The sequence below is a fragment of the Phyllostomus hastatus genome, unplaced genomic scaffold (genome assembly GCF_019186645.2).
Source record: "Phyllostomus hastatus isolate PE091 unplaced genomic scaffold, TTU_PhHast_1.1 phas_scaffold_755, whole genome shotgun sequence".
NCBI lineage: Eukaryota > Metazoa > Chordata > Mammalia > Chiroptera > Phyllostomidae > Phyllostomus > Phyllostomus hastatus.
Window position 1 is genome coordinate 10625131 of NW_025334039.1, and position 288358 is coordinate 10913488.

Genomic DNA, 288358 nt, shown 5'->3' on the forward strand with positions numbered 1-288358 from the left:
ACACACTTGGGTGATGTCAGTACCCAAAGGCTTGATCTAACTGCTGGTGGGCTACAGCTGCCATCTATAAGCAGGATCAGGTCTAGTAGGAGGATGAAGTGCCCTAGTGCTAAGAAGAACTCTCCAAGGTTGAAGACTGACTCCAGCCAGAAGTGGACAGGGCTGGAACAAGCAGGGACTGAGCTATTGCAAGCATTAGGGTAAAGCTACCTACGTAGAAACTATTATGGGAATAGATGAGAATAGGATAGGAGTGAGGTCTAGAAAGGTCTGACCATGAGTTTTGAACAGGACCTTGAAGGATCATGTAGAACAACCAGACAGAGAGGCATGGCCCTTCTACTCAAAGAGAATATAATGAGCAAAGGTATGGAGGGCTGAGATCTTTCTCCTGTGAATAAAGACTGATCCTGGGTGGCCAGAGGACAGGATAGCCTCCTGTGTGTGGCTGTGTGTGTGTGTGCAGACACAAGTCAGGGGTATGAAAGATAGGCAGAACGTGAGATGAGGTCACCCTTTCATGAAAAGCTTTTCTCCCTTAGGGTTCCTTTCAATTGAGCTTAAATATTATCATAAATTTTAGTTGGCATAAATAAAAAGCCCTAGCATAAACATAGCTTGGGATGATATATAAACAACCTATTTTAGGGTCAGAGAGAGTTGACTCCTACTAGTCACAAGGCCTCTTCTTCCTCTCAAATAAAAAATAAATCTCAGGGCATAAAGGTTAACGGGTATATTTGAGCACTGAGGATGAAATAAACCAAAAACTTATTTTAAAAAACAAAGAAACGTATGCCCCTTTTATATCTACGGTTATTAGAAGTGTTAGAATAAAGAACAATAGAAGGTAGATGCGAATAGAGAACACTGGAGTGAAATTAGCTACATTACAGAACTCTAATGATACCCACTTCCCAAACACCCAATAGATTTTCCTAATGAATACTAGAGCTGTAACCATTTTAAAAATCTGCTTGCCTTTAACAAAAAAGAAAAAATACATGATAATTATTTTTTCAGCGACACTGCCAAGGTTTATCCATGCCAAAACACTGAGCAAAATTTTAATGAGAAATGAACCACAGAAAAGAAATGATAATCAGAGAGAAGCTTACAAAAGCTCTGTCATCTGCAGACACATTGGCACCCACTATTCTTCCAGCTCCTCCTCAAACTGTTCTCTAATCCTTGATGTTTATATTATCCATCTCTTTAAAGCCCAGCAACTTGCAGACTCCAGGGATAAAAAAACAAAAGATCTCAGTTCCCAAACCTTTACATATAAGGTAAAAAGAGTAACAGAGGTTCAAATGACCTCACTGGTATCCTACAGCATCATTCTGCCTTCCCCTGAGAATCTAGGCAATGGCCATGTCCAGTCAAGTCTTCTTTCATCATGGCTCCTGCCTACATCTTGCTTCCTTAAGGACCCAGGAAGAAGCAGGCCAAGAGCTTCCCTTCGGAGAAGTAGGGAAGGTAGGAATGGATGTACTCAGGGTAAGGTTTCAAGAATGAGTTGAGAAGTGATTACATGGGGCAGGGGGGGATAGGCAGGATGAGGTTCTGTACTCAGTCCATGCCAGACACCTCGGGTGGACTGTCCAAATGCCATGTCCCTTCCTGCCTGCTAACAAGCCTCGACTTTGTTCAGAAAAAAAAAAAAAGTCCAGGTCACAGGATAAATGATAACTGGTCTAAGCCAATTATGTGAATCTATTCTCGTTTGCCAGTGATTGGTCTAGGAGTGGGCAGGTAAGCTTGACTTGAACAGATTAATGTGAGAAGTCAGTTGAGGGCTTGTAGGAAAGATGTTATTCCCTGACAAAAGAAAAGAAACTGAGGAGAAAACCATTCGCCTCCCTGCTCTCGCTTCCAGCAAATGCCTTTGTGTGAGGGATATTCCCTAGAAAGATGGCAGCCATTTGACGATCACAAGAGAAGAGGTTGCTGACTCACTGAGGAGGCAAGATGGAATCTGCCTTCTTTTTACCAAATGAGCTTTGAAATAGGCTTCCTGTTAAGTAAGCAACAAATATCCTTATGGCCTTGGATTGTGTGTTTCGTGTAGCTGATGAAACTTCCTACCCATGGTAGAAACCAAACTAGTAACCAGAGAAGTAACGTTGGGATGAAGTCCAAAGGGTGAGGAGGAGCAGGCAGTGGGAGAAGGGGGCCAGGAGCCTGTCAGAATGTGGTTTGGGGAACAGTGGGGGAAGCGATCAGGATTGGGAGTGTGTCCCCGGAGTTCCTGGAGGCCTCCTCACTGTGCTTCTGGCTGTGTTAAACAGGAGTGGGGCTGACAGTGTAAAGAACTAGTGCAGGGCTAGGCATCTCTGAAACCCACCCTTTCCTTTACTCTTCTAGATAGAGCCCAGATCCTTGTTGCCTCATGCTTGGAACCTTACACATTTCTCAAACCTTTGGTCTCTTCACCCTCTAACCCACCTTGGACATGTAGCCAAATGAACTACCCATCATGTAACTTCCACATTTTGTAACCTTCAATGGTGCCTCATTTTAAAACTATACCTGTCTTAGCCCCTTTCAAGCTATTCAACTATTGTTTCTATGGTCTTATGACTTCATAGCGATAATGAACAGCATTAAAAACATTCATCAGCCCTGGTTGGATGGCTCAGTTGGTTGGAGTGTTGTCCCATATACCAAAAGGTTGCGGGTTTCATCTCTGGTCAGGGCACATACCTGGGTTGCAGATTTGATCCCTGGTCAGGGTGTATATGGGAGGCAGCCAATCCATGTTTCTCTCTCACATCGATGTTTCTCTCTCTCTCTCTCTCTCTCTCTCCCCCCCTCTCTCTCTCAAATCAATACACATATCCTCAAGTGAAAATTTTAAAAAAGCAACCATCAGAAAAGGTTATTTGTGCTATACATTTTAATAAATTAACAAATTTAGTAACTGATATTTTAAATTTGTGATTCTATTTGTTAAGAATTATTTTTAAATAATCATCTTTAACTAGCTTCACTTTTATAATATCACAATCATATTTTTAGTTGCAAAGCAGAACATTATTTCCTCAGTAGCCAGCTTCCTGGTTCATAGCATTATCACCTCATGCTTTGACCATTGCAATAACCCAAGTTGGTATTTTTGCATCTTTTGCATACTCTTGGTTCCACAACTTTGCTCTTGTCATTCTCTCTACTTAGAATGCTCTCTCGTTTCCCCTTAACTTAATCTTAAACATTCATCAAAGCTAAGCCTAAGTTTCACATGTCACGTAAGGCCTTTTCTGACCACTATAACCCATGGTGTTTTCTCTTTCTTTCAGTTCCTATAGCATCACTCAATATTCATGTTTGCCTTATACTGTTAGTCTTTTTAGATGTGCGTGTGACCCAAATGTTTCCAAGACCTTAGCCTTCCCTTCAGTATTAAATAGAATAAATCAAACTCCTATTGCACATAGCTCTGCTCTCCTGAGAACACTTGACTTTACTGAGTCTCTCACCTTTTGCTCCAAACCTCTACTCACAGCTCAGTTTTTGCTCCTCTCTCACCATCTTGCCTCCTGCATCTGCAGTCCTAACACTCCTTTTCCCCAAGAAGAGACAGAAGCTTTTTACCTCCATTTCTTAAAGCATCATTAACACAAGTCTGTTCTACATAATGAACTTTTACTGAGCACTTGGGAATAATAGAGAATAATTGAGCTTAGAACAGACAGTGATTAAAAGTTCTATATGCTAATCCAAATAATTACCAATTATTGAGCACTTAATATGTGCCAGGTACTGTGTCAAGCATTTTGTATGCATTATTTCATTTAATATTCACAGCATCTTGACACTTACAGCTAGGAAGTTAGAGAGTCATTATTCAAAGCCAAGTCTGTCTGGCTCTACAGTCTGCCATAATCATTACTATTTCTAAAATTCGTGGCCCTCAAAGAATCTCTTACCATGGGTAGTAGGTTTTATTGGTCACCTGTGCAATGTTTACTCCATTGGTCATTCCTCCTTATAGAGCTTTGATTCTGTTCAGGAATCTGCCCTGTTCAAGCCCCACTCCTGACAGCTGCATCCTGATTCTTCTTAGCAATTATAGTTGGCAGTTTTGGGCCTGGTCATGGGCATGTGATGCATTTTGGCCAATAAAACATGAAAGTAAACCTGGGCTGCTTTTAGGAAAAGTCCCCTCCTCCCTAAAGAGATACACAGAGAGAAGTAGTCTTGGCCCCTGATTCCTGTCCTGCCCCAAGGTGATACATGGAACTGCTGTGGCATTTCATAACCATGAGGGGATTACCCTGAGGACAAAGACAGTACAACAAAGAGTACAAAAAGGAAAGATAGAAAAAAACCTGGTCTTTATTGTTGGCCCACCAAAATATCTAGTCTTGAACATTCCTGCCTCTGGAATAAGAGTGTTACTACTTATACCCATCTGAGTCCAGGTTGCTGTTACTTGTGATGCAGAATATCCTAATAGACCCTTGGCTTTCCTCTTCTGAGATTCCAGCCTGCCTGTGTTGCAGGCATTCACCCTCCTAACATATGCAGCCTTCTGTGAGTCCTAGGTTCCTTAAATCTACTCTCTCTGAATGTCAAAGAACAACATATTCTATTACTTTGCTACGGACAATAATTAGTTGCACTGTGTCTCAACTTCTCCCATCTAGTTTCCAGGGTTCCCTTCCCACCACTTCATTACTAAAGGGCCTACTTGAGTTTTCCTAAAAAATGTTTTTCCAGAGATTGGATGCCATAGACCAGGTGTCATATTACCTGAGTTTAAATCTCAGTGCCATTTCTTGCTAGCTGTGTAAACTTTGACAAGCTAATTTTTTCCAAGGCTCAGCTTCATCTGTCAGAGGAGAATAATAATTGTAGGGTGGTTATGAAGATCAAATGACTGTCATCCACACAATGCCTCTACAATAATGCCTGGCACTTACAAGCATGCAAGATAAAATGCTGAGTGGAAGTAGAGGAAACTAGCTAAGGTAGGCCAAAAAGGAAATTTCCATTCTGTGCATTAGCTCATAGAATGGAAAGCCCAGCCCTGTAACCAGGCTCGGAGAAGACAAGGACCAGCCTTGGGGATCCAGATAGTAAGCAGGAAGTAACCTTTCCAAACCTTTTCCTTCCTTCATTCAATATTCAAATTCCTGAGAGCAAGCATCTGATTGGCCTAGCGTGGGTCCCACCCACCTCTTGGTTTGCTGAAAAAGGACCTTGATTAATGGTGTCAACAGTCTGTGTCTCCAGTAGTGCCCCAAAGTAAACTTGGATGTTGTCCCCAGCAGAAGGGGCAAAGTGAAAAACAAACAACCTGACTACATTGGTTAGTCTATTTGTTACACAGTGTTTACAGGGCAAGGATTTAGTTTTATACAAATAATTCAACCATTATCAATGTTCAAGGTCTGTTGGTTTTTCTTATGTAACTGGTAGTACTGATCATTTGTATTTTTAAGGCTCTTCTGAAAGAAAACACATTTATGCTCAGGAAGTCTGTCAATGATAATTATAAAAGGATATAACAAGGTTGGCTTTGAAGTGTGGGGAAAGCAAGAGTAAAGGTGAGGTTGTTAGCCAATAAATGTTAATATTAAAGAAAAACAGTAGAGGAAAGCATAGACAATTGGGAATACTATTGCTATCTTGTCTTCATCCTTTTCTGAACTTTGCATAGATTTCAGTCTTACAAAATGAAGTGAAAAAAGGATAGAAGGAATTGGTAGAAAAACATCTCAATCATCTCAATGGTCTAATTGGGTCTTTTTGTTTAATTTTTAGAGAGAGGTTTTTTGTTTACCTTGATCATGATCAGAAAGGAGATTGCATTTGGCATCCATAGGCAAAAACCTTAGAGAAAGCATTAACTTAACAGTGTATTACTTTTTTCACTTTCAACCACCAATTTGTGCACATTTTTTCTTATCAACAGATTTTTTCTTCAAATCCATTCCTACCGTCAAAGACAGCCTGGATACCAGTCGCACTGTGGCTGAACTGCCGCCACAACCAGTCTCCCGATAGCTTATTTTCGCTCCATTCTTTTCTATGAAGTCACAGCACAAGTCAATTTCCTCAAGAGTTATTTGGTGTCATGCTTTTCAAATCACACTTGAACTCCTAATCCAGATGTGAGAGCTGTTTGGCTGAGACATCTGTTGCCTTTTTGTTAATCAGTGTTGATTCTACTGATCTGATTGGTGAAGCAGATGCCCCCATTCTTCCCCGTTGCTCCTTGTGTACCCCTGTGGCTGCACCGGAAACACTGACAAACAAACGCGAAGGGAAGCCATGGTCTGGCATGAGCTTGCTTAAGGAAAGAGTAGAAGTAAGAGGAGAGGCCTGGGACCAAGTTTTAGGGCACTTCAATGTTAAATGACCAAGTAGCAGAGAGTGATCCTGGAAGGAAGCAGAGAGAGAGATGTCAGGAGGAAATTAAGGGAAAAGAGGGCCTCAGAACGTAAAAAGAGGTCATAAACCAAATGTGCCATATACAGACAATGGATATTATTCAGCCTTAAAAAGGAAGGAAATTATAATACATACTCCAACATGGATGAAACTTGAGGACATTACACTAAATGAAATAAGCCAACGGCAAAAGGACAAACGCTGTATGATTCAGCTTCTATGAAGTACCTACAGTAGCTGAACTCACAGACCCGGAAAGCAAAATGGTGCTGCCAAGGGCTGAAAGGAGGAGAGTAGAGGCAGCTATGGCTTAGTGGGTATGCAGTTTTCCTTTTGCAAGATAAAGAGGGTGATGTGGATGGATAGTGGTGATGGTAGCGCAACACTATGAATGTACTTAATGCCACTAAGCTGTGCACTTAAAGGTGCTAGGCATGGTAAATTTTGCGTTATGTGCATTTTACCACATTTTTTAAAAAACAAGAAAGAGAGGTAAACAGAATCAGATGTTATTAAAAGGTCAGATATAAGGGCTGCAAGATGCCAGTGTTTTAGGGGCAGGGAGACTGCCCATGACAAACCCAAGGGATATCCTGCCTACATTCTGGATGACTTCAATATCCACGTGTAAACATCCACTCATAGGTTCTGCCTCATAGCTGACTTCCGGTGGGTGAGTCAGGACAGACTCAGACCCTCTCTGGTTCCATGGCCCACCTCTTCCTCCTCTCCCTGCCCTCACTTAGTGTATTTCCTTCTCCCTGGTATGCTCTCTGGGTCCCACACACATCTCACCATTTCTGCAAAAAGCTTCATAGGACCTAAAGGCCCCGTTTTCCAAGTAGACAACTTATACGTCCTCTCTGCCAACCTGTCTCGCTCCCTGCTTCCAAATGGTGGCTGAACACTCCCCTCCTCCAATGCTTTTTCCTAGATTAACTCTTTTTGGCTTCAAAAATTCTTACCATTGTCTTCATCTTTATTACCCACTTAATGAAATTTCTTATAAAGAATGGTAAAATGTCATTTGTCATTCCTTCAATAATTATTTATTAATTTAACATTCCATAACTATTGACAGAGCCTCTACTCCATACCATGTAGTATGGTAGTCACTAGAAATATACTCTGTACCCTCAAACAGCTCATAGTCCAGTGGGGGAGAATTTATCTTATCCTGGGCCTTGTATAGAGAATTATTTGTCTGAGGTTTAAATTTTAAAATGTAAAAGGCCAAGGAAAAAAATGTGTCTTTATGGGAGGATTTACAAATATTTGGGGTGACCATACAATATTACAGTTTTAGTAGGAATTCCTTCCTATTGCTGATAAATTAAGTATCCTATAAACTTGCCACACTGGCCTTGTTACATGCCCACAGCACAACTTCTACAACAGACCTTTCTCATCCTCCCTACACATACATTATGTTCCATTAAAACAGATTTACTTTATTTTCCCATAAGACATGCCATCAGTTACATCAATTTGGAAATGTTAAAACGGAAGGGGGTCCTGGCCCAGCTGGTGTGGCTCAGTTGGTTGGAGCATCATCCATAAACCGAAAGGTCGCCAGTTTGATTCCTGGTCAGGGCACATGCCTGGGCTGCAGGTTGGGTCCCTGGTCAGGACGCATACAATGTGTCTCTTTCACATCTGTTTCTCTCTTTCTCTCCCTCTCTTCCACTCTCTCTTAAAGAAAATAAATCTAAAAGCATGCCCCCAGGTGAGGATAAAAAAATGGAAGGGGGAAGCAGAGGTTGAAGTGTGCATCTTAAGTTTAAAGTTATACAGTATTTGTTGCTCTCAGAAGATGCTTTGCATTTCTTGGACACCAAACATTTGTTTATACTTTTCCTCCTGTTTGGAACATCTCTATTCTCCCTTCCCTTACCTACAACCTATCCAGTTTTTAAAGATTCCTTCCTTCCTCTCATGAAACCTGCCCTGATCCTACCCATTAAAGGTGATGTTTTGCTTTTTCATTGGTTCATTCAACAAATGCATATGGAAAGCTTGCTATACAACAGGCATTGCTCTAGGAATCAAGGATTAAATGGCACACAAAACAGACAGACATGGTTCTGAGCTTATATTTTACATGGAGAGACATAAAAATTGAGTAAATTAACATGATTGTGTAAAAAGTCATGAGTAAATTAACATAATTGAGTAAAAAGTCTTGATTATAATGAGTGTTATGAAGAAAAACAATAACAACAACAAATGAGGAGCTAAGACAGAGAATTACAGTGGGGAGTGTCCTCCACGAAAGGCCGTCAGGGAAGACATCTACAAAGAGGTAAAAAACCTAAGCTGAGACCTGGAGGGAGGGCAGGAGTTATGCATGCAGAGTGGAAGAAGATCATTCCCCACACAGAGCACAGTATGTGCAAAAGCCATGAGGGGGAGCTGAGTCTGATACATTTGAAAAAAACGACCTTTCCTTCCTTTGAGCCTCCAGAGCATTTTATATCTCCCTTTGGGGTTTACACTGGTTTCCCTTGATCAGAGTCCTTGTTTGTATCTTCTAATTCTTGTTTCCGTGCCTTATAATTAGTAAATTCTTGAGGGCAAGAATTGAGTCTAATTTATCTGTTCTCCATTGCAGCGCCTAGGACAGTACCCCGCACAAATTAGATGTTCAGTAAGTATATTTTGGATGCCATAAGACTACAAATTTGGGCCATGTTTACTTAGTTCATTACATAACCTTTTAATTGAGCTACATTTTAGTTAAATACTTTTGTTTTTTACCCAATGGTTGTTATAACAGCCATATTAAATTCACTACAGTATTTGCTGTAAAGTGTTATTAAAAACATTATTCAATATATCATTCAATGTACTCTCTATGAGTTCCTTTCGGAATTCAGTGCAAGCAAAAATTTTACTTCTGAACTAGTTTGCTTCTTCCCTTCTAAACTCAAGCTGTATGTAATGCATTATGTTTCGCCTTCATGTTGTGGGAGCTAGAAAATTAAAACTCAATTTGACTATTTCATTGGAATGATTAAAGCAACATGTTTATCTATGTGTTTATAACATGTGCATTTTTCTTTTTCCAAAATCCTGATTTTTCTCTTGATAATGATTAATATCACAATTGGCTAGGCAGAGTGCCAAGTGCTTTACATTTCTCTCTTAACCTTGACGACAATCCTGAGTTTTACAGTGGGGGTAAAAAAAAACAAAATGAAATGAAACAAAAAACAACTGAGGCTTAGAATCATGTCAAACAATGTCAGACATACAGGAAGTATTGACGCCTGCACTGAACAGGCAGTCCAGTTTCCCCACTATGCTGTATTTTAACATTTTATCATGTGGAGTGTTGTGAGTCTCTTAAAATAATTTCAGGGAAGAGAAGGAGAAAAATATACTCCTATGCTTACATGTGCATATGTATACGTACATAAAATTATTTGAATTGAGTTAAAAATAAAATACAGCAGATGTCGATAACCCATCTCACACACTATTTTTATGTTTGGCAGTCACAATGAAATACACCGAGAGGATGCTAACCCTTTAAATATTCGAGACAGATGAGAGAAGCCTCAATGATGGTGCATTTCTTAGTGTGTTAAATACACAGTAAAATTTAAGAGGTAAGCTTTATTCTTCATTTTGATCAGAATATGAGTTTGCATAAAGAATCCCTTAAACTTTCAAGTTCAAAATGTGGCCCAACACACTGCAGTAAATTTCAAAGAGAGAGTTCTCAGCTGCATTGCAGTAAAATTCCTTAAATATTTGCCTCGTTTTAATATACAGCTGGTTCCCAATAGGGAATTGGATCATGGGTCCCTGACTGTTTCAGACAGTCAAGTTAAACTCATCAAGAGGATTTCATATCACTTAACACGTAAATAACTGCATCCACTGTCAGCCAAGATTACTTTTGCATTTTTATAGAAATAATTTATAGAAAGAAGGGAATTATTAGACAGCGTTTTATTCCCAAGGCAAATGCTATCCTTTAGGGCAGTGTTCAAGGCTGTCATTTTTTTTCTCTCAGGACAAGGGTTTATATGAACACTAGTAAGAAAACAGGGCTATTAATGTATTGAGAACTGGAAAAAAAATGCCAGCAAAATAGATTTCCCTTCAGCAAAGCTACAGAGGCCAGAAAGCTAAGTAGAAGAACCTGTTTCGGGAACAAACAAAGCCACAGAAGGAAATCCTCCCAGAGTATTCGAACTCATTTTGTGAGAGCAATAGCTTTTTATTTTCAGGAAGAACAGCTGTTTCCCCAGAAAAAAAAAAGGAAAAAAAAAAACCTCTGCAGAGACACCTTGCCGAGCCAACATACAATTGGAAAAATGGCAAAAATAGATTACTGAAGAATAATTCAGTAGGAAGGTAAAATATCTGCACATCTACAACGTAGTATGTTTAGCTTATCTGTTCCTAAGATTACCTGATAATGTTACTAGGGGCTTGGGGAGGGGGAAAGAATTGTTTGCAACTGAGAAGAAAATTTACTTCTCTCTTTTGTTTTGGAAAGGACTAATAGAAAAAGCACAAATTAATTGCAGTGCATTATCAAAGCAGTCGGGCTTCAAATGAACAAATTTTAGTGAGGCCAAGGGCAGTGGAAAAAAATATGCTTTCTCAAGATAAGAAAATGATGGCATAAGGTGGTTGCAAAAAAGCCCACGAGACATAAGGGACCGAAAGATGTGCATGAGTCAGCATCTCGAAGGGCTGCACAGTTCAGGCACGTGCTTGTCCAGACAAAGGCTGCCCATGCAGGAGCTGCAGGGTGGTTCTGCCCATTGTCACACTTGATGTTGTTAGTGGGATGAGACTGGGGGGGAACAAATGATCAGTTTTGTCTAAATATTTCTCCTGCAGCATACTTTCAAGTTGCTGGATATTATAGTCTGCCAACTGGCCTTGGTGAGTCTTTCAGAACCTCAGTCATTATTTTATCAACCAATTGACATTTACTGGGCACTCACTAACTGCCAGACACTGTACCAGACTGGGTGGATACAGGGGTGAGTAAAAGAAGAAATTCTGAGAAGCAGATGGTGTGATCAGGCCTCAGAAAATCTGTCTCCTACTGCTCAAACCCCCAAGAGCTTGTTTGACATGAAAGAGATTCATTACTTTGTAATGGAAATGTTTAAGGACCTAAACTGTGAACTGGAATTCCATTCCTGATAAACACTTACTGTGGATGGAGCCTGCATCACAGATCAGAAGAATCTTTGGGAATACAGATGTAGAGCAAAAGGAGATTTGTTTGTGGCATGGCACCATCTCCAAAGATACTTTTATTCGTCTTCAAATTAATCCTCCCTCCCATGAATATCTGGTATTTACCCTTCCACTAAGAATTCTGATTACCATCCCTGGCTGGTGTAGCTCAGTGGATTGAGCACAGGCTGCAAACCAAAGTGTCACAGGTTCGATTCCCAGCCAGGGTACATGCCTGGGTTGCAGGCTATAACCCCCAGCAACCACACATTGATGTTTCTCTCTCTCTCTTTCTCCCTCCCTTCCCTCTCTAAAAAATAAATAAATAAAATCTTAAAAAAAAGAATTCTGATTACTCTGCATATACTTATTTTCTCACCTGCATCTCTGATGCTTTCACCTTTACGTAGTAACTGAGAGCACAGGCCTTGGAGGTAAGGAGCCCTGGGTTTGAATTTTGACTCAGCCACGAGCTGTGAGATATTGCATAAGCTGGGTATCCTTTCTGAGTTTCAAATTCCTCATCCATAAAATAAGGGCGATAATAGTACCTGTCTTACAGGAGTATTATGAAAATCAAATGAGATAATATATGTAAAACAGCTAGCCCGGTAAGTTAAAGCTAACTCAACCATTATTCTGAAAGCATCTGCTCTCATATAAGCCAAGTCGTATATAATCTTCTTGACTTGGGCAAGTCTTATTTTTTCCAATATTTCATTTCATTTTAATATATAATTCCTATTCTGAAAATAATGTTGTAGCATTATGAAAAATTTAGAGATTACAAGGAAAGATGCAGTAACTCAATTTTGCCTTTCTAACCCAACCATTAAAAATTAAAATTATTAATGACATTATATTTACAGATATCTGTTTATGTTGGATCTAGCTGAAATTGAAAGAAGTGCTTCAGAGCTGCCTCCTTTGGCTTGATATGCTGTGCTCACTTGTTATGTGATGGGAAAGCCAGGTTGCTTACCACGCACTGTGACTCTGACTTATGGCAGTGAGCATGTAAGGAGGTGAAGAAACACCTTTCTATCTCTTTACCCTGAGAATACTTGAAAAAATGAGGTGGTTTTGTTGTTGTTATTTGTTTTGAGAAGAAGGAAATTTAGAAAAGCTAGAATATTCCAAAAGCTTACATTTGCCCCATCACTTCCTGTCTGATGACTTCTAATTGCATTGCTAGGCAAGAGAAGCCACATAGGAGCCTTTTGCTTTTAAATGATCAAGTTAAATTATGGCTTGGAGTAATGGAATAATATGGAACCAGTGCCTTTGCCAAATGACATATTCTGCTCTGGATTTCTTGATATTTCATCTGTTATTTTTGAATCAGAACATGGAAGAATTTGCAATGATGCCATCCTCTTCAGAAAAAAAAAAATGACATTCTCTGATGTTTATCTGTCAAGTATGTGTTGAAAAATTTTTAAAGAATTTTATTTTATGAGCCTCTTTTGGAAACCTCAAAGGCCCTGAATTTTCTGAAATGATAAAGAGTTGCTTCTTCAAGTAAAAATTTCTATCGTCAATAAAATTTTGGGACTATTGTGCACATGAAGTGTTTAGCAACACATCTGGTTTTTCTGCTTCGATGAGGAAAGACAACCATGACTCACGGCTTTCTATATCACCTTGCATTGGCAGCAAAGCCCTTGTCAATAGTCCAGAAATTTTGCCTATTGCTGCAGAAGTCATCAATTTCTCCAGACTCAGGGCTTTGACTCATTTGGGTTTAAAGAAATTTTCGTCAAGAAATGGTAGGAGAATACAAAGTTATTCATTGGATTGCACTTCTAAAATAATTCCATAAGCAAAAAGTCATTTGCATTTTGATTTATTTGATCATGAATAAGTTAAGGCTTTTTTTTCAGCCTAAGATCCTGAGGACGCCATTTTGGAAGCTAACCAAAACACACACACACACACACACACACACACACACACACACACACACACACAAACTCTACCAGCCCTCTTGGCCAAGTTGCCACTGTGGGAAAAAGAGATTGGAAACAGACAAATATGCACATCCCTTCCCTTGCTGGAGAAGATACTCCTGACTCTACTCAAGAGCAATGAAATCTGTCAGTTTCTCACAAGGCAGAAAATTTGCAGACACCTGGAAACACTGCAGAACTTCTCCAAAGGTTAGTTATACTCATTTGACTTTAAAATTGAAATGCGGATTTTAACCATTTTCTTGCTGACATATACAGTATTGATGATGCAGACTTTGCAGAAATGACCAAATTCTTTGACCTGAGAACAGAGGAAATGATGCAAGTGTATCAGCTTGAAGAGTCCCAGAGAAATCGCTGTATGTCTTGGCATAAGCCTATGCATTTGCTACAAGCTATTTTGTTAATTGGAGCTTCTTTCACTTGTGACTCTCAAAATTAAAGTCAATATTGATAGAATAGCACAAATGACATTGTGATGTAAAGATTATTCCATAATTTCTTCTCTGCAGATCAAACAATGGCAGCCTTCTCATTAAAATTTGCTTTGGGGAAGGATTTTAATTTCATTCTTCCTTATTTGTACGCTTTGGATTTATTTCAAAGTACTCCATTTATGTGAATAAACAGGAATAAAAAACTGGAAATTTTTGTAAGTTTTTTCTATGTGAAGGAAATCAATTTCTCATGCAATAAAACAAAGTGTGTGCCAAAAATTGAGGGAATATTTATGTGTATTTTTGAAAGAAACTGACCCTTTTCTTTCAATTAGATAAAAAAAAGGTGATTGACTACCCCTCACCAAAAAACAAACAAACAAAAAGAAGCAGTTGAGAATCATGAATCTAATACAGCCACTTTATTTTACAGTGCATTAGTGGAGACTCTGGAACATGAAATAATTGCCCAAAGTCACACAGCCAGTAGGTGTTAGAACTGGATTCAGCCCAGTGCTCCTGTGTCCAAGGCCACCACACTGTGTTGCCATCACATATCCTCAGTGGGACACCCCACAGTTACATAAGAAAGTTCTTCGGAACCAAAATAAAACAAAACCAATCAAACAACAACAATAACAACAAAAAACCCCGGTGACTATTGTATACCTGAAACTAATATAATTAAATATGATATGTATATCAACTATACTTCTTTAAAATGTGAAAATTAAAGCCTTTGTTTCAAATGTGTTACTATCAGATTTTCCCAGCCTTGACTTCATACCTGTCCAGACCTGCTCCAATTGCCAGCTGCCCGGAAAACCTATCTGCCACCTACCCCATCTTGTTCCTGCCTGTTTTTCTTCTTTAATGACAGATGTCCCGGTTTCAAATTCACAAGAAGACTTAAGCATCTTAAATAACCAACACCAGCCTTCAGTTGGGTGTGTCTCTATTCTCTAAACTCAAACCATGGCTTTTCTCGCTGTGTTATTTTGCCATTGTCTGACAATGTATATAACACTGTATATAACACTGCCTTTGTCCGTCCAGGCTGCTCTCACAAAATGCCATAGAGTGTGTGGCTTTTAAACCACATAAATTCAGTTCTCACAGCTCTGATGGTCGGGAAGTTCAAGATCAAGGCACTGGCAGATTCATTGTCTGGTGAGAGCCTGCTTCCTGGTTCACAGACAGCCGTCCCTTGACTGTGCCCTCACAAAGGGAGAAAGAATGAGGAAGCTCTCTGGGGTCTCTTTTATAAGGTCATTAATCCCATTTATGAGGACTCCCTCTCCTCAGGACCTAGTCACTTAACAATGGCCCCTCCTCCTAATACTATCATATTGGGGGACAGGATTTAACATATGAACTCTAGGGGGTCATAAACATTCAATCTCTAGAAAATAGTTTATACTAGCGTTTAGTGAGGCATGTAGTATATTGTGGCTGAATGCTGATATGGATCCTTTGCTTTAAAAAGAAAAAAATGAAAAACCTAATTTAAAGCCATCTTATTTTCAAGTACATGAAAGTCATATATTTTTACACTTAATTCAACAACTACCTTTTTAGTAACACAAATTATTTTCAGTTCAAGAATTTTTCTTAAATTGCTAATCAAAACTACAAAATAGAGTTAAAAAATTGATTCTTAGTCTATAATTTCAGTATGCCACTTTGAAGATGGGGTAGGCCATTTAAATTTTTTCCAGTATATGAACAACAAAATAATAATAATATCAGCTATCAATATCAATTTGGTACTGGGAGCTGTACAAGCATGCCTCTAGACCTTACAATCACTTGGCAAGGTATTGGGTTGGCCAAAAAGTTCGTTTGGTGTTTTCCATAAGATGGTTCTAGTAGCACTTAGCAGTCTTTAACTCCATTCAAAACAGTTTTGTTACATTTTATTGTGACAGCTGTCCTATCAGTGTGTATTTTTTCAAAAGTTATCAAAAATTAGTGTATTTTTGTGTAGCCATTTTAATATTGAAGATGGAAAAAAATAAGCAGAATTTTTAGAAACACAACTGAAATGCAAAAAAAGATCTGTGCAGCATGTGGAGAAGATGCTGTGACTGATCAAATGTGTGAAAAGTGGTTTGTGAAGTTCCGTGCTAGAGATTTCTCACTGGACAATGACGCTCCACAGTTGGGTAGACTGGGTGAAGTTGATGATCATCAAATCGAGACATTAATTGAGAACAATCAATGTTCTAACATGCAGGAGATAACTGACATACTCAAAACATCCAAATTAATAGTTATTGGTGAAAATGAAAAATGCGTCTTTTATTTTACAGAAAAAACTTAACATACTTTTGGGCCAACCCAATAGAAAATATTATCCCAATCTGTATAAAATGGAGCAAAAGTAGGTTTGCCACTTATTGATAATATTGATATGTTACCTGAAATAAAGATTTTTTAAAAATTCATATCAAGCCCAATATTTAGACAGAGCTTCTCCTATTACTAAAAATTAGTGTATCGATTATTTAAAGGTAGTTCAAGAAAAATATGTGCCTACTGCAGAGCCCCAAAAGGCTTTATTGGCCCCCAGTCCAACTTCCCTTCCTAGCAAGCAGGAACCCTCTAGAATGGAGCTGCAGTGGGGGAAATCAAGACAGGTGACTTGAGAGGGTAAACTAAAACGGAAGTCCTACCTAGGAAGTCAACAGTACCCAGGGAAACGATGGCAGAGGCAGCATCAGTTTTGCAGACTCAGCTTGCCTGAAAACACGGCGGTCTCTGGCAATGGAAAAGAATAATTAAATAATACATATGGCAGCTGACTTATCAGGAACAGGAGTGAGAAAGCCCCTCCCTGCGGCAGCTCCCAGGCATACTTTAGGGAAGACTTTCCAGTTAGGTGCAGAGGGCTCATGAAACACAGGTTACAAAGTGATGTGTAGCCAGTAAATAGGGTAATCATAAAGACAACAGGGTTAAGTATTTATGATAACCATGAATGAAGAACATAATGCAAAATTACCTCTACACTATTAAAACATATGTGAATATTAAATAAAGGCTAGAAAGAAATACACTCATAATGGTAAAAGGTACAGTCTTGGGGTTGAAGGGCCAGGTAATTTCCTTAATTTCCTTTCTAAACCTTTTGTAGTATAATTTTTAAAGTGTATTTATCAAAAAAGAGAATTGTAAGAAGAACATCTAATTAATAATTTGATGTTCTGTAAGCAAAGGAGAAAGTTCTTAAAAACCCTCATAACTTTTTCTTCCATCTTCCCTCTGTCATCTTTTTAAAGTCTTTTCAAACTCCTCATTCCAAGTCATTCTTTACTTTGTGCTCACTAGAGCAGTGCATACACTAAAATTGAATAAAAAAGATCACACCCCCTCAGGCTCAGTTATGACATCATTTGAGCCTGTATTGTTTTGTGGGCTTGCGTATCGCCTGAGTAAGCCATAGAGATGAGCCTAAATCTGAGTTGGAAGTACATGACTTGCAAAAAAATGCTGAGATCAATTTGTAAGACAGTAGAAAGCATGAATCAGATACAGAAGGACCAACAGTGTTTCTTAGGTGAAGAAATCAAACACTTAGATGCCAAACTTGAGGAGTAGATTGTTTTAGGTGGGAAAGTTAGAAAGTTAATGCTAGGGAAAGAAACAGATCACTTCACATGTAATGGGCTTATAATATAAACAAAAACTAAATTTATTTCTGAAGCTAGTTTAAAAATAAATTTGTTAAGGATTTATAGCATATCCATTGTGAAATGAAATGTTTAACCTTTCTTATAAAAGTTTAGCACTCATCTCAATCTTGTCAGACACTAGACCCAAATTTCATGTGATTCTACAGCTATAACTGTGTTATGAATTCTTTAAAACAAAGGCTTAGGCAGTCACCAAACAACTACTTTAAAATTTTAGTTTTCAAAATATTGCCAGGCAGAGATTCATGAAGAATGGGATGGCCCATTCACAATTTGGCAAAGGACTAGAGGTTATTTCAAAATGTCCTGACTTCTTTTTCTTTATTATTAGTATCTGTTTATCAAACCACTCACATAAAGAGACACCTGCCTTCCATCTCTATACATAATAGATTTGTGTTTTTAAAGACCAGATTACTATGAATAACTGAATTACTATTAATAAACAATTGGTATATGAAATAAACATCTCAAAGTTAGAGTATTATTATTAATACACAATTGACATCCGAAATAAATGTATCAAAAGTTAGAGGAGTAGAGATGACCTGCTTACCTTGCAAATTCTGCCAAACGCATTCCACGTGGCCAGGGATTACCACTTCAAGTCTCGTGCATTCTCTGTAGCACTCACTGCTAGACTGCTAGTTAGTCACCAATAAGTACTTGTTGACTTGTCTTGTATGAGCAATGTAACCTGCCTTGATTTCCTATTCTCTCCACTTCTCCCAGCTAAAAGTCCTCCTCTCCCCCTGGGCAGCATATTTGAACTTTTATTTTATGCCTTTAGTTCTTTCTGCGTAACGGCCAGGCCATCTCCTCCTCTGATAGACACTAAGCTATTGGAGGACAAAGATATTGCCTGTTATCTTTCTATTCCTTATAGTGCCTGGTACATTGTAGACACCAAACACATATGAGTTGAAGGAATACTTCGATGAAATAATAGTTGAAAAGTAAATAAAAGAGTTGGAAGACTTCTAACTCCCAACCCTAAAACTCCTTGAGTATCTCTGATAAAATAAATTGAGGTTTATAGCTGTACTTGTAAATACAAGGTATAGAAAGTAGATAAATAAGGATCTGTACTAATGTGTTTTGTCCCCCTTACAGGAAACTCTTTACAGATCATGAAGTATGTCTGTTTTATTCATGATAGTGACTACTGACCCTTCACATTCTGAATGTTAAGGAATATTTATGATGAAATAACATGTTATAAATATCTAATTTTTTTCTTTTTAAAAATTTTTATTTATTTTTAGACAGAGGGGAAGGGAGAGAGAGAGGGAGAGAAACATCAATGTGTGATTGCCTCTCGTGCGCCCCCTACTGGGGACTTGGCCCGAAACCCGGCATGTGCCCTCACTGGGAGTTGAACCAGCAACCCTTTGGTTTGCAGACCAGTGCTCAGACCACTGAGCTACACCAGCCAGGGCTAATTTTTCTCTTAATGGGGCTGCTAATCATCCAGCAAAGAAGTTTATTTTTCTCCCTTCTAACTGTTGTAGTTACTCTCCATGAAGAGAAATTATTTCTCTTGAGCATTATAAACTTAGATCTCTTGCTTTCCTAGATGCATTATCATCAAACTATTTTTCCACGACTTTTATAGTCATGGTGTGCTGGAGTTGAAGGAAGAACACTAACATTCACTCATTGCCTGTTAAGTGCCAAATATCGTTAGGCACCTTTATATTTGGTGTCTCCTTGAGTTCTATGAAAGGCCCCATGAGATGTGCCCATTTTACATATGAATAAACTAAAGCTCAGGAACATGAATCTTTCTCATTGTCTTACAACAAATAGTGGAGCTAAGATTCAAATCTGGGTATATTTCACTTCAAATTCTGTATTTTCTCTATTGCATCAAGCTAAATTTTTTGTGAACATTTATGCAAAATGAATGAGGGTTGGAATATTTTATTCCATTGTACCTAATAGCGAATAGAAGGTAGGAAAGAATAAAGCATGAATGCACACAGAGAGGTACCTACAACCTTAACTAATGATCTATTTTAAATTATTTGCATTATCCAAACATGTGAAACAGCTTTTTTACAGGTTATTAAACCTGTAAAAAGATTTTACTTGTAAAAAACCTGTTACTAAAATTTTTATTACTGGAGGAAAATTACTGTTTAAACAACAAAGTAGCCTTTGTAAAATGTCTTTGTATTTCTAGGTGTATAAGAGGTTATACTGAAATATTTAGCACTTTTGATGCCTTCCAATCAAACTAGAATTTGAGGACAGGTCATTGTTATGAGCTCTGGAAAGCAGTTCTAATTGTGATCTACCTAATGGCACTGAGTTTCAGAGTACCCAGAGAAATGGGATGTTGGGCCCAATAGCAGCTGCTCCCTGACTAAAGGGAAAGCACCTCTAATTACAGAGATCATCTACATATCAGGATTATAAAAACAGGAAATATTTATATTCAGTAAATACATGAAATGAACAATTTTCCCAACATTTTGGATTATTTTCACATTGAGGAGGGGGAGCGAGAAGGGGGCTGACATTTTCTGAGTACTATGATCTGCTTAAAAAGAATGTTCTACCCTGGCTGGCATAGCTCAGTGGATTGAGCGTGGGCTGCAAACCAAAGCATCGTAGGTTCGGTTCCCAGTCAGGGCACATGCCTGGGTTGCAGGCCATGGCCCCCAGCAACCGCACATTGATGTTTCTCTCTCTCTTTCTCCCTCCCTTCCCTCTCTAAAAATAAATAAATAAAATCTTAAAAAAAAAAAGGATGTTCTAGATTTTTCCAGTCAATATTTTACACAGGGTCAAGCAGATTTCAGGCACAGCCCACTCAGTATTGCCCAGTGCTATATTCTTTTTTACCGTGGAGAGACATCTGTCGAGAAAAATAATCTTATTTGTAGTTTTACTAACCTCTTTGGCCCTGTGGCTAGAAACTACCTTTGGGTTAAGTGGTGTGACTTCTGTGTAGTTATACTTACAGAAAGCTGACATTTATAACACCATTGGAAAATTCAAACTTGTACAGGCAGGTCAAATAACAGTTTCAAATGCCATTAAATAGGACAGTCATTTGGATCTCCTTCTCTCTCTCTCGCATACACACACACATGCAATTATTTAGGTATGATTAATATATAATAAATTGAACGGATTTAAAGTATCCAAGTTGATAAGTTTCTACAGATGTATACGCTCACAGAACCATCACCACAATAAAGAAAAAACAACATTTATCATTCCTACAAGTGTCCTCATACTTTTTTTAATCCTTCTGCTCTCCAGACCCAAGCAACCACTAATCTGCTTTTTGTCACTCTAGATTAGTTTGCATTTCCTACAATTTTACAAAAAAAAATGGGACATTACACTGTATGTACTCTTTCTTGATCTGGCTTCTTTTGCTCAGTATAATTACTTTGCGACTCATCTATGTTGTTGTGTATATCTGTAATTTATTCCTTTTTATTGATGAACAAAACCCCTACTGGGTATGAATATATCACAATTTGTTTATCCATTTATTAATTTGCTCCCCTTCTTTCTTGATTCACTTTGCCCTCCTTATCAGAATTACTTTCCCTAATTTGAAATTTCTGACTTTACACTTGGCACCTGCCCAGGTATACTGGACACGTGATCTAGGTGAAGCAAACTCCACCCAGGCTCTAAGGGTAGAGCACATGTGGACAATCACTCAATTGTGTTGGCAACAGTGACAGTTCATTGATTAAGACTGGGCTCATCAGAGCTAATGCTTGTGCTACTGAAGATGTCCCTTCCTCTTTTCCGTAAGACATGAGCCAGAAAGTATAGAGCTATGAATACTGTAGCCATCTTTTGACCTAGTGGATGGCCCAGCCAAGGCTGCCAAAGACAGAACCAAAAGAAGGAGAGAAACCAGGTCCTGATGACATCTTGTGGGCTGTTGGGTAAGATATTCCTGAAGCCTGCACTGCCCCTGCTCTTAGAACTTAGGTAACCAACAAAGCCCCTTCAAAAGAAAAAGTTGTGATACAGGTGCTCTACATTCATTATCTCATTTAATCCTTACAAAATCTGGCAGGTATGTTATTATCCTAATTTTACATATCGGGCAGAAACTCTTACTCAAATAACCTACCAAAATTTTACAGTGACAAAGTTGTAACTCCCACCCAACCCAACTGACTGCAAAGCTCAGTTCCTATGCAATAGGGCTGCTGGGCTAGAACCCTGACCTGCTTAGCTTTGTGTATTTCTACACTTTCTTTTTTATTAGTTGGCATTTAGTACTATTAACCTTTGTGGCTTCCTTACTGTTGAAATAAAATTACATTTCCAGGGCTTACATTTACAAATCACTGGGCCAGATTTCAAAGATGACAAAACCAGAAGGCCACTACCACTCTCTCCCTTTTCTCATTCTTCAAAAGGATGAGAGGATTCCCATGGTCATTTCGATGAGTCCCTGGGAAAATGGCTAACTGCCACATCCTCCTTAAGACACTCAAGAGGGAAATAACGTTTACTGCCCTGGCTCCCACTTTTCAACACCACTTCCTCGAAAAGGGAGGAATCTGTGAAATCTTAAAGGTGGCTTCGTGTTGTGCTTCACGTTTTTGGGAAGCTCAAATAAGCTTTAAATGTATTTTATTTTATTAAGAGCCCACCTCTGCTTTTTTTCCATAGACAGGCTATCAATCTAGTTAAGAGCAGTTACTATCACAAGGTTTAGAAAGGAGAGAGGAGAAGAGAAGAGGGAAAGAGAAAGAGAGAAAGGAAGGAAGAGGGAAGGAAGGGAGGAAGGAAGGAAGGGAGGGAGGAAGGAAGGGAGGGAGGGAGGGAGGGAGGGAGGGAGGGAGTGAGGAAGGAATTTAATCATTTCTTAGTCTCTTAATAGAGCCTTGTGTGGAAACTTCCTGGAAGCCAGGAGACTAACACTCCTTAAGTACTTTGTCAGCAACTAGAGAACAACTTTATTTTTAAATGAAATGTTTGAAAATTATGTGTTCCCTAACTGCCAAAACTGAGCTGCGTTCCTGGATTCAGTTCCCTTGTACAGACACATGACATCACCTTCCTGAAAGCTTCGTAGAGGGCTCCCTGGACTGCACCAAATGTCTCAGATGTTATCAAGACTTAACAGTTGAATCCAGTAATGCAAAGTTGAAATTTTAGATGTACACAAAAAAGAAATTTCCCTCCCCAAATTTGTAACTTGTATGTCTTTGGAAACATTGATTTTGAATAGCTAGGTAAAATCTCTACAGTTAACCTTTAAAATGATGGGCCACTATGGTGTCATGCAGTGGTATAAAGAAAGCTGTTTTGCAAATGTTGAGATGGTACAAAATATTTATTACAAAAAGTAAATGTTAGGGTCAGGCTAGCTGTTCTATTACTTAAAAAGGTTTAAAAAAATCCTTTGACAATACCCTTTTTCTTACCCATACAGGCATACCTCCTTTTACTGCGCTTCGCTGCATTGCACTCCACAGGTGTTATGTTTTTTTACAAATGGAAGACCCTCTACCAGAAAAAAGATTATGGCTTGCTTTATTGCTATACTTGCTTTATTGTGGTGGTCTGGAACCAAACCTGCACTATCTCCAAGGTATGCCTGCTGTGCCATTTTTACCAGCTGTAAAATTATTTTGTTCAAGTGATATTAGGGCAATGATAGGTGATTGCTGCCCTTAGCTTGATTTTCTTCACTCTTGTTGCAAAAAAAAAAAAAAGATTTATTACATGCTTTGGCCTAGTGAAATAGGGTATAGAGCCAGCCAAAAAGTGTTTTCCTGATTTGGAAGTTAACTAATTTCTTTGGGAATTTTTTACAATTATTAATAGTTGCAAATGATTCAGAAATTCAAACACATTGAAAATTGTTTTGTAATTCAGTAGAGCTATGTATTGATGCTCTGTAGAGAAGTGCTTCTTTTTTAAATTTTTTAAAAAATGTGTTTTATTTTTAGAGAGAGGGTAAGGGAGGGGAAAAAAACATCAATGTGTGGTTGCCCCTAATGCACCCCCAACTGGAGACTTGGCCCGCAACCCAGGCATGTGTCCTGACTAGGAATCAAACTGGCAATCCTTTGGTTCTCAGCCTGGCGCTCAATCCATTGAGCCACACCAGCCAGGGTGAGAAGTGTTTCTTGAAGTTTATTGTCCAACAGAATCCTAGAGGACTTGTTAAAACAGTTTGCTGGGCTCCATCCCAGAGTTTCTGATTCAGTTCATCTAGGGTGGGGCCTGAGAATTTTAATTTCTAAGAAATTCCCAGATAATATTGCTGCTGCTGGTTCAGGGACCTTGGTTTGAGAAAGAGAACTGAAACCAGCCTAAGTTTCTCCTTTCTATAACTTGTCCAGATATGTTTCACATTTGTTTTCTAAGCTATGTCACTCTAAAGTGTGAATCACTGCAAAGACTCTCTGGCTTCATGCCCTCTTCCTCTCTCTGTCCAAAGTTCAATGACCTTCAAATTCTCCCCTTTAAGGTCCTCCTTCCTGAGGCTAAAGAGTAAACGCCTAGTGCTCCAACAGAGCAGTTCCCCAAACTGTGCTCTTAGCATGTGTGTGTCCATCAATATTTTCATGTATGTCCTGTGATAAAACGGTTCTATGGTCAAAACATTTTGGGGGTGACTGGTTTTACTGGAAAAAAGTTATATTTATTAAAACTTTTAAATATTATATTCTTATAAAATATTTTTATATTATAAAGAATTTAATCTCATAACATTTCAGCTTTTGTTATGTAAATGTGCACTGAGAATTTTCAAAAGGAAGCTAAAGTATCAGGCATTTCCCATGTGGATTTGACCTTGGAATTCTTTCCAAACCTTCGTCCACACCAATTGCTAGGGAATGTCTGTTAAGCAAAGTTTGGGAAATGCTGTAAGTAATTTTATAATTTAGCTTTATTTTACAATGTTAAAAAAATCTATACTACACTGTGGCTGGTGAGGCTCAGTGGTTGAGTGCCGGCCTGAGAATCAAAGGGTTGTCAGTTCGATTCCCAGTCTAGGGCACATGCTGGGGTTGAGGGCCAGGTCCCCAGTAGGGGGTGCACGAGAGGCAACCACACATTGATGCTTCTCTCCCTCCCTTTCTCCCTCCCTTCCCCTCTCTAAAAAATAAATAAATAAAATCTATATTACAACCTAGGAAAAAGGCCAACTAACGCACCAAAAACATGATGTACGAATTTTAAATCAATTTAGAAAAGTAACTAAAAATGCACTCACCCATTACCTTGATTGACTTTTACCTTTTCTTTTTTATTGTGATAAGAACAGATAACATGAGATCTACCCTTTTAACAAATTTTATGTGTCCAGTAGTACAGTATTGTTAACTATAGGCGCAATGTTGTACAGCAGATCTCTAGACCTTATTTGTCTTGCCTAACTGAAATCTTATACCTGTTGAACAGCAACTCCCCATTTCTCCCATCGGATAGCCCCTGATGATCACTCTTCCCCTCTCCACTTCTTAAGCTGTTCGAGACACTTCATATAAGTGGAAACATGCAGTATTCATTCTTCTGTGATTAGCTTGTTTCACTTAGCTAGGTTTATCCACGTTCTGGTACTGCTTTCTTCTTTTTTCATGGCTGAATAATATTCCACTGTATATATACCACATTTCTTTTTTCATGTAATCTTTTCTGATGGAATAGTTTACTGAGTGATACAAAGAGGAACCCACAACTTCTAGCTTCTGCTGATCATCAGGCCTCTCCTGACCTCACTACCTAAAATACCTGTTTTCTCTCCTTCATTTCTTTTTTTCACTACTGTTCCATTTTCTTTATTATATATCTTATGATTTTAAGTTATTTTATTAATTCTGTAAGTGATTTACATTTTATTGCCTGTTTTTACCACTAGAAAATAGTTCTATGAGGGCAATGCCTTATCTGTCTCATTCACTTGTATAACTACAGTGTCTAGAACAATGCTTGGCACACCGTGTACAGTCAGTAAATAATTCTTTTTTTTTTTCAAGATTTTACTTACCCATTTCTAGAGAGAGGGAAGAGAAGGAGAGAGGGAGAGAAACATCAATGTGTGGCAGCCCCTTGTGTGCCCGCCACTGGGGGCCTGGCCTGCAACCCAGGCATGTGGCCTGACTGAGAATCAAACTGGCTACCCCCTGGTTCTCAGGCTGGCACTCAGTCCTCTGAACCACATCAACCAGGGCAGTAAATACTTTTTGATAGAAATAATAAATAGATTAATAAAGTAATCATCACAGTTCTAATTATGAAATTTTACTATAATAATAAATGATATAGCAAGAGGAAAGTGCTCTTTAGCAGCTTTAGATGAGGCAATTAGAACATTCTTGATTTCTGCTGGAGTAGTTCCAATCTAATGGTAGGTTTGGGGAATTACTGATGCCATTTGGTAGCCTCAGTTTTATTATAATTTTTAGTATTTACTAAGGGACCAAAAAGAGGGCATACAATTATTTTTAAATAAGGAAAGCACGTGAAAAACACTTGTCATACAAGCAAGCTTTAATTTGTCTAATTTTAAAAGACCTCTGAAAAGGATGTTTCTTCTTGCTATTTTATAAAGTTCTTTGACTTAGACAAATCTAAAAAGCATCATTAACAGTGCTTTTTAAAATGAGCACACTTTTTCTAAAGCAAAGCTTGTGTGAACGTTTGCATTCTTGTATGATAAGCAAGTGTTAAATATGCATAAGAGCATAAATGTTGCCAATTTATGTACCGTGCTAATTTTAGAGACACGGGAGAAGTCTGATTGAAATGTATAATTGTTGGATATTACAGCAGACACATTCAACTTTGCCTAACAAAATAGGAAAAAGAAGTCAGCCGGCATTATTTTTGGGGAGAAAGGATTCATCTAGGAATCCAAAAAGATAATCGTCAGGTCTTTAGAACATAATGTGATTTGAAATTGCATTAAGAATTTAAGTCTATTTCCTGGTGTTAAAATGGAAAAATATTTATATCTCACTTCACTAGGACTTTTATGTGGTTAAAAACTTTTTTTTCTTGTTTAGGTTGTCTACATCCGGTCCCCATTCTCTTTTCAGTCTTCTCATTATCTCCCTCTAGGCTTTTATGTTTGTTTTTACTTTGTTTTTATCCTTATTAGTGGAAAAAAGTGGGTCAGTACTACTTGAGTTTGTCTTCACTTTCACGCTGCTGTTCATTGCTGACTAGCTTTTAGCCTTTGGAAAAGAAGAAAGTAAAAACATTTACAGAAACTAGGCCAACATCTCCACAGCCCTCCATCTTCAAGAAAAAACCTAACCAACCGCAGCAGTAGTTCCTCTGTCCTCATAGTACCTTTTATTTCCCTTCTCATACAGCTTAGATTTTTATTACAATTGTTTATCGAACATCTCTCATCCCAGCTAGACTCAGTCCTTTGAGGACCTAGTACATTGCTAAGAATATAATATAAAGAAATCTGTAGTTTAAATGAATAAATGCTGCGTGCAGAAATGACTGCTTCATTGGTACCCACACATAATAAAGTTGCAGCAATCACCGTACTCACGTGTGGGTCCTTTGACATTAACTCTCTAGAAAACCAGTGAAGAACTGTGGCATGGGTTATCTTAATTACATAATTACTGGGATACTTTGGCGGGGGTGGGTGTTGGCTTATCCTGATACTTTCTTCCTCAGTAGCAGACACTCCCTAAGTTTAAGTTTCTCAGCTCTCCGGGGTCTTCTCAGCCCTCCTTCCCCTTCCGAGCCGCTCCCTACCGTAGGCAGGGGAGACGCGGACCCTCTCCTCCGAGTGGGGGTTTCCCGGGGATACCCCGCCCTGCCCTCCAGGCTCCGCCCCTGGCCCGCCAGCTCCGCCTCCCTCCGCCGCCGCTGCCGCCGGCAGGGGTCGCGCTGCCCCCAGCGAGTGGCTCAGGCGGGGGTGGGGAAAGCTCCGGCGGCCGGTCGCTTTTCTCTGCTGCCGCTGGTTGGATCGTTTCAATAAAAGTCTTTTTTTTTCTCTCTCTCTCTCTCTCGCTCTCCTCCGGGACACTGGCGGAGGCGTCAATCCACTGCTGTCGAGTGAGAAAACGACACAGACGCAGCCAGCGAAAGCGGCCGCCCGAGGTCTCTCGCGCTCCTCACCGTCCGACCCCAGAGAAGGAGCCTGCGTTCGGCCGGGCCGCCTCCGCCAGGCTCGGCGCTTCCCTGCCCGCCTCGCTCCCGCCCCAGCTCCTCCGAGGGGATTAGGGGGCCGCCCGCGCGGTTCGGCGGTCCGGGAGCCATGTTGACCTGGGGACCTGGCAACGCGTGAGAGACCCGCGCCGCCCCTCCCGAGGCTTCGGACTCTGCGGCGAGAGTCGGAAGGCAGCTGCGGCGGGGCAGGCCTGCGCCTCGTAGACGCCTCGGGTCTGCCAGCAGCTGGGACCCGGACCTGCATCCGGTCGCTGCGGGCGTCGGCGGAGCCGCTTTCCCTCGGCGCCTCGCCTCGCCCAGGACGCGGCCACCGCACTTGCTGGTGAGTTGGCGGCGGGCGGCGGCGCGGGGCTTTCCCAGCTCCCTCGCGGACCCCGGGCTGAGTGCGGGGGGGGGCGGGGGGGAGGGGGCGGAGGTTGGTGCTCGGGCCGGAGCGGGCGGCTGGTGGGGGCGCGGGAGGCTCGGGCCTGGCAGGGAAGTTGCGAGAGGGAGGCGCAGCGCCGGGGCTCGCGTGTGCCTATCGCCTTTGGGGGGTCCAGTGAGGACCGCGGGTGGTCGAGGCATTTCCGGGAGTGGGGTGTGTGTTGTGCTCCTTCCCTGGAGGCGCCCGCCGCCGCCGCCGCCTCCGGTGCTTGCTGCCGCTTTGGTCTCTGGGGGAGGCCGGCTTCCCCGCGAGGCCGAGGAGGGGAAGAGGTTGATAGTCCCCCGAGACACAAAGATCCCCTGGGCGGGGGTGGAGCTGCAGGCGCGGGTGGCGCATCTCGGAGGGAAAGGAGGGACGCGGGTCCTCGGGAGGTGGGCCAGGCGGCGGCGGCGCTGCTCCCAGCTCCTTGGAAACGCCGGGGGTGTGCGCGGGTGGGGCGCGCCGAGGGGGCGGGGGCGGAGCGGCCCTCGCGCGGGGCGAGACAAAGCTCAGGGCCACTTCCCGCTGGCGGGTCAGTCCCCTGAGTGTTGGTCAAGAGCAGAGGTGGAGGAAATGTGGGAAACCCGAAGAACCGATGGGGAGAGTGAAATGGGGGTGCTGCCAAGTATTGTGGCCATCGCAGTCGCTTTTCTCAGCGTTTTTGTGCCCGCTGCTTTCGCTCTCCAAATGAGCTGGAGAGCTCCAGATTGCGTCCCTCCCCTCACCCCCTCACTGCCACACTGGCTCTCCTGTGCGTCCCCCCATCCCCTCCCTTTTCACCCACTCCTTTTCGGGTAAGCGGTATTTTGCCTTCAGCCTGAGGAACGTTTGCTAATGACAGGATGCCTTAGCTGGTTCTGACCCTGAACCGCCTTGAACTCTCTCTTCTCTCTTCCTCCCACCCTTTCCTTTCTGGGATCTTATAGTGTCACATGGCTGTTAACAATTAGCTTTTCTTCTGCAAAAATGGCAAACGCATTTAGCTGAAATCTGTGGCGCTCGTCCTGTACGTTCACCAAAGACGTGTCATGGGTCATGGCTTAGCATCTCTTTAGTTAACAATTTCCTAGATACAAAAGTGGCCAGCGCTTTTTTTTTTTTTTTTTTGAGTTTGTGCTATTTCCAGGGTCAGCGAAGTGTATTCCTAGCAGCTAGACCTTCTGTCACTATCAGGAAATGCTTCACTTAGTTCTTTCCTCAAACTTTGCCGATTCTTTCTGGAAGGATTTGTTTTAAGGGGTGCATGTGTAAGAAGGTCAGAGGAACAAATCTGAATTACTGTCTTTTAGACTTACTTTGTTAACCATTGGGCAGAAGAAAATAAATGGAATCTTAAGCCCTTTGCTGCCTGGAGTAGAGGAAATCTTCCCTTGAAGCTAGAAATTAAGTTCAACCAAATTTTGAGGGGGGAAAATTAGGTAGTCTTAATATCATTGGTTTTATTCTTTTATGAGACTAAATAGTTGGCTTATTAAATGTTGGGGTGTTGTTATTAAGACATTTTAGTCTTTGTAATTCTAACATTTGTATTTCTAACAGTGTTTCATAAACAACAGTTGGAACAAAAGAAAAAACTGGCTATATTTAAGGAATATCCTTGTTTTTATTTTAGGAGAGAGAATATTGGATTATAAAAAGTGCTATTTTTTAAATCTGGTAAACTATTTCATAGGCCAAAAATGCTGACAATTTAAATGCTGGCTTTCAAAGAAAACAGCTGAGACTTTGAATTTATGTTTAAAATTGTTAGGCAAATATATTATTGATTCTTATAGTGAAAATAAAGACATTGAAATATGAATGGAAAGAATGTAAAAATAAAGATTGTTTGATACAGGGATGATACTGTTATTGTGTAAGAGCAGTCATATCTTGGAGCTTGCTACCATTAAAATGTTGACACTATAAAAATGGTGAAAGGGCTTCAGTTTAGGAACCAATGTCTGAATTGTGAGGTTCCCCCCTGCCCCCCATCACCACTTCACATATTTTGGATGTCTTTGAAATTAACAGGTCATATCATTAATAATTGATGTTTTATATAACATGTCTATTCATTGAGGATACACTGGTTTATCCTGCATATTTATTAGTGTCTGATTAGATAAAAGAAGTTTAATTCTCATTGGAAAGTAATCTACCAAAATTAAAGATTTATGGGTGGATTAAAAAAATACATTTCTGTATTTTTCAAATTTCACATTACTTTTACAATTAGAGAAAAAGTATGTGAAGAATCAAAGTCTTGTTACTTACTGTCCTACTTCACTCATTATTAAAAGAAGCTTCTATAAAATGTATGATTTATTCTCATCCTTGTATTCAGGCTCCAAAAGTAACTTTTAGTGTTAGATGTTTGAAATAGTATAGCCTGCCAAATGTACTTTGGTTACTAGTAGGGGGGAAAATGTAGTAAGGAGAGATAAAATTGGAAGAATTGAGTTATTGTGGCGATGGTAGCTTTGTACATCAGTAATCTTGTTCTAAGTCATTGGTTTAACAGAAAATAGAGAAATTAAATTTTACATTGTTTGTAGCAGAATAGCTATGTTTACTGAACAGATTTTAATATATATTTGTTGATGTCTTTAGTTCTCAGATAGTGATTCAGTGGTACAGTTAATGGTGGAAAGAGATGGCATATAAAACACTTTATTCTGCCAAGGCTTTTGTGGTTTTTTTAAAGTTTTCGGCAATATTTACCTCTTTTCCCTTACTGGTGAAATAAATAACCACAAATTGCAAATATTTTACTGTGAACAATGGAAGCTATAATGACAGCTGAGGTAGGTATTCAGTAGTGAAGGTGATGGTGTCTGTGAACACAATTTTTGCCCTGATATTTTCTTAGTTATTGTTTAATAGTGCTGAATATTTATACGGCACGACATTTTGAATCATTATTACTGTTCTCTAATCTTTATAAAAATTACAGCATTATGTCATGGCATTCTTTTATATAGCTTTTATACTTCCATGGTGGGTAATTGATTAATTAATTTATTGCTGTATTATTTTTAAAAAAGACATTTTAAGACCAACATAAAATTTTCTTTTGAGTATTTTGTATATGTTAAAAATTGCCTCCTTTCATACATGCGAAGGAAGAATAATTTTATGTTCCTTGGATTTTGAATGTAATTTTTGCTTAAATTTTTACATGGAAAAGAGTTCAAGTGCATTTTATAAACTGATTATGGCATTTTGCATTTTAAATGAAGGTTAAAAATAGGTTTGTGGCATTTAAAATGGACTTTATGCAGTATTTGTGAGGTAAAAATGCCTACAACAGAAAATCTCATATAGTTTACTAGCAGTCAATCTGTAATGTTGGTAATTTCTTTCAACTGATGGCAAAGGACCTGTTCGGGAGGGCCTTTAAAAAACAGAATTCTGTGAGATGTTTGTAATATTAAGCCAAGAATTCTAACTGTCATGAGTGGATTCTTTGTTATCATTTTGCTCCCAGGCTTTTTAGCTGGTATTGCTTTGGTACCTGCAAAATACTGACCTGGAAAGAGGAATTGCCAAGGGCCAGAGAATTGTATTGAATATATCTGAGTGTAGCTTACCTTTCCTAGACTGTTTTCCTCTCTCTGTAGGCTGATTTGGAAAATCAGTAGACATCTACATGTAAATCTATTAAGGTGGGATTTTACTATAAATAATGTTATGTTCTGCAGTAATGTGATACTGAATACTGTATTTGAGGTGATTTAGAGGTTCATGGCATATTGGGATGAGTGAAAATTATCTTGCTCTCCAAAGTCTCCTTTTAAAAATATATTTTGATACAAGTTATGTGGAAGAAATGAACTGTAATACCTTTTTTTAGGTACTGTGCCAAGTGATACTTTGTTAAATCCTTACAATAAGCCCATTCCATAGATATTTTTTGCCTGTTTTTTTTTTCTTGGTATTACTGCCAAATACTTGAATTTGTTAGTAAGATACAAAATATATTCTATTCAAGTTGTGCTTTTGGGTCCTTAAATCCTGCATTGATTATACCTGTTTTCAAATGAGGAAACAGAGACCTTAGGTCAGTAATGTCTCCGGGTGAAGATTTCTCTTCAGGCACTGCTTCCATGGGGGTGTGATGTTAAAAAGTCAGTGTTTGAGTGCTGTACAGGGATCTAAAAAGTGGTAAATTTAAAAGTTCATCAAAATTAGAGTTGAATCCCGTTGAATTAGTTTTATGTCGAAAAAACAGAATTATACAAAACATGAGGAAAGACATACTTATACTTCAATGAATTAAAATCAAGATGACTGAAAAGGTATTTGAAGTATTTGTAGATTTATTTTTAATCACGATTTATCAGTTAGGGTTCTCTGGGCATACAACGAATATGGGTGCTGAAAAGCAAAAGAAAAATTATACCTGACCTTGTGATAACAAGTATGTTTATTTTCATTTTTTATATTTACTTATTTTGATTTTTCATATGTTAAAATTAGTGTGCATTATTTGAACATATGCCATACAAAGGAAGAGTCCAGATGCATGCTGTGTAGGCTGCTTCAGTATTGGGTGAAAGTTTTGAGTAAGGTAATTGCCTGTTAGTTTTGGTCTTGCTTATGTATTTTAATTAAGTAAAGTGTAAATTTTGATCTTATGTTTTTATTGATATATGGCTAGAGGCCACTGAAAAATGGAAATATCAAACAAGATTACACATTTTCAGGTGTAAGTTTTTATATTGAAAAATGACTATTATGATATAAGAATTGCAAATTAGTATTGTTGATATATGCATTATTTCTTGTTCAAATTTAAAGAACAGAAAAATATTGACTTGACCTGACAGTAGTCATTAAAGTGAAAAACAGTGAAAGATTTTTCTTTTTTGTTGACATAAAAGTTAATGGAAAAGATCTGTCAACCGTTTAATAACACATTTGTATTTCCTTTTATGAACATGTTAGTGTACACACTTTCAAGAATACTCTAAATTTTGTATGAATATTTGTAAAGAATGGGAAAAGGACCCAAGAACAATTTATCTTTTACTATACTTTAGATTAGTTACTAACTCATTTAGCAATATCATTTGTTATTTTCAAATGATATATATAATATTGCCCTTCTTATAATTGGTGGTTAAATAGTTGATATTGGTATGTGTTAATGTCAAATAATATAAACAAAGTTTGGTAGAAGTTGATAATATTTGTGAAAAATTACTCAGTAACAGCATGGGGATTCTTTTTTTTTTTTTAGAGAGGGGGGAAGAGAGGGAGAGAAACAGGTGTGTGAGAGAAACATCTGTCAGTTGCCTCTCCCATGCTCTCAGTTGGGGGGCCCTGCCTGCAACCCCAGGCATCCGCCCTGACAGGGTATCAAACCAGCGACCTTTGGTTTGAGGGATGGGTGAATGCCGAGCCTACTGAGCCACACCAGTCAGGGTGTACATGGGGGATTCTTAACACTCCAAATTTAGGGGCGTTAATCCTTTAAATTAGTTATTGTGTATTTTTAAGTGTTATTTTAAAAACAGACTTTTTAAAAATGTAATAGGTTCAGATTTTAATATTTGAACTGATTTGTGCTGCTAGTTCTGGTGGGCAGAGAGCTTTTTGTTGATTTTTTAAAGTAAATTTTGAATTCCTTAAGCAGACTTTAGCCTCTTTAGTGTGTTTTGCTGAATTATTTTTAAAACATGAGCCTTTATTTATGGCTTTATTTTACTTAATTAATTTGATTTTCTAATTAACTCAGTGTAATCAGTAAGTACTATTAAAGCGTTTGTTGTGTTCTGGCATTGTATTTAGTCATTGTAAGTGTTACAAATATATAATTTAATGTTGTGGTATTGTAAAGTGAAATAACAGCAATATTGGTTGTCTGGAATGTTCCATGCTTGGCCTGACTCTTATGTTTTACGTGTTCCTTGGACAGTCTCATCCGTCCTTAGTGCTTTGTTCCTATCACCTGTATGCTGATGGCCTCCACATCTTTATTTCTAATCCAGACCTCTTTTTCTGAGTTCCTTTCTACTTCCCAGATACTTCCTCTAAGTGCTCTGTTCCCTGAGCTGAACTTTTATTATCCCCTACTTCCTTCCCGGTCACAGCGAGTACACCACCATCATCCTGTTTGCCGCTTATGTTTTTTTATAGGCTTTACCTCCCCGTAGTCCAGTCAGTCACACCGAACCTGTTCATTGTATTTTCTAAATATGTTTTAGGTTTATCTTTTTCCTATTGTCATTTTCATATGTCAGGGTTTTGGAATGCTTCATCTGAATTACTATTTCTAATTTTGCCCCATTTTAGGCAGAACATTATGCATTCTTTCTGCATATTTATATTTGTGTCTTTTTTATCCCTCTGTTCTTTCTCTTCCTCCCAGATAATCCATCCATCCATACATCCACCCACCCATCCATCCATCCATCCATCTATCCATTCATCAATGTATGAAGTGCCTTGCACACTCTGTTCTAGCATTATGGCCAGTGCTAGGATACAAAGATGGGGAAAAGTCGTGGTGATAGTACAGTGCTGTGACAGTTGGAGAGAAATTCTCATTTTTGAGGATAAATGTCACTTCTGAAGTCTCCTTTGTTCCATGCTGTCAGAGTTACGGTGATTCTGCTATACCATTTATGTCTACTACAGTACTTAACACATTACATTGTGATTGATTACAAGTCTCTCCCATCTTTGCTGACTTTGTGCTTCACAGGGACCATGCTTTTTTAATTTCGGTGCCCCAAATTGTTTAATTGCATGAATGAATTGATGAGATTAGGAGTAACAACATTGAATTAGTAAATTAGGGTCAGATTAATCATGGCCTAGAAAGAGCCAAGAATTTTGATACAGTAGAAAATAAAAAACTGTCATATTTTTGAGCATTGAAGCTATTCATAGATGGTATTTGTATGAGAGTAATCTGGAAACAGTTTGTAAGGCAACTTAGAAGGTTAATAACTTGGCATTATTGGGCCTTTTTAATTACATACAAGGTGTACTAACTTGTTATCTTTTGATGAATTATAAATATGAAATTATGAATTATATGTAAATAAAATACCTGTTCCCAAAGGTCTAAAATCATTGGTCAATGATCAAGTGTAAAATTTCATTTAAAACAGTGATAAAATTTTATTGTTAATGAAATCTAGCTGTTCAGGCTGTGTAGTACCAGATTTAAATACATTTACTGAAGTACAGAATTGCACTCAAACGGATAGAGAGCAGTGTTTTTAATTTTTCCTGTTAGCCCTGATAGTTTATACATAGAGTTAACTGGGAGCTTTCTTTTCATTGGGATTAATTGATAAAAACTGGGCTACTTTTTAAATTAAAGGTATTTTATTGGTGTTTATAATTGAGATTTAAATTATAACTATCATAGTATGTTTTTACAAAACTAGATTTATTTTAGAAATCAGATAGTCTGGCTTGATAACCTTTGAGATATGACATTTAAAAATGAAGTTTTAAAATTTGTGAGATTTGGTGCTTTTTTATATGCCTCAATTTATATGGTCTTAAAACATCAGAAGTTTTTATATCAGTTAAATTATCAAGGTCATGATTTATTTACTTACATTTATTACTTCAAAAACAGTGGAGTAAGCATTGTATTTTGTAGTAATTTTTGTTCCTAAATTTGTTAGCATGGATTTTTGCCCCTCCACTTTTTCCAAATGTTCATATTATTTACATTTCTATTTTCTTCAGTCCCTTTTCTTCCCAAGAAGCTATAAAATAGTTGATAACACTTTGTTTCAGGTATACTTTTTTTTAAATCTACAACTTTCATTTTTATTATGTAAAGTTTATAATTGGTTATATGTTTTTTCATTTTTTTCCTGTAAAAACTACCTCAGTAATAAAGTGATAACCATGTGAACTTGAACTAGTTACTTAAACTCTTAAGGATCAGTTTCTTCTATAAAATTAGAAAATGGCTGGAACCTACTTCATAAGATTGTGGGAATTAAATGAAATGATAATGTGTAAAGCACTTTGTTAAGTACCTGGCACCCAGTGAGTCCTCACAGTTAACAATTATTTTTATTACTCTTTAATGTAAGGGGAAGAATTGTTGATAATAGTACTAGAATGCCTAGCTGACCCAGTCTTTTAGGTTGATGACTATTTAAGTGATTCACAAGGACAGTTGAATGAAAATATCAAAATTTGCTGGCTTTTAAAACTGTGCATACTTTCTAGGTTTTCTAATCTGCCTTCCTACTCTCAATGAATTTGAGAATCAATGTATTAGTTAGTGTTACTGAATAGGTGTGTGTTTCATCCTCTGGGTGTATTGGAGGGAGGAGGGTAGTATAGACTAGTGGACTAAATAATGTAGGACATTCATTGTTTCTTACCTGATGACCAATTAGAAATAAAGCTGACATAATATTCCTGATGAGCACATTGATACACTTTTGCTTAGGGCCAACCAAATTTTTCTTAAAACTGTTTGCCCTGTTCCCGTTTTTCATGCCTGTCACCATACCATTTATTTGACATCTTAGCAGCCTAGATAGTATTTGCTTTCCTTGTTTGATGACTTTATTTGTAACTAGGCTTTTCTGAATTCAGAGTAGAATAACAGGTCATATAACATTTATCAAAAGAGGAAACTGGTTCTGCATTTTATCCTTTTGTCATAAAATCTGCATGGAGGGTTACTGTTTATCTTACATTTTTGTTTATAATATTTTTCTAGGTCAGTGGCCTTAACCTGAACTTTAGGAGCACTGTTGATTTAAAAAGAAAAACTAGACGCGTGCACATGTGCACTCGGGTGCACACATAAATATCAAGCTCTGTCCCAGCACAACTGAATTGGAATCTCTCGAGTTTGGGTTTTTAAAATGTTCCAGGCAATTCTTGGGTTTTAGAAACACTTTCAGGGTTTAATAGTGTCAAGGAGAGGAACCAGTCACATATAAATTAAATTTAAACTTAAAGCAAATTGATTAGAACTTTTCATCATTCCATCTTTTTTTCCCTCCCTTTTCTATTTTGAATTGTCTAGTTTTATTATGTTTTGTGGGGTTTCCTTAAGTTCATGTATAAAAGTCGAATGGGGAAGCACCAAGCCAACAGATGTTAGGAGTAGTGCATCAGTAGGAGGTGGGAAGAGGTTATTATATAGAAGATGTGGAAGCAAAACAAGGAAATTATTGGACTGACTGTCGCTTAAGCAGTTGCCTTTTTTAGGAAAACCTAACTGGCTATTGTGATTGTGTAGGGTTTTTTTTTTTTAAGATTTTATTTATTTTTAGACAGGGGAACAGAAGGATAAAGAGAGGGAGAGAAACATCACTGTGTGGTTGCACTCGTGTGCCCCCAACTGGGGCTCTGGCCTGCAACGTAGGCACATGCCCTGACTGGGAATCGAACTGGTGACCCTTTGGTTCCGAGGCCGGCACTCAGTCCACTCAGTTACACCAGTCAGGGCTGCGATTGGTTTTCTTAAGTTTCAGTTTCCCAGATTCGAATGTATTGGCTTAGGTTTTGGTTTGCTTACGTAGGCTACCAAGGCATTAGAGACACCTGTGTCAAATGGCCCTATTTAGTTACTATAACAGGTTCTTTTCCCCTCCAGTGTCTTACTGTTTTCTACTGCATGGTGTCAATTATGTTTTTGAAGATTCCTTTTAAAATATAAGAATATACAAAATGTAGAAAATGACCATAATCTAGGTTATCACCTTCAATATTCTCTTTACCTTGTTTTCATATATAGAACTTAATATTCTTGTTTAAGATCCTTTTAATACATTAAAACATAGAAAATCTCTAAGAATATAATTTAATAAAATATGGGAAGAACTTTTGAAGAAAATGCTAAAACTAAATACTTTTATTATTTTCTATATAAACAATCATATCATCTGCGAACCATAAGTTTTATATCTGCCATAATTCTTTTTATATATTGCTGTTTTCAACTTGCTTATATTCTGAGTTCATGGATGAGATTGTCCTACAATTTATTTTTTATAGTAGTCATACCTGATTTTGATATCACAAGTTATGCTAACCTAGCAAAATCAATCGAGCCATGTTCCCTGTCCTATTTTCTGAAAGAAACTGGGATTGAAATTCTCTGTCTTTGGGAGTTTGATGGAACTCATCAGTGGAATCATCTGAGCCTGTCGTTTACTGTGGGAAGATGTTTGTCTACTGGTTAAGTTTCTTCAGTGGTTATACAATATTTAGGTTTTTAAATCTTCTTTTTGATTTAGTATTAGATATATTTTTCTAGAAATTTAACAAATAAAGCTGAAGGTCAAGTCATGAAGGGTCTTGAACAAGTCTTGAAGGTGAAAACATGGTCATATTTTCATTTTTAAGAATTACCGTATACCAAAAAAGCCCCAAAACAATGTGCTAAGCACTGATAAATAGAGTTGACAGAACAGGTTCTCCACCCTTCTGAAACTCACAATACAGTGGGAGAGGCAGTCATAGAAACAAATTACTACTCAGTACAATAAATGTTAATATAGAAACAAGTTTATGAGAGCAAAGGAAAATCCTTTTTATAATACAACATAGGTTTTTTGCTTTCACAGTACCAGATAATTCTTATGGTTATCATTTTCAATGGGCACATCAATCCACCAAAAGAAGTTTAACCATTTTATAGTGGTTGATAGTCATTGAATTATTACTTTTTACTTTTCATGATTTTCAGTTGTGCTGGGACAGACTCTAGCATGCATGACACACCATCTTCCTACCTCCATTTTACATTTCCTTAGGGTACGTAGGCACACAGAAATGGAATTCCCAAATCAAAGCCTATGAACCCTGTGTGGTAATGCCTGTTGTACTAGTGCCATTAGTAAAGTGCCACATCTGTTTTTAGTGACACTAATAATTAAGACCTTTGCTTTTGACAGTTTATTTGCAGAAAGATATCATTGCTTGCATTCGAAGTTCTTTGCTGGAATGTTGTGTTGTTGTTGTTTTTTTCTTGTATTTTCCCTCAAATTGCTGAGGAGGAGACTGTTACTCTCTGAATCCTAGGTTATTTTTTGTGACTTTTTTTGTTTTAAATCAAATTGATATTTTTTAAAAATCTGAGATAATTTGTTGTAATCTCCATTCATATTAGCTCTATCTTATAATAATTATCACTGCTTTACAGTATTTTAATACAATCATACCTCGGTACTCCTCAACTTCAGAACTAGTCAAACCCTGTACTTGTCGCATTTTGACAAGAAAAAAATGTTTCAGCCCTTGGCGCTTGTTCTGGAGCCATTGTACTTGCTGTAACTTTTATGAGTCACTACGCCTCCCCGCAAGAGCAAATGCTTGCTCCATACTCTTTGATTTTGATACTTGTGTGTCTCGGCACTTGTCATGAGCTCCCAAGTGAATGATGAGTGCCGAGGTACCACTATATCTAACCAAATATATCTGGTATGTTAAGACACTCAATTTTTTCTCCCAATAATTTAAATATTATATATGTGTTCTCATTCTTTTATGTATAGCAGGCAAAAAAGAAAACAAGTAAGAATAGGTGTCTCCATTTTTTTCTTCAAAACTGGTCTCTACTATAAAACTTCAACCCTAACTGTGTCAGCACATCTATAAGAATTGCATCAGGAATCAGGATAGATTTACATTTACTCATTGTTCAGGTTGTACAATGTAAATAGCATTTCAGTAAAAATTAGGTAACTTATGATAAATTTTATTTGTGCATAAATAAATTTTATGCATATAATTTAAGTTATGCATAAATTTTAAAATAAACTTATGATAAATTTTATTCATTTATTTATGTGTTCATCAAGGGTGAACATAATAGTTGTCCTAAAGTGAAGGAAGGAGTGACATTTAGCCAGGTAGTTTTCTCAGAGGAGGTGATGCTAAAGGTAATTAGCTTTACAAATAAAGAGAGAAGAAGGGAAGCACTTCCTGTAATCAAAGAGAAGTATGTAAAAAGGAGGTATGAAAAACAGTGTTACATTCTTTTAAAATAATTTCTATTCTCCGCCAGCCTGTTAACGATTTTCATGTAGTAGGAATAGAGAAATAAAGGTTGCTTTTGGAGGTAGAGGTAAGAGCTGAAATCAATAAGGAAGATATGCTAGTAAGGAGTTTGGATTTTATTCATCTTTGGAATTGAGCTTTTGAACATTTTTAAGGCAGAATAACATCTTTTCTACAGTGAAGCCATTGGAAAAGTTTTATGAACACCTACAGATTAGCAGCTACTTCTGAATGATGAATGGGCAACCTTTTGTGATATGTTGATGTTTCAAAAGTGGCCTCAAAGGATTGTTTTCCTGCATTGGGAGTGCTAAAAAGAGCTACTTGTCTTTTTCTTTCTAGCTTGATTCACCTCTGAGATATACAAACTATTTTACTGTCTCTTAGGAGCACTTGGAAATAAACATAGTTAATTTGCAAACCCCCTGTCATTTTTATCTTCCAATGAAGAAATGGTTCCACATGTTAGAAACTGGCTTTAACATTTTGTTGGGAAAATGAGAGAGCAAACTGGTAAATTTATAGCATATAGAAATAATAGCTCTTTTAATTTAAGGGTGTCAGCATACCAATTAAGAATACAAGTATTAATTGTGCTTCTACAAATGATTGTGTAGTTCTTTACCTCTGTAATACAGATGATCCTACAACACTCGATTCAGTAGTAATTCAGTTACTATAGGTTCTGAGAATAGGCTAATTTTAGCAGCTATAGTGCATTGCAGTGAAGTCAACTAAATTTGACTTAAAAGTATTTCCATTTTACTAAAGGTTACAAAGAATTTTTGACACGTAATTGCCCTTAAGCTACAGCTACCTTGTGTCATAGTATTTACTCTTCAGAAATTATCTGCCTTCTTCCTTTCATAATTTGAACCTTCTACTCTTTCCACGTTTATAGGCATTTTAAATTCTTTTTAAAAAATAAACTTAATGTTTTGAATACGTAATATGATTAAACTCAAAAGTATATAGAGATACACAAAGAAGTCTTTGTTTCTTTGTTTCCTGTTTTCCCTCCTATACCTTTTATAGGTAAACATTTCTTCTGTGTATTCTTCCAGTGTTTCTCCTTGCAAGTGTAAACAAATGTATATTTTATTTGGGGGATTTTTCCATATCTGTTGTAGATAAAAATCTTTTATCTTTTATAGCTGAATAGTACTTCCATGGATTTAAGATTGTTTAGTCACTCAGTCCCATGTGGACTCTTGGGTTGTTTCCTATCTTTTGCTATTTTAAAGTCAAATGAATTACATACATATAACATTTTGTACTTGCATAAAGAAATTAGATTCTACGAACAAGGCTCTAAGCCAGATGATAAATGCTTCTATACACACATGCATTTCCTTGCTCTGTCAGCTGAGAGGGCGTAGAAGAAATGACTTCCCAAGTAGCAGTGAACACACCTAGTTAGTGCCCGTCTCTTGGTTGCTGATACCATTCTCCCATAAAGAAACCAGGGCTCCTTGAAGAAATGGCTGAGTCTAGGACTGGGAGAGAACATAAATGTACAAGGTGAACCTGGAGCGCCTTATAATGCTGGAAAGTAAGGAAATACTCAAAAACAATGAGGTTTGTAAAAGGGACACAGGAGCCAACTGAAAGAGCTCCCAAGGCCTCATACTAGAATAATTTAAGCAACAGAATAAGATTGTGATTCAAATACAAAATAATAGCCATGAATCCATACTGATATGAATAAATGAATGAATGAATAAGAATAGTCAACTCTCTTCTGCAGAATAATTCCAAATAATTTATGTAGATACTCAGTCCTCAAGAAGGTATGATATTACTCCCCAGTTAACGAGTGGAAAAAGGGGGAAAAGGGTAACTTGACGTAAGCAACACCTGACAAATACAGCGTCAGCCATGTGACCAAGGTTTCATACTACAAATATTGTACTATATATTTTATATACTTTTTATATATTAAAATGGATACTATAAATATACTTTAGATACTATAAATGTAAATATGTGATATTAATGGCATAGACGGAATGTTTGTGAACATTCATATGTTGAAACCTAATCTCTGATGTGATGATAATTGGAGGTGGTGCCTTTAGGAGGTGCTTATGTTGTGAGGGTGGTGTCCTCATAAATGGGATTCGTTTTCTTATAAGATACCCCAGAATCTCTAGGGTTCTTGATCTTAGACTTCCCAGTCTCTGGAACTGTGAGAAATTTCTGTTGTTTACAAGCCACCCAGTCTAAGGTATTTTGTTATAGCAGCCTGAACAGTCTAATAAGAGAGTTAAAAACAGTCGTAGGTCAGGGTTGATGGTATGAATTGATGAGAATGTCACTTCATCTGTATAGTTCTCCTCCCAAAACACCGAAACCTCAGTCCAAAACACCGAAACCTCAGTCTAATCATGAGGAAAACAAGACATCCCAATCTAGGGATATTCTACAAAATCATGAATAGTACCTCAGAACTGTCAAGGTCATCTAAAACAAGGGAAGTCTGAGAAACTGGCACAGTTGAGATCAGCCTAAGAAGACACAATGATTATACTATAGTGTGGTATACTGCATGGGATTCTAGAACAGAAAAACATTTTGTTTAGTATGCTAGATTTATGACAAATATATCATACTATTATAAGCTCTTAATAGCAGAAACTAGGGGTGTGGTGTACTGTCTTTGCAATTTTTCTGTAAATTTAAAACTATGAAAAAACATTTTTTTAGAAAAGATAGATGCTTCTGTAATTCTGTTAGATATAATCAAAATTGTCATTTTTTTTGTACCACTACCTGAATGTATGAGAAGCTTGTTTTCCCATAGCCTCACCAGCTGAATATGTTGTCAGACTTCTGGAATTTTGCCAGTTTGACAGATGAGAGCTGATGTAACTCATAGACTATTGTATTTCTCTCGTTATGAATGACACTGAGTATTTTTATATGGTTTAATGGGCATTTAACTACCACCTCCCCTTCTGTGAACTCTCATATTCTTAGTTTATTTTTCTATTAGATTGTTGGTCGTTTTCTTCTTGGTTCCAGTTTTCCATAGGGATACTAGCCCTTTATTTATGTTATATGTTTAGAGTCTGTGATTTTTTAATGTAAAAATTTTCCTTTTTTTATATGGCATAATTTTTTCTTTTATGATTCTGGATTTTGAATTATAGTTAGAAAAGTCTTCACAATGCTAAGATTATATGTAATTCATTTGTATTTTCTCATGGTTTCCTTTTTTACTTTTAGATCTTAAAATTTGAATCTTTCCTCTTTATCATTGAGGCATTTTGAATGTTTAACCTTTTCTTTCAGTTACTCCCCTGTAAGCATGCTTGTGGCTTTATAGGTGCTTTAAATGAATTGTAGGAAAATAGATGTTTATATATTGGTGGATTAGAAGTCTCAACTGTCTTGAAAACATATTCAGCATTTTATTATCTTAATTTCAAATCATGGTTTAAAAATAATTTTATAGTAATGAAAACTCCTAGAAGTTTTTTCTGTTAATTTATAATATAGGAATAGTTTTGTTCTCCTAAATTATTATGTTGTGGATTATTATTATTATTATTATTATATTGTAGATTATTCATGTATTACTTCAGTTTTTTCTCCATCCTGTTTATGTTGATGGATTATGATGCTGTGGATTATTTATACATTAATTCAGTTTTTCCCTCCATCCTGTTTCTCCTAAGATTCCTGATTAGTTTGGTAAACCTGTCTAAAATTTATCTCCCATCTTCCTTAGAACTCCTCACTGGTTTCATGGCCCCTCTGATAATACTACTCCTTAAGAAACTGGACTCAATAGTATTAAAGGATGCTGCCTATGTAGGGTGAATTTCTTAACAACCTTTACAAAATTAATATTTTCCTCACTACTTGTGATGAAACTGGTAATGCTGAATTAAATTTTAACCAGTATTTGGGAAACTTGGTGGTATGGTGTGCAATATTGGCTCCTGGAAATACCACCAAAAACAACCTGATGAGTTCATTGCTTAGGGTAGTATAGGAGAGTACCACCTTAACAGAGTTGATGAAGAGTGTGTATGCAAGGGGTGGGTGTGGGTGAAAAGAACAGCAAAATAGGGAGAGCAAATTTGGGACATTTATTGAGGGTTTGGAGTCTTTAAGGCAGGTATTTCAATTCAGGAGTTTTATTAGAATTAGCCATGATTATGATACAGTATCAGTAGTTTAGGATTGCTAGACATTGCAAAGCAAGGGTTTTGAGGTGAGATTGTTAAAGTCTTGGAGAGTGAACAGTCATTTGCTGCTATTTATTGAAAAGTTGAAGTCTGATGTTGGTTTATATGGGGTTTTTGGGAAGTTCCTGAAATGAACAATGAAGTTATTTGCAACTCTTATCTGCCCGGGCAAGGGTTTCCTGGAATAGTCAAGTCATGTTGTTGAAGACATCTGAATAGTGATGTTAATGTAGATGTAAACTCTGGGTGCAGATGGTTTCATTTCTCCGTGGCCATTCAGTACCTTAGTAAACTTGAAAGGGTATTTATAAAAAGTCTAATTCGTAGGCCCATGCACAAAGCACATTCTCTTGTTGTGAGGGGTTTTGACATTGACTTTTTTTTCTCCCCGAGAAATGAGGCTTAACTTTGACAATTGAGGCATCTGAGATACCCAAATAGGCAGTGGGATATGTGAGTCTGCAGCTTGAAACAAGATAGAAAAGGATCAGAACTAGAAATTTGGGAGTTACTGTGTAGAGTGAAGCCATGTTCCTAGATGAGGAAGCATAGAGTAAGAAGAATACTTGAGCCTTCAGAGTTATATCTAGTACTCAACAGTTACGCTGATGTCTCTGTTTCTGTCTGTTTTTTTGTCTCTCTCCCCCAACCCTGCCCTTCCTTTCCCCATTCCTTCCCTGTTTGTGTGTATTAATAAACCAGCAAAGGAGTGGCCAGAGAGGCAGGAGGAAAACCAGGATACGTCATCTCTGGAAATGTGGCTGAAAAGTAGTGTAGCGAGGTGAGCACACAAAGGCCTTCCATGCGCAGGGGGAGACAGGCCTGTTGGCTTTAATGATGAATTTTCACTCAACAGTTCTATGTATGTACAAAACATAGGCTACTTATAGAACTATTCAGTCTGTCCTTACAGTCTTAAGAATTGCCTAATAGGAAATACTGTTCATAGGATAGTTATTTGAAATTAAGTATATTTTCTTGGAAATTTTACTAAGTTACCACCTCACCCCATAAAAGTTATTTAATATCATTTTTATTGTAATCGAGGAAAGAAGGTCAGTGGTATGTAGCCTGCAACTTTATATACAGTACATGTATTGCCATTCATAATTTGAAACTGTACAGTGGAAGAAGTAACATTTGTTGAATGTGTCCTATGTGCTAGGCACAATATATACCTTCTAATCTAGATCTCACATTCTTTTGAGGGATTATTATTGTGCCTCCTTCAACGAGAAAACTAAGATTGGCTCTTTCCTTCTCCCTAGTGCCTATATGGAAGAATCAGGATTTGAACCTGGTAGGCTGACTCTCAATTACTTTTAAATTTTTTTTTCTTTTAAAATTTTTTTTATTGATTCCAGGGAGGAGGGAAGGGAGGGAGAAAGACAGGGAGAGAAACATCAATTGGTTGCCTCTTGCACATCCTCTGACTACTAACCTAACATGCAGCACAGGCATGTGCCCTGACTGGGGGATCAGATCCCAGACCTTTTCACCTGCAGACTGATGCCCAACCAACTGAGCCACAACTGCAGGGCAGACTCTCAGCTTCTGCAGCACCAAATGGACTTTTGTATGCTGTAAGTCCTTTATCAGCTAGTTCTAAAGTTGTATGTAATTAACATTTTACCCTAGGTGTTACTTAAATATAGGAATATGTTACCTCTCAGTTTCTGAGGACAAAGACTGAATAGGTAGTAAGAAAGAATGAAGCAAAGAGGATCTAGGGCCATATACTTTTTGATTAACTAGAATCCATTTAATTCCACTTAAGGGAGACATTCAGGGCACAGAACAGTATCTTGTTTGTCAAAATTCTGGTTATTAAGATATTCTTTTAAAATGTTTTTATCCTCATAGGAAATCTTTCTTTGAACTTTTTAAAAAAAATCTCATGTGTAATGAATGTGCACTTTTTTCTTCATTTTGTGTTAACCTAATACCTTAAATTTCCTATTTCTAGTACATCAGGGGTTCCTAAGTAAGTAAAATTAGTAGAAAAGAAAATCCTAGAAATAAAAGTGAAAATTGCTATGGAGTTTACTCAGATACTAATTTTCTTCTTAATCTTTTAAAAATAATTTTCTAAATTCTGTTTTAAAGAGTTATTTATTTTTAGAGAGAGGGGAAGGGAAGGAGAGAGGGAGAGAAACATCAATGTGTGGTTGCTTCCTGTGCACCCCCTGCTGGGGGCCTGGCCTGCAACCCAGGCACGTGCCCTGACTGGGAATTGAGCCGGTGACCCTTTGGATCACAGGCCTGTGCTCAGTCCACTGAACTACCCAGCCAGGGCTCTTCTTAATCTTTTGATTAAATTCTTATACCTTGGCTTCCACTGTAGATCTTAATATTAATAAAAGTAAATTAAATGGACTTGTTATTGGGCTCATTGTTAAGCCCTCTCCCTCTTGGATTGGTATGTGGGCAGTTTCTATTTTCCATTTAGCAAATAATGTGGAAGATTATTAATTTTTTCTCCTTCAAAATCACAATAAGGCTTTTCTGAAGGTGATTATAGTTTCTAAATTTTGAGGTCAACTGGTAGATGATTCAGCTCCAGGAAGACCCTTTTTGTGGGAGTATTTCTAATATCTTCAAAACTGACCATTTTTTAAGCATGATTTTTTTCCCCTTAAACAGCCTTTCCCTTCCCCAAGTAAAAACTTCACCAGAAGGTTGGTGAGTGCTGGTATTTTTAACATGTTGCCAAGTCGTCCCCTGTTGCCAAGGGGAGTTGGCCGCTATCCAGTAAAATTTGTCTTATGAAAGCTTTGACAAAGTGTTGGTCTTTTTAATGTGATAAACTATTATTGTCATAAATTACAGAATGACAAAATAACATATTCAGTTGTCCAGTCCAGATGTCTATTGGAGTAAAAGGCTAGAAGGCTGCCTATACTCTTTCTTTAAGCATGAAGAGCAAATTTATATTCACTTTGTGCCAAGTATGCTAAGAACATTCTCAGTGAAACCTGCCTGCATATTTAGAAAATAGGAGATTTGGTGAGATTTGTATTTTGAAAATATACGAAAGGTAATGCATAATCCTTTATGTGCTAGCAATTGAAAAATGTGTCATATGATATAGGATTAAATTATTATTTTTGAAGGGAATTGGTTTCATTCTTACTGTAGCTATAAAAATGTGACTAAATAGTTAAAGCTGGTATAGTTTTATTTAATTCTTTCTATTAAAATGAGGTCCCTAAAATGCTTTTTAAATTTCTTATTGTTTGAAATAGGAGGTAGTTAAAAGAATGAATGATTAAGCTGAGCTTCACAGAATCTTTTTTACATCAGTGGAGTCATCATGTGTCACCATGTGGTGAAGTGTGATCTTTTCAGTTTTGTAGGTTGATATTCCTGTTCAGTTCATTTTGAGGCAGTGTGGTATTATAGCATGTTTTATGTAATGTAGGGGAAAGGCATAGTGTTAATTTAGAAATATACAATGACAAATAATTTGGCCTGATATAACAAATTTTGGGGGGTGTAAGTGATATGATGGGTTAGGGAGGGATACAAAGATACTTTAAAATGTTTCTGTTGTTAAGGAGTTTATAATACGGTGAAACTCAGGAACTTTCATTGCATACCTCACTTAATCCTGGTGAGTAAATCGAGAAGACCAGATTTCCCTGGCTGGTGTAGCTCAGTGGATTGAGCGCAGGCTGCGAACCAAAGTGTCGCAGGTTCGATTCCCAGTCAGGGAACGTGCCTGGGTTGTAGGCCATGACCCCCAGCAACCACACATTGATGTTTCTTTCTTTCTCTCTCCCTCTCTCTCTCTCTCTCTCTCTCTCTCTCTCTCTCTCTCTCTCTCTCTCTCTCTCTCTCTCTCTCCCTCTCTCCCTCTCTCTCTCCCTCCCTCCCTCCCTCCCTCCCTCCCTTCCCTCTCTAAAAATAAATAAATAAAATCTTTAAAAAAAAAAGGAAAAAAAAAAGACCAGATTTTATATTTGAGGATTGGTTAGAATGGCTTTAGAGTAGTGGCTTTTCAGCCTTTTTGGTATGAGGGCTTCTTTATATTTTTAAACATTAACTTACTTAAAAATAACAAATATTACAAATTAACATAAGTATTTTAAAATGAAATTAACTGCAGGTATTTTTAAAGAGATATGGTTTTTTAAAGAGTAGCATTGTTTTACATATTTGCAAATCTAATGTCTAGCTTAATAGAAGACTGCTTAATAGATTCTCACATCTACTTTTACATTTCAGTCTTTTGCAATATTCTATGCAAAGTAGTGTCTAGAAAAGTCCACAGTACACTTGTGAGAGAAAATTTAAAAAGGCAAATAATTCCTTAGTACAGTTATAAAAATAGTTTTGACTTCAGCACCCTACTGTAAAGATTCTGCAGACCACCCAGGGAGAACCTGTGCTTTAGAGCAAAGTGAAATTAGATTCTAACCCTGTCTTTGATCTCCCCCCTCAGTTGGATAATCTTGGTCTGTCTCTGTTGTATTAAACTGGACTAACTCACTGCACTCCGTATCTCAAATCTGCTCCTGGGTATCTTCTGTTGTGGATAGCCTTGGAGCTGTAGGCTTTGATTCTTGTGTCCCTTTCCCTCTGTTTCTTTGGTGGGGGGTGGGGGGGGAGGTGGTCAGTCAAATACCACCAATTTGAACTGACAGGCTTGCTAGCTGTGTAATCTCAGGCAAATTTGTTTACATTTTTGAGTCTTTTTTGTCATTTGTAAAACGGGCAGAGCAATTAACAACTCATGAAGCCTTCTTGGAAATTCAGTAAGATAAAGTTATATATATTTTCTAAGAAAATCTGTTAATAGAGGTTTGCAAAAAACACTACCTGAGATAGGTTTCAGTTTTGTCACATACATTTTAGGCTATTTGATTGAATTTACAAAAGATCCTAAACTCGGTAAGATTTGGGTCTCCTTTATGTTACTCTAGAGAGTGACTTCATGTTTTTGTTTGTTTTTCAATTGTCCTTTCTGTCCTTTTGTCTAGTACTTAGTTGGGTCTTCTTAGAGCTAGGTCTTTCACCAGAAAATGGGGTTTTGAAACAAACAGCGAGACATCCTTTTTTGAAAGTGTTTATGATCTTGTGCTTAAACTAATTAGAAACAAATAGGAAGATAATATGTAAAAGATATGTATGAAGCCAGAGCATATTGTAGGAAATACCCAATTTTGTTTAGTAAATTAATTTGTTTAGGTAGCAAAGTAAAAGAGGGAGAGGAACCGGAAGGATTACTTTGTGCCTTCTCAATCACTAATTTTTATAGCTGCTAGAAGGAAAATTACTGAGCACACAGCCAATTCATATTTATTGAGTGGGCTATGTGTTAACCCTATTCTGGGTGATACGATGAAGCAGTTAAGCACATGGCCTAGATAGGGTCTTGGACTACTTGGATTCCAACTGGCTTCTGCTTATTATTTATAACCTTGAGTGAGATGTTTTTAACTTGTTAGTGACTAAGTTTTTTAAGATATGTAAAATGGGGTAATTTTAATAATACAGGATTATTATGATGTTAGAGTTAACATAAAATACTAGAACAGATTGGCATATCATACTATTAACTACTTTTTCTACATAATAAAAAAGGGAAAAGACATCATTTTCATGATAATTTGCTTCTGGTAATCTCACAGAGATCTTAGTTTTTAAATGGTTGCTAAAAATTACCTAATGTGAAAGATTAATTTTGTCTTTTTTCATTTTGTTATTAATTATATTTAAAGCACATTTTAGTACTTTGACTTGGACAAGAGGAGAAAATTGATAAAAGGCCAGATCTTTTATTAGTTAAAATGCATTTTACCTAAATTAATATTAATGGTTTTTTACTTTTCCCCCCTTGAATTTATTAATAGATGCCTTCTTAATATTATATTGCTAGGGAAACTAATGCGTGGGGAGGCACCTAAAGTTCAGTCTCACTTCCTGACAGAAAAATTGTTTGTTGATGTCACTAAGTGCTAAGTCGTTTTCCATATATTTCTAATCATTTTTGAAGGATATGGTTGCCAGTGTATAAGGACATGAACTTGTGAATTGCCTGGTTATCTTTGCAGACAGATTACTCATATTTTAATGTTGAGACTCATTAATTTGACTTTCAAGTTCTCCTTGGTAAATTAAATTTTGGGTCAAAAAATCAGTATTGGGCTTTATTGTAAGCCATAGGTTTTATTGCTCTCTAGGGCAATAATTACAAGAAGAGAAGTGAGAATCTTTTGAACAATAAGTGAAAATCATCATTAAATTTAATCCTTTTTGCTTACAGAAAAATTTTTTAAAAAATTTTTGTCCATTTGTGTCACTGAGGATATCAGAAAAATAGTAATACTAGTGAAATGTGTATACAGAAGGTAAATTACACGTTAGGTTTCTAGGAAAAGCTTAACTGTAGTGATATGCTTAAACTAAGAGACTGATGCTGCCACTTTTTAATTTTCAGATTAAAAAATCAAATGTGTGTCAAAAAAAAAGTTTTCTCCTTGCTAGAACTCATATTTTTGGAAGCAGTTGGAACTAGGAATGAGGGGTCGAGGTCTGTTTGGACTCCTTGAGAAGCATTTTAATGCTCCAGACACTTTATCTATTAAATTGAACATTCTCACTCTAATTAAATGATGGTTTCTCATCCCCCTCGATATGTGAGTAAAGTCGATTGGAGTAAAATACACTCCAGAATTTAGTGATAACGAATTTATAACCACTTTTACTGTATCTTTCTAGTCATGAGTTTCAGAGAGCCTTGTTGAGTGCCATTAGATTTTCTTTCATATAGATTATTTGCATCCCTACTACTTGTATTTTAATCAAATTTTCAGCCTGTTATTATGAAGGCAGCCATATAAATGAATATGTAGTTAAATTGCTAGGAGATCACTATAAACCTTGCCCCAAAGCATAAAAACAGAAATTGATTTTCCTGTATCAGGTAAAATTCTACAAAATATTTAATTTCTATATAAAACAATCATCAGATCTTAGCTGATACCACATATTTCAAATGGTGTTTGTTGTAAGAATTAAATAGGAAAAGACTTTTTCATTAACAAATCACCACATTCACAGAGGTAGGCTGATAGGAAGACTGTGTTAACAAAAGTTTTATTTAACTGTGGTACTGAGTTTGTTTTTTTTCCTTTTTCTTTTTTTCTGTTTAACTTTTTTTCCAGTTTAAGAATATTAAAGTTGCATAGAAATTTTATTATAGTTAATCAACACTCTATGTAGAAGGGAAAATTCAAATTATCTACTTATACTACAGTTAAAAAATTTGTTTCAAGTTGAGCTTATTTTGAAGACAGAGGGTTGTGTGCTGCAGAGACTTCTGTGTGTAGCGTTGAAGAGGACAAGTGAGGGTATAGTAGAAACTCCAATTAATTTGAGGCCTTAATTCTCTCTGTAAGACTGTTTTGATAACCATGGTGTGCTTAATACTAACTAATGGCCAGTGGGCTTTTCTTTAGTTTGACCTTTCCAGCCAGTTGTCACATACTGGTTTTATTTGTTCTTGGAATTACATAACTTAATTGAATATTAGCTAAACAAGTAAAGTAATGCATAAGGAGAGTATTTCTGTCAAAACTCAGGGAAGACTCTTAAGAAGGATTGCTTTAAAATCTTGTGGATTTAGGTGGAGGGAAAACAACAGTAAAAGCCTGGAAAGGTCATGTAAATCTAGAGGAGCTTGGCATTCAGTGCTTCACAAGTGTTTTCAAATGTTATCTTTATTTTTAAGAAATGCATGAGAAATTGTAGAATGTATTGACACCTGGTTTATGTAAGGAGCTACTATTATAGCCTTTGCCTCACAGAGAAAGAAATTTGTAAGCACATTTGTTTTTTGTTTTTTGTTTTTAATTTCTTTAATTTATTTTAATTGTTCAAGTACAGTTTTCTTTTACTCCCATCCCATCCTAGTCCTCCCCCTTCCCATTTCCACCCCCCCCCCCAGTTTTTGTCCATGTGTCCTTTATACTTGTTCCTGTAAACCCTTCCCATTTTCCCCTGATGTAAGCACATTTGAATCCTTTAAGTTGAAATGCTTTAGGAGTACATAGGTGTAATTTTTTTTTCCTTTTTGGGATTCCCTTTTCATCAGTTCTTATTTTTATTGAATATACCTTCTATCTCAGACATTTTTCTTGAACCCTAACTTGAAAGAAAGTTAATAGTAGGACTAAAGCATTTTTTCAAACTTCAGCATGGATTTTTGTAGTAAAATTGGAATAATACTGTGATTTCTAGTACTACTTGTAGCAAAGGTCATAACATTTTGTATTCAACCCATTTCTTTTAAGACGACTTTGTAGTTACCTAGGTTTTCAGACCCTCTTGTACTCCTTTCTAGCCTTGTTTGACCCCTTTCTTCTAAAAAGAGTGGTTTCTTTAAAGTTTCCTCTTCCATGGAATCAGCTGATGAGCTGGAGCACACCAGCACCTTTCCTCACACCCGCTCCTCCCCCAGGAGCCTTTTCCTTGTCTCTCTCTTCTAAGGGCCCTTTTTGGCCCTGTAGCTTGTTCTCTGAGTCCACGTAGCTCAGCTGGCTCCCTTCTTCCATGGCTCTGTTCTACTATCTCTGTGACTTTCTATTTCATTTTCTAGTAAATCTTAGACTAACATGTGGAACACTTCAACAATTATAGCTTATTTGGAAAATTAAAAGGGTATTTTTAATTTATGTTTATTTTACTTCTTGTGAGAGTTGAAAATACCTTTTAAGAATTAGTGGCAAAAGCATTGGCCTGCACATGAACCTTAGGAGGCACAGTGCCCAGGGAGGGCCCCAAAGCTTCTTTCTGGCCGCCTACTCTAGAGCAGCTGACTAACCAGCTGCAGAGCACATTGATATGGTCGTAATTGCTTTCATCCTGGAGCAGAGCAAGTTAACACAGTTTAAATCAAGAGCCACATTAGAAGATCCTGACCTGAGGATAACCTCTCATTTCCTACCTTTGAAAGAGGGAACAATTCCAGTCATTTCCTAACTTCTAACTCTTGTCAGTGAGAACAGCACCAGTTGTTACCCAAGATTGAACCTCGGTTCAACAACCATGGTACTTGAGTTCTGGCTAAGAAAGAATTCAGAGCCAAGACTCAAACTCTAAGAGAAAGTTTATTTTGAAAGTCACAGAGGTAGACGAAGTGAACCATGGAAGAAGTGAGCTAGCTGTGCTACATGGGCTTAGGGAACAAGTTACAGGGGCAGAAAAGGGCCCTTGGAGCTTAGGAGAAAGAGAGAGACAAGGAAAAGGCTCCTGGAGGAGGGAAGGGGGGTGAGGAAAGACATTGGTGTGCTCCATAGAGAGAGCCACACTGGGACCTCCATCTTGAGGGTATTTGTCTGGAGATTTTGGGAGGTTCCCAATAGAATATTCATCAGCTTTCCAGGTGTGTCTTTTCAGGGTTGTGGTGTCTACTGATTGGTTGGTGCCAACGGTCATTAGTCAATGCAGCTGGTCCTTATGTCAGCCATGGCTTGTGTGGTTTTGCTGCTTTTCTGAGCCTGGAGCTGAAACACAACTGAGGCCTAGATGTATTTGATGCAGGTCAGAACCTCATTGGGTCCCATTGTTTTGTTTTGTTTTTATTTGTTTGTATTTTTTTTAAGATTTTATTTATTTATTTTTAGGGAGGGAGGGGGGGAGAGAGAGAGGGAGAGAGGGACATCAATGTGTGGTTGCTGGGGGTTATGGTCTGCAACCCAGGAATGTACCCTGGCTGGGAATCGAACCTGGGACACTTTGGTTCCCAGCCCGCGCTCAATCCACTGAGCTACGCCAGCCAGAGGGTCCCATTGTTATTTCCCCCTCTAAGGGGGTCTAACTCACATACTAGCAACGTACCAGGGGAAGAAAGATTAGCGAAGGGCCCAAATCACATGATCAATGATACAAAAGGTCAGAGTATCTAAACCACATGGCCAGCAATATGTTGGGGGAGGAAAGGTCACTTTGGGGAAGGGTCCCAATTTTGCCTGTTGGTAGGCACCCAGGGCTTTCCACCTTGGTGATCTGTACCTGGTCCATTATCTGTCTGTCTAACTGCCTACCACATAGCCACAAAATTGCATGGGAACATATCGCTGCATTTAAAGATTGTGACCTCCTGACTTTTCTTTATACTTATTCAGGTAAATTTAGAGTAGAATCTTTCCAGTTTTCCTTTGAAGTTAAAGGAATTGTAGTCTTAATTTACTGTTCTTTGTTTAATAGAGAAATAATTTCTTCCCTCCTCTACTTGTTTTTTTCCTGTTGAAATCTTCCTAGACCATTCCTATAAATACAGCATTGATGAAATATACCTGGGACTGTGTTTGTAAACTCATTCTTTTCCTAAAAACCATACTTTCAGAGTGTAACAACACTTGTCTGTGTTAAATGGCAGACCACTGTTTCTTGATAGATATTTTTAGGCCATTGCTTTCTTTTGATAAGTCTAAGCCTCCCATTATTCTCTGAATACTCCTTCGAGTTACTATAAAGGTTTTATTGAGCTTTAGTTTCAAGAGATTTCAAGTTTGTTTCTGTTACTATTCACATGACAGCATAGATAATTTCACATGTGGAAAACCATAAGTAATTATAGACACAAGGGTCTGAGAATTGCGACCAGTTTCCAACTCATGAACTGTAAATCCACTCTTCTTTCCCATTCATTATTGGAGTGATGTTATTATAGGAATAACTCTGAATCAGTTGTCATGCATTAAGTATAATTCACATGTTCTTTATTATAAAGGTTAAAGTTCACAATGGTAAGAAATTCAAAAGTTCACAAAATATTAATTGCAAAATTTCATCACAGAATTGAGAACTGCTCTTTTCACATTGTAAGATGACCTGTTACCAGAGGAATTACCACTGTGATAGAAGTCTCTCAAGTTTTGTTGAGTTATGAACTTAATAGTTTTACTCAGAAAAAAGAAAAGGACCCAAATATCTTACCAAGATTACATCCTTTGTAATTGTGTACCTTCCTGATAATTGATAGCATTTATCTGCCTATAATCTTGGCTAACTCCTCATAAGACACTCATACATATTTACCATTTCTGAATGATGAGCATTATGGGTACTTATATAAATCCTCGTAGTATAAAACCAACTGATTTATATATAGGTCAAATTACGGGTCTTAGCCTTAGCCAAATAGTTTAAAACAAGTGTGACTTACTATTAATTGACTTTTTTAAATGCAATTTAAATAGCATTTTATAGTTCTACTTATTTTTCAGAGATGATTTTTAGTTTCTTCATGTCTCTTTATCCACTATATTGCAATATACTAGATATAACATTTCAGATATTATTTGATACCATGTATATCAGGCAGTGATGTGACTTATTACACTCAGGACTAAGGGAGCTTTTCATAGGGATATTTATTTTACTTTTCCTTTATAGGAAAGACTGGGTTATACTGCCCATAATGACAAAAATGGCTTGCTGTGTAGGAAGGGTAACATTTGTTTTCATGCAATACACAAATGTGACCTGTTTCCCTGATAAAATGTCTAACACTTGACAATACTGTTCTCAAAAGTTTATTAATAATTTTAAATAACTTCATTTTAAAAATATACTGGCTAGTCTAGGATGGCTGGAGGTTTTTTGCTCTTCCCTTTGTCTGATGTCTCTTCTCAGAACTACTGAAGTATAACCAGGGATAATTGAAAATTATTTTTAAGTATTTGTGGAATTGAGTTTGGAATTGTCTTTGATTCTTCCCAAGGAGAAATGTTTACAGGCCTACCAAAGGAGGAAGGAGGAATATTTACAGGTCTCTTGCAGAGGTAGTAAATCTAGTTTTAAAAATATATAAAAATATATCAGATAAGATGCCTTCAGTAGGAAATAATTTATTCTGCAATTGTTAACATTGTTTATAAGGTATGGTTTTTCTTTTGAAAAAAATCATCACAAATGCTTTGACGTATTTTACTCAAGAATATTACCTGATTTCACAAACGTTAAAAGGAAAGGGGGTTTGTATTTTATTCATGAGGTTAATGAATAGGGCACATAGGGTTTGAATTTTGGCTTTATCAGGATTTATTTAGTAGCCTAATGACTCTAGTGCATCACTTAAGTTTTGAGCATTTGTTTTCTCATTTTTATAAAAGGAATGGTAAATAAAATACTTTTTTTTTTTACTTCACAGAATTGTTCTAAGAATCAAATGAGATGATGGATGTGAAGCCTGTTCAAAATTACATAGGGCTAGGTACATAGTGGTACTATTCATACTATTTTAACAGTAAATTGGTAAATGAATATTCTGTGTTGTGGATATTAACATATATCTCCTCTTTGAGGAGTGAAGCAATTTTATTTTTATCTAGATAACATTGATATATTTAAGGACAATTTTAAAGTTTTAATTTTTATAAATGAATATATAACAAATATTAATACCATTTATAAACATTCAGAGGCTTATGGAATTGCCAAAACATAATTTGTGATAAAGAGGCAAAGGTTTGGTGTCTGAAAAAGATTTCATTGTAACCACATAATGCTTTTGCAAATTTAGCACCTTCCCTGTATACCTTGTTTTTTCTTATATTTTGCTATGGTCTCATATATCCTTGAACATATTTAATAGCTTTTCCCTGGATGATCCTGAAGGCAGGGCTGAATGTCCAGGCCTCTCACCAAAAGGGAGGAATAATTTACTAATCTTAAATTATTTTTTCAAGGTAGTTTTTGAAGTGCACTTATGACACCGAGGAAAATATTTTCATTTCCCCATTTAGAAGTAAAAGACCAAGCATACTGAAGGGATTTTCCATAATCTTGCTGTTTTTCTTTTTTAAAAAATTATTTGTTGATTTGAGAGAGAGAGAGAAACTGGTTTGTTAGCACCCACTGAGAGGGTTGTTGTGAGGATATGAAAGAAAACAATGTGGATGGAAGCAGAACAGCATAAAAAAAATGAAACACCGGTGATTTAACATGTGTGTAATTGGAGTCCTTGATTGCCATGGTCTGAATGTGTGACCTCTCCCCCAATTTTGTATGTTGACATCCTCATGCCCAATGTGATGTTATCAGGAGGTGGGACCTTTGGGAGGTGCTTAGGTATTGAAGATGGAGCCCTCATGCTTGGGATTAATGTTCTTAGAAAAGAGACAGCCCAAGAGCTCACTAGTACTTTCCACCATTGTTAGGGTATAACAAGCAGTCTGCAGCCCAGAAGGGGGCCCTTATATGACCATGGTGACGCTTTGACCTCATCCTTGAGAGCTGTAAGAAATGAATTTTCATTGTTTATAAGCTACTTAGTCTATTTTGTTATAGCAGCCTGAATAAAAGGAGACATTGATGAAATTAATAGGGAAGGGGCACAAGCAATATTTGAAGAAATAATGACAGCATTTCAAAATTGTTAAGACATCAAGCTATTGACTTAAGAAGCTCAGTGAACCCAAACCAGGATATATAACAAAGAACGGGTAGTACTGAACCCTATATATATTTCCTGTGCCTAACATACCTATGAAAAAGTTTAATTTATAAATTAGGAACAGTAAGAGATTAACAATAATACAATGGAAAATTATAACAATACAGTAGAACCTTGGTTCTCTAACTTAATTCATTCTGGAAGGCTGTTTGAGAAGCGAGTGAGATGGGAGAGGTTCGAGAACCAAGGTTTGACTGTGTGCAGTCATACATCACGTGTCTTTTCATGGCATAATTTTCTCTTGTGCCTGATTTAGCCTCGTGTTGTTTGCTACAGCAACATGCTGTACAGGGTTGTATCCTAGGAGCAATAGGTTGTATGTACCATATAGCCTAGATGTGTAGGTGTGATTAAGTGTACTCTGTGATGTTCACATGACAACACAATCGCATAATGATGCATTTCTCAGAATGTTGTCCTGTCATTAAGTGGCACATGAGTATACTGTAATACAAGTTATGTGAATGGGGTCTCTCTCAAAATGTCTTACTCTGTTCTGCTCACCGTTCCTGTGATGATATGATGACCCACTGCCTATATGATGAGATAAAGTGATGTACTCAGAATGGCATACACACACAAAAACAAAGAAGGCTATATTTAGTGTCTCAGAAACTTTTTTATGGTACCACTAAACCAAAAGAAATAACAATTCTATTTCTTAAGCACTTGGGTCCAAACAGTTTAATAGTAATGGGTAGTACAGCATCTGATGAACATTGCTGATTTCCCCCAGCACACAGTTTGCTAAAATTCACATATAAAGAAAAGAATCTTGAAAGCAGTCACGGGGGTTGAGGGGGGAGTCATGTTATTAACAGGGAAATAAGCATTTTGTGAAAATTGACTTTTCAGCAAAATACGGAACTTGGAAGTTGATGGAGTGAAATCTTTAAAGAAACAGAGACATTCGTAGTAAAACGATGGAAAACAATAAACCATGCAAATGTTAACCCAGAGAAGGCTGATGTGACTATATATGTATATGAGACACAGTGACTTTAAGCCAAGAAATGTTACTGGAGATAAAAAGGGATAATTTTAAAGAGTCAGTTCATTAGGGAAGATACAGCATTTCTAATTTGTATGTACCTGTGATCACATAGCTTAAAAATAGATAAAGCAAAAAATTAACTGAAAAAAAAACCCCATAATTATAAAACCACGATCATAGTTATGAATAAAATGGACCTTTCTGATAGCATAAGTAGACACAAAAATTAGTAAAGAACTGAATATTGACCTTTACCTTACACCAAATACAAAAAGTAATTCAAAATGGGTAATAGACTTAAATTGATTAGCTAAACCTATAAAATTTGTTGAAGAAAATATAGAAAAAATATTGATAAAAAATTTTTTAGGATATGAAGATCACCAACCATAAATTTAAAAAATGGACATCTATGCCCTACTCTTAATGAGTTTTTTTTTAAATAGATCTAGGATGGTACTTGAGTTTCAGTACTTATTTTTTAATTTTTTATTGAATTTATTGGGGTGACATTGGTTAATAAAATTACAGGTTTCAGGTGTACAGTTCTATAATACATCATCTATATATTGTATTTTGTGTTCACCACCCAAATCAATTCTTCTTAATCACCATTTATCTCCCCTTTACCTGATTACACTCCCCAACCCCCTTTCCCTCTGGTAACCACCATACTGTTATCTGTGTCTAGGAGTTTAGTTTTGTTTTGCTTAATCCCTTCACCTATTTCACCCAGTCCCAAACCCCTTCGCCTCTGACAGCAGTCAGTCTGTTCTCTGTGTTTATGAATCTTTCTATTTTGTCAGTTTATTTTGTTCATGAGATTTCACTTAGCATACTCTCCAGGTCCATCCATGCTGTCACAAAAGTTGAGCTTTCCTTTTTTTTCACAGCTGAGTAGTATTCCATTGTGTGAACTTATCACAGCTTTTTTATCCACTCATCTGATGGACACTTGGGCTGCTTCCAAATCTCGACCATTGTAAATACCATAATTTTTTTTGGACTATAAGACGCACCATCCTCCTCCCCACCCCACCCCCCAAATTTGGGGGGAAAATAGGGCTGTGTCTTATGGTCCGAATGTAGCTTTCCTGGCTTGCTGGGGGGGGCGGCACAGTGGTGGAGCAGGGTCACAGGTTATTCGATATTTTACCACATTTTTTGCTTCAATATTTTTTTTTCCCTATTTTCCTCCTCTAAAACTAGGTGTGTCTTACGGTCCGGTGTGTCTTGTAGTCCTAAAAAAATACGGAAACTGCAGTGAACATAGGGGTGCATATATTCTCTTAAATGAGCGTTTCGGGTTTCTTTGGATGTATTCCCAAAAGTAGAATTGCTGGGTTATAAGACAGTTCCATTTTTAATATTTTGAGGAAACTCCATGCTTTTCTCCACAGTGGCTGCACCCCACCAGCAGTGCACAATGAGCAGCTGAGATTAAGAACTGCTGATATGGCTGTGCAAATGCAGTCAGTCAGTCACTCTTTTATAATTTACTCTCAGTAACTTGGTTAGATCAGAATTAGAAACAAGGCATACATGGCAAAGCAGTGACCACAGTCAGTAATTCTCAGTCATAATCTGTAGTTCTTAAAACACTCTGACTGCCACTGAACTGTACACTTAAAATGGATAATAAGTTACCATATATGAAACACTTTTTAATAACGCTTATTTTAAAAAAGGAACAGTATCAATGTTCATTTCTTTATCTTTCTCTCTGTATATAGGCACCAAGGAAAGACCATGTAGAAGAAAAAGGGAAATATTGGACTTCATCAAAATTAAAAATACTTGTCTTTAAAAGATATTTCTTAACAAAAAGGCAAGCTACAAAACAGGAAAAAATATTTGCTATATATATATATCTGATGAAGTACTTATACGGTATATAAGCCTTAACACAAAAATGAGCAAAAGATTTTAAAAAGCTGTATGAATGGGTAGTAAACACATGAAAAAGATGGTCAACATTATTTCCTAAGAGAATTTAAATTGAAATGACATTGAGATGTCACTTATCAGAATGGCTAAAGTTATAAAAGATAGGTAGTACCAAAGTTTATGAGGATGTGGAGCAACCGGAAGATAAAAATTGCTGGTGGGAATGTAAAGTGGTATAGCCAATTTGGAAAATTGGAGATTCCTTAGAAATTAACATGCATGTTTATCCTTTGACCCAGCAAAAAATGATTTGTACAAGAATATCCATAGACACTGTAATCATAATATTAAAAAACTGGAAACATGTCAGTTGTTCATTAACAGACTAATGAAAAATGGTATATGTATACAGTGGAATAATCTTCAGCAGCAAAAACAAACTGATGCACATAATAACATGGGTTAATTTCAGAATCCCTCGTCTGGGTAAAGAAGTCACGTGTGAGAGTACATTCTCATATGTGATTACATGAAATTTGAAAGAATGTACTTAACCTTAAGGGGATGCTTGATCACCTACCACCACTGTGAGTACTTTTTCAGTTTGCAGAGCTCTAAAAAAGTGTTGGGTTTTGTGTTGTTGTTTTTTTAGGTCACAGTATCTTGTGTAAGTAGCACCTCATGGATCTCTGGGGTGCTGTGGGACCCCAGACGAAAAACTACTTAGAGTTCTGATTGTAATAATGCTAGTTGATGACATAATTGCTTCCTTTCAGAACTGGAAATGATGCGACTTTTGATTCTCACCTTGAGGCCAGTGATAGTGTCTTCTGTTACTCTGTCCTTAGTTTCAAATATGGGATTTTAGTTTCTAATACGGGATTTGTATATACTGGGTGCTCAGTACTATGTAATGATCATGCTTGTAGATAAAGGTTTTAAAGGACAAATGTCATGATAAAAATTATATAATGAAGGAAAGGATCTTATTTTGATAACATTTGGAATCTGACTTCTTCAGATATTGAGGTGTTTATACCAAATGTTAATGTGGTTACATGATACCGCTCCAGAAGTTAAACACCTGAAGCTTGATTGGGTATTTATGGTTCAACCCTTTCAGTTCAGTTGTTTGTGGGATTGAGTATGCCGCATTCTAACCAGCACATCTTCACTAGCCTTGGTATGACTGCTCCAGGAAAGAATCCAGATCCATCCATAGTGGTACCTCTCGCGTTATCAGACCTCCAGCTATTATGTATCACTTTAGCCTTCCAAGTTCCCCTTCCTTTCCACTTTCATTGTGCTAATAGAGTAATCCTGCTTCTTCAGCATACTTTCATCATTATTAAGTATATGCTAGGTACAGAGGATTTTCAAGTCTTCTAGTTAGGTTGATTGCAGTGTATGTTCCTCTTCAGTATTTAGTGGGGTCACTTTGGCCTACATCTATCTACCTGAATTCCAAACCTTTCCTCCATCGTGGCACGCCTTTTAGGCACCCATGTCATTCTTATTGTAATTCCCTTTAGTACAGACTTACCTCCCCTTCAGCTTAAATCAGTTTAAACCTACAGTTACTGTTTTCCAAAATGAGAATTTGGGGGACATCTTTCTATTCCTACTTTATGTCTTTTTTTAGTGGAGGATCTGCTGATAAACTAACTATGGACAATTTGAGTGTCTTACTCTATTAATTCTGAAATTTTAAGGAAAAAGTAAATGCTTCCTTGAAATTTCTGTGTATTTGCTGAGGGATACAGATTGTTTTTTTAATCTTTCAGAATTCTGATGAGCATTTAATTTGCATTTGACCTAGTCACTATTTGAGTTTTTATGCTCTTTGAGTTTAAATCTTTAAAAAAGCAATTGTGTTGGTATTTTGTTTTAATCTTGAATTTTTAATACATTAATATATTAACATTTCATTTGATGTTGATCTCTAAATGCTATGACATAGTGAAATTATGAAAATTATTCACATACATTCTGCCTCTTCTCTTGGGAATATGGTTAGGAATCCCTGTCCCTTAAAATTAGGCATGGCCACATAACTTGATTTAGCCAATGAAGTGTGGGTAAAAGTAACAAGTGATATTTCTAGGGAAGCTGTAAGAGTTAATATATGCTTTGCCACATTCTTTATCCCCTTCCTATGGTGGCTTCTACTTCAGCCTGGGTCCTTGAAGACTTAAAGCAAAGACCCAGTCAACTCTTAGTGGATATATTGCATGAAATAAAATCTTTGTCATTTTAATGCACCAAGAGTTTTTGTTGTTTGTTACTGTGGCATACATAACCCAGTAAAACCTAACATATATTCAGTGTTAATCAATATGTTTTGTAGAAACAACATTTATTGAACAAACACATTTAGATAAAAACAGTTGTTCTCCAACAAGACTATAGCTGTCTTTTGAAGTTCACCTAAGTGGTTGTAATAATCACTGTAAGTTACAAAGTGAATCTGTTGGAATAACTAATTAGGTGCCCTATTTGTGGGCAAAATGGTGTAGTGGCAAGTAATAGTTAATGTTGGTGGGCCAGGAAACGAAGCGAAGCCAAGAATGGAATGATATGTCACCCAAAAGAGACCAGGTTTCATACCTAATAACACTAAATAGAGGTCATTTGTTTCAGACAAAGAAAAAATTAAATCCATGTGGCTATAGTCACTTTCAGAAACTCATCTGTTAAGTGACTAACCTGAAATCCCATAGCTACTTAATGGTAGGACTGGGAAAAATAAATCAGCTCGAGTCTAGCCCTGTGTCCTCTTATCATTATAAGAGGTTTCACTCATTCTCGTCTGATTTTTTAATCTACTTACAATCTTTAATTAAGTCTGTTTTCAATTGTCTTCCCCCGCAAGCTTACTAACATTTTTCATGAATTTGCACAGAATTGTGTTAGTCATAGTTCTTGGCTTATTATGCATTATCCTCACTGGTCTGTGCATGATCTGCTTATCTAGTGTCTATATATTTATACATCAATAAAATAATTAGTGTCTGTAATCCAACTTCTCAAACATTGCCGATAACTTACATCTTCCTGTGTATTCTCCTTGCCTCTCCCTGTGGTAGCTATCATCTTGAACTTTGTATTTCAGTCTTTTGCATTTTATAAATGTCTTTTATTTTTACCTAAATAATTTTTTTCTTGTTTATAAAAAGAGTATACTAAATGTAGTCTTCTGGACTTGCTTTTTTGGTTAAATATCATATTACTGATATTCTTGTTGCATGTGGTTGTAGTTCATTTTTACCACTGTATATTCTGCATAGTTTATTTATTTCCTGTCTGTATACATTTGAGTTGTTCCAATATTTGTTATTATAGATATGTTGCTATGAGCATTTATGTTCATATATCTGGGGAAACACGTGTTAAAAGTTTTCTCTTGAATATGTACCCAGAATAAAAATTGCAGGATTGTAGAATATGCAATGTTTGACTCTACAATATAGTACCTAATTGATTTCCACCATTGTTATATTAATATCGCTCATTTATGTTATTTTTCTCTTAACCAGGGTAGCCAGAGGTTTGTTTACTTTATTAATCTTTTTTTAAAGATTTAAAAAATATTTATTTATTTTTAGAGAGGAAAGGGAGGGAGAAAGAGAGAGAGAGAGAAACATCAATGTGCAGTTGCTGGGGGCCATGGCCTGAAACCCAGGCATGTGCCCTGACTGGGAATTGAACCTGCAATACTTTGGTTCGCAGCCCGCGCTCAATCCACTGAGCTACGCCAGCCAGGGCTAATCTTCTTGAAAGAAAATGAGACTTGTTAATTATGAGGCCTGTAGTTATTTAGATAAACTAAGGCTTAACAGAAGAGATAGAAGAGGATGAGATTTAAAAATGTGAGGGATATGAAATTTTTATGATCTGACTTGATAATCCAATTGGATATGGCAGTTGAGAAAGGGGAAAGGCCACAGAATTACTTTAGAATGACTTCTGATGCCCTGGTTGGTGTGGTGCAGTGGATCGAGTACCAGCATGTGAATCAAAGGGTCGCTGGTTCGATTCCCAGTCAGGGCACATGCCTAGGTTGTGGGCCAGGTCCCCAGTGAGGGCACCAAGTGAGAAACAACCACACATTGATGTTTTTCTCCCTTCCTTTCTCCCTCCCTTCCCCTCTCTAAAATAAGTAAATAAAATCTTTTAAAAAAAGAATAACTTCTGAGTTTCTGACCTATATATAAATCAGGGGTATAAATGTAGTTAGTTTTTCTGACCTTGCAATTGAAAAATACCCAGGTCAGTTTTGTTTTTCTTTCAATAGTTTCTATGCCAGTTATTTTTGAATTTTAAAAATAAAGCATTATCGCCTCATGAAAGTTAGTGGAATACTGTTTTTTTTTCTGAACTAATGCTTGGGAAACGTTTCATGCAAACAACTTTACCTTCCTCAAGAAGAATTTGAAGCTATAATTCTAATAATCCTTAGTTCATTCTCAACCAAATAAATAAGCTGCATTGCTCTAAAAAGAAGATAGGTCAGGTACTACACAAATCTGTAAACTCCCAGTGCTTCCTTTATTGTTTAAATGTTAGTTTTCAAGGGACTAAGTTAAGTAATTTGAAGCCAAGAATAATCAATAAGTCTACTATAACCTTCCTGTAGTCATACTTCGGGGAAATCCAGTACTTAACGTGCAAACACATGATTAGGATCTCTCTTCATTTAACTGAGATATAAAAACACAATTTGATTTTTTTTTTGTTTTTGAATTTCAGTGGAGGAATTTAAATTTTCTTTAGAGTAGTAATATTTCACTAGCCACCAGAGATGAAGATTCTCAAGTATCAGAGATAACTGGCAGAGCAAGAGTTTTAGAAACAATTCTTTGTATCTTTCAGTGAATTCTCCTGGCTTTACAATTTAAAGCTTTTTTAAAAAAAATCAGAATTTGGTAAAGTAAATTTAGCTGGAGTGAAAAGATAATTTGGTCCATTTGCAAAGATAAAATTTAATGAAGTGTTACATTTTTCAGATGCCAATTTCTTTCCAAATCTTTGCTGCTTTTTCAGTGAGCCCTTTCCTTTTTGTGTATAACCTTTTGTGTATCAAACTAAGGCATTACCTCAAGTGATTACAATTGCTCTCTTGGTTCTGGTCTGAGTAAGACCATTATTATCAAAAACATCAGATGACATTTCTAATAAATGACTTTTTGAATTCACTGAAACTGGACAGCTGTTTCAAACAAATACCCTTTCTATGAGGATTTATCATCTGCAAATCAATTGGTGATTATTCATGATGAAAATCTCTACATTTTGAGTGATATTTAAATCAGATTTTAACTATATTTGGGATTTTATTTTTTTATTTTTTAAACATTTTTTGAAGTTGTTTATTTATTTAATTTTAGAGAGAAGGGAAAGGAGGGAGAAAGAGAGGGTGAGAAACATCAATGTGTGGTTGCCTCTCACTTGCTCTGACTGGGGACCTGGCCTGCAACCCAGGCATGTGCCCTGAATGGGAATCAAACCAGCAATCATTTGGTTTGCATCTCGTGCTCAATCTACTGAGCTACACCAGCCAGGGCTATATTTGGAATTTTAACTTACAGCCCAACAGACAATATGAAGAAATACATATTTAAAGAAAATAAGTAAAATAACTTTTAATGGAAAAATCTTCTAACAACCAGAAGGATTTGGGGGATTATTTATGACAATGAATGTCTTGAGATACATTAACAAGCTGTTAGAAGCTCCTTGGTGACTGGTTTAGGTTTTGTCCAAATTGTTATTGAATCCAAGGGGTAATGAGTAGGCTTGTCATTTTAGGTACCTGTAGTGGTTCCAATATAGTAAATTAAATGTCTTGATCTTTACAACCTTACTAAAGTCAGCTGATCTAATTAAATTTTATGTAAGTTGTCTCATCAATGAAGCAGTTTTCAGAAGTGCAATTTGAATATTCTCATAGTTGGATGAATTGTTTAGCTGTGTAACAGTTTTAAAAACATTAATGTATTAACCTGGAGTTATACTCACTTGCAATAAATACTACAACTTCTTCACTCGGGAAAAGATATGACACCTCCCAAGTTTCTTGTGGGCAGAGTTCTATTTCATTTATCATTCTGCCTTCAACACCTTCTCTATTGCTTGGGACATGGTAGGACTTCTGTGTGACTGTTGAATGAATAAACACAAAATGCAAAAGGGGAACCTAACCAGGGCCGTCAGAATGAGACAGTGACCTAAATAAAACCTTGACTTTAGATAGGGAGGAAGATCTTTCAGCCAACAGATCTCTATTATTTCCTTCCTTCCTTCCCTCCTCCCCTTCTCTCCTCCTTTCCTTTCTTCCTTCCTTTGTTCCTTTCCTCCTTCCCCCTCTCTCTCCATTCATTCATTCAGCAGGTATTTATGAGTGCCTATTGAGTGCCAGGTTTTGTACTAAATGCTGGACTGGCCTAAATACAACAATTTGCAAAACATTAAGTTCCTGTTCTCAAGGAGATTAAATTCTGGTGGAGGGAATCGGCAAAAACCCAGTTTTTGGAATGTCAAGCACTAAGGATATGAAGGAAATTAAAACAGGTTAGGGAGGTAGAGTATAACCTGGGTGTGGAGCTCTCACTGTTTATACAGAATGACCAGAGTAGTGATGTTTGAATAGAAGCCAGAAAGGAGACCAGTTAGGATGCCCTTCAATATTATATTCTAGGCAAAGTTATAATATAGCTTGGATCAGGATTTGCACAGTTCACATGGTAAGAAGTGGTCAGACTCTGGATATAATCTGGATCTTAATTTGAAGGAGGAGCTTATAGGTTTTGATGATGCATTGATAGTAGGTGGTGAAAAAAGGGAAGACAACCAGAGTGGGCCATAGGGTAAGAGTTGCCATTTACTAGGATGGTGAAGACTGCAAAAGGATCGAGGTTGGAGGAGTGGAGATACATGTGTTATTTTTTTCCCTTGATATCTTTCCCTTATAGCTAGACTTTAATTCTTCTGTAATTAGAAGAGGAAAGAGTTGCTTCCTAATTCTCTGGAAATGTGGTACTATGGAAAGAAAACTGAATTGGGATCCCTAAAGTATCCCAATACTTTAGAACTTTAGAATTTTAAAACCTGACTTTTATCTTCAGAAACTTAGCCAAATAACTTCATTTTTTGGAGCCTCTTCCAACTGTTTCTTTCACCATAAACTGAATTGGTTAGCCCTGATTGTCTCTAACATCCTTTCATTTGTCACTGTTTGTTTCTCCATTCTTTTTAGAACTGCTTTGATGACTTCTCCTTTATACACTTATTTATTGTAGACATTTCTCATGTTTCTGACTTTCCCTTTTATTATATATATTCTTCCTGGCATCAGTCAGTTTTGTAAATGTAACTCTCAAATCCACACTTTAAACTTTTACTTGTCTTCTGAGTTCCCAGATTCATTTAAATTTGTTCTAGTAGTTTCAATCCTGAATTCATTTTTCCCCCTAGACTTGGTTTTCTTCCTATGCTCAGCAATTGGTAATTTTGATTATATGATTATACTACTATTATTAATATCTGACCATTAACCTTATTGAATTATTAATGTTCGGTTTGCTAAATAGGTTAATTAGAATTAAGTTTGGGAAACTAACCTACTATCAGATCTTAGTGTGATCACCATCCTAAAACCCTTTCATGATGCTTGCAAGGTCAAGACTAAATTTTCGTAATACTAAAACATTATTTTTTTTGCCTTCTTTTTAAAACTGTTTTGACATTTGCATATGCACTGGTGTGTAAAACTAGTGACTCCCTGTTTCAGATCATAGCAATAGCATTCTTTGTCTACATGCATTTACAGGGAGAGAATCAGTTGCACCTAAGGTTTTTGATAAAGCAGTGAAAGATTATTTTCTTAAATCTCACCCTCGGATGCATGTCTTTCTTAGTATTCTGTATGATAAAACAGGTAGCATAAAACATTTCTGCTGCGTGGCACAGCCATACAAGGTAATAGCAAACCTCTACTATTTAAAGGGATGGCTACATTTATTTACATAAATGGATCACCATGACAGAGTTGAGGGGGGGAAGCTGAAACATACTTAAAGGAAAACAGCTTCATTTGGGTCAGGACTCTGTCACAGCTTTAGTTATACTTAGTTCACTACTGGTATCAAATGTTTTGAGTACAGAATCAGGATTTTAACCATCATCAGGTCTTGGGATCTGAGCACCTGTGAGACTCAGGCAATCTCTTCATGCTTTACAGTTCAGGCAACAGTTAGTAAAACTGTGAGAGATCTGTGTTTTGCAGTCCAGCTGCTTGGATTTTGAGCAGCTGGGATGTTTTCTTTTTTCCTTAGCCCCACCTTTGCCTTTTTTCACCCTTGGAGAAAGCATTCACCTAATCTCTCTCCTGTAATAAATATGGCCTTGCATTTGGTGAAGGCTCTGTACCCCTTGGGGACAGAGTTTTTCTCTTAGATTTGCTGCTGTGGTCCCAGCATTTTGCAGCCCTGTCTCCTCACCACGCACCACACCCATGCCCACCTCCCCCACTCCCTGCCCGAAATATTCTCTCTCATTCTCTGGATTGTCTTTTCACTCTTGATACTGTCCCTAGATGTACAAAAGTTTTATTTTTATTTTTTTTATTTTAATGAATTCTTCCTTTATCTGTTTTTTGTTCTCTGTGATTTTGGAGCCATATGTAAGAAATTATTACCAAATTCAACATTATGAGTATTCCTTCTCTTCTAAGAGTTTTATAGTTGTAGCTTTTAGATTTAGGACTTTGCTTCACTTTGAGTTCATTCTTACATATGGCATAGGGAAGGATCTAATTTCATTCTTTATTCAGGTGACTGTATCTGGGTTTCCCAGCACCATTTGTTGAAAAGCCTGTCTTTTCTCTAAAGAACAAACTGACGGTGACCAGAGGGGAGGAGGAAGAGGGATGACAGGGGAAAGAAAGGGAAGGGCCTAGTCAAGGAACATGTATAAAGGACCCATGGACAAAGAGAAGGGTGGGAGGATTGGATGTGGGAGATGGGGGGTGGGGTAGGGCAGGGGAGAGTAATGGGGAGAAAATGGGGACAACTGTAATTGAACAATACAAATTTTTTTAATTAAAAAAAGATTATCTTTTCTGTATTTAATGGTCTTGGCATCCTTGTCAAAAATCAACTTACAGATATGAAGGTTTGTTCTGTGGCTTTCAGTTCTGTTCTATTGGTCTGTGTGTCTGTTCTTATTCTAGTATCATAATGTTTTGATTACTGAACTTGTGGTAAGTTTAGAAATCAAGAAATGTCAGCCCTCCAACTTTTGGTTATTCTATTTCAAGATTATTTGGGCTATTTAAGGTCCCTTGGTGTTCCATATAAATAAATTTCTGCAGAAAACATCACTGGGACTTTGATAGGGATTTCATTGAATCTGTAGATAACTTTGGATAATATTACCATCTTACTGTTAAATTTTCCAATACATGAATGCAGCATGTCCTTGCATTTATTTAGGACTTTAAATTTGTTCAGCAACATTTTGTAGTTTGAAGTGTATCTGTCCTGTGATTCCTCGATTCAAGTTTTTCCTAAGTATTTGGTGTCCAGATTCAAAGGTGATTTTAGTTTTTCCCAAAACTAAACCTTCGAAAGGGAAGAAATTCAAACTGTTGAGATTCAGGGAAATATGACATGGCATCTGATGGTGATTGGGAGAACTGTGTGAACAAGGTGCCTACTTTGAAAAGGACTGAGGCATTATTGTCCTATGTACAGTATTTCTTGTATCTTCTTCAATAAATGTCTCTTTTTTTCATATTACATGGCTGGATACCTTCTGGGCAGACCTTGTATATCATCTCTTCTAATTCTCATCTGAACCTCCATTTCTGTCTATGATGGAGCAGCTTGTATCAGACTGAGGCTCCTGCTGAGAACTAGTTGAAAAGCTAGTGAAAAAATGAATTTGAAGAGGTGTAGAGTTTCTGGGTCAATCAAGACTTGAAGTCAAGATTCAGGAGAGAAGGGAGATAGACATTCTCTCTGCTGGGTTCCCTCTTGTCCTGACCTGAGAGGTGCTGCCAAATGACCTGAAAGAAGTGGTCAGTAAATTGATTCCAGATAGCACTGGGAAAGACGTAGAAAAGACTTGCCAATCTATTTATCTGTTCCATGGTGTCTTTGTTAGAAAAGTCAAGATGCTAAGGGAGCCCAAGTTTGAATTGGGAAAACTCATGGGACTTCATGATCAAGGTAGCAGTTCTGGAAAACCTACTAGGGATGAGACAGATGCTCAAGTTGAAGGAGTTGATGGATATGAGCACCCCAGCCCAAGAATCTGTTTAAAATTCAGAACTTTAACATCTTGTTTGGGTGGGGGGGTGGAAGAAGATGAAAGCTAAATTGTGTTTTGACATCCTCTGAATTATAAAATACATCCTTATTTCAGAAATGTTAAAATGTGGGGTAAAGGTAAATGGTAATCCTAGTTTTAAATCTCAGTTATCATTAATTGTTTGTTTGACTTCATTCAGGGAACTTCTTTGGGCCTGTTTGCTTATTTGTAAAACTGGAATTGTGTAGTCTCCTTTTTAGAGTTAGGAAGACTAAATGAATTACATTTGAAAGTGTCTAGTGTGGGATAGGCATTTGATACCAATTAACTTGGCTTTCATTTCTTATTTTTGAAGCTTGGCATTGCTATGATTATAGGAAGAGATTCCTGACAGGTGACCAAGGGAAAAAACAAATCCCCAATATATTGGCTAAATAAGAACTTAGAAAATAAAGTTCCTGTTTATATGCATCAAAATAGTGTTGATATTTTGACAACATGGGTTTTTTAAAAGCACATTTTAGGAAAATCTCCTGTCCTGAATTTAATTGTGATGCCAAAATCTCAACCTTTAATTTTTAGAATTCCTGCTCTTCTGATGATGCTATATAAATATAACATTAATCAGAACAAATGGATTTAAAAAAAGATTTTATTTATTTTTAGAAAGAGGAGAAGGGAGTTAGAAAGAAAGGGAGAGAAACACCAATGTGTGGTTGCCTCTTGTATATACACCCCAACTGGGGACCCAATCCACAACCCTGACTGGGAGTGGAACCAACAACCTTTTGTTGTGTGGACAGACGCTCAACCAGCTGAGCCACACTGGTCAGGGCTAGTGAGTGAATTTTTTTAAGGAAGTGGTTGGATTTTATGATGTTTGGTGGAAGTGGGAATTCCTCATTATATCTATATCGAACATTCTTGGTAAACTCAGAATGACATTTTTCTTGAGCTGTAAAGTATTTATAGCTTTAATTTTGTGTTCATTCTGTTCTGTTTTCCAGGATATTTCAAGTCACATTCTACAGATAGGATGAAAAAATTTAAGAGAAGGCTGTCCCTCACACTTCGAGGAAGCCAGACTATTGATGAATCATTATCTGAATTGGCTGAACAAATGACTATTGAAGAAAATAGCAGCAAGGATAACGGTAAATATTTGGGAGTGGAGAGGAGAGGAAAGATTCTTTACACGTTTGATTACTGTGTAAATGGAACGAAAATATATTTTCCTGATTAGTTCCTAATAGCTTCCTTTTGTTTTTCAAACCTCTGGGACCCTAGTTCTTAGGAAGCAGGACTACACAGCTTTGCTTTCTTTCTTGCTTATTGCAGTGTACTCTGAGTGCTTACTGTACCAAGTCTTTAACCCTGATGAATTCTCCTATTCCATTTATCCTTCCATTTTTATTAGTTCTTAAATAAGAATACCTTGTATAATATTATCCTTGCTGTTAACTATTTTTTAAAATAATGTATATTTGTTATTCTTATAACTTAAGTTAATACAGCTTAAAAGTGCTAGTAAGTTTGTGAAATTTCTGTTTGAGGTTTCGATAGCTTGTAACATTATATTGTATGTTAACTATTAGAGAACAAAGTGAATCTTACTGTTTTCTTATATTTAGGATGGAAACTTTTTGCATTTGGGTTGAATCTCAAAGATGGTTTTATAATGTCTTGCTTTTATTCCTCTTGCCAGAACAAAATTGTTCATTGTCTCTTAGATGCCCTTTGAATTCTTATTATTAATCAAGCCCAGCGTGTTCATTCTTATGATCAAAGAATCCTGCTAGCTGTTTGCCAATGACGTGCAGGAGTAAAATAAGCACAGTATATATCTTAAGGGATAGTTTCTGGTACACGTTTATATTTTTGTTAGTATTTTTAGATTAAGTACATATCTTATGAAATATTTTAGTTTTAACTTGTAAAACATGCTTATTTGTAAAATAGTAAAATGTAGAAAGTATGTTTTCAATTAGTACATATTGTTTATTAAAACTTTGTTTTAATTTTTTTAAGATTTTATTTATTTATTTTTTAGATGGAGGGGGAAGGAAGGGAGAAAGAGAGGGAAAGAAACGTCAATGGGTTGCCTCTTGTGTATACGTCCCGACTGGGGACCCAACCTGCAACCCTTTGGTTCACAGGCCAGCATTCAATTCACTGAGCCACACCAGCTAGGGCCAAAACTTTGTTTTATTATAATACTAACTTTAACAGGTAATGAAAAAAGGAAAGTAGGGGCTCTATTGAGTTTCCTTTTAACCTGAGTTACTTGAAATAATACTTGAAGGTGTCACACTAGACACTGACTCCTCTTGGGTTGCAGAGATTGCTGGTAGCATAGGCTGTCTCTGAGTTATAATCTGCTATTGCTTATTGCCTATGTGTAATAGCACATAAATTTCAAAAAGAGCTTTGACAAGGATTTTGTACCTTTTTGGTCACCTATCAGTTCCTAATAGTTGGTTCCAATACATTCTTTCTTTATGGAGTTTGTCTTAGAGCATAAAAAGCTCTTAAGATAGGTGATACACACAACCCACTTCTGAACATGGTTTAATGAATACTTTTTAGATGATCTCATGTATGATGTAACCAGTATGTGAAGCAAGTGATCTTTGTCTAATTGCTATATAGTGGCAGTGCTAGCTTAGGGAGGAGGAAGAATTAGTTTCTGATATCACTGAGTAAACTGACTTTGAACCAATATTTGACCACCTCCTGTGTATTGTTCAGTTACATTCTTGAGCACAGTCCTGTTAATTCTTCTGTTACATATAGGTGGGTGGCTCTCATGCATACTCTAGAACAAATTGGGGAAGTAAATATTATGTGGATAATACTGTAAAAATCTTGGGAAAATTGTGCATATGATGTATTATTTGGTTATATACATATGCACGTACACTGTCACTCATACATGTTCTACCTCCAGCTAACTAGAATTTGATATATTATCTCTGTTATTTTGATAATTGGGTCATACTGTAAAGGCTTTAACTCAGTTATAAATGGGCGATATAATTATAGTTCACATTAGAGTGCCTGTCTAGATAAGCTAGTGTGTTTGCACATTGAGAGGTAAAGAGGAATCTAGAATTTATATTTAGTAGGTTAAAAATAAGTTGCCAGTTTGCAAACTTGGTTGATTTAAGCATACTGGCCTTAACTCAATACAGCTTTTCCTAAATACTAAATGAAAATTTTGCACAAATTATAAAAATTTTTAGATTGAAGTGTAAGAAATACTTTTTCTTATACTTTAAAGTACCTGCAAAGAAAAAATTCTGAGCATATCAGATTTATCTTTTTGGTAACTGGGAAGGTATTGAATATTTAATATTTTTTAAACTATCAAGTTAATTTATCTCATTCTTTAAAAGTTAAAAATAAAATTGCCATATGACTGAGCAATTCTATTTCTAGGGATATACCCCAGAGAACTGAAACATATTCAAACAGAGTGTTGTACACAAATGTTTATATTCAGAACAGCACTATTCAATAGTAGCCACAGGTGGATACAACCCAAATGTCTATGAGCAGATAACTATAGAAACAAAATGTGGCATGTCCCCAGAATGCAATTTTATTCAACCATAAAAAGGAGTGAAGTACTGATACCTGCTACTGTGTGGATGAACCTGGAAAACTGGAAAAAATCCAGACTGGAATGTAATCCAAAAGTTACATATTCTATGATTCCACTAATAGGAACTATCCAGAATAGCGAAATCCATAAAGACACAAAACAGATCAGTGATTGCCAAGGCCTCAGAAGAGGACGGAATGGGGAGTGACTGCTTAATGGATACAGTGTCTCTTTTGGTCGTGATGAAGATGCAGGATGGGGCAAAAGTAGGCTTACAGTTGTTTGTATGGGAAATAATACAATACTTAAGAAATAATACAAGAGTAAATCCTATGTTTCGTGTACACATGACTATAAACCTACTTTGGCCCCATGCTGAATTTTAGAACCAGATAGAGGTGAAGTGATGGTTGTACAATATTGTAAATGTACCAAATGTCACTGAGTTGTGCACTTCAACATGATTAATGTTGTCTTATGTTTCACATCAGTAAAAAACAAACAAACTTGGTTTATCCGAGAAATACCTTTTCCTCATAGATTCTTAATTTGTCTGATAAAAGTCTTAATGCTTCATGAGACATATCATAGAAAGTTACATTTCAGGAATTTGCCTTTAAGTAGTTAACCTTAAACTTACTTTTCTCTGTAATGAGATACATTGAAATTATTGAATTTGGTGAGGAGGATAGGTGACAATTTTTAAAATTTGGGGGAGAGAGTATATCACAATTATACTTAGTAGAGAAAGGCAAAAATAATGTTTTGTAATATGTATACAGTTTTAGGGTTCCAGGTGCAGCTACAACAAAAGTTACTTCTTTTGACACAGCTGAAATTCTTCACTTTTTTTTTAAGATTTTATTTACTTTAGAGAGATGTGAAGGGAAGGAGAAAGAGAGGGAGAGAAATATCGACTGGTTGCCTCTCGCATGCCTCCAGTCAGGGACCTGGGCCTGCAACCCAGGCATGTGCCCTGACCAGCAATCAGACCGGTGACTTTTCAGGTTTGCTGGACGATGCCCAACCCACTGAGCCACACCAGTCAGGGCGAGCCTTTTTTCTCACTTCCAGGTTTCTTCCTTTTTCCTGCTGATCTGCTATACAGTTAGGAAATCAGTTTTGGAGTAGCAGTCATAGTTAGTTTTTGACAACAGTGATGACAGAGGGTTATAAGTAGTGCTAATTTCTACCAACAGCATAAAAATCCATGAGAGGATGAGGTTGAAAGCACAGACTTCATTGTATGTAAGTATGGTCTGGAACAGGATCAGGTTAATAAAAGTGTTTAAAAGAGCAGGACTGGGAACCAGAAATGGAGTGAGCTAAGAAATTGCATGTTCCTGATTGTAGTGGTTCACATAGTGATACAGAAGATTGAAATAAGCAAGATGTCAAATGAATTTCTCAATGAGATCATACTGATTGGCGTATTACTATGTTAAAAATCATTGGTGCCCTGGCTACTGTTGCTCAATAGATTGAGTATCGGCCTGGGTTTAATTCCCAGTCAGAGCACATCCCCAGTTGGAAGTGTGCAAGAGTCAACTGATTGGTATAGCTCTTGCACATTGCTCTTTCTCTTTCTCTCTTTCTCCCTCCCTTCCCTTCTCTCTAAAAACAAAGTAAATGAAATCTTTTTTAAAGAATTGTTGGAACTCATTACTTTACAGAGTAAGATTTACTGCAGTTTTTCATGCAGATTTCCATTACTTAAAAAAATATTGTGGTAAAGTATACATAACATAGTTTACTATTTTAATCTTTTTGAAGTATACAATTTTAATGGTATTAAGTATTGCACATTATTGTGCAGCTATCACCACTATCCATCTTTAGAACCTTTTTATCATCCCAAACTAAAACTCCGTACCCATTAAACAATAACTCCTCATTTTCCCCTCCCCTCAGCCCCTGGGAACTGCTGTTCTGTATTTCTTCCTGCTTATTAATTTACCTATTTAAGGTACATCGTGTAGGTGGAATCATAGCATTTATTCTTTTGTGTCTGGCTTATTTCAGCTCACATAATGTCTTAAAGGTTTCCATTACTTTTTAAAGTGCAGGGTATTACCTTACTGAACTCTCCAGTTAGATGCACACATAATCTTAAAATGTTAGAATATTTTGTGATTCTGTCATGGCCCCAGTTCTCTTCTCTGTACATTCTCCTTGGGTGACTTCTTTCAGCCCTGTGATTTTAGCCACTATGTATGTACTGACTGCTCCTCAGTCTGTATCTCTGGTCAGAATTTTTATCTGGATCACTGATTTATAGTCAAATGCCTACTTGGCTTCTGCATAGGAATGAATGTCGAGTAGGGATGTCAAATGTAATATAACCAAACCAAAATTTTTATTTCCTTCCCCTAAAATCTGCTTCTTGTTTAACTTTCCTAAGTCCAGGAATTATCCATGATTCTCTTCTCTCCTTTATCTTGTGTTCTCTCCTTGCCTCCTCTGCCATTCTAGCTTGTTATATATTTGCTGTATAAATAACTTTTAAAACTCACTATTAATAATAACCATTTATACACTTGATACATGATTCCAGTTATTCTTTCACATATCATATTTCATATTTTTAAAAGTTGCTTTGCTGGAAATTTAAAAATATTCTTTGGATAGATGTTTTTAATATAAAACTTCACTAAAAGCTGGGTGGGGGAGTGTATGTCAAAGTAATTTTGCAGCTGTGCCTGCTGGCCTTTTGGTTCCGCCTTTGTAATACGTCCTGAGTCTGCCTGCCTCTCTCCATTTCAGTCCAGGCTGCCATTATTTACTGCTTAGGGTACTGTAATATGTAGTCTTGTGTTTCCCTTCTGTTGATTATCTGTCATCTGTTCTCTAGCGGTAACCAGAGTGAGGTTTTAAATTGTTATTTTTAATAATTTTAGATCCAAAAGTTGCAAAAAATAGTAGAGAGAGGTCCCTTGTACCCTTCTCTCAGTTCTCCCCTTTGGTTACATCTTCTGTAACTATACAGCATCATCAAACCCAGAAATAAGCTTTGGAATACAATGTGAATACAGTTCTGTATCATTTAATTACATGGGTAGTTTCATGTAATGATAAAGAGCTGTTCTATTGCCAGAGATCCCTCTCATGATACTCCTTTTATATTCATTCCTAACTCCTTACCTCCCACTATCCCTGACTTCTCAGACTGATACTTTTAAAACTTGAATCAGATCATACTACTGTCTGCTTCAAAGTTACCGTAACTCTTTCCAATCTCAGAATGAAATTCAAACTTTTCTGGTGATGTGCAAACCTGCTTATCTCTTTGACCTCGCTTAATGACACCATTCTCCCCACAATTATGTACTACAGCTCTGCTTGACTTCTTTCTGTTCCTCCAATGCAGTGGTCCCCAAAGTATGATTCCTAGACCAGCAACATCACCATTACCTGGGATTTGTTAGACATGCAAATATTTGGATTCCATGTCAGACCTGCTCAGTTAGGAAGTGTGGGGCTGAGGCCCAGCCGTCTTGTGTTTTACGCCTTTGAAGATGATTCTGAAACATGCTGAAGTTTGAGGACCAGTGCTTGAACAAGTCAAACTTTGCCATGTGCCAGCTTTTGCAGTTGGCTTTTTTTCCTGTCAGGAATGTCGTACAACCCACCACTCACCCATCTTGCCATGACTGGCTCTTTGTTGCATTTATATCTCTGTTAAAAATACCTCTGCAGAGAGAACTTTCCTCAATAGCCAGTGTAAAGTAGCTACTCATGTATTTTCTATTGTATCTCTTTATTTTAATATTTTGTCTATTGCATATCAGTATCTGTTATTCTTATTCATTAGTTTTCTTACCTGTCTTTTCCTCTATTAGGTTTTATAGTTTCAAAGGGTGGTATCTCGTTGGTATTTTTTACTTCTTGGTGCCCAGGACCTATGATATTGCTTGTCACATGGTAGTCATACAATAAATATCTCCTGAATAATTGAATGTATTTATAATCTACATTTTTTAAAGCTATATTCTCTAGGACTATAAAGCGTATTCCCAAGACAGCTTTACAGAACATCTAAAACATATGTTATTATAGGTAGAATGTTTATATATTTTATTATTCCAGATTAGAAATATTATAACCCAGAAAGAAAACTTTTCTTACGTATTCTGGCCTGTGTCCCATAGTTTTTATCACTAATTCATGCAATTTTATCAGGTACCCTTCCCCATTCATTAAATCATTGATTCTTTTACTAGGCTGATGTAAAGATCCCAAATTCTTGATCAGCCAGCTACTGCCAAGGACAGTTTATGGAACAGTGAACAGATTTTCTCTATAACTAGTTGGGTACTTCCTCTACCTCCAGTCTGGCATTCTACCCAGATTAGATGACTTGGGGCCTTGTGTGAGCTGTGACAACCCTTCTGCCCATCCTCCCTCCCCTCTCTCTTTGTAAGGCAGCCATTAGTAGAGGCACAGACCAAGGAGCCTTCTTGGCTCATTTTCGCTAAGCCTGTACCTTGATTTGTTCTGTGGATCCGAGCCACCCATTCCTACCAACTTGTACTTGGTGTCTGATAAACCTTTACATGGTAGGGGAATGAATCCCTTCATCAGGTGATATACTTATTCTTGATTATCAGCTACAACAAAGAAGAACTGGCTTCATTTTAGAAGAGAAGATGCAAAGAAGCCTCCTTCCTTTATAGATTCCTTGACTATATCAGTAGAAACATAATTCTAATATGAAAGACTAATGGTGTGTCACAAAAAGACTTCATCACGTCCTTACCCTGCATCAGAGCTCTTTTTTTGGAGGTGGAGAGGAGTCACGAGGTTTCCTGCAAACATTACAACACAGGATTTCCACTATTTATAATTAAATAATATTTAAGCATTTTAAAAACTGTTTCTGCTTGATGATAGAACGGTGATTTAAAAAAAAAAACTATATTAAAAATCCCAAATTTGACATGATAAATTTCAGAACCTCTCATTGATCTGTACTCAAGTATTTCTCTTTTATTCACTATCTGACATACTTTTTTGAACGTTGAGGAAATAAGGATATAAGTTTCTCCTTGCCAGGACCATGTTTTTTATATTCTACAGCATGCCTAAACATCAGTAAATGTAGGAATAATGTGGAAACAATCTCGAGATATATTGAAATAAGCAAATGGGTAAAAAATCTGTAAGTTATAAGTAGTTTTGTGATTGCTAGCCAATTCTGATTATATAAGAAATAGATAATTACTAAACCAGTTTCAAATATTATATTTTCTATAAGTACTTTTTCATGGAAATTATTTTAATTCATGTGTTTCGTGTAGATTGCCAAGTAAATGAAGTTAAATGTGATGATCTCTGTTATAACTTTTATTTTGTTTTCTGTTTTGCTTTCTCAATCCTTCTCATTTGACCCTGGATCTTGGGCTGTTAATGGAATGATTTTTGGATACTGTGAACCACAGAGCCTATTGTGAAGAATGGCAGGCCTCCAACCTCTCACAGTATGCATTCCTTCCTCCACCAGTACACAGGGTCCTTCAAGAAGCCCCCGTTGCGGAGACCACATAGTGTTATTGGAGGAAGCCTTGGCTCCTTCATGGCAATGCCCAGAAATGGAAGCAGATTAGGTAATTTAATTATTTGTCTATTTTTTTTTAACTTTCTGACTGTAGGTCGTGTACATAGCTAGTAGGTTTTAGGAATATGGAAGTCAGTCAGCTTTATTATCTGATTTGTCTTACAAGATAAATACCAAGTTGAGAAAGAAAGCAATAGTAGAAAGATGGAAGGTTCTAGAGAGGCAATAGTGCTGACACTACAGAGGAGTAACATCTGAAAACCTGTCCACCATGAAGAAAACAATATCCTTGAGAGGTGTGTGCAAGATTTCAAGATGTGGCCGCTCAAGAGGATGTTAGTTTAGGGTCATACCTTAGTAACTCTAGATTATCACCATGTGATCGATCAGTACAATAATTAGTATATAGGAGTAGCACCTGAATTGTTATTCTTACGTCACTGTCATTTTAAATATCCAGGAAAAATATATACCTGCAAGCTTCTGTTTGTTTATTTCTATGGTCTTTTTTTGATGGTGTCTTATTTATCATGTTTTTACTTTAAAATAATTTTATGCATAATTATTTTGTAGTCTCATACATAATTGTATTTACTGAAGTTTCAGCAGGCTTTAGCCTGCTGCTTACTCTTGCTGTAGTAGATTATTTCTTTACGTGTATGAGCTTACCTACAGTGGGGTTTTATCTGTGGGAAATGTGTATTGTATCTGTAGAGTCAAAATATTATATAGCGTTGTGCATATGTCTTCCCAAATGCATGTTAAAGGATGTTGTGTTGGTAGCTTGAAGTTGGTATGGAGGGAGTATATACCCCACAGAAATGGAAAAACATTTTAGATCAGGACTTGATTTATTATTTGTTAATTTTCTAGACTAGGAGATGATAAACTTTTTCTGTTAAGGGCCAGATAGTATATTTTTCACATGGCCAACATATGGCCTCTGTTGCATATTCTTCTTTTTAAAATAACACTGTAAATATGCAAAAACCATTTTTAGTTCAGGATTCATACAAAAACAGTCATGTTTGCTGACCCTTGGTCTAAACTTAAAATGTTAGTAATGCAGTTTTAATTTAAAAGTGCCTTTTATCTGTAGCTGTTACCTTGTGAATTGCACAAAGTTTGAGCAATTTGAGAAGTATATAGTCTTCTGGTACTTAAAAACTATTACCTAATTCAGCAAAGAAGTTGCTTACACCAGTGACAAATGAGTGGAATTTTGACATAAGCCTGCATTATTTAACTTTTTTCTTACTAATGGAAATGAAAATACCAGCCAGTATCCATGTTGGAGTTGGAGTTGTTCATTATTGACATGAGCAATTTCTTGCTTGAGTCAGGTGGTACTCAGGTCTCAAATTAATATGCTCCTTTGTAGTCCTTGTGCAGTAGAACAGATTTGTTTTTTAAAGCCTGTCCTTTATCGAACATGTAGCACTTTGTGGCTCATGCGCCTTTCTATAGGAAGCTCTCTTACAACTCGGACACCAAGGCTTCATCTTTTATCCCAGTGTGGCAGCCAACCCAAGCACCTTCTTACTACCAAGATCAGCAACCCCTCTTAAGAAAGTGACAGTCAGTTCACACGTAACAACTTTGGGTTTTCTGTTCTCTCTTTGTTTCCTCTGTATTATGTATACATTCTTCAAATTCAGCTCTGCATTTAGAGTATAAATTATTCAAAACTTTAAGAAAGATTTTCAGATTTTGATGAATAGTTGGCCCAAATGTTAGATATCATCAGGTCAAGAATCAGTCTCCAATACGTTGACTTTTATTGCCAAGTTAATTTTTTGTTCAGATAAAATTTCTCCAGAAATGTCTGTACTTCAACTGTATTCTTGAATTACATACTGATCTATTAAAAACCATTGCCATTTGCAACTATTATTTAGTGTGAATAAATTTTCTCAACAGTCTAACAAGACAAAATATATAAATGTGTGAATTCTAAGTCTGATTTGATGAGATCCTTGAATTTAATTTTTGCAAAACAGTTCTCATATTTTTATGAGCACATATTCATGAAAGTTCAAATTTGTAGTTATAAAATACTGTTGTACATATTATTACAAGACATTTCATTTGACAAAAAAGTCCCAGTTATCTAGTCTATTTCTTGATTTTTAGTTAATTTTAATTTATTGGAATATTTGTTGAGCATCTTCTAAGTGCCAGACATTTTGTTAAGTTCTGGAAAGGCAAAAGTGAATAAGCCAACTCCTGCCCCCAAGGATCTCATACCTAACTTGGTGCAAAATCACATGAACCAAAAAATGCTCTTCAGTGCTGCCGGGGTCCAGCCTCGGCGGGGTCTCAGGGTCCCCGAAGGATGCACGGCTAAGACGAAGAGACTGGTGGGGTGCTGGAGAACAGCCAGGCTTTTTGGGCCCAACTGACTCACCGAGAACAATCAATCTTTATTTTTATAGGGGAGGTTATACAATATTCAATGCATATGATTATTAAAACAGAAACGGTTACCATAGAAATAACTTTGAAAAGTACAGAAGATTTTACAGATCAATCATGTTAAACAAAGAAATAACCGAAAAGTACAGGAAGTCCCACAGATCAACCATATTAAACAAAGGTTATTTTGACCAAGAGGGTCATTGGTCATTAATCAGATAATCAACGAAGATATACGAGCATAAACTTTCAAATACTGATTATAATTAAATATCTACTAAGTTTCTATAGACTGGTCTAAATCAAAGGGGTACAAAGAGTGATTTAAAAATTAGTTATTGTTTATATAGAAATTAGATTGTCTAAATTAAATAAATGATTTTTTACCTAGATCTATTAACTACATATCTGGGGGGGGCATATTATGTTTCTGTGTACTAAGATTATTATATTTAAATTAGAACTTCTTCCTCTATTTACCTGGTCCCATCAATAACCGCTCCTGCCCAGGGCATGAGAAAGGCAGTGGTTCTAATAAATCTTAAGCTTTTGAATGGTGACTCCCTAGACGTTCCTAGCAACGGCCTCCTCCGGCGCTCCAGCAGCTAGTCTGCCCATAGTTTAAATCTGTCCTTAATTTTCCAGGTGAGGGGAGTGGGCAGCATTAGGATTATTAGAGGCTTCTAGTTAGTGGTCAGCAAGTCATTTCACGCAGAGTCAGAGGCATTGTGCAAGTTTTTCTGTTATAAAGCACAGGTGTCCAAAAATCTCACCACCTGATGCTAATAGGGACAGGCATATGGGAAGAGATAGACAGGGTCAGCTGTTTGTGGGCTCCCGACACAGTGCAATAGGCGCAGTGTGGACACAATAATCATCTGCATTGGGGAGTAGGGAAAACTTCACTGAGTAATGACACACAAGCATAGTTTTGAAGAATAAGTATGAATTCACCAAATTGATAAAATAAAGGAAAGCCGTCTTTTACAAGTAAGGGGAAAAAAAGCATGTTAAAGTACTGCAACATGAAACAATATGCTTTTTGGAGAAGCATTAACTGTATAGAGAGGACTAGAGACAACCGATGTTTTTGAGGTCTAGCATTGTTTCTGGTGGGTTGCTATTGCTAGACGAATTAGAGGATGATTGACAAATGTAATTACCTGTGCAGGCATGTAAGTATACAAGTTTCTTTTGTATAGTTTTGTATTGTTTACTTCTGGTACAAAGTAGATACTCAGTGAGTGATTTTTGAATTGTTTCATTTTTAATACTGAGAAGAAGGGTAGCTGCATTAGCAGTTTCTAAAGAAGATTTAAAGACTAGCTATATGGCTGTGGAGCCAATGGCACATTATTTTAATGGAAAGAATACTAAACTAAATAAAAGGCAAAAGATCAGGTTTCTATTTTCTCTCCGCCTCTAAGCTGTGTAACCTTAGAAAGTCATTTAACCTTTTAAAGGTCTCAGTTCCCAGATTTGAAAAGTGAGAGAACTGACTTAAATAATAAACCAAGTCTGTAATTTTATTCTTCAGCCTTGATAATATCTTGAATGTTAGCTTTCCCCCATAATTTCTCATAATCTGAGAGTATAAAAGGACTATATACTAGTGTTTTAAGACATTTATGTTTTGATCTGTTAACTGTACACCTATGGTACCCAGAATGTACAAGACTTTTTATGCTGTGATTTTTTTTGTATTGGCTATCTACATCTTACTGTATTGGTAATAAATTATGTAACATAGAGTATAATACATTTCTTGTAAAATAAATGTTTCATTTTCTAATACAGATATTGTTCATGAAAACCTAAAAATGGGATCCGATGGTGAGAGTGACCAAGCTTCTGGGACATCATCTGATGAAGTCCAGTCACCTACAGGTGTTTGTCTTAGAAATCGTATACATAGACGGATCTCAATGGAGGTAACCATTAAAAACTATAAATGTGCCTGTTTGCATGTGTGTGCACGTGCACATGCATGCGTGTAAACATGTGTGTATCAAACAAACTAAATGCCTATTTGAAAATTTCCATGAAAGCAAATGAAACTTGTAAGAAAATTGTTTCTGTGCATCAGTGAAGAGTAGTTTTGTGACTGTTTCATTTTCTGCTTGTCTGCTATCACAAAGCAAGTATGCATTAATTATATTTAACACTTTTCAAAATAATGTGTAGGTTTTCTGAGAGGGAAATGTGAATTTTCAGAAGTTCTGGAAATCAGAATGATACATTAGCAAAGTATTCTTTTTAGAAAATATTATTTTAATTATATTTTTGAGATTCATTTGGTTTACTTTATATTTTATTTTATAAATGTTTCAAATTTCAAAAGTTATACATAAAATAAGCACCAGCTTTTTCTTCTTGCCTTGATTATAAATATGGGTATTATCTCCTTTGTGGTTCATTATATCTACTGTGAGTCTCTGTAGCACGCACAAGTGATTTCTCCACGTAAAAGAATGCAGGCTCCTTTTCTTTTTCTTTGTCACTGTTATATCTAACCTTGACAAAAATTGATTATGAGCGTTATCATTTCAGTATATACTGTAGGTTAAAATAGTTTTCTCTGAAATCGAGCATGTTTCATAATGAGTATTAACTTTTTTCGGTGCTCTTGAAATAATTATGATTATACTTTCGTTGATAAAAGTTTGCCTCTGAATCAGTTAAGGAAGACAATATCAGTTTCCTAATTGATGAATTAACATTTTCATCTCTTAAGATCAACTCTATATCTGTTTATATCACTGTATAACATGTCACAATAATAATAAAATAACAATCCTGATTTTCTTCACCAAATAGGTATGTAATTTTCTTTGTTGTACATTTAAAAGGTTTATTTACTATTAGGCTCTAATTTTTTCTAAAGATGACATCTTAATTATATTATTTTTATTGTATATTTTAATATCTGGAAAGACTTCTTCATTAGTATCCCCCCACCCTACACACATATTCTCCGATTTATTTTAGAATACTTCTGTATATTCTTCTAGATAAATTTTAAATACTTTGTTTCAAGAAAAATCTTATTGTGGTTTGCTTGGGGTTTATGTAAAATATAAAACTAATATGGGAGAGTTATTGTTTTCATTATTAAATCTTCCCATTTGGAAACATGGTATATTTCTATACTTAAGTCATTTATCTCTCAAATACTTATACAGTTCCTATACATCTCAATTTTGTTTCATGGTTGGGTTACTATTATGAATAATAGGGATTTATTTTTCTAGGATTTATGTTTCTTGGTGTGATAATATAAACAAAATTCCCTTTCATGTTTCTTCCAGTTCATATTCTGTAATGAAATGAAGTAGAAATGCCTTTTGCTTACTTTTGTCCATAGACATAACAATAATAAAATATTTAAGTTGTCTCACTGTGTTCTATGCAAAACCATACAGTATCTACTTGGTTAGTTCATTTAAACCAATCACATTTTGTGGTACTCTTTGCCTCTTACTGCTGTATGATATAATATGTCAAGATAAATTCCATTTTGAATTTAACTGGGTTGCAGAGTACCATTTCTGTAAAACTGGGCTATATACTTTTGCTTAGAGTAAATGTGTTATAATCGACAGGAAAACTTTGCAACTGCAATGAAACTAGTTATCACTAAGAAATAAGATAGCCTGTGAATTCAAAAGTCAAATGCCCTTATCCTTTCTATTTTTATTTACCTACAAACATTTTTCTTTAAGGATTTAAATAAGAGGTTATCACTGCCTGCAGATATCAGAATACCTGATGGGTATCTTGAGAAGTTGCAGATAAACAGTCCACCATTTGATCAACCAATGAGCCGAAGATCTCGTAGAGCTTCCTTAGTAAGTTTTTAGTTTCCTTTACCTATATCATCAGATGGGCTTTGTTTCATGTTTCTGGGTGTAAACATTTTATATTAATTCTTGTATTTAGTTTTTGAATAGCTAAATTCTATTACATTTCCTTCTGGGTTTTATTGTTTTCCATTTTTAAGGGTTTAAAGATGCATATTAGAGCCCTGGCTGGGTGGGTCAGTTGGTTAGAGCATTGTCCTGTGCACCAAAAGGTTGTGGGTTTGATTCCCGGTGAGGGCATATATCCAGGTTGCAGGTTTGATCCCCATTTCAGGCTTGTATGGGAGGTAGCTGATCGATATTTCTCTCTTACATCTCTCTCTCTCTCCCTCCCTCCCTCCCTCTCTCTCTTCCTCCCTTTCACGCCTCCCCCCTCCCTCCTCATCTCTCTTTCTCTCTCTAAAATTAGTTTTTTTAAAAAAACATATCCTTGGGTGAGAATTTAAAAAATAAATGCATATTAGAATAAGATTTAAGCTATGTTCTATTTCACTTTTGGTAAATTTTCTTGATGTGTTCTAGATGTACAGAATGTGCATTAGATATACAAATATATATTAATATATACCAGATATACAGAAAAGTACATAATTATGTAGCTTAATAATTTTTTGCAGTTAACATACCTGTATATCTAGGACCCAGATCAATAAAAGAAAATTTCAGAGATCCAGAAAACCCCTCCTATCACCTTACCTTCTGTTTACTTTCTACCCCAACTTCAACAGTAGCCATTATCCCTGCCCTTTAAAAAAAAAATCCTTACCCAGGTATATAGTCACTGATTCCAGGCACTAGGTGGCAAACACAAGGCCCTCCACCTTGTTTTATCCAGCCTGGCCCCTTGTTTCTACCTGGTCGCAGGACCGTGCTCTCACTTAACTGTTAAAGAGTAGTTACATTTATACAGTCCTAAAGTTACATTCGGCCCTTTGAAGGGAACAGCGAGGCTGATGTGGCCCCCAGTGAAAATGAGTTTGACACCCCTGTTGTAGTGAGAGAGAGGGAGAAACAATGCTGTGAGAGAGAAACTTGGATCGGCTGTCTCTCTCACACACCCCGACCAGGGATCAGACCCAGCATGTGCCCTAACTGGGACGGAACCTGCAGCCTGTTGCTGCATGGGACAGTGCTGCAGCCGGCTGAACCACCCAGCCCGCTGAACCACCCAGCCAGGGCTTGTCTCTGCCTTCAGTGCCAGCAATTAATTTTACCCATATGTTTTCTGCTGTTTTGATTATATTATGTTTATAGTATATTTTAATATCTATAAAGACTTTTTAAAATCCTCACTTATATGTATATTCTTATGTATTTAAAAAATGCCTTTGATTTTGTTTTTCTGATTAGATTTTTGAACTTTAGGTAGTTATGAATATATAAATTATTAAAGTATTTTAATACAAGTATTTAAATACGTGTATTTATATGTTTTTACATGTATTATACAATATATATTTTTGTGGTTGGCTTCTTTGGCTGAATGTTGTGCAGTGTTATGCTTGTGTTTTATCTAGGGTGTTGCGTATAGTTATAGTTCATTTGTTCCTATAGTCATGTTATTCCATTGAATGAGTGTGCTATACTTTATCTAGCTTCCCGTTGATGGACATTTACATTTGGGTTGTTTCAGTTTTGGGTTATTACCAAACAGGGCTTCGATCACCATATCTGTACATGTGTTTTGGTTAACATATGGAATAATTTCTTTTGGGTGCTACCTAGGAGTGGACTTGTTGGATAAGATAATGTGCATGCGTTCAGCTTTCCTAGATGCTGCCAAAACAGTTTCCAAGGCAGTTATACCAATTTACATTTTCATCAGTACATGGTAGTTCTAGTTGCTCTCCTGCCTGTTTTTGATGTTCCTTTTTAAATTTTCTTTTTTTTTTTTTTTTTTTACTTTTCTAGTATTATCTTGTTGTGGTTTTATTTTGTATCTTTTAATAACCTAAGCTGAACACTTTTTAAAAATTCTTTATTTTAATTAGATTGTTTTTTAATTTTTCAATTACAGTTGACAGTCAATATTTTATATTTAAAATTTAATATTTTATATTAGTTTTAGATGTACAGCTGGTTGAACACTTTTAATGTTTATTGATGCTTATTGGGCATTTAGAGATTCTCTTGTGAATTAACTGCTCGGGTCTGTTGTCTATTTTCTGTTGGGGTTTCTGCCTTTTTCTTATTGATTGATGGGAATTTTTTACATGTTCTGTATAAAGGACATTTGTCAGTTATATGTCTTGCAAATATCTTCTAGCATGTAGCAATTGACCCAGCACTGTTTATCAAAAGGGCAGCTTTCACTTGTTGCAGTGTCATCTTTGCCATAAATTCAAGTGACTGTCTATGTGAGGATTTATTGTGGATGGCTATAGTCCTCTAGAAGAGGTCTGTACAGAGTGCTGTAAAATGTCCTTGCACATCACAGGTGTACAGAGGAGATGGTGCTTCAGCTGGCTCTAAGAAGGCTAGGTAGGAATTTGTCAAGTTGACAAGGGGTAGAAGATACTCTAAGAAGAAGATACTTCATGTATTAAACCCAGAGGTATAAATGTAGGTGTCATTATAACTGATCTAAAGGGTAAATGTGGAATCATACCAAAGAATAGGGCTTGAAAGGATAAGGTAGATCCAGACTGTAATGCCAGGCCAAGGAGTCTGGATTCATCCCATGTAACAAAAGTACATCAAAGGTATTTATTTAAATAAGGGCTGACGCCACATTTTTGTTCCAAACAATGGCTTCAGGAAAGGGAAAGTGATGAAGTAGAAGGAGAGAAAGGCCAGAGATAAGGAAATGAATTAGGAATTTATTCAAAATTGGGAATGATGTGCCAGTCATGTGGGAATGGAAAGGAAAACATAGATTCCAGGGGGCATAAGAGAGAAAATAAGCAGCATGTGATGCCCAGTTGGACTTTGTGTCTGAAGAAGGAGCAATTGATGAGGATTCCTGGGTTGCTAGCAGTTGTTATATCTCCTTTTCATATATTATATTATGAATGATTTTACTCACCAGAACTTCTGTTTTTGGTTATATGTTCTAAAGAATAAAATTACTTTATGTTGCATATAATGTGAGCACTTTGTTATTTGACATTCACCAGTGTACAATAAGGTGAAAGTGTAATAATGCTCACTTGATTTTGGTATAGGTTTATCATCATCATAGTTTCACATCACTGCTTAAGACATTTTTATTCAAATAACTTTGTTATTTGATTATTGGTTAAAAGTTTTGGTCATAAATTTTCATCAAAGACTGGTATTTTGAATAAATTTTGGACTTACTAAACATTCAGATTGGGACTTAAAGTATGATCCAATCACCATGTAATTCTTAAAGCTATCATTATAAGAGCTGTTTTTTACGGTCTACATGAAATTAAGGAAAACAGTGCCCTCTATTGAATGTTAAAGTGACTGGAATTTTGCCCTGGCTGGTGTGGCTCAGTGGATTGAGTACCGGCCTGTGAACCAAAGAGTCACTGTTTTGATCCCCAGTCAGGGCCCATGCCTGGGTTGCAGGCCAGGTCCCCAGTGGGGGGGGGGGCGGTGTGAGAGGCAACCACACATTGATGTTTCTCTCCCTCTCTTTCTCCTGCCCTTCCCTCTCTAAAATTAAATAAATAAAATCTTTCCCAAAAAAGTGACTGGAATTTTTATTGTGATTGGGTATTCCTGCCCACCTGTCTCGTTTTTTTTTTTATCTGAAATGACTTACAGATTTCAGATTTATCATGCCATCTGTGTTTTGATTTCTATCATTTCATCCCTTTTATTATTCACCTAACCTACTAAAGCATAGTTTCTTTAGAAATATATTAGAAAATTATTCTTCAATACCCTAGGTTTGTACATGAAGGAATGGGTTAGAGAAAAATGAAAAGGAGATGGGAAAAGAAAAATATTGTTCACATGTGTTAGAGTTTGTTTTTATGGATAATATACACTTCATCTTAAAAATAAAATATTTTTTCAACATAAAATACAAAATTTTAAAAGTATAAAACTTTGTTTTCATATTTTCAGTAGCAAAGTATAATAAGTAGAGTAGTAAAAATAACATAAACCCTCTGGGTAGGAATTAAGAAACAAGTCACAGAATTCATTTCTAGTGGAGAAAAACATACAATATAGCTTATTGGTTCTTTCATAAATTTATGATTGTAAACCTCAAATGGACCCTCAGTATTGCGAGACTGCTCTGCTGTCTTTCTCTGGTTAACTCTCTCCCTCTTGTTCTAAGCAGATAATCTCTTCTGCCTGCCTGTGTGATAAGGAAGAAAGAAACCATTAGCCAGAAACTGCCATATTTCTTGAGTAACAAATGTACAAATCTACCTACACCTGTGCTCATTCTATTCTTTCCTTGTTTTAATATTGAGGAATTGGCCTTCCTGTCCTGTCTTCTTTGGATGCTTAGAGTATTTGTTATCCGTGGACACTTAAGTATATTCAGTCTTCCTCTTAACTGAATCCTTCCCATTGACTTATTTAAATTTTTAATTTTACTGTAGTTCTAGATTTACAGAAAATTTTAAAAGATACTGTAGAATTCTCATACACCACATACCCAGTTATCTCTATTACTAACATTCTATATTACTTTAGTACATTTGTCACAAATAAGGAACCAACATTGTTACATTGCTATTAACTAAACTCCACACTTGATTCACATTTCCCTAGTTTCTTACTAAGGTTCTTTTTTGCCCAGGGATCCCATCTTGGACACCTCTTTACATTTAGTAGTCCTATCTCACACTGGTTATTAGATTGGTGAAGTGCTATTTAATACTCATTTATGTTTGATAATAAATGGAATATTCTAAGTGTTAACATTAGACTAGTGGGAAAGCCCATGCTGAATTACAGTGATGACATACCCAGTGGAAGTTCTGTGAAACTATTAAGTGCAGCTTCAGTAGACTGAAAGTCTGTACATGAAGATTTGTCGTCATACTGAAATTATAGGTTATACACATTTTAGGAATCTGGTTCTTTCTAAATAATGAGTGATGGATTCCTCATTCATGGCTTTACTGGGATAGGTTGTATGTAGTCTTTTCTGTTTCTAAGAGTAGGTGAGCATAGGATATCAAGTCTTGATACCTTTCAGAAATAGTATATTACGGGGTATGAAAATGAGGTTCAAGTCTGCCCACAACTTAATTTACCTTTGATGTATTACAGGATTAAGATAATACCATGATGATGGTAACAGCAATTTTTCTTTAAAAAAAAAGTGACCCAGTAGAATATAGTTTCTCAGTCTCTCTTCTGTCCCCCACACAGCTAAGACCACATTTCTGTCAGCAATAGTATCTCAGTAATTCTCACAGGAGGGAAATGGGGTGTTTGAAAAGATCTCCCTTTGTGTCCCAGGTGTTTCTAACATGCACATTCAGTTTTAGAATGGCATCTACAGAACGTTTGCATATACTTCATTTATTTTGAAACTCAGAACTATACTGCTAGCATGTTAATACATCATCACAACTGTGATACAGTCATTATGTTGCCAGAGCCAAAGTAATCAATAAGTCTCCCATAACATTCAACACCACTTACAAGTTACACTGAGTTATATAGGAAGGCTGTTATAAGTTATAATATATTTTGGATTTTTTATGTGCTTATCCTGGTAAGAACCATCTGAACAGGAATTTGGGGCCACCAAAAAGCCAAGTTTCTCTTAGAGTAATGAAGTATCAGAAAAAGTTAGGTTCATTTCCTTAGAAAGCAGAATTAAGGGGGATTTTATATTATGTTAAAATACATAGCTTACTGTGTTTTAGCTATACAATTCCTTCAGCTATTTTTGCTTTTATGAAACTTTTTAAATATTCTAAAATAGTCCTTAAGATGTAACTCATAAAAACGGCAATCCTATTTGCCTTCTTCCCTGTGTCCTCAGTACCTAGCACTGTGCTTGGTAAATGTTGAATGAATGAGCTTTGTCCTCTGTCCTCTGAATAATTTCTGTAGGAGAGCATGTCAACAAGCTAGTCATTATATCTGTTGCAAATCTTGTCATGTTCAGCATATTAAAATGCAAGCAAAATTTTCTAAAAATTCCATTTACAGATGTAGTAAGTAATATTTGGATATAACTATTAAATCCTAAGGGTTTTAAATTATTAAAATGGGTGAAATAGCTATGCTTTACTGTTTGAATTAGGTTCTGACAGTTTACTTGTGAACTGCCTTTTCTCTGAATTGTCTGGCTGCCTGCACGGGTAGAATTCAGTTATGGTGTTTATTTTATAGATTAACTATTAAAATTTAAATTTAGCTTTAATTATAGTATTTACTTTCTTTTTTAAAAGCAGACTTTCAGCATATTTTAATGATCTCACTGTCATTCTCTGAAGAGTGATTCTTGCAGTGTTAATTTTTGAGGTCTCCCTTACAGTTTATTCTATACGTACTTTATATACTTAACACACCCTTAAAAGCAAACCTCAGCATTTTTGTCATACCCACCCGTGGACCAAAGTGTGTTTGATGTTTTAAGGGTGTGCTGCCATTTTTCACTTAAAGGAACCAATAAGAATGTATTCCAACTTTCTGATAATAAAAAGTTCCTACCTTGCAGTCATATTTTTCTATGTGTTTTCTCATTGTTATAGATGATGATATTTTAATTGTTTTTTCAGGGACATTCATTGTTTTGTTCATACTAGTTTCCATTTATTCTTAATATAGTTGTTTTTCCTTCATAAAATATCTGACAAGACTTAAATTCATATTTGTGAAATTAAGAACCTGAATTTCAGAGATAGGTATAAGAAAATAAACATGTTCTATGAGTTTGTGTGACCTTGGAAATTAGCCTTTTAAGTTATTTAAGATTATACTTAAATGGGCTGTAAAAATCATACCTAAATTAAGACTGTTCAGAATCAGGCTTTCATATACCAGATTGTGTTTGCTACATTTTACATATTAAAGTTAAAATACTCTATTTGTATTTGGAAAGTGTTGTCTATTACAGTTTTACTTTATTATTCTGCATAGCTGTTAGTAATAGAAAGCAAGGACTTAATACCTGTGTCATAAGTAACATAGTACATGAATGGATGGTTTATGATGATTCCAAAACTTCGTATTTTTTAAATATTTTGTTTATTTATTTTAGAGGAAGGGAGGGAGAAAGAGAGGGAAAGAAACATCAATGTGTGGTTGCCTCTCATGCGGCCCCTACCGGGGACCTGGCCCACAAGCCAGGCATGTGCCCTGACTGGGAATCTAACTGGCGACCCTTTGATTCACAGGCTGTCATTCAGTCCACTGAACCACACTAGCTAGGTCCAAAACCATTTTTTAATTTAAAAATTTTGAAATTCTCTATGTATAGGTCTTAAAGAGTACAGAAAGCAGTTTTTCAGTTGTTCGATGATACTACCTGTGACCAAATTTTTTATTAGTTTACCAAAATTGAGTTAAGTACTATCGGACATGAAACTTTCCTCATGGCTTTTTAACATGATATATTTTAATGTAAAGACAAAAAAGGGATAAAAACAGTTTATTTGAGGGACCTCTGTTATTTTTGGTCATTCAACTTTGGGCCATTTATCCCATTCAAAGTGTGCTACGTGATGTTAAAAGTCTAATTGTCAAATTTTATTCAACACCTCCAGAAAAAAATTCATATTTGAACCTCCAGAATTTGACTAAAATATACTATTTAATTATCCAACAAAATTAATACAATTTTTAGTGCTGAGGTTAATTATAAAAGAACATTACTTCCTTTCACTGGCTATTTATTTAAGGATATTAGCACCATTCTAAGTGGGAAACCTATCTTTTTTTTTTTTTTTTGCATTATTACTGTCTTTTTCATTATCTGCAAGGAGTACTAGACAGTAATTTTAAGAAAATTTTTATTTTCTTCTTCTGTATGTTAACTCTTTAAAATATTTTTTCTCATTCCCTAAATTTACATCTCACTATATCTTTCTGTCTTTTTTTTTCCCCAAAATCTCTCATATTAGGGCTTTTTGTTTTTCATTTTTCAATATTGGGTTTCCATTACACATTTGAGTGCCTTTCATTTACTACATTTATTGATTCCACGCAAAATAGACAAACGAGTTCAGAGTTTAAAAGCAATGGTTTTGACTTACTTTTAAAGCCTTTTTTGTTTTTGGTGGCCGGATTTAGACTTAAATTGTTTCTTCTATGTCAGCCGTTTCCTGATCCTTAACAGAGTGTGACTTGCACTTGTCTTTTTCATTATATTTGGGTTGGAAACCTGAAACAAATGCTGTTTTGTTGCTCGAAGGCATTCCTAAGGAGCATACAGATTGGTGAAGGAAAATATATAGAAAAATCATTTATTTTGTAGTTTTCTTAAAAAAGAAGTCATGTTATCTTTCATAAAATTCTTTGGTATCTTACAATCTCAAGGTCTTAAAATAAAACAAAGTGGTTTTTTTTTCCATAGCATAATGTTAACTAATCTATAAAAAAGATAGATTGACAATGTTAATTGTGATCTTTTAATATTCTAACATTAGGTGTATTGCAAAACTTAACAGATGTTCAAAAATTTAATGATAATAAAATTTTTCCTATTCTAAGATACTCTTTAAAGCAGGGAGTTCCAGAAATTGTGGAATAGATGAATTGAAATTTTAAGACTACTAAATTTATAATTGTTTGCTTTCAGTCAGAAATTGGGTTTGGGAAAATGGAGACCTACATCAAATTGGAAAAGCTTGGAGAGGTAAGTAAATACTTATTTTTAAAATGTAAGACTTTTTTTTCTTATTTATCATCTAAACTTCTCTATTGGTCTACAGTTTTTGCCAACCTGGAAAAAAATACTAAGCACTGTTGGCTGAAAGTTATCTTCTTCTGAAAAGACAACAGAATGTTAGAAGGGAAAAACCTTACATTCTTGAAATTACCATATCACTTTGAGAGAAAAAGTATTTTCTATAGTCTTGTAATCTTCTTGAAGCATAAAATACAGTGGTACCTTGGTACTCATCGTTAATTCATTCCAGAACTCTTGACTAGTGCTGAAACCAGTGAGTACTGTTGGGTGGAATCATTTTCTTTTGCGGGGCGGCCAAGTGCAGAAACATTTTTTCTTGTCAAAATGCGACAAGTACTGGGTTTGATGAGTTCTGAAGCCAAAGAGTACCAAGGTATGACTGTATTGCGCTTTCTTTCTTGGTAACAAAATAGATATCTGTTAGCTTCCTGGGAATCTGCTGTCTGTACCGTCATGAGAAATTTCATGAGTTTAAACCTGTGAAAAATTAAAATACTATCTTTGAGATAAAGACACGTCACAGAAGGAAGTTCTTGGCTAATAAGACCTTGGTTTTCTTGAACTTGCTGCTACTACTCATTTTGAAGTTGTCTCCCTCCCAGAGTGAGAGAGGGTAAAGAAAATAAGAATTGATTAATAAGGAATCCTTAAGAGTTTGAGGGTTATCTTGGCAATGATAGAAGAAATCTCCTGTAGAATATGTCTGTTTTTGAAAAGAGAGTTAATGTTTAAAAATTCTGAAAAGCCTGAAAACCAGTAAAATTTTTATAATTTAATAATATGTTAAAATTTCAATTTGTAGTTAATGTTCAATTAGTTTCCTCAGTCTCCAAATACTATTGTAGATGAAGTACCTTTGATTCTGTAAGTACTGATCCATTGTTAAGCTGATACAAAGTATAAAAAGTAAATGAAATATTCTTTTTTATGATTTAACTTTTTCTTTTTAAAAATATATTTTATTGATTATGCTATTACAGTTGTCCCATTTTCTCCCCTTTATTCCCCTCTGCCCTACACACCCACTCCTCCCTGCATTTCCCACCCCCTTAAGTTCATGCCCATGGGTTGTACATATAAGTTCTTTGGCTTCTCCATTTCCTATACTGTTCTTAACCTCCCCCTGTCTATTTTCTACCTATCATTTATGCTACTTATTCTCTGTACCATTTCCCCCTCTCTGCCCCCTTCCCTTCCCCTCCCCACTGATAATCCTCCATGTGATCTCCATTTCTGTGATTCTGTTTCTGTTCTAATTGTTTCCTTAGTTTGTTTTTGTTTTTTAGGTTCAGTTGTTGATAGTTGTATGTTGTCATTTTAGGGTTCATAGTTTTTGATCTTCTATTTCTTAGATAAGTCCCTTTAACATTTCATGTAAGGGCTTAGTGATAATGAACTCGTTTACCTTGACCTTATCTGGGAAGCACTTTATCTGCCCTTCCATTCTAAGTGATAGCTTTGCTGGATAGAGTCATCTTGGATGTAGGTCCTTGCCTTTCATGACTTAGAATACTTTTTCCAGTCCCTTCTTGCCTGCAAGATTTCTTTGAGAAATAAGCCGATAGTCTGATGGGAACTCCTTTGTAGGTAACTCTCTCCTTTTCTCTTGCTGCATTTAAGATTCTCTCCTCTTTCATCTTGGGTAATGTAATGATGATGTGCCTTGGTGTGTTCCTCCTTGAGTCCAACTTGTTTGGGACTCTGAGCTTCCTGGACTCCCTGAAAGTCTATTTCCTTTGCCAGATTGAGGAAATTCTCCTTCATAATGTTTTCACATAAGTTTTCAATTTCTTGGTCTTCCTCTTCCCCTTCTGGCACCCCTGTGATTCGGATGTTGGAAGGTTTAAAGATGTTCTTGAAGGCTCCTAAGCCTCTCCACATTTATTTTTTTTGAATTTTTGTTTCTTCATTCTGTTCTAGTTGAATGTTTCTTTCTTCGTTCTGCTCTAAACCTTTGATTTGAGTCCTGGTTTTCTTCCCGTCATTGTTGGTTCCCTGTAGATTTTAATTTCACGTAATGCAACCTTCATTGCTGCCAGGATATTTTTTATGCTGTTGAAGTACCCAGTGAGTTCCTGGAGCATCCTGATAACCAGTGTTTTGAACTGTGCATCTGATAAGTTGGCTGTGTCTTGGTCGCTTAGTTGTATTTTTTCTGGAGCTTTGATCTGTTCTTTCATTTGGGCCCTTGTCTTGGCGTGCCTCTTCTGTAGTAAGGGGCGGAGCCTTAGGTGTTCACCAAGGCAGGGCAACCCACGTTGCTGCATTGTGATGCTGTATGTGGGGGAGGGTCCGAGAGGGAACAGTGCCGCTTGCTCGCCTCTCTACTGGTTTTCAGCCACTTTCCCCGCTTTCCACAATCAAATTGGACCCTTCTGGTGCTGATTCCCAGGTGGGTGGGCCTGTGTATATTCTAGGACTCTCTGGGTCTCCCCAACCAACTCTCCTGTGAGGCTGGGAGTTTCTCCCGCTGCCGCCTCAACCCCCACAGGTGTTTTCAGTCAGAGATTTTGAGGCTTTATTTCCCGGCGCTGGGACCCTGGATTGGGCAGTCTGTCTCCCTCCCCAGTTTCACCTGGTTTATCTGCACACGAATGTGGGACTGCCCGCTCCACCAGCCGCCACCTCATCTGGCCTGCCAGCCGCCGCCTTGCCGCCCCGTCCTCCCCACCCAGATGCCCATCTCCGCCCCTCCTGCTGGTCTGGATGAATGTTTCTTCTTTAACTCTCTGGTGGTTGGACTTCCATACAGTTCAATTTTCTGTCAGTTCTGGTTGTTTTTTGTTTTTAAATATGTTGTTGTCCTTTTCGTTGTGTGAGGAGGCACAGTGTGTCTACCTATGCCTCTGTCTTGGCCAGAAGTCCGAAATATTCTTACATTTTCATACTTTGGTGGCACTCTGTAGGGTTTTAAATAATAAAGCTGTTCATGTGTAACTGAGTGTCTTTGTAGATGTAGGAAAACCAAGGCTAATCATTGTGGAGTTTTCCTTGCAAGGTAGAATTTGACATACACTTAGAACTTAAAGATTTGGTTAAGGACTCTTTATTGTATAGGTGAGATAAGATGCACTCTCGTGATAACTTCTAATGTGTCTTTCAAAAATATGTTTTATAGGGTACATATGCTACAGTCTATAAAGGGAGAAGTAAACTGACAGAGAATCTGGTGGCATTAAAAGAGATCCGGTTGGAACATGAGGAAGGTGCACCCTGCACAGCGATAAGAGAAGGTATAACTTGATCTTTTGAGTAAAATTTACATAGGACATTTTCAAACCACAGCTGCATAATGAGTTCATTTTTTGTAAGTAAGAAAAACATAATAGATGATTGGAACATTTATTTAGGCCTTAAAAAATCTAATACCTGAAGCCAAAATATTCAACAGAAAGGTATTAGTTAATTATATTATTGTAGAACTTGCAATGAAATACTATGAAATCATTAAAAATCATTGTCATAGACAAATATTTGATATTGGGAAATGTTATATAATGGCACATCAGGAAAAACTAACTAAATTATTATTTATAAAATGTAAATATATTGTTACCGTGTTACCATTTTTTAAAAAATTATCCAGAAAATGGTGTGAAGCATTGATTAGCAATTTGAAGGGAAAGAGCACCTTGCACTTCATATTTAATTAACCCTAGAAGCCTCAATAAGGAACATTGGAGAAAAAAATCAGATATTATTATGATACTGGGGACAATTATAAGTATTAAAAATATCAAACCCTGAGTCAAAAGAAAAAAATTGACTCTTAAAATTTCTACTGCAAATCCCCTTGCTGAATTATTGTTTTAAACTTAAGAGAATCTTAAACTCAGTCAATTCATGTTAAACTTCGTTCAGGTTGTTATAAAGACTGGCTGCCGCAGACCAGATAATTGACTTTGTTTTCTGTTTTGCAGTGTCACTATTAAAGGATCTAAAACATGCAAATATAGTTACCTTACATGACATTGTTCATACAGATAAATCTTTGACTCTGGTCTTCGAGTACCTGGTAAGCATTTAATACAAATTCAGTATTTACTTTTTGCTTTAATAAAACATAGCAAATTGGATTTTCTAACAGGCCCAGGGACATTATTGCTTAGTTATTGGCATTTAAAGTTAAATTATGTGTGTTGGGTTCAGTATCTTTCCTCAAAAAACAACTTATTTTTGTTTTAATTTATAGTATTTAAGTAAATCAGCCGTATCTTCTGAAAACTGAGTATCACATAGTAAAGTGCTATATTTTTTCAGGATAAAGACCTAAAACAGTACATGGATGATTGTGGAAATATCATGAGTATGCACAATGTAAAGGTATGTTTTAATGTGTAATTTTAAATTTTGTTTAAAGCAGAGACAAATGCTAAGCACAAACTACATTACTTAATGAAATATTCTATCTTGATAATTATTCTGCTTCAGAATTTTCAGTTTGGTGTTTTAAATAGGTTATTGTCCTCTGGACAAATTTACTAGAAGTTGTGTTAATTATGCTATAGTATTTCTTAAGATCAGACATTTTTGTAGAACCTGCTTTGCTTTAAAAATCTTAAAAACCACTTTTGACATTTCACATTATAACACTGATTCTTTTAGATAAAGAATACATTTACAGGTATAATCTGCTTTAAACTAAAAAGCCTATTACATCAAAATCCAAATGTTTAAATAAATACCAGTAAGTAGTACATTCTGTGAAAGGCTGTCTTTAAATGGCAAACTTCCCTAACATAATTATAAAACACTGACTGAGTTTCAAGTTACTAATATAATTAATGAGTAAGGCCAGGAACATGCACAAGTATTATGTTACTAGGCTGGAAATACCACTTTTTATTGTCAGGAGGAAAAGTGAAATAATCATTATGTTTTCTTACCTGTGTGTGTAAAGATGCAAGTAATGCCAGAAAAACTTGGCATAATAGTCAATGCCAGATGAAGCCCAAAAGTAAGGTAAAAGTAAAATCAAGTGAACACATTTGGTATAGTAGGTTTCTTTGACCCAAGTGGTATACTCCAAATTTGGCAAAGGCTTACTGATCCAAACTTATGTCAGTTTGTAAGAAAATATTCTGGAAATAGGCTGTCCTGGCTGTGTGTTTGAGACAGTTCCAATTCTGCAGATAGTAACTTTAAATTTTTTTTTTAAATTGTAAGTCTAGTAAATATAAAGGAGAATCAGTTTCTTTTACTAAAAGACAGTTCACAACATACTGGATACCACATTGCTACAAATTTTAGAATAGGGCTTCAAGTATATTTCCATATACATTCTTTGAGAATTGTCTTCATCATATTTTACATTTTGTTTTGTAGGTTGTTGTGAATCTCATTTGCATGTATTTCTCTTTGTGGTTTTTATTTGTTTTTTTCCTGCTTTTATATTAAAAATAATTTGGAAAGAAAATAAGTTCTTAATTATATTTTGACAAAAGTTTGAGAAGTTTATATCTTTTTTTTTTTTTAGATTTTATTATTTTTAGAGAGAGGGGAAGGCGGGGAGAAAAGGAGAGAAACACCAATGTGTGGTTGCCTTTTGCACGCCCCCTTCTGGGGACCTGGCCCACAACCCAGGCATATGCCCTGATGGGAATTGAACCAGCAATCCTTTGGTTTGCAGGGCAGCACTCAGTCCACTGAGCCACACCAGGGTGAAGTTTATATCTTTTAAGGCAGATCTATAAGGCTGACTTAAAGTATAAAGTATTATATTTATTTAAGTAGCAAATTTAACTATGTACTTGTATTTTCCAAACATTAAAAGTAACAGGAATGTATGGAAGTAGTAATTTTAGAATATTCAAAAAATATGTGGTACAGCAAAAAACTCTGCTGCTTAGGAATTCTTTAGGCCTGTTGTTCACCTTCTGCCTTGACTTATTCTCAATATTCTGCTCTAGCGATTTTCAGCCAGTGTGCTGCAAGAATTTTTAAAACATGTAATTAATACCTGGCTATTTAGTTAGCGGCACTGGCCTATTTTCCCTTAGATTGTCACATAAGAAAATGACAACAGCCAACACAATAGTCATCTGGCGTGAATGATTCAAAATTATACCCCCCTTTTTTTTTTCTTTTGGTCAAATCAGCAGAAAATACATTTTTTTGGTGCACTGCAGAATTTTAGTGATTATGTGTGCCATGAGATGAAAAAGGTTGAAAATAGCTGTTCCAGTGCTCTGTTTTTCCCTTGCAAGTAAACCAAGAATACACTCTTCAGTCCTCTGTATTTTAGGCTCTTTTTCTGTTAACCCCAAAGAATCAAAAACTGTTTCACATCCCTTTTTGCACCAAAATCAACACAAAAAGTCTGCCATTAGATTTATAGGAATTACTTCTTTCAAAGAGGCATTCAGAGCTCTACAGGGCCAGTTCCTTTTCTGAATCATAGCAGATTTTGTAGGCTGAGTAGGAGGTGCTAAAAGTAAAATACCCAGGAGGTAAGTGATAGAAGCTGGTTTAGTTTATTTTTATAGCACATAATTTGCCAAAACTGTGTGCAGCACCATTCTGTTTCATATCTCAGAGTTTTCGTAAAACCACCAATTCTGATACTTTCTTTTAAAGACATTGTCCCTGATCAGGTTTTCCTTTTTTTGGAAGGCTGAGTGGTAGAAATAGAGGTAGATTGGTCATTTACCAGATTTCATAAACAAACTTGAAGCCTTGGTAGGCTTATAGGTTTATAAGGATATATTTATTTTAAATCATTTTCTTTTTTTTTTTTTTTAAGATTTTATTTATTTATTTTTAGAGAGGGAAGGGAGGGAGAAAGAGAGAGAGAGAGAAACATCAATGTGCGGTTGCTGGGGACCGTGGCCTGCAACCCAGGCATGTGCCCTGACTGGGAATCGAACCTGCGATGCTTTGGTTCGTAGTCCACGTTCAATCCACTGAGCTACGCCAGCCAGGGCTTTAATCATTTTCTATAACAAGTGAACTATTACTAAGACAGTTTCATTTCACTTTATTTTCATAGATATTATCAGAATAAAAATTAGATGCTTGAAATAGAAAATTATATAAGGAAAAGGCTTTATACGTTCATTTTTTTCCCCCGACTATTCTAGGCCAGTGCTTTTCTCTTTACCATAACTCATACCAAAATGTATCATATCATCTGTAAGACTAATTTCTGTTTATTTGTTTCTGTAGCTGTTTTTATACCAAATTCTACGCGGTTTGGCTTATTGCCACAGAAGAAAAGTGTTGCACCGAGACTTGAAACCACAGAACCTCCTCATTAATGAAAAAGGAGAATTGAAGCTCGCAGATTTTGGTATGGGATGATGCGATATTTATAAATAGTTCCAGGTGGTTAAATTTTAAAGAACAACCGTTGACACTGTGGAATTGCTTTTATATAAGTGTGGGAATTTTCTTTGTAGCCCATCGAATAAGATATTTGACAAAAACTTTGTTGAGTGAATTACGTTAGTAAATGCTGAAAGCACCATTCTCAGGTGTGAATCCATAGATCCCTAAGATCCGAAGGTATAATACGTTATCAAAATTATGTTAAATGTTACTTGCCGTTTTCACCGTGGTAACATTTACACTGATGATTCAAAAGCAATAAGGACTAAAACTGGTGTCTTAGTATAAATGAGGGCAGTGACACAAAACTGTATAGTAGCCATTTTGTTGTTTTAGTAACGTACTAAAAATTCACTGTTACTAAGTGGTGAATTTGTTCTAGAAATTGCTATACTTTTACTTATTTAACACTTTACCATTTGATTGAAAGGTAGGTTGCCATTTGTATTTCCTTCCTTAAAGAGGAAATGGGTGAGTCATATAAGAAATGGGTGTTTAAATAAGAAATCACAAGTTATTTACTTATGCTCACATAAATTACACAATCTCCTGCCCATAGTTTATTTTCCTCATAAGTGTTATCCCCCCACCATCATTTTTTTGCCAAACTGCATTTAGTGTTCTTATTTTTTAATCCCAAAATGAATGGCAATAATAGAGAAACCCAGCTTGGCTGTCAGAAGCTCAACAAAGGAATGGCGAGGACTGTCAAAACTTTACCTTTGTGGGGGCGGGAATACTGTCAGTTCTTGAACTTTTGTTCCTAATCTGCACAAAGCAAGCCGACAAGGAATTCTGATTGTTCCTTAAGATAGTATAATCAATTTTGTTTCTATTGCTTTTGTTTATATTTTATTGGTTGTATAGTAGGACATATTAGTTATTTTTTTATTGGTTGCAGGTAAGAGAGGGTCAGGCAACTTTGAATGTTTTACTGTAAATTATTCTTGATCCCTGGGAAAGTTCTACCTTTTTTCTGTGATCGACTAAATTCAGGTTTAGGAAGTACTAATATATTTTCATTAATAGACAAAGGCTTATATAATACCATGTCACAGTTATTTTGGTTTGGAAGAGATTATTATTTCATTTCATGCCAATACTGAAATTCTAATTGTGAACCAGGAGCCTGTTTGAACAAGCTCCCCTAGTTCAGAGTTCTCTCAGGAGTAGGTGGGTAAGGTGTAACTAGCCATTGTCTTGATAACCGTGGGTTAGAGGATCATTCAACTTGTGGCCCTCTCCTCTGTCCCCATATGACCCACTATTAACATCAGGGAAAAAGATCAGAAAGCTGCTTTCATCTTGCTAATTAACCAAAATTGGTAGGAAAATAATTTGTTGAACTAATTTTTCCAAGTTGGGATGGTGGAGTAAAACTTGTAATTAAATAAAAAACTGTCAACGTTGTTACAGTTACATCTGTTAGCCATTGTACTAAACAAAAGTAGTGCGAGTGCTGTGTCTTATTTTAATTTCTGGTTTCATTCAAGTGACTTTATCCAGTTTAATGAAGTATTGAATTATCCTTTTATGCCATCTTTTTTTTTAAGACTTTATTTATATATTTTTAGAGAGGGTAAGGGAGGGGGAGGGGGAGAGAGAGAGAGAGAGAGAGAGAGAGAGAGAGAGAGCGAGCGCAAAACATCACTGTGTGGTTGCATCTCACATGGCCCCCACTGGGGACTTGGCCCACAACCCAGGCATGTGCCCTGACTGGGAATCGAACCTGTGACACTTTGGTTCGCAGCCCATGCTCAATCCACTGAGCTATGCCATCCAGGGCCTCTTTTATGCCATCTTTAAAATTTTAATATTTTAATCAAATACCTAAGTTATACAAAACAAATCACAGCCTAAAAAATTAAATATTTCTTGTTGTTTGAAATAAACTATATGCTACAATAATTTCATATTTTTTCAAACATCTTTTAAAGTTGCTTCTTCAGAATTTCAAGGCTTAAAGGTAGTAAAAACAAGTGTCTCATGCCAGTGGCTCAAGAGGTAAAGTTGGGAACTTTCACCTTTATTTCTCAATAATCAGTTAATTCCATATTAAATTGGCAAAGATGTGGCATGTGTTTTATATCATTTACAACAATAATATCTGAAGGCAGTGAGGTTTGTCTTACTTTAAAATTATCCTTATAACTTCAACTTTAAAAGGAGTGCAGAATAGCTGTTATTTATTTTAAGGAAACTTTCTCTAAATAGATTTTTGCAAGGGAATTGTCAGTGAAACTCAACAGGATGGTGACAGATGGGTTAGACTTTCAGGGCAATCACTTTGTAAGGTATATAAATGTCTAGACCCTGTGTTGTACACCTGAAACTAATCTAATATTGGATGTCAGCTGTAATTTTTGAGAAGTTATAAAAAGAGGTTTCATTGAGAAGTTATAAAAAGAGGTTTCAGACATACACACAAAAAAGTTCTGGGAACCAATAACTTCTCTTTTTTGATAAAAATTGGTATAGCAAATGAAAATTGGAATCAGGTTAAAAGGTGATAGAAGCCTATAGCTGTAAGAAGTAAAATTGTTCATCATCTTCATGTCATTGGCCTATTTTGCATTAACTTAAGTTCAGCTAGGAAATAATTTTGGCATCATGATTCATGGATAAGTTTACATTAACCCAGACACTGTATTAGGTGCATTCATATGCATAAAAGTAGTTATAATATCTGATAATGGAATTACTGTTATTTAGTTAAGTTGCATAAGGATTTGCTGACCTAAAATCATGTGCACTTAAAAAATTCATAAAACTAATTGTGCTAAGCTTCAAGAAACTACAGAGCGGCCATCCCAGGCATCCTTGTGATTGGAGTCACTGTGAGGATATGGCTAGGAAATCCATTTATAGCTATTTCTTCTTTTCTTTTTTCTATAAAGGACTAGCCAGAGCTAAGTCAGTTCCCACAAAGACCTACTCAAATGAAGTTGTCACACTGTGGTACCGGCCACCTGATGTGCTCCTTGGTTCCTCAGAATACTCAACACAGATTGACATGTGGTAAATATATGGGAATGTTATTGCCATTTATAATTTTGAAAGAATGTAGCCATTAATGCAGGGTATACTGATAGATACTTGATGTTTAGAGATGTTATTTTAAAGAGCCACAGTATAAGCAATGACTAAGAGTTCTGGCAGGTAAGATCACCTAGGTTTAAATACCAGTTCTACCATTTATAGGGTATAGTCACCTTATTCAAATTACAGGCCTGTGCTTTACTCTTCCTCATTTAAGGACATGGGAATAGTAACAAAGATGACTTTTTTGAAGATTTCATTTATTTATTTTTAGAGAGAGGGGAAGGGAGGGAGAAATAGAGAAACATTCATGTGTGAGAAAAACATTTTCTCTGTCATTTTCTTTCTATATAACATTTTGATAATTACAAAATAAAATTAAATTTTATGTACACATAAAATCACAATTGCTAGATAGTGATTCCTTTAATGGAAGGACTGTATTCACTCCAGTCCTAGAAGAGAGTATCCATTCAGGAAGCCTCCATCCATTTCTCTTTCTTCTCTTACACACACCACATTCGTATACTTGACACCTGCATCTGCCTGTTCTGTCTCCGCTTTCTGCATAAAAAACATCTCGAATCATTGCTTCTCCCTATATTGCTGCTACCCACTACCCAGCACATAGCAGCAAATCACTATTAGTGATCATATTCTTGAAGGATCATGCAGAGGAGAGCTGGACATTTGAAGTGGGCAGAATGGATATAGCAATGTGGAAATTGAGACAACTAGGATGAGTGTTAGCATCTCTGCAGGGATTTTCTAAAAACAGGCCAGTACAAAATTCTTCAGAGGTGATCGTAAGAAAATCCTGTGCGTCATAATATATAAATGGATTATTCATCATTTCTTATATATTTTTAATATTTTTTAAAGGGGTGTTGGTTGCATTTTCTTTGAAATGGCTTCTGGAAGACCTCTGTTTCCAGGATCAACTGTAGAAGATGAACTGCACTTAATTTTCCGACTGCTAGGTAACAAGAAATCTTTTTCCCAGTGATTTGTTAATAACAATTGAGTAGCTAGACATGTTTTTTTGAAGATTGACTTTAAAAAATATATTTAAAACTTTGATACTGAGACTAAGATAAAGAGCTGATGTTATATGAATTACAATTAACATAATTATGATAAAGATAGATCCTTCTAGTAACTTTATTTATTGAGTTCTACCTTTGTGAAAGAACAGAGAAGAGAAATATTATTGAAAATTGACCTTAATCACTTCCTGGCCTTTTGGCTAAGATCAAGTGAAAATTGACCTTTAGAATATTATTAGGAAATATTTCTAGTTTAAATGTTAACTAGATAGGAAATATCTCTAGCTTAGGTGTCAGTTAGGGACCATCATTTTTATGGCGTCATCACATAGTCCATAAAAAAGTCCATATGTTTACTATTTCATCAGTCCTATTTCAGTTGAAAGTCAAAAATCATCTACTAAATGTAAATTGTTCTTTGAAACACTTTCATTCTACCCACTTATATATATTTACATGTATAAATTTTTATGCATTTTTATATATAACTTTTTACATATTTATATATATTCATTTTTTAATTCAGGAACTCCATCTCAGGAAACTTGGCCAGGTATTTCTTCAAATGATGAGTTCAAGAACTACAACTTCCCAAAATATAAACCACAGCCTCTAATTAACCATGCACCCAGGTATTTTTTTTTTTCTCTAAGTAAAAAGGGGAAAACCTACATGATTCTTTTAATACACACACACACAATTCTTAAGTATTTTAGTATTTAATTTGAGCTCCTTCCTTACTGTGTCAGATTTAATTTTATAGTTCAGTAGCCAAGGATCACCAGAGTATATGAACCACAGAACTGAGCTGTATACATAGAACATATATATTAGAATTATAGAGCTTATATAGATTGTTCCCTTTTCCAGAAAGAAACTATTAATTAATGCCTTGGTGTCCAACCTTCTGGCATCTCTGGGCCACCCTGGAAGAAGAAGAGTTGTCTTGGGCCACACATTAAATACATTGCGACATACAATCACAAAAAATTCTCATAGTGTTTTACGTAAATTTACAGTTTAGTGTCGGGCACCTCTCACAGCCACCCTGGGCCGCGTGTGGCCCACAGGCTGCGGGTTGGGCACCTCTGCTTAATCATTCTCGTGAAGACCAGGATCACATGTCCATTTTGTTTTCTACAGGATTATTATTCTGTATTTACTTTAAAAAACCTAACAAGGTGTTATAAATAAAATATTAACTCTGACAAAAGGTGACTCAGCAGTTTTTTGGTCAAAGTTAATGACGTGATTTGTATTTGAAGAATATAAACTCTGACCTCTCATATCCTCAGTGTTGGCCATTCAGTTAAAGTTTCTTTTCAGGCCTACCCTCAGGTCCATCTGAGATGACCATTAAATTTTGACTTGCAGAATGCATTACATTTTAGTAAGTAACATAGTATAACTACCCTCTTTGTATTTTTCCATCTTTTTTTTTTTTTTTAATAAAAAGGGCACCACGTAACCAAATGAGGCCAATGTCTGTTTTACTCAAAAGCCCTTCATTGCTTGCAACATAACACACTGTTCTAGTTTCATTTATTCTGCAGCTCTGGAAGAATAGCAATACAGTTCTGATACCAAAAATATCTTGAAAGTGTTTATGTGAATTGATGGTCTTGTTGTAACCATAGTAACTAATAACATTCTAAGTAGACTTGCTTAGGAACAATCATCTTATGTGCTGGACTTTTTGTGTCTTTTCCCAAGTAGTATAAATCCTATTTTTGTCATTTATATATTGGTTGCAATATATTGTAATGCCCATTGTAGAAGGGCATTACAATATATTAAAGAAGAAACTCTTCTTTAAAGTAGATTCTTCATGACCTTAGCCCTGAGTTTGTCTGTGTCCATGGAGCTCTGTGTATTTGTCAGAATGGCAAACTACAAATGATTAAAAGAATCTGGGGTATGTCTAGGCCACAACATTCGCAGTGTCCACAGTACTCACTATGAGCTCTCGGATGGGAAAATATTCTTTATTCATAATTGTGCTTTCGCAAATAAAAGGCAATAAAATAGAACTTGTGATTTCTGATCAGGATATTATCCCATTAAGATAATCCCTAAGCTCTCTACTCCCTGTTATATTAAATTCATCACTGTAATTATCTATCTTTATCAACGGTATCATTTATTTTGTAGACCTTTTAAGTTAAGTTTTATGAAGTTACTAAGGCATATTTAAATTGAACTTTATAGCTTCTGGTACCCCATACTCAGCAGACTACCCTGTACAATTTTTTTGAATGACTCATTTGTGTTTACTTGACCACAGGGTTATGTATTGGGGTTACTCTTCCCCTTGTTTTCACCTGTGTAATAGGAAGATGGTGCTTTTGTACCCTTGCCTTCAGTTGAACACTTCAAAAATTGATGCAGTTTACTTAAGCTTTCCCCATAAATAGAGGCTACTTTGTTTTGAGACAGAATGGTGATTTTTAAAAATTCAATAATTTTTAATATTTTTTCCTTGAATGTTAAAAATTTGAATCAAAGCCCAGTTATTTATGGTTTCTTCTTAAGAAGTAGCAAAATTAGCCTTTTGAAGGTAAAACGATTTTGAGTCTATTTGAAAGCAACAGAAGTGGCTATTTTAGGGCACTATATTTCACAGATTAAAACACTTGGAAAATAGTTTTATTTGAAAAGTTGCTATTAGCTAAGATAAAGGAGAATAAACTTCCACTTGTTTTGCTGTATCTAGGTTAGACTCTGAAGGAATCGAGTTGATAACAAAATTTCTTCAGGTAAGTTACATGTTATTTTGTAATTGTGAAGTGACTTCTCTGAGCCTCAGTTTTCTTCATCTGTAGAATGCGATCAATAATGGTTTCTTTCAAAATTCCATTTGAAAATTTTCTGCAAAAATTTGTCATGACAAATAAGATTGTTTATTGTAGTATCTAGCATGCTTAAGGCATATGCTTAAGTAAAAAAATACTGTGATTTCTCTTAATGTATTTGACGAGTCTCTCATTGCAACCTAGAACAATCTGAGGTAGTCAGCTGTTGGCATTGATCAAATAGCATGTCAATTCATGTTCTCTTATGTGTTCTTTCTCTTCCTTACACTTATTGCTGTACAGGGTGCTGCAACTCTAAATGCCATTCATATCATCATTCAGAGCAGAAAGTAGAGAGAGTGTAAGGGTTATGTCAGCCACATTAGTTCTCTTATATCTGGAAAGCAAAGGCTTTTCCAGAAACCTGTGTAAGGTTTTTTCAAAACTAAGTCTTGTTGGCCCAAACATTAATTGCAAGAGAGTCTGGGGATTAGGGAGTAGAATTATCATAATTAGCCCCAACTTAGAACCATCATCATTCATGACCCGTCTGTTGGAGTTGGAAACATGGACACCTTAAATAAAGGGAAATGGGTATAAAATAGGTTATTTAATATGTTATAAAAGTTTGGGGTATATTTTTAATGACCCATTAGTGTTCATGAAGAAAAGTAACACCAAAGTTCAGATATTTTAATTTTTCATCACCTCAAAAAATATAGTGAATCCAAATTTTTAATTACAATCCAACTTTATCTTGGAAAGTTGGGATTGAGATACCAACTCACTATAGATACCATTCATCACTATATAATATCAGTAGCAATTCAGATTAGAGTATCTGGAATCCTCCAAATTGGTTCTTTAAAACTAGTGATGAAAGCCCTGGCTGGCATAGCTCAGTGGATTGAGCGTGGGTTGCAAACCAAAGCATCGCAGGTTTGATTCCCAGTCACGGCACATGCCTGGGTTGCAGGCCATGGCCCCCAGCAACTGCACATTGATGTCTCTCTCTCTCTCTCTCTCTCTCTCTCTCTCTCTCCCCCTCCCTCCCTCTTTCCCTCCCCCCCCCTTGCCTCTCTAAAAATAAATAAATAAAATCTTAAAAAAAAATAGTGATGATATTAAGTAACCAAGATAAAAGTAGTGTTAACTTCCCCCCTTTACAGTATTTAGAGAAGAAGTTAATGAAGCAATTCTTTGCTTTTTCACAGTATGAATCTAAGAAAAGGGTTTCAGCAGAGGAAGCCATGAAACATGTGTACTTTCGAAGTCTGGGACCAAGAATACATGCTTTACCTGAAAGTAAGAGAGATGTTAATGTTCTCCCCAACACTCTACACCTTTTTTATTTTCATTTGTCCAGGGCTGGAGACTGGGGTGAATTTAAGAGTTTAGGAAGGGATTGCTGTTGGTTTTAAACCTTAAAATTATAGTCTTCATGTAATTACATCAGAACTCCTTGAACTCATGTCTTGTTTGCCTATGCTTTAGTTTATTTAACACTGAGCACATTGCCACCACTCTGTAAGAAATCGATAGTACTTAGGCATGGGTAATTAATCTTATTGGACTTAAGTTGGAAAATACTATCTGGTGATAGACATTGTCATTAGTTCCAATCTGTACTGCTTTGATTCAGGGTTGTTAAAGATGGATATCAGGCAAAGAATAATGAAATGCAAACAAAACATAAGATTACTTTCTTGCAAAAGTAAATTTGCTTTTCAAGATAAAAAGATGATTTTCCTTTACTACTGTTACGCAGCGGTGAGCATGTTGTCGGTCTCTAAACAAGCCCATTTCTCATGCCTGAGATAACTGCTTGATTTTACTCATAACATTCTTTTTAAAAAAATTACCTCAATATTTTACTTGAAGTTGAGCAAGATGAGTGGGAAATTAGGAGACTCTTTGGGTACTGAGCTTCTAAAGCTTTCATTAATTTCCCATTCTCATTTACTAGACTATTGATTCACCAAAGTTTGCTTATTGTTATCAAGAATTCTTAAGACTTTTCACTTAGAATTTATGGTATATTTTTTAATGAAAGATTACATCTCTGGCAGAGATTGGAAATGAGAAAGATGAATTACAGATGCTCTTAAGATATTTACATCTTAATGTCAAGTTCCATAGTTGAGGTAGGCAGTATATACAAACCTAATCCTTGTTCATTTCTAAAAAAAATCTAGATAGCTTCAGGATGTGGTACCTTCATACCATCGTAAGGAGGGAGAAAAAGATCGGAAAGTAAAAACCAAGTAATACATTTTGACTAGGTCTCCTAACCCCAGTAAGTCCTAGAAATAGACAATGTGTATTCTCCTTAGAGAAATACGTGCTTGAATCATGATTGAAAGCAGAATTGCAGGGGGAGTGGTTCTGAAGGGAGATTGTGTTTAGCGTTCTTAAAACATTGGGACAAAAGGGAAAATATTTTAGCAGGGCTATATAACCTGTAAAAGTGGTATAAATGTTTCATGTTGTATCAGTATTCATTTTTTTAAACATTTGGCTATATGGTTGGGTTATATTTGTTTTAATAGTGTTAGACCTTCATCTGATTATTTTTGTCTATGCATTTTAGGTGTATCAATATTCAGTTTGAAAGAGATTCAGTTGCAAAAGGACCCGGGTTTTCGAAATTCTTCTTATCCAGAGACAGGTGTGTTTGTCATAAACCATTTCACGTGTCGATCATGAAATTTTGAGTGGAACCAATTTTTGGTTTATAAATTGATCAGTAAAATTATTGATGTAAAAACCAATGTACAGTGCATTCCACAACTGTGTATGTTTAGCATTGCACATACTCACTTTTCTGTATGATGTGGGCAGCTCAGTAACTCTTCAGAGAGAAATCTGACTCAGTCGAGTCAGGGATCCTGAAAGCTGCAGATGGCACAGAGACCTTTTTCGAGTGGCCTGGCTTGATCACTGCATACGCCATCCCTGGTACCTGAGACAGAAGACACATCTTGTGCTTCCCTAGTCTTCAGCTTCATCACTTCGAAGCATAGAAGCTGTAGACTGACCCCAGCGACAAAAGGGCCATTTAAGACAGTGCTGATCACTCTTACCATGGAGAATTAGCTTTTGCTGGTGGGAACGTTAGCTTCCTAGAGTCACCAAATACTGTATGTGGGATAAAACTGAACATTGAACTGCCTCATAAAATGACTTTATATTTTAGGACATGGGAAGAACAGAAGACAGAGCATGCTCTTTTAAGTCTGGTAACATGGTTTCAAGCCCAGCCCCAGCCTTTCTTACCAATCAAGGACTCAGATCTGAAGGCAGTTACTTCTTTTGGTGGACTTGGAATCTCCGTCTGTCTACACTGTCCTCTTCACAGTGGAGTCTTTTTATTTCAAGACCTACAGATTGTTTTTATATTTGTTGTCACAGTGTGACAATTTTTTGTACAGTTGGTTTTAAGGTCTTCTCTGCCATTAGAGCCAGTAGGTTACAGCTATTGATGTAACTGTAGCTGCAATTTTTGTGCAGGACTGAGAAACACAGTGCATTATTTATTGCGGAATCATTGCTGCTAAATAACTACTGTCTGTTTATTTAACACAACAGTTGAATGCCTGAAGAAGTTGCAGTGGCTTTATTATGTGAATGCTTCTGTTTCTCCTCACGAATTATTTTACTGCTGCATTTTTTGTTCGTTTTTAAAATTAAACTGCGGTGTTTTCTGGAATGTAAATTCAGCTTTGCTTAACAGTAAAATAAGTGAGCCATCTTGAACACTCTAAGTTCATGCTATATAATCTATATAACTCTTTATTGAACATTGGCAAATAGAATAGCTAAGAAGTTGATAAGCACATTGTGTTCGGGGAAGCATGTGATGCTGAAGTTGATTCAAGCAAGTGAACACCTGACATGTGGGGATCTCAGTTTAGATACCAGTGAATTAAAGCATCCAAAATTATTTCTTTTTACCTTATTTCATACGTATGTACTGCATATCATTGGATATTTGTATACTAATACACTTACCTATTTTAAACAAAACCATGCAAGTCCAGTCAAACATGAGAGGTCATGTTTTTGTGTTTTTTAAATACAATTCTTGTGTTATAAAGGATGCTATATCATTGAGGAATGGTTTATTCTTTGGGGGGCTGTCTGTATGTGTGTGTCTTAACATTCACTTGGAATCAGCTGAAAGCTGTAATATGTCTTTGAAATGAGCCATGATAAATGCAAATGAGAGCAGTGAAACTTAGAGGGTGATTTTAAGCATTGTAGTTACTATCTGTTTATCAGATATAAATATTACGGTTTTAATTATGCATCTCTTTGAACATCACAAACACACCTGAGTGTTGGTAACAGTGTTCTAAGCATTTGTGTTAACTTTTAAGGACTATTTGTTTAGTGCATCTTACAAACTACAAATCTTAATTGGTATATTTTGAGATGGTCATGTAAATTTTTGGCTTATATGTCATGAAAATAGTCATAACTTAATTTTTCTCCTGACATTCACTGTAAAACATTCAGGGGTCCTACCATTTCTGTTCAGGAAATCTTGTAGTTTATTGTTATTTAACAGTATTAAGTGAATTTTTGTATATTTCATTTTAACTTTATTTGTGAATAGTGATTGTGGCATGTTTAGGGTGTTATTTTAATATTTTATGATACTGAAATTTTAATTTTTTAAAAAAAATTTCTGGAAGAAACAGATTTATGTATGTAATGGTGAATATTGGACCACTACTGCTTTTCACGTTTGTAAATTAGTTTTATGTTTAAACCCTGTAGCCTAACAAACTGCTGTTATTTCTAACTGACAGACATGTATTACTTTGAGGGTTATAAATATTATGTGGAAATTCTTCCATTTTGTTTTGAAATTTATAATAACAAAATCTTCATGTTGTTAAAATGTGGTTTTGTTGTCACAGTTCTTTATGGGGGAAGAAGGCTGTGCAGAATGGGATCATTTTCTTTTATGGGACTCATTCACAAGGTAATCAAGTCTCACTGCCAGTAATATTTAACTTACAGTATATTTGTGCTGGCCAAACTATAGTAGTCTCTACTGTAGTCTTATGGGATAGCATTCAATTGTAATATGTCATTTTATTATTTGATTTGTTAAAATTTGACATAGTTATTTATACATTTGATTCTTGCATATAAAAGGTAAAGAAATACAATCCAGTAGTTATATAAAATTCTTCTTCCTACGAAGTTCTAGGAATGTTTATTTTATTGAGAAATTTGGTATTTTTTAAATTTGAGTACCACTCAGATCCTGCAAACTTTTTAATGAAGAAAATTGAAACTCAGAAATTTTTAAAATTTTTACTGACTTCACTGGGGTGACATTGGCTAATAAAAATTTGTTTCAAGTGTACAATTCTCTAACACATCGTCTGTGTATTGTATTTGTGTGTCCCCACCCAAAGTCAAGTCTCCTTCCATCACCATTTATCGCCCCTCGACCCTCTTCTACTTCCCCCACCCCCATTTCCCTCTGGCTGTCGCCATACTGTTGTCTGTGTCTTGTGAGGGTTTTCTTTGTTGTTGTTTAATCCCTCCACCTTTTCACCCAGTCCCCCAACTCCCCTCCCCTCTGACAGTTGACAGGCTGTTCTCTGTATTTGTAAGTCTAATTTGTTTGTTATTTTGTTCATGGGAGTCCACATGTAAGTGAAATCATATGGTATTCGTCTTTGTCCGACTGCCTTATTTCACTTAGCATAATGTTCTACAGGCCCATCCGTGCTGTCGCAGAAGGTAAGATTTCCTTCTTTTTTTTGGCTGAGTAATACTCTGTTGTGTAAATGTACCACAGTTTTTTTATCCACTCTACTGATAGGCACTGGGGCTGCTTCCAAATCTTGGGTATTGTAAGTAACACTTCAGGGAACATAGGGGTACATATATTCTTATGAATTGGTGTTTGACTTTTCTTTAGGTGTGGTCCCAGAAGTGGAAATCGCTGAGTCATAAGGCAGTTCCATTTTTAATTTTTTGGAAACTCGGCAATTTTGAACCTTTGGATGTTTATGATTTGTCCTAAACTCGTAAGGTTCCTAAAGGTGAGACAGGATGACTTTTTGTCTTCCTTCCAAGTGATCTGAACACACGTCAAATGTGTCACTTCAGATAAAAAGAAAGTGGCTATATTCTTTTTGGTGCTTTGCCAGCCTATGTTTGAAAGTCTGTTAGCATGTTATAACAACTTATCTTTTGGACTGAAGGACAGTTCATGAGGGTTTTTGTATACTATTTTTTAAATTGTGGTAAAATATATATATATATATATATATATATAAAATTTACCATAAATACATAATTGTGGCATTAATTAGATTCACAGTGTTGTATAGCAGTTATCACTATCTACAAATTTTTTCATCATTCCAAGCAGAAACTCTGTACCCTTTAAGAAATAATCCCCCATTTTCCCTACACCCCAAGTCCCTGGTAACCTCAAATATACGTTTTGTCTGAATTTTGTACACGTGGAATCACACTGTATTTGTCCTTTTGTGTTTGGCCTGTTTCACTTAGCACAATGTTTCAAGGTTTATTGGTGTAACGTGTTAGAAGTTCCCTTTTTCATGTCTGAATACTATTCTGTGATGCAAATACGCATTTTGTTAATCCATTCATCTGTTACTGGGCCTTGGGTTGTTCCCATCTACTGCGCGCAGTGCTGCTGTGAACACTGGTGTACAAGCCTCTGTTTGTGACCTTGTTTTCCTCATTCTTTGGGCTTATATACTTAGGAGTGGAGTTGTTGGGCTATTTGGTAATTCAATTTTTAAGGTTTTGAGGAACTGCTAACCTATTTTCCAGAGCAGTTGCACTATTTTACATTTCCACTGGTAATACATGAGGGTTCCAGTTTCTTCTCATCATTGCCAACACTTCCTCTTTTAAAAAATTATTATTATATTCATTCTAACAGGTGTGTTAGCAGAATGAATATAGTATTATTCCATTTATTGTAAAGTGGAACTTTGATTCTGTTTTTCATTTTTCTAATAACTGTGTTGAGCATCATTTCATGTGCTTACTGGCCATATGTCTATCTGCTTTGGAGAAATGTTTATTCAGATCCTTTGCCTGTTTGTAAACTGTATTGTATGTGTATGTTGTTGAGTTCCTTGTATATTCTAGGTATTAGACATTTATGAGGTGTGTGATTTGCAGTTTTTTCCAGTCTGTGGATTGTCTTTTGCTTTCTTGTTGGTGCCATTTTTATAGACAAAATTTTAATTGTAATGAAGTCCAGTGTATCTGTTTTTCTCCTGTTGCCTCTGCTCTTAGTGGCATATTTGAGAAACTATTGCCAAATCCAAGGGCATGAATACTTTCCTGTTTTAAGCGTGAGTTAATTTTTGTGTATTGTGTTAAGTGAAGGTCCAGCTTCATTCTTCTGCATGTGAATATGTAGTTTCCCAGCACTATTTGTTGAAAGGCCTGTCCTTTTCCCACTGGTCTTGGCTCTCTTGTTGATTGGCCAATGTGGCTCTGTTGCTTGGAGCGTTGTCCATAAATTAAAAGATCATGGGTTTGATTCCCAGTCAGGGCACATGCCTAGTTTGCAGGTTCAGTCCCTGGTCAGGGCACATACAGGCGGCAACCATTTGATGCTTCTCTCCCTTTTTCCCTTCCCTTCTCTAAAATTAATAAGCATGTCCTTGGGTGAAAGTTAATTAAAAAAAGAAATATGAGTCATTTTTGTTCTTTTAAAAGATTGCTTTGGTTATTGAGATCACTTGAAATTTCATAAATTTTAGGTTACAATTTTTCTAATTTCTGGAAAAAGAAAATGCCATTGGGATTGTAATAGAAACTGCATTGAATCTGTTAGGTCACTTTGGGTAGTGTTGTGTCTGATCTTAACAATATTGTCTTCAGTTCTGTAGCAGTGGTTTGTCGTTCTCAGTGTACAAGTCTTGTGCCACCTTAACGAAGGTTATTCCTTAGGTATTTTATTTTTTGCAAGTTTTTTGTTGCTAATGTGTAGAAATACACATGATTTTTACATGCTGATTTTTTATCCTATAATTTTTCTCAGTTTATTAGCTCTAGTAGTTTTTTTTTTGTTTTTTTTTGGTAGATTCTTTAGGGTTTTCTACATATAAGGTATCATCTGTAAAGACAGTTTTATTTCTTTCTTTCTGAATCCCCCCCCCCCCCCCCAGCCTGTGCTAGGACTTTCAGTGCTATGGTGACTAGAAATGGCAACAGGGCATCCTTGTCTTGTTCCTAACGTTAGGGAGGAAGCTTTCAGTCCTTCACCGCTGAGGAGGATACTGGCTGTGGCTAAAAGTTAATAAACGGTAAATTTTCTCCCTCTTCCAATTTCAATACAGAACAATTGATAGAATTCAAGATTTAAAAGGTCAAGGGACACTTATTAAACCCATTCCCTTCTCTCTAATTCAATTTCAATAATTAAATTTGTTTCCTTAAATATCTGTTTAAAGCAGATTATATATACAGAGCATGTTTCGATAGACCATATTTAAGGCTAGATAATAAGACTCATTTGCTAACCTGTACCCATATGGAAAAGCGAAATTTGGATCACCCCAAGTAAATAGAAGTAAACCGAACCACTTGCCTCCTCACACCTTTTATCACAAAGTATTTATTGAACAAAAATAACAGTAAAAATGATACATATATGAAAGTGAATGAAGAGTTGCAGTCATACAAAAGAGGTGTACAAAGGGACCAATGTTTAGATTATAGGTCTATAAAACTTCAGCCTTAACAGTTTAACACTGATCAAGCAGACATAAAAAGAAGAAATTTAATATGTTGCGTGAAAACTATTTTCTGACTAAAATAGTTGTTTAAAAAACAATAAACACCACACGCGCACACACACAGAATGAGGCAGGGCTCTAAGGGTTATACTTCAGTCCTTGTTCTCTGTTTGTGTTATAGTAACAGTTTTGATCCATCAGCAACTATGGTATTTTTTCCATTTCCAGTAGATGGGGCCAGATTATATGTTAATCATAGTCTTTGGAGGAAAGGAATACAAGAATCTGATATATAGTCATTTGAATATTTCCAGTCAGCATTTACATTTGAAGATATTTTTGGTTGTGATATCTGCACATTAACTTCCTTTTTAGTTTCGGTGTAAGAATCTTGCCTTCTTACCTGTGTTTTACCTAGCATAGTTTTGGACTAGTAGGTATGGATAGCTAAGCATGGGGAAGCAGAACTGACTGAGCACTGATCATTATCCTGTCACTGAGCTGGGTGGCCTTAGGCGACTTCCAGCTTCTCCTGTGCAGTGTCCTTATCTGGAAACTCGGGGGGTGGGGGGGTAGGATGCATTCTCAAAGGCCCTTTTTAGCTCTAACATTTTATGTTTGTAAAACATCAGCTGGACCAACTGTTTTTGTACAGAATTATCCTTAGCCCATGACAGTAGTGTCTGGATTTTGGAATCAGCTCCATTATTTTATATTCAAAGATGCATGTTGGAATGTTTGCATTTTTCCCGTAGATAAGGGCATTCATCCCCTCATGTAGAGATTCTCAATTCCAATTGAAAATCTCCATTTGTATCCTAACAAAATTTTAGATATTTTTGAGAATTTAAGAAACGTTTTTGTTTTTGCAAGCTTGGTTTTTTTATCCCTGCTATTTAATGCCTGGTTTAGATCAATTAATTATTTAGTCACATTTCAAATTGGTGTCTGTTACTCCAACTTAAGGATGGGAGTTAACTGATCTTGAGTTGAAAGCACTGGACACTTTCCAGTTCTCTTACTTCTAGAACTTTTGTATTGTACAGAATGGTGCCCTAGAGTGGTGCCTGCTGTGTTTTGAAGGAATAGAAGTTATGTTCCCGTTAGCACTGCTCTAAACTACACAAAATAATTTAGTGTTCGAAATTGTCAACATAATCAGTTCAGTTCAACAACGATGAGGTTTCTGAAGAATCTTCTATTCATTGTATCAGATTTCTTTCATTTCTTCCCCCAGTTTAGTAATAACTTCTCCATCTCCACAAGCCAGGCTATACCTATACACATGAAGACACCTCGTGTTACAGAACTGTTTCTGCATTGTTCGTATGCATCACCAGTCTGTGAGCCCCTTCCAAAGCATAGGATTTTTAAATGTTAATTATAGTTCCAGGGGTTTAGAGAAACCTTAACTCAGTGATACAGGAAATGTATCAGAGGGGCTCTGATTCATTTGTTTGTGATTCTCTATGGAAAACGGAGAACCAAGGTTAATTGTTTGAAAATAGAATATGCTAACCTAGAAAAATATTCCAGGGGTAGGACAGAATAAACTGGATATAGCTTTTCCATCTCAGGTTTTTTGTTTGGGGGGAGTCTAAAAGATTGTAAACAGTTGGGAGGCTAGCCTTTCAAATTCCTTATAAAAAATGCACTTTCGAACATTTTTAATGAATTTTTATTGTCTAAATATGGCTTAGTTTCTTATAAAAACATTACTTGGACATTACATTTATTGAATTTCAGTTCAAAAGAGATTCTAAGGCAATTCTTATAATCGAAAGCAAAAAAAATAATATGAATATGCTTTCATATTGCCTACTTGTGAAAAATAACAAAATTCTACTAGAGCTGTCTGATACTAATTTTTGTCTTTCAAACATTTTCTCTTAATACTAAAAAATATAAATCATTTACATAAAACTAAATGCAAAGGAAGGCACAGCTGGTTAATGGTGTATATAAGCATAGTTCAGCATATGCAGAATTAAAGAGAAAAAAGCTTCACATCCTTAATTAGTTACACTGAAAACCATTAAGAAAAGTTCTTCACTGTCAACAGTGTTCAACACTTAAGAGCCAAGAGGATATAAAAACAAAAATATTAAAATTCGCTTAATGCAAAAACAGATTTCATATATACTTGAATATAAAAAAAGTTTTTAAAATGCTAACATATATCTAGACCATCCATGTTATGAAAAGTGCAAACCAAATTAACAGGGTTTCACAAAGTCCTTCTCATGACACAGGTAAACTAGCCCATGGGGACAAATTTATTTCATCAGTTAATGAGTCTTTAGTTGTGGCCAGATGTCATCAGGACTTCTGAGAACTCGAAGAAAGCAGTACTGGAGAAGCAGCTCTGTCCAGACTGGGGATTGGCACTGGCATGTGGCCATTGAGCAGTGTTGGGAACTGTAGGGTACAAAAGATTTTTAAAATAATTATTGCAAATAATTGGGAAGAACTTGAATTCTTTACATTCCTAGACAGACCCTAGTGGATCAGTTCTCTTATCGCCACTGTGATACAGGTTAGTTGCAAATTATTTTACAAAATGAGTAATTAATTGAAAGACAACAATGAGGTTAGGATTACATACAGCAAACAGGGTAAGGCTCAGAACACATCTTCATTTATATGCCTAGGCTACTAGAAAAAATATATACTTTATATATTGCTAAAGTATATTCTAACACTTTTTAAAAAAGATTCCATGCTACATAGAGTGTTGATTTTTTTCCAGTATTAAGAAAAAGAAATTAACTGACTCTTGGCATGTAAATCAGTAATTCCAACACTGTATTTTGAAATTGGCCATCAGTTTTCCAGAGTACTACAAAGATGCTTCCCAGTAACTGTTAAAAATAAGGAGTCACCCTGGCTGGTGTGGCTAAGTGGATTGCGTGCTGACCTGCAAGCCAAAGGGTCAATGGTTTGATTCCCAGTCAAGGCACATGCCTGGCTTGCTGGCCAGGTCCCCAGTAGGGGGTGCACGAGAGGCAACCACACACTGATGTTTCTCTTTCCCTCTCCCTCCCTTAACCCTCTCTAAAAATAAATAAAATTTTAAGAAAATGAGTGTTTTTATCATCTTTTTTTAGATTTTATTTATTTTTATTTTTTAGAGAGGGAAGGGGGGGAGAGAAACATCAATGTGCAGTTGCTGGGGATCACGGCCTGCAACCCAAGAATGTACCCTGGCTGGGAATTGAACCTGGGACACTTTGGTTCCCAGCCCGAGCTCAATCCACTGAGCTACACCAGCCTGGGCTTAGGAATGTTTTTATCTTAAAAGATTTAGAAAGCAAGAATATCTTTGAGGCTGAGAAAGTATTCTTTGTAATTAAAATAATAATATGAAAGTTCACCCATTCCAAAATTTAAAGAATAATGTTAATTTCTGTATTGTTGGTAATGAAGATGATAAATAAAGACATATGCTTTGATGGCTTTCAGGTCTAGAAGTACAGCAGCTGTACTCTCAAGTGAACAAGAACAATTAAGGCTTCAACTAGAGTTCCATTGTCTAGGATGGTGTGTGTCAGAGTGATCTGGGCTCTCAATAAGAATTAAATGTTAAACCTCACTTAAACACTAAGTATCAAACTAAAGAGCCTGGTACATGTTAGAAGTACAACAAATATTTGTGGAACAAGTCAATATATTTTTGTAATTCTCAAGCTGTTTCACGTAACTGGTACAGTCTACTGCCTTACAGTTAACCACTGGTGGTCATTTCATTTGATATCTAGAGCCTGTAAGGTAAGTTTGGTTTTCCTCTTTTTATAGGGGAGAAAAGAGTTCACATAAGTTCAGGACTGGGTAAAGGTCACAGCTAATAAGCAGTAAAGCCAAGCTTTAAACTGCACTTTCTGTGCCAAACCGCCCCATTTATTTTTGGCAGGGCTTGGGGAGGGGAGTGCTCTTCAGTTGCCGTTTCAGTTTCATTAATGGTTGTTCGCATATTCTAGGTTTTTGTCTTCTGACGCTTCGGCATTTTAAATTTTTTTTTACAGAATTTTATCCATTTCAACTGGGTTATAAAATCTACTCTCAAGTCTGCTCCTCACCACTAATCCCATTGACTTGGAGCAGTGATTTTCAACTTTCTTTTTTAACTCATGGCACACAAACTAATTACTAAAAGTCTGCAGCACATCAAAAAAAATATATTTCTTACTGCTCTGACAAAAATAGGTACAATTTTGAGTCATTCACACTGGACAGCTACTGTTGTGTTGGCTGTTGTCATCTTTTTATTGACAGTCTAAGGGAAAAGGGTCGGTGCCCCTGACTAAATAGTCAGGCACTGCATGTTTTCAAAATCCTTGCAGCGCACCAGTAAAATCACTGGCTCGGAGTGAACACTGGAAGAAGAACGGGTTTTGACTTTTTTATACTTTCAGTTATTTGCATCTTCTCTCATTTTGGTTTCATCCATTTTGTGTTTTCAAAAACAATCAGCTTTTGGTTTAGTGTCTGTTTTTAAAAATATACTAGTGATTTCTGCCCTTTGTTCCTTGTCTACACTCAATTGTCACCATTTGCCTTGGTTAGCCTGGCTTTTCTGGCATGTTTCATAGTCGGCTTGACTGACTCTAATCCTCCCCCGCCCCGCCCTTATTCCTTGTTCTTGAACTTACAGCATTCCCCAAACTGGTGTCCTCCGCCTGCCTTTTCTCCTATACTGAACTCAATAATCATTCCTTGTTGGTCAGACGCACCTACCAATGCCTCTTCCCCACCAAACTTGCTCTTCTGTCTGTGCCCATTTTTCTCAGTGAGTGGTGCCTGGGGGCAGTACAACCCTGAACTTGAATCAGAGCTCTGCCACTTGTCCACGTGTGATCAGGGTAAACTGAAGCAACGTCTCTTGACCTTGGTTTGTTGATTCAAATAGATGTGTTTTGAGTATTAAATGAGAAACCACAAAAAAGTGCTTTGAACAGTGTCTTACATGCAGTAAATGTTAACTACTGTTACTAACAGCACTTCCAGTCTTTTAATCACAGTGCTCTTTGCCTCTTCTGAATTCACATTACCTACTTTTCACACCCAACCAAAAGTCTTCCTCTCAACTTTACTTCTAGAGTATCTTCTAAATATATTCCTGTTTCCACTGTTGTTATCTAAAAGATTATTCCTCCTTCAGTATTCGGAAGTGTCAATTTCCTCACATCTTCCTGACCCTTACACTTTTTCTCTTCAGTCCTCCTTCCTCCACACTAATGTCAGTGATATCGTTCCGAAATAGAGATCTTGTTGTACTGTCTCCAGCTTTGAAAGCTTCCACAGTTACCACGTGAGAGATTAAGGTGGGAACTCCAGCATACTTACTATTCAAGTCCTACAGTTGCACTTTTCTGATCTGACCTCCCAGGCCCTTCCTAGTCATACTGTGTATGTTTCATGTTCATACCATGCCCCTCTGTTAATCTAGAATGTGCTTCACTGTTTGGTAAAATCCTGTCCCTTCTCAGCTTACCTCAGGTGTCACTTCCTTGGAGCTTTTGTCCAGTTCCCAGATGGAAAGAGCTGCTGTTGTGGGGTTCTTACAGTATTTTGCTTACACATTTACTATTCACATACTGTGTAACCCCTAAGTCTCTGCCTGAGAGCGTTACAAATAATTTGCCGGGTTAGATTTGTTGAATTAAAGATTGCAGAAAATATTCTCAATTGAAAAGTTACTCCGTCTCACCTTGTTTCAAGATGTATCTGTATTTACTAGGCTTATTCCAAATTTGATCAAAATCTGTTTCAAAAATGGAACATATATCCTATAGACAAACTTAAAATGCCAAACTGTCCATTTGAAACGGATCTCACTCTATTTGTAAATCAAGACTGTGTATTTAGATTTAACACAACATGTATTTGTCATCTCTCTAAATCACATCTCGATTACAAAGCATGCCTCTTCCCAGAAAGGGAAATACCTTCTCTCTCCTTCCCTTAAATTCTCCAGTGTCTACTACAACAATTCTGTCGGGACCTTTTGTGCAAAAATTTACCAGCTCCGTCCACGGTTACTCTAAGGATTCTGGTCTACTTTTCTAACCCTCACAACAGGAAGTCTGCCAGCATCAAGGGGCGTCCAACCTTTTGGCGTGTATGGGCCACACATTAAATTCACAAACGCTAACGAAAACTGATGAGCCAAAAAAAGAAAAGGTTTTAACTAAATTTACAATTTTGTGTTGGGCCACATTCATAGCCATCCTGGGCCATGGGCTGGACACCCCTGATTAACATACTGTATATTTTTTTCTTCCTCCAACATATTTACAGCACATGTGAAAAGGGTTTGTTACTTTTAAGGAAAATTATTTGTATTAATTGAGAGGGGGCACTGATACTCATCGAAATTTTGTAAACCCATCATTTGAAATACCTATTTTTAAAATCAAAGTACAGGGAGCATGTGCAATCTTGCTCCCCAGTATATAGGTCATCAGTTCGGCTCAAACTCCTTTAAAAACTCTCCCCCCAAAAAAGTGTTATTCCTCTTACCGTGTTTTGTTATTTGCCATTTTTAAAACTACTAATTTCAACTTTCACCATATTCAACTGCTCTTATTGTAGGAAGAGTAATATTTGTAAAGGTTTTTCCTTAGTCTCCTGGACCCCAATAAAAAAGAGGGTCCAAGGCCCTGTTGGCCATCGAAACACGGCTGTGTTTTTTAGGGTTGTACAGGGGTGGGCAAAAGTAGGTATACAGTTTGTATGGGAAATAATACAATATGTAATAAAGAATAATACAAGAATAAACTCTGCTTCCTGTATTCACACCCGCAAACCTCCTCCTGCCCACCCACCGGTGTATTCTGAATGGCTCAGGAGAGAGGACGGGCCCATCCTGTGAAATTACAGTTCTGAGCAGGCAGCCCTTAAGCACAGCCATGTCTTCCCCAGAGTTCTAAAGGTAAACGGGAATGGCTGGTCTGCAGTGGCTCTCGACATGTGGTTCCCGGAGCGGTGGCATCCCAAGGAACTTAAAGAATGTCTTCTGGGCCATCCCAGGCCTTCTTCTGAATCAGAGACTCTGGGGTGGGGCCCAGCACTGTTCTAACACACCTTCCAGCCACTTCTGTTGCATGCTGACTCGGAGAATCACTCGTTCACACTCGAGACTAAGAGGACATACTCATCTCCCTACCCCCCGAGCTCCAGATAGCGGGATTATGTACAGAGTCACTGCGGACTTGCACCCTTGTTACCAGAGGGATTAACGGGCCAGAAAAGGTTTAGTGTCCAAGGCAAGGTATGCCAAAGAACTCCCAAGTAATAGTTCTCTGTGGCTTCCCTGGGAGGTCACCGAGCCCTGCAGCGATCGGGTGGCAGAATTCCCAGTCAGGAGGGAACGGAACATCCATTCATTATTCACAAGCATCTACTGACCCCCACGTTAGAGTCTCGGTTTACAGCACTGCAGACCCTACTCCATGCAGCGTAATGGACATATGCAGCACGAGACTCTGCTCTACTCAGGAGCTCTGACACCAGAACACTGCTGCTCCAACCTGCAGACTTTCGGGAAATAAGGCCTTTCGGCTCCCCATCAAAAGATTGCAAATCTAAAATTTTACTAAAACCACTTGCTCACTGCTTTTTGCTTGCTTTTTCTAGTTTTTTGCTTCCCTACCTGAGTTACAATGGTTACAAATCAACATGTTGGCTGTGCACAAACAGCTCAGTCTCTTGAGACGGGAAGAAGCGCCAGGGAGAGAAACCTGAATCCCCCAGGAATACAGGGACGTCCGTCATGACACCCTACCTCCACCCTACTAGGAAACCAGAGAAGCAAGATGGCAATCAAAACCTCCTTAGCACCCCCACCCTTCCTCAGGCGAGACCCCAAGTCCCACCATGTACAGCTCCTTGCTCAGTGGAGGCGTAAATGTTAACCCTGACAAGTAAATGACTCAGAAAAGCATGGAGACCTGAACTTTTTAATACTTTCTTAGACATTTCTAGACAAACTCTCATGCATCCATTCAGTCCATCAAAGATAAGTACTAAGCAGCACTGGTGTGCCAAGCAATGTGCGAGACGCCGGTGGCACGCCACCGTGAACAAGCAGCGGTTCTGGCCTCTCGAGGGCCCACAGTCTAGTGGGGGAGATCGCCCGATGGAACAGGCCATCCTAATACAAAGTGTAAGTGCTGGATGCAACAGAGTCAAAAGGACTACAACTCGAGTGGTGTGAGCCACACTGAGGGGCAGGCATGGGATAGAGGACAGGAGACAGATGAGGCTAGAACTAGGTAAAGAGGAGTTGGCACTTGATCCAGCTTTGCTTCAGGCCTGTCCCTAGGTACGATCCTTTCTGCCCTACCCTCATGTATGTCTCGGTCAGTGAATAGCAGTTGAAAAGGAAATCGTGATTTCCACTTGCACGCAAGTGATGCTACCCGCAAGACCCTAGTGTGTGAAGGAATGATGACTGTGCTTACATAACACAGGGAGTTTTGCAAGATAAGCTCCCAAGACTTAGTTTTTAACCAAATGCCCTGGATACTCCTTTTTTGTTATGTAACAAGGTGAACATTATGTATCATACAGATGACTTTTCTATTGTAGTAAAGAAAGATTGTTCATGTCACCATTGACTAATGTTAATATTTTTACAGTCTTACGAGATTTTTATAAGTCTTGCCTTGTCCTTGATAAAGATCCAGTTTTCATCGTCCGTGAAAATTCTGGAACATCTCAAGAAGGAGTTGTTCCACGTGTGGGCACCTGCCAGGAGTACTCTGTTTTCGCCCCATCAAAAAGGCCTGACTTGGAAGGCTGCCTTTTGTGCCCAGCCCCAGTAACATTAATGCAACACCTCCCTTTGGAAACCTGACACCTTAACCAAACATAGGGGGGAGCTCACTGTTACCTGTGCAGGATCCCCTGGGGAACACATCCCTTAGAAAGTTCACTGTTTAGAAGTTCGTTTCCAACGGCTCACCTGGAACAGCGTGTTTGGCCCCTGCAGCCGGGCAGGACTCAGTGGAGCAACTGGACTGAGGCTGCTCCAGAAATGTATGCTGGAGAGCAGCGGGCTCGGGGTCAGGAGCAGTCCGTTGGGTGTCTAGCAAAGAGAGCACACAGACAGTTTTTGATACAGGTTTTATCGCCTGGATGCAGCAACGGTCAGCCGTGTGGCTAGGTGCAGCGCCTGTGAACCCAGAAATGGCCTCACCACCGTCTTAAGAAAATCTGACGACTCTTAATTTCTGCAAGGCTGAGAGCACTGTTTCACTTTAATTTTCTTCAATGCTGATTGAGCAATTTTTAAAAGAAGAGAGGTATAGACAAGTTATCTTCCCGTAAACATTCTAGTGGAAATCTCAAGTTTGTAGCGACTTCTGACCAGATGAGATCTTCAGTGTGCCCCCGCCCCTCCTGGATGAAACAAGATTCAGTGCACCACAAAACAGGGTCCCACTGCAGCGCTTTACTTTCTCCTGCCCGCGTGTTCTCAGTTTTCCACAGTGGACACCCATCACTTGGGTTACAAACACAAGCATGTTTTTAAGAGAGCCTCCCAAGCTTCCTTTTCCCCTTTCAATGGCCCTTTAATGCTCTAGGATTTGCTGCTAAAATACCCTGTAGCAGCTTCTTCAAAAGCTCTGAACTAGGTTTTCCAGATTTCACTCCGGATGTGGGGCTGATGAGAATTCATCTCCCTGGCAATGGTTTGAAGGGGGAAAAACAAATCCTTTCTTGTCAGATTGGGTGTAAAGCCAAAACTCTGGGTTTCCCGGGAGGATGCCAAGGACCGCATTTGCCTGCACACACTCGGCGGGAGTCCTGGCCTGCAAGCCAGCTAGCGGGCGGGAGGAACAGCCCGCCCCCGCTGGCGAGTCTGCACGCCTTTCAGCGAAGGCACACTGCCTTGCCCAGGGTGGTTTTGCCCCTGCGGCGACGAGGAGGAGCTCCTCGGTGGTTTTGTGATGTCAGTAGGTGCGTTGTGTAAGAACCACAGTTCAGATTGCATCATGCTGGGTGCCAACGTGTTACTTCTCCCTGGAATTGACCTAAGCAGCTTTGTTAATCATTTAAGAGCATTTGGCTTAAACAGAAGTTGAAAGTTCTGCTCTGCTCTGCTCAGAGGAATGGAGACAGACATCCAAAGGTTCTCAAACTGTGAAGCTGCCGAAAGGTAAACTAATTTATACCTCATTATTTGAGTGTTGGCTACACAGGATTTTCTACATGCTGAATGACCTATCAGGTTACTAAGATAAATACCCGTTTTGGATAAGCTTCCCAGTTGTTCTAATCCAAGGCAATTTCACAGGTGTGCCCTGGCCTAATGGTTAAGACTTAATGGTTCTGCCCTGACTGGTGTGGCTAGGGCATCGTCCCGCAAAGCAAAAGGTCACTGGTTTGATTCCCGGTCAGGACACATGCCTGGGTCACAGGTTCAGTGCCCGGTTGGGGTGCGTATCGCAATCAATCGATGTTTCTCTCCCTCTTGCTTTCTCCTTCCCTTCCCCCTCTCTAAAAATAAATAATATCTTTCAAAAAAAAAAGGACTTAACGTTCAGCATGGGTTCTGACAGTTTCAGGACCACTACTTCTTAGCTAGGCAACTGCTCTATGCCTCAGTGTCCTACTCTCTACAAGGAGGAGGAAAAATGCCTACGTTAATGGGATTGCTGGGGAGATTAAATAAGATGACCCACGTAAAGCTCTTACTGTGTACCCGGCACAGCAAATGCTCAACAAGTGTTGGAGATGGTTATCCCTAGTAATTCATTAGAAGTCTCCCTGACACACTAAATGCACTCCACCTGTTCATGGGAGACACTCTCAACTGTGCGTAGAAAAGTACTGAATGCCCTGCAACAGACAAACCAGCCTGGTCAGCTGGTACTTGAATGCTCCTCTCAGTCCTGTAAGGCTCAAGTTCACAGGCACAGGTGACCCGAGCACTAACATTTGCACGTTACACGAGTCCAGTCCCACCCACGGCATGCCACATCAACGTCTCATAACCAGTATGCTGAGAGCCTCCTCCTTTACCCACCAGCGGAGATCTCAAAGCTGAAGACACGTGTCTGCTAAACTACAACACCTGGCTGGCTTTCTCTCATCCATGACCATGAATATACACCCATTCTTTTCAGTCCTTTGAGCTATATACAGAGTGTAGCATTTATATTTTCATAGTCTAAAACTTGTACCCATGTCCGGAGTTGAGATGTTAGCACATATGTTTTTCTAAGGGACACAAGATATATTCAGAAGACAGTAGCCCTCTGTTTCTCGTGCTTAATGTTTGAAATGCCTTTCATGATACATGCAAATGAATATCGTGAAGTGACTCCATCCACTCCTCTCCCTCCCATCTTCTGATCTCCCTAAAGGTCCTGTGGCCTTCCAGAAAGAACTGTTGGGTAGGGGAACCGTTTGGTAGGCTCTTTCAAGGGACGTTTTTATAAAGCCTGCCCTGGGTTCCCTCAGCTTCAGTGACAGCTTTCAGGGCATCTCTCCACGGCTCCTGGAATCAGGCGGGGAGGGCTGAGCCTAAGGACCAGAGGCTGATGAAAGAACCAACAGCAAAATGCACTACCTTCCTCTCCCACGTGTCTTTTGAATGACAAGGAGCTCCCGATCCTGTAAACTGCCTGGGCGGGGGGAGATGCCCGAAGGCCCCCGGGCAACCAGCATGCACTTTCCAGGGGACAACCCCCCTCCAGGGCCTCCTTCTCATCCATCCTCCCCGCTTAGCTCTTCCACTTAATAGGGAGTCTCCTAAAAAGCTCACACGTCTGAGCTATACCCTGGTGTGCTGGTGTCCAGCCACTCCACACCCGAGTGCCCCCTGACCTCCTCCTCCCACCCACCCCTGCCTGCCTCCCCCTGCTTGTCAAAGTGCCACCACCTCAAAGGAGACTGGCCTGCTCTCCCTTCAACCAGATGCCGCTTCTCTTTTCTGAGTCCTTACAACACTTTACAACCACCTTTTTGAAGCATGTTCTGCCTCATGGTATGGCAATAATTTGCATATTTTTATTATGCCTCTGTCTGTAACCTTTAAGACACTGCCCGGGCTCACCTTTGTTCCCCCTGTGGCGCACAGCTCCCAACTACTGGATGCGCTGAAACGATCAGTAACTCTTCACTTCTCACCTTGCACCTGGAATGCCCCACATGCTCAGACGTGAATTTACCACCTTCTTTCCAAATCCGGTGTTTGACTATCAAAGTGCCACCGCGTACCCATCCACTCAGGAAATGCTGCACATAGTGTGTGTCACGTGCCACAGACGCCATACAACCCAGCATCCCAGTCCCCAGTGTGCGGAGTGCCTTCCGCTTGCCACAGCCTCTGGGCATGGGCTGCGGACCCTTCCTTGAACTCAGTCCTCTTTATCCCACTGCTGCTGCACAAGCACAGCCTCCTTAGCTACAGTTCTGGGCTCCCCTGTAACCTGCTTGCAGACACTCCCTAATTTCCCTACATGAACCCTCCCACACCGCTCAATACGTCCCAAACTCATCTAACGGACATGGAGACCCACAGAATCTCGGCCAACCAGTTCTTGAGCAGAATTCATTCCAGAACTTCCCTGACCACCCAGCCCACAGCTCCTGGGGCTAGACCCACTCCACAGGTGAACTCATCCGTTTCCATGGTTTTAACCAAGCCGCACCCACTGGTGACTCCCTAACGTTATCTCCAGCCACACGCTCCTGAACTCCAGGTGCAGCTGGATGTTTCCACCTGACTCGACGCGGGCCCAGCTGAACATGTAGCCTTTCCCTTCGAGCTGGTTCTTCTGCCCACGCTCCTCAGACTGCAGTGCAGGGTCTCCCCGGCCGTCTCCACACCCGGGCACCAAGTCCTATGACTGGCATTCCCTCTGCGTCTCTCAGATCTATCACAGCCTTTGATCCTCATCGTCTCTCACCTGGAACATTGTGATGGTATCCCCCAACAGGTCCCAGCCCGTGTCATCACGGTGATTTCTAAAACGCAATCTGGACTATGTCACTCCTGCCCCATCTCCTTAAAATTTCTCTCCCCCTTCCCTCCCTAGGCTACTGTACTAAGCCATTTCACATCGTCATGCCTTGGCTCAAACTCTTCCTCTGCCTACTACAGCCTCTCCCCCCAGTCTCCCAGATAACTTGCTATGACCTCTCAGCACCCTGCCCACGTGTGTCCCCCCTCCACGAAGCTCTCTCAACACCCTCCCCGACCCCAGCACAGTTAACACCTCCCTCCTCAGCATTCCTTTTCCCCTGTGTGTTCCTTCTGCACCGCATCTGGGACGCTGGTTTAACCAACTCCAGGTAAGTCACTGCTGTCAGGGATGATCTAATTCACGGTCGTAACCCCCGCTCTGTGCACAGCAGCGAACACCTAAGTGCTCGACCCATGTTTGCTGGACTGGACTAGAGGAGCTTCCCCCTTCAAGTCCTCAGGTGCTTCTCCTACTGTGTCCTTGGCCCTTACGGGTGCTGTCTGGGCTGTGTGTTTACCTTGTCATGGCGAGGCTCCCACGGTCATAAAAACAGGCGCTTTGACCTCTGGTGTTCTCTCTGTGGCTTCAAATAATGTTCAATACTTATTTGTTGACAGTCTAATAGGAACTTTTGTTTCCTTTGACTTACACCTCCAGCAGCTGTTACTTTCCCATCAGAACCAGACTGAATTCCTCGGGCAGTGGTTGGGGCCTCTGAAACAGCACCCTAACTTACGTGCCGCCCCTTACCCTTCGCCTCCCGGACAGCAGCTGTGCGCCCCCGAGAGTAGCAGCCGTGTCTGTCGTGCTCACCTCTGTACGCCCAGGTGCCTCGCCAACGGGGGTGGGGGGCGGGTAGCGGGCGTTATTCGACAACTATTTCCCCAACGAGTCCACAAACAGTGACCGTGCCCTAGTGGACCGACTCAGGCTAGGACCCGGGAGGGTTTCACATCCTGGCGTCTGCCCTGTCTCAGTTTCCGCGGCCCCTGACATCAGAGACACCACCTTGCTCGTCTAGCAGCGGTCCAACACGACCTTGATAGTCTGGCAGTTGTTACCCTTGGCAGCGAAACAGCTTTATCGCTTGGTACCCAGCTGGCTTTGTAGTCCCACTTTCCAGTTCCTCACGGTCCAGCCCGAGGGGCCTCTGGGTGGTCTGCACGTCTGTCTGCACTAGTAACCGGGTTTCCCCAAAACTCATCAACGAGTGTCACCCAACATGTGTCACACAGGGCCCGGCAGGTGCACCACAAGTAGGTTTGATGGGAGCGGCTGATGATTTTCCTGCACGTCATTTTGCAGATGAAATTTCCAATCTGAATGTGGGCTTATCCGAGGTCTGTGGTTCAGTAAGGTCCCCGGAGGGCATTGCAACCGCAGGACCCTGGTCGTGCCAAGACTCTGCTCCCCCGACCTTCCTCCTCCCATGTTTCTAGCTGGAAAGTGACCGTGAATTATTTTTAGAAGAAATAAGTATAAATAAATAGTTCTTGGAATGAACTAAATTCTTGGGAATTCCATTTTCAGGGTATCACGTTATTCCAGCCCAGCTTCCACCTCTTCTAAGGCCACCTGTTAAGTTTACAGGAGGTTCCCACAGAGTCACGCGGCCCGCTCCGCAGAAGGGAGCTGCGTTTCCGTGACTCGGGCACCAAGCTGGGAGGGGAACCTGAGCCGCGGGAGTTAGCCTCCACTGCTGCCCCTGGGAGAAAAGCTCCAAGCCCCCACAGGCGAGGGGGGGGGGCGCCCAGAGCTGACCTGGGAGCAAAGGGAAGTCTGCTCCGTCCCCTGGGGGGATTTCAGGGACCCCGCCCGCCCGAGGTTTTCAGCAGCGTGGCGGCTCCTCAGAGAGCCCGTGCTGTGTCCACTGGAGGGAGACCCGGAGTGGGTCGGGCTCGGGGGCACATGCAGCTGTTCCTGGGGGATGGAATGTCCGGATCCGAATCCTACGCTGACTCCAGGTCTGCCCTAAACCCTCAGGATAAAACCCCACAAAGTGTGTGACAGATCACATGCCGTGCAGCTGAAACTAATACAAAATAATATTGGATATAAGCTGTTGTTAAATGAAACTGCATAACCATCCTGTCTGACCTCAGGGGACCCCCTGGGTGAACATCCTCAATGCCCGAGTCCTGCCCTTTCTCTGCTCTCTCTGGTTTCTCTCCCACTGCTTCTCTCCCTCCCCGTCAGCCACCCTTGGCCACCCACGCCTGTGCCAGGCGCAGGGCGGACGCTGCTAGAACGTGAGGGCATCTCAAGTCCTGAGAGTGCGCCATCCCCCGAAAGCAGCCCTTGATCCTCTGAGCTTGTTCAGAGCATCGCGTAGTGCGCTTTCTTCTCACCCCACCCCCTTCCAAAGGCCCCCTCTCTCAGCCCAGGCCCCCACCTCCCCTCCCCTGTCCTGGGTCCACACCCTGCCCTTTGCCCCCCTCCTTCGGGAAGCCCCGGTCCCCCTTCTGGGGCTCCCGCCACTAACTAACTCACACTTCACGGCGTGAACCCTCACAGGTTGGCTGAGGACCATTCACTCCCATCTGCTCAAGGCACAGGTCCACCTGGCTTTCCTAGGCTTTTCCCTCCCTGCGTTTAGGCCAGTTCTAGCAGGTTCTGCTTCCCCATCCTGAGATTTGCATCCATTTGCATCCACCCTGTGTCCCCGTCTCACACCAGGGTCCCTCCTCTCCTCATCCCTGCCGTACAGCACCCTTAGTCCCACTGAGCAGAGCCACCCTAAGTTTGCCGTGTCCAGGTCCAAAACCACAGAGCTCGCTGGAGCTGATTCCCCCCTGCACCACTGCAGGGCTGGCACCTGTCCCGGTCGGCTCAGAGACAGCGAAGCAGGCTCTCAGGGAAAGCAGATACTGAAATCAGAGTTGGCTTTGGCTGGCGTGAGACCTCGCTAAACCTTACTCGGCAAACACAAAGCTGGCCAGGGGAGGGGATCTTTAGGCTGTCCACCCCAGCCCCACTTCTCGTGTTACCGTTCCGAGGCATCTACTCAGCAGTCCTTAGTCACCGGACAGCTCGCTCCACTGACACCAAATCCCTGAGCCACCAGCTTGCGGGGAGAGGCCACAGAGAGCAAAACAGCCAAGGGCTGCTTTCAGTTGCTTTGCAGACTTACGATCAAGGACAGCCTGGCCTTTCCCCAGTGAGTATCAATGCTCAGAGCACTCAAGGGCATGGATGCTGGAGCAGAAAGACTGGGTTCAGGTTTGCTTCTACCACCTATTAGCTGGGCGGCCCTGGACCAGTTACTTCAGTACTGTGCCTCATGGACCTCAGCTGGAAAATGGGCCAGTAACAGTATGTACTTCATGGAGGGAGCTGAGACATAACCAAAGGAATGCAGTGTCCAGAATAGTGCTGGCCGTACAGGAAAACCTCAATATAGGCCAATGCTGCTAAGGACAGCAGAGCGGAGACTACAGACACCGCTCCTCCACCCCCAGCACGCCCCCCACCTGGTGCACACAGCTCCCTGACAACAACCCCTGCCAGCTGTAGCTAGCTCTCTCACCACGCCTCTCATCCCGCTGAGTCCTCACAATAATCCATCTCACAGGTGTGGAACAGGCTCAGGGATCAAGTGCCCCGTCGCATTCTACCAAACGGAATAGCCAGGAACCGAATCCAGGTCTGTGACTCCAAAGCCAATGAGCTTAACGCTGCCACCAAAACACATCCAGTTTTCCAGAGGAAACAGAACAGGGTTTCCCAAACACGTGCTTGCCTTTTTGCCCTGTCATTGCCGGCTGGACAAGAAAGAGCATCTGAATATAACATTTAAAGAAAAAGGCTGCCGCCCTGGCTGACGTGGCTCAGTTGGTTGGAGCGTTGTCCTGTGAAACCGCAAGATTGCAGGTTCGATTCCCAGTCAGGGCACATACCCAAGTCTTAGGTTCAGTTCCTGGTCAGGTCAGGGCACATGCCTGGGTGGCAGGTTCGGTCCCCGGTTGGGTGTATCCAAGGGGCAATCAATTGATGTTTCTCTCTCACATCAATGTTTCTCTCCCTCTCTCTCCCCCCTTCCTCTCTCCCTAAAAAAGCAATGAAAAAATGTCCTCAGGTGAGGATAAGAGAAAGAAAGAAAGAAAAGGCTACCTTCTAGTTGGATTTAATAGCACTGAAGACTCCCGTGCTATTTCCCTAAGTTTGCTTTCCTCTCCTGGGCTGACGTGGACCTGGGCGTCCTCACAGGAGTGCTGTTTGACTGAGCCATCTCTTCCTCATGTTCAGTGAGGCCACTATAGTCCTTAGAGCTATTTCTTACTAGGAACGACATGGCAACACAGCCCACACTGCCAATTGCAAGGCCTGCATCACCTGACACCTATTTTCTTATTAACGGAAAACAAATGGCTACTTATCAAGCTCCCTACCAGAGAGGACTGGAAAGTTCCAGAAAACCCAAATGCTTTCTGAAACGCCACCAGGCCCCCACAGCCTTCCCAGGAAGTCACTGGGTCTGCTCTGATGCTCAGCGTGCACCTTCCACCCTTGCATCGCCTCAGGCCACTGAAAGCCAGAAACTAACCAAGCGTCCTACTGCAGCCAATACCCGGCCTTTCCCCTTGTGGACACCTGGGTCTGGGGGCGGGAAAGTAACTTCCCTTCACGTTCACACAGAGACTTTGCTGCACCGGCCCTGGTGAACAGGGAAGGAAGGTGTTCTGGCAGCAATCCCTTCCTCTCTGAGTAAGGACAGGGCTCTTACCTGTGCAGTGAAGAAGGCGGGGGTGAGGGAGCCCGAGGGCAGGGCGGGGCTGTTGAGGGCGATGGAGCCGAGGTCGGTGCCGGAGAGCACCAGCGGAGGCGCAGAGATTTCCAAGCCTTTGGGCTTTTTGGCCTTTGGGGGAAGAGATGGAGACCTGGTCTTGGAGCCCGATGACAGGTTCAAGGGCTCTAGGGAATCCGAGTCATGGCAGGCAGCCTCCAGGAAGAGGCTTCTGTGTTCAGAAGGGAGGGGCGAGTTGGGGGACAGGGACGGGGACCGGGAGGAGGAAGGCGAGGCCGACGAGACGCTGGCGGCGTTCGGCAACATTAAAGAGGAGATCTTGGCGGAGACGGAGGAGGCCAGGAAGGCCTCGGAGGTGGAGGGCAGGGACACCACGGGCCTGCTGACGTGCTTGTCGGTCTTATTGGTCACAAACCTGATGACAGTCCTGACTTCCTCCACAGGGGGGCTGTCTTCCGGTGGCTCCTCCAGCTTCTCTGTCTTGATGGCCTTGAAGGCTTCTGGCGGGTTCTGCAGGGAGTTAATGGTGAAGGACGAGTACAGGCCTGAGTGGATGTATTCGTTGCGGCTCGTGCCTTTGAGGGCCGACAAGCTGTGTCTGTGCGCCTCACGGCCCTCGGTGGGAGCCTTGCAGTCCCGGTCCTGCAGCAGAAGGCTCTCCCGGCTGATCTCCACGGCGTGAGGGTCCATTTTCAGTATCTCCGGGAAAGAGACAAACTTGTACACAAACTTCTGCCCGATCACCTTCTTGATGATGTTCTGTGGATGATACAAAAGGAGACATGGGAAAAATCAGTGCACCGGAGAAACGGAGGCGGAGCTGCATTGGAAGGGGAACTTTGCTGGCGGAGGCACCAGAACATTCCTGAGTCACACGGCGTGGCTGCATGTCACGGTGCAGCGGAAAGGGGACGAAAGGTGGAGGCAGAATTAAGCCTGGCATTCTGGTGCTGCCGATCACCAAGGCTGTGATCTTCAGCAAACTGTCGTTTCCAGTTCCCTCACCTGCCAAATGAGCACTATTGCACCTAATAATGTAATAGCTGCTATTTATTAAGCACTTCCTGTACAGCGGCGTTCGTGCACACATTATCTCATACAATCTGTACAACAATCCTAAGAGGGAGGTATTATTAAACTCCCATTTTAAAACTCAGGATAGTAAGCTTAGGAGCTCTTAAATAACGCACACGGCCACGTGGTAGGTGAGTGGCAGAGACAGCATTTCCTTAACCATAATACAGTATTGTCTTACCTACCTCTGGGACTTGTGAGAATTCAATGAAAGAATAATGGGAAAGCGTTCTGCAAGCTGGAGGGCATTACAGACACGTAAGTTATTATCACCAAACCCCACAATGTTTTCTTAAATCCTGCAGCCATTTTTTCCTGTTTTAATTCCCTGCCAAGAAAGCCACTGGAGGAAAGCAAACCGTCTGCGCTGGCATTTACAGCACCCCTCCAACAGTCTAAGTTGCTAGCATCCACCTCTGGCTCTTCGGTACACGGCTCCAGTCCTCAAACCGGAGGAGGTACATGAGAACCAATAATCACTGCAAAAATGTCCACACCCCTCTGGGAGAACGGGCTTCACACTAAAGGCTGTGTGCGGTGCTTGAGGTCTACTGCATCAGAAGGTTAGCGAGTGGCTCTCAAAGACTCAGGGGGTTCCCAGGTGCTCCGGGAGACAAAGAGGGTCTCCCTGCACCACAGCGAGCTAGCTGGCAGCGCCATCCTGTGGGAAAGGCCTCCTTACAAAGTGTCTCTCCTAAACCTCGGGTGTGAATGAAGATTTTTAAAAATCATTTGCAGGGAGAAAAGGGCTTTAGAAGGTGCTCCCATTGAGTGGCTACTCCGTCCTGGGCGCAGTGCACAAGCTCTCGTCTGCTCTCACGCTAACCCTCTTGGAGGTTCCGTCCTCCTCACGGTGTAAGCTGAGGGGTGGGGAGTGCTCTGCCCAAGAACCACTGACTGAGCTCTACTCATTGGAAAGCCCAAGGTTTTTCACATCTGCACACAAATTTGGGCGGGGGGGGAGAATCAAAGAACCCTGTAGTAGAGATGAGTTTTTTAACTGAGCTATAATTGACATGTAACGTGATATTAGTTGCAAGAGCACAACATAATGATTTCATATCTACATATATTGCAAAACGATCACCACAGTTAAGTCTAGTTAACATCCTTCACCCCAGAGTTCTGAAGTTTTTCACCCTTGCGTTGAGAACTTCTAAGATCTACTTTCTTAGTAACATTCAAAGACGAAAGTCAATTACATTTTGACGTTCCCTTTATGAACAAAGTGTGGTGTATGATTATGTTTTTGCCTTCTCTCGTGCTACATTACAGCATGCTAACTTGCCTTCCTCCTTAACTGGATCTGGCGTCCCAGAAGAGAATTTAGCTAGCAGTCAGGAGGGAAGGGCCTATTTACCAAGCCTCTGAGGTTTTCGAGAAGCAATTCCTCAGGGCAGCCACCAAACGCAGTGACCACAAGGCCCCCATTCAGCACCGGAAGCCCCACTAAGACGAACCCAAGCAACGCCACTCGGCACTGCACACAGGAAGCTCACCCACTAGCACGTCAGACTCAACCTGGACAATCCATCCCAGCACCACCCTGGCACCTGGGGCTGCCACTGAACCCGCCGAATCATGTTTATGTTCTGTCTGACCTCATTCTACACCCAACAGTAGAGAAACTGAAAGACACTTACAAGCCTTCAGAGAAATTTGGGAAACATAAAAGACCCACCTGGGTCTAACTGGCAGCATCTCTGTGGGCGACGCACCAGGCCTGGGTAGACCATACGCCCGGGGAAGGGGGTGGGGACTCAGTTCCCAGCAGGAAAGGGTTAAATGAGGGTGTCATTCGGTGCCACCTGATCCAGAGTCAGTTCCTGGTAAAAAGGAAGCGTCCTTGCCTGCTGTGTACCTCTGCTAAAATTAAGTACCAACCTTCAATTTTATTATGGTATTCAGAACATAATGTCTTGAGCAGACAATCACATTCATATGCAAACCAAGAAGTAATTTGGGGCTGATAAAAAAAATGATAAAAACGTCTCTCCTCATCTAAAAAATAACTGGGAATGCAAAGGCAATCTCAGGCGGAGCGCTGGGGCTCGAGGCAGCAAGAAGAACGTAAAGAACAAGCCCGTGACGGTCAGCTGACGAGCGGATAAACAGAACGTGGACTATTCACAGAACTGAACATCACCAGCCGTCAAGAGGGAGGAGGTCCTGACTCTGCTCAACACGGGTGCACCTGAATGCCACATGCCAAGTACAAGAAAGAAGCCAGACCCAAAAGGCCACATGTATGATTGACACTATTTCTATAAAATATCCAGAAGAGACAAATCTATGGACAGGAAGTAGATTAGTCCTTTCCTAGGTTTTGGGAGTGGGATCAGGGAATTGGGGGGTGCCACCTAAAAGGGGAGCAGTGAAAACGCTCTCACGTTGCACTGACAGAGGCACCACTCTATAAATACACTCAAAGCTACTGCACTGCACGCCTTAGATGGGTGAACTGGATGACATTTGAATTCCACTTCAAAAAATCTATTTTTAAAAAAGAACACGAGGAATCTGTTTTCCCAAGTTCATTGCAGTATCACGGACCTGGAGCACTCTGTAAGTTGAAGCTGTACAATGCAATGACCTGATGCACTTATACATTGCAAATGATGACCGCAGTTGGGTTAGTTAACACCTCCATCACCTCACATAATTACCATTTCCTTCCTGGGGGGAGAACATGTGAGACCTACGTCTTCTCTTAGCGACTTTCAAGCGTATCACACAGTACAGTTAACTAGAGCACCTCGCTGCACATTAGGTGCCCAGGATGTGCTCATTTTATCACTGAAATGTTACCCTGTGACCAACATCTCTGCATGTCTCCCTGGCCCCGGACCCCATCCCAGCCCTTGGAAACCATCAATCTACTCTGTTTCTACAAGCTTGTTTTTTTGTTGTTGTTGTTGTTTATAGATTCTGCATGTAAGTGAGATCACATAGTATTTGTCTTTCTCTGAAGACTTAGTTCACTTAGCACAGTGCCCTCCAGGTCCATCCAAAACATGAAGAATATTGAGAATTTTACAAGTTCAAATGGAAGATGGAAGGGCCCTTCTATGGATGCACCACAACTGGCACAACACGCTAAACCCTCCTCTGAATATAAAAAAGGGAGCCGCCTCAAAGGGCACTGAACTCGGCCACAGCAAGAAGGGCCTGTCGGTAGCTGCTGCCTTCACCAAGTCACACAGTGACAGGGTTGGGGATAGTGTGTGTACAGAGCTGACCAAAAGGAGGAAGAAACAGCCTTTGGAAAGATCCAGGATGGGTCCTGAAAGAGAGAAGGAGCAACACGGCCCAGCTCTGCACCCAGGGTCTCTGGTGACAGGGGGGCAGCAGGGGAGGAGAGCACCCCCACCCCCACCAGGACGCCCACAGCGGGAGGCCCGTGTAGATGAGTGGCTCAGAGGAGGTGAGCGCCAGGTGCCTGAACTGGCAGCCCCTTTGCTACTTCGCTTCCAGGGCAGACTCCGGACAGCAAGCATGTGTGTATTTCTCTGCGGTCTCTGAAGGCAGGTGTCAGGAGTTTGCCCCACGAGGGGTTAGCTGGGAAACTCTCCGTCTAGGGAATATTATGACAGGCAGTGTTCGCTGAGCACATACGTGTGTCAGGCTGTGTACTAAGAACCTGACCACCTTTGACTTGTTCAGTCCTCTGAGAGACTGGAACTGTGACTGTCCCCATTTTCTAGACAGGCAAACTGAGGCTCAGAGGGCATAAATTACCAGTGGTCACATGCTAGTCCTTGGGCGGCCTGGCCCCAGAGTGCTTGGCCACGGTGGAAAGTGGTACAAGACTCCGGCTGTCTGCGACGGCCCAGGACATGACAGCACATGGCGACAGGCTCTTATTATGGAAAGGGATGAGGATATTTAGGAAAAGTCTGATTTGTTCCCCCCTTCCTCCCAGACTCACAAGTATTTGTTGCTTATAGTTGCCTGGTAACCTGACACATGCTGTCTGTGTCTGGCTGAGCTAAGTGACTCCGGTGTGGTTTTAAAGGGACAGATGCACGCGTCCACTTCCTGTCCCACACACAGGACCAGCCTCTCGTTCATAATTTTCCATTACGTGCATCTTCACCACCAGCGTGGACTCCTGACCCAACGTTCCGTGTTGAGGTCACAGGCAGCGCGGCCAGGCCACTCTCAGCGAGGGGGGGCGGCAACAGCCACCTACACACCCTCAAGTGGCAGGCCCATGTGAAAGTGAAGGCGCAGGTCCAGAAACTGCCCCTGCCACCCCCACATCCCAGTTGGTGCTTTGAGAAAGCAGGAGCCTGGGCAGGGAGTAGTCCACTCATAGGTCCACTTGGGCAGGATGACGGCCGACTCTCGCCAAGGAATCCGTCCTGACTCACCAGCTCTCTCTGGCAATGGGAGCGTCTCCTAGGCTGCCTCACCCCAGTGGGACGGAGAACAGTGAGAGCACACAGGTCACATGTGCACTGTAATCAGCGCTGTCTGCCGCCCTGCCAGGTCACGGGCTCACTGATAAAAACAGGTGTGTGGGGGGGGGCGTTTAAATCCGTGTACACACCCTGAACTTTGCCTCCCGCCACTGAAGAGGAAGCCTGTTCAGTAATCCCGTGTGGTAGATAAATCAGAAGTGCCTACTTCTGATGGACTGTGATTTTAAAAAAAAAGTACACACAGTGCTAGGTAATGAAAAGATGCTTATGGAATTGAATTTACCTTCTCAGTTTTGATGTAATGAAGGATGACGTTAACCACATGTCTGTTGGATGAGTAACTCCCCCCGGGGGAAGGACTGACCCAGGCAGGAGGCCGGGGCCTTCGCCCGGCCAGGGACACAGCGTTCCATGGCTGACCCCCCGGAAGGTTAAAACTCCACGTGACTGCGTCCCAGTATGTACCCACATGTACTTTTCTGCTGGCATTGTTTTCCACTCCTCACCTAAGGATATGTTTATTGATTTGAGAGAGAGAGGGAAACATCAGTGAGAGAGAGAAACATCAACTGGTTGCCTCCCATACGTGCCCTGACCGGGAATCAAACCTGCAGCCTACTTATGTGCCTGCCCAGGGACTGAACCCCCGGCCTTTTTGGTGTGTAGGATGACACTCCAACCAACTGAGCCACCTGGCCAGGGCGCTGGCATTTTTAAAATGGAAAACCCCAGACAGATAGCAGGGGCCATACACAAACCCCTGTAACCTCGTACTTCCTTACGAGAGCTTAATGAACTGTAATTTCAGTTATTCTTTTGTACTGGGCAGGTACCACTGTGTGTTGGCTCTGGCCCGGCACCCCAATTTTGGTGGAAGTCACACAGGGGCGTTCCCGTGCTCAGACTTCTTCCCCTAGCTCTCACTTTTCCCCAGGGCCCCATCTTCCCCGGGGGCTGCCCCTACCCCAGCAGAAGCCAGGCGAGCACAGGGTCTCCATCAGTCTGGCTACAGCAGCTCCCCCTTAATCCTTCACCATTTGGGGGCACCCAGGACCCCTGTCCTCTGATTTTGCAACTTTCCTATCTTGTTCTCAAAGCTGAGAAAGTCAACAGCTCAAGAAGCAAACAGAGGTCGTGCAGATTTCCTAGCAAACCGCCCAGCCGTTCCTCAACCCAGCACTCACAGCAGAGCTGGGGACAGGGGACAAAGCACGAGGCTCACCCAGCACGAGGGCTGCCACTGGGAAGACGGTTCCAGAGTCACTGCCTGAGCCCAAATGCCACCTCTGTCTCTTAGCAGCCAGGTGCTTCGGTTTCCTCATCTACCACGTGGGTGCTGACCTACACCACCTGCCTCACGGGAGACAATCCTCAGAAAGCTGCTAGCAGAAGGCTCAAGACAGACACACATGGAAAGTCTACAGTATTTACCAGTTCTTAGTGTTATCATTACATTTACACCTGTGTTTAAACAAAAATAAAGTCACCCCGTCAGCTCGAATGACAGCTAAATACTTAAAATTAAACCTCTTAGGAGGCTGCGCACATTCCTCCTGCTTTATCCCCAGCTCTGGGTGGTGAGAGGTGCACAGCAGGCAGAGTTATGTCTGGTGTCCACATCTCCACCAAGCAGGGGGAATGGGACGTTTCATTTAGCTGGATTCAGACAAGAAATAGACACAAGGCTCGCAGTATGCCATGCCTAGCGTGAGGACAACCTCACACGCTCCAGTTAATTTGGGGGTTGGGGGCAGTTCTGATGGGGGGCAGCAGAGGTGAATCATCGTGGGGTCCCCGTGTTCCATTCAGAGGCCATGACGGCTTCGGCAGAGACCGACCCCCACGTCCAGCCGACACGTGGCGCAGACACTCACCAGACAGCCCGGCTGCTCTCCACTGTTCTCCGACGGCTGTCAGGCAGGAGACGCCTGCCCAGGCAGGAGGGAGCAGCCCAGCCTGGGCTCAGCCCCCTGCAGACGGCAGTGCGGAGCCTGCCACTGGGATCCCGGCACGGGGGAGTGCGGCACAGGACACGCACCTCGCAGCACGGGCACTACGACCGCATTTCAGAGAAGGAGAGATCGCGGTTCTTGGTAGGAAGTGAGGTTATACCCAACCTCCCACCCCGGAGAGGTGGGTTAAATACGGGGCGGGGGCCTTCCCACGGAACACCACCGCCATGCAGCTGTGTCGGAGGAGGACACACTGCGAACACGGTCCCACATCTTTACATACACATTAGGTTCAAAAACTCGGCGTGAATGCGTGGCATCTTCCGTTGTTTTCATGAAATAAGTATACAGGGCGGGGCAAAAGTAGGTTTACGGTGGTGAGTACGTGAAACACAGTTTGCTCTTGTATTACGATTTAACTAATGTATTATTTTCTGTACAAACAACTGCACGCCGACCTTTGTCCCATCCTGTCTATTAAATAAAAGGAGAAAGAAAAGTCAACTCAAAAGATGTGTAATAAAACTGAACAGTGGTAAGCTTTCCATTGATTTGTAATTTTTTTTTTGCTTATATGCATTTTTACTTTTAAAACGTGTTTAATATGACTTACCAAATTAAGACTTTTTTTGTAAGAAAAAGAAGCAGGCTCGATAAGCGTGTACCTGGTGGAGCTGAAGTCTGAGCCCAGTGCTCTGCGGAGCCCACACCGAAGCCCCTTGGGTTCTGGCACCCCCACCCCCACCCCTACCCCAGAACGCAGCCCCTCTCTCGCCCAGAGGCTGCTGCTCAGCTCCGCCCGCCGGAGCCGCAGGGCTCTGCATTCCAGAGTAATGGTGGGGTGGCCGCACACGGCTTCCCAGAGCTGGGGAAAACAGCTCTGGGTGAAGGAAGCATGGTCCTTGTCAGAACGGTTATTTCTAGAAGCTGGGCAGGAAGGCCGGCCTTTCTGAGACCTGTTCTTTAGCCAGAAATAGAGCTGCCTCTGCCCGCCTGCAGGTGAGGGAGGGGCCTGCTTGGACTTCCCACGAGGTACTAGGGACCTGGTGGCGGTCCCACCACAGCAGACTGGGCATCAGAAGTCCACCTCTAGGTGAGTGGCATCCAAGAGACAAGAGTGACGGGGAAAAGCCGGGAAGCTAATGCCCACGTACCCAGCCCGGTTATGGCCGGGCCTCCTGAGCAGCCTGTTTGGGGGCAGCACAGGGAGCTCGGACCAGCCCTCTCAGTGTCCGCTGGCCCGAGCAGAGCTGCTCACACAGGGCCCAGGCCCAGACCCACAGCCCTGCTGGGCCAGATGTTAAGTAGAACCAGCACTGGGTGGACTGGCCTGAGTTCACATCCCAGCTTCTCTACTTACTACATGACCTTGGGCAAGGTACTGAACTTCCACAGCCCTCAGTATACCTGCCTGTGTAAGGGAACTGAAAACACCTCTTGGGGGAGCTGCTCTCTAGAAGAACAACCTATGTCAGCGCCCAGCGCGTCCTGGTCCTCAAAGCCCGACCCAGTGGGATTTCGCCTGGCAAGCAACGAGGTCATTGTACAGCACCCTCATCATGTCAGCACTGCCTTTCCATTTTATTTTGCCTTCAAGGAATCTAAATTCCTCATACGGGTCCCTGACTTCACGGTTTACAGAAGGGTTACACATCACCTCTCGTAAGCCTCGCCGCACGTGGGTACCCACCTTACAGATGGGGAGCCCCAGGCTCCAAGCTGAGCTCACAAACCAGCAGGCGGCCGAGGCCGGTGTCCAGGCCGCCAGCTTCCCAGCCAACACCCTCCGCCAGCTCCTCTTTGGGTCTGCTGCCAGACCAGGCTCTGACTCACTCTTTCCTGACACAAAACCCGACTGTCCTCTCTCCGAAGTTAGAACAAGCACTCGCTGTGGGAGTCATGCTCAAGCAAACACTCTTTCAACAGACGGTCAAGACGCTTTCACAAGGAAGGCTCCTTGCTAGGCTCTGAGGGGAGCAGGGAAGGGAGTGAATCCAGCCTCGGTCCTTGGAGGAGCCTGGGGCTGGTGCTGGCAGGGCAGTGGCGGCCCTGCCTCCTGTCATTCCCAGCCTTCGGGACTCGAGGGGACACGGGGCAGCCGGCTGGCAGCCCCAGGCTCTGCTAGGAATTTGCTGTGGGAATTTGCTCTCCTCGCCCCTGCCGCCCTGCGGGGCTCCCTGGACCCAGTTACTAACTGGAGCTGCCTCTCCCTGTGGTAGCCATTCCTCTCGGTGGAGAGGGGAAGGGTGCTATCCACCCAGATCTTCAGACTGTGACCTTATTTGGAAACAGGGTCTTTGCACGTGTGATCAGTTAAGGAGGATGGGACGGAATCAAACTGGAGAGAGGGTGGGCACTAAGTTCCACGACTGGTGCCCTTAAGAGAGGACAGGACACGGAGAGCACACTGAGAAGGCCGCAGGAGGCAGAGACTGGAGGAGTGCAGCTACAGGCCCAGGGTTCCCAGGACCCGCCAGCAGCTGGAGAGGCGAGGAAGGGCCCTCCCCTAGAGCCTCCAGAGGGGGCAGGGCCCTGAACACCCCGAGGTTGGACCTCCGGCCTCCAGCCCTTTGGGAGGATATGTGTGTGTGTTGCTCTGAGCCACACCTCCTGTGAGGTGCTTTGTCTCAGCAGCCCCCGGAACCCTGCACCTTTAAACCGGCTTGTTCCAGCCCCGGTGGCCAGGGCAGGAGGCACTGCCACCCTGAGACGAGAGCTTGGCCTGCCGTCCTGGGGCTGTGGGCGCTGTGTTCGGTGAGGCCCGGGCTTCCAGTTTAATTCCGGAGCGTGCACATTCGCACATGCACACACCCCCACTCTCACCCCACTTCCAACTTCTAAGAATAGTGTGCTGCCAAGGACGGGCTCCAGCTCTGTCTCGGAATTGGCCCGCTCCCGGGGGAGGTTTCCTTGTGGTTTGGGCTGGGATCTCTTTCTCTGGCACCGCTAGGCTGCGGCGGGAACCGGCTCCCCGGCTCCCCGTCCACGATGACAGGAGCCTGGCAGGACTCCCGGCCCAGGGGGTCAGGCTGGACGTTTGCAGCATTTTTCTGCCCCTGCTGGACCCTCCCGATTCCCTTCTAACATCCACGGGTATTTTTATCGAAGGCCTCTGGAGTGTTTAAAATAAAATAAAATGGGACACTGCTCCCCCGGCTGCGTGTCCTCCTCCAGCCTCCCTGCCGGGCAGAGCTGTTGCCAAGAATGAGCTCTGAGCGGCCACCTGCCACCCTGGCAGATGGCAGGTGATCTGGGAGTGTGATCTCATCCCAGCTTTGGCTTTGCCACCGGTTTTCTTGAAAAACCACCTTCCCCCTCGGGTCCTCACTTTTTCTAAAAGAGAGGCAGGCGGGACCGGACGGTTGGTTAGGTGCTTCCCGGAGCTGACATTCTGAGATGACACACCTCCTCCTGCGCTAGGGAGCAGCGTGTCTGCTCGCTCACAGGGCCCCCTCCTGCCGTTGCTGGGCACCGCAGGCCCCAGCGCTGCAGAGACGCTGGGATGGGAAGAAAGCCCAGCGCCCCGTCAGGGAGGTGGGCACAGTGACAGCAGGAGAAGACAGTGGAGGGGTGACACCCAGTGCAGGCGGCAGCTGGCGGAGGTGAAGCAACAGAGGAGTCCAAGGAGGAGTTGGGTGGCCAGGCAGGAAAGGCAGAGGGAGCTCCAGGGCAACGGCGAGGTCCAAGCGGATGCACTGAGGGTGGCGGCCTGGGGCAGTGCGGGGCAGGAGGGGGGGCCCAGATGGCGATGGCAGTTTGGAGTCTTTCCTGGAGGCCGCAGGGAGCTGGGAGGCGCAAAGGCACAGGGTGCCGCGCTCCCATCTGGTTTTCTTCAGGAAGCGTCATCTGGACACCCGGAAATCTGGGGTGTCCTGGGGCCTCCAGAACCACCGCCTCCTGTTTTCAGCTGGCTCCCAGAAGGCCGCCAGGAAGCTTTCCACGGTCACCTGAACAACAAACACTGAGGGGCCGGGGTCCTCCCCCTGCCAGTCCTGGGGTGATAACCGGCACTGTCGGGAACGTGGGGCCGCAGGGCGGGTGGACCCACGACTCTGTACCTGTGCAACCCTCCAGCTGCAGAATCCTGAGCACGACTCTGGGGTCAAGACTCCCAGGCGGAAAGCCCTGCTGCTTACGTGACTTGGTCTTGAATCTGTTACTGAACTTCTCTTGAGACTCAGTACTCCCGCCTCTGAAACGGGCCCACTGCCGACCGTGACGACAGGCATTTCCCGTGCTAGATAAACGAGTCAATAGGTGTATTGTGCACAGGGCCCGGCTGAAGACACAACGCTCCACACGGGTGCGTCTCTCCTCCTGACGTCACAAACCTGGGGCGGGGACTGAGATAAACAGTTGTTTATCCGAGATAAACCGGAGCCCAGGAGGGAGATGGGGAGCAGGCTGCCTGGAGGGGCAGCTGGGCCTACGGGTGGACGGTGGACGGTGGGTAGTACCATGAGAATGTTAGGGCTTTTGTCAGTGTGTCAGCACAACCACTAAATTCTCCTGCAGCTAGAGAAGCCCAGAAGCTGGAACGTGAATGCCGCCAGCAAACCGGTGTGGGCCTGGCCCTCGGTCTGACGTAAGTGGAGTTGGCCAGGCTGCAGAGTGTTGGCAGCTGAGTACTGAGCACAGCAGCCTCATCAACAGTGCCGAAGGTACTCCCAAGACTCTGGGCGTTTCTTAGCAACTGCCTATTTGGGGGAACACTGAGTGCCACGGGGAGGAAGGCTGGGGAGCCTATGTATGACAGGCAGCATCCTCGATCAATATGCAGTGTCCGCCACCTGCAGCCTGGCCCCCTCGGGCCAGCTGCTCTCTCCCCAGGCCATGGCACCAGACGGGAGGACCTCCACGAGGCCATCAGCTACCCGACAGGCCTCTAGGCAGCTTCCAGGACCAAAATCTTGCGGAGGCGCCCTGGCTGCCAGACAAAGCCCAGCGGGCAACTGTTTTCCTTCAAACCACCTGAGCTGCTGACATGACGCGAGTGGGGAAAACAAATACCCAACAAAACGCAGCAGACCCTCCACACTCGGACCCAGGGCTGGGCACAGAGGGCGCCTGCGATACACAGAACACCCCCGAATGGAGTCTAGAATAGGTGGGTCTTCTTTGCAACCAATACACAGGTTCTAGAAAATTCTGGGCTACAAATGCTTGCCGGACCCTGGTTCTTTTTCCACTCTGATACACACCATGTCATTTTGTCTTTGAAAAATTTATTTTGGGGAATTAAAAAGATTCTGCCAGGGCCAGGCCTCTTGGCACAGGCAGTTGATATCAGGTGTAAAATAACAGTTACCTGTCGTCACTGCACACCCAATTTAAAACGAATTGTTCCGTTCAGTTCAGGAGAGGAGGCACCCCACTTCCAGGAGTATGTTGTCAGTGACTCTGTCTTGACTGTTCTCCCCCCGACCCCCTCCCAATTAAATCAAGACTGTTCGGCACATTGTGAGATGAGCTGGGAGGTTGCTGTGGAGACAGGAGGATTTTTCATCGCATCAACATTTCAATCTCCTAATGAGAGGGGAGCCGGCAACACCTTCCGCCTGCTCCTGGGATGAATGTTCACAGCCAGGACAAGAGCCTGTTGGACGGAACAGGACGATGAATGGTGTAAGCCTCCAGGTGTCCTGCTGCAGCAACCCAGAGAGTCCGCGGCTTCAGCGTCTATGAGCAGGAGGCAGGTGCGGGCAGTATGCAAGAGGCCAACTCCCCACTTCCCCTTCCCCACTCTGGGCAGCCCTAGAGAGGGGCCTGCAGGCCCTGAGGCTGGAGGTGGGATAGCACCAAGTCAGCCAGCAGAGATCTGTGGGAGCTGGCCCAAAAGACCAGGGACACGGTTGGTGCCAAGAAGAGCCAGAAGAGACAGCCTTGTATTTCTCAAGTGTTGATCTGACCGTGGTGCTCCCTCGAGTAAGCCCCTCATTAGCTCTCTGCTGCCCTCGCCATTAAGTTCCAACTCTTCGGCACGGCGCGGGCCACACTCGGTGCCCGACGGACTCTTCCAAACCCCCGTCTCCCTCATTCCCTAAATAAATGCCCCGCGGTGGGTGAGTCCAAAGCCTCCCTGGCTGAGCACATGTTGTTCGCTTCTCCGTAGATCCTCTCCCAGCTTCTTCCAGCCTGGGCCAGCCGTTCTCATTTCTCCAGGTCTGGGTCCGGTGTCTTGAGCCCTTGGTGGCCTTCTCTCCGCATTCCCTCCCTCCCCACCTCTCCAGGAAGGTGCTGGAATCAGTGTCTTGGCGCAGCTAGCATTTTCCACATCGTGACCTATTACAGTTGGTTTGCATGTCTGCCTCCCGCGCTGCAGCTGAGCCACTCAAGGGAAGGGGGTTTGTCTTAGAAGGAATGGCGGAAGGATGGAGGAAAGGGCAGAGATGAAAGAAAGGGCCGTGTCCACTGGAGATGGACGTAGAACTGAAACCACCCAGGACCCGGGCCCACGAGGGGTGCGGGCAGCCATCGGGGCCAGTTACAGGCGTGCTCTGGGCAGCGGCCCCTCTCCCGTCCCCCTGAGCACCCTCAGGACGAGAGAGGGAACATCGAGCCCGCCTGGTGCTGTTAAGGAGCGAAGAACAGCTGTTCATTTGTTCCCCAACAAAAATCTCTGAAAGAGATTCTTATCAGGTTATAAGAGCACCTTCTGGAAGACTTGGTTTAAACCTAAGGAAAAAAACTAACCCTATCTCGACATTCGAACAGCCAGAGCCACAGTGAACAAACCCATCGCCCTGGGCTTGAGACCGAGAGCCGCTGTTGGGTGGGGGGTGACCTCGGAGTGCCCGGGCACAGACCGAACGTCCCACTTAGGTCTCTACCAGCTCCGGCCCCTGCCCCCCACAGGCTCAGACCCAGGTGCCCTCCCATCCAGCTGCAGGTTTCCAAGCTAAACAGGGGCCTCCCGTCCATGCCCAGGCAGACAACAAACTGCCTCTGGGGCTGGGTGTCGCCCTTTGTTGGGATTTATTTGGGTCTGCCCAGCAGCCTCTTCAAAACCCATGAGTGGGGAAGGCGGGTCCTCGGCAGTGCTCCGCCGCACGCCCCCCGCCCTCCAGCCTTCCCCGTGCGTGGGAAATGGGCAGCAACCCCCAGAAGCACAGACGGGTAAGGAGCCTCCGAGGCCAACGCCAGGTCTCGGCCATTGCTAATCCAGCATGGCAGCCGCCAGGGTCAGCTCTTCTTCCCGTCTGAGTCGTCAAGTGCCGAATTCCCAGAGGCTCTGAATCCCTCCGACACAGATCTCGTCGTCATCACCTGTGGTTCCTCCCTGGGGACCCGGCACGTGCCTGGCACAGGGTAGGCACACGGGGACGTGCCTGTCACAGAACCTAGGGTCGTGTCTGCTGTGGAATCTAGTTGCTGTCTCGGTCGTGGGGAGCGGTTTTCCTCCAGGATTTGCTGGGTCAAACCCCCATCTCCAAGGCTCTCCCTCTGTGTGTAATTTCAAAAAGCTAAATGAGAACCCAGCAGTATATGAAATATATGCGCATGTGATGGGTAGAAGTATGCCCCCCCCAACACACACACCAAAAATGTCGAAGTCCTCACTCCCAGCACCTATGAACACGACCTTCTTGGGAAGTAGGGTCTTTGCCAATGTAACCCATTGAAGATGAGGCCACAGGAGAGCTCCTAACCCAACAGACCCGGTGTCCTTATAGGAGGGAAATTTGGAAACACAGGAAGAACGCTACATGTGGACAGAGACGGAGACTGGAGAGATGCAGCTACCAGCCCAGGTGGGACCCCAGAGCTCGGAAGAGGCAAGGAAGGACTCCGCCCAGATTCTCAGAGAGCGGCCCTGCCAACACCTGGGGTTCGGCCGTCTGGCCCCCAGAACCGTGAGACAGTGAGTTTCTGTTGCTGTAAGCTGCACGCTTTGTAGTCATCTGTTACAGCAGCCCGAGGAAATGAATACTGTCCAGCAATCAAACGGCAGTGACGTTGTGTTTGTTTTTCATTTTAACACTTATTTAATGTCAGCGCTGATCTCAGCAACATGTGTTTGGGCAGTGTCCACTTCGTGGTGTTCCCCACTTGCACTGGTCCACGGTGTGCGCCAGCCCCCACGCCAGGCACCCGAGCGGCAGGAGTGGGTCGCCGGGAGGCCATGGCGAGGACGGCTCTGTCAGGCGGCCAGCTCCATGGACAGCTGCACGAGTGCAGTGCAGCAAGCTCCATACACACCGATGGCAGAGACAAGGGGCATCTACTGAGTGTGTGCTACCGAGGGCTGGACACTGTGCAAAGCGCCGTGTCCACACGGTGGCATTTACTCCCGCACAAGCTGACGAGGGAAGGTGCTGTCGTGATGCCCACTTTCCCACAGGGGACGTTCGCCTCAGAGACCACGGGCCCATGAGGCTCTAACCAGGTCGGGGCCCATGCTGGCCACTCAGGGAGGACAGAGACCTGCTGCGGCCGGCTACAGAGAAAAGTGAGTGCTCTGATTCAGAGGGGTGAGGGCCCTTTAAATGGGAGAGTCATTTAAATGTTAAAGCATCACAGTAGTGGAATTTTCAGAATACCCTATTTACATAAAAACAGGCAACTGGGTAAAGAATTTGTGGCCATCCTTCTTCAGCCGCTAACAAGCACAGCCAAGTGCTCCTGATGGCTCGTAGGAGCCAAGAGCCATCACCTCCGTGTGCGCTTGTGCAGGAAGGCGGGACAGAGCTCCTGCTTTGCTCCTCCGCACCTGTCTGAACTCTTCAAATTGGCGATAGGGAAAGCACCATCTTTGTTATTACTCTGGCTAATCCCGTGTAGCCTCGTGTCTGGGGCACTGTTCTCAGCGAATGTGTTAACTCAGCTAATCCGCAGCGCGACCCCGTGGTAGGGACTCTATGACACCCATTTACCAGATAGGACTTGGCCCAGCAAGACCCGGAGAGATTAGGCAAAGCGCCCACGGTTGGAGCTGGATTCAAACCCAGACACTCTAGTCCGGAGTTCATGCCATGAACCACCTCCCTGTGACGAGGGAGGGGGCAATTTCTGGAGGAACAATGACTAACGAGCCTCAGCCCCAACCTGACACCATTAGGCTCTCTGATTCTTCTCCGATGCCTCCTGCACACATTCTCCACTTCTTCTCTCTGCCCATTTCTAGCATTCTGGAATGAGCTAAAAATATAACGTATAACACATAAAAATAATGATATGCTCGTGCTTGTCCGCGGCGGCAGGAAAACTTCCCTATTAGGACAACCCAAGGGATGTACAATTTCAGCCAAGAGCGAAGAGATGCTAGCGAGCGAATGACAGAAAAAACAACAGGGAAAAAGAACGCAGCTGTCAAGGTTGGGAGTCACCTAATTTGCATCAGGATGAGAGTCAGTGGGGGAGGGGGAGCGGGAGGAGAAGGAGGGGGAGGAGGAGGGGCAGAGAGGAGCGTGAATGGCAGGCACAGAGTGCGGGGTAACTGGTAACTGGAAAACGTGAGTGGTGCGGAGTAGGGCGCCCCAAGGGGTGCCCATGTGTCCGGGGACTTCACATTCACAAGGACCCCCTCTGGTTTTGTGGGTCAAAAACGGTCAGATACCGGCACTTCTGTATGGTTCATTTTACACACAGAGCAGCCCTGGAAACACTGGAAGAAGTATCCATCCAAAGTGTTCAATGTAGGATACCTTCTGTCACCTTCTCTGGCCATTTCCCCTCCTGCTCCTGCTCCCCCTCCACCCCTCTCACCCTAGTCTCTCTTCTCCTTCATCCTCCTCTTCTTCCTCCCTCTTCTTTTCACTTTGAACTATATAGCAAGACTCTAATGATCATTCTTGACAACACCTCCTGAGAAAGATGAACACAGCTGTGTGTACATACATGTACAGTGTGTCTGCGCATTTGTGTACTGTGTACTCGCACATGTGCACAGAGTACATGTGTCTGAGGAAGGACACAGGGCACCTCCTCCTGGTGGCCAAGCCTGCAAGACACACAGGACGAGAGGTGTTCCTGCCGTGAGTGCCACCTGGCTGCTCAAAGGTCATGGGGCCAGGCCTCCAGCTCAGCCCCAGCAGGGGAGAAAAGGGCCCATTTCAGGGAGCAGGACACACCGGCCACAGGCCCCCCAGGCCTTGAATTCAACCTGACACCCAGTGGACAAGGGATTTTTCAGCGCTGGAGTGCTCGACAACAAACAGAAAAGGTCTGAGGTTACACCTCACCCTGCACTGCCTGACGGCCTCCCTGGAGCTCAGGTGTTCAGAGGCAAAAGACAGGAAAGGCCCGGGAGGCAGGGTGTGGCCTTTTGGCTTGGAGCGTGGGCACCCTGGCTCTGCGGCTTCCTGGCTGCAGGAGCTCGGGCAGGGTTTGTGTCCAAGCCGCATCCTCCTGTGTGAAGGGAGGCCATGCCGGCAGGGCTGTGTCAGGGGCTATCGTAGTTTAAGGGACAAGGGGGAGTGGAGAGGAAGCCCTCAGCACAGCATCTTAGACACAATATACCAAAACGTGCTGGGTGGTGGAATTTGAAATTGCTGTCCCTTTAAATGTGCTCACAGCAGGCCAGGTGTGGTCTGCACAGCAGTGGCTCTGCCAGTTTCTTCCTGTCATTTCCGGCCCAGGATCTCCAGTCCTGCTCCCGTCTGGCCGACAACACACTATCCTCAGCCCCCACGCCCCGGCTGCTAGGAGAGGTGAAACCGAGTCACAGCCACTGGGGCAGCAGGGCTCCTTTTCTTTGACACCTTAACTTAAAACAATGGGTTTTGTTTTGTTTTTTTCAGTCTCACAGCCAGGCTTTCAGGCACTCTGCCAGCAGACAAGATGACTGTTTTCCTTCAGAGGCTCCCAATTCCCATTGTGCAACTTAGAACCTGGGTGAAAATGCCAAACAACAAACCATCTGCCGGGCTTTCAGACAGGGCCATTTTCAAAGAGGGCTTCCACATCTTCGTAGGACTCTACACTGAGCCAGGATTAAGTAATTGCCACATTAAAGGGACGCACCTTTAACATTTCCATGACATAATCATATGCAATTACGATCACGTGAAAGAACACTTTATAATTAATGATGACTCCACTTCCTGAAATGTGTAATCCTTCTGTCTTGAATTCCAAAGAGGCTGGCAGAAGGGAGGCGCTAAATATACATCAGGAACTGATATTTAAATCAGTTTCTAGTTCACCTTTCGATGTGAACAGTAAAACCAGAACAGAGGCTAAGCTTTATCAGGACTCTAATTCTTTACATCTATGAGGCTAAACATTTAGCAACAACGAAGCCACACAGAAACACCGACAGCCACAGGCCTGCAGTGCGTGTCCCTGAATAGCAGTAATTTCGCCCAAGCAGGCACAGGAACGGCCTTTCCTGAAACGCATGAAAACCCACCCCAGCTGTTCCGGCTTTTTGGCAACGATGCTGTGTTATCACTTAACAAAAGCACTCGGACTTATCTCTGTGGCTTGAAAAGGAAAATCGTTTTTCTCTTGATTAGGGAAGTTTCCCACGAAGCTGGAAACCCCACGTGCCCAGCACTGTTTTACGTACTGACCACGTAACAGCACTCAGTCTTCGTTCGCAGCCATCCCGAGCCAGAACTGTCAGGGTCCCGTCTTACAAATGAGGACACAGAGGCACTGAGTTGTGGCGTGACTTGCCCACGCCGCCATTCCCCACTGGGAAAGGCCCACGTGCGTGAACTACAACCCAGATGAGATAAACAGACTTTCTAGATTCTACCATTCCCTCTGTCACCCCAGCAACTACCCACGAGGGAAACCCCAGAACCTCCTTACATCTAAGTTCTGTTGCTAGCAAAGTTGCACGGCTACCACAGATGAAAATGCAGAGGGAATAAAATCTGACTCGCAGCAACACCCAAAAGGCTTCCAGAAAAAAAAAATCTGACAGTTTTTCTCAAAAACAAACAAACAAAAGAAAAACAAACCCACCACCAAAACCACATAAATTGCCTCTATTTGATTTTCCAACTTGCTCACAGCACCCAGTTGTCTGCTTTCGTCAAGGAGATACGGAGGGGGCGCTCCACCTCCCAGACAGCCCCAGGTAAGGCAAAGGTTTACCTTGTCATAATAGTATCGCAGGGCTCTGCTCAGCTTATCGTAGTTCATGTTTGTTTTGTTTTTTCGGAGTCCCCACAGTTTGGCCACTTCTTCTGCTTTGAGGAGCTTGAATTCACCATCGTTGGAGGTCCAGCAGATCAGATGCTCATGTTTCTGGTCCAGCAGCAACTGCAACAGGAACTGCCACAGCGTGATTGCACTCTCCATACCTGGGGAGGAAGGGGCCGGTCAGAGCGCCAGTGCACATCAAGCCCGGGGGCAGGGCTGCGGGTGAGCCTCAGCTCCCCCCTCCCCACTGGGGAGCCTGCTAAAGTCACATTCACGTCCACCCCAACAGGCCACACCGAGCCGGGAGCCCTCTGAATGCATTTTGGAAACTGCCATAATTTAGAAGAACTATGGGGAAGCCCTGTGATCCTCGCATTCACAACACACATTCCCTCGGGTGGCAGGGTTACAATGGAAATAAAGTGAGAAAATGATTCATGAACGGCCCACTTGTAGAATTAACCCCCATACAAATGGTTCTCCACTTGACACTAGTGTCTGTTCCCACCCATCCCACCAACTCCTGTGGTGCTCAGTCTCTGGTCGGTTAATTGCTATGAAAGCTGAACCCCTTGATAAGAGCATTTGTGTGGGTGCTTGAGGTAATGAGGTTGGAGCACATCAGTCGGTGTAACTACAGGATGAACTCGCCGAGGAAGGGACGTGGTTGGATCACTCTCTGTATTCCCAGCGCTGTGATAACCCAGCACGACGCCCCAGTGCAGCTCGCACCCAGCTGACAGATGTCTGCCACTTGGAGAGGTCTTCCTTCCCCCGTGTTCGTCAGGCTGCAGGTCAAACCCCACTGTCACAGTGCAGAAAGGGGAACACTTTCTCCACTAGGAGAGGAAAGCCTACCAAATGCCATCTTCTTCCTTTGACTCCGGTGTGGACTTTGTAAACACTCTTCCCTGGCTTTGGAGGCTGGTGACCTCCTACTCGTTCATGGGGACCCAGTTCAAGTGGGCCTTCTCAGGGACACTTCTCCCCACTCCCTCAGGTGGCTTCTCACCTTCAGACATTTGAGGACTCCCACAGCCGTGGGTACTGAGGCTACAAGCAATAATAATGGCAGTAATAATCACAATAATAATCCACCTCTGTCATCAACACTGGTTAAATTAGGAAAGAAGAGGTGGTTGGACCGGACTCAAAAGCTTCACCTGTGATCAACTGTCCCGACGGGACACGTGACGTGTGCTGGGTTTGGACGGGGGTGAGACGCAGTGGCCTTCCAGTGCTGGGCAGAGGAAGCCAGGGACTAACAGAAGGTGGGAAACTAGCTTCTGGTAAGAAGAGAAGCTTTAAAGGCAAGCCGTGAGTTGGGGACAAAGCCAGAAAGAACTCTGATGGCAATGAGGGGACAGTGAAGTCCTAGGAGGCAGCCAGGGGTGACTGGAACAAGGGAACAGTGAAAACGGCTCATGCCCCTGGGAGAAGAGAAGATGGAATAGTTGCTTTGGGAGAGTTACCTGGACCAATACTTGTGGCATCTCTACAACGGCTCTCACACACTCCTCTTAAAGGGACAGCGTTCAGACTGACAAATAATTTTTCTCCCTTTCCACATGGGAACAGATGTGAAAATACCTAGCCATCCAATAAATATTCATTTCCTCATTCCCTTTCACATATTTAGCCAAAGGAACACGCTTCCTTATTTCTCCAAACGACATGGGTTTCTCAGTTAAAGGAAAGCAGATTAGGAATGTTCTCCAAATACCCATACGGCATTTTAATCATGGCTCTCTAAAGGAGAGACCAACCTTCCCCATCATGGTCACACAGTCTGAGACGTTAAATTGTTTCGTTGTTGGGTCAAAACCATCTTTGTCTCTCCCAAGTCTTCTGAGCGTGGCTGCCACGATACGCAGCAGCTTGCTGGCTCCAGCTCCCCACACAAACCCCCCTCCCAATTATTGGAGGATGAGCCACAAACTTTCTTCTCATCACTGGCACTAAAAATTGCTAACAGTTGTCTCAAATTCTTTGGCGTTTTCTTGGCCAAACACTTCAGACAGTAACCTTTAAAATATCTTTGAAACCTGAAAGGGATGCTCGGTAGAAACTGCTCCAGGGGGCAGAAGGCTGCCAGGGGGGCTGGAGGTCTGGGTCCAGGGACCTGAGGGAAGTGGTAGGCCACCTGCTCCTCCCCCAGCTGCAGTGGACATGAAGCACTGTGTTCCAGATGGGACAGGGGGACAGTGAAACATTTCTGTGTCGTTTATACTCAGTGCTCCTTCCAACCAGGACTCCTCAGAGCTCCCGGTGTTTCCTGCAATCCCCTCTCACAGTGCTCCCGCCACGTGCATGGGAGCGAGGCTCTCCAGCCACACCTAACAGGACCTGCGTGGCACACTGGGCGAATGCTCTCAGGCCTTCCCTCCTTCCCCCTTCACGTAATCGTGCGACAGTGCACTAGAAGGGATGGGGTGCTTTCTTCCCACTGAAGTTTGGGCTCGGCCATGTGCTTTGATTTGGCCAAGGGAATGCTGGTGGAAGAGGCTTCCCGTGCTTGTACTTTTCCTCCTGGTACTACCGTGACGCTGCTGCCCCAAAATGTAACACATGGACCTGGCCTGAACTCAACCCCAAGCCTGGAGCCAAGTGTCAGGACCCACAGTCTGAAGTATTGGGTTGGCCAAAAAGTTAGTTTGGTTTTTTTCCGTAAGATGGCTCTAGTAGCGTACTTAGCTGACTTTAACTGCATCTGAAACAATTTTGTTAGATTGCATTGTGACAGCTGTCATATCAGTGTGCATTTATAAAAAAAAAAAAACTTACCAAAACTGGTGAATTTTTGTGTAACCATTTTAACACTGAAGATGACCAAAAATATGCAACATTTTTGGCGTATTACCCTTTATTATGTCAGGAAACATAAGAACTCCATGCAAAATGCAAAAAAAAATTTTTTGAAATGCAAAAAAAAATGTGTGCAGTGTATGGAGAAGGTGCTGTGACTGATTGAATGTGTCAAAAGTGGTTTGCAGAATTTCTTGGAACTACTGACCTTTTGGCCAAATAATTCTTTGCTGTGGGGCTGTCTTATGTATTGGAAGACGTTTAGCAGCACCTCTGATCTCTACCCAAGAGAAGCCAATAGTGGGAGACAGCCAGCATACTTAAAATATCCAAATCAATAAAGTTATTGGTGAAAATGAAAAACGTGTCTTTTATTTTACAGAAAAAAACCTAAACGGACTTTTCGGCCAATGCAATAGCATCTCTGAAGCCAGCCCATGAGAAAAATGAACACCGTAGTAAGCCAGCAAGTCTGGGGACAGTTCCCTGGCACCACTGCAGCGAACAGGGACTATTACAATGTCCTGCATCCTCGCTGTAAAAAAGTCTCCCTCCACTGGGGTGCAGTGTCTATAGAGCTTACATTTACAGTCATCACCACTTTACAAAAAGGATTCTAGGAGACAGAGAGGGAGGGGCTGACCGCATCTTTACTCAGAGGGCTGCAGTGGGCTGAGTGATGGCCACAGGGCTGTGCCGTGGCCTCAGGCAAAGGCAGAAGGAAAGGGGGAAAGAAAATGAAGAGGTAAAAGAGTAGAAATGAAAACTCAGGGGAGCAAATGGTGGAGGTGGGGACCTCAGCTCAGGGGCCTCCCAGACTTCTGGCAAAGAGGAGCTGGGCCAGGGGGAAGAGGGCACAGGGTTGTGAACCAGGAATCAGAGAGCTGCCCTGCAAACTCTCAGAGGCCGAGAGAGCTTGGTTGGTGGCTGGCGGGCTGGGGAACGATCCCTTCCTTTCCCCTCAGTTTTCCCAGGCTGAGGTGTCACAGCCAGGGTGCAACTGAGGACCGAGGTTACTCAGAAGGGTTCAGTGTGAGTAACACCGCTCCACCGGAAGTGACTAAGGCATCGAGCCACTCCCGCCTGGAGCTGAGGGCCTCATTCTCCTCTGCTCCAGCTCCCTTCGGCTGCCCCTCCACCCTGGTTGGTCCACCAGTTTCAGGGACCGCCCAGCACACAAGTCTTCACTGTTGGAAATCCCAGCCACACATTGCTCTGAGATGAGTCTCAGAAATATTTCCCTGTGAGCTCATAATGACATCAACAAACATCTGTCACCCCCTTCTGCACTTGGCAGAAGTAATCCTGGGACACAGTGGGCCCCGAAGACAGCTGTGGGCCCTCCCACACCCTCTGGCCAGAGCCAGCTGTGGGGCTGAAATGCGTGAGTGCCATATTTTGCCGTGTATAATGCGTACTTTTTTGCCCAAATTTTTTTTAAAGATTTTATTTATTTATTTATTTATTTATTTAGAGAGGGAAGGGAGGGGGAGAGAGAGAGAGAGAGAGAGAGAGAGAGACATCAATGTGTGGGTGCTGGGGGTTATGGCCTGCAACCCAGGCATGTACCCTGGCTGGGAATTGAACCTGGGACACTTTGGTTCCCAGCCCACGCTCAATCCACTGAGCTACGCCAGCCAGAGCTCTTTTTTTGCCCAAATTTTTAAAAGGAAAAATAAGGATGCTCATTATACATGGGTAGAATGATTACATACCATGGGTGTAATAATCCCGTGTATAATGTACACAAAAAACATGGGTGCGCGTTATACACGGCAAAATATAGTAGGTGCGGGGGGGGGGGGGGCAGGGGGACAGGAGGGCGGGGCCGCCAGCTGACAGCACTGCTGGGGTTCTCCCCATTCAAGGGCACTCACTGTACGCCTTTCATTTTTCGTTCCCATCTTAAATTTATTATATTCATGGTTAAGTTTCGTCATTCGCACTGCTGTCTCTACCTACAACCACGCTTCCCATGCTGTTGCACCTCGGCCAGCTACACGTTTGGGTCCCTCTGGGACCCTGAACGAGAGGGAGTCGAACTCCGCGGTTGCGGAGCGTGCTTTCCCAACAGCCACCAACTCTGAGCGAGTTCAGCAAATCCGTCCCAGGGCGTCTCTCTCACCAGAAAAAAAACGAAGTGGTTTTTCTCCTAAATCAATTCCTTAACGAACCCCTTTATCTGAACACGGAAGTGTAATAAAATCCACTGTGTCTGGCTGCCATTCTAAGGAGTATGAGTAATTGAGAGAGTCCTGTGGCTTCATTAAATAAAAAGTTCGAGAAAGTGTTGATACTTAAGAAAGATTCATGATTGATATAATATTATGCAAACAGAGGCCTGCATTAAATTAAAATGGTTCATCAGCCTAACCTTGTTGAACTGATTTTAAAACTCTCCACTTAAGACACATAGAACACATGAAAGAAATGCTATAAGTGATTTAAAAAAATATACCCCCACATCAAACTTCTGTTTGTAGAAGATGCTTCTCTTCCCCTCTCCGCCGTCCAGACCCGTTTGGAATGTATCAGGTATCGTAATGCCATTCTGCATGCAAAACCACGCTCTACATGCATATATTTGAGAGGATAGGCCCACGCTAAGGCATCACATCTCTGACAGGAGGATGCTTAGCACTCCGCCTCAGCTGTCCCGCCTGCCACAGGTGGGAGCCACCAATCTCCACTGTCCCAGCAGGCAGCAGGCCCACCTCCAGGCCGCTCCAGAGAGCAAGACGCCCTGCTATTGGCCGCACTGGCTTCTCTCCCGCTGTGATTGATACCCTCACTCTCGCTGCAGTGGGACACAGATCATCTAAACAGGGTGCCCAACTTGAATAATACACATTCCACAGCGGGAAAAATTAATAGGTTCCCCGTGTTGGCAAATTATTTTCATTACAAATCTTTATTATGCTCTCACTTCTATATAAACAAAAAAACTGGAGATAAACTTCTCAAGGTTTGTAATTCTCATAGGTCGGTAAAGTGAAATTCACGACTAAATCACATTCCTCGCCCCCCCACCCACTTAATGATTACTTTTACACACAATGGATGACGTTCTGTTCAAATGCACCCAGCACTCGCCAAAAGATTATGGCAAAGACTGAGTAAGGTCGGTTCTTTTGAGTAAAACGTGTTCACACTGCTCTACACTGTAGAGACTTCATTATCGCCCCACTTCTCTCAGTTTTTTTGAGTGTGCATTTTAAGTCAAACACTCTCTGGGTATTTGGGACACACCAGTGAGCAACAGAGACTACGATCACTGTCCTCACGGAGCTTACCTTCCCAGGGAGAGGTCGGGCCACAGACAGCACACACGAGACTAGTAAACAACACAGTATGTGGGAAGAACAGCTCTATGGGAAAATGCAACCGGAGCGGGTGAAGGGGTGGGAGCTGGGGCGGTGAGCAGGAGAGGTCACGGAAGGCCTCTTTGAGAAACTCAGAGTTGAGACGTGCCTTTGTTAAAAAATAATTTTCAAACTGGGTGAGATCCTGGCTCCCCGACAGCTACAAAAATGAAGACAGGTTAAAGGTTTAATTTTACCCATTAATTTGGAAGGAACCAGGCAGATGTTATAACAAGTCAAAAAAAGAATGCAAACAACAGAGACGTTCATAAGTCAGGAGCGCCGGAATGAATGCGCGAATCAGACAAAACCGGGCGGAGAGCGGTCCGCTGAACCTTCTGACATGGAGCAGAACTGGCGGGTCTGTGGACAAGCATTAGTTTGCTACCAGTTCCCTACGACTGATAGGGTTGTAAAACTGCTTCCATCAAATGAGAGGCACATCATGCAGAGGGGTTCTCTCTAGAGTGTAGACACTAGTGCAGGTGTTCACTGAAGTTATTTTCTACCACTTGCAGCGGGTGGGAGAGTGAACCCCTTCTGTCTCTTCAGAAAGCTGCACCGTGGGTCAGAGCAGACTCAGGAGCCAGACTCTCCATGTTCGAACACAAGGACTGGTCCGGTCCGGCTGGGGGACTTCGGGTAAACATTCTCCTAAGTAAAATGGGGGTGATGATAATAAAAGGTATATGGCCTATCCAGGGTTGTTGTAAGGGAATAACAATGCATTTGAACTCTACTGCACACACAGTGAGTGCCACTGAAATGTTTACTGTTGCTTTTTAAGCAACAGAGAAACCTCCTCAGGGAAGAACCATTTTTTTCAGTTCTTGCAGAGGACTGAGGTCCCTGAGCACAGGCTCAGACTCCCACGTAAGAAACACCAGCTCCTTCAATGCTCGCCCTGAGACCCCAAGCTGCCGGGCCCCCAGCAAAGATGCTCGTGGGTGCCCACACTTCCCTCCCCTGGTTCTGCTCAGGTCTCCCTTGTGCCCTGGGGCTAGGGGAGGGGAGTCAAGTAGGTGAAAGCTGTTGGGTCAAAAAGAGAAAAGTTTTCTAAAAGAACAACCGGGGTTATGGGGTGGGGGGCAGGAGGACAACACTGCTTATGACAGCTGAAAACGGAGCCCACACGGGCGCACTCACACAGGGTAACCGACGCACAGAGGGAGACAGACACTTTGACTGTCTCTGAGTGGGTCCTTTCCACCCTCATTCTCTGTGTTCAACTTTGTCTGGGTTTTTTTTTTAAGATTTTATTTTTCAGCGAGAGGATAAAGAAGGGAGAAAGAGAGGCAGAGAAACATCCATGGGTTGCCTCTCGCACACCCCCTACTGGGGACCTGGCCCACAACTCAGGCTTCTGCCCTGACTGGGAATCAAACTGGTGAACTTTTGGTTCGCAGGCCAGCGCTCAATCCACTAAGCCACATCAGCCAGGGCTCTTTCTGTTTTTAAAGAATGCCAAAAATAACCTTGATTCACTCTCTAACCTGGATGGAGCCTCAGAGCAAGATGCTGTATGGACTGACTACTAATCACCCCCATCATCGCCAGTGGCCTCCTCTGCCTACTCCAGAGCCACGGGCCACGTGGTACTCTCTGTCCTCTGGTCTAGGGCACTCCCCATACTAACTCATGCTGGCCTGACCCCTCTGACCACGTCCCCTCTGACCACCAGGGGCCCAACAAACAACCTGCACAGACGTGAGAGCTGCTCTCCCCTTGGCGGTGGGAAACACCCCGTTTCACACTCATGAAACTGGGTGTGAGCCCCATTCTGACGCCAAACAGGTGGCTTGTCTAGTAAGCACAAGGGACAAGTCAGAGAAGATGCAAAGTTCCCCCCAGAGCCCCCCAAATGGAGGTAAGTTTATACACACACGTGAACACACTCATACCAGGGGGCCTTACCATAATCTGCCTCACTGTTAGTCGTTCATCAACTCATCTGTTTTTTCCCAATCACAAGAGCCTTATCTTTGTCTTCTCTGTACACAGTGGGTATTTATGAAGCCTTTACCATACACCAAGCACTTTCCATGTAATTCCCACAACAGCCCTAAGAGCTGAATATAGTTATTGTGCCCATTTTGTAGATGAGGAAACTGAGGACCAACAGTGGAAGAGGAGGAGCCCTCTAGAACAGTCTATTCTACACGTGGCCAACACACCACTGTGAGCTGCTGGTCACCACCAGTCCACGATAAGTACAGAAACGAAGAGAAAGTGCACAGAAACTTCTACTGCAGTTAGTCATTATCACCACATCCCAACGTGTGATCAGTGGGCTCATCTTGCTGGCAGAAGCTGTGGACTAGTCCGTCACATACGGTGGGACGACGCTACAACATGTACTGTTCAAGGTGAGCCTTGCAACTGTAACCCAAAGGTGTATAAAAACCCGGAATTCACTGATTTTATTAAAAGACAATTTAATGTAACCATAACTTTGGAGGATAAGTTGTTGAAACTGGCAACTAATAAAGGATCGCAGATGAATTTTTAATGAAGCAATACTTGTTTCATTTTGGATGAAAGCTAAAAAATTAATATCCTGAATTTGCTGAAATGTGTTGGAAAATCTCTTCTTCCATACCTGTCAACACACCTCAGCAAGACTGGCTTCTCTCTGAGTGTAATTAAAACAAAACATAGAAATAGTTTCTATACATCATCCCCTACAAGTACCATTTTTGTATGCAACCTAGATGAAATTTGCTAGTCAGCAAGAAGCTCATTTGACACACTAAAAATGAATATTTATCAATATGGTGTTGAAGTGTGCTTATGGGCATTTAATATGGGCAATCTCTATGTCACTAACAACCTTTTTGTTGGGTTACAGTTGCTGAATGACAAAACATTACCAGTATTAAAAGTCACAATCTGCATCAATTGCCTTGATAAGCATTGATATTCAGTTAATACACAGTTCTTGTCATTATTTTCCCCATGTTTATTCTAATTATACTTATTGAAATGTGATTTTTGTGCTTGTTATTTCCACAATAAAAACCGGGGCCTCAATTTTAGTCTCTTTTTTATTTCGCTAGTCATTTATTTGTATTGTATTTCACAGAATCATCAGCCCACCATGTGTGGGAAATTTTAAAAACCGGTCCTTCCCAGGGGCAGTGTGAAAAGCGCTGCCCTCGGGTGGGCTCGCTGAGTACTGACCTGCTCCCACTCCCCCGCAGAGACAGATCCCCAGCTCTTAGACCGGGGCCAGGTCCTGGGAGGGGCCCAGGACACGTTTGGACCACAAATGCGTGAATAAGTAAAACAGGTCAGAAGGAGCCACAGCCTGTGCCCTTCCCCACTCTGTGGTACTGCCCCCCACCAAATACATCAGGGCCCTGCATTCGGAGGAAGATGAGGATTAGGCTGGCTGGAGAAGGCTTTCTAGAGGAGTGAGCTTGAGTAAAGCCTTACTCTAAAGGGTGGGCAAAACTGGAGGAGAGTCAGACGTTCCCCCCAGCGGGCAGGGGCGGGGACAGCAAGGACAAATGCCGAGGAGGAGGCAGCGTGGGACCTGGAGGGCGAGGAACCTGCAATTTCTACGGGGACGACCTCCCGCTGGAGCCTGAAGAACAGAAGTCACACAGTAGCAGGGTCACGTGCTCCTTCGGACTCCTCCGAGCCTCCAGAAGCTGCCGGGCTGACGGGGGCCTCAGATCTACCCCAGGGCCCCCAGCTCCACCTCCGTTACCTGGGCCCTACACCCTGAGGCCAACTCGCAGTGAAGCTACAGCCTCAAAGACCATCAATTTCCATAGGTCTAAGAGCCCTAGCGATTTTACATTTCTAACTTTAGGAGTTTATCTCATTTTACTTTTTTACAAAGGGGGCTTCCACACCGTTTAAGCTTCAACCTCCCACAAAACCTGGACCTGCCCCTTCTTCAGGCAGCCTCCTCTCTCCTAAAGCTGCTTTCCTCTTCCTGGAGGCGAGCATTCTTCCTGCCTGCCACAAGGTGGCGACAGACGTCTTAATGTGAGATGGGGCTGCACAGAACCTTTATGCAAAGCATGAGGTTTTCTGCTTCCATTCTTAGAAGTCGAATACCAACTAATTTGTTCTTTTTTCCATTGAAGACACCTAACTCTTCTCTTTGCAGGCTCCTGAATTCATTTTTAAAGTTACAACTGAGGTGGGAATTGAGGGGGTAGAAAAATTATCTTTGGTTTTTCTAAAGCTTTATACTGCAGGAACTAAAGACATGAGGCAACTTTAAAGAAAAATTAGTCAGAAATGAGAAAGGCCAAGGGAAGGAGAAAAACGTATGTGTAAAAAAAAAAAGCAGATGCTTGGTAAGCACCTGTCTTTTTGCTTGTCAAAACTTGCATGGTTAGAGAAATAAGGATGGTTTCGAACTCTCCATGTTGAAAATTATCTTAAATTCAACTCCTCTGTCAGAGCAGCATCTGCTGTTTCTGTGCCACCATATTATCAAGATGTGAGAGAAAGGGCAGAAACCACTCCATTATATTAAACAAACCCCATATTTAAGTCAAGGCATCAGAAAACAACAAGCTGTATTACCTGAGGTGTGCAGTAACTCCACAAAGACTAATTTTACGGCATTAAGTAAATAATAACATTTGGTAACTATGCAGCCTATACTGGAAACCTTTTTTTATTATTTTTGTAGGTGGAACTAAGATTATTAAAATATTTTTCAAAAGACATTTTAATTACTGCCAACCCATGCATATAAAAAAGGCTAATCTGCGAGGTCAAGTTCATGTCCATCAACGCTTTTTATATATTAGCAAGTATTTGTATTCTCACTCATCCTGTGAATATCTACAGGCTGCCCATTTTTTAAAAGAGTGACATGAACATGAACAGGAACAGAGAGGAAAACCCACTATTGCTCAGCCGACTTATTTACCCTTTACAGTTTGCAACGCTTTGCAAATAGTCTTCCACCTGAGGAAAGAGGAAGATTGTTCAGGGGAAATCACTGATAGCTACTGTAATAACAACATAGCCGTTTACTGCATGAATGGCCCACCCCTCTTTCCTGCTGGAAGTCCATGTTATCTCTGGGCAAATTAGAAATAACTCAATTGGTCCGTCAGTGACTTTTATATGGCAATTTCCTTTGGAAAAGTAAAGGGATGGCTACAATGACTCCAGCTGGGAAAGTGTGTTTGAGCCCATGCTACTTCCTCCCACATCCATATATTCATGCCACTTCCCACCCCACCCCACCCCTCCCCACCGCACTACTGCAGGACCTAGCCCCTCTTATCCCACATCAGGATGCAAAAGCACCTCTTCCCAGTCTAAGCTGACTTTCACGGGTACCTCTTTGATCCCCAATTTGTCAATGTTCCAAAACACCCTAACATTCCTGGCACAAGGTGTGTTCTTCCAGGGATCGAAGATGAGGAGATCCATCCACGGGGTGAACAAATAACTGGTTGTCCCAGAAGCACATGCCTATTTCTCTGCGCCTCAAGGAAGCAAGTCAATCTGAATGAGCTGGTATGTGGGAAAAGCTCAGCACAGTGCCCTGTCCATTACCAGCCTTCGAGAAGGCTTATGTGCTGCTGTCAGTCACACCTCACAGAAAGCCTTCACCGCGGCGTCCACAGGTGGGCCTGTTCACGGTTAGCCACCACTGCACTAGCACCAACCAGCAACTCCGACGCAGCACCTGACGAACAACGGGCGTTCAAGAGAAAGGGGTGCAGAGAATCTCAATTTCTCTGGGTCTTCATTTCTCTACCACTGACTTTAATTTCTTTACCATAGAGTGAGGATTGCAATATCTGGCTTCGGAGACTCTTCTATAACTTGTCAAAGAGCCCAGACACAAAATAATTTTTATTTTTCTCTTTGTTTCTCCTCAAAGTGGACGATGGACTTGCCCACTTCTCTGGTATCTTCTGACTGCCTGCACCCTGCACCTCCCCACAAACACACAAATAGTGTGCGTGAGCAATCTGCAGTCTTCCTCAGACACGTCCCCATTTAATCTCTTCTCTGAAAGCATCAGACACAATTTTATTGGGCAGTTAAAGGAACGCAAGCCTGCTAGATCAAAGCAGCCAACTGGTCACCCAGCCTCCCCAAAGGGAGGCTGTAGTTCATTACAGCCAGTCAGTTAACTACATCCACTTCCCTCGTATATCAACATGGCCAGGAAACAGAGTTAGAAGTCCTGGGCACTGCAGGGAAAATCTTTCCAGGTAACCGACTGTATTAAAAAGCAGACCATGTCTTGAAAGATGAGGAGGGAAGGCTGTAAAAATCAGGTTCCTGCAACCAGGGACAGCCTCCGGGGGGGCCCCCCGCCCCCACCCCCCAACACACATACACGCACACACACAGAGTCTCACATGGACCCACAGGCTCTGCTGACAGTGTTTTTTCTCTAAACAGACGGGTTGTTCCTTCCTAGACATTTCTGGACTAAAACCTGAACGTTCACTTTCTTTGCCATTGTCTTTGTTGCCCGTGTTGTTTGCGTGCATCTTAACTCCGGCCCCAGGCACGGCGTCCGGCCGTTCTCACACCCGGTGACTGTTCCGCTTCCTCTTCTGCAGGTTGCAGGCAGGAAACTGGAAAATGGGCCACAGGAAACCTGGCCTCCTACATCTGTCCCACTTTGTACTTGCAGCTCTGGTTTCGTTCTGCCTGCGTGTCACCTCTCTTTTAACCCTCAGCACGACGGGCAGACCCTGCTCTCTCTGAAAGGCCCTGTTGCCCAAGAAACCTCACGAAGAAGTTCTTCCTCCCCCGAGTCCCTGGGCCTATGAATTCATGGGGTGGGGGAAGACTAAGCAACTCTAAGTATTTTTAAATTCTAAGTGTTTTACATCTAAAAAAAAAAAAGACTAAGCCAATTCTCCTAACTCCAGTCCTTCGTATCAAAAGAACATGGAACTAGAAAAATGACTCACTGGATGTGACAAAGCTACCGTAAGTCCCCAGTGAACATTCATGACTGTTTTGCAGCACCGTGCACGGCAGAAGCTGTTCCACGAGAATATGGCCCCTGCCGGTCCGAGGCTACCGGGTGACTTTGAACGTGCGGGTCTTTGATAAATAACATGAAAATAAGCCACAGTCATACCTCATTATAATCTCTCTCATAATGATACTGTTGCAAATTATGTTTCTTAACAACATCACCAACTGTTAGGTTGAACTGTGTGAAGTTGTTTTGTGGGTCAGACACAGTCAGATACCAGCAATCTCACAAAGACAACCCAAAGCATGGAACAACGCACAGAGAACAGATCACATACACGTGTACACACGCCCACACACACGTGCCCAGGGCAGCGTCTTCTTCCTGTTTTGGTCCACGGACCCTTTTGAGAACCTAAAATTCTCCAGGGGGAAAAAAAGATATTCATACAAAATACACATAATGTCAGCAAGGTTTATAAAACCCTCGAGTAATCTGTAAATCTCAAAGGAGGGGCACAGCACTGAAGGCCATGCTGGCTACACCACCCCCGCCCATACTGAGATTCCACGGGATTCTCAAAAACAGAACTTGAGCCACCAATAAAGTAAAATAAAGTCAAATAAAATGAAACACCCAAGACATTGCGTCTTTAAATAGGGGCTTTTCTTCTTAAATGCTAACATTTGGTGAGCATTTATTGTGTAGCAGGCATTGTGCTAGATGCCTTAGATGTGCCGTCTAAACTTAATGCTCCATGAAGAACTCGGGACTTAAAGAGGTGAAATGAGATGCTCCTGGCCACAGGGGTGATGTGGGCAGAGACTGCGACCCAGGGTGCACCAGGCTCCGAAGCGCAGATTCTTAATGCCACGCGCACCCCCTCCAGCAGAGGTTCACTCCTCGTGCGCACACCCCACTGCTGCCAAGAGGAAGGTCTCGTTGTAACTCAGAGGGCATCAAATTGGGAAACCTCCTTACTTCTTTCTGGCTTTGCCTCATGGGTGACTCCAGCTGTGCCCACGGGTTCCCTCTGAAGAAACAGGCTGTGCACCCGCCCCATCACCACTTTGTCTTGAAGCCAGTTCCCTTTTAAAAAAATCTGGGTGTTGCTTTAGCTACGCTCCAAGGTTTGCTCCAGGTTCGTCAGACACCGAATAATGAAGGTGGGACAGGAGAAGCTACACCTTCTGGAACTTAGCTCCTCCTCAGCAGGAAAGAGGCATCCCCCCAGCACCCCCGGCCCCTGCATCCCCCCCACTCAGCGTGAGCACACTGGACGGTGGTGGAATGGGGGTGGGGGGGGATGAAAGTCAGAGGTGATCCGGCGTGGCCCCAGAGAGGGGTGATGAGGAAGGCCTCACAGGTGAGCAGGGTCAGACTAGGGACCCCGCTGATGCTACACAACAGCACCCCGTGTGGCACCCAGCACTCAGCGGGCTCAAAGTTTCTCCTTTAAAAACGAACCCCTCTGGAGAAGCCCTGCCTCAGGTTGTAGGAAAGCGTTATTTGGGATTTCACAGAGGACCACAGCACGCCCTTGAAAAAAAAATGCTCTCTTGCACTCAGTAAAACTTACTTAAAATCTTGCTAACTGTCCTGAAATTCGATCTTCAATTTCATGAGCTCCCTAATTTCCAGTGGGTATTTTCCCTCCATACTCTCCTTGATTCTTGTATTTCATAGGCCTTTGAATGGAAAAGCTTTACCTCAATTTTTACTATTCCTGTCCCTTAAATGTGGTCCTGTGCACAAGGGTAAAAGGGCAGAACACGTGAATTCTCGTCTTTTCCGAGGCCTTAAAGAGTTAGCCAATGTCTCTGTTTCACCTTCTCTGTCTGTGACACAGGGACATGGCCCATCCGACCCCTGCCGCACACAAGTATTATCAAACTAAAAGACTTTTTTTTACAGTTAAAAGTGTTTTGAGAGCAAAAGTCTAAGTTAGCCTTTTGATCAATAGGTTGTGTAAATGATCTCTAAAGTAAGCCAGGAAAAAACGCCTTCAGCTTCAATAAAGCCTTAACAGAGACATGTTTAAAATCTGTGTTTTCTTAACATCAGAAAATGTTTATTTGCCTGGGTACTTTGTTAAGATAATTTTACGAAAACGGAACATAAAGGAAACCTTACACACCACTTCCACTAGAACGAATCCTGATCCCTCAGATAAACGCGAAAGCTGCCCTGTGCCTGCCGAACCACACGTCGCCAGAGCCCAAAGCGTAGTAAGAACCCTTTTGCATGATACAAAATGATGGTGGTTTTTCCACATCCAGAAACTGAAACATTTCCTGCCAGAGCATCCTCCAAACTCTTCTATTGTGTTGAAACTGTAAAATCTTTCTAAATCAGGACTTCCTCCTATTATGCTTCAGAAGCGTCTTTCTGGGAAGGGTAGATCCAAGGCAAAAGGTAGGAATTCCTGCAGCACCACCCAGTGGAAACAGTAGAGAGAGAGAGAGAGAAAAAAAAGGCAAGATAATGTTTAAGAAAAGAAAATTCAGGTCTTAGCTCTTCTCATTAAAAATCTAGACACTGGTCTTTTTTCCACCCATGGCAACCAGCCATGCGGTTAGCTGCACAACGGCGCTCCCCCTCCTCCTCGGGCCGTTCCCTCACCGCCACCCACACAAACGACAGCCATCAGCAGGCCCTCCTGCCCCTCACACTTGTGCACACTCCCAGGGCCGACGACACCATGGTCCGGGAGGAATGAGCCCTGGGTGGGTCAGGTGTGGGCCGGGACACCATGCCTTCCGCTCGGCAGGATCCCCAAGGGGCCCCGGGGACCGGGAAATGTGCAGAGCTGTGCTCGCATCCCAGTCCCGCGGCCGCGCCGGGCACTTCCGGACAGAGAGGTAACCATCTGTGCGGCGCCCCCTCTCCGCAGCCCAGCTGCACCTGGCCTGGCCCACCTCCAACATCTGCTCGGCACCCCGACCTCCCTCGTCCCACCCGGGGCGGGCCGGGGGTGGGGGTGGGGGGCAGAGGCGCGGGGGAGGCACAGAACCTTTCCTCCCCCTGCAGCCCCTATCTCCAGTCCCCCACCCCACCCCCGCCAGCTCCCTCCGGGGTGAGCACTGCTTCTGCCCCCCTGGCGGACCCAAACGCCGGCTCCCACAGCCTCCCCACAGGCCCGGTCTCCGCTTCATTTACTGCCACCGTCCGAACGTGTCTCTCATCACCAGGGCCGGCTGCTCACGCATGCAGGACACACCAGGCTGCTAGTCTTGGGAACGAGATGGAGCCACCAGAAGCCCCGACGCTGTCCTTCCAGCTTTCCCCACAGAAAGCCCTGGCAGGGGCTGCAGTGGGAGAAGCCATGGTCCTCCCAGAGCAACTGCGAGCTCTCCCTGTCTTCTCTGTAAAACTTAAAACGATGCAGTGCCGTTTCTGCCACCGTTTCCGGGTGGTTAAGTCACGAAGGAAAACTGTCCCCAACATCAGCATTCCCGGGAAAGTTCTCGTTCCCTCTTTTCTGGAGTAAATCCACTGAACCCATTTTAGACGTCTTTCTAAAATAGCACTTGGATGGAGAAGATGATACCAGAGACCTGACGTTGACATGGTTTAGACGTATGTGATCTGTTTTAAATTTTTATAACAGAGCATATTTGAACTGCTACTTTACAAACGGCTAATGGTCTTTCAACCTTTTATCTTTCTTTCCCTGAAATTTGCCATGTGCCATCGTGTGCTGGCTTCTGGCCACGTGGAGGCTGAGCTGAATGACAATGCCCTCAGCCCGTGTTTGGGTCCTAATCTGCACACCACACCTGCAAAACCGGTTAGGAGCTTCCGGTGTTTGTGACACCTCTTCAGGGGGTTTTCAGAGGCCCCGAGAGCCCCCCTTCCGTGGGCGTGGGCGGTTACCTAAGCAAGAACCTGGACCCTGCCAGGCTTCTAGCTTTGCAGTCACATGACCTCCGCTGCTTCCCCCCCACCCCTTTTCCTGGTGCTTGTCTCAGTAAAACTCCTGTATGGTTTAGGATATGCAAAACCTAGGCATAAACATTCATGCATAAGTATGGTATGATAATATGTTCACTTTGGAAGGGATCTATAAAAAACAATGACTCCACAGCCTTCAAAATATCATCACCTGCTCATGTGGTGGACAGCTGTGGGCGGTTTCCACAGCATCCAGAGTCGTGAAGGTGGTTAACGCTCCCTCCTATAGCTTCCCTCTCTGCCTATGCATGTTTCCTGGACCTTTCTGTACGTGGATGTCAAGTCTAGATATCTATGGTGATTTTGGTGCCAAATGCAGAGTTTCTTCTACCTTTGAACGACTTCTAACAAAGTCCTCTTTAACATGAAGCAAAATATAAAAGCACTAAGGTAACATGCCGAGCAAAAGGCGTCTCATTTTTTCACGGAATGTCAATTTCAAAGCAAGTCTGACTTACAAGCAAACTCCATTCAGCGGGACCCATGAAAAATATCTTGGTGTTCCTGTCAAGAACAGTTAGTTCTAAGGAAACAGTTGCAAAAAGAGGTAGTATGTGATTTCAAAACAAAATAATCTTCTCCCAATGCCTTCTCCTTAAAACCTACTCTTTTTTATTTACCCCCAAACTGCACTGAATAGATGAAGAAAATAACAAAACTGTCATCAAATGGAAGATCAATGGTACATTCATTCGTGCCACATGGAGAAAGGCTGTTGCTTGCTTTAGCACCAAACAACGAATTCAGAATCCGACGTGTCTCTGTGCATTCGCATGTAGGATGCTGCCATCCTCTCACCTGGCTTGGTCTTTGTGTCACATACAACTGGTTCCTCCACTTGCTCTTCCAGTCATTGTACGGCATGATTACATTAACAAAAGAACAGCCAGGTCCTGCTATAAATGATCCTTTTCCCCCTTGCTAAAGAAAAATCGCCCTTTCTCTATTTTAATCATCTGGTGCGCGTATGATCTTCTACATCAAGGTCTTAAATTCTCTTAATATTTAGGTCTTAATATTTAGGTTAAAGGAAAAAAAAGAAGCAAAGGATGTGGCAAAGCCCGGGGAGGATGCCGTTGTTGCCGTGGTTCAGCTCTGATTTGAATGAAAGCAGAGCAACGCTCACATCTGAGAGCAGTGACCGAGCTTTTGAGACCCCAGGACACTTGGGTCATTTTGTGTGACTCAAGACATCTTCGGACAACATACACTTTTGTAATGAAAGCAATTCACTTTAAGAAATTGGCAACACTCTTTGAAATTACTCAACTTCTCCACCTATCATACATGCAGAATGGAGAATTTCTGCTCCAAGGCCTAAACGAGTGAATTAAGCAAAGTCCAGGAGCGCTGAGTGGCTGGGCGAGCGTCACGTCCGTTTTTGGCCTCAATGATCGAAGACACAGTCAGCCCGTCCTCAAGTATGTCCTACCCTCTGCTGCGTGCCCAGCACAGATGACACAGCTCTGCCTGGGGTTCATTCAGTTCCAACCCTGACTCAGAATGTCACCTGGAGAATTTGTTCTTAAAAGGAAAAAAAAGAACAAGAAGAAGAAAACAATGCTGCACCATCTAATACCCCCTGGTCTACACAGTCACTGTCTGGTGCTTGGAAGACAGGTGGGGACACCGGCACTTCCCCTGCCAACGCTCACGAACTCTGAATTCCAGAGGATTTTGAGCTGCAAAGCCATCTAAGAAGACTGGAATGGTGCATCTCCGGATGGTCTTCCAAATACGACTACATGGTTTGGTCTCTTCTAGCATGCTCTTAGGAGGGCTTGCTGAAATGAGCAGGAATCTCAGCTTTCTCTTCTCCCGAAAACCATATAAACACATCCAAGTTCTCTCCTGAGTCCTCACATTGCACCAAGGATTCTCTGGGGTGAAGTTTAGCAAACACCCCTTCCTGCTCCCGTCCTCCGTCCAGAGCTAGGGCTCAAACCCCACCTACAAGAGAAGAGGGGCTCTGCACGGAGGAATAAAAACCGAGGTCACGTAGTCCCACTCTCTTTGACTCAGACATCCCGTTGCAGCCGACATCTCCAGAGGGCACACCCAGACCCACGCTCGCTCCCTCTCCCTCACCACCTGCCAGTGCTTCCCTCACTTTCAAATAAACGCCAGCAAACAGGGCTTATATTTGAGGCTCCGAGAGCAAACCTTCCGGACTCCAGGAAGGAAATAGTGGGGAAGTCACATCTCCAGTTCACCGAGTATGAACCAGAGAAGTGTTCTTCACTGTCGGTGCTGGGACATTGTTCTAACTTCTACACCCTTTCTGTTGCTTAACAGAGCATCCCAATCTCTGGGGGCCCCACGTTGTCCTTTTGAGGATGGTGAGGGCTTACAGGTACCACAGTGTGGGAGAGGTCCTGTAGTTACCCAGGGCCATGTCCTGGAATAAATTCCAGATCGTGTTTTGCTGTTGTTATTGTTGTTTTAAGCTCTCTTCTGACAATTAATTGCAGGGGGAAAAAAATCTCCTTAATCATACATCCTGGTTCATCAAGCTTTGATGATCAACGAACTGCTCCTTGGCAAAACCCAGCTGAAATGAACAGATCTCGCCCCCCTCTCCCCAAAACAATTTAGGTGCGCAGTCATTCATCTCCTCACAGTCACACAGGCAGAGTCTTTCATTATTTTAAAACTCGACCAGAAACATCATTCATTAATCACACAGAGTGACAGACAGAAAGACAAAAGCTACATGTCAGTGTAAGGGAAGAACTTCGAACTGTGGGGACAGAGTGGGGCAAAGTAGGTGTCCAGTGTGAGTACAAGAAACAGAGTTCAGTCTTGCATATTATTTATTATAGTATTATCTTTCATACAAACTGTAAACCTCCCTTTGCCCCACCCTGTATTATAGACCTCAGCCCCAGGGAACTATGAAAACCTGATCAATTGAAGTCTTGATAAAGGACTAATGATGACTGCTGCAGAATGACTAATTTTAATATGGGAAGCGCTTTATGTCGAGATTCTTTCCAGCTATACTATCCTACGAATGACTTAACCAACCATTCTTCATGTACCAATGACATCAGTAATAGGGCTAATGCCCTCTCGGATATTTAACAAGCTAACCTGACTTCCAGGCGTCTATTTCTCTTGCAAGTCTGGACAAAAACTCTGGGAAACAATATATTCTCTACAGAGGATCTTCTTGGCTGTCTTCATGGGTCAACCAAGAGCTATGCCTGTTATTAATCCCAGTAATTTACTGTCTAGGGAAGAGCTGGATTTATGCATGTCAACAAAGTGCTTTGTCAAGTCCAGTGGCAAAATAGGGGGCGGGGGGGGAGGAAACAGGCTACTCTGGCAAGTTTTCTCCCTTCAGATTGTTTTTAATTCAGTAAGTGCCAGGTTCTCTACAAAGCGCTAGGATAAATACAAGGATGAGGAAAACAGATGCAGGCCCAGGGGGAGCTTACAGACTGATGTGCGTGACAGATGTGAAACACACGAGGCACATACACGCGAAGGCATCCCCCACCATCCGAACTTTGAGGGTTCCAGCGTTTGGACAGTGGCTTTGGAGAACGAGAGATGCCATCCTAACGCATCTACTTGGTTCCTGCATTTCAGATAAGGAGTGTTAATGGGTAATGACAGACGCCGGCCCTGTGTCCATAAATCTCTGTCTGGCACAGTTCGGCCCCTGTGTGTGGACAGTGAGAATCTGGAGAGGGAGAATTCGGGTAGTGAGGACACATCTAAACACAGCCTGTGACCAGGGCTCCGAAGACCAGGAACACACGGCCGCGGGAGGTCTAGGCTGGGGGACCAGCAAAGGGTTCCTTGGGGAAGGGGTGACTGAGCTGAGACCTGAAGGGTGGCTACAAATTGGCAGGCGGAGTGAGAAAAATCGATGGGCGTGGGGGGCGAGGAAGGGAATTCCTAGGGAAGGGAAGAGCACTGGGAAAGGCCCAGCGGCCAGCAGGCGCAGTCCACATTTGAGGGACGGAGGAAAGGCCAGTGTGGCTGGCCGAGATCACAGTTGACAGCCCACCTTAAGGATCTGGACCTTCATCCTCACTGAAGCCACTGCGTGATTTTAAGCAGAGTGACACAGTCAGGTCTGTGTTTAAAGGGTCGCTGTACTCTAGCTTACGGGTGGACAAGGGGCTGGGAGAGGTGAGAGGGAACGTGGGCCCCATCAGACACTGCGGTCCAGGAGGGAGATCATTTGGGAAGACTCTGGACAGGAAGGAGTGGGGACTTCACCTGGTGACGAAAGCCTTACGTGGGCCTACGCAGCACCCAACCCAAAGACGGTAGCTCGTGTCCCCAAGAATGAGGCAATGGCAGGTCATTAGAGATAACTAGTGCTTGTCACAACTCTCAGAAAAGGGAGGCAAGGCCAGCACAGCAGCAAATGCTGACCCTCCCTCAGGTGCTCCCTGTCCAATGAGAGGCCACGCTGGGACTGAAGGGGGAGCTGCTGGGGAACCCCTTCTCCCACCACAAAACAGTAGCTTGTTTATATTGCTGTGTACGTCTCAAAGTCCGCTGTTTGGGGGTGACGGCAAAATCCACATTACACTTTCACAACGCTTAGAAGAATTCAAGTTGTTTATTCCAAAAAAGTAGTACAATGGGACTTTCGCCTTGAAAGCCTCTCTAATTCACTTTACCATCCAGCCAGGGAAACTGAGGCCCAGGAAGATGAAGGGATATCCTCCTATGCAACTGGTTTTCAGGGAACTGACTTCTCCCCACAGCACGAATACTAGTTTTGGTTAGCGTAAGTGACGTTAAGTCACGTAGAAGGGACTTTTCCTCTCCCAACATAATAAGGAAATCCACGCATTCTCATGATTTCCTTTTAAACACACAGATACCTCCTTATTTCATCAAGGTGTTCTGGAGCGTAATAACCTGCCTGGCGGCATCATGAAACTGCCACACTGTAATGTAAAAACCAGCCAGGACTGTTTTAGAGTAATGGAAATATTCTCTGTGTGGAGAGAGGGGGGTAGGGATTACACAGGTGTATGTATACATTAATATTTAAAATCTGTGCGTTTTCATGTATGTAAAATATACCTTCATTAAAAAAAAAAGAAAAACCAAAAGTCTCAGATTCCTTGTTCTGCTGCTTGCAAGGGAAAGGCCCCCAACAGCTCACCCATCTGACAGAAAGTACCAGGTCAGCGTGCGTCACGCCTCCCCCGGCGGTCCCACAGCTCTGCATGGAAAATGAGGTACTGTTCTCAGACACGGGAGCTTTCAAAATACTTACGGTAATATGTGCTTCAGAGCTTTCTGGAGCACGTGTGTGGTGAATACATGCATTTTCGTCCGATTCAAATTAGACTACCTGAGTACAACCATCAGCTTAATTTCTTTAAAAATGAACAGATAAATCTCACAGCCACATTATCAAATAATCCTATTCGATTCTCACAATAATTTAACGATTACCTCCCAGACAATGGAACATCATAAAGCAGTCAATGAGCAAAGTCCTACTGGCAATTCAGACCAAATTCCAACGTATTGAAACGACCAACTAAAAGTGTGTTTTTAAACTGCTCACATACATGTACGTTTCTGGTAATGGACGAAGGGCCATTTACATTTTGGTGTGGAGAGGAATCCCGGGGAGTCAAATTTCTGCACAGAATATTACTTCAAAGACGAAATGATCCACCATTTTTGAAGACAAACTTTAGGATTTGTTCACCGAGGACACACACACACACACACACACACACACTAACAACTCAGTTCCTGGGGCTGCAAACGCACGTCTGCACGGTCTCACTGCCATGGCTCCAGACCCCAGGCTGGCTGGTCTCGGTTCACACTGGCCACGGGTAATCGAGATCTTGAGCTGAAAATCCACTTAACACACCAGTTTTAAAGTTTGAAAACTCTGCTGATCTAAAGTGAAACAGTACTAAAGAAAGAGTCGTCAAAGTGTGCAACAGGTACCCTTCCTCCCTCCCATAGATTAAGTTCAAGGTGTGTTTCTGGTCTAGCCTAGTTTCTCTTTTCTCATCACTGAACATTCTATTTTGATGTGTAGTGCCCTGGACTTCCTGTTACTACATCTTGATATTCTCTTGCAAATCATGACTCATTCTTAAATCATAGAGAAACTCATCAAAATCCCAAATTTCACACCACATATGAATTCAGTCTTTCAAGAGGGCAGCATTCTTAGAACATTACTTGCAGCCACAGAGACAACAACACTGAATAAGTCCATGTCGAAATTATGCCAATCTACTGTTGAGTCAACACATTTATTAGATCAATAAATACAAGCTCTCTGTGTGGTCATTCTGGTCTTCGTACTAGTTATTAAAATGGTACATGATATGTTAGGGAAATTCAGTTACAAACAGAAGGCACAGTGTGATTCCACTTTAAAATGTTACCTGTGTGCAGGTGCAGAGTGTGCGTGTATGTACACACACACATGCATTTTAACAAACCAGAACAACACACACCGAATGGCAACAGTGGGATTATGAAAGATGTTCATTCTTGTCTTTGTGGTTTTCTAAATCTCCTTAAGTAATTCATATTAATATTTTTATATCAGAAAAAAAAACAGCAAATTTTGTTATGCTAGTGTGACCTCAAATGTATTACAATTCAACCTATGAAGGCAAAGAGAAATGATGGATAACTAGGAATAACAAAATTTCGAGAGAAAACTCCTGCCTGACACATACAGAGAAGTCTGACGGGCGTGGGGCCCTTCATTCAAACCACCTGGGCTGCTCCCGCGTATGTGGAGGTGCAGGCCCTCAGGAAGGGGCAGAAGCCAGCTGCCTGCAGCTAGGGCACAGCCAGATGGGCACAGAACCGATTTCTTTTAAAGTTTAATGAGGAACCTCAGGTCTGGGAAACTTGGAGATGGCTGGATCCTTCTCTGGGACTGCAAAGGAGCAAAGCTATTAATTAGTAAGCAGCAGCTCGCCATTAGTGGAAAAAGACTCTATTCCAGGAGGTCACAACCTTGGATTTATTTTTTAAGTCTTTTAGGTTTGTCAATAGGTGATGCTTTGCAACCATACTGGTTTTTGAATCAGACCTATAAATATAATTGGGTAGCACAGAACACAGAAAACGTAGTATCTGACAGCTAAGAAAGGAATATTTTAAATTTATATGCACTGCCTGGAAGTCCTTTAAAATCAATTTCAGGAAAAGATCCAAGTTCCAAAAAGTTATTATAAATATAAATTTCAATATATGATCTCAGAGTCACCTTTACTGTACACTACCAGTTTTGAATTATTAAATTTTTTTAATAAGAGAAAGGATGTCTTGAATAAATGTTTAGGAAACATCAAAATTCAAATGGGGCTGAAAAAATCACTGCTCTCTCCTATCTGCCACTCTGGTCCAAAAAGCATTTTTAGTACCACGTGAGGTTCAGAGATGGTCTAATTCAGCTCACAAAGGCACACCACCATGTCTGCACTTACATGGCATGCTACCGCATATACGGACCAAAAAGAAAGAGAAGGGGAGAGAAAAAAAAATCATGCATACAATTATATAGGTGGCAGAGAAGTGCAGCGGATGAGTTTTAAATATCCTCTTCATTGAATGAATGCATGTAAAAGAATTATCATCACCATCATCATTAATGTATACAAGAGTTGCTCAGTCTGGGCACCACTGACAATTTGGGCTGGAAAATTCTTTGGGTGCGAGGCTGCCCTGCAGGTTGCTGGATGTGTAGCAGCATCCCTGACCTCTGCCCACTAGAGGCCAACAGCACCCCCTCTGGTTAGGACAACCAAAATGTCTCCAGCTACTGTTCAAATGCCCCAACAGGCAAAATGATATCCAAATAATAATGTATTGCAATGAAGACTTCTAATTACCTCCCTCTTATTTTGCAGGAAGTGGATAGAATATTCACAAACTCCATCCTTAAGAAATTAAATGCTCATGCGGAATGATGTACACTTTGCAAAGCTTTGTTTCCCCTTATCTATTTATTGTGAGTCCTGTTATCCTACTCACAGCTTTCAATGCAACAATTTATTGAGCATCTACTCTGTGCCAGACACAGCGTCAGGGACATGCCTAATGACTCACTACCTGGTCAGGCTGGTAGGGCTGTTTTTAGGACACACTCTGGCACCCTAAAAAAATGCCAACACCTTAGAAACCCTCAAGACAGCAGCATGTCCTTGGCAATAAAGGAGCCCTATGGTTCCAACAAGTTCTTTACCCTTTTTAGTAACTCTATACATTTCCATCATATAAAGGTTTAAAAAGGAAGAAAAAAAAAGAAGAAGGCCAGAAGGCCCTTGCTATATTTGGCATAGAAAGACCATCAGGGGGTTTTGCAGGCAGGACCATTACTGGAAACTCTAAAAACACTTATGGACAGTCTTCTTAACCGAATGACCCACATGCCCTCCTAACACAATTTGTATTTTATAATCCCCATAAATTGAAACTCATAACTGACCTTTCCCAAATAAATGTGTCACAGAGAGAGAGAGAGAAAGGGAAAGAGATCAGAGGGTATTTTGTTTGGCAAGAAGGCAATGAGGCTCAGTAACCGATTTGAGCTCATTAATAAGATGCCTGGAACATGCTTGGTTTCCCATCTCCTCCACCTCCTCCCCCACCCCCCCAAACAAAGACTGAAGCTCAGACGCGAGAGGATGGGCGTGTGGAGCTGCTTAGGCAATAGAAACTTCACACACACAACTGGCAAAGAAAAACCTGCAAGTCCGAAATCCAAAGTGACTTCAAAGTTTGCAAAGATGCTACCCTGAAAAGGTTCGGCTGGCGGCTGCACCGCGAAGTAAATAAAGCCGTAACTTGTCTCCCTCTCCAGCGCAGGGCTCGCCTGGCTGACGGTGGCTGCACAAAACCCCTCCTGTGCGGAGCAGCGGAAACTCCTAATGAGATTAGTTGGTGTGTGTGCAGACATTACTTAGCAATGACTAAAGGGGCTCTCTCTTCCTGCAGCAGCCAGTGGAAAATTCAGGGAACTTTTTCCCCCTGCAGCAGCAGAATCCCTTTAACCCTCTTCCCAGCCAACTCCAAAAACAACTCAGCCTCCCCCCAAACCCCCTCTCCCGGCTGGGGTGCTAGGGGGAGTTAAAGACCGGCCGGGGGCTTTCAAAAGCGGGAGGGTGGGAGGGGGCCGGCGGGGAAGAGGGCGGGGGACCTCTCCAACACTACAAAGGAAACTGTAAAAGGCACAAATACATAAACCTGAGAAGGAGCAAACCACAGTTTCTTTGTGAGCTCCTCCAGTGAGTCATTTTCAAGATGCTGTCTGCTGCCAGTTTCAAAGCGGAAGCGCATGGCAATTAGTCTTGCAGTTTCCAGACAAGCCAGAAACTCTCCCGACACTCGTTTTATTTTTTTTTTTTTCGAAAAAGCCCCTTTTGCAGTTTCTGAAATAACATTTCTTGCTCCCACCCCCACCCGCCGCCTTACTGCAGCTTGTCCTCAGGATGATTCAGTTCTGAAAGCAGAAAACCAAGACCTCTTATTTTTCTTTTTTAATTCTCCAAAATTCTTATTTCCCCCCTCCCCAAAAAGTTACAGTAGCACTACAGGCCAACACTCCGTCGGAAGCTGAGGAGCCCCTTTCCTAAAGAGCCGGGGGGCGACAAGACCTTCCACTGCCCTGTCCTCCAAATCAATGTTTAGTAAAGACTCCGCCGGCTTTTAAAGGTCCGGCTGGGCGTGCGCCTGGGGCTGTGACCCTCGCGGGGGTAACCTGCGGAGCGAGTGGCCGCAGCCCCCAGCCTAGCGCCTCAGCTCCGCACGCCCTCCGCCGCCCTCTCCACCCCAGGCTCCCAGACTCCCCGCATCGGTGCCCACTGCCACCCCGCGGGGCGCCCCAGCTGGCAGGTCAGCGGTGGTCCAGCCTCCAGGCACTCAGCCTGCTCCAGTCACTGTTCCTCCCAAGGTCCCCAGGTCTCACCGTCCCCCTACTCCCTGAGCGCACCCCTCCTCTGGGCTCTTAGCTCAGCCCCAGGGCCGGGTGACGCCAGCGCAGGGTCGCCGGTGCCCCCGGCTCGGCGCGAGGACCAGCACCGAGCTCCGGATGGGTGGGCGGCGGCACGGGCGTAGGAGCATCCCGGCTGTGCCTCCTCCCCGCGGCCGACCCCCACCCCAAAAGCCGGCCCGCAGCCCACCCCACGGCGCCCACCGCCCAACCCCCACCAAGCCAAAGAAAGAGAAAAACACCCCCAACGAAACTTTGCAACTGTCCCAGCAACAGGCAGAAGCCCTGCTACCTACCCAGATGTGGGGGAGCTTTCAAGATCCTTCTTCGAGGGAATTTCTAGGAGGAACCGGGCGAAAGCCCCCGACTTTCCATGCTGACAGGCGTCTGCAGACGGTCTGTTGCTCTTGTAATGAGATCCTGATTTTTCCCCCCTTTTTTTCTTTCTCTCACTCCTCTTTTTTTTTTCCCCTCTGGTGTGTGTGAGAGCAGGAAGTTGGAGCAGTCAGGCCGAGCCGGCTCACTTCCTTTACTGCATTATTCCCCAGGCGGTGTGCAGTCTGTGTAAACAGGCTTTTCCGCCCCGCGCCGCGCGCCCCGGCCGCGGCTGTGCGCCGGGGCTGGCCGCCCAGGCCCGCGCATACTCCGCCGCCTCGCCCCGCGCGCCCGTCCGCACCGCGCCGCGCGCCCCCGCGCCCCCGCCCGCCGCGCGCCCCGCTTCCTGCTCGGCCACCCCAGGGGAGGAGCCACCAGACCCTAAGCGTCTCCCGGCGGCCGCAGCCCCTCCCCACGGGGGGTGGGGGTGCAACTCGGCCAGAAACCCGGGGACGCCGTCCCGGATGCGCTGGGGCGACGACCCGCGGTTGCAGCCGAACCGGGGGTCCCTCTTCTCCCCCAGGGGTCCCTGCGCTGGGGACTGCGCTGGGCACTGTAGCGGGATCGGGCCTTGCCCAGTTGGCCTAGGTGGGGAGGCCCGAAGTGGGGAGGCCGCTGAACTTGCTGTTTTCTGACCGCTGGGTTGAAGGAGTTGTGCTGCAGGGGTGAGGGGTGGGCCTCAGCGGTAGGGTTCAGCGTTTGGTTGCTCTGGGAGAAGGGCTGCTTTTATCGTGGGCGGGGGTGCAATTGCTTAGGATGAGTAGGTAGATGGTGGGTGTGCAGAAAAGGAGACACGGTTTTTGTCTGGGGATGGACACAGTTCCTGTCTGGGATTTTTTTTTTTTTTTAAGCCAGCGCCCAGAGTAGGGGGCCCACTTTGGGGAAAAGGATGAGAAGCCATAAACTGGAAGCCAGGATTTTCCAGGAAGAGACCTTTTTGGCCGCTCACTATGGCCTACCACAGGCCAACCCTTTCCTGGCCGCTAAGGAGCTCCGCAGGGAACAGAGCGGCGACCAAGGGGCCTCGTGACTGAGGCTTTGGAGGGAGGAGGCCCCTTGTGGTCCCAAAACTGGACTCGACGCCACAACATCCTTTAGGGACTGCCTGCCCCAGAGGGTTCAGGCCCGGCTCTGCCAGGCGAGCTTACTCACCGCTCTGAGGCTGAGAGGAAGGAGAAGAGTGCCCGTCAGAGAGTCCCTAACCCCAAGCCCTGTGCTCCAACTCCAACTGCTCACCCTCCTGAGCTCTCCATTTGTAAGCTCGGAGCGATTGTTCTCAAACTTGAGCGTGCACCAGCATCCCAGGGTTGGGAGATCTGGGGATGCGGTGGTTCGTTAAAACACTGGTTGCCCAGTCTCAACCTCTAGTGTTCCTGATTCGGTAGGTCTGGGGACCTTTCTCAGCCGGGGCGAACTTTAGGATCTCCCTGGGAGTGTTTTTGAAAACTACTGATCTCCAGACTCAACCCAAACCAATTAAGTCAGATTCCCTGGGGGCAGGGCGTGAGCCCTTTTTAAAGGACGGCATTCTAAGACTTCCTCCACGTATTTATTTGTTTACCTTTGTAATCTTTCAGAAAGAGTATTTGTTTAGCCAATTGGGGGGCCTTTAAAGGCCAGGGTTGTATTTTGTATCGGGTTGTATCTAGTAAGTGCCAGCCCCCCACCCCTCGCTCAGGCCAGGGCACCTGTCTCAGAAGACAGTCCAGTTCAGACGTTCGCTTCCTGGCAGGTGTGAATAATTCACCGAAGTGTGACAAGGCCCAGCAGCCCTTGCAGGAGGTTGAGAAAACGCCAGGGTGTGGGGTGGGACCAGGTAGGAGAGTAGAGCTGGAGGAGAAGATGAGATGTGGGGAAGAGGGCCGTTGCCCCGCCCCTGGTTTTCCACAGCTCATTTTCCACTTTAGGGATTATCGTTTTAGTCCCTAGTAGGCTTCTCCCACCTCTCAGCAGAGCTCACTCCGCGTCCCGCAGCGTCCAGCTGGCTGTGAGCTGGGAGAATGTAAACTTATTTTATTATCCTTATCCAGGAGGGAAAAAAAAAACCCCACCTCACACACACAATTAACACCACGTTGCTTTATTTTTAAAAGTACACGGCAAAGCCAAACATAAGTATGTTAAACCAGTGGCTTTCATGCTCGTTATTTATTGTATTTTTTCACAACAAGTCTTTGTAGACTACTAAGATGTATTGAGTTTTTTTGTCAGGCCATCCAATTGTGTTGAGGAAATGCCTCCTTGTCTGAAGCACTTCTGAGACACTGACAGGCGGCCTCACCATTTCCCAGACCATCCGAAGAACTCACGTTTCCCGGTGTTGTACATCAGTGATTTTCAGTCAGTGTGCTTGCTGCAACAGGCACACTGTGTGTCACAGGAATTTTTAAAACACGCAGTACCCGACTGTTCAGTCAGGGGCACTGACCTCTTCTTTTTAACTTAGATTGTCAATTTAAAAAATGACAACAGCCAATACCACAATGGCCGTCTGGTGTGAATGCATCAGAGGTATACCTATGTTTGTCAGATCATCAAAAAAAACATATTTTTGGTGTGCTGTGGAATTGTAGTAATTACCTTGTGTGTGCCGTGAGATAGATGACAAATGTTGAAAACCTCTGTTTCAGATTGTCCACACCAGCCCTTCCTATGAATGAGTAACTCAGAGAGCCAACTCTTCTCTTCCTAAAGGCACGGTAATAATTTTTACTTGTAGGCATCTGCAGCCTCTCTCCTTTGCTTTCTAAGGGAAAACTGCTGTCTTAGCTTCGGCTACGAGAACAAATACCATAGACTGGGTGGCAAAAACAACAGATATTTCTTCCTCACGGTTCTGGAGGCTGCGAAGCCTAGGATCAAGGCACCAGCAAATTTGATTCTTGGGGACCCTCTTCCTGGCTTGCAGATGGCCACCTGTCCCTCTGCCCCCGCCTAGCCTTTCCTCAGTGCGCACCTGTGGGTGGAGAGCGAGGGGAAGGGCACCGACCAAGGGCGCTAATCTCATTATGAGAGCCCCACCCTCACGACTTCATCAAAAACAAATCACCTTCCAAAGTCCTCACCTCCTAACCCCCGCATGGGGGTCAGGGCTTCAGTGTGAATTTGGGGGGTGGGGGCACAAACCTTCAGTCCATAACCCCAGCTATTTGTGTCCCATGCTTCCCTTCCCTCCACCCCCAAAGCAGCCAAGAGCTGTGGCATTTGGTATGGGGTGATCCACACTCCTCTTTCTGCGCCTGGGTTGTAAACAGACAGGAGTTGGGATTGTATGGGTCATTCGTAAGATTTCTCCAGGAGCCCCTCTGAGCAGGTGACAGGACCCAGGGCCACTCATTTCTGCTGGCCAAGAGACAGCGAGTCTCTCTCAGCTTTGGTAAGAGCAGCCGGCATCATGCCAGAGGTTGAAGTTAGCATGATGTGCTGGAGCCAGGTGCTTGGGGGCAAGGTGGAGGGTGGTCAGCTCAACTAGACTCTACGGGTGAAGAGTGGAGAAGGGCTGGGTCTCCAGAAGAAAATCAAAGCCCTGGTTCCAAAAGAAGGGGTGTATTCACTTTTGCTGGGATAATGCTGTGTAACAAGCAAGCCCAGCATTCCCTGGCTTCCACAGCCACAAATGGGTCTGGGTTGGCTGGCTTCAGGTTCACTTCATTGGTTTTCTCATTCTGGGACCCAGACTGAACTTGGGACGGCTGGTTCTCCAGGAGGACCTGGAGGGACAGCAGGAACTCAAAAGAAGTGAGTGGAGGAGACACACGATGCCTCTTAACACTTCCACTTGGGAGTAACACACGTTCAGTTTGACTCACGATCTATTGGGGAAAGCAAGTTGTATGGCCAGGTCTAGAGTCAAGGACAGGGAGAAGGACAGGGAGGGAGGGGAGAGTTCTGAACAAATAATGTAACCTACCACAAGAGGACATGGATGCAGAGTATACAAAACAACACATCTCAGGTCCCTCATAACTGAACGTTCCACAACGGATAACAGAGCAGGGCACTATAAAAGTAAAAAATAATAACAATAATAATACAGATAGATGAGAAGGCATGATTAGATGGGGTAGGGGGAAAGATGCATTTTAAAATCTATCAAACTAAAATATTCTCGAACATAGTAGAACCCGTAATATAGGACACTTATGAATTGATGGCATTAAATTTATGAACTGATGAGTTTCTGTAGAAATTCAAAAGTGGTTTGCCATCATTACTCACGTTGAGGATAGCCTCAGTACTGAGGGGATATGGGTTCGAGATGGGAGTGGATAGCCCAAGCCCGATAGGAAGGCAGCCCACTCTGGTGGGAAGGATGCCCATGGGGGCGGGGAACTGGGGGCCCTGTTCCAGGCTGACTTGTTCTAGCTGTGTGACCCTGACTAAGTCACTCACCCTCTAGGAGTCTCAGCATCAGTTTTTACTGACTTTTTATGGTGAATGCCAGTTTTACATTAAAACAATATGTCATGGACTAGGATTCAAAAACTTTCCTGAACTTCTTTTGAAAGAGTGTTTAGAAGAAATTTATAGACTTGCAGGCGGACCCTGTGGGAGCTTTCGTGCTCCCTTTTGTGCTGTTAGAGGTCTTTCAGTGGGCACACTGGAGAAGCGTGAAGGTGGACCATCTTTTTTGCCCTCGGGCTAGTCACCAGGAGGGCGGGGTGGAAAAACTACAGCCCATAGGACTGGCCGCCTGTTCCTATGTGACTTTCAGTGGAAGAAAAGTTGATTTTCCCTTCTTTAAAAAAAGTGTTTAATTTCAGTAAAACATGTAACATAAAATTTACCATCATAATCTCTTTAAGTAAATGGTACAGTAACATTTTAGGTATAGTCACATTATTTTTGTACAGCTTTTTCATCTTGCAGAACTGAAATTCTATACCCCTTAAACACAGCTCCCATCACCCCTTATCCTGGCCCTAGCAAACACCATTCTGTTTTTTGCTTCTGTGAATTTGACTACCTCAGATACCTCATATAAATGGAATCACACCGCATTTATCCCTTTGGCTTATTTCATTTAGCATAATGCCCTCAGGCTTCATCGGTGTGGTATTGTGTGACAGGATTTCCTTCCTTTTCGGGGCCGAATAATATTCCATTATGTGCATAGACCAGAATTTTTCAAACCATTCATCTGTCAGTGGACTTCTGGATGGCTTCCATATCTTGGTAGTTGTGAACAATAAGAATTTACATTTTTAAATGGTTAAAGACAAATCAAAGGAAATATGATACTTTGTAACATGTAAAAATTATATGAAATTCAAATTTGTGTCCATAAGTAAGGCTTCATAGGAACTCAGCCCTGCTCAGGCACTTACATGGTGTCCACTCATCCTTTAGACTCAGCTCAACCTCCACCTCCTCCAAGCAGTCTTCCAAGATCCACCAGATAAAGTGCCTGGCCCTTTCCCGTGCACCCTCACGGCATAATGTTTGAACCTTAGCATTATTTATATGCCTGTCACTCCCGCATGCACTCCATATCCAAATCCCTAATGCCTGCCCCAAAAGTGCTAACATTTTTTTGTTGAACCAATCAATTCATCAATAATATAAGGATATAAATGAAAAAAGAATTTTAATGATGCTGTATAGTACTGATTGAAACATGTGAACAATCACCAAGAGGGAGAATAGTGAGTGATATTTGGAAGGAGTTAAAATTGATTCTAGTGAAGGGATTAAGAAGTTCAAGTGGCATTGACAAGATAGTCACGGGGATGTAAATTACAGTATAGGACACCTTGTCAATAACACTGTAATAACACTGTATGGTGCCAGTGGGCACTGGACTTACCGGAGGGATCACTTAGTAAGTTACCTTAGTAAGTGGTTAGACAAATGTCCAACCACTGTGCTCTATACCTGAAACTAATATAATCCAGGGTAGGCAAAAGCAGGTTCACAGTTTTAATACAAACAAACAATACAAGAATAAACTGTCCCACGTACTCACAACTATACACCTACTTTTGTCCACCCCTGTATTTATATCAACTGTAAATGAAAAATTTTTTTTAAAACAACCTTATTCCAAGCTTTATATTTTTTAAAATTCCAAACTGATTGAAATTCATGAACACTGAATTTGTGTCCCGACACTCACCCCAGCTCCACACTGTACCATTAGAAAAAAAGGGAGATTAAAACATTGTGATGGGGAGTCACAAAAACTCCAAAAGTTGTAAGTCGCTGCTGTCACTGCCAGGATGAATACAACTAACTGAGAAACTGTCCTGACCAGCTGCTGGTCCAGACCGAGCACGGCTGTTGGGCCCTGGCTCCCCACTGGCCTGGGAGGCCATGGCTGCTCCTCAAGGTGGAGGAGGACCAAACACCACTCCGCAGCTGCGTTCAGGACCAGGCACCGCGGTTCGGAGGTGAAGGCAGCTGGGGCACCGTCGTGCTATTGCAGTAGCTTTACATTAACCAACTTCTGTGGGCTATGCAGGCACAAGGGGTGAGGCATCCCCTCCCTGGAAAGTGTCCGTGAGTATTCCTAAGACGGGGTCAGACGTGGTAACATTACATTCACCCCCCATTTTCCCCACAACACTGCATATTTCATGACTAAATGTCATGGATACTCGAGAAACAAAAATAATAATTATTAGGAAATGCGTATACTACCTCAGAGTCTAAAAATGTCATTAAATAGGTAAATTCAGTTGGTCCCCTAGTAGTATGAATGCTGTCCTATACTTGACAGCTGAGGAACAGAGAGACTAAGCAATTATGGGTTCACAGTTGCATAGTGGTAAGTGATAGAATTGGGACTGAAATCCAGGTTTATGATGGGGATCCAAATCCTTCCCACCATCGTTTACTGTGTTGCAGTAAAGGATGGAGAAAAGTCAGGAGAAAGAACTCAGGCAGGAGAGGCAGAGAAACTACACGGAAGGGCAGGTTCCTTCATTAACTTGTCCTATTGCCTTTCTTAGACTCAGCCTCTTCCCCTGTGAAACTGTGAACCAAGGGTGTGGGGCCAGAGAGTGTCTAAGAGCCTGACACGCTGTGTAGGTACGGCTGGGTCTCAGCACGGCTCGCCCCCTACCCGGTGTTCACAGCACTTCTGTCTCGGAAGGACATGGTCCCAGAAACCACCCGGCACAAGGCTGGGACATCTGAATCCACCATCTAGAGCAGCAATTTGAAAACTTTGTCCCAACCCACAGTAGGAAATGAAGTTCACATCTAAACCTCATACATATACACATAGAATTGAAACAGGTTTCACTGTTTCTTTTCTTTTTCTTTTGTTTCTTTGTTCAGGTTGTTCTTTTTTTTTACATTTACTGTTTTATTCGTTTGGAAAATGTCGGTTGCAGCCCACCAAACTGAGTTCACGAGCTGTGAATGGCTTGAGATGCGCCGACTGGAAAGCCGACAATGGAGGGGTTGTGGGTGGGGCCAGAGCGTGGAAAGACGGGATCACAGAAGCCCGATGAGGCCCCCGGGAGAACTGGGCTCATATCACAGGGAGAGTATTTGGCTGCGTATGCGTGAGTCACTGTCCCTAACACCCCCCTGCATGTTCACATTGTCTGCCATGTTACCAAGCACCTCGTCGCAGCTCCGTCTTCCCCAAGCGTGATGTTTAGAAGACAGATTTGAATGTCCTGGCTCTGTTTATCCCTGGCTTGGTTTACCAGCCAGCCAGGCAACACGTGTCTGGAGGACTCACGGTGTACAGAGTGCGCTGCTCTACTTCCCCCGGTGGGGCGTGTGCTGTTTTTAAGGCGGCACGTGACAGGGTCAGGCTGTTGCCATGGAAAGGCTGATTTGGCTGGCGGTCCGTGGGTAGCATCACCTTGGAGATGGTCTGAGCCTGAGCTCACAGGTTCAGACAGTGAACTACACCGCTGAGCATGGCCGTTGGCCTTGGGCCTCACCACGCAAGGCCTCATATTTAGCTCTGCCCTTAACACCACATGATCTTATTCTTACCGAACACAGACAGGTTGACAAAACTGAAAGTAGAAGGCAGTCATCACATATCTCTTTTTTTTTAAATCCTCACCCAAAGGTACATTTATTGATTTCAGGGAGAGAAAGTGGGGGAGGGGGAGGAGAAACACTGATCTGTTGCAACCTAGGAGTGTGCCCTGACCAGGGGTCAAACCCACAACCTTCTGGTGCACAGGGTGATGCTCTGACCCACTGAGCAACCTGGCCAGGGCCATCACAAATCTTTAAATGCATCCCATCCTCTAACCACACGCTTGAACGGCACTAAGAACTGATATTTTTGTAGGTCCTTAACAATATTGTCACTAGCATAGTAATATTGCATTGTACTTTGTATATTAACAATTAAAATACAATGTGAGACTTATAATTCTTTTGTTTAGTTTTTAATATACCCAGACCCTGAAAAAAATGGCAGTGGAGTCTGCCCTTCTCCACTTCGAGAGGCCTGACCCACCAGGAAAGACCAGATTCTCGGTAACACAATTTTCTTAGAACATCTGCAGGTGAATTTACTTATAACGGAGAGCATTCCTTTCTCCAAATGACTGACATGCTTGCCCCTCTGGTCAGGAGGACCCCTTAGGTAACCAGGGAGCCAAATTAACATTGGAAAATTTGCCACTTGGTGGTCAACAATGACAGCACCGTGAGGAGAAAACCCTATCACAGAAGGTGCTCTCTGGAGACCAGAAAGTACCCGTTTCCCACACACACACAGTGTCCCCCATTCTGCCGGACACTCCAGCCGAGGATGGCCCTTCCGTCTGTGCTCTGCTCCTGACCACACCCCGTTCTGCTCAATCACCCTTTCTTGAGACGTTAATCTCCAGTCAGGTAGCTCCTCCAGGAGACCCTGAAGAGGCCTGTTGTTTTCGCCACATGTGCGTTTAATGCATTTAGTGTTCTGAGAGAGAACTTCCAAGCCCCAGATTGAACCTCCCTCTAGGCTCCACGCACCCTCAACATGGCATGTGAGGAAAGAGACGCTGTGCTGACCTGGAAGACCTGCCAAACTGCAGCGGCAGGTCAAACCGAGAAACCTGTCGTGAACAAGCAGACTGCAGACAGCACAGTTTGGTTCAGCAGCCTAGGCCGGCATTCCAGCCCTGTCGTGTGATTTTGAGAAAGACAATCTCCCGTCTTGAAAGTGGTAGCCCTGAGGTGTGGCTCAGTATTTGGGGGTTTGACTCCCAGCCAGGGTGCATACATAGGTCATAGGTTTGATCCCTGGTCTGGACACATACAGGAGGCAACCAATTGATGTTTCTCTCTATCTAAAAGCAATGAAAAAATGCCCTTGGGTGAGGATTAAAAAAATGTCTTTAAATGGTAGCCCTGAGGTTGTGGGTGATTCAAAAAAACTCATGACTGGGATTCATTCATTCAGTCTCAGCTATGTCAGGAACTACAATACAACTAATTGGCAAAGTAATGCATGATTCCCACCTTCAAGGGACATTCAATCTCTTAAATTTCACCCTTCAATATATGATGATAATCAGAAAAATTTATTAGCATGGGGGTGGCATGACCATCTTAGCAAGACCACATGCTACATGGGAAGAACTCCCACAGTGGAGTTCAATAGTCTCAGGTTCAAGTTCAGTTGTGTGACCTTAAGCAAGTTCCTTTATCCTTTCGGCCTCCATTTCCGCATCAATAGAATGGGCATAATATAATCTACTTTGAAGTGTTGGGAGGATTAGAGCTAAAATACACAATGTACCCCACACAGCCAGCATTCAATAAACCATCTTTCCAATTTCCCTTTTGACCCTCAGCATCTAGTCTCCATCCAAGCAGCCAGAATGATCTCCTAAAAACGTAAATCGTGTCATATTACTGAGAACGTGCCCACTCAAATAACATAGATTCCTGCAAGGCCCTGCATGCTAGGGCCGGCCTCTGCCTCCCTTCCTGCTCTGTCTCCTTCTCTCCTCACCTCTCTCTCCAAGAAAGGTATGCCTCTCCTCTGTTTTCTCAAACAAGATAAGTTGGTCTCAACCACAGGGCCTTTGTTCTCTTCATTTCATGAACAGTTATTGCTTCTTCACCAGTCATGGATCAGCACCAACATCGTGTTGCCAAGGAGGCCTTTCCTGACCAGACGCCCCCCAGTCTAGCCATCTCTATCACATTTTCCTGTTGACTTTTTGTAACACCAGGCTCTCACTCTCTTATTTGTTCTCTTGTGTGCCCTCTGCCCTACCTCCCTCAAGAAGGTAAATTCCCCACAGCCAGAGTTCTTGTTTCTCTTATTCACTATATCCTCCAAACTGGGCCAGTGTCTGGCACATAACAGGAGCTCCACAAATATGTTTTGAATGTATGGTGTTGTTATTATGACCATCATCCTTTGGTGGTTGAGTTTATCTGAGGAAAGATTCCACAGGTAATGCCTGAATCTTGAGCCAGCCGAGAAACCTACTGTGCCTGAAACACAAAGCTGAAGACAAAGAGTGAACTCAGAAATCAGGAGGAAGGAGGGTGTGGATCCTGGAGGGGACCTTTTTTTTGTCAATCCTCTTCTGAGGACACAGTTTTATTGATTTTTTTTTTTTTTGAGAGAGAGGTAGGAAAAGAGAGAGAAACATGATGTAAGAGAGAAACATCTATCAGTCACCTCTCCTAGGCCACCAGACTGAGGACAGAACCTGAAAGCTATGTATGTGCCATGACCAGGGATTGAACCCACGACCCTTCAGTACATAGGACAATGCTCCAACCAACTGAGCCATACCAACCATTGCTTAAGGGCACCTTTTAATGCAATATAAAGAGCTCTGGATTTGGAGCTAAAAGGTCTGAACTCTATGCCTAATTTTACCTTAAGCTCTTTCTGTTCCTTAACATCTCAGGCCTTAGTTTCTTCATATGCGTAATTTTTTAAAAGGTGGAACTAATCGGGCCTTAAAAGTCACTCTCCACCTCTGCTCACCCCTAACCTTAACCCTTTAGGGCCAGGCTGTTTCTGAGGACACCCAGAAATATGTGCTTGAGATGAGAATTCTGCTGAGAAGGGGGAAGGGTGAGCCCCTCTCCTGCAGACCCCATGGACCCTCTCACCCACCTGCTCCACAGCCAGACCTACCTATGGCACATCACTTCCTGGGCAAGGCCTGGAGCCCAGCAGCTGCTCACAGGGTATCAGCTGAACAAATGAATAAATATCCCTGGAACCAGCAGAGAGGGGCAAATGACAACTCAGTGGCTCAGAAGGAAGGACCACTTAGTCACCAAGCCACTTATTGATTGTCTTACTCAGTGTTCTCCAAGCCAAGTCTTAACAAAAAGTGGCAGAAGGTGTAACCTCTAGTAGGTCCACAAACAACAGTGCAGCAAAGAGAAGGCCTTTGGGGTCAGTAGCTGGGGAAAGGGGGGGATGAAACAGTCACATAACCTTTGCTTGAGTTCTCTGCAGCACAATCTAGCACACAACTGAAAGACCTTATAGTCCGATTCCTTTTTCAGAGCAATAAAATCGGATTCTAGAATGCCAGCCATAAAGGGGGCTGTATCAGCTATCTATTCCTATGCAACAAGCCACCACTCACTGGGGTAAAGCAACACTTACACTTGTTCGTGATTCTGTGGATTAGCAATAGTGGCTGGGCTCAGCAGGGCGGTTTCTCTGCTGGATCGCTCCTGGGACTGTGTTCATCTGGCAACTTAACTGGGGTTGGATGGTTTAAGAGGGTTTTATGCACATGTCCGGTGGTTGGTGCTGGCGCCTGGCTGAGCCTCTCTCTTCGTGGGATCTTTCCTTCTCAAGGGGGTTGCCAAGATTGCTCACATGGCCACAGCATCACTCCAAGCTGCAGTACCTCTTAATGCTTAGATGAACATAGTACCGCTTGTTCTGTGTTCTGTTAATCAAAGTAAGTCATAGGGCTATCCCAGTTTCCAGAGGAGAGGAAACAGATTCTACCTCTTGAAAGGAGGAAAAGCAAAATTACACTGCAAGGGAAGCATACATACAGGGGTGGGAGAAACTGTGGCCACCTTCGTAAACATTCTACTGCAGAGCACTGGAGGCTCACACAGTCCTTTCATTAGAAACACAAGGAGACTAGATGCATGGGCTAAGTGACATGGTCAAGTTCAGAGAGGCAGTGGCACAACCAGAATAGGAACCCAGGTCTCCTGCATCTTACACCAATGTTCTCACAATTCAAGGACTTCTTCCACCTGCAGCCTCTGTCTTCTTTGTCCAGACCTAGTGACAGGACCAGTCTGTGGAGCCATCTGGCTTCTCTGGGCAGGCTCCCTTCTTTGGATTAGCTGACCAACCAAACACAGCGCCAAGGCTCTCCTTCCAGGGCTGGCTGCAGCTGCCTTCATTCTGTGGGTCTCCTTAATGGGAAAGGAGATTCCACTCCACCTTCTGGTCCCTGGGGAACCTTTCAGGCTCCTAGGCCGTTGTTAGATTTGACAGCAAATCTCACTTTACTGGGTTCTGTTACAGCCACTTAATGAATGAGTGCTTTCTTGTTGTGGTAGATTTTAAGGCAATATGTCTCTAGTATACCTTGGGAGGGTAGCAAACCAATCCGTTAGGCACAATATGACTCTGACTCTGAAGAATTATTTCGCCAAAATAGCTTCTAAGAGGGAAGGCTGGAGAGAATGATTGTCATCATCTAACATTTATTGAGCTTTAATTACATCCAGACACAGGGCTTAGCATTCACATTCATGTATTTCTCATAAATACCACATACATGATATCGGTATTATTGCTATTACCATTTCTAAAGATGTCTTTCAAATGTCACCTTGGTGTCCACCTGCCAAATCCAAGGTCTCACTTACAATCTTTAATCTTCCCAACTCTGCAAAATTTGAAAATGCTTGTTCATTCATTCATTCATCCACGCATGCATTCTACTAGGTGACAAGACCTGGTCTAGGTGTAGGTGTTACAGCAGCAATCGAGTCATTTCTTGCACTCGTGGACTTTCCTGTCTGGTGGGACGGACAGGCATTGAATAAGTAGCAGCCAACAGGATGGCGTTGCGAAGAGGGAAGCCCGCTGAAATGTGAGTTTCTCTTCCCTTGGTTTCTGGACATTGAAACTCCAGATTCTAGTTCCTATTTCTCCGACCACTTCTTTGCTGATTCCTTTTCCTCCATGTGCCCTTTAGACTCTGGCGTTCACCAAGGATGAGCCCTTACAGCTCTTTCTTTCCTCTCTCCTGGGGGTGAAGGCAGCAGCCCTCTGTCAACATAACATCCATACCTGTAGAGACTTTGTATGCGTTTATTTGAGCCCAACTGAGGACATACGCCAGGGAGCAAGAGCTCAAATGCTCCTGAGAATAACAGTTGTGCAGCTTCTTCTATGCATTTAAGATTAAGGAAGGAACATAAGGAAGATTACATGAAGCTGAGAGGAAGCAGGTATTGGATTACAGGATTGCTAACAAGACGATGTGCTTTCTTGGGGAGACACAGACATTCAGTCTGTAGGAGCGGCTGCCTAATTGAATGAGGAATACAAAGCAGCTGCGCACAATCACGCTATGAGACCCTGTGAAGATGGCAACTCTGGGCAGTTAGAAAGGGGTACTTACTTAGTTAGCAAGAGGAACTGTTTTTTTTTTCCTTTTTATCCTTTTTATTGAATTCATTGGGGTGACACTGGTTAACAAAACTATACAGGTTTCAGGTGCACAATTCCACAACACATCCTCTGTGCACTGTAGGGTGTGTTCACCGCCCCAAGTGAAGCCCCAGTCCCTAGTGTGACAGTATCCGGAGACAGGGCCTCTGAGAGAGGATTAGATCACTAGGAGAGAGCCCTCATGAATGGGATTGGCGCCCTTAGAAGAGGGGGTGTCAGAGAGATAATCCCTCGCCCCGTGAGAATACTGCAGGAAGGTGGCTATCTGTGCACCAGGGGGAGGGCTGTCGCCGAAGCCTGGCCACGCAGGCCCCCTGACCTTGGACTTTCGGCCTTCAGAACCGTGAGAGATAAATGTTCGTTGGGCCACCCAGCCCACAAGATCTTATTATAACAGCCAGAACTAAGACACCAACCATGGCTTCATGGGCTAAATTGTGTTTATACCCAAGATTCATACGTCAAAGTCCTAACCCCCAGTAAAACAGATGTGAAGATAGGGTCCTTAAGAAGTCTTTAGGTTAAATGAAGTCATTAGGGTGGGCTTTAATCTGATAAGACAAGTGTCTTATGAGAAGAGGAAATTAGGACACAAATACATAGAGAGATGTCCATGTGAAGACACAGGGAGAAGGTGCCCATCTATTCAATACAAGGCAAGGAGAAAGGGCCTCAGAAGAAACTAATTCTACGTAGACCTTGATCTTGGACCTCTACCCTCCAGATTGTGGGAAAATAAATTTCAGTTGTTTAAAAATAAACAACCTATTACGTTCTCTCCTAAGTAGGTCAACCTAGATGCAATGGACAGGGCTGGCTTAAAAACCTGTCACTAAAGAAGTTACAGGTCTGGGGCGTGACTGTCCACCATGACTTCTCCAGTTAGGAATTTGTGATCAGACCACCCTGAGAGGTCACTTTCCACAGAACCCTTTGGTTGGTCCATACGTTCTGCTTCAGCCACCCACACTGGTCTGGATCTTGCCTTCTTCCCTCTGACTCCACACACTGTGCGTGGGAGCTCCCCTGTACCCTGCAGCTCCAGCACCTGCCCAGGGCTCCCAAACCTGCCCTCCAGTCACCTTGCCTTTCCAGCTCCCTCCAGGATATCACCATCAACTTACCTAGAATCCCACCTTGGCCATTCATACTGACAGTTTTATTTCTGCCTTCATCTACCCTAGCTTTCTCAGTCGGCTAAAATCCCGCTCACCTTCAGGGCACAGCTCACCGCCAGCTCCTTCCCGAAAGTCCACCCCACCCTCTTTCAGGTAGAGCCAGTCTCTTCTTCCTCTGAACTGTGTTCTCAGATTTCCTCCTGGCCACTCCCGTATTTATCAACGTGGAGAACAATTAGTTTTGTTTATCTCTTCAAGGCCTATGTTTTGCACAGCAGTAAATGCCCAAATAGCGTTTACTGAGCTGTGGAAGTCAGTTTGGATCTAGGAAACTTTTAAAATTCCCCAGTCAAAAGCAATGCTTTTAATGAGATGACACTTGTTTTAGCATTTCTCTCATCATTAGCTAAGTGCGCCTGCCTCAGTCACGAGACCATTGGCAAACAATCTCTTTGCAGGCAACTCCCCCAGGCCCCTCCGACCACCACGTTCTGTCTGCTGTCCACCAACACCGTCCAGTACCAACCCGAAAGGCCAGTGACAGGATTGTTGCAACGGTCTCAGGCCAGCATGCTGGTGGCTTAGAGTAGATGCTGCTGCGGAGGGCAAGGTGGCCACCAGGCTTGGTCCTGTCTGCTCTTGCTGTCACCCCGAACATCACACCAGCTGAGAGAGCCCTCGATGATGCTGCTGCATTCCCCGGGGCCCCTGAGAAATCCACAGGTGGTGGATGAGAGGTACCCGGAGTTGGCCAGGGGCCCCATCCTCTCGCCTCTCACTGTCTCCTGGACCCCTTTTCTTCTGGCTCAGCCCCACAAGAAGGAGAGTCTTGTTCTGTGCCAGCCCTTCAGAAGTTTGGGGAGATTGGCAGGGCACAGGAATGCCAAAACACTGAGATGGCTGCAGGATTTGGCACACACGGCAGCAGCGGTGGTGGTCTCCGCAAGTACCAGCCGTGTGGCTGCCGAAGCCAGCCCTGCTGTCCCTGCCCTGACGGGTTCTGAGACGACCTCTAAACACTTAGTGTTGCCCTGGCTGCGAAAATGGTTTGCTATTGCTGTTGTTTTCCCCTTCAAGATAGAGGAGCGTTTTACATCAATTAAACTGAGGTGAGACGCACTGGGCAACTGCTCGAAGGGGCTGACAGGCACCCGGTGACCCTGGCCTCCCCCACCTGTGCACCTGCTGCCGCTCACCCCGCCTTCGCGCTCCTCCGGAGGGCCAGCCTCCTTGCTCCAGGGACCAGCGCTCTCCCCGGCTTACCTAACTCCTCCTTCAAGCCTTTGTTGTCTGCCACTTCCTCCCAGAGGCTGTCCCTGAGGGCCGCCTGCCAGTCTATGTTAGGTGCCCTGATTAAAAGCATTCAAAGCACTAGGGACTTTTTCTTCATAGGACTCAGAACAATTATAATTACATACTTGCCCAGCAGGGTGGAAAAGGCACGCTAAAGCCCAGGTGTTTTCAACAGTAGTTTAATTTTTTATTTTTTGGTAACTTGTTTCATCTACTCCCTCTTCTGCTGATGGTGAGGGTAAAAACAACAACAAAAAAGCCCTTAAGCTTGACATGAAAGGTAACAGCCTCTTCCAGTTTAAAACAATCTGTTTTTCCCAAATAATCTGTTAATTCAAGGTTGGTACTTCCTATCAAGGTTGCTTCCTTCCATGTCACCAGCACTTTCTGACAGTCCTCCTTCCCCATAGGGGGTCTGGCTGCAGGGACGGGTGGGCCAGGGGCCTTCGGGGCATTGGGCAGGGCAGGTGCACTGCCCAGGGCTGAAGAGGCCCCGCCCTGCCCCCCCCCCATAGACCTCTGGTGCTGGCCTTGCCCAGTCCCTGCCCTGGGGGAGCCCAGGGGTCCCCTTCCACCTACCCATCCATCTCTGCTCTTGCTGGCTGCAGGGACCCCCACGACACCTGGGGCTGCCATGAGCAGGGTCAGCTCCACCCTCCAGCCCTTGGCTGTGAGGCCACATGCTAGCTTGCTGTGCCAAGCTGCCACGCTGGCATGCTCAGCTGTCTTGGGCGTATGTTTTCGGGAACTTGTATACCCTCGGTTTGCCACACGCAGGACGTGGGGAGAAATCTCAGGTCCCTTTCCACGGATACCCACCCACCACCACTAGGACTCCATTGTGGCTGCCCCATGTGGTTTGTGGGGGGTGCCTGAGAAAGAGAATTTCCTTTGAGTTTCAAGCAGGAAGCCGGGTGCCGCCTCCAGTGATCCGACCCTCCCTTTGCCACCCGAACTTTTCTGGCCCCTGCTTGTTTAGGAGAAGGGGACCTTAGCCTTCCTCTCCCTCCTTCCTTCCTCCCAGGGGAGTAGGCCTGCCCCCTCCCCTTCCGGTCCCGCCGGCCCCTGCGACTCTGTGGAGTGGACTCTGCAGGGTGGACTCTGCACGTGCGGAGTGTGGCTTAGGCAGGCAGAAGCCCAGGAGCTAGGCTCGCCTTCCGTGTGCAAACCTAAGCACAGAAATTAGCCTTCCCTGCTCCCCACCTCACACACTTCCATTCCCTCCCAAATTCTGCCTTTCAGGACTATTTTCTTGTGGGTTTAAAAGCTGAGTCTGACCCTCAAAGCTGAGCGGTGACCCCTGTGTGCAAGCTGGCCTCCGCCCTCTCTGAATCCGCCTCCCTTCGTGGCAGAGCTACAGGGTTTTCAGGAAGCAAAAATCACCTCAGCTCAATGTTAAAAAAAAAACTTCCTATTTTAGAAATTCGTGTGGTTCTTTGCTGAAAGTCTATCTCCACATCTCTTCTGCCCAGCCCTGTTTTCTTTGTGACTCACACGTATAGCGGTGGCTTACACACACAGGGCCCGGCACAAAGAACGCCCCTCGTTTTACTACAAAATCATAAGCACGTAATTCTGTAACACAACACTGTCACACTCAAGCACACCCTATGACATTTCAGATGAAACATTCGAATGAAAACTATACATTATTACACCCCTATTATTCCTTTACCAAGCACACTCAAGCAGGTGTTACTTCTGCTGGACCCTGTGTTTTGTTGCGTGATTTAAGGGAATGATTTAACTGAACAATAACCATAAAATGCCAAAGTTGTCAGGGACCATAGAGATTACTTAGTCCCGTCCCTTTATTAGAGGAACCTGAGGCTAGAAGGATCGAACGTACCGTTCACCGTCACACCGACAAGGGCCGGTGTGGATCTTGAACCTCTGGTTTTTCTCCTCCCGGTTTATGACTGTTTTCCGACTCTCCCACCTGCCTTTGCAGGAGGTCCCATTGGCCTCTGCCTCCTAAGCCAAAGTTGGGTGATTTCACAGAGAACCGGTTCCCTCCACAGATTGGTTCATGGAGACAGACCCTGTTCCCCCCTCTTACTTCTTCATCTGGCTGATAAATATGCAGATCTGTCATTTTCAGAATGGAAATCGTTTTTCTAGCACTACAAAAACCATACATCCCCCTGTAATGCAAAACTATAAAGAAATCTTTCTTGGTTGCATGTTTTTCCTAAAGAAATCTTCACACTGTCTTCCTAACGTTGGACACAGTGCCGGTGAGCATGGAACCCTTGTTGAACGAACATGAATAAAGGAAATAAAAATCACATGTATCTGCGCCACACAGAAATAATTATTTACTCAGTGTATATGACTCAGTGCGCGCGCTCTCTATTTTTACCTCTGTGCACACATTAAAAAATAGAATTAGATACTGATCTCTCTCTTATCGGAGTCCTTCACCAAACCCATCAAACTTTGCTTTAAAAAAGCATTGGCCGTTGAAGGCGGTCCCCTCGAGAGGCCGCGTCCCTGCTGCTGGCACACTTATGGAATCTCCTTCCAACATTGTTGCTAATTACCTTATCCTCAGCATGAAAAAATATTCATCCTTTAATGGATTTTAATTTGGAACGAGAATGTTATTTGAATAATGGTAAAAAGGTGAATGTTACTGTTGTAGATCAAAAACACCAAGTGGATATAAAATAATGAGATCGACTTTTGCTGTCTGGCTCGTAAATTGCTTTGAAGAGTAGCCCCCACAAGGAACCCCAAAATATCTCTGGCAGGGAGATTATGGGGAACGATACCTACCTCCCAAGAGGATCCTTGGGAAGGAGGGCTTACATCTGAATGCAAAAATTCCAGTAGATGAGTTTTAAAAGGTAATTATATTGATTTATAATGATAAGTTTTTACAATACTTGATAGAAAACTATTTGTAGTTGTAGGAAATTTAGCTTAGTGATCAGTGTGTTTGTTTGTTTGTTTTTAATTAGAAAATTTAGGTCTCACATGATTTGGGTTGAGCAGATCAAGGATTTTCTTCCCGATTGTTACAAGCTTTCTCCAGCAGTTGCTTTTGAATTTGCCTATCATTATTTTGTTTCTCTCCTCTCTATTATAATTTAATTTTCTGCTACTTAGTAACAATTCACAAAAGAAGTGAGCTCCTTGCATAAATGAGGCAGGTCACATAAATGAGTGAAGAGGGCTGTCTGTAAGGAAACACCAGGGCTAGCCAGCCCCATGACAAAAGGCAAACCGCTGTCAGCCTCAATGTTGGAAGGCAATAGGGAATGGTGGGGACTGGGGAAAGCCAAAGAACACACCCCCATGTAAAAGGGACGCCTTTTACCTTGAGGGCATGTCAGCTTGGGGTTATTGTAACTACTGATTTTTCATTCTGACAAGCAGTAAATCTGGATTTTTATTTTACCTCTCTTGATTTTCAGATGTCAGCAAATAATTCAAACATACCAGAGAGGCAGAGGAGCATAACGATAAAGAACTTGTACTCTGGAGTCTAGCTGCTTGGCTTCAAATTCCACCTCTGCCATTTATTAATTAACTGCGCCACTCTAGGCAAGTCACTCGACCTATCTGTGCCTTTGTTTCCTTATCTGTAAAATGGGCATGGTAACAGTAGTGACTACCTTGTAGGTTTGATGTAAAGATTAAATGAGTTAATATATGTAAAGCATATACATGCCTGGTCTATAGTTAGTGCCACAGAAAGGTGAGCCTTTGTTATTTAAAGTGAGAAATCACTGTGTGGGTTAAATAAAGCACACGTGCAGGCTGAGTTCTGCCCATAGACTTCCACTTTGGGCACTGTGGTCTAGAATCAAACAAGAAAGCTTTTGGTAACCCGAGACAGTTTCTGTAAAATTATACTCACCAACTCGCCATCGCCCCCAGCACACTAAGACTTTGAAAAAGTCCATCTAGCCCTTAGCAACCCTCCAACCTGCTGAGGAACGCCTCGGCCCCAGTACTCACACAGCGGACCCACAGGAGGGCGGCCTGGGCAGGGCTCTGTGGGTACAGCCGTCTGCGTTGTTGACATACTGAAATACCTCCACGCTGCTTCAGGAACCGATGCGAGCCTAGCCAGCCCCATCCAGGACCTGGCGACCTCAGCCTCTCCCCAATGCCGTGGGCCTCAGACCTGCCTCTGCCCCCCAGCCTGGTATCTGTTCTGATGGGTTAGTGTCTGTGCTATACCAGTCAAACACTTTGTTTGCCATCCCCGCACTTAGGTGCTGCAAAGCTAAGTAAGTTACAGATTCAAAAACTAAAGGTTTTTTTTTCTCCTAAAACTTGTTATTTAACCTCTGAGTCTAAGTTTCCTTATCTGTGAAATGAGGATGGTATTGGTAGCTGCATCTTGAGCTGTGATAAATTGGAGACTCCATGCACAATGCCCGCACAGCACCCGAAACGGGGCGGCCTTCCCTCTAGAAACGCTACTGTCCGCGTTGATGTAGGTCCTCCGCCCCCGGGGGGACGTCGAGCCTCGGGTCTCTCTCATCTTGAGGAAGACTTAATCTGGTTCAGATGGACTTGCTCATGAAGGCCTATGCATTGATAGCTATATATGTTCAAAAATTTTTAACAACTAAATATAAACAATGTTAATACAATTATGAAAGTATTAATAAAATTGGAATATAGAAAGCATATAACATTGTAAATAGTGTGGACAACAAAAAATGGAAGAAATACCTAACATCCCAATCTAGTATACCAGCTTATAAAATAACATATTTAAACATGATTATATAAGAAGAAATTTTCAAGAATAATGTAATACCTTTCAGTTATTAGGCCAAACCATTGGCCCCCTGAGAGCAGGGTCATGTCCATCTATCTTGGTCACTGTTGTGTCCCCAGCACCTGCAGAGTGCCTGGCTGGGATAAGTACTCAATAAATATTTATTGAATGAATGCCTGAATGATGAATGAATGAATGAAGACTGGAGAGAGGTCAGACACAGAACATCAGAGTCCAGGGAGACCCGGGCTGGGTGTCCGCTCACCAGGGCTTGGCTGGCAGGTGCCACTGATTTGGAATTCAGTTCCTGGGAAAGCACAGGAGGAAGTTGGAATCGAGGTCCCGGATTCTACATGGGGACAGACCGAATCAGGATCTCAGTGTCTGATGAGATGCCCCAGAACTGAGTGGGAAGCTCGGAACCCGTGGTCCTGCGCACTCCCCACCCCTCCCGGGGCACTTGCTGGTGCTGGGGTGTGGCAGGCGCTTTCCATAGGCAGTTACACCCCTGCCGGGCCAGGTGGGACACAGAGCACCCAGGGCCCAGGCAGTCCCTCACCTGGTTCATCATCCTGAGCATAGTTCCACTGCCGGTCCCAGCCCCATCTCACACCCAGCCTTGGATGAGAAGGGCCCTTCTGGTTCTTGCTGCTTCCCTCCAGTGGGAATTAAGAACAGCCTGGGGTCCATTCCCTTCAGTGGGAATTAAGAACAGCCGGACTTCAGGCTCAGGTCAGCTTGAGACTCGAAGACCCTTACATCATGTCTCTCGGCGAGTAGCCCCTAATTTAGAGCTGCAGGCCCTGGACTGTTGGCTTCTACAGAGGAGGGACCGTGATTAGTGCATCACTGTATTCAGGGCTGCTTTGCAGCGGGCACGCACCAGCACAGCTGTGGGGGTTCCTGAAACTTTCCAGTGCACTAAGCAACTGGCGGGTTAACAGCTGGCACAGGAAAGGGCCTCTCCAGCAGCATGTCCAGCCAGGTCTCCAAGAGCCAATGACTGGCTGCTGTGAGATGTACTGGAAGCCCTCCTGGTCATCCATAAAATGGAACCCAGTGTCCGGCACCTTAGTGTCCAGGGTAGGCAAAAGTAGGTTTACAGTTGTGAGTATGGGAGACACAGGTTATTCTTGCGTTATTATTCATTAATTATTGCATCATCTTCCATAGAAACAACTGTAAACCTATTTTTGTCCACCCCCGTGTAAATAAATAAATATGTGAGTAAATGAATGGAAGGGTGTAGGCAACAGCTCTTCCACAAATTTGTGTGGCGCGTAAGGGCTCTCTCGTCAACGGCTTTCTGAACACTCAAGGGTCCCTCACCTGTGGCAAAGCATTCTGAATACATCTCAACCAGCATTCGAAGCTGGTCTCAGAAGTCAAGGTCGCCCGCTCACTTGCACCTGGGCTTTTATAGAGCACGCTTCAATCACCAGTCTGGGCCCCTGGCGAAAGAGCTTTCTGTTGCGAGTCGCGCATCTGGAGCACAAGCCGTATTTTGCTTTACATGCTCAAGCGCAGCACGGGGCCCTGGCCGGACATAATGGAAGTCATTTGTTCTGGAAAAGGCAATTCAGAACAAGACATCCCCTGAAACGCCAGAGCCATCCACTCAGAACCGTTTCCTCTGATGGGCTGTGAAAGATACTCGGGCTTAAGAGCTCTTTGCGGGGGCAGGGAGGGGGGAGTTGGTAGGGAGTGATTTCATTTCCCTTAATGGCATCTTCTAGGAAGCCTGTCTGTTCACTGTAATCATCTGCTCCTGCGGCGTGTGACTGGCCCCGTCTGAGAAGTCAAGGATGCTCCTTTCAGCCCCTGGCTGCTCCAGGAGGGCCTGGTTGGAAGCGGCTTCCACAGTCCCTACCAGGGTGTCCCACCTTCGGGCGTCTCTGGGCCACCCTGGAAGAAGAGGAGTTGTCTTGGCCACACAGTAAATACATGGCAACACGTGATCTCAAAAAAAAAATCTCATTATGTTTTAAGTAGATTTACAATTTTGTGCTGGGCCGCGTTCACAGCCGTCCTGGGCCGCACGGGGCCCGTGGGCTGCACGCAGGTCAGATACCCCCGCACCTACCCCGAGTTGAAGGTGTTTCAATCAGTGGGCAAAGTGGGGAGAAACTTCTTTCCCCTCAGAGGTTGCCCTTGAGAGACGACACTTTGCCTGGCGTCCCCAGTCGGGGGTCTGGTAATGTTTTCCCATTGCTGTTGGTTGCCCATCTCTGCAGCTGGCGGCGAGGGGGAGCCCTTTTAGTTTCGTGCCCAGGGACCAGGAACAAGGAGAGGAGGTCCCCCAAAGCTGCTTTCTTTTTTCATCTGCTTTCAGACTCAACCACGGGATTACTTCTGCCTGTTAGAGCTGTGGTTTTCATAACTCAGCCCTAAAACCAGAGAGCCGCGTGGCCTCAGGGTGGGTGGCAGAGGTTCCTAGGGCAGCCTCTTCTGAGCCAGCGTTCATAGAGAAGGGCAGGGAGGGTGGGGCATGGGGGTATGGTGGGCAGGAATTCCAGCCCTCACCGGAGCAGGGATACAATTCTTCTCATGTTCCTTAAAAGTGAGGTGCATTCGGGCCAAAACCGGGGAGCCCAGCCCAAACCCTGCCCTTGTGGTGGGAGCAGCCACTGGGCCACTTTCAGCTTTTGTTCGAAGCCTCCGCGAAAAGGGAGCCGCCCTGTCCCACACGAGGCTTCAGGGAAGCCTGCCCTCCCCAGAAATGACAAATGGAAAAGACAGAACGGACTCCAGCCAGGCCAGGATACGGTCTCTGGAAAGAGGTTGTTTTTTGTCTCCAATGCCATAGAAAACACATCCTTTTAACTTGTTAAGTGGGGAAACAGCCCCGTCCCCCATGCTGGAGGTTACCAAGGTGAACCGAATCCAAGATTAAAATCTGCCAGCCCAGTGGTCCGTGGAAGCCTGGAAAGCCCGGAGAGGAAATCTAGCTCACTGTTGGTAAATTTTTTTGGATGCTGTTTATGTTTGAACTTTTCTCTGTTTTCCTGTAGAAGCTTCCGTACCCTCTTCCTGTGTCCCTACAAAAGGCCTGGACAATGCGGGCCCCGCACGGCTGTGGGACACGGGCGGGGCCCCACCTTCCTCCTTCCTGCAGGGATATCCTTTCCTATAGGCGAGGTAAGAATGTGAGGTTCATGTGAAAATGTTATTATATTCCTTATCTCAGTCATTTCGTGATTTGCTCTTTGGCGACAATAAGCCCGGCTGGCCACGTTCACAATAGAGGTGGCCCTGGTTCCTCGCTGGGACTCGTGCTGTTTTCTCAGCTGAAGAGGGCAAGCGGCCGGTAAAAACGCCACTTGTTTTCCAGGATCTTATCAAGAGTTCATGTCGAAGGCCAGAGAGAGGAGGGAGGGCTCCATTTTTTTTTTCTGTCCTCATTGTTTCCCACTGAATTGGCAGGAAACAGGAATCCTCTACCTGTCCCTCTTGGGAGCCAAATTGATTCGATTCCATTTTTCAGATGTATCCGCTGCCACCAGAAGTTGGGGACATTTCCGCTCACCCCCAAAACGAGTGTGTTCGCATTTACGCAAATGACATGTTTCAAAACTGGAAATAAATGAAACGAAGAGTTTGGGATTGGTGATTCCTTGCTGTAAATCGCCTCCCAGAATCTCAGATTTGTTTTCTTTTCTTATTCATCCCTTTGTAAAAATCCCTTTTCAGGCTGAGGAAGCTTGACTTAACTCCAAGTGTGTACGTGTGTGTGTGTGTGTGTGTGTGTGTGTGTGTGTACTCTCGATGGCATCAACACGCAGAGTTTCACATACGTTACAGGAGTTCACATTACCAGCTGCCCAAGAGCAAGTGTGACAGATGGAGGATGTAGAATCCAGGCGGAAGGTAAGTCAGCTTCTCGAGAATCATAGCGTGTTTGTGGTTGACCCAGTATTTTCCATTTAAATCAGTTCAGCCAGGTTAGTCAGCCTGGGCAAGAGCCAAGGTCCATCTTGATGCTTCACTTTATATGAAATCAATCTTAGATCATTATATTTTGCACACAGCGGCTGTTTTACTGCCTATGGATGAAGTTTAAACATAGGAATTATGCAAACCACAGTATTCCATAAACAGAAGGAGCTTTCCTTTCAGTGTCAGCCCTTCACCTGAGAGCTCAGACTCAGAACCTCAGTTACCAGGTGGCATCCTGAAACAACCCATTTTTAACTACCGGCGAGAGCACGAGAACCGGGAAAAGCACGTTGGTTCTGCTCTGGGGGACTCTTGGTTTTCCCAGGTCTCAGCATCCTCAATCCAGGGCCCTGCCTCTGGTCAAAGACGCTCCGTCCCCTCCCAGTCTCACTTTGGAACTTCCAGCTCCTCGCCGCCTCTGCTTACCTGGCAACTCTTTGTGCTTCTTCTGTTGTGCTACGATAGTTGAGGGAGACACTCTCCAGTCTCCCTCTTCCTGTGGGTCCTTGGTGGCCCCTGGGCAGCTGCTGCTCCCACACCTGCCTGCTCCTCTACTCCCGTGGCTGTGTTGGGTGAGAGCCATGCCCTCGGGGCCCCTCCTTGGGTGCCCAACTGACGTTTCGGATACAAGTCCAGTAGATCTGACAAGAGTCACCCCAGATCGTTTTTCCACCCCAGTGAGACAACCAACTTTAGATCAGCCTCTCAACAAATTAGATTTATGGGAGAACGATATTTCACATCCTTGTATTGTATTAACCAATGCTTTCCCGTAATCCCGACATTTCCTTTCTCCACTTGGTGTTTCCCTCATGTTTCTGTTCCCTTTGAAGCAGCTGGGCTCCTCTGCGGGAACTGCCTCAGAGAAAGGATGTCACCGTGGAAAACAGAGTCGGGAACAGACTCCCCCTGACCTTTGATTCCAAAGCTTAAGCCATCAGGGAAATGGCAAAGACCCACAGAAAGGATAAAACATTTGGCAGAAGTACCATGAGTGAGAACAAAGTTCCTCACCAGCCCTACCAAATGAGCTTCAGGACTTCAGAGGAACCAGAGTAGAGAGAAGAATTGGTGTGGCCTGGGCCAGGAGAGCCAGATCCGAAGGGGCTGGGGAGCAGGCACAGAAACAGCATCTACAGACCATCCCGCATGATGCCGTGTCTCAGCCATGCCCACGGCCACACTAACTGACTTATCCTCTGGCCTCTGGTAAGGACATCTCACTGGCTATTTAAAGAAATAACAACTAACTGCCCCCAACCTTGGCTACGTTGTCACAGTTGAACTTACCCGATGTGATCAACCGAACACACAATATCTCAGGGCACTTACAAGCCCCCAAAATGGAAAGTGGGGCCCTGAGGCACTTGACAAGGTAGTGCTATGGGAGGAAAAGTCCCTCGTATCTACAATTCAATAGAGCCAGCTCAAGATTTCCCCTTGAATAAAAACAGCAGTTAATCTCCACCTCCAGCCAAGCCCTCTCGGGCCCTCTCAAGTGACCACATTGCTCTTCCACATTACAGAACTTTGAACTGTTTCCCTAGAGCTTGTCCAGTGGTCTGTTTGGGTTATCCTACCCTGAATTGCTTTTCTAGCTTCTTATACAACTTCGAGTTTGACCTTGATCTTGTGTAATTGCCTGGTTTTCCAGGTTCTCATTCCCTTTGCCATAGAACCCTGAACTCCCCAACTCCCAGGCCAGGGATTTTTAGCAGCTTTCATCTCTCCGCTTCACTGGGGTGTCAGTCCCAACACCCCAGCCACCCTCCTTCTCACAGGGGACACATCAATCACACATCTAGCTGTTTCACAACTTCTAAGACCCTGATCCCTCATCCCGTTTCCCTAAGATGGAGTTAGTTACAAATAAATGGGGTCCTCAGGGCCACACCGTAAGTCTGAGAAGGTGGAGGTTTTGCCTTGGATGAGTCCACATATTACATTAACAGAACAGGTTTGGTCCAATCAATGGCTGGGCTGGCTCCTTTCTCATCAACATGGAGTCCCTTTCCTCACTCTCTTTCCACGCATGGGACTGGCGCAGTCAGGATTCCTGAGGACGAGCCTGCCCTCCTCCTCATCAGGGAAAGGGTAGTAGGGTGGATCCAGACCCCGCAGAAAGCCTTCTCCTGTAGCGTGGTGGGAAGATCCAGAGGGCCGCAAAAGGGGCCTGAGGGGCAAATGCCGCAGCTGAGGTTTTAAACTCGAGAAGAAAACGGGGAGGGACACCAGGTCAGTCTTCAGTGCAAAAAGTTCTCTGAGTGACTGGGCCCTCACTGAAGAGATGAAAATGGAAAACACAAAGTGGAAGTACCATTTCTGGTGTATGTCACACACTCAGCATACGGATCATTTGCATCTCTGCATTTTCCCCTTGCCCTTTCCTGCTTCGCAGCGGTGTGGCGAGGCTTAGCTGATGCCCGTGAAGGGTTCTACAGGTCTCACTCAGACGAGAGTTGCTGTCCAAGTGCGAGAATGAGCGCCATCAGTCACCCTAATTAGATGGAAGTCAAGTGAATATTAACTAGATGGAGAGGTACAGAAATGCTAGTGTGTGTTTCAAAGGCTACCACCACCTGGCGGGAGGAAGTGCTTGATGAAAGGCGATTTTTCATGGTGAAGTTATAAAAGTCTTCAGACTAAAAATAAAAAAGGAAAGGAGCAAACATCAAGGGATTGTGAGTGACCACGGAAGCGGACTAGTTAGCAAAAACAAAGCAGGTCCTCAGCCAGGGTGACGGGATGACTGATTTTTACGTAAGATGTTCGGATCAAGCCTATTAAGGGATCCGTCCGCTCCATGAGACTTTTATTGTGGTGGCATTTGTCTGGATTGAATTCTGGCTGAATCAATGGAGCATGGGTGGGGGGTAAAAGTTTTTATGAAAACACAGAGATTTTTGTGGTAAGTTATGGTAGCTAGGGGTGTGCCATTGGAGGAGGGGAATGTGCTAGAACATGTCTTCTACCAGCTGCCCTGACAATCATTTCCATCTTTGGCAGCTCACTGCCTGACTTCTAGTCCTTGGTGACCGGGGGGCAAGTTATTTAACTGTTTAGGACTCAGTGTCCTTATTTGTAAAACAATGGAATAGCAGTGGCTATGTCTACGGGTAAGATTCCACTTGTAACTGCATGGCTGGGCCTCTTACAAGAAGCATTTACTGGTGCTGTGATAACCGTAATAATGGGTACTGCTCATTGAGCACCTACTGAGTGCCAGGGATGACTCTAAGTCTGTACGACAATCCTCACGATACAACACCATGAAGAAAGTATTTTTAAATTGAATTTATTGGGTGACATTTGTTAATAAAATGACAAAGGTGTAAAGTATACAATTCTTTAATACATCACGTGTATGTTGGGTTGCGTTTACTACCCCGAGTCTGTCTCCTTCCTTCACCATGTATTCCCCCCTCCTACCTCCCCCACCCCTTTCCCCTGGCGTTACCACCACACTGTTGTCTGCGTCTACGAGTTCTTTCCTTTCCTTGATCCCATTGCCCTTCTTACCCAGTCCCCCAACCCTACTCCCCCCCGACAGCTATAGGCATGTTCTCTGTGTCTTATGAGTCTCTTTCTGTTTCACTTGTTCATTTATTTTGTTCATTAGATTCCACATATAAGTGAAATCACATGGTACTTGTCTTTCTGTGACTGGCTTATTTCACTTAGCTTAATGAAGAAAGTATCTTTATTATTCTTATTCAATGGATGAGATGACTGGGGAACAGAGATGTGAGGCAACTCGCCCAGAGCTAGCAAGTGTTAAAATCAAGGTGGGAAGCCAGGTAGTTCAGCCACATGCCATGTGCTCTTAACCATGGCAATAAAAATAAATAACAACCACTTTTAAAAGCCTGTTCTACCTTCAAGATACAGTTCAACTCTCATTTCTGTGTTGTCACCTCTGACCACATCTGGCCATTCATTCATTCAATGAACATTTACTAAATACCTGTTATAGTCCAAAGGCTGGTTGGGGATATTATAAAGCATAAAAGCCAAATCTGTCATAAGCCATGCCATCCAAGAGCTTATGGTCTAGCAGTGGAGGATAAAGTAACCCCAAACACTAGAATGGAAAGCACAAGGCAGAGAGTTCAGGGAAAAGGGAGAATGCTTCCAACCCTGGGAGGTGGAGTCAAGCTGAAGGCAAGAAGAGCATCAAGACATGCAAATCATTCTGTCTGACTGGGGTGAAGGAGAGTAATAGACGAAGTGGCTGAGATGGAGAAGGACTTGACCACCTACGATGGGTGAGGCCTTTGATGATAGGGATGAGACCCAGTGAGGAAGTTTAGCTTAGGCCAGCAATAGGGTCAGAGAGCAATTTAATGATAATAGCAAGTATTTATAAAGTGCCAGACAGGATGCTAAGTACATTTACAAAAACTCATTTAATCCACAAAACAACCCTAAGAGGAAGAAAATAGTGATACTTCCCCAATTTTACAGGGATCCAAAATGACAAGCTATATAGGTGGCATAGATGAGATTAGAACCCAAGCAGTCTGGGTCCAAAGTCTGCTTCTTTAACTCGAGTCCGCTTATTGAACTAAAACACACACACACACACACACACACACACGCACACACGAGAAACTGGAATTACATTCTGGAGGCTGGGCCCCTTGTAGTACAGACCTCCCCCACTAGGTGTGAGTTCCAGGAACTCATCTATTGTGTATCAGAGGATCAGCTGGAGTTGTTGTGAGAGGCTGTGAGAGGCTTCAGAGAATTATTTTTAAAGACTGTCTCACACCTTTGCCTATTCCACCATTGGTGATTTATGAGCCCACCGGCCCACACTAAGCAGAGCGCTCAGCAGTTTTTTACCTGAAAGAACGTGACCCCCATGCCCCGCGCTCCCTGATCACCTGATCTCACTCCCAAGTGATTTTTTTTTTATTTCTCTGGATGAAAAAAGCCCTTAAAGGGAAATGTTTTGCCGATGTGGAAGAGGTGAAACAAAAAACAGCAGAAGCACTAAAAGGCATCAAAACCAACGAATTCAAAAACTGTTCTGAGCAGTGGGAAAACCATCTCGGTGGATGTGTTGCATCAAATGGAGAGTGCTTTAAAGGTGACTGAAGTTTAAACAAGTGCAAATAAATACACAATTTTTATAAACAAATTCTGTTTGGGTCCCCTCTCATATATATACACTGGGATCTTCCCCAGCCATAAAAAAGGACAAAATCCTACCATGTGTGATAGCTTGGATGGACCTAGAGGGTATTTTTCCTAAGTGAAAGTCAGAGAAAGACAAATATCATATGATTCCACTTATTTGTGAAATTTGAAGAATAATACAAATGAGCAAACAAAACAGAAACAGACTCAGACAGGGAGAACAGGCTGATGGCTGTCCGGGCACTCAGCCCCAGATGGGAGGGCTGAGGGTGAGGAGGGTGAGGGGCCTGAGAAGGACACCCTGGCAGCTACACGACCGTCACTGAGCTGTGACGTGCAGCGCGGGGAATGCAGTCAGCAGCACTGTCACAGCGGTGTACGGTGCAGCCCTGGAAACATCAAGGGGACCCTTGGTGAAGCATGTGATTGTCTAGCCGCCATGCTGTACACCTGAAATGAATATGAAATTGTATTAAATATAAACTGTAATAGAAAAAAGTTAACAAATAAAAAATGTAAAAAAAAAACAAATAAAAGTTTAGTACCACCCTCCCCCCAAACCAATAAACTCCCTTTTGTTAGAGAAATGTGTCTGTGGCGACCACATGGGGTCGGGTGGGGAGGAGGGACACGTGAGTGGCAGGGACTCTGGCGAGGAGGCTATTTCCACACTCCCAGCACCGTCCCGAACTTCCACAGCATTTCGTGCAAAGCTCCCGTTTTGTTCTTTATGCTACTGTTCCCTTTCCATATGTGTAGTAGTGCTCTCTTCTCAAGCGAACAGGGAAAAACCTAAAACGTTGTTTCTAGAGCCCCTGCAACACAGAAACACGCATACACACATATATCATATAAAAGGGTTTGAATTGATAATTTCTAATCATCTATCGTTCTCTGATGCCATAGGGAATGGGTCTTGATAATAATTATAGAAACAAACCACAGTGCAGGGCACTCTACAGGGTTACCCTTTCCTACAGAGAAGGATTCTAGTTCTGACCTTTAGGACGAACTTCTGAGGTGGGTGAAGCAAGCATTACTTTTACAAGGACAAAACAGATGAGGTGAGATTAAGTGACCTGCCCAACGTCACGGAATGCCTAGGCATTGGAATCTGGACTCCAGCCTAGGTTTTCGATTCCCACCTGGTGTGGTGCTCTCTTTAAAGCTGAAGGAAATTCTTTGATTCCCTCTGATTGCATTCTCCCGAAAGCACAACCTAACCTTCACATTGAACTTTGCTTCTGAGAAACCCAGTGTTTCAGAAATTGCATTCATCTTTTTCAGCATCAAAAGGGGCAGACAGGGTGAAACCTGCGTGTAAGGTGGATAAACCCCAACACAGTGTATGGGTGCCCAGAGCTGAGCGGTGAGGAGCGGGGCCGCAGACACCGGTGGGTGCCCTCACTACTGTGCTACCTGAGGTTGCAGCCTCCCGCTTCTTCCATTTGAAGGTCAGGTTAGTTTTGCAACCCTTGCTTTCATCCATAAATACTTTGATGTGGAGGGACTTGGGTTTAAGTCACACTCTCTGACTCACTTCCACTTCAAAGAAATAATTATGAATGAGCTCACCCCAGGTATGTCAAAACACTGGAAATTACTGACAATTCCCTGCTAACTGTTGCAAGAAACCCTCCTGGATGCCATCACATGAACTGCTGTTTGTAGACATGTCCAGCACAGTCCCGGGCACACGCTAGTCTTTCAATAACCAGTCATTTCTCAGCACAGCTGGGGCCAGGCTCTGTCCTAGGTGCTAAGAACACAGTGGCTAATGAAACAGGTGAGGTTCCTGTCCTTGAGGAGCTTAGTTGGGGAAGACAGAGAATGAACCAGGAAATGAGCAAGAAGGTGTATCAGGTCCTGAAAAGTTCAATGAAGAAAAAGGAGCAGAAAGTGACTGCGAATGCCTTTAGATGCAGAAATCAGGGCAGGTCTCAGTGACTAGGAAGACTATCTTCGAAGGGCCAGCCCCCCAACGGCTGCAGGAACGCTGTGTGGGCAGCAGCGCACGTGGGCTCAGCCTGTGGGGGCCGAAAGAAGACAATGGGGCTGGCACATGAACAAGAGGGGGAGAGTGAAGACAGAGTTCCAGAGAGGAGGTGGCGGCCAGATCCTGGTAGGTCTTTGTAGGTGGCGGAAAGGGATGTGCGTTACAGTCACATGTGACTGGAAGTCAGTGGGGGTCGGTTAAGGCGCAAGGGCTTTATCTGACTTACACAGCCATACCGCGGAGGTCCTGTGGGTTCAGGGCGAGACCACCACAATAAAGCTTCATTGCAATAAAGCAAGTCATAATCTTTTTGCTGGTGGAGGGTCTTACCTTCAATTTTTTAAAAAAAAAATTTAAAACTTAAAAAATAAAACGCAAATCTGCGAAGTGCAATAATGCGAGGTATGCCGGTATCGATAAAAGCTGACAGTGGGTTCCGAGTGCAGAGTGGAGTCAGGGGGACACGTCTCGGTCAGCTCGGGCTGCTGTAACCAAATACCATAGACTGGGTGGGCTTAAACAACAGACATGCCTTTCTCACACTGCTGGCAGCTGGGAAGTCTAAGACCAAGGTGGTATCAGAGGCAGTTCTCTGGAAGGACCCTCTTGCTGGCCTGCAGACAGCCACCTCCTCGATGTGTCCTTAAGCGACAGACAGAGAGCCATGGCTTCTTTTCCTGCTCTTATCCTGTCTTGAGGGTCCACCCTCATGACCTCAAAGGCCCCACCTCATACCATTACCCTGGGGCTAGGGTTTCAACATGTAACTTTGGGGGAGACACAGATATTCGGCGCATAACAAGGCAGGTAGAAACGGAGGAACTGCCGCAGAGGTCCAGGTGAGGCCCGGCGGGGCTGGGCCAGGATGGGACTACGTGGGCGGAGAGATGCAGGCAGACTCGGGCCGTCCTTGGGAATTGGAGCCCACAGGACAGACCTGGAACAAATCTTTCCACACAGGTTTGCTTTTCCTTGTTTCCTGCCTTCCTCCCTTGCAAGCTCCTTCATTTCATTTGTTGAGCTTTGGCATAAGGTATTTCTTAAGCAATCTGCACCTTTAATTGTGCAGGTGAAAATTGTGCAGATGAGAATCGGTTCGACGAAACTCTATTGGGAAGAGAATATGTCGTGTGGGAAATACACAACCATCTCTCATCAGATGTTTTTCTTCCACTTGTTTCCATTCGATTGAACAATGGGCCGTGATTGGCAGTGATGAGCCCGGCATTATCTTTGCTTCTGGAAGTTCGGATGCACAAGCCCTCGGCGGTCTCACAGCTCAGTAATGGAGAAAGATGAGGAAGAAAACAAAATACAATAGAGAGATGCCTGCAACACAAGACATACGTCAGCGACAGAACACCAACGCAGGACGGGGGTAGGGTGGGGTGGGGAGTGACCCTGAGCGAGAGAAAGAGGGAGGCCTCCCAGAGCAGGTGCCTCCTGGCCGGAGTGTCGGGCAGGACGGTGCCCTGGCTGACAAGGAGGGTGTTGGGGGGGGTGGGGGGGGCGGGGGAAGAGCACAGGCAAAGACATGGAGGAAGGAAAGGGTAGGGCTGATTTAAGGAACTGCAGGCCGCTCGGCAGTGCCGAGGCAAACACCGTGGAGGGAGATGGGGCTGTGAATGTGAGCAGGACCCGGGTCGTAAAGGGCCTCATTTATGATTGTTAACCGGCCTGCACTGCATTCTGTACGTGAGTGGGAATCGGAGACGTGCTTCCCACCGGGAGGGACCCTCCGACTCCTTCAACCCCCCGCATCCCAGTGGACCGTTACAACACACACCGACACACATGCTAATTTTGAGAATACGTGCGAAGGTGTGTGAATGAGAGGCTTTGAAAACATGGGGTTCCAAGCCAATTATATAATTTGGAAAGGACAGAGAATGAGGAGAGGGAAAATTCCAGCGGCCCAAGCCGAGATTCTCGGCCCCTTTCCAGCCGCTGGGGAAAGTCCGCCGCGGGTAGGGCCGTCTGCCCCGTCTGCCGGCGTCTGCGGGGGCAAGTCCCGCTCCTGCCCAGAACGGGGCGATTCAGGCAGAAGGTAACGATAAGAGGCGCCCAATTTCCAGGGGCTCACATCCAATTACAGTTGCAGTAGGAAGGTGACAGGAGCCTGGAGGCCCGGTTGTGCCAAGGTACACATTTCCAGTGGGCACACCATTAAGGCATCTAGTAAAAAAATCCTAATTGTGCTCAGAGGACTTTCCCAGAGCTTGGCAGCGCGGCCCCGGGTGTGGAATGTGGGGCTCCTGGCCCTGGCCCCGAGGTGCCTCGCGCAGCAGCAGCGGCAGCAGCCGCAGCAGCAGCAGCGTCTCAGAGGCTCTCGGGAGGTGGTGTGAAAGTCTGCAGCAATGCGTGGAAACAAAACTAATTAGAATTCCACTACACTTGTTAAGATGCCGCAGAAGGCTGGGGAAAGGAGGTGCCGCAAACTGACGACGTGAGAGGATGGCACAGCTCTGTGGCGTGCCTGCTGCGTGCACAGAGGGAGCTGGGAACGTCAAGGTTTTGACCTGGAAAAGTCCCCGCCGGGGCTTCCAAATGTTGTTGTTGGCTTTTTGGCTTGCTTGTAGGAACGGTAGGGGTGCAGTCCCAGTCTTCGTAGTGAATAAATACATAAGATAAATAAATAAAACGCGGCTCAGTGCACAGCTAGGAATAAAGTGGGAGTTGTTATATTATTTGGAATGAAAATGCTCAGACATTGTCTACCGTCAGCTGCGACAGAAACCGCATGAATCTGCCCTGCCTAATGTGGTAGCAGCTCACTCACTGCATTGCTGTTTGGACTTGAACTTGCCTTGGCCACATGTCGAGTGTTCAGTAGCCACAGGTGGGTATCGACTACCTCTTGGGCAGTGCAGGTAGAGAACATCTCCATTGTGGCAAAAATGTCTAATTGGCAAGTGCTGCTTTTTAGACGTCAGCTTCGTGGTGCTTTTTCCTCAGACCGTAGACTGTGCTGGCTGCTTCATATGCGGTTGTGATGAGAGAAACAATGGCAGTAATAAAAGCAACAATGGTCCTTGTTGCTGAGCTCTCTCTCTCTGCCAGGCATTATGCTGATGTCTTTCCAGAGCTGGCTGGTGAATTCATTGAGAAGTTGATTTTCTTTTTCTCATTGCTTTTTCCCTCTCCCCGCCTCCACTCCAAGAAAGAAGGGGTTATTGGTTCTTGTGTAGCAGAGGTTGGTTCGCAGAGCCACAGGCTGAAGTTGACTGGAGACAGCGTATCTGCTTATCTTTTGCGAATCGGCGGAGCAGTGCTGGGGCCTCAGGGAAGGGCAGAGGAGGGAAGGGAGGAAAAGGAAGAAGAGAGGGAGAATGGGGCGAGTCCCCCAGACTGAAAAGCGGACAATGGTCAGAAAGTCCTTTGGGCAGTGAAAAGGAAACCCCCTTCTCTGGCAGCTGGGCGGTTGGTTGGTAGGACTCCCAGAGGGGAAAGGTTGTCTGTGTCCCTAGGGAGGCTGGATGCAGGCCCTAGGTTCCCAGCCCTCTCAGAAGTTTCTGTGCCCCGAGTGTGACACAGTCTGGGACCACTGAATTGGGACCACTCTAGGGACCACTAGTCCCTAAAGGTGTTCTTACGTTAATTAGAAAAAGGCACCTTCTATCTCCTATAAAGCAGTTTGTTGTTAAGTTAGTACATTCCTGATATGGGCCAAATTGTGTCCCACCATCAAGTTCACAGACTGAAGCTCTGACCCCCAGTACCTCAGAACGAGGCTGTATTTGCAGTTAGATCTGTAAAGAGGTCATGAAGTTAAAACAAGGCCATGGAGTGGGACTTAATCTGATCTGACTGGAGTCCTTATGAGAACAGGAACTCTGGACACACCAAGAGGCCACAGGAGCCCACATGTAAGAAAGACCATTCGAAGAAGCAACAAGGGGTGGGGGTACGTTTGCAAGCCAAGGACAGAGACTTGAGAGGAAACCAACCCTGCCAGTGCTTTGATCTTGAACTTCCGGCCTCCAGAAGTGGGAGAAATAATTTTGTTGTTTGAACCACCCGGTCTGTGGCACTTTGTTACGGCGGCCCCAACAGACTAGCACAATGACTGTGCAGCCGGAAACCTCTCCCTGATTAGCCCTGCCAGAGCCTTTTCTGGGCAGCAGCCTGACTGCCCGCCCAGACGTCAGGAGTCTCTCCTGTTCACGTACACGCTGGGGCTGCTGGGAGGTGACCAGACCCTGTCGGCTTGACAGGGGCGGACACGTGGGAACGGGGCCTCCTGGCGCTGGAAGGGGTGGAGAAGAAATGGCTGGAATGAGCTGTGTGTGTGCACAGCCGTGAGTACCTCACTGCTCTAGAACTCAGCTGAGAGGCCTGGAATCTCCACATCCACCTGCACTCTCCCGTAAACCTTGGTCTGCCTCTGTGGTGTGAATGGCGCCCCTGCAGAGGAGACACAGGTGTAGAGCCTGACCTGCATGCGGACTTGGACGGCAAGGGAGTCGGCAGCAGCAGTGAGGTGCTGGAGGCCGGCCGGTGCACTTCCATATTCTAGAGAGACCACAGGCCACAGGGATTCCTGCCAACCCAGTGGAAGGTGCGACTGTGGGCAAGCGTAATTTTATGCAACAAAAACAGGTTCTAGGACCCTTCTTGCACACTTAACTTTGTGAAATAAAATCATGCTTTCGGTGATTTTTTAAAACATGTTAGTTTTATTATGTAGTACACCACAGTGTGTAGTTTATTATCTGGGTAGTGATATTTAGATAAATACACAGTTGGAAAAGGCTGCATTGAGATGGTGCTACAGCAGAAAGATCACTTCGGTCTTCCTTGCTCATGCTTCTTTTGTCAGACTGGTATATTTGTTTGCAATAAACCCTCTGGCTTTCCCCGGGACCCTGAGTGCCAGTGAATACATGATATTTTAGTTTCTCCACACACGCACAAAAAAAGTCCATGTTTTCTGTATGACTAAGGAGCAGGGTGCCAGCAGGACGCTTGCTGGTGGCTGCCCAAACGGAGTAGCTGGGGAGGGTTGGTGGGATGATTTGGAGAGGTGGGGGGGAGCACTTTCTGGAAAGGCTGAAGCTGTGGGAAGGGTCTCGTGGTAGGAGCTGTGGCCACTTCTGCCAGAAGTCCAGTAGGCAAGGAGCCCGAGGAAAAAGTACCCCAACCCCATTTTCCCACCCTCTGATCTCTGTCATGAGGGGCCTCGAGTGGAGCCCAACCAGAAGCCCAGAGCAGGGTGAGAAGAATGGACAGTGGAACCAAGAGAATAAACAGGGAAATCAGCGTACCTGCTAAACATGAGCCATTCTATCAGGACCCCAGTGACCCTCCAGTTAGGTCCGATTATTAACCTTGTTTTATAAATACAGAAGCTCAGGCTTGGGGATGAGTTGAAGTGATTTGTCCAGTTATAGCCCCTGTGCCTAGAAAAGTACCCGGCAAGCTGTAGGTGCTCACTATGTGTTTGTTGAATGAATAAATGAGCAAACTCCTCCAAGATCACACAAGGACAGTGTGGGAATGCAAAATTGGAACCCAGACTGTCTGAGAGTAAAGTGCACAGACCTAAGGACCATGTCAAGCTTCTTAAACCAAGGTCTGCATATCTGGGTAGGGCTACTAAAACTTTGCTGGGGCAATTCTAAAATTGCATGCATTTACATCAATGATAGCTTTCAAAAGTTAATACTAGCATATCCTGGATCATCTGGATGACCAGCTAATCCCCTAAAAAAGCGGCTGTTGTTTGGTCTCAGTACCCAAGTCTGCATTGGCCTTTACTGTCGTGTTGGCACAAAGTGGTGTCACTGTAATTACCTTGCGCTGATGAGAAAGGAACGGGTGTAATTAATTTCTAAGTGATTCCTAAGTGATACCTGTGAAAGGTAAATGACATCACAGAACACTGTGTGAACAAGAAAAGTCGGTGGGGGCGGGGGGCACACACGAAAGACCTGGCAGAGGGAGGTCAGAGCCATGGTGTCCTTCCTCGTGGTCAGGGGTTTAGGGGCGTGCAAACACTGTCTCTCACACTAATGTTTTTGTGTTGACCTGCAGTGATTACTCACATACCAGCTTTGGTTTTTCTTAATTCGGTTTGGTTTTGTAGTTGCATAGGAATTTAGCTACAATTTTATGCTTATATAGTTGTAGGTGCAATGTATTTTAAATCAACCCTTAAATGTTTTTTTTTTCTTTAAAATACACCCAGGCATCAGTCAAGGGTAGGAAGTGCTCCTGCTGCAGGCTACAAATTATGGTGTGAGCTGCTGGCAGCGGGAACCTAACAGAGGCAGCCAGACCCGACCGGGGCTGTCTGAGGAAAGGGGAAATCTTGATCCCCACCCCAAAGCTGGGAATAGTTATTGCTTATTGAGCACCTATTAGTCACTGTACTGAGTTTTTTAAACATGTGCTATGAACTGAATGGGATGCCCCCAAAATCATACGTTGAAGCCCTAACCCCAAATGTGGTTATATTTGGAGATGGGGCCTTTAGACAAGGTAATTTGGTTTCAACAAGGTCATGAGCTCGGGGCCCTTGTGGTGGGAGCAGTGTCCTTGTAAGAAGAGACCCCACAGAGCTCTCTCTGTCTCTCTCTGCTAGCCCTATGAGGACACAGCAAGAAGGTGGCCATCTGCAAACCAGACAGAGGACCCTCACCAAGAACTGAGTAAGTGGCTGCTCAAAACACATAACACCTGGATCTTGGACTTCCCAGCCTCCAGAACTGTGAGAAATGCATGTTATTTAAGCCACCCAGTTTACGGTAGTATTTTTTACAGCAGCCTGAGCAGACTAAAACAACGTGTATTATCTCAAATCCTCTTAAGAGCTTTGCAATGTAAATACTATTTCCCCATTTCATAGATGAGGAAGCTGAAGCTCAGGGAGGTGTGTAACCTGTCCAAGCTAGAAAGAGAACAAGAATTCATTGATGTAAAGGTGTGGAAATAAAGGCTTCTGGGTGTTTAAAATATGCTCTACCTTCTGAGTCCATTTTAATAGGTAACAAAGGATACTCCTCCTATCTCTGGTGAGTGTCATGCTGCTGATCCTGACAGAAACACACTTCCCAGTCCCACGCGGGTACAGTCTGAAAATTCCCTCACCTTTGATCTGAGCACCACTTGTTCATGGGTGTTAACCAGGGTGAAGCTGGAGGTCCAACTCCAGTTGTTGTACATTTGAGCATCTTTGAGCTTAAGCTCTCTGCCCAGTGAAAAGCATCCCTTCTATAGTCCCATGGCTAACACTCAGAGGACGGAGGACGATGGAAGCTCAGCCTAACGTTGCATGGACCTGGGCTGCCCTCACTACTGCAACTCCTTGTAATGAGGCTCCAAGTCACCAGCGGCATTTGGGCTGATAGACAGGCTTACAGGTCAGTCTTGCAGACAACAGCAGTTAATGACATAGCCCCTCGTGGGTGTACAGAGCTTCAAAGTCCAGAAAGAAAATTCATATATGTGAATCATAGAGACTTTGCATCAGGGTGTTATTCTTAACTTAATAATAGTACAACTGAGTCTCAAAAAAGTGAGATGATTTGCTGAAATTTTGCGCCCAGATCTTTGGACTGACTCTCAGTCTAGTGCCCATTTTTCCTATCCCATTGGTTCCCCAAGTCTGTGAAGTGTGGACACCTCAGAGGTCATTGGGTGCTTACAAAGGAAGCTTTACCAGCATGTGCTTGAACTCCACAAGGCCGAGGGCTCTCCAGGTGGTGAGGAGGCCAGGTGCTGGAGCCAGACTGCTGGATTCAAATCACAGTTCCCTAACAAGCTAGCTGTGTGACTTGGGGCAAGTGCCTTAACCTCTCTGTGCCCTAGTTTCCTCATTAAAATTTTTTATATCACTATGTAATAATTTATAATAATATTAATAGCATCTACATTAATTTATGAATAAATTAATGATACATATATAACCTTTAACATAATGCTTAACACAATGAGTGCATAGAAAATACTCAAATATACTAACTATAATTATAATTGTTTACCACTGAATTATTTGGCATCTAGATTTCTGGCTGCCACATAGTGCATCCTTTAAATATTTTTTAGATGAATTAAATAAATATTTTAACACAGGACTCTAAATATAATATTGTGGAGAGGGAATCCTTAAAACATTTTTACTTTCAGAAGCCAAAAGAAAATACCTTCCTGTGGCAGCGACGTGCAATCTTGAATTTACCACATTTCTGGATGACTTCAAACACCCAGAAGAAAGTCAAGTTCAAATTGCTTTGACTTTTAAATACTAATTTCACACCTGTGGCTAGCCCCACTGGACGGCACACCATTGGCACTCACTCAATATTTATTGCTGGTTGATGAATGCATTGTTTTGGGTCTATTTCAGGCTGGAACAAAGGACAGGAGTGGATCACTGTCTGGAAAATAATTTCTGCAGAGACTTGACCAAAGGCACTTGGAGGGCTGGTCTTGACATGACTGCTTGAATGTTTCTTGCTGAGCATCAGCCCTTATATATACGCGCAGAGGTTAACTCCCGCATGAACATGGAATTTCAACAGACCTTTTGTTTCCGTTCCCTAGATCCAGGACCTTCACTTACTTTGCTGCAGTAATTTGAGAAATAGAGGCCGTTTTCCACCCAGATGAGCAGCAGGAAGTGGGCATGCAGTGTATCTGCACAGCACTGTGCATCAGTATACCCCTCAAAACTTGTAGGCTGCAGCTTCTGTGATTCGGAAAGAGACTCGGACAGCCGGTGATTGTGGGTGCAAATGGCCAGCCAGGCGGCTGACAGCGTGCGACAGACCCATCTCATGTCAAGAAATATGGCAGCTCAGGGGTGGGGAGGGTTGTTTTGTGGAATGCTGTTTCTCTCTTTGCAATCAAACTTTGCTTCTCTTTTCTTATTAGACCTTCCTAACTCTTATACGTTTATTCAGACAATCACATTCTCAGAGCAATGGGGGTTCCTCCTTCCAGGATGGATTTGACCTTCCTGCTCTCTGCCACTGGGAATTTTCCCTGAGACAGGTTTTCGAAAAAGCACTCAGGGTCTTTTCAAGGCACGAGGATCGTTCACAAGGCACAGCTGTTTTTCTTCAACTGGGAATTCATCTCCACTGAGCCAGGAACGAAATCAAGGCCACAGAAGCTTTAACATTCAGACAGGAAGTTCTGCCCTTTGACCAGGAATATCAAGAAGAAGGTGAGGAGGAAAACCGTAAAGAAAAATACTAACAGGAGGTCTGATACCTGCACCTCTCATATACCTTCCACGTTTTTCCAACACACTTTTTAAGGTAGAAGTGGTCTTTTTAAAGACTAGTGATGAACACCCTTGAGCCACGGCACATCCCCGGTCCCCACCCAGGCAGGGTCCTTGTCGTCAAATCCTTTTCATGCAGGTGCAGCTAAGGCAGGTGGTTCCAAGAGGGGAAGGGGAAAGAACCTTAGAAAAGAGCAGGTCCTGTGGCCCTTCCGACAGAGGGTTCCTTCCACACTTGGGTCGTGCATTTCCCACTTTCTTCTCCCCGTCCACATGTTCGCATCTTCTCCTTCCTTCCTGTCGGCTGCTCTTGCCCCGCGTCTATTTCTGGCTGGCTTCCGCCTGTCTCCTCCCACCGTTCTCGCCGCATCCTTCCTCCTCCTGCTCTGCCCCGGGCACCCTCCTTCCTCCCACCCAAAATCAATGTATCTTTATTTAAACCACCTTGTCCCATTCATGTCCTCTCTGCCATTTATTTTCAGGATTTGGGAAAAGCAGCATGTCCTCCCTGAGTGTGGTATCAGAAACCACTTACAAACTGTGAGTTCGCAGGTGCAGGCCTTACACACATCTACGCAAATGTTCTGCTGACAAGTGTCCATTTTTGGGCATCCCACTGACAAACGTCCCCAGATTGTCCATCTGGGGACAAATGAAACCAAATTCACCGCCTTCGTCCCTGTTCTTCTCACTCCCACTACGACTTTTCTGGTCCTTTTTCTCCTCATCTCTCTGGACGCCCCCACACTAGATCCCTCCCTCTCCTCCTTCCCCCGGAGCCTATTGATATCGCTACAGTGCCTGCCTTTTAAATGTTTTTCTTTCTTTCTGTTCCCAGCGCCCTAGTTGGATGCCTCATCATCCCTCACCCTAACTGTTTTCATACCTCCCAGCCCTGCTCCGGAGCAGGGTCTTTAAAACACAGACGGGATTGCATCCCTTCCCTCGCTTACGAAATCTCAGTGGCTCCCGTTTCTAAGGGCGAGTCCACATCCTACAGCCGGGCATGCAAGGCCCTTCGCCGTCTGGCTCAAATCTGCTTTTCCAGCTCCATCTCCCATCACAGGCGAGGTCCGCAGTCACCATGCATTGAATTAGAAAATGCTTCATTCTGTGATTGTAGCAGCCGGGGTTCAGAGCCAGGGCTCCTGAGCCAGGTAAATGCCGAGGAACGGCTGCATTGAGCCATCTGGGTCCCAGCCAGGCCCCTCACACTAACTAGCGATGTGACCTCTGGCCAGCCCTCGCCTTTTCAGGCCTAGGTCTCCTCATTCACACCATGATGATTTTGAAATTACCCTCTGGGATTAAAGATGACGAACACGATGTGCCACGTCTCTGAGCCAGACTTCCTGGGCTGTGGTCCTTTGCCGAGTTACCCAGGCCCTAACAACTCTGGTCTCTCTGTTCTGTCCGTCTGACGCCATCACCTCATTCGGGGATGAGATCAGACTCTGGGAGAACTGACTCATCCTTCCCAGATTCACACAAGTTAGATTCGTACCAGAAAGCTCCTTTATGAATATGTAGTAGCAAGAAGATCTCCATCTGCCATCCAGAACAACTTTTCCCACCATTAACGGTATATATGTATGAATCATATTACCTAGATTTTTTTTCCTTAGTAATTTAAATGAGTTATCAAGAGATTGTTTGGACACATGCACTCAGAGCAAGAAGGGCTTGTGATCCAGCAGCTCAGGTTTCCAGGCTGTGGTAGGGTCTGATGAGTTTGCTTTCTTCCATGTGTCTGTTAGGAGTGTTTGAATGCCCGCAGTAGGAGCTGGCCCTAATCTCATGAAGGTTTTCCCTGACCTTCGCATCTGCAGTGGCCTCCCCAGCTGGTCTCTGTCACACCACCCTACTTATTTCATAGCACTTAACTAGTGTATAATTATTTCTTTTAATTTGTTTGTCCTTGGTCTTCCTCATTAGACAGCTCATTCCATGAGGGCAGGAGTGCTGTCCTTCGTGTCGGTAACTCTGTCTCTAGAACCGAGGACAGTGGCCTGCCCACAGAGCATGCTCAGAAACCCTTTTGGGGTGATAAGTGAATGGTAAGGAGGAGCTAAAAAATTAAGCCCTAGGAATGACTGGAGATAGGGACAAATGGTAGCAGGAATTTCTGGACTTCTGTGTAGGCATTGACATGGCATGACGTGACTCCAGTGGCTTTTGTCCTTCTGTGTTTCTGCTGCAGGTTCACATGCCCCGGACAGAGAATTTAACTGGCCCCGGTGAGGATCACGGGCCCGCCCTAGGGGCCATGATGTCGGTGTCTTGGGACTGGTTGCAGAGCAGAGGCTCACACGCACAGTAGGAATGGCATATCCTCGCAGACATGGCCACCAGGCACGTATCCATTGCATTCCACCACGGTGATCATGACTCTGAGAGACTAGTCGCTTGGACATAGCAATTCTGTTCCCTAGCAATATCGCCATAAAGGCTTGTTTGCTGTTTGCCACTTTGCTTGTCTCCATGGGTTCTGCTGATGTGGGTCTCACCCACTCAGAACTGTCACCTGCCCAGAGGAGGCAGGCTCTCATTCTGCAGACATGATCTCTACGCTCTCTGCCCAGCATATCCCAGGACATCTTTTTGTACATTTGTTTCTTATTTTCTAGCTCATGAATAAAACATACATCTACTTTAAATTTTAAAAAAATGTGTGTGCTTTCACTTAACCTAAATTCCTTGTTTTCTGTCAACCCAGTTTTGGATGACTTTGTTGTGGCTAACGCTGTTGGTTGTCCACCCAAAAGCAACTTGAGGCTGCCATTCACCCCGCCTCAGGGATGAATCATAATGGAAGCCTCTTTCTCCTTTGCCCGTGGTTGGACTACAGCTGACATGTAACCCACAGCTGGGCTGTGAGAAATAATGCGAAGTCTGCTGGGGACTTCTGGAAAAGATTTTCCTCCCTGATGAGAGAGTCACATGGAGATAAGGTTTTTTTTTTTGTACTTTTTCCTCCCTTCTTCCATCCTTCTTGATGGGGATACTGTCCTGCAGGGATGTGATACTTGGAGCCGTGGCAACCATCTTGCACATATGAGGAGATCAATGTAAGGACAACTTGCCGAAGATGGTTGAGCGGAAAAATGCAAAGGCCTGAGTCCTTGATTGATTTTATTATTGAAGCACAGAAATCAATCTTGGATTTCCAAAGTAAATAATGGGCAATTAAGCTATTCAAGGCATATGAGTAATTAAGGTATGCCTTAAGTTACTTTGTTGGGCTTACTGTAGCTTGCAGTCAAAAGTGTCCCTGCCCAATGGACCTGTGGCAAACAACTTCTTCTTGATCTAAGCTCTTACTCCTCAGCTTTATCACATCAGAAACACTTCTGCTCCCTAGTAATAGGGGTTCTACTGAGCATTAGTGTAAGAGCAAGTCTGAGGAACAGCCTAAAAATTCACTGAGTTCCATTATAAACACTCTCTATTATTTACATCTACTTCTTACAAAGTGACCACAATGACTCTCTACTTGAATGAATGCTATGACTCTTCATGCAGCTCTCTCATGTGTAAATATAGGTTGTCTAAATTTTGTTGTTCAGTTTCGCATGACAATTTAATAGATTCTATTCTGGTGTGATTTCAGAGTTTCTATTCAGAAAGGATTTAAAAGTGGCAATTAGATGGGAAGCAGGCGTGGCATCTTGGAACCGTATTTCTATCACACTTTGAAGAGTAAGAGGCAGGTAACTGTCCATATCATGAATGGGAGGGTGGGGGCAGCCTCACCAGCCCCATCTGCTCCTTGTCACTACTATCGCTTCTGCCCTCAAAACCAACTGCCGAAGGACTTTAACTTCCCACCTGGAAGCCAAGGTATCCACCTTGAAGGGTTTCCAGCACAGGTCTCCAAGACTGGATACCTGATGGAATAAGACGACTTTACGTCTATGTTGTCACTGATGCTGTCGAAGTCACTTTCCCAGATGGGTTATGACTAGCATTTCACATAAAAAAAATGCAGGCTCAGGGGATGTCAGTGACTGCTCAAAACACACAGCTGACCCGCAGAACCGGGCCTCCAACCTTGGGCTCCTGATCATCACTCCTCCCACTGCCTCAGCTCAGGGGTGGGGTCTTTGGGGTCTAGAGCAGTGTGGCTACAAAGGAAGGCTCCTGGTCCGTGAGAAGGAGCCTTGAGAGCATGCCTTTTCCTACCAGAGAAGAACAGAAAACCAGCATGTTTGGGGGAAAATAAGGGGTTGTCCAATCACTCAGTGGATCTGGAAGGCGGCTACCCACTAAATAAGCAGCTCCATGTTATCACCATACATTTCTCCAGAATCATATATATTTCACCATATATTAACTACCTTCTGTGCCACAACTGCCTACATGATACTGACCAGTCTGAACTGGGACAGGCGCACCAGGAAGGACTTTAGGTCTTTGAGCAGCAGGGGGAGGAGTGGGCATGCCCCACACGTCTCCCTGTACCCGAGGTTGGGGGGACTGTGCTTCCAACCCCTCTGTAGCTGTGTGATCTGAGAGAAGGGCGCTGCGTCCTATAGAAAGGGAAGGGGGTCTTCAGGAGCAGGCTGGCCGACCCAGTGAGCAGAGGAGTTCCGGTCAAAGTCAGTCCCGGGTTTTCCAAGACCAAAGGGAAAGTAAGCTCTAGAAGAGACGTGGAAAGTTAGAACAGGGCCAGAACTCGGGTGAACTGGAAAGAAAGCAAAAGGAAAACTTACGTTGACAGACTGACTGACTGAAAAGGTTTATACATAAATGTGAAGAGGAGATTCTGACTTAGCTCAGGACCAGGGTAGTGAGGTAATCAGCAAAGTGAGACATCGTGGCTTGGCAGCCATGCCAAGAATGTGGGCTAGAGGGCCTAGAGGGGCCTGGGTTATTCCAGGATGCCATGGTTTTTAGCCAGATGTAACAGTGCCAGGCAGGGAGGGCAGGCCGCCTTATGCCTCAAGGATGTCCATGTATACTCTGAGGTTCGGGACAAAGGAGTCTTGTTCATCCCCTTACAATATTGGCCAAGGAACAGAGTGAGCAGTAGAGTGTAACCTTTAAAGGCATAGAATCTGGAATCAGACAAGGCAGGAGTTCAAACCCTGGACTCACCATTTACTTGCTGTGGGGCTTTGGCAAAATGACCACAGATGTTCTAGCTTTTTAGTTCCATTGTTGAGGACTCAGTCCCCGTCTACCGGCCCTCTTTGCCTCGCTTCCTTCTTGCCCAGCCTGGATCCCATTAATTATCAGTTTGAACTTGGGTGCTCTGTTCCTCCATAACTTTCTCTTCCAACATCTGCCCTCCAAACCACCAGCCTTCACTCAGCTGGTTACCCTCCCTCACCCTACACTGGGTCACTGAGCACCGCTGAGCCAGCCGATGCCTCGATGAACGCCCAGCTTCACTGAGCTCTGACTACGTTAAGGTTAGGACCTTGACGTGCTTCTTCTCCCACCTCCAACTTGCCCACTTCCACATCCACTGTGTTTCCATCCCCCACCCCTATCTCAGAGAGTCCTTGCTCCTTTTCTTGGGACCCCATCTGTCTCCTCTAGGACTCTGTCCTTTCAGTCATCTTTTTTGTCTCCTACATATTAAACGGTTCCCTCTCTCCTGAGTCCTGCACAGCCCCTACACATACCCACATCTGTCCCATCCTTGAAGCAGAGTTCCCCAGAACTCCAGTGGAAGTGACCACCAGATGATAACATTCAGGGTTCTGAGGAAGGAAGGGGAGAAATCAGCGAGATAAAGCAAACAGGCTGCAGGAAGGTGCATTTCTTCGAGCTCAGGGTTTTGGCAACAAAAAGCCAATGGGAACGAACTCTGAGGAACAAAGGGTCTGCTCGAACAGGATGCCCTTTTCACATCACCGACTAAATTTGTCGTAATGCCCTTCTGGTGCGTGGGGCCCTGGAGCCGACAGGCAGCGGTCCCCTCGACTCTCCGTTCAGTCCAGTGAGACAGGCGTGCGGAGACTGGCTGAGGAAGGGGTGCCCGCGGGGGTCAGGGGCAGACATGGCGACACCAAGGGCAGAGTGAGCAATTATAAAAGCACAGATTTCATGAAAGGAATGCTGCCACCATGTAATCAAAACAGATGCCCCCTTGAACTAGCTCCAGCAGTGAGGCCAGCAGGCTTACACCCCACCCCACCCCCCAGCCATTTACCAGATGGGTGGCCTAGAGTCTTCCTGGTCCTCTGTTTTCTTCATCTTCATAATCCTTCTACCCAGGAATCGGACGAGAAAGCACATGGGGGAGTGCTTTGGGAATTACGAAATGTTGTGCCAGCGGACGCCAACGACGCTGACACTGGTGAACACTGGTCCAGGAGGGCCACGTGGGTCTGGATACGAGGATGGTGTGAGTAGAGACAATGCCAAGGGGAAGTGAAACTCTGAAGATTGGGGAGGGGGGAAGGCCCAGATAGTTGAGGGTCAGCCCCGGCAGGGTGTTCTCCACAGGGACTCCCTTCTCAGCCACCTCAGAGAACCGGTGTTGATTTTACTTAAAGAAGACTACGGAGTTCTTTTTTTTTTTTTTAAGATTTTATTTATTTATTTTTAGAGAGGGAAGGGAGAGAGATAGAGAGAGAGAGAAACATCAATGTGCTGTTGCTGGGGGTCACGGCCTGCAACCCAGGCATGTACCCTGGCTGGGAATCGAACCCGGGACACTTTGGTTCGCAGCCCGCGCTCAATCCACTGAGCTACGCCAGCCAGGGCTGACTACAGAGTTCTTACAAGACCAAATCCTGATCTTGGACAACAGGGGAAAGATGCCATCAGTCATTACAAATGGTCCAAACATCTAGAGAAGTGGAGGCGTGGGATGATGGAAAGGGCGGGGGCTTTGGGTCCTGCCTGACATGCGTTCAAATGTGCTCCTTGGGAGCCGTGTGGGGCTGCCTCCATAGCTCAGCCGCTCCACGTCTATAAAATGCAAGTGACCGTGTTCATCTCAAAGGGTGCAGGTAGAGAGTAAGGAAAACCTCCTCAGCGTCAAGATGAGGGCTCAGCCCAACAGCTCCTGGGATGCTGGGCAGTAAAGAATGAGGCCCTGCTGTGAGCCGATTTACTTGAACCAATTTACTTTCTGTCTGGAAATGGAAGTCATACATCTGGAACAATAGTTTTCAACCTGGGGTTGATTTTACATTCCAGAGGATATTTAGCAATGTTTGGAGACCCTTTTTGTCATCATATTGTGGGAGAGGGGTATTCCTGCTGGGACGTGGTGGGTGAAGTCTGTGGATATGGCTAAACATCCTGCAATGCAGAGGACAGCTCCTTGGAATAAGGAATTCTTCGGCTGCAAATGTCAGCACTCTAAGGTTGAGGAACCCTGATCTGTCGCAAAGCTGGGTCTTTATTGTTCCTTCTGCGGCATCCAGGCAATAAACCTGGGAACCCAACTACACATGCGCAGTTGTTTGAGCTCTGAAGCAGCCGGGGGAGCTTGTCATTGGTGATTCAAATGTGCTCATTTAAGGCTGTGGATCTTTGTCTGAGGCTGGAGTCATTCATTTAGACTTTCCTTATTGATCAGAGGACACCAAGTTTGGTGGATATGTTAACTTTTCAGAGGAGGGACATCATGTCCTAAGTCACCCTGACAAATAAGAGAAGTCGTTTTCCAAGAGCAGAACGGATTCCTTATTGGGGGAAAAAAGAGTGAGGCTTCCAGGTAAATGCAGACGAGCTGGAGGCCTCTGGGGACCCAGAGGTAAGCATGGCCTGTGGTTGAGAATGTGGGAAACAAAGATTGAGACAGAATCCTTCAGGGCTCCTCAGACAGAGCAAGGCCTTTTAAAACAGCACAGCGTAGGGCTTTACACTTTATTTTTTATCCTCACCCAAGGACATGTTTACTGCTTTTAGAGAGAGGGAAGGAAGGGAGAGAGACAGGGAGAGCAATATCCCTGTGAGAAACATCGACCGGTTGCCTCTTGCATGTGCCCCGACCTGAGCCACACTGGCCAGGGTGGGCTTTACACTTTAAAAGAGACATGGAGCGCTGGCTGGTGTGGCTTAGTGGGTTCAGCAACATCCTGCAGACTGAAAGGTCGCCAGTTCGATTCCCTGTTGGGACACATGCCTGGGCTGTGGGCCAGGCCCCTGGTTAAGGTATGCAAGAGGCAACCAATTAATGTTTCTCTTGTATGTCTGTGTTTCTCTCCCTCTCTTTCTTCCTCCCTTCCCCTCTGTCTAAAAATAAATAATTTTTTAAAAAGACATGGAGAAATTCATAGAAAAGCCACAACAAAATCTGGAAAATAAAAAGAGCGTTCTGAAAACAGGCTAAAGGAGTTTGGGGTTTTTAACATGGAAAAGAGGACTGAGTGTGCTTTGAACAAAAAAGATTATCACAAGGAGAAAAATGGCCAGCTGTTTTCCATCTCCATGGAGGAGCAAATTATAGGAAATGGGCTTAGATTGCAGCACAATGGTGGTTATGAATACGAAAGCATTTCCTAATTGGACCCTGGAACAGACTTCAGAGGAAGACAGTTCAATTCCCGTTACTCAAGTTTACTAAAAATAGGTGAAGTCTCAACCTGACCACAGAGAGGGTGCTGGGCATGATGACTTGCTGAGCCCCTGGTTTGATGACTCTGTGCCTGTGTCTTCACGAGGCACAGCTTCTTCACTGAAGACAGAAAAATTCGGTTGTTGCACTGTAGGGCTTATATATGATAGTTTCCTAAACAACCCATTTGATGGATTTTCATTGGTTGATTATATTATTAAATTAACTGGTGGTTTTAGAGTCATTTTGACCTAGGAATTTTGTAACATTTGTTTTACTCATGAAGCTTGGACATGAACTTGTAGGTTATGTTATGCTTGTGGGTCATTGAGTCAGCCTTGCATTGACCATGATGTTGAGAGCTGTTTTATGAGTTGCTGGGATCTTTGGTGCTGAAACCCATACACTCTATAAGGTGACCCGATCCAGCCATTCAGGCCACAGTAAACAAAGTGGGAAAATGGTGCCAGGCTTTCCATTTGCTCCAAGGGGGTGCTCTGTGTAGGTAGAGTGTATTATCGCATCAATGTCAAAGTCAACATCTACACTTGAATGCGGCAGGTGGGGGCTGGAAAAGAGGATGTGATCCTGCTCTTTCTAGCATTGCACAGAAATGATCCCTTCCATCTTTAAGTGAAATTACTAAGTCGCTGATAGAAAAGGACTCAGTCCATCGAAGCCTCATGCAATGCACCGCGGGAGTCCAGGTGGTGTGTTCTCTCGGGCACTCCTGTGCATAGCCTTTCACTCTTTTATGCTCGCACCCTAAGTGGGAGCAAGAATGTAGATTGACTTTGTCATCCATTGAGTTTTTAGCTTCTTTGCTAAAAAGCTAAAAAAAAAAAAAATCCCTCTGCAAATATTCACATTAGAGGCCAGGAACCAGTAAATCCCTTGTGCTCCTAAAAGTTACAGAAAATTAGTGAAATCATTGATGTGAATACAAAATGGTATGCATTCAATGAGACATAAGCCTTGTCAAGGCAGAGTTCTACATGAGGTCCTACTGACCTGATTTGGTCCCTGTGGCAGGATTTCTGGATGTACCCTAACAGCCAGCCCTTCCTTCTCCCTTTGATAATATAGCTTCTGAGTTTTAGCCAGAACGATGACTGGTTCACTAGTCTATGTTTTCCAGCATCCTGTGCACTTAGGTGAGGTAAGGAATAAGTTTTGACTGATGGGATGTAGGAAAAAGTGATTTGGACAGAAACAATATGTCCGATTTCTATGCAATGTCTTCCTTCTCCCTGGGATGCAGACATGATGGCAAGATTTGAGCAGTCATATTTAATCATGAGGTAAAAAGTCTTCTGTTGAGGATAATGGAGAATCAAGATGGAAGAAACTTGGATTTTCAATATCATGAAGCCACCACATTAGCCTTGGAACAGTTATGCTTTAACTGTTATATGACAAAAAAAAATAAACTTCTACTTGTTTAAGTTATTGTAGTCGAGCAACTGGGGTCTGTCCATGTGTTCTCTTGATGCATGACCCAATGGTTAGTGTTGAAGGAAGTGGGTTTTATTTACAGTATCCCAACCTCAGAGGGGGGGGTTGTGCTGGGGGTACTCCTGCTCGGAACCCTGTTCTCCCACGAGACCCAGCACTTCCCTTTCTCCCTACCAGGCTATAAGCCAAAAACATGCCCCAAAGTTCCCCATCTCCTTATCTGTTCTTAAACCGGCTACACAAACAGGTCTCCATCCCCTCTGGAAGGTTCACTTGTAGGTTTCGGAGTCACCATCCTCTCGCAGCAGCTCTCTCCCTCAGGATCTGGGGTACGCTGTCCCCAGCCTCCGTGTATTGGTTCAGGAAAGCCTGTGCCACGTTACACTGGATCATGGTGGAGTCCAGGGAAGCACACGTCCCAAGAGAGTGGCCTCTCCGTGTGTCCTTCAGAAAAGCAGAAGTCTACATTCCTGGTCAGAGTTCAGTTCAGCTCCAAGCACCTCTCACGAATCCATGCTTGGTTTGGCAGGTCCTCGTATGGCTCCATCAGCTGTCTCCTTACAGCCTTTCCTCACTGCCTTCCTCACTACCCCGGGCCGCATGGCGTAATCCTAACTCCTGTCCAGCATGGCTTCTACCTTATACACCAACCCTCATGGTGGACCACTTTGCTACCAACTGCATAGCTGCTTGCTGCTTCTTCTCTCATGGCCAAAAATCCCCTGGCTCCTTCCTCAAGGCTGCCTGCTTCTCTCTCAGCCTGCCCTCATTTTAAATACTGACCCAGAACTTCCTGTGTGACCTCATATCCGGCCCCTCCTACCATGTGCTACTTTTGCCAGTTCCCCTGCATCTTTTACCTTCTTTTGGCTGCCATCTTTAGTCAGGGCAAGAGTTCTCAGTGACACAGGAACATCACACCTCCCTGCCTCTCAGGCAGGTGCTGTATATGTGCCTGCTATGTCATGAGTCACTATACATTTTGAAAGTCACGTATGCCTTTTTCCCTGGGCGGCAGCATAGCTATTAACTTGCCTTTCGCTATGCAAAGTATCTGAAGCTGTATCATCCACTCCCCTTCCCCCAATCGTGGGCTGTGTAGAATTTCTTCTATATTCCAGGGACCCTCACTTTGTACCCCATTATACTACTATACTTTTGACTTTTGTAACAGTAGACAAACTGTTAATCCTAACTAATATCCTAACCATGTGAGCACCAAAACCATAACTTTAGTAATTTAAGTATTTTTCATTTAGTAGAAAATATATTTATATATTGTCTAAGATAGATAACAAGATGGGTGGATAGACAGATACACACACACACACACACACACACACACACACACACACAGGAGAATCATTAACTAGGGACCTAGTGAAGATCACCAAAGCATTGGTCGTGAAGAAAGCCTATACCCTGAAGTGGAAAGAAACCACCGCATTAAGAAAAAAATAACCATGCAAAAGGAAAGGCAGGATTATCTTCCTAGTTTCTATAAATAACCACTTTATAATACTATTGTCACATGGAAAGGTAAAAGAGTATGCAATCAAAACTGTATAGAAAAATAGCATTTTTAGGGTATCTACCCATAGATGTAGACAACAGTGTGGTGACTGCTGGAGGGGAAAGGGGTGGGGGAAGGTGGAGGTGGGCAAAGGCAGGGAGAATTTGGACAGAAAGAGACTCTGCTTGGGGCAATGGGCGCACCATGCAGTGTGCAAATGGTGTCTTCCTGAGGTGTACACTTGAAACCAGTATGGTTTTGTGGACTCATGTTACCCCAATAAATTAAATAAAAAGTACATTAAATACAAAAATGTTATCTCAGGTAGTTAGTTAATAAGTAAAATATTGTTATTTAATGGATTTTATGGTGTCTGTGGTATGCGTCAACATTTTAAACTTTGTAAATACTCATTTCATACCTCAGTTTGTACTTGTAATTTTGTTCTCTTCTCCTTAAAAAACTTCCCCAGAACTGGGTGGGCCTCAGGACCCACTGCACCTGGATCTTCTCCCAGAAGGGAGCTGCTGTGCACGTTGGTGAGAAGAAGACCTCTCGGCTGGTGTTCCAGATGAAGATAGACTGGCCATGTCACACGGCACTGTCCAGGCGACACCATCGATCAGCCCCTCAGAAGCAGGAATTCAGATGCTCCCCGGGGAACCAGCCGCTGCTCAGGGCGGAGTGTGTTACAGCAGTGTGAGTGATTCATCTCCAGATTAACCTACAGGTGATGAGAGTGAGCTGTATGTTTCCTTTTGGTCCCTTGCAGTCCGCTTCCAAAATCATGAATGTGCTCTGTGACTCCCTTCCTGTCTGTCTAAAACTCAAACATCAAGAAAAATATGTATTTTCAATTTTGGTCTTTCTCACCTCAGAACTTCAGCTGGGCACATTCTACTTGCCTTGAGCATGGTGACAATGACCTTTCTTCTGCTGTTGTCTGGGAAAAGCCACGATTCCATTCTCCATATGCTCTTCCGGCTCCTGCCTCAAAAAGAATTCTTAAATGCAGTAGTCTAGTTCCATTTCTAAACCAAGCATATGGAATAGGCTGATTATCTGGCGACGGTCTTGGCTAACCTTATCAAATTCTCTGCTGCAGGGGGTGAAGGAAGAAGTAAGAATAGGTCAAAGGTGGTGACAAAATGAAGTCCACTTGTTGTAGATGGTGGCCCCTACAATAACCCAGTCCATAACACTGAACGTCTCACGTGCACCCTCGAACAACTTGAGTTCCCCACATCCAGGCTGGCCACCCCTCCCCAAGGCAGAGCCAGAGTTATTTTTTACCATCAGATCATATCAGCCTTCTGCTTAAAAGTCTCCAGTGGCTTTCCATAGTGATGAAAATAAAAGCCAGACTGAATTATGGCCTGAAAGTCCTTCCATAAGGCAACTGTTTCTGCTTCTGCTCCTACCTACCCTCTGCCAGAGTGACCTCGTCTCCTACAACCCCTGTTTCCAGGCCTGCATGCTTTAGCTTTCTTCCCTCCCTCCCTCCCTCCTACCCTCCCTCCCTCCCTCCTTCCCTCCCTTCTGTCCTTCCTTCCTTCCTCCCTTTCTCCCTTCCTTTTTTCCTGCCTCTCTCTTCTCTTTCCCTTTTTCTCTTTCTATATAACACCTTGATTAAGATATAATTCACATACCATACAACTCACCTATGTAAAGAATGCAATTCAATGGCTTTTAGTATATTCAGAGTTGTGCAACCAGCACCACAATCAATTTTAGAACACTTCATCTACAGATGAAATGAAAGCTGTACCTGTTAGCAGTCACTTCCTATTTGCCCTGCAGCCCTGGCAACCACTGGTCTATTTTCTGTCTTCATAGATTTGCCTATCCTTGGACATTTTATGTGAACAGAATCATGCACTATCTGGTCTTTTATGTCTGGTTTATCTCACTTAGTGTGACATTTTCCAGGTTTTTCTGTGTGGTAGCGTATATCAGTACTTTATTCCTTTTTATAGCTAAATGATATTCTGTTATAGGAATATACCACATTTTGTTCCTCCATTCAACAATTGTTGGGCGTTTTGGCTGTTCCACTTTTTTGGCTATTATGAATAATGTTACTATGACTATTTGCATATACTTTTTTTGGTGTCAACATATGTCTTCAGTTCTTTGGGGTGAACACTGAGGATTAGGATTTATGGATTACATAATAACGCTGTGTTTAACGTTTTGAGGACCTGACATGCTCTCTTCAAAAGTGGATGCACCATTTCACATTCCCACCAGCAACAAACACATTAAGGATTCCAATCTCTCCACATCCTCGTCAATACTTACTAGTATCTATTTTTTAAAATTGTAGCCATCTCAGTGGGTGTAAAGCCATAATAGTTTTGATTCTAATTCCCACGACGACTCACAGTGTTGTGCCGTCTTCTCTTGTGCTGATTGGCCATCTGCGTGTCTTCTTTGGAAACATGTCCATTCAGGCTAATTGTGTAGTTGGGTTGTCTTTATGTTGTTCCACTGTCAGAGTTCTTCATATATTGTAGATACTAGATGCATATCTGGTATGATTTGTAAACATTTTCTGTTATTCTATGGATTATCTTTTCATTTTCTTGATGGCATCCAATTTATCTACTTTTTCTTTGTTCCTTATAATGTTGGTGTCATATCTAAAAAAGGCTTTGCTTAACTTAAGGTCATAGAAATTGACTGTTATATTTTCTTCTAAGAGTTTTATAATTTTGGCTTTTGCGTTTAGGTCTATGATTTCTTTTGAGTTAATTGTTTAATATGGTGGGACATGGGTTCCAATTTGATTCTTTTACATGTGGATGTCCAGTCCTCCAGCTCCATTGGTTGAAAGGACCATTTCCCCCACTGAATTGTCTCAGCATCCTGAGACACACTGCTTTTTATCTCTCAAACAGACAAGCAGACTCCTGCCTGAGGGCCTCTGCACTACTAGTTTCCTTGGTCTGGAATCCTCCTTCCTTGACTGTCATTGGCCATCTCCTTTCCATGCTGTAGGTCTCAGCTCAGAGAGGCTAACCCTGAACACAGCTTCTGAGGCAGCCCCCATCCTCCACCCACCCAGCCCTTCTCCATCCTTATTTTATTTTCTTCGTAGTACTTAACTGCCTGGACATTTTTAATTTTTCAATAGCATAGAGTTATTTAAATCTTTTAAGGGGATAGGTAGGTTTTCAAATGAAGATAGTTCAGAATATTGACTTCAGAAGTGGAGGGTTTATATAACTGTTGCGTGCATGTGTGTGTTGGGGGGGGGTGGGTGGGGCGTGACTAAGAGAAGGGCCTGTGAATAAGAGTGAGAAACAAGTGGGTGAGTTTCAGAGGGTTCTGGATGAACATCAGAATCAAGAAGCTATTTCTGGACATTGGTTTTGGCAATGTTTTTTTTTTTTTGGATTTGACATCAAAAGCACAGGAAAAATAAGCAAAAGTAAATAAGTGGGAGTATATCAAACTGGAAAGTTTCTGTATAGCAAAGGTACAATCAATATGAAAAGGCAACCAATGAAATGGGAGAAAATATTTACAAACCCTATAGCCTATAAAAGGTTAATAGCCAAAATATATAAGGAACTCATACAACTCAATAATAAAAAAAAAACAAATAAACCACCCCCCCCCAAAAAATTAAAAATGGTCAGAGAACATGAATAGACATTTTTCCATAGAAGACTAACAAATGGCCAACAGGGATATAAAAAGATGTTTAATATCACTAATCATCATAAAATGCAATCAAAACCACAATAAAATATCACCTCACAACTGTTAGGATAGCTATGACCAAAAAGTAAAAAATAAAATAAGTATTGGTGAGGATGTAAAGAAAAGGGAACCCTGTCTGCTGTGCAAATGTGAATTGGTATAGCCATTATGGAAAACAGCATGGGGGTTCCTAAAAAAAATTAAAAATAAAAGTACTCTATGATCCAGCAATCCTATGTATACACACATACAGGAATATTATTTAGCATTGAAAAAGAAGGAAATCCTGTTATTTTTCAACAACATGCATGACCCTGGAGGACATCATGCTAGGTGAAATAAGCCAGACACAGAAAGACAAATACTGCATGAGGTCACTTATATGTGACATCTAAAGGAAAAAAGAAAGAAGAAAAGAAAGAAGTTTAATTCATAGCATCAGAGTAGTGGTTATTAGGGACTGGGTTTGGGAATGGGGGTTGATGTTGATCAAAGGTACCAATTTGCAGTTAGAAGATGAATGAATAAGTTCTGGAGACCTAGTGTGCAGCATGGTCACTATATTTAATAGTAATGTGTGATGCACCTGCTCAAAGAGTAGATCTCCAGCGCTTTCACCGCACAAGGAACACAAGATATGAGGTGATACATATGCTAATCAGCTTAATGCTGCTAATCATTTCACAATGTTTATGTAAATCAAAAGATCAAGTTGTACACTCTAAATATATGTAATTTTTATTTGTGAATCATAGCTCAATAAAGCTGAAGAAAAGAAAATCATCATTTGGTAGCCGTCATAGTTACAATTGATTCAGAAAGAATGATCAACTGGATTCTAAAATTAGTACAAGTTTGATGAGGAAGTGTCTGTGAGAAATTCCTTAGTAATTACAAAAACAAAAGTAATTATTTAATAATAGGGAAACCTGGCCATCTCCACCTTCATGGTCAAAGTTAATAACACAAGGAATGGAAAAGGTTGACATCATGTGTCTCATGACAGGATGCACTACAAAAGAGCAGCATCCCTTCTGTGGGATCCCTGCCAGACACACGGTACCTGAATCTCATCCTGAGGGAGCTGCAGGCAAAGCCGGGTTAGGGAACAGTCTACGGAGTAACTCCTCCAGACTCTCAGAAAATGTCGCCATGGAACAGAACCTGAGGGACACTTACAGATTAAAGGAGACTGAAGACATATGATAACGAAATGTGATTTGTGACTCTAGACTGGATCCTGGACCAGAAAAATCCATTGTTTTCACTACAAAGGAAATTATTGGGGCAACTCACAAAATTCAAATGAGAACTGTAAATTAGAAAATAATATCCTGTTGATTTCAATTTCCTAATGTGAAAATAGGACTGTTATCACACTGTAGGAAATGTCCTCATTCTTGGGAAATGCACACTGAAGTTTCAGGGAGTACAGGGGCATCGTGTCTGAATTTACTCTCCGAGGGTTCAGAAAAAACAATGCATACACACAGTGGTAGAATAAAAAAATAATTAGGTGATTATTAACAATTGGGGAATCCAGGTGAAGAGCATACAGGGGTTCTTTGTATGCTTCTTGTAACTTTTCTAGAAGTTTGAAATACTTTCAAAATAAAAATTTCTAAAACTGAAAAAGGAGACAGACATTTCATGGGAGTCTTCTGAATCCCACTCAGGGATCTCCTTTTTGATGTCTTCCCAGTGGACTGAAGACTTATGATTACTTGGTAAAAATGGATTGACGATTGACGGGCACTCAGAGTGCTTTTACAGGTTCTCTTTTCAGTCTTATGGGAATTTTTAAAAAGCATCTACAATATAAATTCTAATTTATAAAGTTAGATCCTGGGACAAACAAAGATTGTCCAAGGAACAGCAAGGAAGCACATATTTGTCAACAGCTGACTGTACGCTAGAACTGAGAGATCCCCACCGATAGGCCAGCCCTGCCTCTTAGAGTTTATGGCAACTGGGATAAAACAGAGTCGTGGCCCAGAGGTGGCTGTAAGGGGGAATGAAAAGGTGGCCGAGGATATGAAACATCACGAGACCCTGAAATTCAATACCGTAAATTGAAGACTGGGCATGGTTAACATAAAAAAATGAATAGGTGTTGTTTTTCATTAAAAATTTTCTTTAAAAGAAAATATACTTTCAATATAAACAAAGTCTCAGTGCTTTTTTAAAGTGAAAAAGAGGAAGAGGGCCTTTTTGTCAATTTCTTGGCTATAGGAAGATTTTAATCTGCTGCTTTAAAGAATCTCTGAAAAAAACAAAACAAAACAACTGTGAGGTGAGAGGCAGTGGCGGCAGAGTTTGACTTGTTATTTTTACTTAAAATATTTAGATTACATGAGAAATTTTGAAAGATTATTACATAAAACACCTTCTCCACATACTTTCAGTTGCCTTAACTAAACTCCCCCCACCACTAGATTGGTATCCTCCGATACTAATTTTGAGTTGAGGCTCACATGTAAACCTGAACATTGTATTTCTATTTTCTTTCCACATAAAACTTGTAATCATATATTCTATAATTTTTTTTCTTATGGATGGGCCTTAAGGGCATTATGCTAAGTGAGATGAGACAACTACTGTATGATTTCACTTATATGTGGGATCTAAAACCACTCCACCAAACCCACAGACAAAGAGATCAGATTTGTGGCTACAAGAGGCTAGGGGTCAGGGGTTAGAGAGAGGGGCAATTGGAGGAAGGTGGTCAAAAAGTACACAATTTCAGTTATAAGATAAATAGTGGGATATACAGCATGATGACCGCAGTTAACACTACTGCATTTGTGTAGAAAAATTATCAAAAGAGTAGACCCTACGAGTTCTCACCACAAGGAAAAACTATTCTTTTCTTTTATCTTTGTGCGATGATGGATGTTGCCTAGACCTATCGTGGTGATATGTGCATCTCAAACCACTGTGCTGCACACCTCCAGGGATACATTTCACTTACTCCTCAATAACACTGGGGAAATACTTTTGCTTTTTAAATTTTATTTAGTGATTTGAGAGAGAAACATTGATATGTTATTCCAATTATTTATGCATTCATTGACTGACTCTTATATGTGCCCCCGACTAAGGACTGCAGCTGCAACCTTGGTGTATCAGGATGATGCTCTAACCAACTGAGCTACCTGGTCAGGGTGATGGGGAGAAAAATACTTTTTCTATTGTGTCAAAAAAGAAAAAAAAAGAATCCAGGAACTGGCCCAAGGCTGTCCTTTTACATACTGTCTACAATGTACTGAGAGGTATAACTGGTTCCATTTCAGATTTGTAATTCTACAATTCTGGCTTTTATTTCAACTGAGCTCTGAAGTTCAGAGCACAGGTTTTCTCCCTGATCTGACCCAGTGGATGGTCTGGACCCCTCGGAAACTCCTGTACTTGGGTCAGACTTTACTCTGTCTGTCTAGACCCAAGTTCTTCTCAGCGAAGCCAAAGCTCAAATGGCCCCAGAGAGCACTAGGAGGCAGCCATTCGCTTTCCCTGAAACGCTGGTGACAGTCATTCTCTTTTGTCAGGAAGCTGTGAATTCCTGTTGACTCTGCAGCACCTGGGAGTTGGGGGGAAGTGGGCGAGGGAGGGCGAGAGAAGTCTGGCCTGTGTTATTCTATCTGCCCGGCTCCTCCCCACAAAGGCACAAAGGAGCACATTCAGAGGACTTCTCTTGGGGGTCCGGGGGGAGACAATGATGACAAGCTCTGGGAACACATTCCAACCAGGGAAATTGTGTCTTTAACATTCTTGAGCTGCACTTTGGCTTTTAGTTCTTGCTTTCACAGAATAACTCCTTGGAGGAGGTTTTTAAAACCATAAGGTCATGAAATCAATTTAGTGGGCTACAGCCATTCATTTTTTTAAAAGATTTTATTTATTTACTTTTAGAGAGAGGGGAAGGGAGGGAGAAAGAGAGGGAGACAAAAATCAATGTATGGTTGCCTCTCACGCACCCCTAGCTGGGCACCTGACCTGCAACCCAGGCATGTGCCCTGCCTGGGAATTGAACCAGTGACCCTTCGGTTTGCAGGCAGCACTCAATCCAGTGAGTCACACCAGCTAGGGCTACAGCCATTCATTTTTTTAAAAAATGTAATAGGTTGTATTAGAATAGACAATATTAAAGTGTAGTTAATCACAGACTCTGGAGCCAGATCTGTTGAATTTGAATCTCTGCTGTGTGACCACTTACCAGCCATATGGCCTTGGGAAAATTATTTACCTTCTCCATGCCTCAGTTTCCTCACCTGAATAATAATACATACACATTTCATAGACTTACTATAAGGATTAAATGAGTTAACATATGCAAAGCACTCACTCACTCACCTGTGGGTCAGTGGGGGCTTGGCTAATCCAGGTTGGCTCCTCACTGCTGGGCCCAGGTCTGCTCCCCATATGCTCAGTTTGGGGCCTGGGTGTATTTCTTCTCAGCATAAGGTTACAGGCAGAAAAGAGCAAGCCTAACCCCATAAGTGCATTTGAATCCTCCTCTGCTTGCCTTATGTCTGCTAACATCCCATTGGCTGAAAGGCAAGGTGCAGGAGAGTACATTTCCACAATCCCATTGACCAAAGCCAGCCACAGGGCAGAGCCCAACATCAGTTAGGCAGGGAACAATAATCTAGTGAACTAAACCACTGAGCAATGATCTGGTAGTTGTGATCAAGAGAGTTTGCAAAGCATTGCTCCAAAGCAGGGGTCAGGAAATGACTGCCTGCAAACCAGATCTGCCTGGCCATCTGTTTTATAAATAAAGTTTTATTGAAATAGTCATGTCCATTTGGTCATGTGCATATTGCTGCTTTTGTGAAACAAGTGGCAGAGTTGAGTAGTGGCAACAGAAACTATATGACCTACAAAGTCTAAAATATTTGTTAGCTGGCGCTTTGCACAAAAAGTTTGCAGATCTTTGTTCTTAAAAACAAAAGTTTAGGAATTGATGAGAATTCAGCATCGAATCAAATTACATGGTCCGCATATGCACCTTCTATGCACCAGACAATGGTGATGCTGCTCAGTGACTATGTGATTTGATTTGACAGCCAGTTGTCATCACTGCAAGAAGTGGATGCTTCCTGGTCTGCAGCAGTCGCCGTGTGATGCTAGAAAGTCCCACCCTGCTCTGACACTTGGGCCTACCACAGGGTGTCCTCATTGGAATCCATACGCTGACTTTTCTACTCCTATCCTGTAAAAAATTCAATATTGTGACTGGTTAAAAGACACGGTACTTTTGTGTTAATGATCCTCGGGATTTTCCAAACATTTAAGCTTAAAGAAAATTATGCAATCATCCAAATAAAACAAAATATTTTGAAACTTCATTGGATTCCAAACCCTTGGAAACTGAAGTCTTAGGTAGAAACCCACACAGTAAACTGAGCTAAGTGGAGTTGCTAAGGCTCCGGTCGGTGGGAGGGGACTGGGCTCAGGGCCACGCCCACTGAGCTAGGTGCAGGCTCACAGGCTGTCCGCTCAGGGGCCCAGGGGCAGCTGGAAGCTGCCAGGGCTCCTTGGGATTCCTTCTGCCTGTGTGAGTTTTCTAACGCCCCAGAGGAGAACTTTGTTGTACGGAAAAATATTATTTGGGGGTCATTTTATTTTTGTAAGCCATATTCCATTTGAGTAACAAATTTAGTATCCTACTTCCTTCTTTAAGCTTTTAAGTCACATTTGCATATCGTATTGTGCTACTTACAGGGCAAACCTTAGGAACTAGGCTTTGATTAAGGGTTGGTTTCACTTAGACTTAGTTAATTAACAACTTTAAAGGTTTTTAACTGCATTTATAAATTTAGTATATTTGATTTGCTTTTCAATGACAGCGAACACTTAAACTCTTCCTCTGTGCAGAAACTCTTCTAAACAATTTACATTGTTAATGCATTTACTTCTCACAGCAGTTCTAGCAGAGATTTCATGTCACTGCCATCCCTGTTTCATACACAGAGAAACTGGGCTGCAGGGGGTAACTCTCACAAGGCCGTATAGCTAATAATATCCGAACTACTTTGGCTCCAGAATCCAGGTTTTGGTTCTTACCCTGTATGTTAATTAGCTAACAATAAATTAACTGACTAGAAAGAAAATTTATGACCACTTTAGCCATTCTTGTAAAACTAATAAAATTAAGTTATAAATATAGTGTAACAAGTTTAAAATTCTTTGAAGTATTCCATAATTGATTACAAACTTATTTGTGTCTCTAACAGAAGTCTCTTAATACAACATATTGTCCTCTAATATACCAGATTCATTTAAGCATTACGAGTACTTAAAATAGCAAACACACACAGGTTATTTCCAAACTTTACATTAAAAAAACCTTAATACTGTGGGCTTGATTTACTTCATCATCTCTGTAATTACCTCTCAGTCTCCTCTGGCTGAAGACGTTTTCCCGCTAAGGAAACAATCACACCCTCCCAAGCTGTCAAGAGTATGAGCCACAGGGTCAATGCCTCTGAGTGTCTGAATAAGGACTGAAAATTAACCAGTGAATTTGGCCAAACGGGGGCACAGTGACCTCAGCAAGAGTAGGTTTGGTGCACAGATGGGATGAAAGTATAATAAAAAGGGTCAAGACAGAAGGGCTGGAAAAGATGAGGAGGCAACATTATTATTGTTATTGTTATTATTATTATTATTTTGTCATTAAAGGGACATGAAAACTGGGCAATAGCTGGAGGAAGAGGTGAAGTCAAGAAAGATTTTTAATACAAATATGGAGCATTTTGTAAATAAGTTGACAGAAACTTATCCCACTTGATGGGGCGAAGGGGATGAATTCAGGAGAAAGAAGGCAAGTGATGCCCGTGAGGAGGCAGGGGCGGACTCTGGATTTGGACCACGGTAACCGGAGGGACGGGCGAGCAAAAGGACGCCGATGCTGGGAGATGTGGTGGAATCTGTGGGCATTTCTTCCAATCGCTTCTGTTTTCTCAGGGAAATAGGAAGGGAGGTCATCCGTGCGGAGTGATGGGGAAGGAGATGCTGGTGGTTTGAGGAGAAGGATGTGGAATGGTCCTCCGGGGAAGCAGGAGAGTCGGAGGACCAGGGAAATGCTGTGTGTGGGACTGTCCATTCCAAGCACAGCCCTTGCGTGTGGCGGGGATTACTGCCATGGGACAGGAGGAGAGCACTAGGGAATGAGAACCAATGGGAGAGGACGCGGCTGAGGGCTGAGCCTGGTGGGCAGTGCTTACTGTGGAGAGAGCCAAGGGCATCCTGTCTGTGGGAGACCTTATAGATCCAGAGAGCCACTAGGATCCGATAGTCTTCTTCACTCCTCCCCACTGAGTTAATAATTAACCAACCTTTCACTAAGAGGATCAAGTTCAATGACTTACCACTTGGATCGAAAAATGCTTTAGATGCTACCCACCAAAATGGGTCTCTGGTGACTGCTCCCTTCGTAACCTAGGTTTCCTGAAAGTCAAAGCCACAAGGAACTTCAAATAAACACAGCTGTAACATCCATGCGGGTAGCCTTTCAGAACCCAGGGGTACGGCAGGTTTCACTGGAAACTGGACAAGTGGTGACTTCTAGTGGTAACTTTTTGGTTGACTAATTATCCTTCAGGGCAGAATATACTGAAATTTTAATATCTCCATAGGGGAGCTAACTAAAAACAGGCAAGCTGCCTTTGCTCATGAAAAGCGTTATTTAAAAATCTGGCTTTCTCTCTGCTGCAAACGCTCCTCAGAACAGTCCCTCCCAATGGATGTCTTCCTCGGGCCGGCCAGCCCGCTCCAGTCCTGTCCTTTCTGTACAGATACTAACTCAGTGCCCTTCCATTTCCTCCCTTGGTCGGAGGTTCCAGTCCAATCTAGGGGTTCTCAGCCTCAGCACTGTCAACATTTGGGGCTGGATAATTCTTTGCTGTGGGGCTGTCCTGTGCATTGTAGGGTGTTTAACAGCAGCTCTGGCCCCCTCTCACTGAATGTCAGTAGACCATTCACCCCTACCCATGCTGTGAGGACTGGCAGTGTCTCCAGACATCGCCAGATGTCCCCTGAGAGCAACATGGTCCCCAGTTGGGAACCATTGGTCTGTTAGGAGTGGGGACAGTGGGGCTCAGAGGCAACTCAAATTAGAGCCCCCGTGGGCTCTCCCATGGCAACCCCGACAGTATGAATTAAGTCTCTGGTAGAACGGAATGAGATTTGACAGTCTCAGAGGTGAGAAATTAGACACTTTCCCTTCTGCACAGAATGTACAATAAGCTGACTAATCCTGCTTTAAAAAGAAAAATAAAGGACTTGTCACATTACCAACTTTCTCACCAATTGATGTGAAGATTCCCAGGACACGGTGATTAGTTATGAACTACGTGAAAGAGACAATGTACAGAACGTTAGAACTGGGGACGTGCAGGGAGAGAAATGAGGGAGGGGCGGTGGGAAGGGAGGAGAAAGGGAGAGAGGAAATGACACGGAACCCAAGTACAAAATGGCAGTCCGGCTTGAACTTTGTATCTTTGACTTTGTAGGAGTTCAATTAAGTATCGAGTCTTTACCTACCACAGCAAAATAATGGCTGTGTTAAAACTCAAGTCATTCCACTCCCCTTTGCCTACAGGATGAAACTGAGACTGCCTAGCCCAGCAATCAAGGCCTTCAGAGCGTGAAACTCGCTCCCACTGCCTGCGGGAATGCTGCTCCCTATTCTGTCTGGTCCACTCACGGTTCTACAGACCCCTCACTAATTCCTACTCCTGGGCCCTCCTTGTACGTGCACTTGGCCCATCCAGCCTCTCAAATATTTAACCTTCAAGGGCCCAGCAATCCCCACTTCATTCATTCACTCGCTCACTCTGCCACACCTAGGAGCTGCGTTCGAGTCAAGAACAAGAGCTAAATCTAAACAGCCCTTTAGCGGTTCCCACGGGCCAGGACCAGAGGCTGTTCTGAGCAATTTTTGCTTTAAATGCTGAAGAGAAATTCCTACTTCCAGCGCTATCCAGTGCTGCCCCATAGGCCTGTTGGGGGCCAGCCAGCGTCTGCTCTTGTGATAGCGGCATCAGGTTCCCTTTGTCTTTGAGTGCAGGAGTGCGAAGATGAGAGGGCCAGCCAAGGGAGGGACGCTGGGAAGAGTGGCCTGTCTGATTCAGCCGGAGGGAGGGCCGGAGGGCCAGGGGTGGGGTGAGGGGAGCTGAACTCACACACACCACAGGGTGTGGGGGGAGGGCTGGTCAGCCCACACTGACCTTTGGGTCTGGAGAGAGGGGAAGAGGAAGCACATTTTTGCTGCTCCTGCTCAAGGCTTCCTGAAGGCGGGGCTCCCTGTTCCTTGCTGAACGTCCGGCTTTCCTCTGGGCACACGCTTGCCACGGCTCTCACATGCCCGCACGCATGCGGTGTCTGAAGCTTGCAGCACTCGAGACTCTGCTAGTGACTCTGTCCCCAGACTCTTCTGGACGCTGAAAAGGAGGCCTTGACTCCTAGGTTGAGACTTTGGCTCCACTGGAACTTCATTTCCCCGACTTGGAACCAAGCTCTCCGAAGAGCTGGGCCAAAACCTCGGCCATGTGAACTTCCCGAGAGCTTCTGGCTTCACCAGCAGGATTCACTTTAAATCTAAATGGCCTTTCTGAATACAGAACTGTCTCTCTTTAGCCTCCTTCCCTCTCTCCTCATTTCCTGTTTCCTCTTCTCCCAGTCTCCTTAGTGTCTGCTCCGATATCAAAGAGCTGCTGTGCTGCTTTCAGGAGTGTTCTCGGGCCAGACCAGGGAAGGAGCCCCAGGCCTGAGCATTCCGGGGAGCCTGCAGCCGGGCCCCAGCGCTCTCCCTTTACCCAGCCCCAGGACCCATGGCCAGCGCCTCTGGTGAAAATAACAGTCTTTGATGGACCCAGGTTCTGACTCTGTTCATCTTCCCTGCCCTCTGTTCCAGACCACCCCTTCCCTTGCCTTCCTCAGAATCAACCGAGAGGTGTTGATCGGAGAGCAGCGTCGAGAGTGGTTGAGAAAGGAGATTTTGGATTCAGGCCTTTCTGTGCTTGACTCTCGACACCATCACTTGGGCCGGTTACTCAGTTTCCCCATCTGTGGAGCGGGGACAAAGATGGCTCTTCTGGAGGCACGTTAGGAGGATCAGATGAGACAGTATATGTGTGCAAAGGGAACACGTTATTCATCAGAATTCCTTTTAGGAAGGTAGAGCTGTCTTTGTTGAGAACAGACTTTGCTAAGTAGAAACCAGGATCCGTAGGGCCAGAGGTGGACACTCCCAGCAAGACAAAGGGAGGATTTTGTTTGCAACTCCCGGAGGAAGTGGGGGGCCCCGGAGAGGGCGGAAATCCTGAGCTCCAGAGGGGACCCCTCCCCATGAGCACGCCCTCCTTCCACCGAAACTGTGGGTCAGGTTTACTAAACTCACGGAATACTTGAAGTAAGTAATGAGGAAAACAGAGTAGGGGTTGAGTCATGTCTCCAAGGAGCTGTGGGGCAAAACTCTGACAACATTTCAGGACGAGAGATGTGGAGGCAGGAGCATCCGAGGACAGAAGACATGAGACCCTCCTAGGAAGGGGGTTGGGCCATCAAAGGCCATGGATCTCAGAACCAGATTCCTCAGGGGTTGGGGGCGCTAGCCGGCAACCTGGTTAGCAGGCCAGAAATTGTAGCTGAGTGTTATGATTCCATTTCCGGCTTTCCTGGGTCTTTCCCCGTTTACCTGCTCTCTCAGCTTAGACATCGCTTCCTTTGGGAAGCCTTCTCGGACTTCCCAGGTATGGAGTAGTAGAACCCTCCACTCTGAACCCCTCCATGTGTTCTTATCATAGGAGTTTTCACCCTGAGTTACAACTGCTTAGTTGCCTGGTTTCCTATTAGCTTATACACTTTATTTGGTCAGAGCTAAATTTTGTATGCCCTTGAGTGACCAGACCTAGCTTAGCACCTTGCACAACATATCTTCTCAATAAATATGCATTCAGATACAGTATAAAAAAGCACAGTCTTTGGTGTTCTGTAAAAACCAGGTTCAGATTTTTACTCTAATCCTTAAAAGCTGTGCAACTCTGTGCATGTTTCTTAACCTCTCTGAGCCTATTTCATCTTCTCTGTAAATAGGAAGGTTCAGGGTCAGTGTGAGGATGGAAAGGGAAGATATGTACACAACGGTGTCTGGCCAGTCAGTGCTCAGCAGATAGTGGTTCCTCCACTCGGTCTCTCGTGTCTGGCCCGTCTCTTCCATCCGCACATCTCCAGCATGTCAAAGCCCTAGCTGAGCACGTTATACATTCCTACTGTGTCTCCTTACTTCACACTGTTCCTCGTGCATTTGTTAAGCTCTTGCACTGTGCCAGACCGTGTTCTGAAGCAGGAATCTGCAAAGTGCAGCCCACAGGCCCCGTCGAGCCTAGCACCTGTTTTCTGCACTGGCCATGAGCGAAGAAAGGTTTCTACCTTTTTAAATGGTTGAGGGCGTGGATAAAAAGAGGCATACTTCATGACACATAAAAATCATGTGGAATTCAAAGTCCAGTGCCCGCAAAGAAGGCTGGACTGGCACACTGCCACACCCAGTCTCTTCCCTGGGGTCTGTGACTGCTCTCGCACTGTAGCGACAGAGCTGAGTAGTTGTGACAGAGACCGTATGGCCCACGGAGCCAAACATATTTAGCATCTGGCCCAGCATAGAACAAGTGCCGTTCCCTGGCTGAGGGCTGTTGAGTCCTCTAAGTGCCGTGTGACGTGGGTACTACTGCTACTACCCTCCGTTGACAGTTCAGGGGCATAAGTAGGAAAGAGATGAAGTGACATCCCCAGGGTAAGGTGACTGGGGACACATATAGGCAGCTTTGTACACCACGCTGGGAAGTCCAGCCTTGAAAGTTCTTGATCAGGGGAGTGACACGATAAAGTGAAACCTTAAGGCGATCACTTATGACAAGTGACTTGAAGGAGAGAGAAGGGTTATGGTGTATGGGGGCGGGGGGGAGTAGCCTAGAGTAGGGATTAAGAATTTGAACTCTGGAGGCTCAGCTTCCTGGGTTTGATTGCAGCCAGCCACTTATCTGTATGACCTTCAGCAAGTTCCTCAACCTCTCTCTGCCTTATTTCCTCAGCTCTACAATGGTGTGGGTGGGGGCCTTGGTGGGATAATAGAATCTAGACTCGCCCTTATGGGGTTGTTGTGAAGACTGGAAGGGAAACTTTTGTCTTATTAATCTGCTTTGGAGGAGTGGAGCAGCCCTTGAAGTTAGCTGTGGTTATACCCATTACTCATCCCGACAAGAAGCTGCGCGCATTCTCGAGTTCTCTCTCTCTCTCTCTCTCTCTCTCTCTCTCTCTCTCTCTCTCTCTCTCGCCCCCCACCCCTACCCCAGGAGCCATTCCAGGCCATCAAGACACAATGAGGAAGAAGGACAAAATAACCAGACCTGCTTCCTGCCCTTAAGGCGCTCTGGGCCTGCTGAGGGTCCCAGGAGAGTAAACCGGTACCTGGGAATGTCGCAGGTGCTCTGATGGGCCGTCACAGGGAGCAGAGACAGGAAGTCCCTGGTCCTGGCTCTCCCTTCCCTGGCCCAGGTTCTCACTGCTTCCTGAACACACCAGGCATCCCAGTGGGCTGGCCCCAGGCCTCCTGTGCCAGCCCGAATGGGAAGAATGTGAGCGCAGGCACTAGTCCAGCCCCCTGGCAAGGGGCTGTGTCTGGAAGACTGTAAATCACAAACCAGCCCAGACGCAAGGCCCCTGGGAGAACCTGGGCGGCAGAATAACTTGGCCACTTCTGAGCCTGCCAAATCACAAAGCAACAAATTGACAAGAAGGGCTATTGATGCTAAAAAAGCCTATCAGGTTCCAACCTGGAAACTGGTATTTGTCTTACTAATGTGCCTTTGAGGTACAAACAGCAGGAATCCAGAGAAATTAGGAATTTTATCACACTGTGTGCCGGTATCTCCTGCTTGCTATGCTTTATTTCTATCCCTGCCATTTATTAGTGTTTGATTTGTCATTTGTAACTATGTACTTACGTGCATGCACATGCAGCTATGCATAGAAAAAGGATCGGAAAGGTACACTCGTGCCTTTCAGCTGAGTTGGGGTGGGGCTGTTGGAACACGGAAGGAGGAAGGGGAGGCTGTTTATTAGTATCACCTGAATTCTTTTTCTTTTTAAAGATTTTACTTATTTATTTCTAGAGAGAGGGGAAGGAATGGAGAAAGAGAGGGAGAGAAACTCCCATGTGTGGTTGCCTCTTACGTGCCCCCTACTGGGGAGTTGGCCCGCAACCCAGGCCTGGACCCTGATTGGGAATTGAACTGGCAACTGCGTGGTTTGCAGGCCGGCACTCAGTCCACTGAGCCACACCAGCCAGGGAAGTATCACCTAAATTCTTTTTTCCCAAATCCTCATGCTTGGGCAGAATACCTCGAGCATATGTATATTTGAAAAGGTGCCCCAGTAATTCAGACATTTGCCCCTCCCTTCCACCCCCGTCTCCTGCCTGATTTGTGACCATTAACGTTCGCCGAATGTTAACAGTAGTTATACCTGCATGTTGGGATTATAATTTTAATTTTTGTTTCATCTTTGTGCTTTGCTGTTGTAATTGAATTCTACCATGAACATGGAGACCAGCATCGTCGTTAAATGTGTTGGTTCTAGAACCAAACTGAGTTTAAACCTAATCACTGTGCCTGGATGCTGCTGTCCACACAAGGAGAAGAGTAAGACCTGTCTCACCGAGTTGTTGTCCACGGCTGAACACATATGAAGTTTGTAAAACAGTGCCTGGCACAGGTACTGCTCGACGGGAGTTAGCCATTATTATTAAAACAGAAGAAAAATGTAGCAATACATTCTCTTTTTAAAATTATTTTCATTCAAATTAACATTCTTTTGTTTAAAGATTTTTGTTTATTTATTTTTAGAGAGGGAAGGGAGGGAGAAAGAGAGAAAGAGAGAAACATCAATGTGCGGTGGCTGGGGGTCATGGCCTGCAACCCAGGCATGTGCCCTGACTGGGAATCGAACCTGCGACACTTTGGTTCGCAGCCCACACTCAATCCACTGAGCTATGCCAGCCAGGGGCAATACATTCTTTAACTTTAGAGAATATTAACATGAAGAATATAAAGAAGGGAAGAAAAAGAACCCATGATGTTTGCACGTGTTTTGGATTGTGGAAGCTGGATGGTAAGCCCGAACCCCGTCCTCCCCATCTGTGCACTGGGAGGGGGAATAAAGAGAGATGTGAGTGGGCCCTGTAAACTTAATGTGAAGTTACAAAGCGAGGGACGGTTGTTGTCATGGGGAGTAAGATTAATGCAGTAGAAAGGAAAAACCGCCCCGGCCACCGGCCACGGAGGCTGCAACAGGAAGGAGGTGGCTGGGCTTCCCCTTCCTTCTTGTTGGTTCCAGCCCAGAAACCCCACCCTGCTGGGGGGAGAAGATTGGGCCCCACTGAAGGGGACCCCAGCCATTCTCTTCCGGTCAGACACTAAATGGCACTCTCTGCTTTGTATATGCATTCTTCCCTCCCAACTCCCCTTGCCTTTGGTATCTCCATATCATTGCTTTTTAGCAAGTTACAGACCATTTAGTAGCTAATATTCACTGATGCCAGGCACTGTCCTAAGACTGCAGTGACTTGTTTATCCTCTAAGCAGCTCTAGGAGATAGATACTTTTTTCTTATCTCCATTTCACAGAGGAGGACACTGAGGCACAGAGAGGTCTGGTAACTCGCACAGTCTGCAGATGACGGCTCTAAGATTCAAACTCCTGCGGTCTGGCTGTGGACTGCAGATGTTCTTGGTCACCAGATTGGAATTCCTTCCAAACTCGATGACAGTCAAGACAACTGGGAGAGAACAGGCCCCAGGAAGCCCACCATACGACGATCCTCTAAGACCTCAAGTGGTTACCTGGTGCAGAGGATTTGCTGAGACTGGGAGGCAGGGTCCATAGCTGCGGCTGACCTCAGCCCGGAGGCTCCTCTGCCTTCGGCAGCCCCAGGACAGCCCGGAGGGAAGCTCAGGCCGTCTGGCTCCTCAGCCCAGCCTGCTCACCACAAGCTTCAGTTGTCTCGAAAGGAGCACAAATCGGTAAGGGATTGTCAGAAACCAACGTCAAAGCAGGATGTTGGTATTTGTGAAGAGTCTGCATTCAGAATCAGTTTCTACCCCGTGCTTCCAGCAACTGGTGACTACAACCACAAACACTTCGGCCCCTCTGAATCAGGAAGAACGCCCGGCCCTCCCTGCTGGGGGGGCATTGGAGCTCGAGTGATGCCAGGTGACGCCGGCTGCTCTGACAGCTCTTGGGATCCTCCTCTCCAGGATTTTGGACAGCATGCGCTCTGAAAGTGGCCTTTCCTCTCCCAGAACATGATGTAACCCCTCCCCCACCCCCATCCTCAGCCTCAAATGGTTTGCAGATTGTCTGGGGTGACTGTTTCCTGTGTTCTGAGATCCCAGGTGGTGAGAGCATTCAGCCTGCGGTCTGTGGACAGCATTTACTTGGAAAGCTGCTTTTATCAGTCAGGATGTGCTTGGTGGCAAGTAACAGAAAACACAGTCCAAACTGGCATAAACAATAAAGTGGAGTTTATTGGCTCGTGGAACTGAACAGTCTCTGGATAGATTTCAGGTGAGGATGGATATACGTAGTGACTCAACCATGTCACAAAAGGCCTGGCTTGCTTTTTATCTCTCTTCTCTGCTAACCATGTCAAGTTCATCTTAAGGCTGGTTCTCCTCAAAGGAGAAAGAGAACTTCTAGAAGCCTCCGAGAGCATGCTTCCTTGCTCATTTCTAGCAGAAAAAGAAGTAGCTGTCTCAAATGACTAATTAAAAACCCTGGACCTCTGACTGGATCATCTAAGGTCATATGGCCATCTCCAAGCCAATCACTGTGGCCCTCCCTGCACAGCCACCTGACCATGATTGTTTTTTTCATTGTGTTTTTTAATTGAAGGTCCCTCACTGACCTTGGTTTCATGAGTGGCTGCAACCAGGGAAAAGGAGAGGAGAAACCAGTCAGATTGGGAAGGAGTCCTTTGCCCAATATTCCCTTTCTATGAGGTCTAAACAGATGAGCACAGGGTCACTTTGTGGTTAGAAGTTGGCAACGTGGGAAGGGGGAGAACTCAGTGGCAGGTAGGGGAGTCGGTGCAACAAGCACAGAATCTGCCTAAAAACTGTGGCGTCCGGGGCACGCAGTCTGCTTCAACTCAAGAGCAAGCAGAAGGTCATAAGTGGGTTGGAAAGGCCTGAACCATCAGGTGTGAGGAGGGAGCAAAGTCCACACAGTGCAGGGTTTGTTTGTCAACTGAGGTGAAGGGATCGCCCTCCCCGTGCTGGAATCCCTCCAACCCCTCAGTCCTGGCAGGGAGCAGGCAGGGAGCGGGCAGCCTGGAACCTCTGAGGGCAGGTCCAGGGCTGCAGGGACTGCAGGCAAGGGCTTCATGGGGCTCGTGAAGGCTTGCCTTCCAGGGAGAGCTGACGCTGCCCCCAGCTTCTCCATCAGGGTGCAGACGTTCCTGACCTCTTCCTGGCTGTTTGCTTATAATTTCATGCTTGATCCCCCTCGGCTTCTGCTTGATAGCATCCTGGGGGCTGGCACAGATCACTCCGAACTTAAGGGGTACAGACTCAGGGTCCAGACGATAAGCACCAGCTCCTGCTGCTTGCTCTTCTCTGTCCCCTAGGATGGGCCACAGAGAGCATAGCGGCAGTCCTTGTCAGGCAGTGTCTTGACAAAGGTGGCATGGGGTCAGGGCCAGCCTGGCCCACGTCACCTACCAGGATCTCCTGGCTCTCTTCCCTCACTGAGGAAGAGCACCACCTTCCTGTGCTTCTTTACCTCCTCTGGCTTCCACAGTGTGAGCACCTACGTGCCACTCAGTACCTTGGTGATGCCAACAGAGACAGCCATGCCAGAGGCCATGCTTCTGTAAGTGGAAGAGAGATGGCAAGGAGAGCCAGGGAAGACACCGAGAGCTGCTTCACGGCTGCTGGGGTCTCACTCAGACCACAGGTGCTCTCAAGCCATCACTCCCCTCTCCCTGCCACACCTGAAAAGAAGCACTATGTCCACCGCAGCGCATTGCTCCTTCCATGTCTGACATGGCTTTTCCCAGAGTTGTTAAGAACACCGAATGTCGCCCTGGCTGGTGTAGCTCAGTGGATTGAGCGCGGGCTGTGAACCAAAGTGTTGCAGGTTCGATTCCCAGCCAGGGTACATGCCTGGGTTGCAGGCTATAACTCCCAGCAACCACACATTGACGTCTCTCTCTCTATCTCCCTCTCCCTTCCCACTCTGAAAATAAATAAATAAAATCTTAAAAAAAAACACACCGAATGTCATTCAGTGAAGCCATAAAGTAAATGGCAATTCCATTTTTCTAGTTGCTCAAGTCAAAAAACCTTGGAAACGTTCTTGATCCTTCCTTTCTCTCACCCATTCCCATATCTAGTTTATCATCAAACCCTGTTAATTTTATGACAAAATATAGCTAGAATCCGACCACTTCTCATGTATTCACAGCGTCATCCTCATCTAACGTACCATCGTCTTCCATTGAAACATTGCCAGAGCCTCCTACTTGCCCTCCTCCTGCTTGCTCCCCCATATTCTCACCCCCGGAGAAGCCAGAGAAATCCTTGTAAGTGGTGTCACATCACGTCACTCCTCAGCTCCAAAGCCCCTGGCAGCTCCCATATCGCTCCAAAGAAAAGCCAGGAGACATAACAGCGGCCTAGAAGATCCTACATGTTCTAGCCTTTTACATCTTCAGTCTCATCTCCTACTCCTCCCCCCTCACTCACTCTGCTTCAGCCGGACTGGCTTCTGGCTATATCCTCAAAATACCGAGTATGCCCCTGCCACAAGGCGTTTGTACGTGCGGCCCTCAGCCTGGGACACCCTTCTTCCTAATACCTTCCAGGCTCGTTTCCTTTGTTCAAAAGTGATGCTATCAGGAAGGTGCCCTGTGGCCACCCTATGCTGAACACACCCAGTCTGTCTTTAAGCCACTGACCTTACTTTATTTTTCAAAGCACTTACCATTACCTAAAATATTTAGGGCAACTTTTCTTCCCTCCTAGAATAAAAGTTTTGTAATAGTGAGGTTATTTACCACTACAGTCCTAATATCTAGAAAAGTGAAGGCATGCAATCAATAGTTACCGGGAATGAATGAAAGATTTTGAACAAATAATACACAAAAAAGGAAACAGCTAATGACAGATGAAACAATGTTCAACCTTACCTATAAAACAAAGAAACTCGCCAATTTCTTGTTGGCCAAGACAATATTTTTGCCCATTAAATTGGCAAGAACAATCAAGTAATAAACCCATCACTGTTAATACAGCAGTAAAATTTGTATCTTCTTATATCATTGGCAACCAGTCCCATTGATTCATATAATAGATGTTTATTAGGTACCTACTATCTACTAGTCATCGTGCAATTATCCAATATATACTTTAATCCATAATAAAGTTCAAAGTCTATGTATTAGTCAGGATAAATTAGGTTAGCCGTGGTAACAAATTAACTCTGGAATCCTAGTAGTTTACCATAACAAAGGTTCACTTCTTGCTCACTCAACATACCTACCTCTGGCTGGTGAAGAGGTAGGGTTCCCGTGTCACTCCCCTCACATTGCACTGGACAGAACTAGTCCCATGGCCCTGCCCAGTGGAAGAAGACCGAGAAATGAAGTATTCTGCCCTGGCTGGCGGAGCTCAGTGGATTGAGCGTGGGCTGTGAACCAAAGCATCGCAGGTTCGATTCCCAGTCAGGGCACATGCCTGGGTTGCAGGCCACAGCCCCCAGCAACTGCCATTGATGTTTCTCTCTCTCTCTCTCTCTCTCCCCCTCCCTTCCCTCTCTAAAAATAAATAAATAAAATCTTAAAAAAAAAAGGAAAAAAGAAATGAAGTTTTCTGCATGCCCCAAAGGAGTAGAGAGATGGGCATTGGTAAATATTAATGATGTCCCCCACAATCCTTGCTCAAAAAATCTTACCTCCTTACTGGAATAACCTAAACAACATAAAAAGCTACTTTAAAAAAATGTTCATAAATGTCTTGTTTGTTATTCTGATGAACTGAGAGAATCTTAAATGTTGAATAATGAGGAAATGGATGATGGAATTATAGTTTACCCATACACAATAGATTACTTCACAGACACAAAAATGATAGTTAATGAAAAATATGTGTATAACAACTAATACTAAAATAGTAAGCGGCAATTAGGAAACATGAAATGGATACTGTGATTACAACACCATAAAAATATACCTGAAAAAATTCTTTAAAGATATACAAAAGTGTATTCATTCAACCAATATTCATTCAACCAATATCTCTTAGATGCAATGTTCTGTGGATTCAGAGACAGAACACACCGCGTTTGGACTGGAGGTGCTCCAGTCTTAGAAGCGTATTTAGAATGAGTGGAAAGAAACCCTTGTCTAAAGTCAGGATAGTTATTGTAATTCTTTCATGGTTGCACATGAAGTTCAAAGTGGTGTCACATCATGTCACTCCTCAGCTCCAAAGCCCCTAGTGGCTCCCTGTCACTCCAAAGGTGGCCTTTTACTCCGTTCTGATTTGCATCACCCAGGGAATTAGAAAGAAGGAATCATCATTCACTCAACGGGTAGTTACCAGACACACAGGAAGTGGGTGATAAAGATGGTTGAGATGCCAGACGGCGCCCCCTGACCTCCGAGGGCTCCCACTCCAGCTGGAGTCCTCCATGTCAGACGAGCCGGGTCCTGCCTGGCGTCAGCCTCCGTGGATCTCCACTATGGACTATTCAACGTCAGACCCCCGAGAGCTCCTGGTGCCTAAAATAGGGCCTGTGTGCTATTGGTGCCAGCTGGCATCCTCCAACTCCTGGTGTTTTCCCAAAGCCTACTCTACTGACACCCTTCCCTCCTCAGTTGATGACATCCACATCTTTCATTGCTTGGGTGACGTGTGTGAGGTCATTTTTGACTCCTCTCTCACATACTCCACATCAGATCTGCCAGAAAGTCCTGCGGGTCCCAGCTTCAAAACAGAAACCCAGAACTGGACCACTTCTCACTCCCCGCACTGCTACCACCCTAATCCAAGCCACCACTGCCTTTCCCTGTCCCCACACATTATGACCTGAATGTCTGTGTCCCCTCCAAATCCCTACTTTGAAACCTAATGCCCAGTGTGACGGTATTAGCAGGGGAGGCCTTTGGGAGATGATTTTGTCTGGAGGGTGGAACTCTCATGAATGAGATTACTGCTCCTTACGACTGGGGCCCCATCAGGCTCTGTGGTACCTTCCATCAGGTGAGGGTACAGCCAAAAGAGCTGCCTGGACTCCGAGCAGACACTGAATCTACCAGCACCATGATCTTGGACTTCCCAGCCTCTGGACCTGTGAGAAATAAATGTCTTTTATTTATAAGTCACCCAGTTTCTGATTTTTTTATTACAGCAGCCCAGAAAAACCGAGGCACTGCAGGCATGCTGTTAGCCAGTCCCCCGGCTCCTCTCACCTCCCACAGTCTGTTCTCCACAGCAGTGGGTGAGACTTTACATTCTATATGTAATCATGGTACTTCTCTGATGCATTCTGTCCAGACCATCCTGCTGCGGATTCAAATCCCCAATCCTGACACTGGCCTTCGTGGCCCTTCTCCAGAAGCTCTCGGCCCTGTCAGACTCAAAGCCTCCTTGTAGTAGCAAATATTGCATAACACTTCCTAGCAATCCAGCAATGGACTTTATAGATCATATGACCCCCCTCCACATACAATCAGTAAAAAGAATAATATGATGCTCTATCTAAAATATAAAGCAGACATAGAGAACATAATCCATAACAAAATATGTATTTTAATATGTAAATATTCAGGCAAAAACAGCTCCACGAATTTCAGAAACACCCACTATCAGATGACGCCACCCCATTGAAAACCACTGACTTTCCCAGTCTGGTCTGTCTTCCTCTCTCTGACCGCAGTACCGGTCACACACTTCACTCCCTCCGCTCCAGCCTCTCCTGACCTCCCCGTGGTCTCCACGCAAGGCACCTTCCTGCCAGGGTCTTTGTGATTGCACTCCTCTTCCAGGGAGCCACAGGCTCACTCCCTCACTCCTGCTCTTTGCCTTATAGTTCTCTCTCTTAGCAGAGGCTGTCCCTGACCACCCTCTTTAAAATTCCTCTCTCTCACCGAGGCCCACTGGCTCAGTTGGTTGGAGCACCGTCCCATGCACCAAAAAAGGTTTCGGGTTCAATCCTCAGTCGGGGCACACACTACTAGGTTGCAGGTCCCATCCCCCATTGAGGCACATCAGGGAGGCAACAGATCGATGTTTTTCTCTCTTTATCCCTTCCCCTCTCTCTCTTTCCCTGCCTCTCTCTCTAAGGTTAGTGAACATATCCTCTGGTGAGGATTTAAAAAAAAAAATCCCAACCAACCACTCTCCCCATACAGCACGTCCAGTCCACAACCCCGTCCTCCCCCGCCACTTGGTCTTCATGCCACTTATCATTCCATACGCTAGGTGTTTTATCTTTACGACGTTGTGTCACCTCCGTGAGACTGCAGATTTTTACTCCACTGTGTCTCCATTGTATAAGCAGATGCCGAATCCTAGTGTTTAATAAATAGTTGTTGATGCATGAAAACAAGGAAGGAGGGGTATGTATTGAGTGACTGAAGGGATACCCACAGACATCTAGCAACCATGGCAGTATTTCTGAATCACTTGCGCCCATCTCTCGCCCCTTCCGAAAACTTCTCCTCTCCCACATGCTTGGTGCTTTCGCCTGCATACGTTCTCCCTCCCCCAGTTTGATGCCTGGTCTGGCTTCCTCTACCTTTGGTGCCACACCTGGATTGTGGGTTTGTCTCACTACTGGGTTGTGACCATGGTGTGACAGCTTCGTGGAAATGCCCATTTTATCCTCCTTCTTGCCCTGTACTCTCTCTCCCACCCCCTCGCCTTCCCAGTCACTCCATCTCTTTGTCCACAAATGTACTTCCCCTAATATGCCTGTCAAACTCCCACCCATCCCTCAAGGGTACACTCAAGTGCCTCCTCCTTCCCCAGGGACGCCTGATCCACCTCCCTCCCAGAAGTCAGTGTCACGTCCCAGAGGCCTCATAATTACTCAAAACCTTCGGGCCCCCAACACATTCTTTGCTGTGTAAAATCTTTATGTTTGCCTTATCCCTCCCACCGGAGTTTAAGATGTTTAAAGGCAGGAAGTGGTATTCATCTCTTGCTTCTCCCAGGGTGCCTGGTAGATGGCCAATGAATATGAAGTGAGAAAATGTATGTCAAGCCCTTAGTACAGTGCCTGGCACACAGTGAACATTCCGTCAATGCTGTCTGCTTACACCAGCTCCCATGCAAGGGAGGCAGAGCTCAGTTCCACCCAGAAAACAGCTGCAACCTGTGAGGGCAGCTAGGGGGGTTTCAAGAGCCTGGGATTTGTCTCTTGCTGCCTGTGCCCTTCCCATCTGTAGCAGGTCCCCCAGAGGTCTCCTGCTCCGGGATGACAGCTTCCCATCCCACGGGTCTGCAGATGTCTCCCCCTGTGCCTGTTGTAGGAGCTTACTAGGCTGCTTGTCAACTCAACCCACAGATGGGGGAGAGGGTACTATTAATGCTCCTGGGGCCAACCCCTAACTAACACGCAAGGGAGCTGTTGGAAGAATGCCCCAGCTGCCGTGAATTCCCGGGGACAATCCTGAAGCACGTTCCTTGTGGTTCCTCTGAAAGTCTCTCATGGGAGGGAGTCCCTATTGCCCCAACAGTAAACTGTTTTGGGGTTTTCTCTCTTTCTTGATTTATTTGCCCATTCCCTTCATTGTACCTTCTGGAATCACTCCCCCAAACTTCATGCACTCAAGTCCTGTTTGTGGGGGACCCATCACTGCCCAACCTTCCTAAAGAAATGTCTGGCTGGCCCCTTGGATTGAAAAAAAAAACCCCTAGATGCACCCTGGTGTGATACAGCTTCCCTTTGGTCTGCCGGCATCAGCTCCGTGGCACCAGATGTGTCAATAACAGAGGAAGGATGAGGAACACTTGGGCTATCTGCAGAGACAAAAATTAGAGGGGAGGTACATGTCAAGTTCATCTCAGGTTTCCCTCTACCCTCATAGAAATGGCCCCCAGGAAATGGTTGCAGTGACCTGTTAAGTAAGAACAAGGCCTACTCTGGCCAGTGTGGTCAGTTGGTTGGAGCACAGGCCAAAAGGTCACAGGTTCGATTCTCAGTCAGGGCACATACCTAGGTTGCAGGTTTGATCCCTGACTGGGGTGTGTACAAGAAGGCAATCAATCACTGTCTCTCTCTCTCTCCCCCTTTCTCTCTCTCTCCCTTCATCCCTCCTTCTCTAAAAGCGATGGGAAAAAATGTCCTTAGGTAAGGATAAAAAAAAAGCAAAACAAAGCAAAGGCATTCCTCTCACTCTGGGATAGAATCAAGCAAGATCTCCGTAAGGAAACGTCCCTACCTTGTACAGACCAGTGTTCCACGAAGACACAAGGGACTCACTTGTCTGTGGCTCAGCTCCGATGGTGCTGTATCGGTCATCACAAGGCTGCCATGTGGTCGCCAGAGCCTGGCGCCTCTTCTCACCGACACACGACTAGATTATAGTCTTCAGCTGCCTTTGCATTGGGTGTGGACATGACTGGGTGCTGGCCACTGGAGTGTGCGTGGAACTGGTGTACGCCACTTCGCAGGCCTGGCCACTGTGAACAAGGATCACCCTCTGTGTGTTCACTGATCCACTGTCTGGGAGCAGGGGACTCCATGGACCCAGGGTATGCAGAACTCAAGGTGGCAGCAGCCTGAGGCCCTGAGTCACCATGTAGAAGGTGCCTACTTTGTCTTGACTGATAAGAAACAGGTTTTATTGGATTAAGCAATTGATATTTTAGGGTTTGTTACAGTATCTAATGTTGCACCAACTCATACAAAAATTGGACCCTAGAGGTGGAATGCTGCCATAACAAGAACCTAAAATAATATGGCATTGGCATAGCAGCTGAGTGGTCACTGGTGAAGAAAGTGATATAAGGAGCTAGAAAAAAGGAAATCTGCTTTATAAAGTGGCAAAATATCTGTCTTCTTCAATGACAGTAAGCATGCCTACTAAGCCAGCAGTTCTGGCGGAAGTGGTTAAGAGTCAAAGTGAGAGGATATTGACTTTTCCCAGGGCAGGGACTAGGGCGAGGTGAGTGAGGCACCTAGGGTACAAAACTAAGGAGTCACTCACTTGCACAACCTGCTCTTAGCAAGGTCAAGATGAGTTCAGGAAAGATGGGCTGGTTTGCAAAGAGAAATGCAAGAGGCTAGGGAGAGTCCAGAAACGCAGGGTCTCAAGGGTTATAAAAGCCTACTATTTCTGGATCCCAAACAGTAAAACAATATCATTTGAAAGACAAATGCCTTTTCTGACTCAGACCTACTAACAAAGATCTGATTGAAGATGTGACCTTCTTATCCATGTCCATTATTTCAGAGAGTCTCAAGAGAACTGCTATTAGTGAGAGAGAGAGAGAGAGAGAGAGATGAGTAAGGAAGCAAATAAACAAATGAAGCTTGAAAAGTAATTATTGGAAAAAGCTTGGGGTATAAACTTTGCTCATGAAATTGTTGGGAAGCAAAGATAAGAGCTTTCTAGGTTTTTAGGGAATTACATTGCCAACTTAAAAATGAGCCTAGATTTAAAAGCCCTTTGACAGTTGGAATCTTGAGCCAACCCTCGAGTCTCCAAACTTGTACAAGTGGGAAGTGGGCTTCACAGGCTGTGCAGTCCTCAGAGAGAACAGGCTTCCTCACATCTACTGCACAGGCTCAGAGGTGGCCATGGAGGATAGCAAACAAGGAGAAACCTTCCAGAGAGCACAGGCGGATCAGAGAGCAAAGGACAGGAAACTTCCCAGAGAGACAAATTGGGGAAAAATAAAAAGGATGCAGCCAAGAAGTTACTCCTGCTGCAGGGCAGGGTCACTGCACACCGCCTTCCCAGCGGGACCTCACCATCTCCGGCGGAGTCTGCCCGGGTCTCCTGTTCTTCCCTTTCCCAATGGGCATGTTTGTCACTGTACCCCCTCCTTGCTCACCCTTTACATTGCGTATGAAGGGGGCAGGGAAGGCTGCTTGTCCTTTCAGTTCAGAGGTCAATGGACAATGAAGCAAACACTCCATCCTGATGGCAAAGGCCCAAAAGTCCTGGATTTGTAGCTGACTGCAGTCACTAAAGGATGCTGGGTTGTCTCTTCTGGGGTGGGAATAAGTGTGTTATCTGTGGGAAGAAGGGTGAGGTGAGCGAGGTTATTCGAAGGGTAGACATTGGCAGAATCTAATGTGTTTACCAACACCACTTCCTCTCTTCCCTGCAAATACAGCTAGACTATATTTCTTCTTCTTTTTTAATCCTCACCCAAGGATACAGTTACTGATTTTTTTAGAGAGAGGAAAGTTGGGGAGAAACAGAGAAACATCGATGGGTTGCCTCTTGCATGTGCCCTGACTGGGGACCAAACCTGCAACCCAAGTAGGTAATGTATTTTATGGTGTATAATGCACACTTTTTTGTCCCAATTTTTGAGGGAAAAATAAGGATGCACATTATACACGGGTAGTACTAATTCCATAGCCACATAAATGTTTTTAATTCTTTTTATTAATGCTTAAGCATTGAAAGTATAACTCTAGAAAGCAATGACAATATCCATATGGAAAATAATACTCTAGAATACAGTAATTGGTTTTGTTTATAACTATAAATACATAAATAAATAAATTGACTTAAAGAATTAAAATGAAAGATTTTTTCCTGAAAGTTTGGGCCAAAAACATGGGTGCACATTACACACGGCAAAATACGGTAAATCCACAGTGTTTCCCCGTGGACAGGATGACAGTCCCAACAACTGGGCCACCCAGGCCAGGGCTAGACCGCACTTCCTAACAACACTCGCAGCCAGGTGAAGCCGTGAGTCTGAGTTCTGGGAAGTGGCACCGGCGGAAGACGTGCTCTGCTCTCGGGCCTCACCCATGGAAAACCTCCGTGAAAACCCCTCGATGTTTGCCGTCATTGGCTGGCTGGAAGAGAAGGACGTTGGGGCTCTCGGGTATAGGAAAGCCACCAGATGAAAGGAGTTTGGGACCCTGAACCTCCTACTCATCACCTGTAAATGAGTTGTATGTACTGAGACACAACCATCTATTGGACTAAGCCAATCCAATTTTAGGGTTTCTCTGCTACAATGCCTCCCATGACCCTCACACAGCCTACATAATGGGTTTGTTGTCAGGACTGAACGAGTTCATATGAAAAACGGTGTTACAGAAACACTGGCGACTCTTAGTTGCTTGAGAACAGGCAAAAATATGTCGTAAACTATGCTTGGCAGAAAGCAGTAGCAGCAATGAAAAGCAACTACACTCAGGACAGTGTTCCTAACTTTAACTGGAAAGTCTTGCAGTCTCTAAGAGCCAGACCCTAATCCTAGGGCATGCTCAGGTATTAATAAATACCTAGTCTGATCCGTCTGCTGGCCAACCCTAAATTCCACTCCTTTGGTGCCATGTACACTGGAAAGCCAAAAAACTTATTTGCTTTAGAATGCCTCAGACAAACCCAGGACAATGTGTAGTATACAAGTATCCAGGTAACTTTAAGAGTTTAGCTTCCTAGAATTAAAAGAAAGGTGCAGACTCTCAATAACTGCCTGCCACTGGAGCAGAACATGGAGAGGCGTTTTTAACCCAGCCAAGAGCATCGCTGCAGAATTAGCTGAGTCTGGTGTCCTATCAGCCTAAGAAGAAGGAAGGAAGGAGTGAAGGAAGGAAGGGAGGGGAGAGGAAGTGGGAGGAGGGGAGGCATGCCATAATTTTTTTGACCGCATTCTAAAAGGAACAGTCAAGGATTGACACATTTTGCTTGTATTCTGAAACAGGTTCTTAAAACTAAAGCTTACTATTTTATATCAGAATGCATAGCTTTGTGATATTCTGAGAAGTTTCACTTCATGCAATTCAACAAATATTTATTAAGGGCCTAGTATGTGCCTGGCTGTTTTTAGGATATTTGGCTCTGTAAAATATCATGATAATTTCAGAATGCATTGTTTTTAATATACAAAATGCTTCCTAGTGTCACAAGAAATGCTGTGCCATGTGAATAAGAAGACAGGGAACAATTACAGAAGGGAGCCCTTACTGGCATGAGGGACGAGAAACCCACCCTGCACCAGTACGGCATCGTCTCAGTGAGTTAGATCAGCAACTACTACATTCCCAGGTGAGGTCACATTGTGAGGTTTGCACTGGGGCTAGAACATTAACATATCTTTTTTCAGGGTTCGGGGGACACAGGTCAATCCATAACACTGCTTGTATGGAGCTTATGGCTTAGGAAGGCGCTATATGGTAAATGTATCATCACACGATTAAATGTGAAAATGTCACTTGCGGTAAATACACTAGAGGTGACAGGAACAGGAAGACATTATAACAGGAAAAACTAAGCAAAGGTTGACAGTGGTCAGGACAAGTTTCTCTGAGCCAGGGACACTCCCACGGAGGGCTGAGGGGACTGTCAGGCCTGGAACTTCCCTGAGCAGAGAGATGACCAGGCTGGGGAGAAATTTGACAAGTGGCACATGAAAGACCCTCCACAAAGGGTGGCAGCTAGTGAACACCTGAGACGAAATAGCCTCTCTTGTGTCACTTGAGTAACCTGATGGCCTCAAACAGTGTGTGTGAGCAGGAAATTCAGTCACTCCGCAGAGTCCATGAAAGAAGGAAGGTCTGTCTTATCATCAGGTTCTCCTGCTACTTAAGTGTTTGTTTTGTTTGGTCTTTCCAAGCACCATGCTGAGTGAGCCAAATTTCGCTTGCAGTCTTTTCCCCTTTGGGATCTGGCGGAGGCCGCCAGGTGTTGTGTCTGACTAGCAAATGTGATCGAGTCACTTCCAGTGTGAGCTGTTTCAGAAAAACGTGTCACATTTACGAGATTTCTGGATTAGTGGGAATCAGTTCAAGGGTACGATTTCAGTCCGTGCTGCTGGAATCGCTGTGAGTTTTCAGCGCGGCACTGAGTGAGCAAACCTCTGAAAGTATGCTTTTATTCTTTCCACACACCCCTCAAAAGTCTCCAAACCCCGGCTATTCTAAAGGGAGTTAAGACTTCCTGAAGCAGTAGACAAAGAATTGAGTGTTATAGCTCCTCCGCCAGGTTCAGGTTACCTCCGACGGCAACTGGGCCACAGTACATTTTCAGGGCTACGTGGGGAGAAGGGGAGGGCCCACCGCCCCTGGAAAGGCTGTGCTGCCGCTGGGTGTGGTGGGAAGTCACCCTCCCTCTTTGGGGACAAAACGTCCCACCCTAAGCCGGATAGTGGCATATCACAGCTCGGCCTCCCAATGTCACCCACTGGCCTCTGTTTCCCATATCATCTGAGGTCAGAGAGGCCCAAGCCCACAGAGGTGACTGCACAGCCTCACAGGAAGCCGAAGCTGTGAGAATAAGGATGTGCTGCCCAGCGCGCGTCCCGGAGGAGCGGTCTGCGCACGGAGCCAGGCTGCGCTCGGGCCCGCGGCCAGGTCTGCCGCAGAGGGCCAGGTGGTGTTGGAGTTGGCCCACCACCTCTCCTCCATCACATTTTCCAGGAAGGGGTGGGCAGGGACGGGTGGTAAGTGGGGACATTGTCAGCAGTGAATGTTGGTGTTTTTGAGAGGGAGCCAAAGCATTGTGTGTTTCAGGGGGGCCTGGCAGGCTGCCTCCACCGAGGGAGACGTGCCTGGCCAGACCCCCACCCTAGCCTGGGGCTGATTGTTTGAACTCTGCAGGGTAGGATGGGCATGGGTGTGAGTCCCACCATGAGGGCCAAACCTTTTTTTTTTTTTTTAATTCCTTCAATCTTTAAGCAAATGAAGCAAAGGCACTGAAGAGTGGGTTTGATGAATTAGAGGTGAGCTTTTAGCACCAGTCTTGCCAATCATTTCCAGGGGTTAGAAGTTGACCTTTGCTCTCTATTGTTCAATGCTTGCTTCTAAGTATCAGCTGAGGCAAGTGGGAATTAATAATGGTTGTCCATACACACACAAAAAATAGGAAAAAGGAAATAAAGAGCCTAGAAATAAGTTTAACCAAGGAGGTGAAAGACCTATACACCAAAAACTGCAAGACTTTAATGAAATAAATAGAAGACACAAATGAGTGAAAAGATATTCTGTGCTTACAGACTGAAAGAATCAACATTGTTAAGATGTCCACACTACCCAAAGCAACCCACAGATTCCATTCAATCCCTATCAAAATTCCTATGGCATATTTCACAGAAATAGGACAGGCAATCCTAAAATTTGTACGTAACCACAAAAGACCCAAACTGCCAAAGCCATCTTGACAAAGATAAACAAAGCAGAAGGCATCATCCTCCCTGATTTCAAAATATACTACAAAGTTATAATAATCAAAAGAATATGGTACAGTCCATATTACAAAATACAGTCCAATGGAGCAGAAAACAGAGCCCAGAAATAAACTCACACTTGTATAGTCAATTTATGACAAAGGGTCTAAGAATATTCAATGGAGGAACAACCAGTCTCTTTGATAAATGGTGTTGGGAAAACTGGATCACTTCCTTACACCACACACAAACTCACAATGAATGAAAGACTTTAATGTAAGACCTGAAACCATAAAACTACTAGAAGAAAACAAGCAAGCTCCTAGACAACAGCCTTGGTGATAATCTTTTGGATTTGACACCAAAAGCAAAGGCAACAGAAGAAAAAATAAGCAACTGGGACTACATCAAACTAGAAACGTCTGCACAGCAAAGAAAACCATCAACAAAATGAGAAGGTAACCTACTAAATGGGAGATGATATTAGCAAATCATATAGCCGATGAGGTATTAATATCCAAAACAGTACACAAAGAACTCATACAACTCAATAGCAAAAACCAAACAATCTGATTTTTAAAATGGGGCAGAAGATCTGAATAGACATTTTTCCAAAGTAGACACAGAGATGGCCAACAGGTACATGAAAAGATGTTCAATATCACTAATCAACAGAGAAATGCACATCAATCATAATAAGATATCACCTCATATCTGTTAGACTTGCTACTATCAAAAGGATAACTGATACAAGAATTTGTGAGGATGTGGAGAAAAGGGAACCCTCATGCACTGTTGGTGGGGATGAGAACTGGTGCAGCCGCTGTGGAAAACAGTATGGACGTTCCTCAAAAAATTAAAAGGAGAACTGCCATATGATCCAGCAATCTCTCTTCTGGGTATTTACCCAAAGAAAATGAAAAAAAACAAGCTCAAAAGATATATATTCTCACACACACATGCACACACACCTCATGTTCATTGCAGCATTATTTATAGCAGCCAAGATGTGAAAACAGCCTGACTGTCCAGCGATGAGTGAGTGAATGGATAAAGACAATGTGGCACACATACACAATGGAATATTATCCAGCTATAAAAAAAGAACAAAACCTTGCCCTGGCTCGTGTAGCTCAGTGGATTCAGCGCGGGCTGCGAACCAAAGTGTCACAGGTTCGATTCCCAGCCAGGGTACATGCCTGGGTTGCAGGCCATGGCCCCCAGCAACCGCACATTGATGTTTCTCTCTCTCTCTCTCTCTCTCTGTCTCCCTCCCTTCCCTCTCTGAAAATAAATAAGTAAAATCTTTAAAAAAAAAGAACAAAACCTTGTCATTTGTGACAACATGGATTGAACTTGAGAGCATTATAGTACATGAAGTAAGCCAGATAGAAAGACAAATACCATATGATCTCACTTATAGGTGGAATCTAAAAACAAACAAACAAACAAACAACCCAAGCTCGCAAATGCAGAAAATACATCAGCGGTGGCTGGGGTCGGGGTGGGGAGACAAACTGGGGGAAGGTCAAAAGGTACAAACTTGCAGTTATAAAATAAGTAAGCCATTGGGGATGTAATGTGCAGCATGGTGGTGATAGTTAATAATACCCTATTGCCTATTTGCAAGTTGCTAGGAAAGCAAACCTTAAGAGTTCTCATCACAAGAAAAGAATAATTTTTGTAACTCTGTGTGGTGGCGGATGCTAACTAGCCTTATGGTGATGGTCACTTCACGGTGTGTACACAAATGTTGAATCGTGATGCGGAACACCTGAAACTCACAGAGTGTGACATGTCCATTTGACTTCAATTTTTAAAAAGAAATTAAAGAAAAATATCGGCTGTGCAGCTGGCAGCCAGGGGAGCATAATCAGGTGTGTGCGTTCACTATTTATAAAAGGCCTTTCCACTGTGGTTAGACTTCTTCCTCATATAACTCTCAATGCCCTAAAATGACCCAGAACACCATCAGCAGCAGAATGTCCAAATCCAGAATGGCCAACTTCTCACCACTCTCGGGGAAATTTTCTTTGTTTTTTTTTTTAACGTTTTTTGTTGTTGTTCAAGTATGTTTTTCTGCCTTTCCCCCCCACCCCTCCCCACCACCAGGGAAATTTTCTACCAGAAGTGGGTTCTGCTGACTCAGAGCTCTCCTTACGGAGCCGGGTGATTCAGTGGGTTGAGCTTGGCCCCTTTCACTCTCCATCTGTCTGCTCACTGCTTGTCCCTCCACTTGGAAGGTACAATGCTGTGGGCTGTTTCCCACCTGGTCTCAGTCACAGGGGCCACCTTTGCCACCCGCATGCTGGGCACCGACAAACAGGTCCGGGCCCGTGTGTGACCAACGTGAGGCTCTGTGTTTGAAGCTGTGTGATCCGTGGGACACTGAGTGTTCACAGGGACAAGGCTGAGAGTGGTGTGTGACCCAGAGGGGACCACCTGTCACCTGAACTCACAGCCTGTCGGCCGTCTGTGATCCCATCAGTCAGGATTTCAGAAATGGCCCCAGAGGATTGCTGGGTTTAGCAACTAAAAATATAGCATGTCCCGTGTTACATTTCAAATAAACAATGAACACTTTTTCGTATAATTATGTCCCAAATGTTGCAGGGGATATACTTATGCTTAAAAAGCATTTGTCCTTTTTCTGAAATTTGAATGTAACAAAGTGCCCGGTATTTTCCGACAACTCTAACCCAGGTGCAGGAGGCCTCCAGATGCTCCTCCCGAAGGCAGAAGTGAAAGGAAACCAGCCCTCCTCACATGCTGGCTTCTTCGTGTGGCAATCAGCCTTTCAACCCTTCTGGGGCTGGCTGTCAGACGGGGCAGTGTTTGCTTATGGGATGAGCAGTTGGACGCAGAGAACCCGGATGGCTAGTTGTCACCCACCCAGCCAAAGAGACTTTTCACGATAAAAGAAATGTGTCCTTCAGTAAAAATGACGCCTTCAGGTAACTTCACCTCCATGGGAAGCCTTAGTGATGGGCCCCCCAGCCCAGCCCCTCCTGCCCCATCGGAGCAGGCGCACCCCGTGTGCGGCTGGGCCTACACTCCCTCTGTTCGCCCTCTCAGCCCCCGAACTGGAGGCGTGAGGAGGGCGGGCCCCACTGGTGTCCCTGGCTGTCGCCTCATTCCTGCATTTACAGTTTTTCCCCGACCCTATCTGCCTGAGAATCTGGGCCAATATTTAATTATTTCGGAGGGGGTGAAATTCACATAACATAAAATTAACGGTTTTAAAGCATACGATCCAGTAGCATTTAATACTTCACCATCTCGTGCAACCTGCACCTTAGTTCAGTTCCAAAGAATTTTTTAGGACCCCCGAAGAAAAGCTCCGTAACTATGAAGTGGTCAGTCCCCTGCAACTTACTTCTGATGTCCTGAAAAATCGAGGGCTTCTAACGACTATGCTGCATTCCTGAAACCCTGATACAACAATCCTGAATGTGAACGGTCATTGCAAAGTCAAAGACAAAAGTGGAGGGCTTCCCTCCGTGGGCGCCTGGCTGACATCACGGCACCCCCTCCACTGGGGTGTGGAAGGAAAGGGTTCACGGCGAAGGGGCCCCGGAGGGACGGGCACGGCGACGGGAGGAGTCTCGGGTCCACAGACGAGGGGGCACCCTCGGGCGGGGCTCACCGGGGAGAGCTGGCCGAAGCTGCCAGGCTGCGGAACAGCAGGGCAGGGGGTCACCGGCGCGGCAGGAAAGACCGTCTTGGGAAATTCCTGGGGACGAGGGGAAGGGAAGGGAAACCGAGAAGGTGCCCAATTGGGCTTCAGCTTCCGGGTTCAGAGGGAGCAAATGAATCACTGCGGGGCGGGGCCGGCTTCCCCTCGGCCACGGAGTTAGTTCCTTCTCAAAGGATCCCTCGACTCTCTCCTCTGTCCTCTCTCGTGGGACCAGCCCTCCTTATTGTGTATAAAATCCGGTGCAACTGCATTTTTGGAGACAGCTGCTACTTCCTGCAGGGAGCTGTAGCACTTTTATTATCCAGCTTGGCCCAGCCTCTTTTATTCTTTTGCTGCCCCCGACAGGGGTTTGCAGCTCACCACAAAACCGAAGCTCCCCCACTTTGAACGGAGTTGCAAGAGTTGTCCCCTTTATTCAAGAGTGGGGGGTCAGGTATTGAGCTAACACCTCCTTCTTTTTGTAAAGGGTGTAAGAAAAAGAATGAGCCAAGAGGAAGATCTTCCTGAGACAGTTCGAGCTGCCAGGGTGGCACGGAGTTTTAACAGTCACCTACTTAGCAAACACGGACGGAGTGTATGTTTGCAAGGCACTGGATTAGAAGATGCACAGGAGGGCCGCTGACCTTTAGGTAGTGCATTCTACACCCCAGGCATGCTCCAAGTGCCTCCCTGGTATACTTCACTCATTGGAGTACCGCAGACCTGTGGTTGTTGGGGGGGGCGATGAACTGCCTCAGGGTGGAGGTTGTCCACAGTGGGGTTTGTCCTGGGCCCAGGCTTTATCTGCCAGCCCAACTGTCAACAGTGAGTCAATCTGGTCTCTACACTTTCCCCATGGGCACAGGATGCAGAGGAGCTGCGGTGACAACAGCAGCGAAGTGGAGGAACAGAAAGGTGCCGATCCCTCCGTGCACGGAGCCCGTCCCGCCAGTACCTTCCCCCTCGGATGTCCCTCCCTGTGTCACTGCCATAGTCTGAGGAGTTGAAGCAGCCAGGCACTCTGTCCAGCCTGTGGACGCCTCGCTCAGCAATCGGAGAAGTAACAACATTCCAGTGGATGCCCTGAATACAACACGTGTGCTTTGGGTGTCAGGCAAATGTGTCTGAAGGCGAAAACCCCCTGGTACCAGTCACACGGCTGATGTTTCCACAAAAAGAACTGGAAGACCCTCCTGGGCCTGGCCTGGCCGGTCACCATCCATCCTGGGTTGGGGGACACAGGGTTCTGCCAATGTGATTACACTCTTTTTCAATAAGAATAATTTGTGAGGTGTCTGACTTAATGCAATTTTATTTTATACCCTTAGATGATTTCTTCCATCTTCACAAATCCATAAATTAGGAGAACGTCTTCACTGTGTCTGGCAGTGGGGAATCAGAAAATACAGTCTGTGTTTTCCCTTTCACACTGTCCTTAAATAGAGACCCCTTCAAAGTGCAGCCGTCTGAAACCACGCCTCACATTTAAACTATTCTCGAATCCTGTACACTTTACACTTTCACCTTGTTTCCTGTCTTGGATCAGGTTGTTGACAGTGTGTGCACATGTGTGCGCGTGTGTGCATGCACGTGTGTGTGTGCATGGGCACACACACACACATGATTGAAGTCTTTCAAGGAAGGGTTAAAGAGTCACCTGCAAATCAGCTTCTCTCCAACGGAGGGCATGTGGAATCACAGTGCTTAGGAGAAGTGGGATAATGAGGGGGTTGCTGGTTGTGCTGTTGCTTCCTGGGAAGCTTCAGGAAGGGCGAGGAGACTAATTGGCTGGTCTGGCAAACAATTCAAGATGAGTCCCAAAGCAGGAGCCAGATGCTGGCAGGAAGTGAATGGAAATTCACCTTTGCACTGGCCCCGCAGTGGTAGGTGCACAGATGGCAAAAAGCAGAAGCCTGAGGGCGAGAGCAAAGGCCCTTTTCTCTGTCGTCTGCCAGGAGGGGAACAAAGAGGGTTTACCGGTGCCTCCAGGGAACAGCCTTTGCTCTCATTTTAGTTTCATCGAAGGAGTTTGCCCACATTGCAACCCTGTTAGTATGAGTTTAGTGGCTTCAGAGAGTGCCTGGGCAGTGTGACTAGGAAAAGGCTATCCGTGAGGCTGCAGTGGCAGCAGAGTAGATGGAAATAATTGGCTTAAAAAACGTGGGCACCCTCTACTCTGGGATGACCTCGAGCCGTGAGGTTGTGCACGACCCAACACTAGAGGGCACCGTTGACATGTGAATGGCATGTCCTAGAGCACTGCCGAGGACAGGCTGCACAATTCTCCGCAGTCCTGACTTGTTGGAAGCCGAGCCTCCCCTTCAAGTTAATTCTGCCTGCTCAGTGGGGCTCTTCTAAGAAAAAGCACTGCAGGGGTTAGTAGCTGCTGCCCTGCACCCTCTTTCCACAAGGGATTGTTAGTATACGTTTTCCCAATATGCTTCTGTAACTTCAGGTGTATAAACCTCGTAGATTCAGATGAACTTGGTGGAAGGAAGTAGGAAGGCAGGCAACATAAATTAGTAAAATAAAGAAGTCTGAGCATACTTATAATAACCTGGTATCTTCACGTTTGAGTACACGAAGGAAATCAGAATAGGACTATAATTTTAAAAGTTCTAAATGGCTTAAATAAAATGGAAAATTTAGTATTTGCTTAACAAGTCCTAAGATGGGGCAGAAGCAAAGTTAGTTAATTCAGTGGTTCAACAATGTCAGAAAAGATCCAGGTTTCTTTTTTTGTTGTTATTAAGATTTTACTTATTTATTTTTAGAGAGGGAAGGGAGGGAGGGAGGGGGAGAGAGAGAGAGAGAGAGAGAGAGAGAGAGAGAGAGAGAGGGAAACATCAATGTGTGGGTGCTGGGGACCGTGGCCTGCAACCCAGGCATATGCCCTGACTGGGAATAGAACCTGCAATGCTTTGGTTCGCAGCCCATGCTCAATCCACTGAGCTACGCCAGCCAGGGCAAGATCCAGGTTTCTTACAGCCATCCCAGGCCATTCTCACTTAGCAGTTCTGCTTTGACCTTCTGGCCACCTCATCTCATGGTTACAAGATGGCAGCCATGGCTCCAGACCTTCCACACAAACCACACTGCAACCTTTACACAAACAGTCCTTTCCTATGTGTGTGTGTGCAGGTATGTGTGTGTGTTTTATCTGAGAGGAAAACCTTAGTCAGAAGCACTCCATGTTAGAATACAATTTATGCTGCTAGAACAAAAGACTTGAAAATATGATGGTTCTAACAACAAATAAATTTGTTTACCTTTCCTGTACCAGTCCCAATGTAAATCTTTCTATCTTGTTTCTCTGCCATTTCCTGGAGCCACACTCTTGCTTCAGGTTGGATCACCAATACCACCTTCCTTCTACAGAAAGGGGGAAAGAGGGAAAGTAAAGAGTAGCAATCACCAAGTTAAAAACATGGCCTGGAAATTAGACTAATTTTTCTCTCACATCTCATTGGCCAAAACTTAGTCACATGGTCACATCTTGCAGCTAGGGAGGCTGGGAAGTATAGTCTCTATAGTTGGGCATGTGCCCAGCTAACACTGAAGGAATGCTGCCATGTAGAAAAGAAAGGGGAAATAAGTAAGCGGAGGTAATGAACCTTTTCTGCCATGCTCCCCTAGTAGATTTCTGCTCTCATTTCATTGGCCAGAATTATTTCACCTGATGGGACCCAAACCATTTGCAGCATGACTGGCTTAGACGAGGGTTTCTCAGCCTCAGCACCACTGGCATTTGGACTAGATCACTCTTGGGGGTGGGGTGTCCTGGGCATTGTGGAATGTTTAGCAGCATTCCTGAGCTCTACCCACTGGATGTCAGCAACACACCCCTCTCCCTTGTGATGACCAAAAATGCCTCCAGACATTGCCAAACTACTCTGAGGTGGGAATCCCTGGTTTAGACCAACCAAGATTTTACCCTGGAACAGGAATAGGATGCCTGTTCCTTGATTCATAATTTAAACAGGCGGGCACAAATCAGAGCCATCCTAACAGGAGTGGTGGACGAAACAGCCTCACAGTGTCCTCTATGAACAATCATGGAATGAACGTCAAGTAACATGTTAGCAAATGGAGGTTCTAGCAAAGCATTGCTAAGTAAGTAATTTGTTTATTTACTTAAGACACATGTATATCTTAAGAGTATACCTGATACCAAAGTGTTCCAAGTATTCTAGGCTCTGGAAATATAGTAACAGCAAAGTACACCATCTCTGCCTTTATAGACTTTGCGTTTCAGCACACGGCTACCTAAGAGTCAGCTATGGAGGTTGTATTGGGTGGGAGTGAAGCATGGGAATCAGAATTAAACACTCCTGGACCCACATTTTGGTTCTGCCACTTATTAGGTATGTGACCCTGGACAAGTTACTATTAACCCTCTGACTTTCATTTTTCTTAGCTCTTAAATGAAGATAAGACTATGATCCACCTCTTAGGGTTTTTTTCTGAGGATTAAATAAAATATACTCCTTAGCTCAGCAATTGTCTCTAGATAAGTGCTAGCGGTGTTGTAGCAAAAGCACACTGGACTAGGAGTCAGAAGTTTTTCATTCAACAAATATTTTTTAGCATATTTTATGCACCCTCAGTTCTAGACACTGCGTGTTCTGGAGAGTCAGAGAACTAAGGTATACTTGGTGTCCTTAAAAAGTCCTCCAAGTTCAATATCTAGAGGGATGGCACTGGGGCGGGGTGAGGGTGAGAAAGTGACCGTAACCTGGGTATAGGTCCTGGTTTAAGCCTACAGTTTTCTTTTCAGCATTTGAATTAGCCTAGCACATCATAGGTGCCCAACAAAATGTCTCTATATAGTGAGAACAAAAATTCTGACTAGCAAAAATGTTCTGTAAAGTACAAAATCCTGTGTGAATGTCAGTGAAGTCAAGAACACCGATAATTATTCGTCAATATAATTGCCCTGGCTGGGGTGGCTCAGTGGATTGAGCACCAGCCTGCAAACCAAAGGCGTCGCTGCTTCAATTCCCAGTCAGGGCACATGCCTGGGTTCTGGGCCAGGTCCCCAGTGGGGGGCACTTGAGAGGCAACCACACATTGATGTTTCTCTCCCTCTCTCTCCCTTCCCCTCTGTCTAAAAATAAATAAATAAATACTCTTTAAAAATAATTGAATTATATGCAAATTAGAATTTTCAAATACTTGGAAGTTATTTGACTCCTTAAAAAGGCTACAGTTTTGCTTACATTATTTTCCTAATAAACCCTTTCCACTATGGACTAGAAAAGTAAACTTTAAACCAACCCATATCCAAATCATGGCAAATATGGGTAGGATCTAGATGAATGGGATTTCACCATGCAATTTATCTTGGTTTTATATTTTTGTAAAGCTATCATGTTAAATTAATTGATTTCATGTATAAAAATAGATTCAAATTTGCTTAAAACTTATTTTGGCTGAATAAATGGAAACAGAATAACAGCAAATGACAATCTAACGAATTCTAAAAATTATTGGTGGCAAAATTGTGTTTATTCTTCCAGTTTGCTGGCCATTACTTTATTCTGACTTTTATTCTTTTTTCCCAGCAAATCAAGCTGTTTCTACTTAGATTACTTCTAAATCTCCAAGTGTAGCCACGTTTAATACCAATCAGGAGGCAACTGAAAAGTCTGAGAGAAAACAGAGACCCCAAGTCTCATCCTGCAGCGGGGGAGGCCACACCAGCTGTGATCACATGCCTCCTTCCTCCAAAATGTTTCACTGAAATCTGGGAAAATAAAAAGGTAAAGTGTTTGTCGAATGCCTGAGGGCAGAGGTGGAAAAAGCAAAGGTAAGCTTTCCAGAGAACAGAATTTGGCAGGAAATTGCAGAATGAGATTTGGCTCGAAAACACAAGTTTATTTACTGAGAAGGAAACTATGAAAAGATCAAAGCACCCATCCCCCTCGCACATTCTCCCAGGTGATTCTAGGTCTGACCTGTGAGACTGGGGTAAGCAGCACTGTACTAAAACTGGAGGAACCTGTGGCATTTCCCGCGCTGCTTTGCCTAGAGCACGGGCCACTGCCCAGAGGTGCATGGCGGTGCCCAGCCTAGAGCTTTGGCCCATTAGACTGGCTTTTGCACACATGGGTAGCTGCATTGCTTTTTATACCCTGTGATCCATTTATATATGTTTTTCTACTAAAAATATCTGCTGAAACAAGCATAAGTCATAATCCCTAAGAGCATTTTTACCTATTCAAAGTGAAGTCAAACTAGAACAAGAGTTAGAGACACACAGACAAGGGGGCCTCACGGGGTTCCTTCCTCATGAAGTCTGCTGTGAATATTATCGGGGTTGATCTCGGGGGCTGAGTAAAGAATTCACTGTGAATCTTTTCTAGGGGCTAAACGTCTTTTATAAAGAACTTTTGTTGACCATTGGAACTTGTTGTACCTAACAGACGCGTATGTGGGATCTGCCCAGCCCACAGCCCGGCCATCGTGGCCACAGCATCGGTGGGGTGGCCTCTGCATGCTCCAGCTCTCCCCGGGGACCAGTGACAGCATTCTTTGCCCTGGGCCCTTCAGGCCTCAGGAAGATCCTGGCTTCCTGCTGTGGTTAACCTCTTGGTGCTTCCTTGTACCTTATTGTGTATGTGTGTGTGTGTGTGTGTGTGTGCATGTGTGTCCTTAACCCTACCCATACCTCTCCAAGACATAGTCTCTCTAGGAAACTTTCTGTCACTTAAGCCTATACCTGTGCCACTTATTTCCTGCAGGGGCCCCAACAACCACATTCCCTGTAGTATTTACTATTGTTATTCTAACAAACACTGCAAGGGTGGTTGGTGGCTTTAAAAAAAAACCCACATAATTATTTTCTTCCAGTTCTGGAGGTCAAAAGTCCACAGTGGGTCTGACTTGGCTACAGTCAAGGTGTCGGCAGAGCCCCATTCCCCTGGAAGGTCCAGGAGAGAATCCACTTCCTCGCCCTTTCTGGCTTTACACACTGCCCACATTCTTCATGGCCCCCTGGCTGTGTTTACATTTTAACCGGATCTCTAATGCCTCAGAGAAGGGATTAGTAACAGGACTTGCAGGTACTCAGGGAGGAGGTAGTACCACGGGTGTTTTAGGGCCCCCATGATTGTCCCTCAGAGCCTGGAGGTTGTGAACTTTCGGAGGAATAAGACACTACGGTGCAGTTACTGGTTAGGAGCTTGGGCTCTGGCTCCAATTCGTGTGGAGCGTCAAGCCTTTTGCTGTCACGCATGAGCTGTGTGATCTTGGGCGTGTTGCTATACATCTCCACGTTAGTTAAAATATAGGCCAAGACGCTGTAACAAACACACCCCAAAATACAGTGACTCAAAAATAGATAGACGTTTCTTATTTACATAATAGCTAAAGACAGGTTCAGGGTAGGCACGTGGCTGTGTCCCATAAGCCCATCCAAGGAGCAGGTTCCTTCTACCTTGCGCCCTGCTCTCCCCCAGCTGACTGTCCCCGCTGTCGTGGAGAGCGGGCTCACCACGCACGGCCCGTCCTTGTCTGCGCATGGGGACAGGGATAAGAGGGGGCAGCGGGCAAGCAGTGTCCTTTTAAGGCGAGAACCCTGAAATTGCAGACGCCGATTTTATTTTCTACTCACATCCAATTGGCTAAAATTTAGTCACATGGCTAAAGGGGGCCAGGAACTACAAGGGGGCCAGGAACCCAGTCAAAATGTATGGCTTTCTATTACTTAAAGAAAGGAAGAAAAAATGGAAATTAGGGAACAATTAGGAGTCTCTGCCACATTCTCTGCAGCTTAGTTTTCTTGTCTATAAAATAAGAACATCGTTTTGGAGATTAAATGTAATACATAGAGAGGGATTAGAATTATTTGCCAAGCATAGTAAATGTTCAGCAAATGCTAGTTTGTATCACAGTAATATGTAAGGGGGGACCCCCCAAAACTGGAATTATCTTCTGGAGGGTGGGCCCATTGTAGTATAGGCTTCCCCCACTAGGTGAGTGTTCTAGGAACCCACTTTATCAGTGTACCAGCTGGCGTTGTTGTGAGAGGCTGGGTTCACCTTCAGTGACTCTTTCTGAAGGCTCTTTTGACACATTTGCCCATTTCATGATGGGTGATTTATGAGTGCACCTGCTCACACCACGCTGAGTGTTCAGCAGTTTTTGACCAAAAAATGGCATGAGCCCTATGGCCCATGCTTCCTTTTCACCTGATCTCTCCCTGAGCAACCTTTTTTTGTTTCCCCAGATGAAAAAAGTCCTTAAAGTCCCAAAATGAAACATTTTGCCAATGTGGAAAAGATAAAATTAAAAAAAAAAACCAGCAGAAGTACTAAAAGGCATCAAAATCAACAAGTTCAAAAACTGTTTTGAGCAGTGGAAAAAACATCTCAATAAGCACAGTGAATCAAATGGCGAGTACTTTGAAGGTGACTGAAGTTTAAACACAAAACAATAAATACACACTTTTTTATAAATAAATTCTGCATTTCGGGGTTCTCCTCCCTCAGGTGCCTTTCCCGCTTCCCCTCCATGCTTGGGTCTGAATGCCTGCGTCAAGGTATGCCTGCATAGCATGAGTGACCCAAGGATGCTGGAGTCTCATTTCAATTGGTATTGGCCTCCTGGTCCAATGGATGGATGGCCGGGCTGATTTAAAGGTGCAAGGGTAGGGTACACCAGCGGGCACCCACACAGAGCCTGGCTCACCTGCAGCACTGAACAAACATGGGATGTGATGGATTAAATAATGTGTTTATGAATTATGAATGTGAAGTGAGTTCAGCCTGAGTGGGAGAGTTAGGAGGGAGAGAAGCCGAAGAAAGGGAATGGTGGGGAGGAGGAACGGAAGGCAATGGAGGGAAAAGAGGGGATTTTGTGCGAATTAGGAAAAGACTTCCCTTTCTCAAGGCACGTTGCTCTCCCCTCTCTCAGCATCGTGACAGTCCCCAAACGTCTGCTGGCTGCTGCAGTGTGAACGGTGCCCCCACGGTTTTTCGGTTCACAGCCTGTGTGACCCGTCGTGGAAAAGCCACGCAAAGCTCAAAGGAGGGGGGATAATCGGGGATAAGAAAGCGAAGCCACATGGGTACGAAGTACAAGACTAGAGACTGGAAATAAAGGCGATGTTTGGACAGAATTGTGTTCCCCCAACCCCCAAATTCATGTGTTGAAGCCCTAACCCCCCACTGTGACTGTGTTGGGAGGGAGGGTCTTTGGGGAGTTAGTCATGGCTAAATGAGGTCTCAGGAGGGAGGGCAATCTAATCTGACTGGTGGCTTCATAAGAAGAGGAAGAAATACCAAGATCTTTCTGTCCCTGCGCCTGGTGGAGAGCAGGCCATGTGCAGGCACAGTGAGAAGACAGCCATTGACAAGCCAAGAGAGAGGCTCCACTAGAAACCACCCCTGCAGCCACCTTGATCTTGAACTTCTAGCCTTCAGAACTGGGAGAAAACGGATGTCTGTTGTCTAAGCCACCTGGTCTGTTGTTATGGTAGCCTGAGCAGACTAATGTGGTGGGAAAGGGAAAAGGTTCACAAGAGTACAAAGAGGGCAGGAAATAGAGGGAGAGGAGGAGCAGGAGAGAGAAAAGGTTCAGTTCTTTACTTCATACTGGGCATCTGGGACTTCAAGAGCGAGTTTTAATGACTGATGGGTCTGCTATTTTGGTCTAGTCTTTATAAATGAGGCACTACTGCCACCTGGTGGCAGCATACTTAACCCAGTAATTCATTCACTCAGCAAGCATCTATTGAATGCCTTCTGTGTGCAAGGAAGCATGCTAAGCTAGTATTAGTGAACAATTTATTAATACCTACTATTTGCCGAGCTTTATCCTATATGCTTTACATAGAAAAATGATTTAAGCTTCACTACAACCCTCTGGGTATTATTATCTTTTTTTACATAAGAGGAAATAGAGACATTAAAAAATCCAATAACTTGCCCAAGAATCTGTACAGCTACTAAAAGAGAATCAGACCTTGATCCAGGGAGCCTGGGTCCTGAACTCTTCACAGATGCATTTCCTGTCTTTACAGTTCCTTTCTAATAACAGGTAAGTAACCAGTTTAAAGAAAGTGTGTAAAATGTTAATAATTTGAAATGACAGCATATGATGTGATGAATTAGAGTGTCTGGGAGGGCACTGAGCCTGGAGCAGGGACACTTTTAGGGAGGCTCATGACCCTGGTGCAAGATGTGAGCAAGGGACTCAACCAGGTTGAAGAGTGGGGTTGAAAGGGGAGGGACAGACACCAGACAAAGGGTTAACAGGCCGTGGGGTGAGTGGGGCCAATAGTGCTTAGCTCGGGTGCTTCCCCTTTCTGTGTGTTTGTGTCTGTGGGTTATTCCTGCAGGATTCTGTTTCCAATGTATCACCACAAACCTTCCTCTTCGTCTAAAAGAGGCCACATTCACCTAGGGTTCCGGCCCAGGCTGAGAGGGTTTTGAAAAATAGGAGGTCCACATTTCACAGGAGCTGTTTCAGCAGGAGGGAGCAGGGTGGGTGGGAAAATAGGGGGAAGGCAAAGCAGATGAGGAGAGAAAGAGAGAGAGAGAGAGAAACTATAAAGTGGTGCTATCCAGTAAACAGCCACTAGTCACTGTTTAAATTGCAATTTTAATGAATTAAATGAAATTAAATCAAATTAAAATTTAGTCCCTCAGTTGCACTAGGCACATCTCAAGTGCTCAATAGCCACTGGCGGCAGACGCTACTGTGATGAACGGTGTGGATACAGGACAGTTCCAATGTCACAGAAAGCTCGTTGGACCCCTTCTCTCAGATATCAGGGTCTCCCCAAGACAGAGCTGGGTGTAGGTCATCCAGAGACCATCTCACAGCTGGAAGTCTGCAGGTCGGTGACCATCAGAGAGCAGAAGTGAGACAGACGGTGCCTCTCCTTCCTGCTGACCTGTCCCCAGGCAGGCTGAGATGCTAAGTCGCAATAGGATTGGCTCCTGTTTTTGAGTGAGGTGATGAAAGTGAAGGGGGGCCTTGTTGCTCCCTTCTACGGGGTCCTGGAGCTGGTTATAGGGTGCCATTGCTCAAGGGTCTCCTTCTCGATGTCCACACGGCTGGTGGTTCGAGAAGGCAAGAACCACCTCACCTACCAATCTCCATTCTGCTCAGGGCCTTTGCTCACAAATGATGCTCCACTAAATTGTCCAGAAGCTGCCTGTCACTGCGAACACTCACATGGACCTCTGGGCTCCTGGCCCCACCCCTGTGAAGATCTGAAGGTGCTTCATAAAAGTTCTTTTTTGTGTATGTGGCAATCATGCTTGTTTGCTCACATGTGAGCCTCTGATTCTCTGACATTAATTTTTCTACTTGTGGTAAACTGGAGGAGATGGGTGATTTAGACAGGCAATAGCCAGCTGGCAAAATTAAATTTTCATTTAGGCTGGATGCTAAAGAGGAGCTTACTAAGACCCACAGACACAAACACACAGAATGGGGTAGCACCCGAGCTAAGCACTATTGACCCCACTCACCCCACTGCCTGTTAACTCTTTGTCTGGTGTCTGTCCCTTCCCTTTCAATCCTACTCTTCAGCCTGGTTGAGTCCCTTGCTCACATCCTGCACCAAGGTCATGAGCCTCCCTAAAAGCCTCCCTGCTCCAGGCTCAATCTCCTACAAAACACTTTGCAGAGAATTCAGCCAACAAATATTTATTGAGCATCTACTGGCCTCAAATTATTATAGTCCAGTAGGGAGACACTGTGGCATAAAGAAGCAGACATAAACACGTAGACACAGAGTGGGACATATCTGTTGGCTAATATTCCTTTGGTTGCACATAACAGAAAACTCCAGCTGGCGTAGGCTGCAAAGGGGAATTCCTTAGCTCATGAAGTCCAAGGGTACATTTGAAGTTAGGAGGGGTGGGGTCCAGCAGCTAAAACAACGGCAGCGGCAGCGACCTTCCCCACGCTCCCATTTCTTCCTGGCTCTCTTCGTTTTGGCTTCCTTCTCAGGCACCACAGGGAGAGAAGAAGGCTTCACACTTGCAATGGGCCCGCGTGTGTTTCTCTCCAGAAGCTCCTGCCGTGTTCCGGGGTGCACTCTGATTAGACAGGCCTGGCTCACAGCGTTGCCTCTGAGCGGGGGCTCCTCAGTGCTCGGATCGGCGGGACTTGGGCCCCAGGAGCTACCCCTGAAATGAGGTGGATCACAGAACCGTTGCCAGAGCAGAAGACTAGAAGCTAAGGAGAGAGAAAACAGCAAATGTCTCAGTAGTATGCGCGAGACATATCGAGAACAAGGAGAAACAGGTGCCCAAGTCTGCGTGCACGTCACGGAAGGCTGAACGGCAGAGGCGGAGCCTGAGCTGACTCTCGAGAAGAGGGCAGGAGTTTGCTGCGCAGACGCAAACGGGAGGAGAGGCGAGGGTGGCCCAAGCAGTCACAAAAGAGAATGGACTGTGTACCCGTAGTTTTGTACCAGGCGAAATCTTGATAAAAAGCCAGGCTCTAGGGCCATACTGCTGGTTTTCATTCCAATTCTGGAACTGACTAGTTGCATAATCTCGGCTATTTATTTAACCTTAGGTTACTTAGCCACTTAACTAACTTGGTTACCTAACCAGGGCAGAGCTCACGCCTCAGTTTTCCCATCTGTAAAATGGGGAAAGTAATAGAACATACATCACAAGTTGTTACGGCAATTAGTTAAAACGTTTCTAAATGTCTAAGGCCGTTAGAATAGGGCCTAACACATAGAAAGTGCTAGAAAAATATATTGAATAACATAACATGTCTTTATTGATTAATGCTTGCTATAACCTAGTTTAAAATAATGGCTTACAATTATTTTGCGTAATGCAGTGCAAATTTGGTTTTAAAAAAATCACAACAAAAGAAAAACAAAACTTGACCTTTGACCTGACCGTCTACAGAGGGGACATTAAATGTCGCACAGAATCCCCGTCCTTCTCGTCTGTAAACTGCCCTCTCTCCAGTCAGCCTGTCATAAGCTGTTATCCCACAGTTGCACATTTTACACAAAATGTAGTTTCTCTTTCCGGCTTTTGTGTCCTAAGGGCTAATCTTACAGACTTATTTTTGCAAAACGTTGCTTAATTTAGCCCACCCAGCCTTATGCGACAACGACCTGATGCAAACACTCACGAAGGGAAAGAATCCCGCAGAGTGTCCACACTTCGCCTCGTGTTCACTTTGCTAAGGCTGGGCTCTGAAATCGGATCCACAGCCTCGTCACGCAGAGTCTGCGACTTACGTGTTCTCAATTGATTAATTAATTAGTGTGTACACCTTAGGGGCTTTGGACGGATGTTCTCATTATATTTCACTCTTTGGAAACCCTCCAATCTCCACCCTTAAGAAACCCTCCAATCTCCACCCTTAAGAAACAATGGCTTTCAAAATGGTCTAAGCAAAAGGAAACATATCTTATTCGCAATGTTTTGTGCAGTAGGGGAAGAAAGGAAGTTAGAAAAGGCCTGTGGGGAGGCCAGGGCTCAGGGCAGCGCTCGGAAAGGATGTGCTCCGCGGCCCCACTGCCGGCGTCTGCACCGCAGCCCTGCCTGGTCCCCGCTGAGTGACCTGAGCAAGTGACTTCCTGGAGCCACCGTGTCCTCCTCTGTAACATGGGGGTGGTAATGATGTCTATCTCATGGTGCCAGCAAGCCCCCGAGAAGGGCCCCGATGACCCCCACCTCCTGGAGTTCATAGATGGATATCCTCCTTCCTGTTGTCTCAGGGTCGGTCTGCGTGACCGGATGAAAGTGACGGGAGTGAGTGGTGGGATGTCACTTTCAAGACTCAGTGATGCTCGTTCAAAGCCTGAAAGATAGCTTTCCAGTGGCTGCTAGTTCCTCCCTGCTGGGGGACAGGACACCTCAGTGAATCCTGTCCTGATCCCCAGGCCAGGGGGCAGCCAACAGCCCCCAGGCACATCGGCCTCTTGTAGGAAATGGGATGGTTCGTGGTGATTTGGAAGTACATCTGAGGGTTCAAAGGAGCGTGAGTTATTTTTCTGAATTTGCCTTTGGTGTCTGAGTTTGCTCCTAGGCATCAAGTTCACTGGAAGCACTTCCCTTTTCAATTACCCACCCAAACTTGACACGTTCATCCAGGAGGGCTGTCCAGAGGGGGACGGACACATGGGTGCAGGCAGAAAACTTTAAGGCTCTGACTTTATTTGCGTATATGGTCTGTTTCGCAGGCGTGACTTGTGACAGATGGTCATGAACAACTGTATTTCGTTCTTCTGTTGTTCCTTTAACTTTCCTCGGTGGGCTAGTATTTTCTCTGTCTCTGGTTAAACCCTTCTGCAGGCTCAGGACTTTTCTACACACTCAGGCAGTTCGAGGCTCCGGGGTCACATTTCACAGACGGCAGTCTCTGTGAGTGTGCAGAAGGCAGACTGTGAGTGTGAATGAGCCACAGGAACAAGGCAGCACTAAGGGTTCCCCTGCTCCAAGGTGAGGTGGGCGAGCTGATTTAACAAGCACAACCAAATAGTGATCGTCTGCTCCGATCCGACAAGGCAGCCCCCCCCCCCCGCCCTGACCACCACCATGCAAATCAAAATTATTCAGACAGTTACTTAAAATAACAATGTATATTCATTATCATTGACAATGGACATTGCCTTTCATGTATTTTGTGCCTTGAGATATTTGTTAATTATGCTAACACCTGTAGAGAATTTATCAATAAGCAAATAAACATTTATTGAGGGTGTGCCCCCAATTTCTACTAATATTGGTTAGCAACGCAAAAGAATTAGGGACCCTTGTGTTATGTTTGCACGTGAGCCTCCCTGCGTCCAGGGAGGTGCCCACTGGCCTCTCCACTGAGCCCCCACGGCATGTGCTGAACGGTCCACCTAAATACTCTTTAATTATTCAGTTTTCTACACCGCTCTCCTGTGGTGTCATTTTCTGGTCTCCGTTTTCCCAGTGAGTTTATGAACTTCCCAAGGACAAGCAGGCATCTGTGCTCCTGTACCCATGAGAGGTGTCTGGTAATGCCCTGGAGTGGAGGTAATGCCCCTAGTGATGGTAATGCCCCTGGTGGCGGTCATGCCCCGAGTGGTGGTCATGTCTGCCATGAGGACCCACTTTGGCCCAAGATTCGGAGTTCTGCAGTTACCCCTCTCCAAGTAAAGGAGAGTTGGGGAGAGAGGGGAAGGAAAGATGGAAAAACACAAAAGAATCTGGCAGCTTTGCTGTCACTTTTCTTACAGAGAAGAAGTAAAAGCCAAATCTGTCACAGAAGATCACTTGGTTTCTAGTTTTATGCAATTCTGGCCAATGATGTCCCGCAGAAATGAAGAGGGCGCCTCTGAGGAGAGAGAGACTGGGAAATTCCGGGGCCCAGGTCCTCGGCCAGGCCGCCTGCGCCCACCTCGGGCGCCCACGGTGCGTCTTTTCCTTCCGCCACTTCCCCTCCTTCGTTCCCCCCACCCTCCCCTCCCTTCTTTGATTCCTTTCAGTTGGATCCTTTGGGTTTGGTTTTTTATTTTTAGTTTTTGGTGTTGAGTTGTGTGAGTTCTTTATCAATTCTGGACATTAACCGCTGACCAGATGCATCATTGGCGACATGTCTTCCCAGGCAGTGGGTCGTCTTTCCAGTCTGTCTTCTGACTCCTTTCTCTCAAGTACGGACCTGCTGCATCTCAGGTGCGGAGCTGGGCGCTGTGGGGGAGGGGCAGGCGCTGCAAGGTGGCTCCTGGGAGAAGCTGGCGACCTTCACTCCTCTGGGAACAGGGAGAGGTGGGAAGACACATAGAAAGTAACTGGGAGGACAAGATACGCACACGGGTGGTTCTCCTGATCACGTTCTAAGAAGTAGCACGGACACTGAATCAGCGAATCCTGAACTATTGCTCCCAGGAAAAATACAGTAGGGTCCTGAGAACCCCTGGCAACAATATTTTCTCAACCAGCCAATGTATAACCTTGTTCTACACGTGTTTCTGCCTAAAGACACCTTCTTCAATATATAGTCAGCTCATTAACACTAAAGACATGGCCAACAGCACTGTGACTCGCACCCACACAAAACTCACCTGACACACATACCATCTCCACAGGCCCTTCCAGG

At 43.2% G+C, this 288358-nt stretch overlaps 2 protein-coding genes, 1 long non-coding RNA gene and 1 pseudogene across 4 annotated transcripts; 2 read left to right on the top strand and 2 right to left on the bottom strand.

The window, feature by feature from the left end:
• The first annotated feature begins 27700 nt into the window (after positions 1-27700).
• On the top strand, positions 27701-114438 carry CDK17 (cyclin dependent kinase 17). The gene is made up of 17 exons (XM_045826525.1): positions 27701-28174; positions 72101-72247; positions 80136-80300; positions 84464-84597; positions 86389-86514; positions 95219-95275; positions 98448-98562; positions 99250-99344; positions 99590-99652; positions 102494-102617; positions 105553-105673; positions 106577-106674; positions 107267-107372; positions 109454-109496; positions 110747-110837; positions 112123-112200; positions 112729-114438. Exons 2-17 carry the CDS (start codon positions 72130-72132, stop codon positions 112764-112766), a joined length of 1572 nt encoding a protein of 523 aa, XP_045682481.1. The 5' UTR covers positions 27701-28174; positions 72101-72129; the 3' UTR covers positions 112767-114438.
• Positions 114439-118147: 3709 nt separating this feature from the next.
• Positions 118148-183259, bottom strand: ELK3 (ETS transcription factor ELK3). Of its 2 annotated transcripts, none has more exons than XM_045826547.1 (5): positions 182856-183259; positions 155505-155713; positions 135989-136768; positions 127254-127376; positions 118148-120706 (listed from the first exon to the last, which is right to left on the bottom strand). In XM_045826547.1, the coding sequence occupies exons 2-5, from the start codon at positions 155709-155711 to the stop codon at positions 120608-120610; spliced, it is 1209 nt and encodes a 402-aa protein (XP_045682503.1). In that variant the 5' UTR covers positions 155712-155713; positions 182856-183259; the 3' UTR covers positions 118148-120607. The 2 variants fall into 2 exon arrangements, with proteins under 2 accessions (XP_045682503.1, XP_045682504.1); XM_045826548.1 differs by having other exon boundaries at positions 127182-127376.
• Positions 183260-255633: 72374 nt separating this feature from the next.
• Positions 255634-256117, bottom strand: LOC123810578 (annotated as a pseudogene).
• A 15299-nt stretch (positions 256118-271416) lies between these two features.
• On the top strand, positions 271417-273553 carry LOC123810704. The gene is made up of 3 exons (XR_006784296.1): positions 271417-271574; positions 272784-272946; positions 273162-273553. It is a non-coding gene; the product is annotated as an uncharacterized LOC123810704 (long non-coding RNA).
• The last annotated feature ends 14805 nt before the right edge of the window (positions 273554-288358 follow it).

Bases quoted from the DNA above. Each gene is read 5' to 3' on its own strand.
- ELK3 (XM_045826547.1), bottom strand. From the start codon at position 155,711: ATGGAGAGTGCAATCACGCTGTGGCAGTTCCTGTTGCAGTTGCTGCTG. The intron at 127,377-135,988 runs GTAAGAGCCCTG...TCTCTTTGCTAG, and splicing joins CCGCCTTCTTCACTGCACAG to ACACCCAACGGACTGCTCCT. The intron at 120,707-127,253 runs GTGAGCCGTTGG...TGTACCCTACAG, and splicing joins GGCCAAACACGCTGTTCCAG to TTCCCAACACTGCTCAATGG.
- CDK17 (XM_045826525.1), top strand. From the start codon at position 72,130: ATGAAAAAATTTAAGAGAAGGCTGTCCCTCACACTTCGAGGAAGCCAG. The intron at 84,598-86,388 runs GTAACCATTAAA...TTTTTCTTTAAG, and splicing joins ATAGACGGATCTCAATGGAG to GATTTAAATAAGAGGTTATC. The intron at 112,201-112,728 runs GTGTGTTTGTCA...TTTATATTTTAG, and splicing joins TTCTTCTTATCCAGAGACAG to GACATGGGAAGAACAGAAGA.